This window comes from Macaca fascicularis, chromosome 5 (assembly GCF_037993035.2).
Source record: "Macaca fascicularis isolate 582-1 chromosome 5, T2T-MFA8v1.1".
In the NCBI taxonomy this organism is placed as follows: Eukaryota; Metazoa; Chordata; class Mammalia; order Primates; family Cercopithecidae; genus Macaca; species Macaca fascicularis.
This window is the reverse complement of record NC_088379.1, coordinates 177,858,401-178,102,193: the sequence shown is the minus strand read 5'-3', so window position 1 is coordinate 178,102,193 and position 243,793 is coordinate 177,858,401. Positions and strand designations below refer to the sequence as shown.

At 39.1% G+C, this 243,793-nt stretch overlaps 2 protein-coding genes and 3 long non-coding RNA genes across 11 annotated transcripts; 3 read left to right on the top strand and 2 right to left on the bottom strand.

Annotated features, from left to right (window-relative positions):
• Positions 1 to 17,513: 17,513 nt before the first annotated feature.
• Positions 17,514 to 24,334, bottom strand: LOC141410357 (uncharacterized). Its single transcript, XR_012435216.1, has 2 exons — positions 24,284 to 24,334; positions 17,514 to 17,964 (listed from the first exon to the last, which is right to left on the bottom strand). It is a non-coding gene; the product is annotated as an uncharacterized lncRNA (long non-coding RNA).
• A 412-nt stretch (positions 24,335 to 24,746) lies between these two features.
• On the top strand, positions 24,747 to 27,402 carry HMGB2 (high mobility group box 2). 2 transcript variants are annotated; one of them, XM_045393057.2, is made up of 5 exons: positions 24,747 to 24,833; positions 25,445 to 25,614; positions 25,893 to 26,038; positions 26,112 to 26,286; positions 26,862 to 27,402. In XM_045393057.2, the coding sequence occupies exons 2-5, from the start codon at positions 25,465 to 25,467 to the stop codon at positions 27,021 to 27,023; spliced, it is 633 nt and encodes a 210-aa protein (XP_045248992.2). In that variant the 5' UTR covers positions 24,747 to 24,833; positions 25,445 to 25,464; the 3' UTR covers positions 27,024 to 27,402. The 2 variants fall into 2 exon arrangements, with proteins under 2 accessions (XP_045248992.2, XP_005556369.3); XM_005556312.4 differs by having other exon boundaries at positions 24,747 to 24,859.
• A 2,020-nt stretch (positions 27,403 to 29,422) lies between these two features.
• LOC141410359 (uncharacterized) lies at positions 29,423 to 32,208 on the top strand. Its single transcript, XR_012435220.1, has 2 exons — positions 29,423 to 29,559; positions 32,133 to 32,208. It is a non-coding gene; the product is annotated as an uncharacterized lncRNA (long non-coding RNA).
• Positions 32,209 to 34,885: 2,677 nt separating this feature from the next.
• GALNT7 (polypeptide N-acetylgalactosaminyltransferase 7) lies at positions 34,886 to 188,140 on the bottom strand. Of its 4 annotated transcripts, none has more exons than XM_005556311.5 (12): positions 187,379 to 187,559; positions 110,655 to 111,115; positions 66,445 to 66,611; positions 63,315 to 63,445; positions 62,997 to 63,076; positions 60,859 to 61,041; positions 56,684 to 56,801; positions 54,740 to 54,862; positions 44,639 to 44,857; positions 41,085 to 41,183; positions 40,261 to 40,389; positions 34,886 to 37,301 (listed from the first exon to the last, which is right to left on the bottom strand). In XM_005556311.5, the coding sequence occupies exons 1-12, from the start codon at positions 187,502 to 187,504 to the stop codon at positions 37,164 to 37,166; spliced, it is 1,974 nt and encodes a 657-aa protein (XP_005556368.2). In that variant the 5' UTR covers positions 187,505 to 187,559; the 3' UTR covers positions 34,886 to 37,163. The 4 variants fall into 4 exon arrangements, with proteins under 4 accessions (XP_005556368.2, XP_005556367.2, XP_073896866.1 ...); XM_005556310.5 differs by lacking the exon at positions 60,859 to 61,041 and adding an exon at positions 60,535 to 60,717; XM_074040765.1 differs by lacking the exon at positions 110,655 to 111,115 and having other exon boundaries at positions 187,379 to 188,140.
• Positions 188,141 to 188,178: 38 nt separating this feature from the next.
• On the top strand, positions 188,179 to 193,217 carry LOC141410358 (uncharacterized). 3 transcript variants are annotated; one of them, XR_012435219.1, is made up of 5 exons: positions 188,180 to 188,396; positions 189,617 to 189,675; positions 190,012 to 190,186; positions 190,292 to 190,405; positions 191,183 to 193,217. It is a non-coding gene; the product is annotated as an uncharacterized lncRNA (long non-coding RNA). The 3 variants fall into 3 exon arrangements; XR_012435218.1 differs by lacking the exon at positions 189,617 to 189,675 and having other exon boundaries at positions 188,179 to 188,396; positions 191,183 to 191,992; XR_012435217.1 differs by lacking the exons at positions 189,617 to 189,675; positions 190,292 to 190,405 and having other exon boundaries at positions 188,179 to 188,396.
• Positions 193,218 to 243,793: the final 50,576 nt, after the last annotated feature.

The window sequence follows — 243,793 nt, the reverse complement described above, 5'->3', positions numbered from 1 at the left end:
AATCATAGGGAGAGCTGGAAAGCCACAGGCCACTTCTCTTTTGTGCTGTGGCACAAAAGGAAGCAGAACATGTGCAGTATGGGAGAGCAGGCTAACTCCCCAAGGAGAGAGGAGGGGACTGGAAGAGGAATGCCAGTTTTCTTTCCAAATTCACCAATCAATAATCCTGCTTCTTTAGGGCAGAAGTGAGTAGGGAAACTGAGTAAGATAAAGAAGAATTTCCCCACCTCTACTTGCCATTCTGAAGATTTTCTTCTATAAGCCCACTATGCTTAAATACTAAGCCTAGAGTCCTTCCGGGATGTGGTTATCCGCTTTGGGAGCTCAGCAGTTGACCAGGATAATTTTGCTCCCACTTTCAGAGGTCAGCCCACTCCTCAATCCTAATCTCCACTCTTTTGTGAACAAAGTATACGGTGTAGCTCTGTTCCCCAGAAGGCTCTGAAATGGATTAAAACAAGACATTACTTGGATCAATTTCAAGGACACTCGATGCTCAGGGCTGAAAATTATTCTATTTCCTACTTCAAATTATATCTAGTCATGTTGTACACCATAGTAAGCAGAGAGACTCTAATGACTTCAAATTAAAACATAAAGCTATTCTGAGAATGAAACATATAAAATCATTTCAATAACAAAATACTAACAATACACAGATGTATCACATTTAAATACAAACCACCTCCCATTATCAAATTCCTAAGGAAAAATTAAAGTGTAAGTTAAATCCCCTGCAATCGAGCCCTGAGCTTTTAAGAGGCAGCTCCCCTAACTGCCCTTACAAAGTCAATCTATGCCCTGAGAAACTCTCAGTGGTTTCCTAGACCCTAATTCCTTTTGAGGAGCTGTTCTAATCTGCCCCTTGAAATCTTGTCTGTCTTCTTCTATTAGATTTATTTGGGCCTCAGTCATTTTTCTGATGTAATAACCATAAAGACATTTTCCCATGTTCTAGTGCATTCTTTAAGGACATTTAGACACAGGTGCATCTCCATTTCTCTTTTATGTGTGTCCATCTTGGACTTTAAGATCTAATTTCCATTTCACATCTTTGTCTTTCCTTCTAAAAGCTCTCTTCCCAAAAGGTCAGATGTTCTCTTAAGAAAACCTCTTTCTTCCTCAAGTGCAACCAGCCTGCCAACCTTTATTTTGTTTTTATTCTGTTATTCCTGTTCTGAAAAAAAGACTGAAGCACACTTTCCAAGTCACGCTAGCTTCTCTATTATTTCTTTTTTATTTTCTTTTATTTTTTTAGAGATGTGGTCTTTTTTTTTTTTTTTTTTTTTGGTTACAGAGTCTCGCTCTGTCCAGGCTGGAGAGCAGTGGCGCGATCTCAGCTCACTGCAACCTCTGCCTCCCGGGTTCAAGCGATTCTCCTGCCTCAGCCTCCCGAGTAGCTGAGACTACAGGTGCTCACCACCACGCCCAGCTAATTTTTGTATTTTTAGTAGAGATGGGGTTTCACCATATTGGTCAGGCTGGTCTCGAACTCATGACCTTGTGATCTACCCACCTCAGCCTCCCAAAGTGCTGGGATTACAGGTGTAAGCCACCCTGCCCAGCCTAGAGACAAGGTCATGCTATGTCACCTAAGCTGGAGTACAGTGGTGATGATAGCTCACTGCAGCCTTGAACTCCTGGGCTCAAGCAATCCTCTCTCCTCAGCTTCCTGAGTAGCTGAGACTACAGGTGTGCACCAACACACCTGGCATATATATACACATATATATATATACACACACACACATATATACACACACAAATGTATATATATACACACACACACACACACATATATATATATATATATATTTTTTTTTTTTTTTTTTTTTTTTTTTTTTTTTTGCGGGGGGTAGCAGGGGGCGGGGGAAATGGGGTCTTGCTGTGACCAGGGTCTCGTATTCTTGATTTCTTGAACACAATTGATTCCTAAAGCCCATTTTCAAAGCACAATCTTTTAAATTGCTTTTTTAACCCTTGGATTTGCAGTAATTTAATCAAGCTGTTTCTCTACTCCAACCCCAAAAGAAGGTGTAGCCTTTATAATAAGAATCCCCATTATTTGATAATAAAAATACATTACCCTTCTATGAATGAAGCTAATATTTGAGTATAACATGACAGATAAAGCCATGGTCAGAACATATGAGATTAACAAATTAAAATCAACCTGATAGTGAGTGACCCTCAAGAGCTTGTGAGCAATCCGCATGAATCCAAGATGTTTGTACAGTACTTACATAGTTTCCTCCTTTGGTCCTATAGGTAGACAAAAACAATATACAAATGGATAGGATTTGGCTTATCCACACTGTCCAACTAGGCCTAGCAGTAACAATTTAAAGCTAAAATGTTAGTGCTTTGTAACATACATGAAACTTGGGTATAGGATGAGTCTTGCCCTGTAGACCTAGCTGAAAAATGTAGTATAAGCAGCAAATAATTGATGTGCCTCTCATGTGTTTTTTCCCTATGATCATATCTTTTTAAAATTAGGGCTTGCATATGCTATAGAAATCTGGTGGTTTTGTAGGGGCTACATATGAGAGAGCTAAGGTGCTGCTATCTGCTCTCTGAGGATTGTGTCTGCTAAGGTCCTCCTTGCCTTCTATTTACTAAGGTCTCTGAAGCCTTTGTAGGTTTGTGGAGCCTAGTCTGATCTATGAAGCAGGGGTTTAGCTTACTTAGGGCAGCCGGTAAGGCCCATCTGTTTTCCGGCATTTTTTTTTTTTAGACAAGGTCTCGCTCTGTTGCCCAGGCTAGAGTGCAGTGGCATGACCACAGCTCACTGCAGCCTCCTAGGCTCAAATGATTCTCCCACCTCAGCCTCCCAAGTAACTGGGACTACAGGAGAAAACCACCATGCCTGGCTAGTTTTTTAAAAACATGTTTTATAGTGATGGGGTCTTACTATGTTGCCCAGGCTGGCCTCAAACCCCTGGGCTCAAGCTATCCTCCCACCTCAGCCTCCCAAAGTGCTGGGACTACAGGTGTGTGCCACCATGCCCAGCCTCATCTGCTTTTAAGAGGCTGTTTGCTGAGATTCATGCATGTTTGCTTAGGGCTAGCAGGGTCCTCTAAAAACAGCTATTTGTCTATTATTACAAATTTCAGTAGTCCCCCAAAGTGAATGAATTCATAAGACCTAAGATTTAAAGATGCTTACAGATAGCACAGCAAACTGTATAACTGTAAAAAATCTGTCTGATTGCAGAATAGAAGCCTCAAAGACCAAGGTCAAGGATTCACATGGTTTGTGCTCACAAAAGCACCATAAAAATTTAAAGCTACCTATACAGCTGACTCTAAAAGTCTCAGTCCCTCTGCATGTTCGATCTCCCATCCACCTCCTTTTTGTTGTCTTATTTCTTGAGGATTTTGGCTAATGCACCAGATGTTATGACCATACAGAAGCTCATTAAATAATATGAAGCAATTGAGAAATAAGACCAAAGACATCACATATAGAGAATAAACATCCCCTCTATTACTGATGAAATAAATATTAGAGAATTGACTTGTTCAGCAGGCAAGTGAACTTCCTAATACTAAGCCCCAGGATTAGAGAGAGAAATCTTTCAACCAAAGGCCATACTCACACTGAAATTTGAAAAATAACACCTGGATGAAGATAACAGAATGTGTGATTCCTGAAGGCAGCTTGCTCCTAAGAGAAAAGGGGAAGAAAATGGCTGGACTAGATATATCCAATTTCTTTTCCCGAACTCTACTTGATCATTCACTCCAACTCCCTTGTGAGCTGTTACAAAAATTGCTGCTATAAACACTCCAGTATGTTTACTGAATTATTTTTATATACATGAGCATTTCTGTGAGCGTAGACCTAGGAGTAGAATTGCTGGGACATAAATGTGTCTATGACCAGCTTTAGTGGATGAAAATTATTTTCCAAAGTGGTTGTAACAATTTAGACTTTGACCAGCAGTGTATGAGAGTTAGATGCTCAATATCCATGCCAAAACTTTATATTAGTTTTTAAAGTTTTATCCATCCTAGTGGTGTGTAGTGGTATCTCATTATGGTTTTAATTTATATTTCTTTGATTATTGTTATTAAACATTTTTATGTTTATTGGCCATTTTTTTATCCTTTTTGTAAAATGCCTGCTCAAGTGTTTTTGACCATTTTATACAAATGATGTATTTTTCTTATTGATTTGTAGGAAGTCCTCATATTTTCTGGGTATGAGATCTTCACTGGATAGATGTATTGCAAATATCTTCACCCACCCTGGGGTTGGCCTCTGCACATCCATAATCATGTCCTTTGATGATCACAAGGTCTTAGTTTTAATAAAGTCTAATTCATCCTTTTTTTCCTTTTGGTTAGTGCATTCTGTGTCCTGCTTAAGAAAATTTTATCTCCTGGAAAGATACTGAAGATATTCTCCTCTATTATCCTCTAGAAGCTTCAGTGTTTGTCTTTTACATTTAGGACTATCATCTACCTAAAACTGTTATTTGTATATGATGTGAAGTAGCCATTCAATTTAAATTTTTCTGTGTGGATTTCCAATTAACCTAGCACCATTTATTTAAAAATATCATCCTTTCCCAACTATACTGTACTAAGACTTTTGTCATAAATCAAGCGACTTTCTATGTGTGTCTTTTCTGTTCCCTCGGTCTGTATGCCTGTTGTCTCACCAATATCACACAGCTTAACTATTGCCATTTTCTGATAATCTTGATATCCAATATCTTGATGTCTGGTCTTCCAACTTAGTTGCTCTTCAAGATTATGGTCTTTTCTTGGCCCAATGCATTTATACACAAATTTTAGAATCACCCACATTCCTTAAAAACCTGCTGAAAATTATATTAGGATTGCATCCAATCTACCCAGCAATTTGGAGTTTTTAAACAACGTTTTTTATTTTACTTTATATCTTACGTATACCATTACTTTACATATTACATTTTTTTTTCTTTCTGGTCTTTATACTTTTGGGGGGAAAGGAGGGCTTTATTACACTGGAGAGAACTATCAATACATCAATACACATTTGAATAGAAACGTGATGGTGAATCTCCTTGTCCCAATCCCAATCTCAGGAAAAACTTACTTCTACATTTCACTTTAAATATAATGTTTGCTGTAGGGCTTTTACATATATCTTTTATCAAATTATTGATGATCCCTTTTACTACTTTGCTAAAAGTTTTAAAAATTATAAATTGGGGTTTAACTTTATCAAATGTTTCTGCATCTTGGGATGACTGGATGATTTTTTTTCATTCCATTAATACAGAAAATAACATTGATGTTTATTTTCTATTTTCTTTTTTTTGAGATGGATTCTCCCTCTGTCACCCAAGCTGGAGTGCAGTGGCGTGATCTAAGCTCACTACAACCTCTGCCTCCCTGGTTCAAGCGATTCTCCTGCCTCAGTTTCCCAAGTAGCCGGGACTACAGGCACATGCCACCATGCCAGGCTAATTTTTGTATTTTTACTAGAGACATGGTTTTACCATGTTGGCCAGGTTGGTTTCAAACTTCTGATCTCAAATGATCCACCTATCTTGGCCTCTCAAAGTGCTGGGATTACAGATGTGAACCACCATGGCTGGCCTTTTTATTAATTTTTGAATGTTAATCTTGCATTTCTGGAAGAATGCCAGATGGGACATAATGTCATCCTTTTTGAAACTTGATGGATTTATTTTATCAATAATTTGTTCAGGATTGTTGTATGTATCTTCATAACAGAGACCTGCCTGTAATTTACTTTCCTTGTAAAGTATTTGTCAAGTATTGTTGCCAACACAGTTGTTAGATTTAGCAAATAAAAATATGGGAAACCCAGTTAAATTTGAATTTAAAGATAAACAATGAATAATTTTTACTATATCTTGTGAAATATTTTATATTAAAAATTATTCATTATTTATCTAAAGTTCAAATTTAACTGGGCAACCCTAGTTACCAAGATTTTGCTTACTTCATAAAACAAGTTCAAATATTTCCTGTTTTGTATTTCCTATTTTGTATTGAAGAGTTTGTGAACTTTCCAAATATGTGATAGAATTTTTTTTTTTTTTTTTCCAGACAAAATCTTGCTCTGTCTCCCAGGTTGGAGAGCAGTGGCACGATCTCGGCTTACTGCAACCCCCACCTCTTGGTTCAAGCAATCCTTCTACCCCAGCTTCCAGAGTTGGTGGGATTATAGGCATACACAAGCATGCCTGGCTACTTTTTGTATTTTTATTAACAGTAGAGATGGGGTTTTGCCATGTTGGCCAGGCTGGTCTCCAGCTCCTGACCTCAAGTGAGCCACCCGCCTTGGCCTCCTAAAGTGCTGGGATTTACAGATGTGAGCCACCATGCTCAGCCTGTTTAATAGAACTTATAAGTGAAGCAAAACATGCTGAGAATTTTCTTTGTGGGAAGGTTACATACAGGCTCAATTTGTTAATAGATAGAGGAACATTCAGGTTTTCTATTTCTTCATCTGTCAGTTTCATTAAGATGTTGATATGGTTTGGATCTGTGTCCCTGCCCAAATCTCATGCTGAATTGTAATCCCCATTGTTGGAGGTGGGGCCTGGTGGAAGGTGACTGGATCATGAGGGCAGTTTCTCATTAATGGTTTAGCACCATCCCCTTGCTGTTCTCATGATAGTGATTTCTCATAAGATCTGGTTGTTTAAAAGTGTGTAACACTTCCCCCTTCCCTCTCTCTCTCTTGCTTCTGTTCCTGCCACATATGACAACTGTTCCTGCTTTTCCTTCCACTATGATTGGAAGCTTCCTGAGGCCTCCCCAGAAGTAGAAGCCACTATGCTTCCTGTACAGCCTGCAGAACCATGAGCCAATTAAACTTCTTTTCTTTATAAATATCCCAGTCTTAGGTATTTCTTTATAGCAATGCGAGAACGAACTAATACAGAATGTGTTTTCAAGAAATTTGTCTATTTCATCTGAATTTTCAATTGGATTGTCCATGATATTTCTGTTTTTTTGTTTGTACATTTTTGAGGAGGGGATCTTACTATGTTGCTCAAGCCGGTTAAAAACTCCTAGGCTCAAGCAATCCTCCCATTTCAGCCTCCCAATAGGTGGTAGGATTTCTAGTTATCTTGATTTGCTGAGTCTTTTATGAAATATTCTTTTTGTTTTTAGTAGTATTATCGAAACAAATTTGACTTTGTCTGCTATTAGAGAAGTGATATCAGCTCTCTCTGGTTAGTGCTTTTATGATAAACTTTTCCATCCTTTCTCTTTCACCTCTGTGCCATTTTTATGGCATATCTCTTTAAACAGCATATGATTGGGTTTTTGATTTTGTAACCAGTCTGACAATCTTGGTCTTGGTATACTTACTCAATATATTTGAATTTAAAACTACCACATTACATTTTTATTTGTTCTCTTTGTCCTATTTCATTTTCTTATTTCCCACTTTTTTTTTTTACAAATTATTTTCATCTTTCAATGTCCCCCTCCAGTAGCTTGTTATTATAGTTTTTAAAATTAAACTTTTACTCTTGAGATAATTGCACATTGTCATACAGTTGTAAGAAACATTACAGAGAGACACTGTGTTGTCTTTACCTCGTTTTCTCCAATGGCAATATTTTGCAAAACTGTAGTACAGTATCATAACCAGCAATTGACATTGATACAGTCAAGATACAGAACATTTCCATCACCACAAGGATCCCTCAAATTTCCCTTTTATAGCCTCACCCACTGCCCTCCCGTCCCCACTGCCTCCTGAACACCTGGCAACCACTAAACTGTTCTTTATTTCTATAATTTTGTCATTTCAAGACAAAATATTCAAAAAAGCATGGGCTTATATAGTACATAAACTTTGAAATTTTTTTTTTTCTTTTTTGAGACGGAGTCTCGCTCTGTTGCCAGGCTCCAGTGCAGTGTTGCGATCTCAGCTCACCACAACCTCCACCTCCCGGGTTGAAGTGATTCTCCTGCCCCAGCCTCCGGAGTAGCTGGGACTACAGGTGCGCACCACCACACCCAGCTAATTTTTGTGTTTTTAGTAGAGATGGGGTTTCACCATGTTGACCACGATGGTCTTGATCTCCTGACCTCATGATTCACCCACCTCAGCCTCCCAGAGTGTTGGGTTATAGGCGTGAGTCACCGCGCCTGGCCTGGAATATTTTTTTTTTCCCCCACTGAATGTAACTCCCTGGAGATTCATCCAGGCTGTTGCATGTATCAGTAATTTGTTCCTTTTTATTGCTGAGTAGTATGGTATGGATTTGGAACAGTTTGTTTAGCCATTCACCCAGTGAAGGACATCTGGGTTGTTTCCAGTTTGGGGATATTATGAATAAAGCTGCTATAAACATTAATGTACAGGTTTTTTTGAAAATGTAAGTCTGTATTTTTCTTTCTTTTTTTCTCCCTATTTACTTTTGGAGAAAGTCCTTCATTTTTCTGAGGTAAATATCCAAGAGTACAATTGCTGGGCTGTGGGGCAGTTTCATGCTTAGGTTTTTAAGAAATTGCAAACTATTTTCCACAATGGCTGTATCATTCTACATTCCCAGTAGCAATGCGTAAGTGATCCAGCTTCTCTGCATCCTTGCCAGTATTTGGTGTTGTCACTATTTTTATTTTATCCAATCTGATAGGTGTGTGGTGATATGGCATGGTGTTTTAATTTGCATTTCCCTAATTGCTAATGATGTTGAATATCTCATTTGCTTATTTGCCATCTGTAAACCATCTATGGTAAGTTTTTATTCATGTCTTCTGTTTATTTTCTAATTGGATTTTTATTGAGTTTTGAGAGTTCTTTATATATTACAGATATCAGCTCCTTGTCAGATGTGTGGTTTGCAAGCATTTTCTTCTAGTCTGTAATTTGCCTTTTACTACTCCTAATGCTTTTCACAGAGGAAAATTTATTAGTTTAGATAAAGTTCAGTTTTTCCTTTTATAGATCATGCTGTTGCAGTATGTTAAGTCTAAGAACTCTTTCTTCACGCTTGGATCCCAAAGATTTTCTCCTATGTTTTGTCTAAAAGTCTCATAGTTTTATATTTTACATTTAAGACTATTTTCTATTTTGAGTTAATTTTTGTATAAGGTGTGAGGCTTAGGTTTAGTTTATACACTTCTTTATTACTATAACTGTCTTTTATCAGTTGTAGATAAATCTTGGCTATTATATCTTCAAATATCCCTTTCCCCTATTTTCTCTCTTTATTTTCTGTGTCTCGAGTTACATGAATGTTAGAAGTCACACCGTTGCATTTATTTCTGATGGTCTTTTTTGTAGTTTGCACTTTCCCAATTCTCTGTGCTTCTGACTGTTTTTTACTTATCTACCTTCCTTTTCTTATACAAGAAGCTCTGTTTACTTTTTTAAAAAAATAATGCTCACTCTTCCTTTTATTCATACAGTCTTTCTAGGATTATTTTCCTTCTTCCTGAAGTACATAATTTAGTAGTCCCTTTAGGGCTAGTATGTTGATAGTCTCTCAATTTTCCTTAAGATTTTTATTTGCCCATATAGCTTTTCTGAGACAAGGTCTTGCTCTATTGCTCAGGATGGAGTGCAGTGGAATGAGATCGTAGCTCATTGCAGCCTCAATCTCCTGGGTTCAAATGACCCTTCTGCCTCACTGTCATGAGTAGCTGGGACTACAGGTGCCTTCCATCATGCCCAGCCGACATTTGAATTTTTTGTAAAGATGAGTGCCCCATTATATTTCCCAGGCTGGTCTTGAACCCCTGGCCTCAAACAATCCTGCCTCAGCCTCCCAGATTGCTGGGATTACAGACCTGAGCCACCACACCTGGCCTGCTCATATTCTTGCAGTTCAAGAATGGCAGTTATTTTCTCTCAGCACTTTATATTATAGGTATTTTTCTACTGTTTTCCAGCTTCCATTGTTGCTGCTGAGAAGTCTGCCATCAGTGTAACTGTTTTCCTTTGTAGGTGAGCTTTCTTTTCTCTCTTGCGTCTTTTAAAATTATTTTTCGGGCTGGGCATGGTGGCTCACACCTGCAATCCCACCACTTTGGGAGGCCTAAGCAGGCAGATCACCTGAGGTCAGGAGTTTGAGACCAGCCTAGCCAACATGGTGAAACACTGTCTCTACTAAATATACAAGAATTAGTTGGGCATAGTGGTGCACGCATGTAATCCCAGCTACTCGGGAGGCTGAGGCACAAGAATCACTTGAACTCAGGAGGAAGAGGTTGCATTGAGCCAAGATGGTGCCACTGCACTACAGTCTGGGTGACAGAGCGAGACTTTGTCTCAAGAAAAAAAAAAGTGTATGTATATGTGTGTGTGTATATATATGTATATATATGTGTATATATATGTATACATGTGTGTGTGTGTATATATTTTGACTGCATATATATCTGCATATATATCTTCAAGTTCACCTTGAAGTTGTCTGTCATGGATTTCTTTTTATTAAGCTACTTGGGTTACTTTATGCTCCTAAATTTGAATTCATATCATTCACAATGAAAAAAATGCATCAAGAATATTAAAATAGTGCCACTTTGTGCTTTTCTCTATTCTTTTTCTAGGACTAATCAAACATATTGCAATATTGATAAACATTATTCTATTTCCAATGTTTCTCAGTTTTGTTTTTAAAATATTTTTCATCTCATTCTTCTGTGATTCAGTCTAACTAATTTTTTTCAGCAAAATATGGTATTTTTAGCTTTATCTAATCTGTGTAGCTCATTCATTAAGATTTCAACAACTGTTTTTTTCTTTCTCAAAGATCCATTTGGTTGTTTTCAGAACTTTTTTGTCATTCCTGATAGATACCTGCTGCTTCCTCATCTTTGTCATTTCATCCTTTTTCTTATTAAAAATGTTTGTATTCTGAATCTAACAATTGTAAATATCTGAATTACTTGGATGTTCAATGGTGGCTTGCTTCTTCATGTACCTGGTCATCTCTAATTTTGTACTTATATTTATTCCATCAGTCTGTAATATTTCTAAAGTAAGATGCTTTCCCTCAGTAAGGATTTCCACCTGTTTCTGCCAAGAGACAAGGTATGCTACTAACATGCTACCATTTTAGTTTATTGAAAGAGTCCCAGCTTAATGTAGTATCCAGTTTGGTTTCCTTTCCTTTTTGTGGGCCTATAGGTAAGGATTACAATTCAAACTTCTGCTTTGGGTATTTGTTTTCATGGCTAATTTGCTTCCCAGGTTTACTTACCACTCAAATTACCATGCTTGAGTCTAGCACATGATTGGCATCCCTACCAATCCTCATCCTCTGCCCCCACACTCTTGACTTATTTTGGTGTCAGGGAAAATTCCTTAGATATTTTTCCCGGTTTCTGTCATCCTAGGAATGCAGTAAAAATCTATTTCGAATTAATTTTGAGGGGATCATAAAAATATCTGAGTATCTGGGTCACCAGAGTGATGAAAGCTGCAATCATACATCACTCTTTTACATGGAAAGACAGAAAAAAAAAAGGCCAGCTTGGAATGTGAAGATTGCTTTCAAATAAAATTACTGTCCTTCATTCATTCATTCATTCATTCTGATTCAAACTTATAGGGACTTATGTACCAAATGCTTTGTTAAGGGAGAAGAAAAGGAGCATGTCTCTACCCTCTGGAGGTCTAGGCAAGGATACAGATACTAAACTAATAGGCTAACAAATATATATATATATATAATTACAGATAGTGATGAATGTTATAACCAGTGATATAAGAGGAAGTTGGGTAGTAACTTTATATTTAAGCTTAAACCTGAAGTGAAAGAGCCAGCCACGATGAGAGAGAAGATAAGAGCATTAAACACAGAAGCAATAGTATGTGCCAAAGTCTTGAGGCAAAAAATATTTTGGTGTTTGACAAACTAAAAAATAGTTCTATATAGCTATAGTATAGGGAGTGAGAGTGAAAGTGGTAGGGGATGCAGTCAAAGAGATAGGAAGAGGGCAGGCTATGCAGGGCATTGTATGCAATGATAATGTATTACATTTTATTTGGAATTGGAGGCCATTCAAAGATTTTATGCTGGAAAGTGGATTAACCTGTTTCATGTTTTGAGAACACTCTGGCTATTCTGTGGAGGATGCAATGTTAAAGCCAAAAGTCTCTGGAATCAGGTAGACCAGTTCAGAGTCTATTGCTATAGTCTGGATAAGAAATTATTGTGGCTTGAGCTTGTGTGATGATAGTAGAGATGGAGATAAGTGGATGGTTTCAAAATATATCCTGGTGACAGAATGGAAGATTTTTTTTTTTTTTAAATAAGCAAAGTGGCTCTGCAGAAGATCACATGCATAACTGGACATGTGGCTTTAACTTGTATCTGAAAGGCTATCATCTCACTACAGCTTTCTTGGTGATAGAGCCCTCTTGAGCTTCTTTAGATATAAGTGTCAAAATATGGAGCCAGCACAGGTAGAGAGCTGTAGGGAAAAACCGTGGTCTTTCTTTAGTTAGGGGGAAATCCAAAATAGTTAAAACTTGAGTGACCAAATACTTACTGCTTATCTCAGTTTTCTGATGAGTTACTGTAATGAAATAATCTAGTCCAGAAATAAATGACTTGTCTTGGGGTTGCTATGCAAAAGAAGAAAAAAATGCTATTAAAAAAGTTATTAGTCAATGGCTGCATATAATAGAATACCTACCTAACTGTATTATTATGAGTTTATTTTTCTGACATATAAGAAGACTGAGAGAAGATGGTTACTGGTATTGGTTCAGTAGTTCAATTAATGTCCGGGTTGATGTCTACGATTTTCTTACCCTTCTCGAATGCTACTGAGAATAGCTTTCTCATGATTGGTTTGAATCTGCAATAATTTATCAATAACTTGTTTATAATCAAGGTATTTTTTAAAGTAAGAAAAAAGGAGAAAATGGGTTTTGGGTAATTAACAGAGTTCTGAACAACAAACTAGATTTAAGAATTTTAGACAAAGGAATAGAACAAGACCATGCTACTTTATAGTTTTCAAACAGATGAAGTTTTTCAGAAGTTAACAGTAATGAGTTATTGATATGAACTATAAGTTTAAAAACACCTATTAACCTAGAAAATAATATTTAATGAATATTTAATAATCATTACATTGAAAAATTCATCCAGTAAATATTTGAGCCTATGCATATGCATAGCACTGTACTAGGCCTTATGAGAGATGTAAAAACATGATATTACTTCCTGCCTTCAAGAAACTCCTAAACAAGAATTTTTGGTATTATATTTTATATTTTATAACACTCTTTCATAGGTGTTCTTTCTTTTGAAATTTATAACTCCATGCATTAGGCAGATAAAATTTTTACCTGGTGAAGAAGTTGAGACAGACCCTGCTCTTGTCTCTCTGGCCATTACCACTTCAAGGTTCATTTCTTGGCTGAGGGCTTTCTCCAAAGCTGTGGAAGGCAGCTCTGTCCTTGTGTGATCAGGGCAATTTGGAAATGCCTGGGAATTAACAAACTCCCACTCTAGCAGCCTTCACCCAGTGACTGGAAAGATTTGTTATGTAGATACCCCAGCTCGCTTGGCCTTCAGATGGGATAACTTTGAGGCCTGTGTTTTCCCAGAGTTTTCTCATGGGATTATGCTGCAGTCATTACAAGTGGTAGCTGGCTTGATACCGCACCCTTTATTGACTATTTTCCCTTCTTTGTCTCGCTTCCCCACCTCCTACTGGTGTTTCCTGCACCTCTTAGATAAACTATTTGCAACAAAATCCTTGTCTCAGGTTTCTAGTGAGTATTTCCACTAGGTTATTTCCCCTAATACCTGCCCCGAAAGTGCCTAGCTTAATGAGGGGGGCACACGATTCAAATCAAGCCAGTTGGAATCATTCACAGGGAATTTTGTCCAGTCTGAAACAGTGAGAAAGGAACTCTCTTCCTTCATCTTCCTTTCATTTTGGTTTTGGAGTAGTGTCCGGCACAAAGTAGAAACTTAATATTTCTGGAATATTTAATGAATCCAATTCCTACAATTTCTTTCCTGTCAACCCGCATTCGTCATCAGCCATTAATTTAAAAATGTATGAAATAATGTTGCTATAGCATATCATAGTGTCACTGCATACTGTAGCAGTTAAGTGAATGGACTCAGGAGCTAGACTGTTTGAGATCTAAACTCTACCACTTGCCAGTTGTTTGACTGTGCTGGTTATTTGTCTGTTGTCTGTCAGTTCCATTCTCATTCTTTTACTCTCTCTATATTACAGAGTACTGGAATCCTAAAAATCGTTTCCCAGATTCACTTGCCAGTTTGTTTCCAGTTCAGTTCTGTTAATGGGAGATTCAAAGCCAAGAGGATGGAAGGCATTTTTTCTTTTACTCTAGCTCCGGCCTCTGCAGTGCTGTGCTCTACTACCCTGACTCCAGGAGTGGCCCGAGCAGGGTGAAGGATGCATAATCCTCAATTATGCATAAGCGCATTTTTTTCAGTCTGATTAGAATTCCAGGCTTTAAAATTAGATGTATATTTTGAAAAGTGTATCTGAAAATTTCATAGTTTGTGAATATATTTTTAAATACAGTCAAAATACTAAGCCCAGTAACAACACGATTTAGAGGACAAAGTTGTAAATATGCCACCTTTATATGAGTATTTACACAAGAATTTTCAGTTTTAAGTCGTTATCAATCATTGAATTGATATAAGGTCAATATAGTATTAATATATCACAAATTTACTTTAGCAGAAAACACCTACACAAAAGCAGATACAAAGTTATTTTCAGCCAGGCACAGTGGCTCACGCCTGTAATCCTAGCACTTTGGGAGGCCGAAGCAGAGGAATCATTTGAGGTTAGGAGTTTGAGACCAGCCTGGCCAACATGGTGAAACCCCACTCTACTAAAAATACAAAAATCAGCTGGGCATTGTGGCGCATGCCTGTAATCCCAGCTACTTGGGAGGCTGAGACAGGAGAATCACTTGAACCTGGGAGGCGGAGGCTGCAGTGAGCTGAGATGGTGCCACCGCACTCCAGCCTGGGCAACAAAGTGAGACTCAGTCTCAAAAATTTACAAAAGGATGATTTGCTAGTATATGAAAGTGACAGATATTCATCTGAATATGGGCCAAATGAACAATTCTATTACAATTCAAGAACAAAACAAGGCTGGGTGTGATGGCTCATGCCTGTAATCCCAGCACTTTGGGAGACTGAGGTGGGTGGATCATGAGGTCAAGAGATCGAGACCATCCCGGCCAACATGGTGAAACCCCGTCTCTACTAAAAATACAAAAATTAGCTGGGCATGGTGGCACGCGCTTGTAGTCCCAGCTACTTGGGAGGCTGAGGTAGGAGAATCGCTTGAACCTGGGAGGCAGAGATTACAGAAAGCTAAGATTGCACCACTGCACTCCAGCCTGGCGACAGAGCGAGACTGTCTCAAAGGAAAACAAAAAACAAAAAACAAAAAAACACCACAGAGACTCTTATGGGGTCAGACCCTTGTAACAATTTAAATCTACTTATTCTTCCTACCCTTTATGCCATCGTTGTCATAGATTCTACTTGTCCAGTTTATAAAAATCCACAAGACATTATTATTGCTGTTTTAAGAAGGTAATACTCTTTTAAAATTTACGTAATTACCCTTGATTATGCTCTTTTCCTCCTCCTAAGGATTTGAGATTATTTTCCTTAAGTAGGATTCCTCGCAGTGAATTCTCTCAACTTCTCTTTGTCCAGAAACATCTTTATTTTGCTGTAATTCTTGAAAGCTTTTTCCCTGGATATGGAACTTGAGGTTAGCAATTTTTTTTTTTTCCTTCAGCGATCTAAAGATGTCATTCTATGGGATTCTGGTTTCCCTAGTTCTGTTGAAGAATCAGCATTTAGACTTACTGTTGCTGTTTTGAATTATTTTTCCTTTTTCCTCTGGTTCCTTTTAAGATTTTCTGTCTTTAGTTTTCAATACTTTATTTATATATTATGATGTGGTCCAGATGATATCTTCTACTAGAGATGGTTTGACTTTTGCAATATTCTACCTATTGCTAACAGGGAGAAAGTTAAAGGATTATCTCAATCCAATTAGAGATTGAGCTGTGTCCAGGCTAGGCTGCAAAGTTTTAGTAAGACCCTTCCATCTGTGGCTTATTTCTGTTGCTCATACATTAAGACACTATCACACAGTCTTTTGATTAAGGGATTGACAGTCTGTGTCTCCTTAGCCCTTAAAGACTATGAAAAATTCATTTCTGTTCTTTGGAGGGTTTGAACTTGTGTCTCTACACTCCTGCCTAAACAAGTTCAAAAAATGTCAAATGTCTTTAGGAAAAGACAATGATAAGTTTGTGGCAGACCCCTCCCTCCAGCTGGACTTTTGTCCACTAAACACTGTGAAACACTGGGACATTTAGCTTTGTCTTTTAGAAGCTTCTGGCACAACTCTCTCGTCTCCCATACCACCTTGGCATTCAGCTAATCTGTGGAAAATGGGCCATTATGGATATTTCAGAGTCCTTTAGTTTCCAATTGATTGTGCTAACGCCCACCAATACAACTGACAGATGCTTGCTGGAGTCTCTTTCATTTAGTCAAAATCCTTTTACCTAGGCCAAGTTAGACTGACTTCAGTTCCATGCCTAAAATCTACAAAATGTTTTCAAAACTCATCAGCATACCTAGGAAGGGCTCTTTCCGGTCTGGAATTTTAATTTGAGTTATTTTTTGGTTGCTTCAACAGATCTCCAAAGTATTTTCAACATGATTTTTGCAACTTGTCATTTTTTTTCTAATTGTAGTAGAGGATTTTAGAACTAAGTAACTTTCTTGTGGACATTTAGCTGCTGCTTCTTCTAATTATTATTTTTGAGACAGAGTCTCACTCTCTATCCCAGGCTGGAGTGCAGTGGCTCAGTCATAGCTCACTGTAGCCCCTGTCTCCTGTGCTCAAGCGAGCCTCTTGCCGTCAGCCTCAGTAGCACAGACTGCAGGCACACACCACCAAGCCTGGGTAATTTTTCTTTTTTTAGTAGAAAGGAAGTCTCACTATGTTGCCCAAGCCGGTCTGGAACTCTTTAGCTCAAGCAATCTGCCTGTCTTGGCCTCCCAAAATGCTGAGATTACACGTGTGAACTACTGCACCTGGCCAGTTTACCATAACTCACAAAAATAGTTGTTTAAATAGGAAAACAAAATATATTTGACTAATTGTTTTGCATTGAAAATGTTAGCATCAGAATGAGAGGTTTTCATTCCTTCCTAACCTGTGCTTCACTTCTTCAAAAACAGTGTTATTTCAGTAAATTGAATTTCTGGGGTGAGTGTACAGTTAGGCTTCTGAATTGGCGATCTACCCAGTAGTGGATGTGCCTGTTTCATAATACTTCAGTAGGCTGATCCTTCCCCTCTCACAGCTTTTAAAACAATTTGAAAATATTAAGCACCAACGTAAGATTTGTCTTTGAGAAACTGGGTGCAGAGTAACAGTTTTTGGGTTTTTACATTATAAAACTCTAGAAAGCAATTATTTTATATGCAACTAACTTTTTATAAAGTATACTTAAGGTTGGCTATGAGTTAATAATTATCAAAACTTTTTATTGCTTTGCAGAAGGGCTTAAAAAAATAAGTGTATATTCACTTTCCATCAGTATTTTCCAATCTGGTTTTGTCCGGAATTGGTGGGTTCTTGGTCTCGTTGACTTTAAGAGTGAAGCCGCTGACCCTCGCAGTGAGCGTTACAGTTCTAGAAGATAGTGTGTCCGGAGTCTGTTCCTTCAGATGTTCAGATGTGTTCGGAGTTTCTTGCTTCTGGTAGGTTCATGGTCTCGCAGGCTTCAGGAGTGAAACCACAGACCTTCGCGGTGTTATACATCTTAAGGCGGGGCATCTGTAGTTGTTCGTTCCTCCCGTCTGCAAGTATTCATTCCTCCCGGTGGGTTCGTGGTCTCGCTGGCCTCAGGAGTGAAGCTGCAGACCTTCCCGGTGAGAGTTGCAGCCCATAAAGGCACCATGAACCCTAAAAAGCGAGCAGCAGCAAGATTTATTGCAAAGAGCAAAAGAACAAAGCTTCCAAAGCCTGGAAGAGGACCCAGCCAGTTGTCTCTGGCTCCCTCACAACCTGCTTTTATTCCCTTATCTGGCCCCACCCACATCCTGCTGATTGGTCCATTTTACAGAGAGCTGATTGGTCCATTTTGACAGGGTGGTGATTGGTGCGTTTACAATCCCTGAGCTAGACACAGAGTGCTGATTGGTGCATTTACAATCCTTTAGCTAGACACAGGGTGCTAGACAGAAAAGTTTTCCAAGTTCCCACTAGATCAGTTAGATACAGAGTACTGATTGGTGCATTTACAAACCTTGAGCTAGACACAGAGCGCTGATGGTGCATTTACAATCCTTTAGCTAGACACGGAGTGCTAGACAGAAAAGTTCTCCAAGTCCCCACTAGATTAGCTAGATACAGAGCACCCATTGGTGCATTTACAAACCCTGAGCTAGACACAGAGTGCTGATTGGTGCATCTACAGTCCTCCAGCTAGACATAAAAGTTCTCCAAGTCCCCACTATACCCAGGAGCCCACCTGGCTTCACCTAGTGGAGCCCACACTGGGGCTGCAGGCAGAGCTGCCCAACGTGCCCTCACTCCTCAGCCCTTGGGCAGATGGGACCGGGTGCCAGGGAGCAGGGGGCGGCGCCCATCGGGGAGGCTCTGGCTGCGTGGGAGCGCACCACAGAGGTGGGGCTCTGACCGGCGGGCTGCAGGTCCTGAGCCCTGCTGCGGGGGTAGGCTGCCGAGGCCCTGGGAGAATTTGAACTTGGTGCATGTGGGCCGCCAGTGCTGGGGGACCCAGCAGAATCTCCGCAGCTGCCGGCCTGGGTGCTAAGCCCCTCACTGCCTTGGGCCTGTGGTGCCCTCCGGCAGCTCTGAGTGTGGGGCTCCCCGAGCCCGCACCCACCGGACCTTGCACTGGCCTGTGAGCGCTGTGGTAAGCCCGGGTTCCTCTCCCTCTACACCTCCCCGCAAGCAGAGGGAGCTGGCTCCAGGCGTCGGCCGGGGCTCCCGCAGTGCAGTGATGGGCTGAAGGGCTCCTCAATCGCCCCCAGAGTGGACGCCGAGGCAGAGGAGGTGCTGAGAGTGAGGACTGCTAGCACATTGTTACCTCTGTTTGATGACCACAGATTATGAAAAGTCAAGTTTTTAGGAAAACTAAATAAATGCTAGGAATTTCAATAACTGGCATTAACACAGATCATTCCTGTCAGATTATTACAACTGCTCTAGATAAATTCCAGTTTATCAACAGAATAGCGATTTAGAGGTGTTAGAGGACTACTTTGGAAACAGCTTCACTAACTCATAGTTTATTGCCTAATGTTTATATTTTACAATTCATGAGATGCTGAACTCAGACAAAGTTTGGCAAGTAAAGTAATATACTGATATCATCTGGCAGGGAAAAATGCTGGTAAGGTTATTTTAATTAAAGAATAGGATGACTGAGCAATACTGTGTAATGTAAAGTTTAGTCTACATTATTATATTTGGGCTATCAACTTTATCCTAATGCTGTTTTGATTTTAAAACTTATTTATATCTTTTGGGACACGGTTTTGCTCTGTCGCCTAGGCTGGAGTGCGGTGGTGTGATCACGGTTCACTACAATCTCAACTTCCTGGGCTCCAGCTATCCTCCCACCTCTGCCTCCTGAGTAGGCAGGACCACCAGCACATGCCAACATGCCTAGCTAATTTTTGTATTTTTGGTAGAGATAGGGTTTCGCCATGTTGCCCAGATTGGTCTCAAACTCCTGAGCTCAGAGTCTTGCTCTGTCACCCAGGCTGGAGTGCCATGGTGTGATCTTGGCTCACTGCAACCTCCGCCTCCCTGGCTCAAGCAATTCTCCTGCCTCAGCCTCCCAAGTAGCTGAGATTACAGGCGCACGCCACTACGCGTGGCTAATTTCTTTATTTTTAGTGGAGATGGGGTTTCTCCATATTGGCCAGGCTGGTCTCGAACTCTAACCTCAGGTGATCCACTTGCCTCGGCCTCCCAGTGCTGGTATTAACAGGCGTGAACTACTGCGCCTGACTTCATTGGCACTCTTATAGTCAAGGGATTTCATATGACCCAAGTTACTTATTCTTTAAAATGAAATTATAATTTCCTGACTGCCCAACTGCATAAGTTAAAATGTATTATTTTCCCACACTGTGATCACATATTCACAGAATTATAGAATCATATGATTTAAGAGCTGAATTCTACCTTGGAGATTATCCCATAAACTTCAATTTATTGTCTATCAATCTAAGGCCTAGAAAAGACCAGGCACGGTGGCTCATGCCTATAATCCCAGCACTTTGGGAGGCCTAGGCAGGTGGATCACCTGAGGTCAGGGGTTCGAGACTAACCTGACCAACCCGTCTCTACTAAAAATACAAAATTACCTGGATATGGTGGCGCATGCCTGTAATCCCAGCTACTTTCGAGGCTGAGGCAGGAGAATCGCTTGAACCTGGGAGGCAGAGATTGCAGTGAGCCAAGATCATGCCATTGCATTCCAGCCTGGGCAACAAGAGTGAAACTCCATCTGAAAAGGCCTAGAAATGCTAAGTGAACCATTCAAAAACACAAGCCCTGGCTGGGTTCTAATTTACGCATTTTTAAAAAAATGAAAAACACAACTATTTTCCTCTATATTATTTTGATACATGTTTCACCTTGATACATGTTTTAGAAATGTGTATCATTTTAATAGAAATAAATTTGTGGACTTTTTAGAATATATACAATTGATATGTTCTTGAAAAAGTGGCTTTAAAACTTTTTGAGACATACAATCTTACTTGGCATTTAGGACTGCAACAGGATTAAAACAATGAGAAACACATTTAGTATTAACTCTTTAATGGACATTTTAGTTTTCTGATAAAGTCATAATAGTGTGGCAAATAATAGTATAGTGAACTGGCCTTATGTTTTGAGTGTGTGTATTTAATTCATCTTTTGAGAATTAAATTTAGGACTAGATTTTTTGTGCTACCAGATTCTGTATATATTTTTCACACAAAAAATGGGCTTGTTCTGTAACCAAAAACTGTATGTGATCTCAGCTAAGCCTTATTTCTTTTATTACTTTACTGTGCCTCTTAATGGTACTTTTAAGTCAGGAAGTGTGTTATAAGAGTGAAGTCTTGGCAGCGATGGTAAAAGTAGGTTAAATATAGAAATGTTTTCCTTTTCTCTGCTGTTATGGAGAAGAGAATGGTAATTGATATTAGCAGGGGTGGTTCCTTCCCTGCTTCCTTGTGGGCTGTAAGGAAAGGATCAGTTCCATGCCTCTCTCCTTGGCTTGTTGATAGCCATCTTCTTCCTGTGTCTTTTTCACATCATCTTACTTCTATGGCTGTCTCTGTCCAAATTTCCCCTTTTGATAAGGACATCAGTCATACTGGATTAGGGGCTCACCCTATTGCAGTGTGAGCTCATCTTAACTAATTATTTCTGCAGTGACTATATTTCCAAGTAAGATCATTTTCCGAGATACAGGGTGTTAGTTAGGACTTCAACATAGAAAGTTGGTGGGGGGAACACAATTCAACCTATAATCCTTAGGTGAGCTGAGCATCTACTCTTAGCTTACCCTTGTGGCCCTTTGCCTCTCCTAGGCATCAACTACTGGGAAGTGATTAAAACATCTTTCTGGGTCAGGTGCGGTGGCTCACACCTGTAATCCCAGCACTTTGGGAGGCTGAGGCAGGTGGATCCTGAGGTCAGGAGTTTGAGACCAGCCTGGCCAACATGGTGAAACCCTGTCTCTACTAAAAATACAAAAATTAGCTGGGCATGGTGGCATGCGCCTGTGATCCCAGCTACTCAGGAGGCTGAGGTAGGAGAATCGCTTGAACCTGGGAGGCAGAGGTTGCAGTGAGCCGAGGTTGAGCCACTGCACTCCAAAAAAAAAAAACCTTTATGAAAAATAGTACCCCAAATCCAATCAGTTGCTAGTTTAAGTGATGGAATAGAAAGAAAAGAGATCTAAGAATCATGATTCTTAGAAAACAGAAGTGCTAGAATAGAATGTAAACTTCAGTTAGTGGCTCTGATTTTGGATGTGAATAAATTCACTATTTGCATTACAGTAACATTAAAAAAAAGCAGGTTGTGAAGCCATCCTATTAAATTATACAAATAATGCAAAATTCCTCAAGTGAAATAAAACTTTAGTGAACATTAAAAAGTTGATTAGCTTGTAGTGAGAGATTATTCATGTAAATAAGTGACTCACATCTATTACCATTGTCCCTTTGACTACAGTTTCGGACTCATAGAAAAGAATGAACCCAGTGAATTGATTTCTAACCTTACCTCATTTATACCACGCTATCAACACCGCTATCTAATGTGGAAACCTAATTATTTCATTTTCCCCAGTTTTCCACTGGGGAGATAAGGACTAAATTCCTTTATAAGCTGCAGGTTGAGTACCATCATCATTAAGTTCCTGTAATACTGAACTACTACTAATTGATCCCCAAACAAGCCAGGCTCTCTCAAAGGCCTTTCTGTTTTTTGTTTCCCTCTGCTTGAAATTCTCCAATCCACCTCTACTCAAATGCTACTTTCACAGAAGGGTTTTCCTATTTCCCTACACAGTCTTTAGGTGACTGTCTTATGCTCTCATTAATGAACAATTTTAACTAATGTTGTACTGTTTCCTATTTTTGTCTCTCTACACTAAATTTTTGAGGGCACAGGCTATGACTTTTCATCTTTGTATCTCGACTGCCAAGCTCAATGCTTGGCATATTCAATATACAGTTCTTGAATAAAGGCCCAGTTTTTATATAAACACAGCTTACTTTATGCCATAATTTAAAAAATTCTAAACATAAAACTTAAAAATACATTTTAAAAGTGTAATGCATTAGTGTCTCACTAACTGATATTTGAATAAAGTAGTATGAATTACTTATTTGGATTTTTGGGTGTTTTTGTAACTGATTTTGTAGGTATTGCAACTTAAGGCAGAAAAGAGAATGTTATCAGCTAAGGATTATGCTTAACAAAATTCTGGGACACTTAAATACAAGAAAATACATTTTTTTCCTGTTTGAAAAACCGCCACTTTATTTTTTTTGTGGTAAAACATACACAACATAAAAGTTACCATTTTACCCATTCCTAAGTGGCATTAAGTATACTCACAATGTTGGACAACCATTATCCATTTCCTAGGAAAATACATTTTTTTAAGATCTCATTTTTATTAGTAAACATAGATAAACAACTGCTGGTTTTCAAGTACTATTATGATAACCATATATAAGCCAAAGAGCATAGTCTAACAAGTGCCAATGAACTTACGGAAAAATTAAGACAAAATATTTAAATTTATTGAGTCATGCAACCTATATGTCAAAAGTGGGGGGAACCCCTCAAAACTAAATACCACAGAAATAGTACACCAGGATGTCAATTAAAGTCCTCTACCTTGGGAAAAGCAGCTTGTGACGCTGGTAAGCAGTAAGGTAAGGTAGCTTTGGCGCGCTCTCCCTATACTAACACGGAGGTTCTTAACCCGCGCTTGGAGGAGCCTGTAAAATGTGGCGATATGCCGTTTGGAGGATCTACGCAACTGGGGGTGGAGTAGGGAGCATGCATTGCTTTTATGCGAGTCTCAATTTTTAAAAACTATCACACTAGTAGGATGAGGCAGTGAATGCCCAGGCGAAGGCCAGGCCAGCCAAAGACAGGGAAGCCGCCGGACTCCGAGCTACCGGCGCAGCGCTGCGGTGTGCGGCGTGGGGGCCCAGGCGCTTGGGGATTGGAATTCCGGACCCGGCAGGAGGGGGCGGGGCCGGGGGGACAAGGCGCCGCCTCCGCCCCTTCGGGACCCGGAGGGTGCCCTTGTTTACCTCCCAGTATTTGTCACCCGAGACAAAGAGGGAAGGAAGGAGGGGCCTTCTGAGGGAAACTCCCTCGGCGGGAAGCACCTACTTTCAGAACGTTTTGTAACACCCCACGGGACGCGGCAACGGCTCCCTCCCGCCCCCCCCCTCGCCCTTTCCGAGGTTCCCTGCCTTGACTTCCCCGAGTTCTACGCCAACCTCAGCAACAGCGGGAGGAGCTGGGCAATCGGTTTTGCAGGGCAAACTCCAGGCTCTCCCCATTTATTATTCTCTGGGCGGCTCAGGGGAGACTCTGCAGGGCCACAGAGCAGAGCGACTACAGCTCCCAGGAGCCAACACTGCAGGGCTGAGCCGAGGCGGGAGACAGACAGGACCTAAATGGTGGTCGGAGGAAGGGCAAAGCGGACCTCTGCTGTTACCTTAGCGCCAGCAAACCGAGCCGCCGCCGTCGCCAAGCCAGGAGACCAACCCCCTGTCTCCCGACTAGGTTTTTTTAAATCTGGCGGGGCTTTCTCTCCCGAGCCAACCACTCCCACCGTTTACAGTCCCAGCCAGTCAGCGTGAGGCCCGCCATTTTTCAAACCCTCTTCCCGCCGCCAATCAGGATCGAGCAGTACATTCCTCTCCTGACCGGTTCTAACGGGTCTGGGAGTTAACGACCTGGGCGACCCACCGAACCTGCTAGGCTGGGGCGTGGAGGGCGGGTCTGGTAAGACCCTGACCAATCGTTAGCCGCCGTGGCAAGGGGGCGGGGACTATCTGGGTTTGAATAATCGTCAGAACCAATCAGAGAAGTGGGGATGTGGCCTGTGGCCTAGCTCGTCAAGTTGCCGTGGCGCGGAGAACTCTGCAAAACAAGAGGCTGAGGATTGCGTTAGAGATAAACCAGTTCACGCCGGAGCCTGGTGAGGGAAGCGTCTCTGTTGGGGTCGGCCGCTCTGCAGGACTCTGAGGAAAAGCTCGCACCAGGCAAGAATACCCTCCAATACCCTCGGGTTCGTGGACCTGCCTTTCCCCATTCCCTCAGAGCCTCTACTCGGTCTCGGCGCTGTGGCTCTCGGTGTCTGACCCGGCGAGCGGCATTTGGGGTGCGGGCCGGCGAGGGCCGGGGCTGTAGAGGGCCGGCGGGCAGTCGGAAGAGGCGGAAACTGCCCCCGCCCGGGCCCGGTTCTGGGAGTTTTCAATGTCGGTCACGAGGTGATTAGCGATTGAGTGAGGCTCGCGACGTGAAAGCCGGGGGACATTTCTGTCAGGAAAGGCGTCTTGAGGGCGCTTGCGGAGTCGCCGGACTAGTTGAAGGGCGGGAGGCGGCGTCTCGGGCCCCGGGAGCCACTTGCTGGGCGAGCGTGAGGAGTCGTCAGCCGCGGCCGCTCGGGCTGGGAGGAGGAGGAGGAGGAGGGTGTGCGCCGGGGCGGGGGCGCGGGCGGCCGCCCTCGGGAGGACGCCCTCGGGAGGAGGGGGGCGCGGGCAGGGCGGGAGCGGATTTGGGCGGGAAGCGGAGCCCCGCCAGCGCCCGCCCTGGCAGCTGCGGGCTCCGCACCGACCCGCCGGCTTCCCCTCTCCCCCCTCCGCCCCGTCAGGTGGACGCCGATCTGTCACCATGGGTAAAGGAGACCCCAACAAGCCGCGGGGCAAAATGTCCTCGTACGCCTTCTTCGTGCAGACCTGCCGGGAAGAGCACAAGAAGAAACACCCGGACTCTTCCGTCAATTTCGCGGAATTCTCCAAGAAGTGTTCGGAGAGATGGAAGGTGAGGCGGGAGAGGGGGTGCAGGTGTGGTTTTCGGCCAGGAGGGCCTTAGGCAGGTAGGTAGTAGGCAACTCGAGAGCTTCAACTTTGCCACCCCCGATGACTCCCCTGAATATCTTAAGAGTTTGAGGCAGACGATTTTAGGTTTTTACTTACATAAGACTTCGAAAGCAAAATGCAGTTAAGGAAAATGTGCTCCTTAAAGATGATCTTCTCGTCTTTGGGTGTTTATAGGTAACAATTTTGCCGTATTCTTGGCGCTTATTTTTATGTCCACAGACCATGTCTGCAAAGGAGAAGTCGAAGTTTGAAGATATGGCAAAAAGTGACAAAGCTCGCTATGATAGGGAGATGAAAAATTACGTTCCTCCCAAAGGTGATAAGAAAGGGAAGAAAAAGGATCCCAATGCTCCTAAAAGGCCGCCGTAAGTTTAAAATAAACCAAATTGCCCCTTGGATTTTTCCTTCAGTTTATTAAGCTCTGTTGCTTCCTTTCAGATCTGCCTTTTTCCTGTTTTGCTCTGAACATCGCCCAAAGATCAAAAGTGAACACCCGGGCCTATCCATTGGGGATACTGCAAAGAAATTGGGTGAAATGTGGTCCGAGCAGTCAGCCAAAGATAAACAACCATATGAACAGAAAGCAGCTAAGCTAAAGGAGAAATATGAAAAGGTACATTGTCATCTTACTTTTTTAAAGCTGTGATTAAGACTAGGTATAGGGAATAACTAGAAAACTTGGGAAATTTAGTTAATCTTGTATTAATTAACGGTTGTCAGCTATGTTTTGAAAAGGCCTAATGAAAATTGTACACTTAAACACAAAGTAATCAAACCTTCCTTTTGAATGAAACCAGTGTTTGTAGCACTAGTATATTCCTGCAGACAGACTTGTAGTTACTGTGTAGTCTTTTTTTTTTTTTTTAAAGCAGATGGTCAAATAAATTGTTTTATGTATATATATATAAAATATGAAGGTACAGCAGGGACTATGGCACTGTGTGTGAGGTAAAAGAGTATTGTTAGTGAAAGTACTGATACTGCTGTATTGCAACCCTTGTCATTTTACACCATTAACTTGTTAAAGCCTAGAGGGATAAGTGCTCTTAACACTTAGACTGGCTACCTTTTGGACAGTTATCAGGGTTATTGGTCAATCATCTTCGATTGTTTACAAGTAAGTGGTTTTCACAGTTGAGTAATGACACCGGATGCTTACTTTATTTTTTTTTTTTAACAATATTTCAGGATATTGCTGCATATCGTGCCAAGGGCAAAAGTGAAGCAGGAAAGAAGGGCCCTGGCAGGCCAACAGGCTCAAAGAAGAAGAATGAACCAGAAGATGAGGAGGAGGAGGAGGAGGAGGAAGAAGATGAAGATGAGGAGGAAGAGGATGAAGATGAAGAATAAATGGCTATCCTTTAATGATGCGTGTGGAATGTGTGTGTGTGCTCAGGCAATTGTTTTGCTAAGAATGTGAATTCAAGTGCAGCTCAATATTAGCTTCAGTATAAAAACTGTACAGATTTTTGTATAGCTGATAAGATTCTCTGTAGAGAAAATACTTTTAAAAAATTGCAGGTTGTAGCTTTTTGACGGGCTACTACATAGTTAGATTTTACAGCTTCTGATGTTGAATGTTCCTAAATATTTAATGGTTTTTTTAATTTTTTGTGTATGGTAGCACAGCAAACTTGTAGGAATTAGTATCAATAGCAAATTTTGGGTTTTTTAGGATGTTGCATTTTGTTTTTTTAAAAAAAATTTTGTAATAAAATTATGTATATTATTTCTATTGTCTTTGTCTTAATATGCTAAGTTAATTTTCACTTTAAAAAAGCCATTTGAAGACCAGAGGTGTGTTGATTTTTTTTCAGTATTTCTGCCTAATAGTTCTTAGACACAGTTGACCTAGTAAAATGTTTGAGGATTAAAAGAAAACCAAACATGCTCATATTTGCAAAATGTTCTTTAAAAGGTATATGTGGAATTCAGTGAACTTTGTAAGAATTTATGCAGTTTTACAGAACGATTAAGTTTTATACTTGACATTTCTGTTTGTTCATTAGCTAACTTGTTCCTCAGGAATTTTTTTTTTTTTTTTTTTTTTTTTTTTTTTTTTGAGATGGAATCTCACTCTGTCACCCAGGCTGGAATGCAGTGGCACAATCCCAGCTCACTGCAACCTCTGCGTCCCAGGTTCAAGTGATTTTTCTGTCTCAACCTCCCTAGTAGCTGGGGGTACAGGCATGTGCCACCAAGCCCAGCTAACTTTTTTGTATTTTTAGTGGCCTCATGTTGGTGAGGCTGGTCTTGAACTGACTTCAAATGATCCGCCCACCTCAGCCTCCCAAAGTGCTGGGATTAACAGGTGTGAGCCACTGCGCCTGGCCCAGTATATTGTTTAACAACAGTTTATTTTGGGTGAGAAATTCTCTTTAATGTGAAGAAGAAAGCTAGAATGTGAATTCATATCTAAAAGGACAAACTGAAAAAAAATTCAGTAACAAGATTAAGTTTTCTGCTATTAAGTTGAGCTATTTCAAGATAGAATACCAGATTAGGTTTCGAATTACAGTAGTCCCTCCTTATCTGTGGGGTGTAAGACCCACAGTGGATGCCTGAAGGTGCCAAGAGTACTGAAGCCTTGTTTTTTCCTATACATAACTGATTAATTTATAAATTAGGCACAGTAAGAGATTAACAGCAATAATGAGAACATTTATAACTAATAAGTTATGTGAATGTGGTCTCTGAAAATACTGTAGTGTGGGAAAGTGAAACAATGGTAAGGGAGGACTACTGTGTATCTTCATTTTGGTCTTAAGCTTTAGAATTATGGGTAACTAAAACCGTTTGAGATGTTATATTCCATGACTAATTTAAACTTACCTAGGAATTGTATTATTTATGGGGAAGGCAGTTATTTTAAAAATGCTTGTTTAAGGAAGCCGTTGCTGTATTTGAATTAAGATAACTTTCAGTAGAGATTATTAGCGAAGGTTGACCAGGTTCGCTACGTGCTTATAGAAGTAAGCTAGTTGTTGACAATTTTAGAGTTAAATTTGACAGTCTTGGTTACCTACCAAACTTTAAGATAGAAGTCAAGATTTCTGTTACCCAACCATGAGAGCTTTGGTTGTCTTATGTCATATTTGATAAGGATAGTCCTCTGTTAAAATAGTGAGATATTAGAACAAATGGACTTAAGTAAAATCTTCAGTCATCTTTGTGATTGCCCTCTATTATATTCTGAGTGGGAGAGGCCTCCCAAAGCCATGAAAGAATTGATAAATTGGCCTACCTAAAAATAAGAAATCTTACATTCAGACTTGGGGCTTTCACTTACCATAAGATGAAAACTAATTTTCAGTGTTTCCCCGTGTTAGGTGACTTAATATGCTAAAACATTTGGGGTAATCTATTTTAGATACATACCTGTGTCTGGGACCTAGTTCCCTAGCTCTACCAAATGCTAGCAGTATGAACTTTATGTACTTAAACAGTTTTTTATGGTCGAAGTGTTATTTTAAATTAGTAACTATTGCATAAAGGATATCAGATAAGAGTTTCTAAAACTGAAATAGAGTAATAGTTTGTTTCCTTAAGAATTTCTAAATATATTAATTAGATCCAAGAGGCACACTTGTTGGGTTCCTTGTCACCTTTCTTGGAGCCTGTGACTTCTTTCATTCTCTTTTCCATAAAATATATTTAAGTTTCTAAGCTAAGAACAACTATTGTTTTAATCAAGAGTACCTCCAGAATGAATTCAGGATTTGAGATGGGTCCTTCCTGGCTCATGTTTGATATTCTTGTAAGTGTGGATCAAAATTCAATCTCAAAATTCTCAATAATCAAGACCAGGTGACTTCAAGGAGTGAACACATTGGAAAGCGCTGAAACGAGGGCAAGAATTAGATCTCACACCAGCCACAACTTGGAGGTGTGTTTCTGAAATCTTTTTTCTTTTTAAAAACATATCTTAATAATTCAGAATGTAAAAGGATATGTAATAGTTTATACCCTTTCTTGATTCTGCTACCCTGTCCCAGGAAGCAACGCCAACAATGCAATAATCCTTTAAGGAAGACATAGGTGTAAAAAATATATGTGTGTATATGTTACAGTGTTACATAGAAGCTTCCTATATACAAGTATATTCTTCATCTCACCATTTTGGAGATTGTTTTCAGTATGACAGTAACAGAGCTGCCATTTTCCTTTAAATAGCTATCTGTATAGTATCCCATTGAATAGATCATAATTTAACCAGTTCCTTAAGGATAATAGGATAATTATGGTTTTTGTTTTGTTTTTGTTTTATATAAATATTTTTTAAGAACACCGTTGCTGGGTATGGTGGCTCACGCCTATAATCCCAGCACTTTGGGAGTCTGAGGTGGGAAGATCACTTGAGCCCTGGAGTTTGAGACTAGTCTAGGCAACATAGACCTTGTCTCTACCAAAAATACAAAAATTAGTTGGGCATGGTGGTGCATGCCTGTGGTCCCAGCTATTTGGGAGGCTGAGGTGGGTCACTTGAGCCTGGGATGTCCAGGCTATAAGCTGTGATTGTGCCACTGCACTCCAGCCTGGGCAACAAACCAAAACTTGGTCTGAAAACAAAACCATGTGATGTCACATGTGAAAAAAGACCTACAAGTGAAGTAGCTGGGCCAAAAGACATGCACATTTAAAAATGTGCTAATTATACTAGCTAAAACCTGTACTTAATATATGCCAGAAACTGCTCTGGTGCTTTGTTAACGGAGCCTGCTAAACAAAACTGCTTGTCAATAGAAGTTGTACTATGCTAAGCAATGAAATGTTTTAGAGTGCCTGTTTCCTCATCTCAGCAACATAATAGTTCTCAAACATCTTAGTCTTTGTTATTCTGATATAGATAAAATGTTTTCTATTATGAGTTTAGTTGTTTCTCTTTTTTTATGTTTAAGCGCCATTTGTGGAGCCTAGCGCGGTGGCTCATGCCTATAATCCCAGCACTTTAGGAGGCTGAGGCAGGCGGATCACTTGAGGTCAGGAGTTCGAAACCAGCCTGGCCAAAATGGTGAAACCCTGTCTCTACTAAAATACAAAAACATTATCCGGGTGTAGTGGCAGGCACCTGTAATCCCAGCCACTTGGGAGGCTGAGGCAGGAAAATCGCTTGAACCCGGGAGGTGGAGGTTGCAGTGAGTAGAGATCACGCCACTACACTCCAGCCTGGGTGACAAGAGCAAGACTCTGTTTCAAAAAAAAAGAAAGAAGAAAAAACCATTTGTATTATTTCCTGTGGTCTTTTCTCATTGGTCTTTTTATTAATAGCTTTTGGTAATACCATATATTAAGGAAAATGACCTTTTTGAGTTTATGATGCTTTTTTCATGCAGAGATTTCTTTATGTAGGCAAATTTAGCAATTCTTTCACTGAAAACTTTTCCAGTGAGGTCCTTCCCACTCAAAGATCATAAATCTACAAGACTATAAAAACAATTATCCTTTGTTTTCTTTTTTTAAATTTTTGATTAAACCTTTGATCCTTCTGGAATTAATTTTGGTGCAAGGACTGAAGTAGGGGCTCACGTTTCCTTCCCAATGTCAACCACTACTTTTGGTCTTTTAATCTATAAAAGCAGGGCACTGGGTTAGAATTTCCTAAATTCTCTTATATATCAAAGCACTCACTGCAAACTTGATCAATAGAGGAAAGTATGCTTTTTTTTTTAATTTTTTACCAGTTTCACTTACTGTAAATCGTAAGATTGTCTTACAATAGTAGAAAAATAGCATTATCTTAAACCTGGATTTTTATTACTAAATATATCACTAAAAATGCTTTACCAAGCAGTAATGATTTTATTTCTTGGGGAATAAAATCAAGAAAGCTAAAGGAGCTGCTATGCCACTGTGTAAGATCTAGTCCTTTAAAAATGAAATTTCATACCTCACCATGTTTGGATTAGTTCTTCATGAGATTCCTGTTGGAGACTGACAGTTTTAGAGAAAGGCAGAGTATTGACATTAGGACATGCCAAGACCTATAGAGACTAGCCAGGGAAAAGGACTGGATGTGGTGAAGTGAAGAACATTTCGAAAGTAAGCTCTGTGAGAGCAGTAAAACTTTCACTTTTGTATACTGCTTTGTCTGTAATGCAAGAAACAGTGTTCTATGCATGTTTGTAAATGTACAAATAACCAGGTTAAAGGGGATAGCCACCATTTAGCTCAGTCCCATTGCTAGATGGAAATGTGAATATAGGATTCCCAGATCTCTCAAATTTTCAAGTAGAACTAGAACTCTGTTGAATTCTGAATTTTAAATACAGTATTGGCAATGAATTCCAATTTTGGGGTCAAAACATGTCTATAGGTCAGATTCTGCCCAAAGGTCACTAGTTTGCCACTTCTATAAATTAAATAGTATAGGTAAATAAAAGTTTAATAATTTTTACTTGAGTCAGGTCCAAGGTTAATAAAAGTTTATATATACTTTACAGCTAACCATTGTTTTTATAGGTCAGAAACCCTCCTTGCCCTGATTGGAAACTCAACTTATCCTGCAGCAAAGGTAAATAAAAATGTTTCAATGGAACTTCATTGTGCTCCTGGGCCTTTATTCTTCAAGAGTTAACAGTGCAGACTTCTAGTGATCCTCATCCTGGGTGTTGCCACATCTACAGAATAGTGACTCAGGAGTGCAATAGACTGTCGCATTAAAAGGAAAGAAAAATAACTTTTCAGCTTATGTAGCACTAAATTTTGGAACTGGAAATGGCCTTTATATCATCTAGTCTTTCATTAGAAAGGCGGGACAATTAACTTGGACATTGTCCTCGGGCAGGTAAGAGATAGTAAAATACCATAATCCATTCATATTTGTGTAATTCTTTGATTCTCCACGTTTTTTCCAAAAGAAAGATTAATGGCTTATACAAAGAAAAACAAGAACAAAATATACAAAGAGAAAAAAACAAGGTTATGAAAGAAATTAAAAGCAAGGTAGTGAATCACGAGCTTGAATAGGGCTCTGTTTTTCTTACTGGTTTTGTAACATCAGACAACTCATGTAACCTTTCGGTTTCCTCATCTGTAGAATTTGAATGTTTTTGGTGATTAAATGAGGTAATACATTTAAGACACTTATCCTGGTGGCAAGAAATAGCAAATGCTCGATAAATATTAGCTAAAAGTATACATGCCAATATACATGGGTTAATACAGATACCATGATGGAGTATTAGATTCATTTCTAGCTGACTGCAGCCTTCAGCTTCCGAACTCAAGTGATCCTTCTGCCTGTCTTTCAAGCAGCTGGGACCACAGATGTGTGCCACCACACATGGCTAGGTTGCCCAGGCGGGTCTTAAACTCCTGGGTTCAAGCAATCCTCTCCCTTGGCCTCCCAAAGTGCTGCGATTACAGGTGTGAGCCGCTGTTCCCAGCCCTGAGGTTCTTGATAGTCTAGGTAGAGAGAAAAATTAAGTAAGTTATGTGGAAAACATACATTCTTTAGGAGAGTTTTTCCTGGCACCAAATAAATACTCATCCCACAGAGTTAGAGGGATATTGAGTACTGGACTTGATTATGTCCTTGACCCCAGTACTAAATTTGTGAACTTGGACAAGTTATTTAACCTATCATGTATAAATGTATAACATACTGTATGTTTACTTTTAGTCACTTTTGATATTGGTAAACAGTGATGAATAAAGTGTTTTGGGAAGTGCCTTTTTCATTCAATCCTGTACACCTAAAACTTGTTTATAACAGTTTATTCATATTCATCTCTGTAATACTCCATTGTGATTATATCATAATTCATCCTGTCTCCTGTTGATGGGCATTTAGGTTGCTGCCAGGGTTTTTGCTATTGCAAATGGCACTGATATGAAAATTCCTGTAGAGCTCTCCTGACACTCAAGGGTACTTCCCCTCCAATAACCTGGATTGTAGATTCTAGCTGTTTCAGCAGCCGGAAACCTCCACTCTGCCTCCTCAGTTCAGCAGTATCACCATTCTGAGCTGCATTCCTTGCACCATGTTTGGGAATGTCCTCCCAAGGAGACAGACGTGGTGAACCTGGGGTTCACCTTGTGTATTTCCTTTCTTTTAGATACCAGTCTGCTTTGACTAGTATCCAATTCCTGAAAACAGTTGCTTCATATATTTTGTCCAGTATTAACTGTTGTTTAGGGTAGCAAGATAAGTCTACTTACAATTATAGCCGGAAGTGGAAGTCTATTCATCCGTATTTTCTACTCAAAGTTTTAGTTTTGTTTTGGGTAATTCTTAATACAGCTGTTTTATTTGCTCAAACCAAAAGCCCAAGAGAAATTTCATTTAAAGGTAATTTAAAGGATACAATATCTTAGATATTCTTCAAGATGCACTTAGTTCTATCCAAGGATTGAAAACACAGTTTCATAATGCTCAACACGTTTTAAAAAGTGCTTTCACATGGAATAATTTTCACATACCTAAACTATTGACCTGTTAGATATCTGACTCTCTGGTGAAGTACTTGTCATGTTTTCCATTTAATTATATAGGGATTTTTTTCCCAATTACTTTATGTCCAGAAATGAAATATATTCCAAGATCCCTATGAGAAACTTAAGAAATAAAGGAACTCCCATTTATTCTAGTCTGGTGCTATGTCACTTTTTAAAATTTCTTAGTCTACCTCTACAGCAGCTAAGAATTGAGAGATATGACAATAGACAGGTCAGTTGAGAGAAAGTTTCCCAAATCAACACAGCCACTTACTTGAATCTGTTAGCAAACCGTATCTTCTCTTGAAATGTGTTTTGTACCACAAGGTCCTGTGGACTATTTCTAATTTCATTGTGATGGGCTTCCCTTCTTTTCATTTTTCTCCACTTAACCTGATCTGTCAGGTTGTAAACAAATTTGATTTAAAGGCATTTTTGCTTCTAACAGGCAATTCTATAGTAGCATATGCTGCCAAGAAGGATATATGTTGCTGGGGTAATTTTTGTAATTAAAAAAGTATACACTTAAAAAATTGGTATACATAGGCTAACAGGTAAAAGTAAACCTTTGTTTCCTTCCGACAGATACATAAGCTCTGAGTATTCTAAGCATGTGTAACAGAATGCTAAGCAACACTGAAGCACTTACTCAACTAATAACTGTGGTCTATAATACTTTAGGTATTAAGTGTGTCTTGTAAATAGTAAAATCAAGTAATTCTTTCAAATGTGCAGTGTTTAGATTTGAAATGATTACAAGCACCAAAAAAAACCCATGAATTAAAATACAATATTTTATTTTTTGTCACCTAAAAAACAAGCAACCCAGAATTAAGATATACATAAGTTTCTCAAATTTACCCTAATAAAATTTTGAATATTTATACAATTTCTACAGAAACATACAGTGTATCAAAATCTGCATAAATCAAATTTATAAAATGTGTAGAAATGCATAGTGATATTATCAACTTACAAAGCAAGGAAATGGGAATTATTTCCAAAGCAGCCTACAGTAGAAAATAGTCATTATGGCAGCAGCTTCTGATGTTTTTGTTTGGTAAGTTTTCTGATTTCAATATATAGAATCGTATTCATAGAGTATCTTCTTTTAACGAATTGCACAAAGTACCCATTTAAAATTTACATGCACAGTTCATTGCCACCTTTCTTAGGCCTATGCATAGTTAATAAGGTTATAATCTACTTAACATGGAAAATGGAGCCTATTTGCAAACACACAAGTAATTAAAGTACCAATTCTCTCTTAAAGTTTTTTTTATAGTTGATTTATTTTGCAATTATAAATGTTAAACATCCCTAGAGATGAAAGTTAAAATGGCTGATCACAGATCAGTAGCAAAATACAAATTGACAATTCAAAATTATAAATAAAACTGTTGAGGATGTTTAACTTTGACTCTCCAAATTTAAGAGCTAAGCTTGGAAGAAACAAATTCATAGGTTATATTTCCCTCTTAAATTAAAAAACAAACTTCCTCTGGCAGTAGTCTGTGAATTCCTTTCATTGTAATGATACTATGATTACAGGATCAAAAATGCTTAACTTACTTGCCATTCTGCTCACATCATCACAGTTTTTTTGTTTGTTTTTTTTTTTAAAGCACTCAATGTAGGCATTTTAATCTTTTGGGTAACAACAGAGTGTCTTTTGAGAAATTAAAATCGAATTGACCATTTGCAATATTTGGTTTTCGTAAAAGGGACTGTCTTAGTAAATATTTAAATTCAAATAAATCTTCTGTTCACTGGAAAAACATTAATAAAAATACACTTCCTAAAAAGAAATTAAGAAACACTAGGGAACACCTAATCTAACAGAAAGTAGTTCACATTTGTTAATAAACTGTATTTGTAAATAGTCCTTTGTTTTTAAATTTTAAAAACATGCAGATAATGTCATTTGGATGAAAATATAAATGAAACATCAATTCACTCTTGGCTTCACAGGTTGCACAGCTTAGGTTATAATGCACACAAGTTTTATAAGGCCTAATCTAACAAGGGCTTGGAAAGTCTTACCTCAGTCAGAATGAACCTTTGACGTGTTTATAGCGGTGTTTTGTTGTTGTTGTCACCCTCCCTTTCAAGGGATAACAATAACAACTGATAATAGTTCTCTATAGTGACAGGTATTAGAGAAAAGGGAGGGTGACAGAGAAAAGTAAATCCCAAATGTCAGTGGACAATTTTTCTCTAGTTGGAAGACTCCTTTGCAATCCTAGAAGTAGGTATGGACAGAGGGCACTGGGAATGCCAGTAGGTAAGGGAGTGAATACTACACAACTTCCAACCCTATGGGATAGCCTTGGGATGTTCCATATTGTCATTTCTTTTTCAAGCCATACAACATTCAACTTTATAGCAAATGGCAGCACATAAATTCATTTCTGAGTAGTAAAAGTATTCCCCATACAGGTGACAAGTCCATCATTACCATTCTATAAATTTCATCACAAGCTCTTGAAATATATACTGAGAAATGAAAGAGGCACTAAATGTGTTGAAATTCACCTTTCAAAAAAGCAGCATGACTGTGAAGGAAGGCCACCTTGGCTAATAACCTGTGGCAGTGCTTCAAAAAGATGTAAAATTAAATAAAGACACAACAGGTTGATAATCACCAAGTTATATATGAAAGTCTGGCTACTCCAACCTTTTTTCAAGTGTGTTAAAAGTAAAAATCAAACTGCCTTTCAGACCCCTGAGTGTAATCCCAAAGAAGACAACATGCTTTAACTCTGTCTAATAAAACAGAGCTAAAGGCACAAATTACCAACATCATCTTAAAACAAAACAAAAAGATGTAAACATCTACAAAGTTTAAGGTAAAAGCAGTCTTGTAAACAGTAACTGCAGATGATAATGTTATTGTAAAATCACAGTTTATCAATGTCCTTCAAACTGATCAGGAGGTTCCAGGTTTGGAGCTGTACAGAGTTAATAACAATAGTTGCAGCAGGTTTCAGGCGGTTTTCAGTCCTGTATAAATTTACTTGTCAGTAGGTAGGTTATTGGTTTCTTTTATTCTCTCTAAACACTATGGATGTTATTCATTTCCCATTTTTGAGTCGTTTTACTGGAGTCACAATTGGAGATGAATACTTGATGCAGGACCTCTGAGCGATCTAAGCACTTTCCTGAAGGAATATGAGTAAATCTGTGCAGGTTCTGGAAAACACAGTAAGAAAAAAGTTTCAAATTTGGACTCTTGATAGCACTGACATCAGAAATCATCACTTGGCTTTCATAAGGAAACAGTTTAAGCAAATGGACAAGCTTATCAACCACACCTCAGACTTTGGATTTCTCTTGATTGTCAGTTTTGCAAGTCCTAAGATCTTTCATTGTTAAGTCACAATATACTGCTGGTATCTCACATTCAATGTGTACAAACCTAAATTCATTATCTGCCCCTCCAAATCTATGTCTCTTGTTTCTATCCTGGCTAATGACAATCCCAGCTTTCTAGTCCTTAGGAAACACTGCACTTTCCCTCATTCATTCACATTACACCAGTCACTAAGGATGAATATGTGCAATGTCTCTGGTTTATATTCCTTCCCATCACCACTGCAGATGCCCTGGTTTGGCCCTCACCATATGTTGTAGGTTTCTTCAATATAGCTCAGAGCTTCTCAAAGTCTGGTCCTCAGACTATCCAGGATTGGGTCTGTAAGGCCAAAACTATTTTCATAATAATACAAAGACTCCATTGCCTTTTCACTTTAGCGACATTTATACTGATGGTGCGAAAGCAATGGTGAGTAAAACTGATGGTGCCTTAGCATGAATCAAACTATGCTAGTACCTGTAGTTGTATTGTTCATTGCCACACACAGTTAAAAAGTAAATGCCGGTTTCACTTAAGGATGTCACTGATGAAGCAGTAAAACATTAATTTTATTCAATCTTGACCCCTGATATACTTAAAAAAAAATTCTATGAGATGAAGTGGGAAGTACGTATCAAGTACTTCCATATAATGAGGTACAATGCTCAAGGATACCAGTCTACATTGCAAATAAGTTTTAAGAAACTACTACTTATTAAGTTGTGGTGTGCAATAAAAAAATAGCCACAATTATATGAAAGGCTATTAAATTACTCCCTCTCTTTATGAACTGTATGCTTGTGTGGGGCTGGGTTTTCCTCATATATTGAATGAAAGCAACATACCGGATCAGACCGAATGAAGCAGGAGTATGAGAATCCGAATCCAGCTGTCTTCTATTAAACCATAGGGATTTGCAAAAATACAGAATTTCATTCTTCTCACTATTTTTTGTGGGTAAACAGTTATTTTTCACTAAAAATGTCATTTAAATTAGTGTTTAGTAGGTATATTATTGTTACTTTTAGATGAATTAATATATAAAAATTTTACAAATTTCTCAGACAATTTCCAATTTTGGAAATATTGTTAGTGATAACCTATATAAACAAAAGCAATTTGGGGGTGGGGGAGATCAATAATTTTTAAGAGTGTAAAGGGAATCCAGAAGACAAAGTTTGAGAACTGCTGCACAAGCTGATCTTGTTGCTTCATCAGTCCATACCTTACATTTCCAGATTATTTTCCTAAAAGTAGCCATTGTTTCCCATCACTACCTTTCTCAAAGAAGGTCAGTCCCTCTCCAAAACTTAAAATATGAAGTTCGGTACTTTTTCCTCCAAGCACAATTTAGGAATACCAAATGAAATGCAATTCTTTGAATTTTCTACATGTTTTCATGCCACGTCTTTGCTCATCCAGTCTTTCTTATTTACTTTCCATGGAAAGCCTTTTTACACTTCAGGACTTGTGCAATGACACTTCCTCTATGAAACTCCTCAGCAGTAATTCCTCCCATGAATCACTCTTTTCTGTCCTATGGCATTTTGCTTATCTCTATTTTTGCATTTCTTTCTTCTCTGCCATTATATAATAGTGTGCTTTAGCTACATTTTTGAACTCCCCTACAGTCTAACACATCATTGGTCCCCAAGTGAATATTTAGTAATATCTAACACACAAATGTATATTCAGTGCTGTGTCCTTTAAAGTACCTAAAACATGTTATGTGTCATTTTTTGGTCAATTCCTTCTTGATGTAGTTTCTGGTGTGTTAGCCTTCTTTTACTATTTTGCTAATATTGTTCTCATTGACCCCTACTATTTATTGCTATTATATTTCATTTTTCTTTGTGAAAATAAATACTCCAGTCTTTAAGGTTTATGCTATTCTTCTCCTTCCTAACTTGTAAGAAACAAAATCATCAGGTGATACATGCTTATCACTTCCTGTAAATGACAATAACAGGGAATGTTAAGCTAAGTCATATCATTATTACATAGCAAACAAGTGCTTGCTTGCATGACAGATGGGATATGATAACAAATACTAGGTGAGTAAATAAAATGGAGGGTTGACAGATTTTTTAGTGTGAGGCAGCTTTCCCCACTTTTTGTTTCATAATAAATTGATTTATGTTAGCCAAATCTAGAATATGAAAAACTATACATAAATCTACTAATATGTTGTAATCCTCAACTTGCCACAGAGCTTTAAATACTCACAGCTGAAACACAAAGCTGCCCCAGCAGTGTCACGTGAATAACTAAATTTGACCATTAAAGCAAGCAACTAGCTACATTTATCCCATTTATCATTATAGCACACAACAATGATAAAAATGAAAGCCTAGATTTTAAGTTTTCTTTGTTTGTCTCTATCTCCACCTGCTGGACAATATCAAATATTAACCAAATTTTTTAATAGTATAAACATATTTTACTTTAATGAATGATTCACTTAAATTTCAAAAATCAGATTTTGATGTGAGCAATGGTGATGACTGCCTCATAGAACACTGACTTGCTTGTATTACTAAAATTAGCAGTGCTCGTCATAGACATCATCGTGGCCTCATTACATGACAATATTGTACGAGAGAACAAAAGTGATGCCTCATTATAGAACAATGAGTCATCCAGTGCTCAGGAAAACCTATGCAAGTGACTAAATGAGAGGAAAATGCAAGTGAATTTGAATGCAGGTTTTCAGATTTATTTATTGAAATTCCACATGCTAGATGTTATTGAAAATGAAATAGCATATAATATTTCAGAAGTTCAAATGCAGAATACCTTGAAGTACTGCCATTCCTTAAATTCATTTAGATTACAATGTGTAATCATAACTTTTGATCCATCAGCCCCCTTGGTCAAACACTGGTCATACTGCATGAGTTGATTTGCTTCGTTGATTCTGAAAAGCTGTAAAAGGAAAAGATAGAAATAAGTAACAGAGGCATCTTCCCTGCTGATGTACATTTGAAAAGAAAGAAACTGAACTCCTATCATTAAATTGAATGACTAACTTATTTTTCCATAATTTTTCTGTTTAGAACTGTAAGTCCACAGACAAATTATATTTATTTTGATGTTAATAACAAGCCTTATTAACACTGAAATCATTAAGTTCTGTACTCTCTAAGATACCAAATGGGTCACTAACACAAATTTATTAAGTACCAACAATGTGAGAAAATGAAAAGGCAAAAACATACCCACATAAGTAAGAGAATATATGAGTGAAATACACATTACTGGCAGTAACACTCTATTGGCAAAAAGATGAGGATTAGTGAACAATATTTGCAAAAAATTGTTAGGGAGCTAGGCTTACATAGTTATGGTAGTGACATATACTCCCACAGGAATATATTTTAATCTCTTGTATTAGACATTAATTCTAGATCCTGACTGCTTACGTGAAAACCAATACTGCCATTATTCCCATCATCTAAGTGAATGTTTTAACACTGTCAATTTTTTTACAGAATGTTTTACTTTATCAAAACAAACAAAATTACCAAATCGAAAACCAAAGTACAAAGATCATTCTGTGATCAATAAACCTGATGGCCCTCAATGCGGAACAATTTAAACACAAAAGTAAGGTGGTTTACCTGATTCCCTCCCATCCTGTGGCAGGGTCCTAGTTCAACAAAGCCTCCATTTGTTTTTCCCATGCTATCAATGCAGTAAGCAGTTTCAAAGCCTCTGATCTAAGAAAATGAACAAAGATGCAAAAAGCAGGCAACAGTTTAGTTTCTAATGAACTCTGGCATCAGAATTTAACATTTCAAGGTAAATATTACAGTTTACAGGGAAAATCTGGGTATGCATAGTGACAGGTTATTACTGTATTGTCAATCTTTACATAGTTTTGAAATCATTTATGGTCTTGAAGTCAACACTCGAACGGGTTCTTTCTCTAAGAGCAAAGGACTATAAATTTCCATAAAATACCATAGAGAAAAAAACCAGTTACCATTAAATACAATTTCAGAATCACAGTAATTCATGTGAATGAGAAGCAAATAGAGGAAAGCTACCTAACCACAGTGGTAACAGACAGTGGCCCTAGATATCGAGAGAGACTGGATTTGGAAGAGACCTCTCCCAAATGGCTGTGCAGCACTTTTGGTAGCTGCCTCGAGGGGCCTAGGGTGCACAGGTCATGCATGGCACAGGCTCGGGCAGTGAGGCTTTTCTCTATCAACATAGATGAAAAGCAAACACAGGTTTCCATCTTTGGAATGTACATTTTGTATGAAAATAACTATTTTTGGAAAAACCATGTATTTCTCTGAATTATAAATCACTACAGTATTTGGATAAAATGTTTTATTCTTGCATTCAGTCAGCAAATACTGACTGTGCACCTATGATGATAAGAGGTTTTGAGGATACGAAGAGGAGCAAGTCATGGTCCTCACCGCCTATAGACAGACAGAGGGGTAGTGGCCAGTCAGGACAGAGGCATGAATGTGCAGAGGAAGAGCTGCTCACCCTGCCTGGAGGAGCTCCAAAGACTGCCCCAAGAGACGCCTTTAAAACAGGTAGGGGTTTACCCTGGAATGTTAAGGAACTGCCGAGCAATGAAGTATAAAGTGCAGATGTCAGGTTAAACTGAAGATATACTTGGGAGTGAGACAGTAAAAGGAGGACAGAAAATTCCATTCATTCATTCATGTATTTATTCACTCACCAAATATTGAGTACCTGATGTGTGCCAGGCATGTTGTAGGCTCTGAAACACTAGTGAACTAAATGAAGACCCCCTACCTCAGTAATGGGCATGCCGCAGTGAATGTGGGCCCCTGCCTCCATTCACTCTGGGAATGTAAGGGAAAAAAGACAGAATATAAGTTAAAAAACATAGTAGACAATTTGTCTGTTGTGGCGAAAGGTGGTAAGTGTGGTGAAAAAAAGGACAAGAAGAGGAAGTTAGGGTGGGCGCTAGGGCGTTGGGAAGTAACAAGAGGGACCTCACTGAGAAGTGGTAGGTCAGCAGACTTGAAGGAGATGTGAGAGCTGGCCATGCATGCGGGTATCTGCAGGGAAGCATTCCAGGGAGAGGGAACAGCACGGGCAGGCACATGCCTGGAGGGAGTCTGAGGACCAGTAAGGACGTGGGGCTGGAGTGGAGTGGGGAGAGCAGTAGCAGGTCAGGCGAGAGAGGAACGGGGACAGATGTTGTGGATCTTGGAGACCACCAGAAAGGACTCTGTCTTCACTTTGAGGTGAAGGTGCAGGGTTTGTAGCAGAGGAGGGACATGACTTGCCTTCGTTTCAAAACAGTCACTCTGACTGCTGTATTTGAAATAGGCTGTAGGAGAGCCAACAAGTTAGTCTCAGTGAGAGATGATGGTGGCTTACACCAGGCAAGAAGGGACAGATTCTGGAACTAGATATGAAGTGCGAGACAAACAACACAGGATTCATGGAAGACTCCAAAGTTTTGAAATCAGCAAAGATGAGTTGCGGGGAGGAGATGGGAAGTTCAATTTTGGCTATGTCGAGTGTGACATGCCCTGTCAGACAATCAAGTGCCAGTTAAGCATGCAGTTGGATAAACTTGTCTGGGCCCTCAGAGAGATTTGTGTGTTGAAGGGTTTATGGTCTAGTTGGGAGTTAAACATAATCTGCTGTAATACGACAGGTAAAATAAGAGTATAGGGAAAAAGTATATTAAAGCAAGAAGTACAGAGAGAGCAACATGAGTGTCCTCTGTTGGTTTTTCCTTCTATTCCTGAACTTTCTGAGGGATGGGTCTAGTCTTCTCTTGTCTATCTGTATTTTCTCCCTCAGTGACCTCATTCAGTCCCATGAAATGACCTACCTGCTGATGGCCCCAAATGCACATCTCCAGAGTGGCCTCTTTTCTGGACTTTGGCATCGTGCAACCTACAATCTATGATCAGTAGGCCTTAATGGCTCCACCTGGGCGCCTAGCAGGTACTTCACATGCCCAGAACACCAACAGAAGCCTTGCCCGCTCCATTCACTCCCCTACTGTCTTCCAATCTCAGCAGTCACCTAATCAGCTACTCAAAAAAAGAAAAAAAAAAAACCACCACCACCACCTCGATGTCATTCTGGCCCTTATCCCTTCACACACCAACCCATAAGGGATCCACCTCCAGATGAACTATGCTTCCGCAGTTGGTCTGCTTCTCTTCATCTCCACTCTCTGATTGGCTGACTCTTTATCATTCGGATCTCAGAACGAATGTCACCTCCTCTGAGAGGCTTTCCTTATCCTGTCCTTAAGTCCTCTTGACAGTATTACGTGTCATTATCATTTATCACCATCTGTCATTATCATTTTTGTTTTCTCAGACTTTTTTGGTCTCTCTCCCCAGGTAGCATGCCAGTTCCCTGAGAAAAAGGACTTTGCTTCTCTTGTTTTCTATCTACAAGAGTGACTGGCACATAGTAGGCCCTCAAACAATATTTGCTGAACATAATTAAGCAGAGGATGTAGACTTGAACGTTCATGGAAGGTTTAGTGTACCTGTGAGGAATACAGTGGGGCTGAGGGGTGCAATCAGAAGTGAGTCTGAAGACAAGTTTGAATAAACAAAGAAATGACAATGTCTGATTGCCAAAATGCTTTTGTCTGATTTTAATTATTTTAAATTCATTTGAAAAGCATTGTTGGAGTGTCTATTGTATATGGTTCCCTGCGTCAGTCCACCTGGACACAGTGGTGATCAAGGTCCTGAAGTACTCGGACTGGTTGGGAGATGGTTGATTTTGGGTGTTGTGAGAACCCCTGGAAAGAGCACAGAACTGCATCTTTTTGATGAAGTGGGGAATAGTAAGAAGGGCTTTTCAGTATTGGTGATCTCTAAGTTGAGAGCAGTAGGATAAACTGAAATTAGTTAAGGAAGGGAGTTGGAGTAAGGGGCATGGAGGCACCAGGAGCTGGAGTGAAGAGTCGACGTGTTGCAGGCTAGGGGGCCAATGTGCAAAGGCTGCCAGGAGACAGTATGGTGGCTAGCGGGTCTAGCAGCTGTAGCTGTTTAGTGGAAAGGTGGTAAACGCTATCAGACAGTTTTTACCCCAACTTTTTCCCAAGAATACTTCTCTCTTACTCACATATTTCCACCTCTCTCTGCCTTCTCCCAAACTCAGTCTACAAACACATACACTTTGAGATGTGACTACTTACTTCTCCCCAGTCAACATTTTTGGGTGGCAAAGGGTAGTGTGAGGTGATATCATAAGCTATTTCTTCCATGAACCACTTAAAACTTTTGCAGTTGTGATCTTCTCGAAATTTTTTCAGCTCCGATATATCCCCATATGGTAATGCCTGTGATTCAGGACGACTAGCATAGAAGTAGTCTTTATATTCATCCCACCAAACCTCCACAACTCTAACATAATTCTGTAAAAAAAGATAAAAAAAATATATATATATTTATAAAAATACAAATGTCATATCATAAACAGCCTATATTAGACACATGAAATATGGCTTACATATAGCAAATTCATTTCAGTAGGACCTGGCATTTAATTAAACAACAAATGCAAGTTAATGACTCTAATATGTCATCTGCCAAGGATTAAAATGTCATGTATATTTAAGTAAAAAGTGTTGTACAAAACCTGATATCCCTGAGCTGGAAGATCATATATGCTGAGATAATGTATTCTAATCTGCTAACGGGAGAAGAAATTGAATCACAGAGTTTATGAGAGCCTGGCTGGACACTGATACTTCTTTCCCTATAATAATCTTTTTTTTTTTTTTTTTTGTGATGGGGTCTTGCTCTGTCATTCAGGCTAGGGTGCAGTGGTGCAATCTTGGCTCGTTGCAGCTTCACCTTCCTGGGTTCAAGTGATCCTCTCATCTCAGCTTCCTGAGTAGCTAGGACTACAGGTACATGCCACCATACCTGGCTAATTTTTGTTATTTTTTTGTTTAGATGGAGTCTCATTCTGTTGCCTGGGCTGGTCTCAAACTCCTGGCCTCAAGAGATCCTCCCACTTCAGCCTCCCAAAATGTTGGAATTACAAGTATGAGCCACTGTGCCTGGCCTACAATCTCTATTAGAATCATTCTATTGGTAAATGTAGGGAAAAAAATTCTCATTTCAGAAATCATCATGAGAAACAAAAGCTCTGTTTAATAAAACACATTTTTGCAGGTGATTTTATTGATCCTGTTATAACTGTAATAGAACCATGTCACTATAACCCCAAATGGATTGGGTATTTTCCCCAGTTGGTTAATTTTTTAAATTTAAAAAATACATTTTTTTGAGATGGAGTCTCACTCTGTCACCAAGGATGGAGTGCAGTGGCGCAATCTCGGCTCACTGCAACCTCCGCCTCCAGGGTTCAAGCGATTCTCCTGCCTCAGCCTCCTGAGCAGCTGGTATTACAGGTGCCCGCCACCACACCTGGCTAATTTCTGTACTTTTAGTAGGGATGGGGTTTCACCATGTTGGCCAGACTGGTCTTGAACTCTTGATCTCAAGCGATCTGCCTGCCTTGGTCTCCCAAAGTGCTGATAATACAGGCATGAGCCACTGCACCCGACCCCAGTTGGTTCACTTTAAGAAAAAGCAGCTATAGAGCAATAAAATATGTTGACATTGTGATAACTGATAAATACCTAGCTTTTAAGGCTTTAATTGATGAATGAATGCTTGCATGAATATATGTGACCAAATTGGTAGACACTTGCAGTGATTTGCATGTGGTTTGTCTTTGCCAAAATTCATGTCAGAATTTGATGCCCAATGTGGCAATGCTAGGAGGCAGGGCCTACTGGGAGGAGTTTGGGTTGTTAATACATTAATGGCCTCCTATGGAGGTGAGGGGGTGAGTTCTTGCTCTCACAGAAGTGTATTCGTTCCCACAAGAGTAGTTTGTTAAAGAGTCTGGCTTCCTTGGTCTCTCTCTTGCTTCCTGTCTCGCCATGTGACGATCTCTTTGCACATGTGCATCCCCCTTCTGCTTCCCATCATGAGTTGAAGTAGCATGAGACCCTCACCAGATGCAGCTGCCCAAGCCTGAATTTTCCAACCACCGGAATCGTGAACAAATAAACCTCTTTTCTTGATAAATTACCCAGCTTCGGGTGTTCTGTTGTAGCAACACTAAATGAACTAAAACAATACTCAATCCCTTTATCTTCTACATCATGCATCAGCAAATATTCTCTGTAAAGGACCAGATAGTAAGTATCTTGGGCTTTTTGGGCTATACAGTCTCTGTGGCAACTATTCAACTCTGCTATTGTAGTGAGAACCATAGACAATACACAAACAAATGAGTGTGGCTATCTTCTGATACAACTTGGTTTACTAAAACGGGTTGGATTAGGCCTGTCAGCCATAGTGGCTGACCCATGTTTTATATTCAAAAAAGAAATACCTAGTGTTCAGATTAAATGTTTTCTAGGCAACAAGATAACTATCGAAGGGTGAACATGCCCCTGAATGCATTGTTGTTGCAAAAGTCCATGGGTTTAAAAAAGGCTGTTATAAGCAGCAAGATAAAAGAACATACAATATTGCCACTTGACATGGTTTGGATCTGTGTCCCTACCAAATTTCATGACCAATTATAATCCCCAATGTTGGAGATGGGGCCTGGTGGATGGTGACTTGTTCATGGGGGTGGATCCTTCATGAATGACTTAGCACCAGCCCACCCTCCACCCCCACGCCCATACCGTCCTTGTGATTGTGAGTTCTCATGACAACTGGTTGGTGAAAAGTGTAGCATCTTCCCGCTTCTCTCTCTTGCTCCTGCTCCCACCATGTGAGATGCCTCGTTCCCCCTTTGCCTTCCACTATAATTGGAAGCTTCCTGAGCTTTCTTAGAAGCAGAAGCTGCCAAGCTTCCTGTACAGCCTGCAGAACTGTGTGTCAATTAAACCTCTTTTCTTTATAAATTACCTAGTCTCAGGTATATCTTTATAGCAGTGTGAGAACAGACTAATATACCACTAAACATTCTGAATCTTTGCAAATCCATATGAAATTAGACACAGTACATGTACTCTAGACATGAACAAACCTGAAGAGTTATGTATACACATGTAAGATTATGGCAACAAAAAGAAGGAGCAATTAGTTTTCTGGGATAGACAGGGCCAGAGTGGCACTGTGTTGTCCCGTCTCAAAGGAGTGGTTAATTAAGTGGGAATGGTATCCAGGGCAAAGAGAAAAGCAAATGCAGTATGATAAATCATGGTGTATTGCAGTATAGCAAGTAGTTTACAAAAACTGGAATGCAGCATTCACTGAGAGAAAACTTGCTTCAGTTTCTTCACTTTAAGACGAGGATATAGGCCAGGCGTGGTGGCTCACCCCTGTCATCCCAGCACTTCGGGAGGCCGAGGCGGGCGGAAGCCAAGGCGGGCGGAGTTCGAGACCAGCCTGGCCAACATGGTGAAACCCTGTCTCTACTAAAACTACAAAAATTAGCCAGGTGTGGTGGTGCGTGCCTATAATCCCAGCCACTTGGAAGGCTGAGGCAGGAGAATTGTTTGAATCCGGGAGGCAGAGGTTGCAGCGAGCTGAGACCCTACCATTGCACTCCAGCCTGGGCAACAAGAGTGAAAATCTGTCTCAAAAAAAAAAAAAATTAGATGAAGATATAGTCCTTACCTCATAGTGTGTTGTGAAAATAAGAAGTTAATCTATATAAAGGATTTAGATTTATGCCTGGTACACTGTAAGCACTTAATAAATGTTAGCTATTATTAATATTATGATTCTTTTTAAGAGAACTTTGAATTTTACCCTTGAGATGACAACCATAAAAAAGTTTTAAGCAGGTAAGTGACATCAGATTTAATTTTCAGGTGAATGACACCGGTGGTGAGTGGAGGGTGGGCTGAAGGGGGTTGAACCTGATGGCAAAGAGCCAAGTAGGAGGCTATTTACTATTCATGGGAGAGATTTGAGGAGCTGCACTAAGTATAGAAAGGGAGGGATTGAAGAGCTACGTGTGAGGCAGAATCACCAGGGCTTGGTAAGGGGGACGGACAGAGAACAACTCTACATGCCCCCTAAGATTCATTCACAGGCAAATAGAGAATACAGTGGAAGGAATCACTTTCAAAGAAAAGTTAAAGGTCAGTTTTGACTTCTGTTGGTGGAAGATCTAAAGTACATCAAAGAGGATAATTCTAGAAGGTTTGAGACTCAGAGGAGACAAATGAGCTGGAGAAACAGACCTGGCCACTGGCCCCCTGATGGCTCAAGTAGACGCTGTCAAAACTGGAGAAAAGAAAGTGCCTGGCACATGCTGGGTACTCACTAAGTGTATGCTAAATTCACCCTTATTGGGTAGTTTGTATGGTATATAGAGTTAATTTTTAGAGTGGATAAATATCCACCTGTCAGCTTTTTTCGTCTCTCTTTCAGAATAGACTTTTTTGAGTCAATTTGGCTTTTCATCAATTCTTCGTGATTGTGAGTCCAACTCCAAGGGGAGTTTCCTGCAATGTCAGTCATGCCTGGTGTTAGTTTGGTGCTATTTTTGTTTTATCACAGACATTTAAATCTCATCCCCTGTTGTAGCTGGGGCTTCATTTGGCCCATGAGAAGGATGTTCTGGTTCTGAAAGCTTAGCTGTCTGCTTATTACCTATTCCCCTTTTATGAACTGTCCCAAGTTGTGTCTACAGTCAACAATAAACTTGACTTGGTTAAGCGTTCCAGAAAATGAGGGGCATCAGAGTTGCATGCCTCTTAGAATTTATGAAAGCAGCCCAACCAAATAAATTTCAAAGTTGTTTTGCCAGGGATAGAGGTCTTTGTCCTCCAAGCAGTGGGACATCTGGATTTCTGCATGAAGCTTCCTTGGTTTGTTTCATAAATAAATGCCACCCCTAAGTGTCACTAGTCTGGGATGAAATGTCAAAGAACGGGGAGACCCGAACATGGCTGGATAATCACCAGATCATCATTCACCACCACACTACTTCTAAATCTGTCCTCCCCAGCTAGAAACTGTCGTTCTCTTGGAATACGGTGACTATGATATATCTCATTTTAGGAATCCGAGAGAGAACTTACACTGCATGGAATGGTGAGAATCAATAGAAGGAACTAGAACTATGATTTATTTCCTAATAAATGTGTGACTGGGAAAGAAGCCTGGGAGGATGCTCATCCCACTAAAACAGTCCTGTTCAGTTTAAGTTAAATACATTTTATTTATTCAAAAAACAGTTTTTAACATTTCCAAAATGTTTTAAAAACCAATGTTTTGTTTTTCTGCAGGTTCATGAGTTTTGGTAAAATATAGATTATCAATCCTAGTTCTACATTTACGGCATAGGAGATAAATTTTTATTAAATAATCATAGCAAAATATTTATCGCAGTAGGACAATTTGGATGTCACAATGAAAAGAGTCAGTGGAATTTTCCTCTATTTTTTTTTTTTTTTTTTGAGATGGAGTCTCCCTCTGTTGCCCAGGCTGGAGTGCAGCAGCGAGATCTTGGCTCACTGCAACCTCTGCCTCCCAAGTTCAAGTGATTCTCCTGCCTCAGCCTCCCAAGTAGCTGGGATTACAGGCACCCACCACCACACCCAGCTAAATTTTGTATTTTTAGTAGAGACAGGGTTTCACCATGTTGGTCAGGCTGGTCTCGAACTGCTGACCTCATGATCCGCCCACCTCAGCCTCCCAAAGTGCTGGGATTACAGGCGTGAGCCACTGCGCCCAGCCAATTTTCCTCTATTTTATATGATAGAGATGGAGAATTTGGAGGCAGAATGCAATAGGACAAAGGATATTCACATTAACTTTTCAATCTTTGAGGGACAAGAGATATTAATCTCTTGTAAGCATTGTTCAAAAATTTGATTTTGCTTACTATGCAAACTCCTAACATGATTATCTAAATTAAAAAAAAAAACATATTTTACTCATGTGTCAATAACAGAAGCTAGTATTTTTCCCTTCAACTATTTCTCTACACAGTGTCAGACTTTTTAGAATTTATTTGAAATGTATTCGTGGAGAACATTCAATATAGGAATCTTAATCAGAATGGGATATAATGGGAGGTGAGGTCACCAAGATGGCAAAGTAGGAGACACCAGCCTTTATTCAACCCCAACTAAAAAACAAATACAGACAGCTATTCACAAACCCAAAGAGCCCAGAGAGCTCCAGGGCCCATTGAAGAATCTGCAGCAACACAACGGAGCAAAAGAAACTAAGAATATCTACATAGGACAGGATCACCTGTGAGGTCTACATACCTGAAGCACAAGGAGATAGCTAGGAGAAAAGAAGAAAGGCAGATGCTATTGGTATTGTTCATGCGGCAGGAACTACCATAGTTTCCAGAGGTCTGCTCTGTAGAGGACACTGGCATCACTGGCCACTAAGGTAAACAACAACCCTTTTGCTGGGGAACCCCAGAGAGGGAGATGCATCTGAACACTCACCACCATCCAAGAAGCAGCTACTTTTGAATTACTTTGGGAAAAGCTCTGCCAGCTCTCCCATGCCCCAGTGAGCCCTGATCCTGAAGCCACAGCTGCTCTGCTAGTGTCCACACTGCAGCCCCGGGCTCTGTGGCTGCACTGGGCCTACCTCTGACATTGGAACCATTGCTATAGTGAGCTAGTTCATGCTCCAGGCCCCAGAGCCACGCCTTTATTGTGCATGCCCCATCTCCAGGTCCTGGATCAGCTGCAACGGAGAGCTAGAACCCACCCCAACTCAGGAGCTGCTCTAACTCTATGCATGTTTCTGCTCCTTTTCTTGGCTCTAAAAGCTACTTCACAAGCATCTGGTACCTCACATTCTGTTATCAATACAGTAGCAAAGTATCTTTGCTCTAAGCCCTGGGTTTTTAAACTGCCCCAGATTCTGCAGCCATAGTCTTTCCACTCCTGCTTGTGCTTCAGTCCTCAGCTCCACAGCCACTCTACAAGTGCCACTGCTGGTGCAAGTAAGCCTATGAGTCAGAACCAGTGCCAAGATGCATTCAACTTCTGCAATGAGAGAAAAATCAGGATGACCTTGGCAGCCATACCCAAAGACCCCAACATGCCTCACTGCCACTGTAGGTATCTACAGCATTAGCCACTGAGGAGCACTGGAATCTTTGCCAACACTGCCCTTGGTGGGCTCATCTGCACAGGGAATACATAGCTGGTATCCTTAGTAGTCCCAGAACTGCTATATCCCACCCAGCAAGAACCCTCACACCCTCCTTCCCCTACAGAGGAAAGTCTTTCCACATTGAAACCAGCCTATAAAGTCTGCAAGAGGTGACTGGTCCACAAAATGCACAGGCATTAATGTAAGTCAACAAGAAACATGAAAAATGAAGAGGACATAATACCACGAGAATACCAGTAGCAGACCTGGATAAATAATTCTGAATAATTGTTTTACAGAAGCTCAGTTAAATCAAACACAGAGAAATAATTAAAAGATCATTTATAATGATCAAGTGGGATTTATCCCTGGGATGCAAGGATGATTCAACATACACAAATCAGTAAATGTGATACTCCACATTAACAGAATGAAGGACAAAAACCATATAATCATCTCGAAAAAGGCATTTGACAAAATTCAATGTAAAAAGCTTCAACAAATTAGGTACATGAGGATTGTACCTCAACACAATAAAGGCCATATACGACAAGTTCATAGCTAACATTATACTCAATGATGAAAAGTTGAAAGCTCTTCCTCTACAATTAAGAACAAGACAAGGATGCCCGCTCTCCCCACCTCTATTCAACATACTACTGGAAGTTTTAGCCGGGGCAATTAGGCCAAAGAAAGAAAGAAAAGACATCCAAATCAGAAAAGAAGTAAACTGTCTCTGCAGATGACATAATCTTATATATTCAAAACCTTAACGCTATTTAAGGTAAATGTTTATCTTTTTACCTAATATACAGCTAATAATTTAATATTTTGTTTTCTACATATATCTTAGAGTTTTTCATGAAATAACGTTCCCATTTAAGATATAATTTCAGTGCCTTAAACGTTCAGGTCCCAAATGTAAAAACAATTTATCAATTAAATAATAAACTGTCAAATAAAAAAAAAAAACCCTAAAGAGACTCTACCAAAAGCTGTTAGAACTAATAAACAAATCTAATAAAGTTGCAGGAAAATCAACATAGAAAAATCAGTAGTGTTTCTATATGCTAACAGTGGTCTATCTGTAAAACAAACTAAGAAAACAATCCCATTTACAATAGCTAAGCAAAACAAAAGAATATTTAGGAGGTGAAAAATCTATGTGCTGAAAACTATAAAACACTGATGAAATAAATTGAAGAATACACAAATTAAATGGAAAGACACCCTGTGATCATGGATTCAAAGAACTAATATTATTAAAATATCCATATTATAAAAGCAATCTACAGATTCAATATAATCTCTATCTAAATTCCAACGACATTTTTCCCAGAAATAAAAAATTCCATCCTAAAATTCATCTGGATCCACAAAGGACCTTGAATAGCTAAAGCAATCTTGAGCAAAAAGAACAAAGCTGGAGGCATCACAATACCTTATTTCAAAATCTACTACAAAGCTATAGTAATCAAAACAGTATGGTACTCACATAAAAACAGACACATAGACCAAAAGAACAGAACAGAGAGGCCAGAAATAATCCATGCATTTATGGTCAATTGATTTTCAAGGTAGATGCTGAGAACACATTAGGGAAAACACAGTCTCTTCAATAAATGGTGCTTGGAAAACTAGATATCCATATGCAAAAGAATGAAACTAGACCTTCATCTCACACCATATGTAAAAATCAACTCAAAATGGATTAAAAACTTACATGTAGACCTAAAACTGTAAAACTTCTAAAAGAAAAGAGAAAAACTCCATGACATTGGTTTTGGATGTAACAACCCCAAAAGAACAGGCAACAAAAATAAAAACGGACAAATGGAATTTTATCAAACTAAGTAGCTTCTGTAAGCAAAGGAAACAATTAACAAAGTAAAGAGTCAATCTATGGAATGGGAGACTACATCTGTGAACCATACATCTGGTAAGGGGCTAATATCTGTAATATACAAGGAACTCAAACAAATCAATAGTAAGGAAACAATCTGATTAAATTGGGCAAAGGACCCAAACAGACATTTCTCAAAAGAAGACATACAAATAGCCAACAGGTATATGAAGAAATGCTCAACATCATTAATTATCAGAGAAATGCAAATTAAACCACAAGATAGCCCTCCCACCTATTGGTGGGAATGCAAAATAGTGCAGCCACTATGGAAAAACAGTACAGAGGTTCCTCAGAATATTAAAAATAGAACTATCATCTAATCTAGCAATCTCATTACTAGGTACATATCCAAAGGACATAAAATCTGTATATTGAAGAGGTATCTACACTCCTGTTCATTGCAGCAGTATTCACGATAGCCAAGAGATGGAATCAAGCTAAGTGTCCATCAACAGATGAACGGGTAACGAAAATATGGTATATATACACGATAGTATTAATACTATGCACCCTTAAAAAATCCTTAAAAAATAAAAAAATCCTGTCACTTGCAACAACATGAATATTATGTTAAATGAAATAAGCCAGGCACATAAAGACAAACACAGCATGATATTACTTACATATGGAGTGTGAACAAGTAAACAGAGAGTAAAATGGTGGTTACCAGAAAGTGAGGATTGGGGGGAGTGGGCTGATTTTGGTCAAAGGACACAAAATTTCTGTTAGGAAGAATAGTTTCAAGTGATCTATTATACAACACGGTGACTACAATTTATAATATATTACATATATGAAAATTGCTGAAAACAAATTTTAAGTGTTCTCACCACAAAAACAAGTGACATAATACATGTCTAAATAGCTAGATTTAGCCATCCCACAATGTATACACATATTAAAACATCATATTGTACAAGATACACACAATATTTACTTGTCAATTAAAAAAATAGGGTGCAATCTTTTTTTTTTTTTTTTTTTTTTGAGATGGGGTCTCATTCTGTCATCCAGGGTGGAGTGCAGTGGTGCAATCATAGTTCACTGCAGCCTTGAACTCCTGGGCTCAAGGAATCCTCCTGCTTCAGCTGAATAATCTTAAAGAACAATAAGATATTTCATGAATAAGTCTAGCTAAGTTCAACGTGAGAATCAACATGACTGCTGAAGAGATTTACCCCACTCAATAAGCTGACAATTATTAAGTAAGTACTATAGCATGTGGTACATAAATGTTATTTCTCTTTCTTCCCCTTTAATCCAAAAAACTCACCTTCAGAGTTGGAGAAGACCCAACATAAATGGGCGGAGGATTTCCTTGCCAGCCCTCAAGACGATAAATATGTCCAACACGAGAACAAGGAACAAATAATAATTTGCCACCACACTGCCATATCTATGAAGGAAAAACACGTTGTGAAAGTTGTTTCAAATACAAACATAAACCATAACTGAAAATTTATCTTGTAAGTGTACATCTAAATTATATACAATGTCCACACAGAATTCTTAAACTAAACAAGTTCCTAAAATAATTTGCTCTTAAAAGTTCATCTAACAACCAAGAAGGCAACAGGGAATCTAGTATTAATAATAAACTGCTACAAAGGGGCCTCTTACTGCATACCCATAGCCCCTAGCAACCTTCTCCCAATATAATCTTGCAAAGTCATGTGGATTCTTTATTCCTAACTCATTCATCATTTCCATTGCTAATATATTTCCTACTTGGGTGATTATTATAATAACCTCCTAACTGGCTTCTTCACCTTCAGCTTCTCTCTACTCAACTATCCTTATTTATAGCAAGAGATTATTACAGCTGAAGGGCAGCTTTGGGTCATGTTATTCCCTTGCTTAATATCTTTGATCGTTCTCCACTGCTTATCAAATTAAATAAAAATCTCTTAACTCAGCTTTAAAGGCTCTCTTCAATATGGCCCTAATACACGTTCCCATTTTATCTTTTAGATGTCTTCCTTATTCATGTTGCCTGATTCTGCCCAAGTGTGCTCCTTGCTGTTCTCTGAATACGTTCCTTGTGTTCCCTTCTTTGTACTTTTCCCATGCTACTTGCTTAGATGTCTCCCTCCCGCCCCTTATCTGTACTTACTAACATCATACCCATCTTTCTACTTCTGCCTCAAATTCTACATCTAGCATAACGCTGCTCCCCTCCCCTCCCCTCCCCTCCCCTCTCCTCCCCTCCCCTCCCCTCTCCTCTCTTGCTCTGTCACCCAGGCTAGAGTGCAGTGGTGCAATCTCGGCTTACTGCAATCTCCGCCTGCCGGATCAAGCAATTCCCCTGCTTCAGCCTCCCAAGTAGCTGGGACTACAGGTGCGCACCACCATGCCTGGCTAATTTTTTGTGTGGCTAGGATGGTCTCGATCTCTTGACCTCCTGATCCGCCCACGTCGGCCTCCCAAAGTGCTGGGATTACAGGCGTGAGCCAACGTGCCTGCCTGACACTGTTTTTTAAACACACCAACTGAATGCCATTCTGCCTTCTTGCATTATGAATTTAAGTATAATTCTAATACCTTCTTATCAAGTTCCTTGAGAGCAAGGACTGGTTTACTCCTCTTCTATCCCTCACAGTGCTAAGCACAGGACATTTAAGACAAGAGGTAACGAAAACCTGTTGAACTCAAACTGTGATATAGTTCTCTCTCTCTTTCTTTTGGAAAATGGGGGTAGGAGTGGGGGTTGAGGTGGGGGCTGGAGCATGGAAGGTAGTATTGCTCCAAGACTGCTTCAACAACAGGGGAGGCGCTGCAGGAAGACAGCTCCAAAGTCAGCCTGAGGATGCAGCCATTGTGGGGCTCTGTTTCTGTCTTGAATCATGTCCTAGTGATAAAGGGTGACTATATCAGTGGGTGGTCAACTGTGGCCCTAATGCACGCAGATTCTTCCAAGAGCTTCTATAATAAAAAGCTCCAGTATATAGAAAGTTGGGGTGTGGGGTGTTTTCATTTCTAAAGGTTGCTAGCCACAATTTTGAGCTGAGCCCTGTATATATATGGTAAGTTTGGAGCTTGCATTTCGCCTTATTTTTCCCTCAAAGGCATCCATTTTCGTTAAATCATTCTTTATATAATTTGGAGAAATGCATTATATCATTATGGTTTTATCCCCCTACAAGAAACCAGCTTTATCTGAAAGCCACAGAAGTTAGTAACTACTTGGAAAATTCCATCTGTTGAAATAAAATGTTACCTTGTATGAGATCTCAAAATTTTCACCACCCCAAATCTGGAGACCTGGATCATAGAGACCCAATTCAAAGAAGAACTCTCGTTCAATGGCAAATAATCCCCCAGCCATGGCTGGGGACCTAAGAAAAAGAAACACTGCAATAACCATCATAGACAAACCCCCAATAACCCTTCACCAATAGGCAAGAAGCCTTGTAGAATACAGCCTAAAAATGCATAGAAAAGACAAAACTGATGGCCAAACATGAAGAAATTATAAAGCCTTTACAAAAAAAAAAAAAAGAAAAAAATCTGTTCATAATTCCCTAACGAATTTACCACAATTTCTAACTGAAACTATAGTTCAGTACAAAATAGAGCATTGTTTCATTTCACCATTAGAGGGCGCCTTGGTTCCTTTGTCGATTTAAAAATTAAGCCTTAGTTTTAGTTAATACAGAATTTTCTCTTTCACTCTTAAAAACACTGAGCCATACAGCCGTGGTCTGCTAACTGCTTCTGCACTGATTTATGAGTCATTCTTGGATGAACAAAACCATACACCATGGAAGTAGTCTGTCATTTTTAAATTTTATAGCTCAGGGACTCACCAAATAAGGGTGTAAATCATCGTAGAACAGCCACAGTTCATTCAGAGTTTGCAAATGTAGCACAGAAACGACACAGGAGAATTAGACATAGGTATTTACTGTGCCAGGAGGTAGGAATGCAAAAAGGTGATCTGTGGATCTGTGGGGCTTCTTGAATGGACCTTAAATTGGACACTTTTTAGGTCCAAGAGAAAAAAGATTTGGTAGCTTCTTAGGGACAAGTCACTCCCACCATTGGGAGAAATGACAGCAGAATTTATTTTACTCCCTGCTCCCCTCCCCAAACAATTAATTACTAATTCATCATGTTTCTTAAATTTTAGGGTATTCATTATTATTAGGGTAAACTTCATCATCATACATAATATTCAATCTATTCAAATAGGTTCATTGGAACATATTTCAAGGTTCCATTGATTCTACCTTGAAAACAAAAATCTTTTTTTTTTTTTTTGAGATATGGTCTCACTCTATTGCCCAGCCTGTAGTGCAGTGGCATGTTTGTGGCTCACTGCAGTCTTGATCTTCTAGGCTCAAGCAGTCCTCCCACCTCAGCCTCCTGAGTAGCTGGGAATACAAGTGCGCACCAACACATCCAGCTACCTTTTTATGTATTTTGTAGAGACAAGGTTTGGCCATGTTGCTCAGACTGGTCTAGAACTCCTGGGATCAAAAGTTCCACCTGCCTAGGCCTCCCTAAGTGCTAGGATTATAGGCACGAGCCACCGCACCCAGCCTTGAAAATATATCTTGAATCTGCTGACTTATTTCCAACTTCACTGCCACCAGCCTAGACCAGGCCAACACTGCTTGGACTTTCCAATATGTCCCGAGCTTGTGTCCTTTATTCTCTTCTGCCCCCTACTCAAGGCTAATCACACAGTAGCCAGAGCAGACTCCTCCGCATGCGCCTGCGTGATACCAGCCTCTCCCGGCTCTCTGGGCTCACCACGGTCTCTCTTCCCGTTGAGTCCTTCACTGCTCTGCTCCTACCTGGAATGTGCAGGCCTCCTTTCTGTCTCAAGGCCTTCATTCATGTTATTCACGATCCTGAAATGTTCCCTCTCCACAGAATTGGGCCCTCATCCTTCAGGTCTCAGCCTAAATGACACTTTGTCAGAAGGGCCTTTCCTGATTTCCCAAGCTGGATTAGGTTCATCTTTCCATAAACTCATGTACTCTGTGATTTTTCTTCATACTACTTATCACAGCTGCTGTTCCAGAGTTTTGTTTGTTTTGTGAGACAGGGTCTCACTCTGTTGCCCAGGCTGTAGTACAGTGGCACAATCATTGTTCGCTGCAGCCTTGAACTCTTGGGCTCAAGCAATCCCTCTGCCTCAGTCTCCTGAGTTGCTGGGACTACAGGCACGTGCCACCACACCAGGCTAATTTTAGGGTTATTTATGTAGTTATCTGTTTAATTTCTGTCTGACTCACTGTATTTTACATTCAATGAGGAAACATATCTTTAAAAATGTATCCCCAAAAATAGTGCTTGGCATACGGTAAGCACTCAATAAATGTTTGTTGAGTGGATAATGAATCAAGAAATACTTTCAATACTAAAAGAAAATAGCATCAGGAAAAAGTTGTTCTCTTATGCCTTTTCTTAAAGTATGCTGTCTAACTCAGTAATAACACTATTACATTTTAGGTGATATTTTCATGTCACTTTTATTTAACTGTCATTTAAGATTATTCCATTATAGCTGTGTCTTTTTTTTTTAGGCCGAGTCTTACTCTGTTGCCCAGGCTGGAGTGCAGTGGTGTGATCCTGGCTCACTGTAACCTCTGCCTCCCAGATTCAAGCGATTCTCCTGCCTCAGCCTCCCAAGTAGCTGGGATTACAGGCGCACACCACCATGCCCAGCTAATTTTGCATATTTAGTAGAAACGGGGTTTCACCACGTTAGCAAGGCTGGTCTCAAACTCCTGACCTCTGGTGATCCTCCCGCCTCGGCCTCCCAAAGTGCTGGGATTACAGGCGTGAGCCACCTTGCCTGGCAGCTGTGTTTTTATCTTTAAATAGATTCCCATTCCTCTCAGTATATACTTGAAAATGCATCTTAACATGGACACCAGTGAGTTAATTAACAGATAACCTCCCTTTAATTTTTCTAGCTCACTTAAAAAATTTTCTTTACTGGCCTATGGAATTAGCAGAAATATAAAATTGCTCAGCACTCTTTATTTTTTTTCTCCCACAGTTATGTGTTAAGTTAAGCAGGTAAGCAGTAATTTCCTGGACTATTCTGAATAAGAAATTTACCAAAAAAATTTGGTAAATGTCCAATTAAGCTACTATAATTAATTAAGTGCTATAACTTCTTTATGTTTGCCATTCAGTATCTTGATATCATGACATGCCCAAATCCCACCAGCATTTCCATGACATTGGAAGCACCATCCCAAAACAGAATTCTAACATTATCAGCAGTGTAACAGGGAGAGAGAGACCAAAAGCAGAACCATAGGATCAGAAAAATGAGATTAGACACATTCAGGAGAAGGCTATACTAACATTTGAGCAAACATTTCATTTGGGGTCATTTTTTACAAAGACAGTAAAATGTTCTAATTACAAGATCAAAAGAAGAGAGTAGCATAAGTTGTTCTACTGAAAGAACCACAAGAAGGTCAAAAGCTGATTTTTGAATAGAATTTTCTTTTAATAAATCACTTTTCTGAGAATGAAGCAATAAAGGATTCTATGTAATGTTTTTTAAAGTCATGTATTGTGATTCATCAGATTTTAGTACAAAATTAGTATTTGAGAGTTAACATAACAGAAAAAGGGGAGAAAAACCCAAAAATCTCTTGCTAGTGCCCTTCATTGTTAACATTATACCCACGGCATGAATGTGGAAATAAAAGTCTTGGTTGGATTAAAGTAATTTATGTATTTTAAATGTATAGAATGACACTGTCATCAAAAGAATAAAATCTGATGTCTAATCCAGGATAACTAAGATTTCTTTTTTTTTTTTTCACTTGTACTTGGAACATATGCCATATTACATTATTTTTCTTTCCCCAATGAAAGTGTGTATGTCTCAGTAGTGGACATCGAATTTAGGGTAAAAGCAATTACAGCGGAGCAAGTGGAGTAGAGTGAAAGCTCTGAAACAGTATAAGGAAAGATACTCTTTCAGAATCTGAGACAGCATCTACAGTTTTAAAAACAAATCTTTAGCTTGGCAAGAGGTTAATAGGTTAGCAGCAACTGGAGAAAAGAAAAATATGTAAGTGATTTAGTGATTACCGATATGGTTCAGTTTTTGTCTTTCTCAGTCTCTTCTCTTGAGGGGTCAGAGGCACCCGTTTCCAGAGCATACTCCAATCCCATGCTCCTCGGGCATACCCATCTTCATCACCGCCCCCTTGGGGTATAATTTCATATGTGTTGCCATTTATGACATCTATAAGCGGCACAGTACAAATGGTTCTGTATTGTGTTGATGATGGCAGCAAAGATCAAATGGAAGCGTACGTATGGACCCACATATTTATACGAGTTCATGGGGAAGAAAAAAAAAAACAACTTAGATAAACATTCAACATAAGAAAATAAAGTAATAGTCTTTACCGATAAGGTTCAGTTTTATGTTTTCTTTTGGCCTTTTCCTTGTGGCTTAGAGGAATACGTTTCCATAGTAAACTCCAGTCCCAGGCCCCTCTGGCAAAACCATCTTCATCCCCACCTTGCTGTGGTTCAATGGAATAATCATTCCCATCTATGTAATCTATTAGAGGCACAGTACATGTAGTTCTGAAACATTTACAGAAAATGAAAAAGCATTTAAGAACCCAAGACTAGTTCAGCATGCCTAACTACATTATCTCTTTTTGTTGTTGATTTGTTTGTGCACTGGGGGGCTTTAGTATCTAATGGGAAATACAGTAAATGAATGTCCCATAAAAGCCAAAAAGCCTGTTTTTGTAAGGGCAGGAGAGAGGAGCCTTCTCCCTAGGCTTACAGACAAATGTCAGGGACAAAGAACTATATCATTGAGTTTAATAGAGTTTTTCTCCTTTTCACTTTGGTACTAAAGGCAACTTTATTTTGGTAATTTTATATCATTTATAAGATTTTCTTGCCTGTTATTTTCCCTATCACCCATGAAAAAGCTCATGTGCGCGTGTGCATGCATGTATGTGTGTGTGGGGTCACCAATAGTACTTGCCACATTCTTAGCGGTTCTCTCGACCCTTTATTGCTTTCTATTTCTTGGAAATAGTTATTATGAAAATTTGTTTCTGTACTTTTGCTTGATCTTCCTCACTCCTCTAACTGCAAGAAAACAGCTTTTATTGCAAAAAAAAAAAAAGTATTGTTGCTTTAAAAAAAAAAAAAGCAAAAAAAATCCCTCAAAACTTGCTGAAGAACTTAAGAAGTAGTCTGAGAATTTGGAACAAAAAATCTCTTATATTTGGGCTTCACGAAAATGCTAGTACTCTATAACCAATTCGATGTCAAAGTGACATTACAAAGATGATCTGGTACCCTGCTTGTTGCAATGTTCATCTCGTCAGAAAGGATTTTAAAATCTATTTTCCTAAAACAAAAATGACAGCTGCTTATATCCAGGTCAAGGTGCTTTTAAGAAGTTTAAAAACCAAGTAAAAGGGAAAACCTACAGGGCTTAGAACTTTAATATGGAGGAAGTAGGGTCTAGAACAGGTGCTTCCTTCTGTGAACTCACACTGGAGGGTCATTGTCAGATTCGTGGAATCTGCCACTGGAATCTGGAAAAGCACTTCCTTACTACCCAGAAGCCTGCTGGAATTCACCTAGAGAGAGTTATCTGACACTTGGTCAGTTAACTTTCCTCACTTCTTATGATTTTCACATTCCTAAATACATGGTGCAGCATAAAGTGTCCCAGGGAGGTCTTGGTCTGACAGTTTATTAGCTATCTGATTTGGGGAAAATTACTTAATTTCTCTAAGCCTCGGTATCCTCTTCAGTCAAATGGGGCTAGTAATCTCTATCCTGCAGGGTTGCTGTGAGGATTAAACCAGACAGCATGTGAAAAATGTTCGTGATCGGCCTTCACATTAAATCCTCTCATGATGAAATCCTCCAAAGTTCTGCCTTTGATTCATGCCATTTACCATTTGCCACACGGACATGTTTTATTTTCCAAATTATGGACTAGAAGCAAGGAAGGCTTTGAAGCTAGAAAACTGACGGTGCCTTGTATTGTTTTAGACATTTCTGGAAATTTAATGGTGATTGCCACAATTCCATGGAATAGTTGTGTATTTCTAAACTTTAATGTTTCTACAGGAACCCAAATCCTTGACACAAGTAACACTTGGTCTTTACTATTGAAAGTACTAATTTAAAAGTCACAAAAATCAATAGGTATAATTTCAAAGCATGGTTCCTCAAGTGTTTAGAACTCTTACCCCAGTTTAGAGGGAGCAATTCCTATTACTCTTAGGGAAAGTGCCTGGAGATAGAGGAGTCTTAATAACCCAACCACAAAATGATTCTTGAGTGAGGAACCCTGGGTTTTTCCCAAATGCCAGACTGCCTACATTTAAATCAGTCCACAGTATCAGTCTAGCTTCACCCAAGGAAACAACTAGATGAGGGATAACACTAATGCACACTTGACACACTGAATAGAACAGGAATCAAAGGATGAAAATATTATTTGCCCTTCCAGGACAAGGTTTACTTTCAACCAGGAAAGAAAAAAAGCAAGGTAATGTTACCTGTCCTTAGATATGGGAGCTACAAGTGGTGCATACCAGTTAACTGCCACCTCACAGTGGGCATCAAGGTATATCAAAACCTTAAAAAAAAGAGGCAGGTGAAAGAATACTCCTCGTATATGTTACATCATATATTACACACAATTTAAAATTAGATGCTAATAAAAATTAGCATTATAGTCAATTCTGACACACAAGTTATCTGTTTAAGCCAGCATTCTCATTTCAATTTAAAAAAACTGAAGAATGATTAAAAATGTATATGATTTAGTCACCAAACCCAAAATGTTGACATTGTAGATATCAAATGCTTCCTACCTGTCCAAGTTTAGCCTTCTGAGCACCAATACTTCGTGCTTGAATTAAACCTTCCCTTCTTTCATTTCGAAATACCTTCACTAGGCCATTCCACAGCTTAATATATTCATCCAGTTTTTCTTTTAAGTGCTCTATTAAGAAAAATCAATTGATATTATAAATTAGACTAATAAATAGAAACCAATTAATTATTATTTTTCTCAGGAAACAAGAATAAGAAACAGGTGCATTGGGTAGACACTAATTTTACATGGACCAGATTGAATGTTTTATCTATTAAGAAGGAAGGTGAAGTATATTATTTAAGTTAATTTTGAGTTTAATATGCCTACAGAGAACTGGTTAGTCTGAGAATTATCCAACGTCCCTCTAAACAGTGATTATTCCAATTGACAGTTAAGGTTTTAAGAGATATTAAAATTTTTGTTCCTGTTCACATGTTAATGTCAAATCTGAACGCTTTCAGGAACAACATTTTGTTGGCTGTTGGCAGAAGCAATGGTTAAGGTTTCTGAAGATGCACTGCCTACTAATAATACTGTACAATTTCACTGGAATCCACACAGGGTATAGGTTGTTTAACATTTGTTTCTGGGCCATCTTTCCCCAACCAAAATCAGTGTTGAAAGCTGCAACCTTCATATGATGAATATGGTTCCCACCAAGTTGGCAAATAATCAAAAAATCTCATTTTCTCTTTATCTTAAGCATCAAATGTATAATTATACATTATAAAGATAATTCTAATTATACATACATATATGTATAATATGTGTTTGTAATTTAGTAGAGGAAGTTTTGTGTTATAAAAACTAGACACATCTGGCAAAGTTTCTATCTTTGGCTTCCCATTATAAGAGAACTTCTTTTGTTCGTACCACTATGAGTGCATGAAATTAGCTCACCACAGTCAGAATGAGCTGCAGATCAGTTAAAAGATGCTTCTTGAGGACACACAAATTGTTTTAAAATTGCTTAAAAATTTGGCCCATGTATATGCAATCACAGGAAAACTGCTGTATTTAGAGACGAGTTAGTGGTTAAATGGGCAAATCAGACTGTATACTTAATATTTTACTCATTTTAGGGCATATATTATTAGTAAGATACTCACATGTGGGTATCTGGAATTGAGAAAAAGAACTTTCTATTTTGGTACCCAGTTTTAATAAGTATTATAAATAAGATTCTCGTGCTTAATCATGTTTTTCCCCTCAGAAAACCTGAGTAATTTTCCCTTCAAGTTAACTTTAAAACAAAAAAGTCTTTATCATCTTCTTTTTAAAGTTCAGTGCAGTCCTAAATTATTTTTTTAAAGCCTTTTTGAATTCCATTAGGAGGATTTTTTGCATATGCAACTTAAACACATCTTCAGTTTTTATGGGCAGAAATGAATTGATGGCCTATGCTTCGAGTTTAGATTCTTGGTTCTGACTGCAGGCTGGGACATGTGTGACTTGCCGTGGCCAATGAGAGGTGGGTGGAAATGACATCAGTCACGCACATAGAAGCGTGAAGAGGCCGCTTGTGTGTGTCTTCTTTCCCACTGCCCCTCTGCAGGCAGTGTCCGAACTGAGGCTGTTCTGCACGCCTGGGTCCTGCACTGAGGATGGGGAGCAGAGCTAGCGCTGACCCGCAGGGACCGTGTAATTTGAGCAAAAGCTAACCCTTCACTGTGCAAGCCACTGAGAGTGTGGGTTTGCTTTTATTTTGGACCAACTCAGCCACAGTTAGCTGATGCACACGTGTGTGGAGTAATTTGCTCTATTGTTAAAAGCTCCAAACCTTTATAGAGAATACTATAATGCCCAGAAACCCAAGTGTTATTATGAGTTAGCTCCTTTTATATGCATTTTGTCTTCAAAAGAAAAATCGTTATCTTAAAAGTTTTACTTTCTGAATATATTAGGGAAAGTACATACCAAATTATCACTCAAGTTTGATTAACCAAACAGTATGTAATTTTACTAAGGATAGGACTGAGATTTTAAGGTTGATTTTAAGGTTGTTTTGAAATAGAAAAAACTAATTAAAGCTGTACTTTTGTTCAAGGGTAGCCCAAACTTCTCTGCCTACTCTAAACTCAAGGGACCCTACACGATTGTCTTCATTAGAGATTTGTAAAAGAAGTAAAGATAAAAAAAAAAGACAAGAGTAAAAAAATACACAATACTCTGAGGTCTGAAATTGTGTTCTTTTCTTTGGCAAAGCAGTTATTTTAGGATGCTAAATACCTTTTGGTGTATTTTCATTTTTTTTTTAGGATATGATAAACTTTTACTGGTATTAATAATACAGAGGTTCTTAAAATTAGTAAAATTGGGGGATTTTGAAAAGTTATTTTATAGATTTAGATTTTTGTACATGTAAATTATTATTGTATCAACAATATCATTTGTCTTAAGATAGAAATAGTATTTTAATGAAAACATTACTGTCATAGAAATTTGCAACATAATGGACATACACAAAACGTTGTGCCTAAAAGCTTTTAGATTTGACATTAACATGAGAACTGAAAAAAGTTTTAATGTATCTTAAAGCCTCTAAATGCATTTGATACGACTACAAATTTTAAAGCTATACATTCTCTAGTGTACTTAAAAATGACTAGTTAATAAAAGGATCAGCTGCACAGACGAAGGGAAAAAGAGGTCATATTTCTATGTATTCATGCTAACATATGTGTACAGTTTCACGACTGTAATCATGGCCTTGCAAAACCAGCAAAGGTTTATCCAGACTGCAAGAATTCTCAATTACATTTTGGAGGAAGCTTTTTTATAAAGCCATTCTGAATGATATTTTCATGCTACCTATGTTTATCTTCACTTCTAACATTACAACCAGTGGTATACTTTTACTAAATTTTTGTGTACAACCAAAGTTTTGTGTACTACTTGTACATCTCTGAGCATGTAAAACGGACATAACATCTACTGCAAGGATTACTGTTAGTATTAAACAAAATAACTCACAGCAATGCTCGGCACAGTGTCAACTTGTTGATAATAGATGCTATCAATAGATGCAATTAATTTTTTAAAGCTAATTATTTCAAAATCATATTTTTGCAATTATTCATGCTTAACTTATTTTATGGACAAAATGTGAGTTTTACAGCCATTACCTTTATTACTGAAATCATCAATTAACACAATTTCTGCTAAATATTTCCTTGGAGTCCTTTTAATTACACTGTGGACTGTTCTCATGAGGGTTGACCATCCTTCATTATGGAAGACAATGACAACGCTTGAAGTGAGCAAGTTTTCATCATAATGCCAATACTTGCATCTGTAAAGAGAAAATTTCATCATATTTATTTACAGGTAATCTACAATGCTTGGCTCCAAGCTGACTATATTTTCTGGTTGGACTACATATTATCGACTTAACTACGGTAAGTGAATGAAATATAGCCTTCAATATTTAACGGAAACACAAGATAAAAGAAAGAAGCTATTATGAGATAAAGTTACTCCTAGATAAAGCTACTGCATAACCAGCACTTATTCTGTAATAAAAAGAACTAATTTGTGAATTTATGCTGAGGATGCTTAAGAGAGTATTTACAGCTATCAGGTGGTTGGCTTTTTTTTTTTTTCCCCCATGACCTGGATCTTAGTTTATTTTCCTTTTTGAAATGAGCTTTTGGCACAAGAGATTTATTTCACTTGCTATAAATAAACCATTATATTACTGTATTTGAAAGCTAAACACATTATATTACTATGTTTGACTAAAATATTCAGAAAAAAATTAAACAGGTTGACCTGAGGCATATAGCAAGCATTCAGAAATTTACTGTGGAATGAACAAAGTGCTAATATTATTTAGAGCTTTTAGATTAGCTGAAGGGCTTAGTTGTTCTACACAACTATTTGAAACAACTGTAGCAGGAGTACAGTTTCCAGAAGACTCTTCCTAAATAAAAGAAACCCCAAACGGGGTCTGGTAAAAAGACTCATTTTGATTCTGAAAGAGTACTTTGCAGTGTAACCCAAAGTTGGGAGGGACCAAACACTCTTTCAGAATAAGTTCAAAAATACAGTAGTAGGGAAAACAGATCTTGTAGGAAGATGTAATGTTTCTGGAGAGAAACTAAAGCAGGCAGAGCAAGGTATGCCTAATTTTAGATGGGTAGGGATAATAAACCCCCAAACAAACTATAACCCAGATAGGGACTCAGGCAACGTTTTTCTTCCTCTGAGTCTAACTACTGGGCTTAAAACAGCAGAACGGGGTGAGAAAGACAGCAATTTTGATTTACAACAGATACCAGAATTGGTGAAAATATGTAAAACATGAAAGGAAATTTGGGACTTGCTTCTAAGGCAGAAGATAGCAACTTGGGGAAAAGGGCAAGATAGAAACTTTGAATGGGAGACAGGACAGAGTCAGAAACATAAAGGGGCTGAAGAGGGAGGAAAAGGGTGGGGTGAAGGTGCAGAAGGTGGTGAGGGACCCCTTTGCTGTCCTAGGGACCTCAATTTGGGGAACATCTCCAGGCCTTGCGTTCTTACAGAGGACAGGGGACAACACAGCTGGAATAGAGCATAATTTTGTGTTTGTGTTGTATATTTTTCCATCTCCTTTCACCAATGTGTAGTTTAGAAATAATAATTCAAAAAACGTAAACCAGGTTGTGTGCCAGAGTAACTCTATTGGTATGTCTTTTTCTTATATTATTTGTCTTAAGAATTACAAAGTAATGCATAGTTTGTTGTACAAAATTCAAACAACATGCAAGTTTATGACATGAAGGTGAAAGTTCCCTCCCTGCCTCTCTTCAGCAGGTTTTGTTGTTCCCTCCAGATTTTCCACCTCTCCCTAAAAGAGCTTCTACTTCCTTTTTCTGAGGAAGAGAGACGTCCCCTAGTAGATGTCAAATCTCATCTCCTAGACGAAATCATTGTTAATAGTTGGCTTAATATATTTTTTAAGATTTTTGTCTACTCATGTAGACATGTCTGGTATGTATACAGAACACATGTTCAGATGAGTATGTATAGACTTTTCTCCCATGTGAGCATGTATAAGACTTACATAATTCTTTTAATAAGAATGAAAACATTATAATAATGTTTCAATACATTATTGAATATTCCATAGTACAGCTGTTCCATAGTATGGCTGTTCCAGTCTACTGAATTATTTCCTTATTGATGGGCATTTCTGCTGATTTCATAATAATGTTTCAATAATCATCCTTTTGTATATACCTCTATGCCCTTGCATAGAAATCTTTCCTACAAAATTTTCAAGACTGTAAGCTCATTAAGGACAGGAGCCTCAGCTATTTTGCTCACTACCATATTTCCAGCATATAACAAATAACAACTGCTCCATAATTCTTTCCTGAATTGCTTTGGGGATAATATTTTTGAAATGTCTCTTATATTTTGTTCTCAGTAATGTCTACTCTCCACCCCACAATCTTTCTACTTTGAGACACCCTCTAGAACTGAGGGAGAAGGAAAGGAATAATCAGTTAGGGCAAACTCAGACTGCAGAAACGGTCTGCCTGAAAAGTCACAGCAACAGGTACAATTAAAACAAACTGGGAAAAAAACTCAGGCTACACCTGCACACAGATAAGCAGACATGGTCTAGTACAGAAGCCCTTTGTTAATCAGTGAGCTCTCAGGAAAAAGATTCCTCCCCTTTTCAGGCATATACATGGTGGGCTCCATGGAAACTGGCACAAGGAGGATGGGGGCTTACCTAAAACAAACCCACAGTTAAACAAACAAGAGAAGCAGCGCTTTGTGCTTGCCTAGAGGCATACCCACAGCTGCATAAGATAAGGGGAGTTGCACAGACAGCTTTACTGATAAGAGAAGTTGCTCAAACTGCTACAGAAATGAGAAGAGTTTCTTATACAAGCTTTTGGATTTAGCTGTAACTCGGCAAACTACTCGGACTCCCCTCTCTGCTGTGGAGCATTTCTTCTTTCGCTTATTAAACTTTTGCTCCACCCCCACCCTTGTGTCCATGCTCAATTTTCTTGGATGCAGGACAAAGAACCCAGGTACTAGTTTAGAGAACAAGAAACTGCTACATTAAGGTGCATGGCAAAACTACAACATATTTAGGTGCAGGAAGAAGGGACCATCAGAAGAGTGAGGAAGAGCAGACCTTTAACCTTTTACTTTCATTTCTGAGGCTTCTTCTCTATTCCAAACCAGTTTCCTTTCACGAAGGGCCCAGACATCGCATGGGATTGGAAGGACGTTCTAGGGCAAATGAAGGTTTTTCGCTGGGGCTACCTCTCAGTATTATCTCCAGTCCCTGACAGCTATCAGGGCATGGGCACAAGGACTTCCAGTCTTTTCCTACTGCATTTTTCCTTCTTTCTTTTCATGGCTATCATGCCTCTTATTCCTTCTTTGTATGCAATGTTACAGATGTTTTTGCAGCCTAGGGATATAATCTTGCTGGGTAGAGTCAGTTGGTGAGTTACATTCCTGATTACTAAGACACCAACTGACAAACACAACAACTCTTGGAGTTACAAGAGTAACTTGGTAACTTGGAGTTACCAAGACAAAGAGTTGTTGTGTTTGTGATTTCCTGGAGACGAGGAATTCAAGATCAGTCTAAATTTTCACCTAGTAAGGGCTTTTTGTCCTCAATGATAGACACTGATGGCACTATATAAGGGGATATTTCACCCCAAGTAAAAATCCTCTTCCCTCTCCATTTGGATTGTTTCCTTCTCCTTTTGGGTTGTTTCTTCCCTCCATGTAAAAGCTCAGCACTGTCCAATGAATTTAAACAGTTCCTAAGAAGCCAAGTTAATTTTCTTCTGCTGGGAGGCATACTATGGGGACAGCCTATTAACTCTCAAACCTTTCTTTCTAACTTCTGCCTGGAGAGATAGAGTCAGTTTTTACATAACATCTCAGATCCTACAGTGCCACCTAGTGGGATGGGATTTTTTTCTCCATGGGGAGTCTTGTTGGCTGTTTGTCGAAAACCTCTAGTTCCCGGATTCTGCTGTTTGTCGAAAACTTCTAGTTCCCAGATTCCCCTCCCTCCTATGTCCCTCTATTAGGGACCAGGCTCCATGCCCCATCTGTAAATATTAAAGCTCCATCTTTAACAATCAAGAGGACAGCCATTCAATTCCTATGTTCCTTTTTGAGGCACCTGTTCTACATCCAACTACATTGACATTTAAACAAAAAGGGGATTTTATGTTTGGAAGTCAATTGGTCCCATTCTCTGGGATTTCAGTGTTTCACTAGGGCCATAGCAAGGGAAGCCAGAGATAATATTAAAAGACTTCCTCCATTCCATTAAAGTGTCTTGCCCAAATACAATCTCTCCTGGACCCTTAGGGTACACTGGGAACCTTACCGGCGAAGTAGGTCTAGGAAACCAGCAAGGGTGAAGGGCCAGGGCCACAAGCAGATGAGCATGACTAGTTATGCCAACTAGCTTCTCCAGGACCATAAGTGAAGGTCATACTTGCAACTATGCGGTGGTACCTATGACAGTCACTGGGACCCAGAGGACGGGAGGAAGCGGGTGAAGGGGAATGCCCCTCCAGCCTTTCCCTCCATCATGGGTCACTCTGAAGAGAAGGAGACTGAGGGATGCCTCTTCTCTTGTCTCTTCTACATGGGTAACACCCCATCTTCAAGCCTGCACTACCCTTGAGTGCAGCGTGGATCTCCTTTAGCCCTCAGACCCTAAAGTTCACTCTGGGCAAGCCCCAACTTCACTCTTGTACAGAGGCCTTCCAAGATTTAACCCAAGTATTTAAAGTCTCCTGGATGTTCCAGGGATGGAGAAGCCAGAGGGGAAAATAGCAGTGCCCTTGGAGGACTCTAAATGAGACCATGATGATAGCATCAGAAAATGGGGAAGGAAAATCTTTCAAATGTGTATATTGGAGAACTTGCAGGGCATTAGAGCTAAACCTATTAACTCCTCCAAGCTTTCCACAATAGATCAAAAGCTAAATAAAAATCCTTAAACCTTTTTATTCATTAAAGAACAAGTTTATTACTCAGACAGCCCTTAATATGAGAAAGAAGTCGCTGAAACAGGCCGTGTCCAAAGATCTTTCTAATTTTTCTCACCCTCGAGTTGAAACTCTGCAGTACATAAATAACACTCTCCTCTGTCCCCCAACCAAGGAAGTCTCAGGGAGGCACTGAGGCTCTCCTCAATTTCTTAGCTGAAAAGGGATATAGGGTCTCAAAATCTAAAGCTCGGCTCTGTCAGACTTCAGTAAAGTACCTAGGTCTAGTCTTATCAGAAGGGACCAGAGCATCAGGCGAGGAAAGGATACCCACTTCGTTTACCAGTTGAGGGGATTCTTAGGCATTAGTGGATTTTGCAGACTGTGTGTACCTGATTACTGTGAAATAGCTCGCCCTTTATACCACCTCATAAAGAAACTCAAGCAGTTAAAACTCTCTCACTAACCTGGGAACCTAAGGTTCAAAAAGCCTTTAACCAGCTAACACAAGCCTTACTTAAAGCATCAACCCCCAGTCTTCCCAAAGGAAAAGCATTCAGTCTCTATGTATCAGAAAAGAAGGAAATGGCCCTGGGAATTCTGGCTGAAGCTCGAGGTCCAGCTCAACAGCCAGTGGGTTACCTAAGTGAGGAACTTAACTTGGTGGCTAAAGGCTGGTCAGCCTGCCTCTAAGCAGTTACAATGGTGGCTTTGTTGGTGCCAGAGGCCACTGGGTTAACCATGGGAAACAACTGTTTACACCCCATACAATATAGCAGGAGTGCTGTCCTCTAAGGAAAGTCCCTGGCTAACAGACAATCACCTCCTCAAATATCAAGCTTTGGCACTGGAGGGATCTGTGGTCCAGAGGAAAACCTGCCCTTGCTTGAGCTGAGCCACTTTCTCCCAAAGGGAACTGGAGAACCTGAACATGATTGGGAAAAGATAGTGGTGCAAACCAGTAAAAGGAATGATGAGGATCACTGTTTACATTCTCTGTAAAGTTTTAATTAATGAAAAAGATTTTCTTAAAGAATGCTCAGCTTACTTCAAAGTGGATATCTGAGCTATGGGTATATGTAAAAGGCCTTTATGTTTTTCTCTTCATAGATATGTTTTTCTGGAAAAAGTTTTTTTTTTTTTTTTTTTTTCCAGTTGACTGAATTACTTTTTTCCACTGGGTCTTGTCATTCTTGGTGCATGCATGAAAGACCCTAGAATGACTTCTGGTGGCCTGGGATTCCTTGGGAAAACAGATAAGGTGCCACAAATCCCATTTTGGAGAAATCTCTGTTCTCCTCATGGAACCCCTGGAATTAGAGGTGGATAAGTCCCTTTCAAAATCTGTCTTTGTCTTCTGGCTATGCTTATTAGGCCCTGAAAACTATATTCCTAGCCCTGTTCTTAAAAGGGCTCCACCCTGAGCTGCTGGATCTTCTTGTGACTGTCTGTGCAGTCATATATGTGATATATATGTGAAGTCTATAAAAAGAGCTCTAATTAATTGGCCTAAGAAAAATTAGCACTTAAATAAAATATTTTGCAGTAAAAGTAAAAGCTGTGGTACATTTCAGTTCACGTGACTTTAATATTTAAAATAAAAACAGACTTAGGAATTACTGGTAAAATACAAATGTCTTCAAGGCGTAAAAATGTGGTCTAATTTATTATGCAGGTCAGATGCTAGGTTTGCTAAATGTTTTAAGGTTGCAAACTGCTTCTTTGGCCTTTTAAAAACTGTCCACTTGCCTGCTTCCCAATTAGTATGGCCTGGGAACACATGGAAGTGACCATGCTAACTATGCTAAAAGGAATCAGACTTTATCTGCACCTAGCACATAATTAAAACAACTTACCAGGCTTTACATTAAAGTTAAAAATTGCTAAGAGTTACCATTATGACATGTAATTGAGACTACTGAACATGGATTTGCATGCAAGGTTTGTAAAAACAGCAAAATGTGTTTTTAGTTAAAAGATTATAAGAAGGCATGGAAATGTCCATTTTGCCTAGGATTGTCTTAAATTAGATAAAATAAAGCAGAAGGTTTAAGCAAATTGTGAAAAGACTGTAAACATTAATCTTGCAAAGGAAACTGTGTGTGTGAACATATGACTAAATTCAAAAGGGTATTTTTTTTTCTGTAAATTAAACTTTGAAATAAAAGCACAACAAGGTTGTCTTCTGATGCTGACCTACTCTTTTTTTTTTTTTTTTTTTGAGACGGAGTCTCACTCTGTCTCCCAGGCTGGAGTGCAGTGGCATGATCTTGGCTCACTGCAAGCTCCGCCTCCTGGGTTCATGCCATTCTCCTGCCTCAGCCTCCGGAGTAGCTGGGACTACAGGTGCCCACTACCACACCCGGCTAATTTTTTTCTATTTTTAGTAGAGATGTGGTTTCACCGTGTTAGCCAGGATGGTCTTGATCTCCTGACCTTGTGATCTGCCCGTCTCACCCTCCCAAAGTGCTGGGATTACAGGCTTGAGCCACCGCGCTGGGCGATGCTGACCTACTCTTTAGTAAAACTTGTAAAGGGTTATAAAATAACCATAAAAAAATATGTAAAAATCTCACCTCATGATCAAACTGGTTAAGATTGAATAGGATTGTCTATAAATATATATAGTTTCATTAAAAATTGGGGTTAACATTAATAGTAGACTAATGCAAGGGTGAAATTTGGCTTTCTATTCATGTAGTAGTAAGGGCTAATGAAAAGTTTTGGTTTTTTCAAAGTTTTGAGTCATTGTTTTGGCAAAACAAATGACTTATGGTAAAATTTTGTTTCATAATATCCAGTGTTTTAAACCTCTAACATATTTCACAGGTTTCCCAAAATTAAACTTCAGTCTCAAGGTTGTCTTTCCTGACCCCTTGCTTTTGGGCCCTACAGAGGGCTCCTGGAGCATGCAGAAGAGAGGTAAACAGGATCATTTAACATGTTAGGTACATGGGATTGCCAAAATGATGTCTAATACTCTTCAGGTTATGTTATGTTTCGGACATAATATTAAAATATGTCCAAAATTGTATGGGATAGCTAAGGCTCTAATGTCTGAATATGAGCTATCAATCACAATTAAGGTTGTTATGTTGGGTTATTGTATGCCACGGAAATAACCAACTTTGTCAATCATGTTCTTGACTGTAACCACCCTAGACATTCTGTCATTTACAGACAATTGTTGTCTTATTTTAATCTTCTTCAAAAAATGGTTTATAATCACTGTGGAACTTTAATAGGTACTCTCGAATGTAGGTTTCTGATAATAGAAAAAATGTATATGACTCAAGAAAAGCTGAAATGTTTACAAATATTAAGCAGAACAAGAGTTAATGGAATGGACTAAACTAATAGAAAAGTAAAAGAAACTTTTTGATTTTTGCTTTGAACACTGCTAATTCTTGTTTTGTTTTTCAGAGTCAAGAAAACTTTCTTTCAAGTTAGCTACAACTTTTAACAACTAAGTAAGGTATACTCCTGTGAACAAAATTTGGAACATGCTTGTTTCTCTCTGCCTGGTTTCTCTAGAATTCAGAAACTGGTTATAAGTATTCTTGACTTATAACAATATAGTCGTTTGCATCAGTGCAGTAAGAATCCACTTTATTTTGCAACAGTACACAATTGGAAAAACTGGTTGTTTTACTAAGGCTTTGACTGGAAGAGTGTGTTTCCCTTTAAAGAGTCAAGCTTGACTTGCAGAGCCAATAAAAGCCCCCTGGGAAACTGGTCTCATACCTTGTCTACACAGCCCCTGTACAGGGTTCCTAACCTGTGATGAGTAAAGGATGTCACTTTTTTTTTTCGAGACAGAGTTTCGCTCTGTTGCCCAGGCCGAGTGGTGCAGTGGCATGATCGTGGCTCACAACCTCCACCTCCAGGCTCAAGGGATTCTCCTGCCTCAGCCTCCCAAGTAGCTGGGATTATGGGTGCCTGCCACCACGCCCAGCTAATTCTTGTATTTTCCATAGACACGGGGTTTTGCCATGTTGGTCTGACTGGTCTTGAACTCCTGACCTCAGGTGATCTGCCTGTCTTGGGCTCCTAAAGTGCTGGGATCAGAGGCATGAGCCACCACGCCTGGATCAGCTTTAGAAAGTCCTATCTAAGATTCCTTGTGCAACAAAGTTCCATCAAAGCCAATCTAAAAGGCCTATGTAAAAATAAGGATTCTTGCTGTACTTATGTCAATAATCAGACCAAGTTTAAAACTAAAGTCTATTTTGCAAACAACTCAGTCCTATCATGATTTGTTTTTAACAAAAAGGAGGACTGGAGAGAGGGAAATTATGTTTCAAACTTATCATACAGTTGTCATTAATTTCTAGTCTCATTAGTTATTTTTAAGTTCTTGCCTACATTTTAGACTAACCCTGCTTATTCCTGTAAACCAACCAGCGACCTCTGGCTGCAGCTCAGAGGAGACAGAAAGGGATGGGTAATGTCAAAATCTGGAACAATATTCTAGTTCTGGGCAATTATCCTACAAAGTCTGCCAAGTAATAAAAGTAAATAAAGTGCCCCCATAACCTGGAGGTTTCCTTTTTGGGAAGGTAAAAGCAAGCAAGCTAACCAAAGCCAAGCCCCATATACCCAAATCTTAACAGATGTAACTATAGCCACCAGTTATCAGGGCATGTCAGCAGCCTCACGATTTTTAAGCCGTCCTTACCTCCTTCCTTGTCTCATTTTAATACATGTTCTCTAATAACCAAAATTGTTTTTTTTCATCGAGAGGCTATCAAACTCCAAATGGTAATGCAAATGGAACCACACATAAACGCACCTTTTTTCTGAGGACCCTTAAACCAGCCTCAGGAGGAATCCTAGCTGCTGTTCCTCACACAATGCCCCTCTCCAACAAGAAAGAGCCAGAAAGATCAATGCCCAACCTCCCTAACAGCAGTTAGAGTTCCCACTTCTGAAGTGGGGAATGAGGGTGAGGGAAAAGAAAAATCAGTTGGGGCAAACTTAAGAGTGTAGAAGTGGCCTGCCTGAAAAGTCACAGCAATGGGCCAAAACAAAACAACCTGGGACGAAAACTCAGGCTGCACGTGCACACAGAGAAGCTGACAGCATCCAGCACAGAAGTCCTTTGTTCTTTGTATAATTAGCAAGCTCCCAGGAAAAAGTTTCCTCTCCTTTTCAGGCATATACGTGGTGGGCTCCACGGAAACTCGCACAGGGAGGATGGGGGCTTACCTGAAACAAACCCAGTTATACAAAACAGAGAAGTGGCGCTTCGTGCTTGCCTAGAGACATACCCACAGCTGCATAAGATAAGGGGAGTTGCACAGACAGCTTTACTGATATGAGAAGTTACTCAAACAGCTACAGAGATGAGAAGAGTTTCTTATAAAAGCTTTTGGAGTCAGCTGTAACTCAGCAATCCACTCGAACTCCCCTCTCCGCTGCGAAGTGTTTTCTTTCGCTTATTAAACTTTCACTCCACCCCCACGCTTGTGTCCATGCTCCTTAATTTTTCGGATGCAGGATAAAGAACCGTGGGTACTTGTTCAGACAATGAGAAACTGCTACTTTAAGGTGCAATGGCAAAACTGCAACAGGACAAGTTAAGTCTACATGGCTCCATATTCTGTGGAGGAGGACATGTTCTTCTTCCACAGAAAAGGGAAGTAGACGCTCTTCTACTAGGGAGAGGTGGAAAACTTGGAGGGAACAAGGGGATAGAAGGTAACAAAAGCAGATGAAGGAACGGTTTTGTGCGCAGCCTCCATTTCCCAGCTTTGGAGATTATCCAATAAAAGGTGGTTGCCATGTAAAAGAGATGCCATGCTGAAGTGTACTTATGCAGGACAACTAGAGACAATTTCCCGTTCCACATCTGCTGTGCAGTCTCCCTTGGCTGTAGGGTGGAGCCAGGGAGCCCAGAAGTTTCCACACGCTTCCAGTGGGGAACATGGATGGTAGCGAAGAGTTGAGAGCCAGTGGTCTGCCAGGGGTCACAGTAACAAGGAATAGGATGACATGTGGCAACTCTGTGGGAGGGAAGGCTTAAGACAGGACAGGGTCTTGTAGAGAAGCGGGCTTCAGAGGATCCACAGTACCAGTGAGAGCCAAAATGCAGATGAGTCCCCAGAGTGGGGCTGGCGTGGAAAGGACTACTGGTCCCAAAGGCAGCAAGAGAACTGAACAGAAGTTACTGCAGCAGGGGTTCCTTCAGCAGCAGATGAAAGGGTGCCAGTGTACCTGGGAAGCCAGGAACACCTTACCCAGAACCAGGAGGAGGCAGCAGAGACAGAGGTTAGCAGGCCAGAACCACCTACAACATGTTCCTCAAGGGTGCACAATCCTTCTGTCACCTGGGTGCTACAGAGAAAAGGAAGAGAGGAAAAGAGACCCTCTGGAGCACAGAAACAGCCCAGAGAGGGAGTCTGAATTTTGGGCCAACTGGATTGGACACTTATCCCAAATGAAAGCTTCAGCCCAACACAAATTGAGCTACCTTAAATTACAAGCTTTCATTTGCCACCGTCAGCCTGAAGGCAGCATCTTAAAGTTTAGCTCTTTTCTGGTTTGTCATTGTGAGATGAAGCCACTGGGTAGAGCACACAGAAGTAGTATTTATAATACACAAAGCCTTGATACTAAGATTTAGTAAGAAAGAAATGCCATTGTATTGAGGTAAAACCCCCTATTCTGCATCATCCTCTCAGTTTACTGGTGTAGAATTTGTAATAGTTCTAATAAGAAGGAAGGTCAACATTTAAATGGATGGGCCTTGATACATATTTTTGACTAATTTCTCCTCTTGGGTAGCTCGTTTCCCAAGAAAGCTTTAAAATCCTCTAACATCAAGGACAGTACTGGTTCACCTACATTGTAGAACTGCTCTGATCACATATACTCACATTCAGATTACAGGCTTGCGATGATTAGAGTTATTCTTAGAGTAATTTTACAAAATATTTCCAGGGTAGCTATGTGGGTCAGGTGCTTGACATCATAGAAAATATGAGAATAACGAATTTCCATAGTGATTTTCCAATAACTTAAAAAATGGATTTTAAAAATAAAAATGAAATGTCTATGAATAACTCACTTGCATTTTCTCTGTATCAGCTATGTTTTCAACATCTGTAGTTTAATATAAAGCCTTGTTATATTTAGATTTCATCAACAGACAATATCTAATTTAGCAGACTATGGAAAACGTAACATTTTGAGGCTGCGAGTCCCTGCACTCAATATACGTTATCATTAATCTACAATAACGTGTGTGTGTGCATGCTTTTGTGTATTTAGTGTGTGGAAGTTACTCATCTCTTGCTCCTTTTAAAGGTTGTTTCTTACTTTTAGACCATTCACTAGGAGTCTCAAGAAAAAGAGTCATTTTTGATTCTCTTCCCTTAATTCTGAAGTAAGTATAACCAAGAAGATTCTTTAGGCATAGGAAACAAATCCTCAGTTTGAGAAACACCGATTTTTTAACTATACTTTTTTTTTTTTTTTCCTTTTTATTGAGACGAAGTCTCGCTCTGTCACCCAGCTGGAGTGCAGTGGCACGAGCCTGCCTCACTACAACCTCTGCCACCTGGGTTCAAGTGATTCTTGTGCCTCAGCCTCCCAAGTAGCTGGGACTAGAGGCATGCGCCACCACGCCTGGCTAACTTTATTGTATTTTTAGTAGAGACGAGGTTTCACCATGTTGGCCAGGCTGGTCTCAAACTCCTGACCTCAGGTGATGCATCCGCCTCAGCCTCCCAAAGTGCTGGGATTACAGGTGTTTACCACCACGCCCAGACTCCATTTTTATTTTAAAATAAATTGAGGACCTCTCCTGCTTTCATCTAAAACCTCTTTTGCTCATTTTCATCATAAAAGGAAGTGGAAAAATGCTTACAATTTATAATAAACAGTGCTGACACTTGAATATGTTACTAATGTAGAATACAAAGTTTAATTTAGCATTCAGAAATCAATATACACTTTCAGTGGAAGGAGAGTTTATCACTTGATAGAGGTTGGATGTTTGCTCCCCAGAATCTCATATTAAAATGTAGTCTGCAGTGTTGGAGGTGGGGCCTGTTAGGCGGTGATTGGATCGTGGGGGCGGCCTTCTCATGTTCAGCACCATCCACTTGGTGCTCTCCTCACAACAGTGAGTGACTTCTGGTGAAATCTGGTTGTTTAAAAATGTGTAGCTCACCCTCCACTCTCTCTTGCTCTCAGTCTCACCATGTGAGACCTGCTCCCCCTTTGCCTTCTGCCATGATTGTAAGCTTCCTGAGGCCTCCCCTAAAGCCAAGCATATGCCAGTGCCATGCTTGTACAGCCTGCGGAACCATGAGCCAATTAAACCTCTTTTCTTTATAAATTACCCAGTCTCTATTATTCCTTTATAGCAATGCAAGAATGGCCTATTAGGTTACTGTTAAACCCAACTGCTCAAAATCAATAGACTGAGGGGAGTGAATTTTACCCAAGTGTTCAGTTTCTATGGACACTGGTTGGAATGACACAAAGTACACTCCTTGGGAACACAGTATGGTAGATTTTATTCCATACAGTGCATTACACATAGAAAAATAAAAAATCTAAGCTTCGAAAGAAATTTATAGATTAAAATTCCTCATTATCCCTCTCTGGAAATGCCCCATTTTGTCAACGTCTTTCCCAAAAAAGATTGCTATAATAATTCAGATGTGAACTGTACAACATACGAGATCAATGCTACAACTCTTAGGATACTTTACAAGTATAATCTAAAACTATATTGGCACTGTATTTTTGCAACTATATCATATTGCTATCTCACAATTCCCTAGAATTTTTCTCCCCGAATTACTATTAAGTCCAATGTTTCCCATTTTGTATTTTAGCAGTTGAACTTAGTACAAAATACCATGTTTACATTTATTGCATTTCATATTGTTGGTTTAGGTGTATGTTCCAGCAGGTTCTGCCCTCTTTGGATTTTGTCATTTGTTGTGCCTAACCATCCCTCCCAGTTTTCTATCTTGAAAATTGGACTAATATGATTCCACTTTATCTACTGTTTATATGGAGAATTATGAGGTCAAATATTGTTTTAAAGCTATGTGTTTTCCCTGAGAGGTTGATATCACTCATCAATTTCACCTAATTGCACTGTCATTCAGGCTATATTTATTTCTCTTCTCCATGGGGATCTGAAGACTCTACTCAAATATCTTGCTAACTCACGCTGCATGAGGTATCTATCACACAGTCTTCTGGTCTGCTAAGGTAAACACATATCTTCTTTTAGGTATAGCTATAACTTTGGTCTAACTCTTTTTCATAGCCCCATGCCGGTACCTAGTGATGGCTACTTTTTAAATATGTTCAAATGATCTCCTTTAAGTACTGTGTATCAGTGACAAGTTTCCAGGAACAAATTTTCTCTCTCCCCTTTGAAAAACATAAGGTACTATTTTCCCACCTCCAATTTCCTAAAATTTCTCCTCTTCTCTCAAGTACCTGCGGATTACTGACAGTACTTCCTCTCAAACTCATCTGGCAAGTTCCTATATTGATACTCATGCTGTAAGAGGTTTTAAAGGCTTTAACAAATCTAGTGCACTCTTAAGATGTCAGTTATAATACTTTCAACATGGAAATCACTCCTGCAGATAACTAAGAAGGAAACAAAAAAGTATTGCACATCTTTCTTTCTTCTTATAGGTTAAAATCGTATAACATGCACTAATAATCTGCCTACTCTTTGCTTTTTCATTATTTTACTCTGAACAAAATTTTAAAGCAATTTTTTAATCGTTGCAGACAACACTTGGAATACATATCTAGAACGTCTCCTGTTTTTCTGAAAGCTGCTCCATCACTTGGCCCTACTGAAGTCCCCTTCTCTAAGAATCTCCTTAAACAGTAGCTCCTAAGAAAAAGCAACCATGTGATGTCATCCCTAGACCATCAAAATGGACTCAGAGTGCACACCTGTTTGAGAAGTGCCAGAGTCCTTCTCTGCAAACTCTGAGCTTCTGAAACTCTTGTTGGTTTCTACTAGGCTCTTGCATTGTCAGGCAAGGACTGGGCAGCTATTTTCACGGAGAAGCAGAGAGAAAGAAGTAGAGATGAGAGTTCATGTTTGTACTTCCGAGTCTCCCACAGCAATCGTGTACTTCCTGGCCTTGGGTTCTATGAGATACTCATATATCCTTTCAACTAGTAGCTCGCACCACCCTGCTCCACATTTTTTTGTCTGTTTTAAGGTTAAACTAGTTAAACAGATTTGTTTATGGGCAAATAATCCATGTCTAACATGCTACACTTGATATTTTTGTAAACTTTAGTTTATTATGTATTAATGAACTGAGAGTTAAACTGAGAGCTTTTCACTAAGTTTTAATCAATCAATCAATCTATCTATCTTCTCTTTAAATTAAGAGATTATTGGAGATCTTCCTCTATGGTCATTGTTGAAGTTACAGGAATGTAAGCTAGAGACAGAGATGGTACTACTTGGTAGGTCCTAAAACTTCTTATAAATATGCAAAATGGATTAAACTTAAGAGAATTACATATGTTCACCAAACAAAAAGCTGATATATAAAATATTGTTTGAAATCAGAGAAAATAAAACAAATTTTCATGCAACCTAATCATCACTGGAAACTCTGCCTGCAAACTCTGGTTACAATGAGAAGGTTGCTTGGCAAACACAGAATCTGTTTTAATGGCTGATGCCTTACAGTTTTGAAGCTCCCTGCTTCCTCCTCCACAGTAGGGTGTGCTAAACAGACTAAATTTATAATGACTGACTCCAACTCCCTCTCTGATGGATAGCTAGTGGTACAATAATCACATCTTTTCTTAGGTTCTCTTATTCTAACCCCCATGTAGACTATTCCTTTCTTGATAATACTATATATTCTTTATTTTAACTAGACACAATAAAACTGAGGTTATAGCTTTTCATTTAATCATTTTGTCAAATGATGCCTCAACTCCTTGAAGACCTTCTCTTCTTTTCCTTGGCTAATAGAGACTCTAAGATAACCTAGTTACCTTTTTCCAATGTTATTATCAATCAATCCCCATGAAGGTCAAAATTAAGCCTATAATTCTACCCCATCATTCTACCTTATCATCTGCAAGATTAAAATGTCAGTAAAACTAATCATCAGAAGTTGTGCTCTTAGCTAAAACAGCATTTTCATGTATTATGTCAAAACTCAATACATACTTGTTGATTTGATTCCAAAAATTTTCCTGGGACTACTCCTTTGTCACAGGAGTACTATATCACAAAACGCTACCCATTTTCCTCATTAATGAATTAAATATTAATGAAGAGGGGAATAAAAAAATGTTTACTTTCTGCTCTATTTAAAGTTGAAAGTCAAAATCAATGCACATGGAATTAACGGATGGTCTACCTTTCAGGATGAAACTAGGTAATTAAGAAAGTATGGCTGTTAACTACAATCCTTGCTTTGGAGTGTACTGTATGGTGCCATAGTTGGAAGGTAGGACCCATTCTTGAAGGTAGTGCCAGTTGGTGGCTTTAGCTCATCATGCCCATATCCCTATCAGGTCCACTCCCCCAGTCAGCTCAATCTAAATAAAACAGTGTTTGCCATGTGTGCAGGGTTTTAAGACAAGCATTCCTAGTTCCAAGCAGGTTACTGCATCTGAACTTTTCCTGGGACGGATTTCATTTTCTGAGGCAAAGAGTTGAGATGCATAGATTTATTTCATGTCTAAATAATCAATGGGTTTTGAGGAAAGTGGGCCATTGTTAGCAGAACAGAGCTAGTACCAGAAACTTTCCACCTTACCATGGTTGAATCCTGGGGCTGGAAAGCTACAAAAAGAGGTCATAAAAACCACTGCTGCATGTAGCTCATGAAACAAAGAGCTGCACCATGATCTGCCAGACCACTTGTGGCATTCTCTGACCCACAGCTCACTGAAAAGCTTATATTTGCATTTATTTCCATTTTCTCTACTCTGCTCTGAGGTAGCCAGTTTCCTGGCACTCCCACAGTCTGTGGGATGCAGCTGTCCAGGCGTTATTATGACAACACCTTTCTTATTTCAGTTCCCCACCCAGAGCTCGGCTGCCAATGATCTTTAAACACAGTAACAGTATGGTTAGAATTCACAAAGGAAGCCAGAGGCTTCCTAAAGGTCACATCATCATTGGACCATTCAGCTTGCAGTCTCTACTATAACCTTAAATAATGTGTACAAACTCTGGTACAGAAACATTCGAATACAGTTTTAGAGAACACTTCAGTCTCAGCCATCCCCTGATGCTCCTCCTCACTTGTGCCCTAATGAACACAAACAAATGAGAAAGTTATGTTCCCCATGTTGAGATACTATGAAAGAAGATGTCGGTGAGAACTTCACAGTTGACAGGTGTTAAGAGTGGCTGCACGGGGATGACTGTATTTCCTTTTGGTGAGGACATTAGAGGCGTCAGGGGCTATGACCATGGAGTCACTGAGCACTGGCTACAAGAGCAGCAGAGGAGAGACCACAGCAGTGAGCCACAGAGAAGGAACAAGAGCATTCATGAAGAATCCAACAGGATCCATTCCCAAGCATATGTTGAACATCCCCAGCTGACTCCCAGAACTAGTTGTGAATTTGAGGGAGCTAAAATTCTAGCAGAGTAGATAGTGTTTGAGCCAAATAAATGGTGATTTTGCTATTAGTTATTGTGATCTCCTTTTATCCCAGACTGAGGCAATGCAGTTCTAATAGCTCTTACAGTTTTCAAAGCACTTTAATACATGTTATCTCATGTGAGTTTTACAGTAACCCTGTGAAATAGGAAGGGCAAGCATTACTATTATTATTATTCATTTCATACATAAAGAAACTGAGGCTCTGTTAGGTTATATGTCACACAGTTAGTGACAGCAGCAGGATTTAAAAATGGATCCTTTGACTCCAACTTGAAGGCTGTTTCCTTAAACCTACAGGTTTACTAAGAATTACACACAAATATATGCTTAAACAACATACAGGAAAATAAATTCCTTATTTTCACCCAATACCCAGGGAATACATGGCCACCAACAAAATGACTGTACACAGCTCAGAGAATGTCAGCTTAATTTTAAAGGTTGAAGATACTAAATACGTTATGGAAAATTAAGAATACTGAACTATGTCTTTTGGGTAGCTATTTTCAAATTTTCTTTTTTTGAAAAGGAAAACATACTCAGACAGATGTATCCAGTTAATGATTTGAAATCTCAAACCACAATTTAGAGAAAAAAAAATCTGGCAGGGATTCCTAGGACTGGACATATGTTCTCGTACATTTCTTCAAAACTCCCAGGGAAAGGAAAAAAAGAACATTTCACAGTGTGAGCCATATGTTTATAACTATATTGGACTCTCATTTCAAATATGAGCTTACATGCCATATTCTGTGTTATAGAAGTTCCAGCTTATCAAACACCAATATATTTGAGCGGAAACAACAGGAGTAAGGATCAACATTGGGCGCCATGCATGGATGTATAGATAACATAACAGTCTGAACAAATAAAGGTCTGCATCTTTGACTTAGTTATTAATTTATGCTACACCTTATTCCACAAGGACTTTAAGCAGCTTACAAAGACACACAGAATAAAAAACGATTACAAAAGTTAAAAATAGAAGCAGGGAAAAAGATGGATGAAGAAAGAATGAGAGGAAAAAGAAGGACGAATCAAGAATGAGGTTTTAGAAGTATATACCAGAGGGTCAAGGGCTCCTGTGTGCACGATTCTGGGGTACCACTGACAATGAGCACACTGTTAATGCACCACCCCAAGTGAGTAGCATGGTGGGCTGGGTATACCAAATACTTCTTATGGGTAAATCGCAATTTTGGCTTGCATTTTCTAGCAAGAAAACCTAGTCAGGTCTGTGTTTAACAAGCCAGTTGTTCAGAAGAAGTACAATATTCATGGTGTGAAGATCAGAAGGGACTTTTTGTTGTTGTTGTTTAAACAACAACGGCCTCCTTATGGTAAATGCAGTAATGAGCTTCACGGGGCTGTTTTTCACGAAGACTTCAATGGAGACCAATGGCATTGTACCAAGGTGCAAGTCAGTAAAAACAGTTGTGCAGAGAACAAGTTGGGAATTTAAGTTCAACACAGATTTGAAAATCACACTTTACAAACATTCCTTAAAATGTTTATTGAGTCATCTCTCCCAATCCATGTTTCATCACTCAGTGAGTGATTATATGCCTTCTCAATGTACTCTAATTACAATGAGGAAATGACATCAACCATATGGAGGACTTACATTTCCAAAAGCAAATTTCAACACTGTTAATGACTGAAGAGGTATAGTCTTACAGTAGCAGCATGATAACTTTAGGCTGGAGTTAGTAAATAATTTCTCAAAAGAGAATTGTTAGATATTACAGGATTGGTTGCAAGAAAAGTTGTAATACTTACAGAAGTCATAAACATTGATAGTAATGTCCCTATAGCAAAATGAGGAGATGTACTAGATCATTTTTTGAAGACCCTCTCCACTGTAAAACAAATATGGAAAAGAATATGTAATATACAACAGTTAACATTTGTTAACTCACAGAACAGACATTTTCTGGGGTTAATAAGAATATATGTTGGCTACACTTAGTAATTTATTTTGTTAAAGATATTAGGAAACCAAGTAGTTCATTTAGCATATAATTGATACATATGAGATGTTTTAAAATGTTGTAGAGGAGAAAATTTGGTAATACTATTTCAAAAAATTATTGCAGTAGTCTATCTCATTTCTGGAATCAATTGAGTTATCTTTACTTCTCTTTTTACCTCTCTGCTTCATTGTAATTTTCCAGAAAATCAAATCTTTCTGAGGCAAGTGAGTCACGAAGAGTGAGTTGAAGTTAGTTATCAAATGGTTTATGGCTCAAAGATGGGATGGAATTATAAGAACTGTGAGGGTATGTTAATTCTCACTCTGAAAGAGGCAGATGCCAGAAAATCTCAAACCAAAATTTTAGAAAACATTTTAGTTCACTTAAAATCTGGCAGGGAACCCAATGACTTGACTCATGTGAACACTGCATGTAAGCTATGGTCAACTGTCATCTTGAAATAGTATCAGTTTGTTGCATTCTCTCCTGAGAGTCCCTCAATTTCTAATGATCTACAGATAGTCCATACACAGGGGGAGACCATTACCAAAGGAGAAAAAAAAAAAGAAAAATGGAAAAGGGCAAAACAAATATATTCTGTATGAAGTGGAAGCAGTGAGGGACAGGGATGGTGGAGAGCAGAGGAGAGACTCCAGAGTTGACAAAACACTACCAAGTAAAAGGAACCAGTTATTAATCCTTTGATTGAGTGATTCCACTAGGAATTTGTCCTCTTGAAATAATCAATGATGGGCACAAATATTGAGCCATAAGTGGGTTCCTCACAGCATTGTTTACAATAGTGAAAACCTGAAAATAAGCCAAATGTCCCAATATAGATGAAATAAATTGTGGTCATCCATGCAGTGGATCATATAGCTAGCAAAATGGTGTTGCGCAAAAAATATTTAAAGATACATAAAAATGTGTAAAAAAATTTTAACAAAAGTTTAGAAATAATATATAACATCTAACCTCATCTTTTATTTTTTTTTAAATTTTTATTTATTTATTTATTTTTGAGATGGAGTCTCCTCTGTTGCCCAGGCTGGAGTGCAGTGGTACAATCTCGGCTCACTGCAAGCTCCGCCTCCCAGGTTCAAGCGATTCTCCTGCCTCAGCCTACCGAGTAGCTGGGACTACAGGTGCCTGTCACCAAGTCCAGCTAATTTTTGTATTTTTAGCAAAGACAGGGTTTCACCTTGTTAGCCAGGATGGTCTCCATCTCCTGACCTCGTGATCTGCCCACCTCGGCCTCCCACAGTGCTGGGATTCTGGGCATGAGCCACCGTGCCTGGCCCATCTTTTAAAAATATACTACTTGGGGCCAGGCACGGTGGCTCACACCTGTAGTCCTAGCATTTTGGGAGGCTGAGGTGGGTGGATCACCTGGGGGTCAGGAGTTCGAGATCAGCCTGGCCAACATGGTGAAAACCCATCTCTACTAAAAATACAAAAATTAGCTGCGCCTGATGGTGCACACCTGAAATCCCAGCTACTCGGGAGTCTGAGGCAGGAGAATCACTTGAACCCAGGAGGCAGAGGAGGTTTCAGTGAGCCGAGATCACTCCACTGCACTCCAGTCTGGGCAACAGAGCAAGACTCTGTCTAAATAAATAAATAAATAGTTTAACGTAAATCTATGTATTACTTGGGTGGTAGGATTACAGGTGATTGCTTTTACTTTCTTCTTTTAAATATTCTACTAAACATAAATACTTCTTTCCTTTTTTCAAAATATTTAAAATTGCTACTTAAGACAACTACAAGTGAACAGGACATTACTCTGGCAGCTTCATAATCAGCAAACCCCTGGGCAAAAGATCTAGCCTGATACCTTCATTCTCATAAAAAATAGCACATTAAAGCTTTCCCTAGAACAACAATGTCACCTTACTAACAGAATTAGACCAAACTTTGGTATTCACTTTGCAGATGACTTTGCTGAAAATGCATCTATTCTAAAAAGCAAGGGCATATTTTAAAAATCATTACTATTTACACCCATTCTCATTTTGATTCAATAGGTTAATTGAAAGATTTGCAAATTATACTTAGGGGAACTTTGTGCTTCATTGCTGCCAGTTTTTTCCCTTCTGATATTAGCTGGTTATTCCATCTAATATATAGTCCTTCTAGATAGCTGTCATACTGACAGAGCAGGAGCCTGCACAGAATGCAGCTGCCAAGAAGACTACGGTTTTGGTTGCGGGGGCTGCAGCAGCTAAAAGCAAAGATAAATGTGCTTAAGCAGGAAAGGAAAACACAAACAAAGATATAAGAGCTCTGCTGGAAGAAATCTTTTACAAGGGCCAGTTGCCAACTTTTGGTGGTTTATAAATCCAAAGAGGAAAGCCAGAGCTTCTGAATTCCATATAATGTTCCAAATATTACTAGTAAATATGTTTAATTATCATCACTTTAAAAAATTTCATGTGGAGGAAAAATTACATCTTTTGATGAAAAAAAATCCATGAAAAACCTCAGAAATCCTAAAATACTCTGAAGCAATTGAGATAGGCTCCAAGATTAGCTTCACAGCACGGACCTCTATGGTGATCTTGAATACTAAAGCCTTCATAAAAGAAAGGAGGCTGTTTCTGCAGCTTCCTCATTACCTAAGGTATTGGAATACAGAACATCAATTTTCCCCTAAAATACTCCCCAAAACACTTGTCACAAAAACAGGCATTCTTTTTTCAATCTTCAAAACTCAATTGCATAGGAGCAATCTGACTGAATCCCTCAGGTACCTAATGTCTCATTTTCTGAAGCTGATGTCAATCTGCTATATCTTTATTCCAGAGAGCACATGCAATTATAAGGTTATTGCCACAGTTTAAAGGGAAAAACGTTTCCCCTGTACCTCCAAATTATCTCACTTTAATTTCAAAGATTTCCCCATGAAATCATCCATATCTTCACATATTGCCAGTAACAGTTGCTCTATACTTCTGCAGAACGGTTAAAACTAGTGGCTATGGATCCAAGTACACTTGATTATCTTCTTATATTTTTCAGGTTCTAGAAATATGCATACATTGATATCATCTAGTTCTTTCTTCACAGGACCTTTGTAAATGACTTCTCCCACAATCAGCTGATGAGGTGGGGTGTCTCTAGTTTTACAGGATATGAAACATCCTAGCATCATGACTGCAACTTTTGATCCTCAAAAACTATTCATTTCTTTTCCTCCATGATTACAATTGGACTTTTTTGTATGTTTCTTTGAGACCAAGATTGAAGTAAGAAACAGATGCAATGGCTACTTGGAAAGAATTTAAATTGCTTCTGTTGAGGAGGAGGAGGGAAGATTAAATCTAAAATTAATAAGTATTCCTGATAAAAGTCAAAGCTGGTTACCAGGACATTAAACAGATTCAATACAGCATCCAACCATTTAGGAAAGGTGATGCACTTGGGGCCTGAGGATATGATACTATCACATTTACATGGTCATAAGGACCTCTGAAATTCAGATTAGGTCTGGTTATCAGCAGAGACTATTTCAGCGCTAAATCTAATAAATATTCCAGTCAGCGCAGAAGACCTCCTGTGTTCCATAGCTCATGTCACCAACTGCAGCAGCTTCTGTTGGGTACACTTTGGCATTATTCCAGCTATAAAAGGAGGTGGAAGATAAAGTGGGGAGGGGTGGGAAGGAGCAAAGAAAGATGAATTATGGGGGGAACATATAATAATAACTAGGCCAATTTATTTCTGTTCCTTAAATGAAAAACAACATTTGATGCTTTTTGGTCTTGACATTTCTAAAAGCCATTATCAGATTTCATTTTTGAAATAAATTAACAGGCAAAAAATACTTTGTTTTGTTCTGTGCCTCTGTTGTCTGAGTGCCCCTATAATAAGCCATTCTTATCTGACAAACATCAGAGGAGCCATGCCCCTCTGATAAACATCTTCACTGTTACTGAGATTTGGGTTTTTTATAGTGGGGTACTGGGCATTTTGCCCATTAACTATATAGTAAATATTTCTGTGATTACCCTGAGCCCCATACTAAATATACAAAAATTCAATGGATCCTTATTATTTGTGGATTCTATGTCCACAAATGTGGATTGCCATTGGAGATGCCTGATGGGCATGCACACGAGGATGCTCTGTTTCTTGTTTCTGCTCATAAAGAGAACAAGTGTCCTATTTGCAGTTTGTTTGGTGCTACAGATGTTCTCATTTTTGTACTTTTAGTTGGTAATTTTGCTGTTTAAAACAGCCTCCCGAAAATAATGTCAGTGTGCTACCTGGTATTCCTAAGCACAAAGATGCTGTGCTGTGTCCTGTGCAGAAAATCCACGTGAGATAAGCTTTGTTTGGGCGCAAGTTAACAGTACTATTGGCCCTGAGTTCAATGTAAACCCATCAACATTATAGGTAAAATAAAGTGTTTTTAAATAGATACATGCCTAAAACAAGGTTAGGTTTGTGCAAAAGTAATTGCGGTTTTTGTCATTAAAAAATCGCAAAAGCCGTGATCACTTTTGCACCAACCTAACATTTTTTTTCACTTCTCTTGACGCAAATTATAGATTCAATCACCCACCACTTACAAGCAAGCATTTCCTTATCTTAGGTTGACGTTAAGAACTTCTTTATATTTACTCACTTCCTTTAGGACGCCTCCTCTTTTGTAGTAGGATGGCAGGATGAAATACAATGATGAGGGTACCGTATTCTAAAGATAAGGCTGAATACCACACACCTGGCATGATGAGAGGACTATATAGAAAAAAAGAGCTTCTGAGGCTTCTCTATGCCACACAAGGGATGAAGGTGGCCTCCAACAACCGTGACCTCCAACCAGTGAGGCTCATGTGTGATATGCCTTTTATGTCCTTTAGCACACTTGTTCCCCACAATAACTTTACAAGTCAAGTATTATTATCCACAATTGCTAGAAGAGGAAACCAAAGCTCCCTATATGCTCAATATTATGCTCATAACTCTTTCAGCTCTGTATGGGATTCCCAAAGTGAACCTCATGTATTTATGAACTTGGCACTCTTGGGTACCATGCAGCACCCCTCATTTTCCGTGAGCTCTGCTTGCTGAGGTGAAGACTCTGCTGCAAAGGGGCCCCTGCTCCTGTGAAGCTGGTCCCCCTGCTGTGCCCATTCTAAGGAATGGCCATTGCTGATGACGTTTGCTGTTCTGTGCCCAGGCATGGTTTCCTGTCGCTGCAGAAGCCACTGGCTGGTAATCTGCCTACGAGTGTCCACAAACCCTCAAGTATAGAAATTTGCCATCCTTGAGTTTGACAGGCATTTTAATGGAACGCTCTTTCAGCGTATCTCCCTAGCATTCAGGTATGCATTTCAGGGGCCAGGCTGGAGGGTGATCTAAGTGACAGGCATGGTACAAGGGTAAATTTTGCCCACACCATCAACAATGATCCTCTACTCTTAGGCCACACCAAGGTGGCTTTTAAAAAATTAATATATGATAATAGTACCTATTTATGGGGTACATGTGATATATGGATACATGGATATAATGGGTAATGATCAAAGCAGGGTATTTAAGATATGCACCACCTCAAACATTTATCATTTCTTTGTGCTGGGAACATCCCAAATATTCTTTTCTAGCCCTTTTGAAATACACAATACATTGTTGTTAACGATAATCACCCTGCTGTCCTTTCGACCATTAGAACTTATTCCTTCCAGCTAACTGTATGCTTATAGCTATTAGCCAACCCCTTTATCCCACACCCCAGCCCTACACACACACACACACACACACACACACACACACACCCTTCCCAGCCTCAGGTAGCCATCATTATACTCTCTACCTCCATGAAATCAAATTTTTTAGCTCCCACATGAGTGAGAACATGCAATACTTGTCTTTCGGTGCCCGGCTGATTTTTAACATAATGTCCTCCAGGCTCATCCATGTTGCTGAAAATGGCAGGATTTCATTATTTTTATGTCTGTTTTATTAATAGTATGACTTCTTACAACTTAGATGTAAGCAGAGGCCCTTCTACATACAGTTGGAATTTTATATGTCCACATTTAAAGAGAATTACCTTGGGATTGATAACATACTTCTTTTGCTCCTAAGTAAAAATTTTTATTACTATAAAATGTTTCACAAATGTATCAAAAATACAACAATTAAAACTACTGCTCTGATCAACACACTTTCCTGCTCTTTTGTCTCGTATAGTAAAAGGTCGGTCCTAGAAGACCTGGATTCATTCCTGTCAGTCACTTAATTTCATCCTGGATGATCACATACTGTTTACACTTGGGATTTCTTATACACAAAGTGAGGGACCTCTCATAGTTTTAAAACTCTTTCCTTTTCTTTTTGTTCTTATTTTTTGAGACAGAGTCTTGCTCTGTCGCCCAAGCTGGTGTGCAGTGGTGTGATCTCAGCTCACTGCAACCTCTGCCTCTTGGGTTGTAACAGTTCTTATGCCTCAGCCTCCTAAGTAGCTGGGATTATGGCCACACACCACTAGGCCCAGCTAATTTTTTTGTGTTTCTAGTAGAGACGGGGTTTTGCCATGTTGGCCAGGCTGGTCTCAAACTCCTGGCCTCAAGTGATCCATCTGCCTCAGCCTCCCAAAGTGCTGGGATTACAGGCATGAGCCACTGAGATTGGCCAGTTCTAAAATTCTATGACACATTTAATATATTATGAGCAAGGTTCTTGAAGTGTCCAAGCCATTCCCTTTAAAAGCTACCACGTGACTCTCAAAGTGCAAACTTAAGCACTGGGCTCTCATCCATTCTTATAAGCAGTTTATCTGGGCCATTTGAGGAGTGAGATGAAAGCAAAGCTCTAGACTCAGAAAAAGGAGGTGAAAAGTAAAAACTCTGAAAAGCAATGTGGAAGGAATTCAAGACAATCCCATATTGCTTCAGAGAAGAAAGAAGGGAGAGAGACAGGGTGGGGGAGATTGGGGGACAGAGGGGGGCTGGGGGGCAGAGAGACAGAGGCAGAGAGAGAGAGAGAGAGAGAGAGAGATGCTTACACCACCATCACTGCTAGTATAAACAGTTAGCAGGCACCTGCTGCCTACCATGTGCTAGGTGGTGAGCCGACCATGTCACAAACCTGAGGTCATGTAGAGAAGGCTGGTGAGGCTAAAGGATAAGGAAATATAGGGGATGATAAGCTTTTAGAACAAAAAATAAGTTTTCTGTGTTCTAAAAATCATGCATGTGTCTATAGAGGTATGGGGAAAGACTATGACAACAATTCACCAAACAGTAGCTGGCTCTGGAAAGGTCACTTCTGGTATGTCAGGCAAAACGGGTTTCCTCTGCCCCTGGAGCTGGCACAAACAAAGGCTAATAGAAGGAGACATTCTCATAACAGGATTATATCCTGGAAATGCTAGCAGGGTTGAGCTTGGCAATATAAAATGGCTGACTGTCCTCTAGCTAATCCACCTGGTCCCTTGCCTGCTCCTGGGGAACCTGAAGAAGGGCAAGCCTGGTATCCTGGCTCCCAGTCTGATGCTCTCCTTGCCAGGATGGGCAAAGTGTTGAGTGGCTTGTACACGAAGCGCAAGTTTTGCCAAACAGCACAAGTTGCTAAAGTGCTGGGATCAAAGCAGCATTTGCTTCTGCACCAACACTAGGTAGCCAAGTCAATAGATGCCACATCTATCGTTACTTTCCAAAAAGAGCTGTCACACCTGGCCGTGGCCCGGGGGCTGTCAAGCCACTCTACCCTCCAGGATGCAGGAAGAGGCAATACCACAACAGAAAGTATGCCACAAAGCTCAGGCTCGAGTGACAACAGCTGCATACCAGCTGCTTGCTGGATGGTTCTATTAAGCTTTTTTACCCAGAGAAACAAGTGTGGAACACCCAGGGGAGAATGTAGAAACACAGAAAAACTTAATTTTAAAATGAGAGAGACCTAGGAAGACATCTAGGTCTCAGGTTTCCAAACTTGTTGGAGGAGCCCAGGAATTTCAAGAAGGTGCCAAGAACAAAAGTATAGAGTTGTCTAGGAAGTAACTTGAAAAAGGATTCTGGGGCTTCTTGTGGTTAAAACAAGTTAGAAACATTGACAACTCCCTCTTTTTCAGATAAGAAAATTGAGACTCAGAGGGGAATATGGAAGAGCAATACCCATCTGACCCCAGTGTGTGCTCAGAGAACTCACACTGTATTAGGACAGAGATGCAAGAATCAACACCACTGTGTGTAGACTCACGCATTGTATCTTATAATGGACACTGATGGGAAAAATAAGACAATTTATCATCTTGCAGGGTTGGCTTTGCCTTATAACATTTTGCCTGGTATCATAACCACTCATATCTTAGTTACTCTGGCTTTGGGTGAATTCTTCTGATTCCATTGTATATCTGCTTAAAGTTTTACAATCATTAGAATACAAACAGTAAGTTCCTTCTGACTACTCAGGTTATCATATAGCAGATATTTTTCTTTTGAAAATGGAAGGGTGCATGGGTTGGAAAAATCGAAATATGCGCTCAGGTTGGTATATTATTTTCCTACTGAAAATTTGGTCCTAAGAATAACTTTTTTTTTTTTTGAGATGGAGTCTCCCTCTGTCGCCCAGGCTGGAGTTCAGTGGCGCGATCTCAGCTCACTTCAAGCTCCGCCTCCCGGGTTCACGCCATTCTCCTGCCTCAGCCTCCCAAGTAGCTGGGACTACAGGCGCCGCCACCACGCCCAGCTAGTTTTTTGTATTTTTTAGTAGAGACGGGGTTTCACCATGTTAGCCAGGATGGTCTCGATCTCCTGACCTCGTGATCCGCCCGTCTCGGCCTCCTAGAGTGCTGGGATTACAGGCTTGAGCCACTGCGCCTGGCCAAGAATAACTTTAAAACAATTATTTTGTCTATATAAACACTACTTATGATAAAAGTAACTTGCTAAAGGGGGAAGGCTTTGCATGGAATAGCTTTGCGGATGTTCCAAACCAATGAGCTAGCAGTTTGGAACTTAGGTAATCAGACTAATGTCTGACCACAGGTCTTCATCATGTAAATACCATTCATCTTATTTTATGATGTGTTTATATTTATCTTAGCACTATCTCTAGACTTTAGAACATACGGAAAACTTTTGGGAACCCTGTTCAGTGAATTCTTGGCATTCCAAAAACAATCATTACAAAATACGGATATTATAATGAAATACCCGACTAACAAATCGGTGAACCTTGAACTCCTGGGTTTTGTTCCCACGAGTTCCTTTAATTTTAATCAATATGATGATGGTAAATTACTCCCTCCAGTTTGGAGGCTGGTTGCCTTACACCATTTAAAACCATTTTAGTCCCATGAATATTAAAGCTGGTCAATTTGCTATTATTTTATCCATCAATCCTAAGTAATTAGTGTAGAGATAGCATTTCATACTATCCGGCCATCTATGCTTTTGCAGATGTGACTGCACTTTTGCAATATAAAATCAAGTTTTTCTTCTGTATCAGTTAATTAAAACGGAGCTCAATACAATTTTGAGTAAGTGAGCATCTTAATTATCGAAATCACCACGAAGCACAGAATCTCTGAAATTACCAATAAATCAAATACAAGAGATTGAATTTTACTTTATAAAATAATGTTGTATTTGTCAATAATCAAACTGGAAGACTGGTGATGACAAACTTTTTCTGAGGAAACTTATTATTCACCTTCTGCATTCTAAAATCTATAGCAGCGGCTTTTTCAAAGTATGATCCACAGATTTGTGGGGTCCCCAAGGCCCTTTCTGAAGTTTAGTGAGGTCAAAATTGTTTTGCTGGTCATATAAAGATATTATCATTTTTCACGTGTGGATATTTACTCTGATGGTACCAAAGCAAAGTGGGTAAAACTGCTGGTGCCTTAGCATAAATCAAGGCAATGGCACCAAATGGTACCCATATTTATGGTATTCTTCAGTGCATACACTAAATATAAAACATATACCACTTACACTGAATGACCTTGATGAAGTAGTAAGTCTTCCTTGATGATTTATTAATTTTATTAAATCCCTTTAGAATATACCTTTTTAATATTCTGTGGGACGAAATGGGAAGTATGCTTAAAAGACTTCTATTAGATACTCAACTATGATGGTTGTGTCAAAGAAAAGCACCTGAGACTGATCTGTATGCTGAATAAGTTTCTATGATTTTTTTTTTTTAATAGAATGCCATTTTCACTTGAAAGAATCAAAGGACAAACTATGGTCACTGAGACTGGTTATCTGCAGTTTTTTGAACATGAATGAAGGGAGCCTGTCACTTCAACAAAAACAACCGACATCACTTGTTGCCAATGACAAAACCTGAGCTTTCAGGCAAAACTAAGAAATTCGGAAATATGACAGTCTCTCAGAAGTTAAGGCTTTTCCAATGAGACCAATGATGATGTTAACAAATGTATTATTCTTATTATTATATAATGAAATCGTCAGTATTTAAAAGATCTGCATTACTTGGGAAATCATTATTTTCCAAATGACCAACTCCTGACGTTACAGAATCATACAATGGTAAAATGTCCTGTTAAAGTGCAAGACAGACTAGAAACAGTACTAAAGGTTGATTTTTATGCCTTCAAATTCTCTACTGCAACTAGTTTTTTAAAAAACTACCACTTGTTGAGTTTTAGTACAGTATCAAAAAGGAGTATCCACAATTACCTGAAAAAAGCTATTAAAATGCTCCCCCCTTTTGCAATTACATATCTGAGTGAGGCCAGATTTTCTTCATATATTTCAACTAAAACAACCCAGGGGCATAGACTGAAATGCAGAGGTAGGTGTTGGAATTCAGGTATCTTCTATAAGCCAGACATTACAGAAGTTGGTAAAAATCTAGGACAATGACATTCTTTTTTTTAACTTAAAAAAATTTATTTTCCATAAAATATGTAATATGTAATGAATTTGTTCTTAAATGAATTAACGATTAAAATTTTGTTTTAATTTCAATGTCATAAATTTTGATACTTAACCCACATAAATAAAAGCCTAATAATTTGCAGCTATCTAATTTTTTTTTTTTTTTTTTTTTTTTTTGAGGCTGAGTCTGGCTGTGTCACCCAGTCTGAAGTGCAGTGGCACGGTCTCAGCTCACTGCAGCCTCCACCTTCCGGGTTCAAGCAATTCTGCTCCCTCAGCCTCCTGAGAAGCTGGGATTACAGGTGCACGTCCCCACACGTGGATAATTTTTTTATTTTTAGTAGAGATGGGGTTTCACCATGTTGGCCAGGCTGGTCTTGAACTCCTGGCCTCAGGTGATCCATCCGCCTCGGCCTCCCAAAGTGCTGGGATTACAGATGCGAGCTGCCACATCTGGCCGCAACTATCTATTTTTTAAGCACATTAAAGGGTGGTCTGTAAGCTCTGACAAGCCAACATATTAAATAAGTGTAGTGCAGGTCCTTGAATAACATTGCCTCATTCAACCTTGTTTTGTTTTAATGCTGAGAAAAAAAAAAAAAAAAAAAAAAAAACCTGATGCGACTGCCTGGGTAGAGTCTGCATACCCTTCCCTTGTCTGCATGGGTTTTCTCTGGATATACATCCCCGAGCTGTGCCCACTACGTGAAATGCTGTGTCTACACAGCCCAGGGTGAATGAGTATGGGTGTGTGTGAGTACACCTGTGATGGGATGGCATCCTGGCCAGGGAGGGTGCCCATACTGTGTTTTCAGCTGCCAAAATTGGCTCTGGCTACACACCACCCTAAACTGGAATGAGTGGATAGCAAATTATATGAATAAATACAAATTACTATAAAATAAAAATGTGTAATGTAGACAACAATTATACAGATGCAGGACAATAAGTGATGTGGGACAGAAGCACTCAGCAAGCTCCCCACATTTGTTATTGCTTGTTTTTGAACTGCATATTGGTGCAAGGTACTCCTGACAATTTTTGCTTTGTAAATGTTTACTTGTTGATTAAATTCACCACCACTATGACCACCATCACTCATGGGTTCACCAAAAATTGAGTAAATCATCATCTTACTTGTTTTTATTAATCTTTCTCAAACGTATGTATACCTCACATTTATTTTAATATTTAATATTACAAGTATTTTGGTCCTTACTTAGAAGTTTGGTGATACTTTTGTGACCAGAAATATGCCACAGGAACTTGACTCTTGTTTATGTTGTAAGACAGAATAACAAACATAAAAAGGCATGCTCATTTCTACTTGCCAACATAATTTCACAAAGCTCTGGATTCTGTGATGACATACAGCTCTGTAAAAAATACTTTAAAGACAAAAAAAATAAAACACATGGTCCCACCACAACGCTTGCCTCAGTCACTACATTTCTTAAATGATCCTAGTCCTTGCCTTTTCCTATACATAAAATAACATTTGACAAAATTAATGATTATACTTCTATAATCTATCACCAGATATACTCTTACACTGAAACGTAGATATAATTTTACACATATTAAATCTTCACCACCTACATGTAAACTATAAACTAAAATACTGCCTTAAAACAGCCTGACAGAATTGCTTCTGGGTTATAAGCCTCAGTCTATAGTCCTCAGTAAGACTTCCAAATATAACTGACTTTAATTGTTTAAAAACTTCAGTTTTTTTTCCTTCAGTCAACAATATCAATTTGCCTATGGTAAAATTAGCTTCATTGTACGTCCTCTCCCTGAACCTACAGAAGACACTGAGCAAGGACTCGTAGTATTGTTACGTGCTTTGCCTTTGTGTAATTCATTCTGGCACTTGATGGTATGTAACTACAATATTTACAAGTGAATTTCTTATAATAGTCCTGGTAAGTATATTGTAAAATTATCTTCAAAGGTTAATAAAATAAGCATTATTGATATTTTTCTTGTTACTTCAAGTAATTTCCCCCCACAGGTATTAGCAATTCTTCTAATTAAAAATACAAGAAATGGGCTGGGCATGGTGGTTCGTGCCTGTAATCCCAGGCACTTTGGGAGGCTGAGGTGGGCGGATCACCTGAGGTCAAGAGTTTGAGACCAGCCTGGTGAACATGGCAAAACCCCGTCTCTGCTAAAAATACAAGAATTAGCTGGGCGTGGTGGTGGGCGCCTGGGATCCCAGCTACTGGAGAGGATGAGGTGGTAAAATCGCTTGAACCCAGGAGGCAGAGGTTGCAATGAGCTCAGATCATGCCACTGCATTCCAGCCTGGGCGACAGAGGGATACACACTCTTTCAAAAACAAAACAAAACAAAACACAAAACCAAGAAATGGAAATAAGAAATAAGGGGGATAATTCAAGAGGAGAATTAGTTTAATAACTTAGAATAAAGTTTGGACAAATATACACCAAATTCTGAGATGCCCTCAGTGGCTACCAACTGGCCGAAAGGTAGAACTAGAGAAATAGCAGGATTGGATCTTTTCTCTTGTATAGTACAAAAAGGGTGGCTCCCTCCACTCCACTCCTGGTATTTGTTATTTAAAAAAAAAAAAAGAAAAAAGAAAAGCGGGAGGAGGGGGAAGAGAGAAAGAGTTATAAATGCATCTGTAAATGATTACTGTACTACCAGCAACAATATTCAGATCTGCCACGATGGAGCCTGTGAACCTTCATGTAACCCTCCACTAATCTAATAACTATCTTCATCTTACTTAGGACAAAGTCCTCCTATCTATTTGTCCCATTCCATCAATCTGTTCCAATTCTTCCCTTTAATCCTATAAACGCATCTCTGTGATTTTCATTGTGTCACTCCCTCCTCCCACAACGTTACCTCGATCAACCCTTTACAGCAGTGATTTTTAATCAGGGGTGATTTTGCCCTCCAGGGGGCATGTGGCAACATCTGGAGAACTGGTTGTCACAACTAGGGAGGTGGAAGCGGGTGTACGTGTTCCTGACATCTAGTGGGTAGATGCCACAGATGCTGCTAAACATCCTACAATGTACAGGACAAAGAATTGTCAACAAAGAATTATCTGGCTCAAATATCAAGTGCCGAGATTGTGAAACCCTGTCTTAGGAGGCAGGAAAAAATCCTGCAATAATGACACACTAAACCTTTGCCTTTTACCTTTTTCTAACTCTCCCTCTAAAAAAAATCAATGTCCTGTAGCAAACTGGAACACAACCTCTTGGCTGTTAGCATCCCTAACAAGGCAATGGGTGTATATGCCAGAATTTGAGTCCCAGGATATCCATCTTCGAGTTATATGACCTGCAAGTGTTCTACTTCTTTGAGCCTCACTTTCATCACCCAAAAATATAGTGAAATTGAAAATATACTATCTCAGTATGGTTATAAGCATAGAAGATAGTATATTTAAAAACCCAGCATACTGCTGGACATATAGATGTAACACAGGGACAGTGATGCTGCTGATCCTTACTGTCACTGACTGAGTCCTCCTCTCCCAACCCCATCTCCATCAGCTGCTGCAACAGAGAGATAAGAAAAGCAGCAGTCACACCAACAGAGATAATTATGTGGAAGTGGAAGACACAGTTTAGACCTCATTTGAAGTGACTGAGAAGTATTCCTGAAAACCATATAAACAAGTGTAAATAAGTACACTAGGGGTGAATCCTGCTTTTCTGGGCCACTCTACGTCTGTTGGTGCACCCCCTTAGCACACTGTTAATTCCAATACTTCCTCTCATCAGCCTCAACATCTGGCATATGACCCTGGAGCCAGAGACTAGTACCACAATGACAGAAGATGTGAGGTCAAGAACCAACCAAACTCTAGTCTAGGTAACATTATTGTCTGCCCAGAAGATAGGATAGATTCTTCTTTGTATTTGATTTAAATAAGAATACCCAAGCCTGCTTTCTTAAGTAGTTGTGTTTACACAGACTTCAATAGAAGCTTTCAAGAGAGTTTCTCTGTCCTCCTTTAATGCCCCTTCCCCAACTCAATCTCACTGGGAGAAGAAATCAGCCTTAAATATCTTCCTTGGATGGGGACCTACTCCAGCAGGCCTGCAGCTTACCATGTGTGGACTCTGGAGGGAGCTCCTACCTCACAAAAGATGAAGTACATCCTTCTACTGAAGACTACAATGCTTTCCTTTAAAGTGCCAGTTGTGAATCTCCAGGGTCTTAGGAATGCGGAGTTTAGATTCTCAAATTGTTCTCTAGAGCCCTTAACATGGTTTTGGTTTGCTCACTGGGCCTTTCTATTCTGGAGAATGCACGGATATTTTCCATTTGATTAAAATGGCAGTGTTCATTCTAAAATAAGTCACCAGGCTATTAAAAATGTGATTTTCCTCCTACACAATAGCTACATTTTGAAGAGTGGAATCTCCCCTAGGATTCAGTGAAGAGGGAAGCAAAGCTACAGGTCATTTCCCAGTGACAGACTAAAAGTTTACTGAATGTAATTAAACTATATTATTTATATAATGTTAACTCATGTAATTGGCTTGGCTTTGGTGTTAAGCCATTTTTTCTTCTTAGCACTTTCAACTTATATCTTGCAAAAATGATAAAAGACTAAATCTATTTATGATACACCAAGTGCACCTTTTACATATTCAGCTTAAAATGAACAAAGATAATTAACATATTTATAACTGCATTCAAGAAGTTATATAACAATTATTCAACCATTATTCATATTACTACTTCTACAATCCTTTCTGAAGAAAAAAAACTGGTGTTTATGATCCTGCTTTACAGCTCTCTCCAATGACTTGTCTTAATGATTCCTATAGATTAAGGAGTTGAAGTCAATTTTAAACTCTGAATGAGAGGAAGGAAGCCTCCCCTAATTGCCTCTAACCTGGTTCAACTACTTTTAAAGATTGCCTTCTCTCCAGCACAGGTCCTTTTACCGGATATTCCAGAGGTAAAGATCTATATGTGTAAATGTAAAAAGGGTGAAGTTATCTGGAGTTTTATAGCCAACTATGGCAAAAGTGAGTCCTGGCTCTAAACTGGGCCAAGTTTCTCCCCATTGTGGCCATATGTAACTCCTTGCTGTCTGTTGAGAGTGGTCTATTTTTTTAGAATGGTTGCTCTGCTTCTAGAATAAATGGAGAGGTAGGGGATATTCCTTCTATATAAATGTTGGTTTATGCTTGGATTAACAGCTAGACAGTGTCATGTAAATTATTAATCTCAAATATAGAAAATATCTCCCATTCTTCCTTTTATATTATGGCTATATTATGCAAAGCACTCATAGCATAGCCCTAAGCCCAGCAGTCTGACTATGCCTGCCTTTTAGGTGCAATTACAGGCATTTCTGCCTTGTATATGTAGTCCTAGTAAACTCTGTTTTGCAAGATTATGCGAAAGAAAGAAAGAGAGAGAGAGAGAGAGAAAGAGAGAGAGAAAGAAAGAAAGAAAGAAAGAAAGAAAGAAAGAAAGAAAGAAAAGAAAAGAAAAGAAAAGAAAAGAAAAGAAAAGAAAAGAAAAGAAAAGAAAAGAAAAGAAAAGAAAAGAAAAGAAAAGAAAAAAGAAAAGAAAAGAAAAGAAAGAAGGAAGAGAAAGAGCAATAAGACTTAAAAAAAATAGGGAAAGGAAAGAAGGAAGGAGGGAGGGAGGGAAGGAAGGGAGGGAGGGAAGGAAGGAAGGGAGGGAGGGAGGGAGGGAGGGACAATAAGACTGAAAAAAAAATAGGAAAAGGAAAGAAGGAAGGAGGGAGGGAGGGAGGGAGGGAGGGAGGAACAATAAGACTGAAAAAAAAATAGGGATAGGAGCAGACCACACAAAACTTAAGGACCTTTGGGACCAGAGCCCTAAGGAAACCAAAACCAATCAGCACAGTTAAAATTGCCACGAATTTTTGCATTTCGTATCACAGTTCATCTTTTGCAAACTTAACACCCATAGGCTTGTGTTTTCCTTTTTGTAGGTCTTTGGAGACATTCATTTTTAATACAGAGCAATTTCACCAAAATTAAAAGTATAATCCAAGGATAGCCTTCTTCATCAATCAGTTTCCTTCTCAGTTTCTTTGGATGCACGTGCAGCTTCTTCAGACAGCTAAATATAGCGGCAAGTAGAGTGAGTGGGTCTTAAAGCCAGTAAACTTCCCATTTCTTTCACTAAAGAAAAACACTTCTGCAGAAGACAATTTTTGTCCCCTTAAGGTCTTCATAAATAATTTTTTATGGCTATCTCTTTAGCTGTGAGAAACCTTATTCCTGATCACTTCCAAACATTACTATGTGAGAGGAAATCTATGAACCACAAAGACTTCCACACTGAATTGATATAATTTCCCTATTTACCAAACGTACAGGAGTCAATATGCATCAAAGAAACACATATTGATACAACCATTAGACAGCCTGTATCTAATGGTTCTGGAATAGTCGGAGCTAAATTACCACAGGTGACCATGCTGACCCACTGCGGTAAAGGGGCGTGTGTTCCGCGATCCACACTGCGCTCTAGCACGTCTGGGCCTATTGGCACAGGCTGTCTTTTGGAAGGAACTGATAACCTTTTGGCAGAGAACAATGACTAAATACTTTGAAAAGACTGTTAGCTCAAACACTGAGATAGTCTAGGAGGAAAGGGTACAAAAAACATCCCTTAATCTCTGTGTTAGTGTTTCCCACGGGCAAACGACTTATTCTGAAGAGAAAAAAAGAGTCAAGGTTTTCCTGAAATTGTCTGTCACTGGGGTGGGATGTTATGGGATATCTAGTGGTGCCACCACAAATATTTTTCAAACTAGTCTCCAGGAAACTTATTCTAAATTCATAGCTGGGGGTAGAGGGCTGTGAAAATACAATAAATGCAATGTGAGTTTATAACTTTTTATCAGGGGTACTTTGTGATTTGTAACATTGGTGGCAGAGATAGAGGGATGAAGGAGGGAAATGAAGATAAATCCTCTGTCAATAGAGCAACCTGGACAGTAACCAGAGAGTGGGAAGGCTCTCATCAACCAAAGGAGGTCTGGGAGCAGAAGGACGTTTCCACCAAGGGAAGGGAGCCATCTAGAACCTATCAAGGGTAAGAAGGCAGTTCAGGGAGAAAGGGATTCAAGACTGCTGCTACTCTGCTAACGGAGGTTTAGAGAAACAAATTACCTCAATTTCCAGTTTTTGTAGCCTCACTGAAATAAATACGGTACCTCCCTAAACTGCTGTGGAAATGGGAGTAATGTAAGTTAACTCCTGCTTTTTAAAATAATTTCAGTTTGTCTAAATACGTCTGTTGTTAGCCAGAACCTTAAACAAAAATCAACTTGAGAAAATTCTAACACGCAATGTATATATGTTTTTGTGTTTATATGTGTGTGAAGACGAAAAATAGGCATCAGAACACAAGGGCTTATTTTAAAGTAAATCTGGAAAACCCCTGAATTCACAAAGTACTCTAGTTTCCAAGAGTCAAAATTTTCAGGCCAGTAAGCAACCTGGGTCATCTGAAACCACTTTCAAATGTGTTTTCTTAACATTAGACCTAAAGTTGCCAAACTGTAGTCTGAAAAATGCAATATATTTTGGGCAATCTATGTAAAAAAAGGATTGTGTGTGAAAAATTGTCATCAATTAGTTTGGATGGTCAGATAGAGCCACCACATATTCCAAAAACAGAAACTAGGGCAAAGTACAAATACCTCTGCATAAACATGATTCATATATGTATGTGTATATATGATTTCTATATATTCTAAATATTTGTCTTAACGTTTTGTGAGTAGCTTTAAGGTTTTAGCTCTAGCTGAAATTTATGGATCAAGATAAGTAAAAACAAATTAAAAGGAAAGCTATAGTATTCCAACTAAATCAATGTTTTAAAAATAGCAACCATTTTATAAATTATAGCAATATGTTCTAAATAGCTTGGTAGATATTAAAGAGAACCTTTAACATGGATAGAGAATAAGAAAACCTCACAAACACAATTCATGTTAGGTTAAATTACAATATAAGAATCAATATGTATTTTGGACTCAGGTAAGAGGAGAATTATCTGGCATATAAGGCATGAGTATAAATGTAAAATGTATTTTAAAAAAATATTTCCCATAGACAAGCTTAAGAAAGATACTAACAATCTTACTAACATGTGCATAGCTCTTAGAATTTTCAAAGCACTTTTACATCTATCATCTCACTTTATAATTGCAACTAAGATAGCTTTCTACAAAACAGAAATGCAAAAGGTGTGTAGGTGGGAGAAAAGGTTAAATATTAGAAGCAAATTAATTCATTCAATAAGTCAAAACATTTAATTCACTTGTTTGAATCAAAATAACTCTGATTGTCTGCTTTGTTGGGCAGAAAAAAAGGGTAAGAATAATTTCCAAGTGTTTGCGTCAGCAGTTCACAGTAAAAAGAAATAAAATCCCAAACTTTATCAGAAGAAAATCTAACCTATCTACAAATAGAACTTTCTACTTCTTCCCATAAACAGGCTCCTCATCCTCACTGGCTCTGCATGAATTCATCTAAACCAGGGGGCAGACCAGTTCAGGTAAATGAGTTTTGGGCAGAGTGGCTTGTTCTATCCTAACCAGCCTCTTTCTGTTAATGGCACCACTCCTCTTTGTGTTACTGAGCTTCAAAGCCTTGGATTTATCTTTGATTTCCCCGTCCACTCCATCACCTCCCAAAGCCTACTGCTTCTAACTCTTTTGTTCTCTTACATTGAATATCCTCGGTTCTATAACCTCCACTGGAGATCCCACTCGAATGCCACTAACCCTCTAACAAGTCTCCACCCCCTAATCTACTCTAACACCTCTACTAGTTTGAAATCCCCAAAGTTCTCTTTATAAACCTTCAATAGGTCTTCCCAAATACCAGATTCAATGTAGGCTCTGTGAATGGCATGTAGTCTTCCAATGCCCTACTATCTTCCCAGCTGTATTTCTCTCCACATAGCTCCAGATCCAAGGAAACCGGATCCATGAACTATGTGTTCATGTCTTCTACTACATGTTCATGTGCCCTTTTCCTAAAGACACCCTACGCATCCTTCAGGGTCTTCCCTAGTATTCCCCTCAACTATCATTTTCTTTTCTTTTCTTTTTTTTTTTTTTTTTTTGAGATGGGCTCTTACTCTATCACTCAGGCTGGAGTGCAGTGGCGTGATCTCGGCTCACTGCAACCTCTGCCTCCTAGGCTCAAGGAATCCTCTCACGTCAGCCTCCCAAGTAGATGGGGCCACAGGGATGCACCACCACGCCCAGCTGGTTTTTTTGTATTTTTGGTAGAGACGGGGTTTTACCATGTTGCCCAGGCTGGTCTTGAACTCCTGGACTCATGCGATCAGCCCACCTCGGCCTCCCAAAGTGCTGGGATTACAGGCATGAGCCACCATGCCTGGCAAAGTATCCTTTTCCGACTCCCCTATAACTTGACCTCTCACTCCTCTGAACCACATTATTAAAAGACCTTTCTAATGGTTCTACATTCTGCCTTACATTATGGCATTCTTTCCTTTCTCCCTAGTGGTAGCTGCTGAGCCCCTTGAAGGCAGGGACAGTGCATTACATATTAGAGATACTCAATATCTGTTGAACTGTGAAGAAAATCGTATTTGTATTTTATAGAAAAAAAGTGTGAAGGCAGGTGAAGTCATTCTTGGCTCAAGTCTTTAAAAAAGAAGTAGGCCTCCAGTTCACTGAAAAGACTGTTACCCTTTTAACAAGCAATCAACAGCCAATAAATTACTCAGTCAGTGAATGTAATTCAAAGCTATCACATACAGAAGTGTGAGTCATGCCAGCAGCTGGACACTTCCCTCCTGCTTCTAGGGAAGAGAACATTCATCTACAAAGACTACAGAACAGCCACAAGAACGAACAAGCTAACCACAGTGTCAGATGTTACAGCTGGACAAACAGCCCGAGCCTGGTCTCTAAGCTATGCAGGTGCCTCATTTCTATGACAGACAGAGGCAGGAGAACAAGGCTGTTAGGGCCTGTGTTCTGAAGCGGCAAAAAGCCAGCCACAAGCAAGCCAGCTTCTGAGGCGCTCCAAGCACATTCCCTATGAGGGATGAGGATGAGGAAGGGTGCATCCTCATGTGCACAATATGGATGTACGATATGTTTTCAATATGTTGCCAGTAAAAGCAGACAAGTGCTAATATGCATATTAGGTAATATGCAACACTTAGGCGATTTTTATTCATGGTTGGTTTTTATTTTAGAGAAAAATTCCAAAGATTGTCCACATTCTAAAGTATAAATAATTTTACTTAGAAAATTATGTTATACTCTGCACTGAATTGTAAGTGTTCAAAAAGGAATGAAGTCTGTCTCATTTTTTTTTTTAAGTGTGAGACAGAATCCAATTTAAAAAATAATTTGGATTCAGTTTAAAAAAGTTTCTGGGATTTATTATATTTGGGCATTTTGAAATATTAAAAATGACTTTTATCACTAGTATAGGATTTCAAAGAGAGGCTTAGGAGCATTTACTAAAATAGATTTGGGCCTTTTAATTTTATTGGAGACACAATATTTACAGAAATAATACACAAAAACATGCAATGTCCTGTTTCTAGGCACTGCTCCCGTTGTGCCAGAGGAAAGAACATGGGACACAACTGGCTATGCAAGGCATGGAAGAAGGAAAGAAAGGAGACGGGAAGGAAACCGCAGGGTGAAAGGAGGACTCAGAGATGCGAGGTTCCCATGGAAATCAGTGTGTCTGAAATTTTTAAAGGAGATGAAGGCTTTAGCATCATGGAAGGTACTAGTGGAAGCAAGAGGATGTAGATAAGGCAATGTGTGACATTCATATTTTCCAAAAAGCAACAGAGCCTATCAAAGCTACATAGTAACTGAAAACATCTGAATGTTGACAACAAGGTAATGAAGAAAATACCATAGCAGTAAAAACAGCTAATAATACTTAGGTTTCTAACCAACAGGCTAATAAAAGACTTTTTGTAGTCAATTATGTCATTTAACTCTAACGCTAATCCTGAGAGATTGGTATTGTTAGATCTGTCTTAAGGTTTAGGTAACTGAGGGTTAGAGAGGGTAAGTAACTGGTCAGAGATCTCACATCTAGTGATGGCATTAAGGTTTGAACCCTGGCTGATTTCATTCATACATTCATTCATTCTCGACAGATATTTACCAACTGGGTACTACTACTGAGTTCCTACTTGTCAGCTACTAGGCTTACAAATAGGCATGGTTCTTGCTCTTAGGAACTTATCTAATGAGAAAGACAGCCAATAAACAATTTAATAAGCCAATATCTAATTATAAAATTTGATAAATACCATGAACAAAATGGCTAAAGAGAAGTAATAGAAGTAATAGAGAATAAAGTAGGGCCTTAGCAAATTAGACAGCATGGTTAGAGAAGTGCAAGTGAGCCTAAAGGCTGGGAAGAAGCCAGCCAGTCGTGGGAAGAAAGGCAAGCATTCGTGGAGGACGGAAAAGCATATGCAGAGGACCTGAGACAGGCCAGCACAGCTGGACTACGTGGGCAAGAAGTATAGTAGCAAGAAGAGGTCTGCAAGGTGGGTAAGGGCCACAGCATGGGGGCTGCTGCACGTTAGGAGTTTGGGTTTTAAGTGCAATGGGAAGGCACAGAATGGTTTTAGATTTGGGTTTCTAAAAGACCACACTGATTTGTGTCTCAATAATAGATAGTAAGAGGCAAGAGTAGAAATGGAAAGACCAGTAAGGAGACTTCTGCAGGATTCCAGGAGAGACGATGGTTGCATGGCCTCAGGTGGAGGCAGATGAGAGGAAAGAAGCGGACCTCAGAAGTGATCTGGGCTACATTTTGGTGGTAGAACCAAGGGGCCTTGCTGATGGACTGGATGTGAGGGGTTAAGGGAGGGAGGCGCAGAGGATGTCTCTAAATCCCGTGCTCTGCTTTAAGCCTTGTACATTGTTTAATTTTCTTAATGTATTACTTATATTGAAAAGTTAGCTATATTTATATTGGTGTTTTAAGTGACATATTTTTAAATAAACAGTTCAAGTGCTAAAATCTCTGTTTCCAAATTGCTAAGCTAACCCTCTGACTGTAACATCTGCACTGAGGTACACTACTTAGAGAGAGATATACACCTCAGGTGTGCAGTGACGGAAATGAAGGGGCTTTCACACCAAACCACCTAGGGGTGACTCGGCATTTTGCCATTCTTCTGGGTAAATGCAAAGAAGTCACAACTCTGTGTGAGCCTCAGACTTCACACACTCAGGTAAGAGCTCTCTCACAGTTTGGTTGTGAGAATTCAGTACCTTATACTAAGTCCCGGCCTGCAGCAGACCTTCCCTTCTCCCCCACTACAGTGATGAGAATGCCACCAGTCATTTTGCAAAGCACCTGTGTAACCGAGATGAGGGATCTGAGTGCTACACTGAAGATAACTGAGACGCACTCTAGATGAGGGGCTCTACATCCTGTTAGGGGTCCTAAAGGGGCCTCATATGGCAGCTCTAACTCTTTAACAGCCATCTTTATCTCCTAAGACCGCCAGATAAAACACAGAACACCCCGTTAAAATTGGATTTCTGGGAAATCCAATTTAAAAAAATTTTTAAGTATGTCCCATGCAATATTTGGAACATATACTAAATTTTTTCACCGTTTATCTGAAATTCAAATTTAATTGGGCATCTTGTATTTTTATTTGCTAAATCTGACAATGCTATCTATGACTAGGCAAGTCTCTACTGGGAATAAATTACTCCAAGATTCTGCCTTCACAGCCCATGGAGATGCTCTGACTCTTCTCTGTATAAGAGGTTGTATCTCTCACCATCACCCTGCTGCACTTCCACTCCTATTTTCTTTGCACATTTCACTAATCTCTTCTCACTTTTACCAATAAAGGTACAGGAATACTCAAAGTCCATTGAATGGCTTTGTTTCGGACACAGGATTTTACTTAGTGGTCATAAAGAATGCTGGTGAGCAGGTGTATGTATATGTGTGTGAGTGTGTGTGTACATGATACGTGTATGTGAATAGGTATGGGGGTATGAGCACCTGCTGTATTAACCTTTTGAAAATTAAGATGATGCTAACAGTATGTCATCAGGAATACATTCTGCGTGTTTTCTAGTAGCAGTGAATTAAATTTCCAACTACATTCATGAAAGCTATGTAGATCCTATAGTAGTAGAACGAGTTATTGAATAAACTGAAAGAGAAAAGTTTTGAGTTCATTCAGTAATCACTATCCATCAAAAGTTAAGAGCTGAAAATCTTTCATTTAAAAATCATACTACGTGAAAAGAATTGGAAAGCTTAGGTCAGAGTTTTATCTATCTGAGTGTTCCTTTTGCTGATAGTCAAGTGTTTCAATTCCCAGTTTCAGTACTGAGGAAAAAAATTCAAGGAAACATAAATCTAGTTCATTATGCGAGATGCCCAGAACACTGTTACTGTTTGCTATTGTTCCACAACAAGATAAGGCACTTGCTCCAGAATGAAAATCAACAAATCAAGGAAGTTTTGCTATTAAAAAATTGTCAGTTAAACTAAACAACATATTTAATAGTGTAGTTGACTTACATCCTGGTGCAAGCTCATTTTCTCACTTGTGGACTGGTAACAAAAAATTCATAGACCAGTGCCAGTCTGGGGACCACGGTTTGAATAGCACTGATGTAGAGGGCCCCGGAATTTTATACAGCCCGCCTTCAATACAATGGCGTAAATGTAGGGACCGCCTCCTTCTGACCATTTTGCTGTTCAAAGATCCTCTTATTTCCTTGAAATAAAGGCATCAATAATTTCTCCATTCTAACAATCTAACTAAACCTAACAACCTATGAAAACAACAGCTGCCCCATTGTTAGAAAGAAGAGGATGTGTGCTTACTCTTCTTGGCGTAAGTCATTGACGCTGCGGTCCAGTGAGATCATGTCACTTGCCACCATGTTAAATCCAAACTCTTTAATGCTGGCTTGAATTGCATGTTTGAATTCTGGTCCCAAAACCAATGGCTTGGCTTTCTCTCCAGGGCCACCAACCACTCCAGGAGGCTCAGGTTCTTTGGGTTCAAAGTTACCGAGGATCCCTGGGCGAAGCACAGGATCACGGTAGGTGAATGTCTGAGGCTTAAATGTGAGATACTGCCTCTGCATGATATCTTTCTGGGAATCTCCTCCAGCATGGTGCTCTTGTTCATTTTTGGCCTTGTTTTTTCTTCTAATAGACTCTAAGTCCACTTCTACTCCTTCAACATGAGGCCATGGTACCACAGGTTTGAATCTGTCCTCCCCAGGAGCTAGTCCATTGCCGCCTCGGTTGGGCATGGGGTCATTGACATCTCTGTCTTCCTATACAAAAGGGAGGGGATATACAATGAGTATATGAAGGCAAACCACCACAGTTGAGTTCATGAGACCAATTTTCAGGTTTAAAAAAAGGCTGAGGCAACAATAAAACAGTTTGGAATACAAGCAGGACATTAATCAGGACTTCCCATTAGAAGATAGCTTTCAGAGTAGAGAGGAAATACCAAGAAATAGGCTATCTCCTCACCTTACTGTTTCAAAATTAATGAAAGGATGCATTTTTACTTCTCCCTTTACAAATCTACCTCTCTATCAAAGGCCCCTTAATAAAGCATGTTTTTAAGGGTTAGAGCAAAGAAGTTCTAGAATCTTTGATTAAAACAGATGCTTAATAGGTCATGTTTGTACAGTATGTGGTTTTCCCAGTTGGCCTGTGTGTGATAAATATAACCTTTTGTCGGTAGCACAACCATATGGTGGCAGTGGTATTAGATGGATGTCACTGTCAGCAGGCTGGCTCAGTGCCCCAAATGGCAGAGGAACAAGGCGGGGATATGCAGAGTCCCAATTTGGTATTTTTTACTCACTGAGAGTTTATCTGAATTCAGAAGTATAAAAAAAGCTAATACCTGTAACTAAGTCAGCTTGGGCTTTTAAACTACTCCCCCATACCTAGTTTGCCCCATTCCAGAAGCAGCATGGGTCAAAACAGGTTCTTTGTACAAGGATATTCATTCACAGTAAAGGGTGCCTCTCTTTTCTGTTTGGACCGTCTTCATCACCTATGCAGATCTTCCAGTCAGATATGATCAGTGCGTTTGCTTCTGCCAGCACCATTCTTTGCACAAGACACTGTTTCTCAACATTGGCATCACCTTGATGGCTTTGAAAAATGCCAATGTCTGTGTCTTACCCTCAGACATTATGATTTAATTGGTCTAAGCATTTCGATTTTTAAAAGCACTCCTGGTGATTTTAATATACATCTAAGCCTGAGAATCACTGGCTTAATGGGAGGGCTGCTCATTATAATTAGACAAGGGGATTATAGAGGACGCAGCTGGGGAAGAGGCAAGGTGCACACAGAACAACTGCAAAACAGGCTGATGGGTCTGCCACTTTCCTCCACACTAACACTGTGTGATTCCCCTACAGATAGAATTAGCTACAGATAGATTCCCCTACAGTCATAGAATTAGCACCACCCGACCAAAATCTTTCTACAGGTTTAGAGCTACCTTGAAAAGTAAAGTTTACTAGTTTGCCTTAAAAAATACAAAAGAAAGTCTCTAAGTATGATGTTGATGTGTAGGTGCTCTCTATTAGTAGTTTATCTAGAGGCAAAAATCTTTATAGAAAGTCAGTTATTTCAGATGTGAAGTTAGTAGTTAAGGGATGGCAAAGACTTGATTCTCAAAAGTTCAAAAATAGGCATGCAATGCAAAATTCAAAACATCCAAAAGGGCATGTAGTGAAAATCAAGCTTTTCTGCCTTTCCTTCTGCAGAGGTGATTACAGCTACCAACTTCTTGTGAATTTTTCTAGAGATGTGATATGCATGTATAAACATACATGTGTATATATAACAAGATAATTTTTTTTTGGAAACGGGACATAGATTTTAACTAACTCATTAAAAAAGGAACCTGTAAGATATTACAACTGGTTCAAAAAGAAATCCAAAGGACAAACATAAATATCAAGGATATTGCAAAGAATTTACAAATGGATGCAAATCTGGTTAAATTGGTCACTCTGCGTAGGGCAATAATCAACTGCATTCCACCAGAACAATTTGCATTTCAATGGACAAGGGTCTTTTGCATCACTCTCAGTTTTCTGTAATTTCCAGGATTGTAAAATAGGAAAGGGTGGGATAAGCTGGAAAGCTGAGTTAGACAGTCATCTTTTGGGACCATTTCAAAGTTTTTCACAAGTTGTCCCCTAAATAGAAAAGGCAACACAGCCTGATTGTATAAATGTGATGCCTTTGTTCAGGTATGTGTGGTACGGGGTTGAGAAAGCCTCTGGATCAGCCTTCTGATTGGCACATCTCAGGGACTTAGCTTGAGCCTAACCTGTGAGCCCTACTAAGGGTCAGAGTCAGTGAATAGAAGGCTGTTTTGCTGGAAATCATATTCAAGAAGGACTGAAGATTCTCTTGGGAATTAACTAAGTAAAGTATAAGGCAAGCATAACTGTAAGAGAGAGGTAAGGGGTGATTCTGATGATGGAAAAAGTGTTTGTTTCTCCAATTTATCTCCTGGCTCCTTCCAAAATTATACTTACTTATGTTAGTGTTGTAAGTAAATTAATATAGTGATATCATTATAAAATGTTGTAACAAACTGGTTCCAAGTTGTTGATGCTGAAACAAGTATAACACAAAAAAGAGAAAGACATTCTCCTCCACTTTAGTTTTTCCTATCACAGGCTCAAGAGAATTGGTAAACAGGGAGGTAAGGAAATGTTACTAAATACAGAAGAGTAGTTTGAACAGCTCATATGATGTCAGCATCCAGAAGCCATAGCATCCACTAAGTTACCTAATGTTCCATACAGAGGAAATTGAATATTAGAAGAATACAGAATATGATAACATGAAATCAAATTGTGAAATACATGCTATAGTCTAGGTTGGCCTATGCTAATACCAAAATTGCAAATTTAAATATTTTTCAAATTCAACTATTTCAATGAGGGAAATTTTAATGGATTAAAAAATTCATGTTTATTTTCCTCCAAAAGTTTTTTTTTTTTTTTTTTTTTGACTTAATGGTTCTTTGTCTAATCTTAAACTGTCGGTGTTCTTCAGGGTTCTGTTATTAGTCTATTTGTCACTCCATCCTCATGTTGGGTTATTTCATTCTCTTCCAAGCTCAGTGACCAGTTTTATAGTGATCACGGCTACAACCATTTCCCCAGCCCGTATCACCTTTCTGAACTCTAAACCTCATAGGCAACTGCTTCCTGAACATTTCTATTCATCTCTCTCTAGTAGCTCTAGTAGCTAAATTTAACATATCAAAAACTGAACCTATCATTCACCTCACATCACAAGCCTGTCTCCTTACTTCAGGGACTGAAACCACCATTCACTCAACTGATGAAATCCAAAACCTGCAATCATCCTCAACTTCTTACTCTCTTTTATCTACCCTTCTGACATCCAATTAATCATAAATTCCTGTCAATTCTATCACCTGCGTAGAGCCTCCATCTGGCCACTTCATTCTATCATCCTCACTGCTGCTGCCTTAATTCGGGCACCCTCACCTCTGAACAAGATTACAATAGTAATAATAGTGATGATGGTAAACACTGTGTCCTAAAGTGCTTCACATATATTAACTTAATCAATCCCATGAGTTAGGTACTATGATTGCCACGTCTATTTTATAGACAGGACATCTGACAGGAAAGTTACCCAAGATTAGAATCAGTATGTAGTAGAGTCAAAATTTCAATCCAAATAGTCTGGCTCAAGAGTCCATACTCTTAACCACTATGACCTAGTGCTTCTCACCCTGACACATGTACTTCCTACACAGCAGCCACAGGGACTTTTCTAAAATTCATATATCAACATGTTTCTTTCCCTGCTTACAATATTCCAGCAGTAGCCCACTGCCCTCTGGAGAATATACACTCCTCAAGGGGGTTGGCAAGGCTTTGGAGCTCTAGATTGCATTTATGAAATGTCTCCATCACTATCCATGAGAGAGGAGTCAGCTAACTTTTTCTTCAAAGGGTTAAGTAGTAAACATGTTTGGCTTTGCAGACCACAGGGTCTCTGTGGTAATTATTCAAGTCTGCCTCTGTAGTGTGGGAGCAGCCATAGACAATATGTAAATGAATGGGTACGGCTGTGTTCCAGTAACCCTGAATTTACAGACACAGGTGTTGGGCTGGATTTGGCCCCCCAATCCCTGCACTAGACTGTAAGTTCTGTGAGTGCACAGGCTATGTCCATCGTACACACCACTGCATCTCCAGTGCTTATCCTGGCACATAATTCCTCAATAAATACTCACTGAATAAACAAATGAATCCTAAAAGTTCTGCTTTGGAGGTAAGACAGACTCTGAAAAGAAAAGCGGAGATAAAGAATGGAAAATACAAAATAGGAGAGCAGGGCTTAGATCAGATAGACCCGTACTGGCAATACCTTATGAATTCACCAAGAACATAACTCTATATTCCCTCCACAGCATTGTACTTTTAATAATGCTATATAATAGGACCAGAAAAATTGAATTTGCTCACTTCTCAAAGACTGCATGTCATTAAATCTGAAGGCAAAACCAAATACAAGAATTGTCTGTCTAACCCCAAGTCAACTAAGAATAATCACATCAAATCTTAATTATATGATTCGAACAATGGCTATAAAGTGGTGTAATACTTTACTCCCCTGAGGAGGAAAGCTACATACTCCTTCTGTCTAAGAGTGAATGAGAATCAGTAGATGCCTCTGTGACTCACTGATACTATAATACCTTCGTAAACACCAGCTGATGCGCTCTACAGTCCAAACCAATGAATCACTGTTAAACAGAAATGGAAAAGAGGATGAGTAGATAATTTTCCAAGATCAGTATGTTCATAAAGGTGGAAATGGGGTGAAAAATATGATCACTTATCACTGGATGGTAATATGGATTACCAGAAGTAAGGTCGGGGCAGTCACCATCCACCTTACAACTTACAAAGTGCCCCTTCTTACCTCCAAATCCTGCTTATACGTAATATTTTTCCAAGATGGCCATGCCTTGGTAGAGATAATATAAATCCAAAGGGATTTAGAAAAATGGTCTTTAGAGCAAATGACAGTAACTTAGGCTTGCTTGAATTTGAAATCGTAGGTGAAGCCTAGAAAACTAAGCTTTTAATGATGAGCTTATGCAGTCACACGATCTCTTGAGAAATGACTTAGCTTTAGGAAAGGGCCACTGCTTGAATGACATGCACACTATTTGGTTATCATTCTTCATGAGCCACAGAATTTAAAGGCATAACAAGCCAAACTTCAATCTGTGATTTTTAACTCTCTTGATCAAAAACACCTTTCATCAGAAAAATCCTATCAGCATCCTTTCTCTGGCTGCACTTACCTAAAAGGAGCAGAAGGAATGGGCACAGAAAGCAGAGAGGGAGGTGGTAAAAATAAATAAGCTCTAGAAATTCAGAGGGAACAAGGTGTGCTAGTAGGCTGGGGCTCCCCAGACTCTCACCAACATGTGGCAGGATGTGGGTGGGAATGTGGGGTGCACCAGCCTCAGTACCCTTCTTTGTCTCTGCTTAGTTACAGCCGGATGGACTAGACATTTCCTGCTGACTGAAGACCTCCATGTCTTGCTCCTTTCAGAGCACTGAGCGATGACTGCATTGGGAGCTGTAGCCCTGCTGGGCATGGTCAAGGAATTTGTCTGTGCTTAATCAGGGCTTAAAATGGATAAGCCCAAGATTAAACAGAGACCTTACCAGTCCTTGAATATCTAGAATGTCATCCATACAGAAAGGACCCATTTCCAAGTATATTTTAATATCCCTAAACTAAAAGGAGATGGAAGGCCACTTTCCAATGGCAATGCCTCTGTTAGCAACTACAGAGGCAGAACTGAAAATGGATAAAGTATGCTTTCAGGTAACTTTATGGAAATATAAAAATTCTACATAAGCTGTGGGTGTGGCTTACAGTATGACATTCTGGTAAAAATTATCTGCTCAAAGAAATAGACTCGCTTAGAGGAATTCCTATTCCTTGTCTTTATTTTTATTTTTTTTTCCTTTCTTTAAGTATCAGGCCAAGATATAAACCAAAGGGCAACAAAATAGAGAAAATAGTAGAGTTGACATCATAATGCTCCACTAAAAGAAATCCAGGTCAGCAACTCTAATACTGTATATTAAACTTAAGCAGGGTAACCAGGCTGAGTACTATACAGTAAACCAGTTCGTCCCAAACTTACTTTACGGATTGAAACACTGGTACTCTTGACAATGGAGTGCAGCCTATTAAGTAATAGTTAATAGTTATATCTTTTATTTTTATCTCAAGACTTCTGATATACTATGGCAACTGCAGTTACAAGTGGGTAAGTCTGTGATGCAGTTTTAGCCACCTACTGGAAAGATTTTATCAGGTTTCTAAGTGGGCATTTTGAGCCAATTAGATGCCACCTCCTTTAACCAAATAAGCAAAATATATAATACAGTATATAATAATACAGATCTATCCTGTATTATAGTGAAGAATACTGAAATAAATAAGTATCTTCCTAGGCTACAGGGATCCATGATTGTGCCACTGCACTCCAGCCTGGGGACCACAGCTGTGACCCTGTTTCAAAAACAAAGGTATCATGCACACATACGTTTATTGCGGCACTATTCACAATAGCAGAGACTTGGAATCAACCCAAATGTCCATCAGTGACAGACTAGATTAAGAAAATGTGGCACATATACACCATGGAATACTATGCAGCCATAACAAAGGATGAGTTTGTGTCCATTGTAGGGACATGGATGCAGCTGGAAACCATCATTCTCAGCAAACTATCACAAGAACAGAAAACCAAACACCGCATGTTCTCACTCATAGGTGGGAACTGAACAATGATATCACTTGGACTCGGGAAGGGGAACATCACACACCGGGGCCTATCATGGGGAGGAGGGAGGGGGGAGGGATTGCATTGGGAGTTATACCTGATGTAAATGACGAGTTGATGGGTGCTGACGAGTTGATGGGTGCAGCACACCAACATGGCACAAGTATACATATGTAACAAACCTGCATGTTATGCACATGTACCCTAGAACTTAAAGTATAATAGTAATTTTAAAAATAAAATAAAATAAAAAACAAAAAACAAACAAACAAAAAAACAAAGGTATCTTCTTAAAAAGTTGCCTGTATCACCTTTTTGAACACCTAGTCATCTGAATAAAAGGAAGATTTCCATTATATAAGAGCCTCCCAATAAATCTCACAATTTTGCAACTTGTTAACTAATCTTAGGATTTTTATGCATACCATTTGGAATTCTTAAGAGAAGTCCCCACCTGTATCAACACAATAATTTTCTAAAGATCTCTGTGCATTCTGTACAGTAATTGTGATCAACTACACAACATCTAGACGAGGTAAGTTTTAAGTCTTGTGCTCTTTTCCCCCAGTTTTAATGCAATTTCTCCCACATCATTAGGATAATTTCATGATTTGCCTGACTTAACAGGAAAATTAAATGTACCAAAAACACTACATGCTCATCAGAAAAATACCAACTATTTCTTTTCATTTTTTTTTTAAATAGAGATTGGGTCCCAGTTTGTTGCCCAGGCTGGTCTTGAAGTACTGGGCTCAAGCGATCCTCCTACCTCGGCCTCCCAAAGTGCTAGGATTACAGGGGGTGACTAATCAACTATTTTTTGTCATCTCTTTGAGTTATTGAAGATAACCTCATATGAATATTATCCAAAACCATTTACACATTCTGATGCCTGCTCCAAGCATCCAGTGCAATTCCCTGCCTTCTGGAGATGGAATTCCCTTTTTAAACAGAAGACAAAGTATGCACAGCCATCCCCCTGTTTCTAACCCCCCACAGAGCTTCTTCCTCCAGGTGAAAGATGGGGAGCTGGATCTCAATGTGAAAAACTTTGAACCGTTCTAAGCATTTAAAATCACTGAAGAAGCCAACCAAGGGTTAAACAGGTTTGTTCCCACCAGACTTATTTCAATTTAGTATACAAAAAATATTGACACATTAGTCCCATATGTTCTGTCTTTGGACGATAATTATGCACTGATGATATGCCCAGTCTTAGTGTTGCGCGGGCGTGGTGGCTCATGTCTATAATCTCAGCACTTTGGGAGGCCAAGGCGGGCGGATCACCTGAGGTCAGGAGTTCAAGATCAGCCTGACCAACATGGAGAAACCCTCTCTCTACTAAAAATACAAAATTAGCCGGGCATGGTGGCGCGTGCCTGTAATCCCAGCTACTCGGGAGGCCTAGGCAGGAGAAGCTCTTGAACTCGGGAGGTGGAGGTTGTGGTGAGCTGAGATCGCGCCATTGCACTCCAGCCTGGGCAACAAGAGCAAAACTCCATCACAAAAAAAAAATTTAAAAATTAGCCAGTGTCCAATTTCCATCGTCATCTCTATTTCAAGTAGATACATGAATAAGTATTTGACGTTTAATCTCAGAGCACTGGACATTGTGAGTGAACATACTTTTTGGTGGGGAGGCACCTCTTCACTCAGGCTTTAGGAAAATTGCTCTTCAACTGACAAGAAATATTATCTTTATTTTACCAGAACCCAATCTTAATGGAGAAGCATAACTTTCTTTAGATGATATAAATTTATTTAAAGTGTTTCAGAGATAAGAGGCTATATTAAGAAGAAAAACTTCAGAAATAAAAAACCTTCTAAGTCTTAAGTTTGATCTTGTGGAACTCTAGATTATTCCAGTGATAGGTATAGTTTAAAAGTGGTTTTGGCAGTGATATTAGTAAATATGGGGAACAAATCCATTATATTTACTCAGAAGTATATAGTACAATTTTGAACAAAATTTAGTTCATCCAAACTAAAGTACATGATCAAATTTACTAAAGTTATGCTAAATTTACTTTTAAAGAACCATAACAATGTACTGCATATTTTAAAGGCATCGGGGTAAATTACAAAATAAAAACTTTCAATTCTCAACATATAAGTTAAAATTATTACTGGAAAAAAGGAGGTTTCATACAAAACCCTTCTTTGTGTTAACATTATAACGTCTAATGTTCTATTTTGTAAATGTGAATTTACCATTAAGCACACAGTAGTTCAAACCAGCACATTTAAACTCAGGAACCAACTCCTGGGAAACTCTGCCCTCCTCCCACGGTCCTGGGTCCTGTTTTGTTTGTTTGGTTGGTTTTGTTTTGTTTACACAGATGCACTTTCTGCTTTCATACCTGTGAATATTTCTAACATTGCACTTCTGTATTGCCTTAGTATCTGTTTGTATGTTTCTCCCCAATCAGACTGAGGGCTCTTTGAGGACAGATAGTGTGTATTATTTATCTGTGTGTCCCGAGTACCTAGTAGACAGCAGGTACTCAGTGCATGGTTTGTTCATGGATGAGTAAATGGAGAACATCAAGGTGTGGCTCATCTACTACCCTGCTGGAATATAAACTGATTTTGGGTCTATTATCTTATGCCACTGCTGGCTTGGTTTAAGCTAGCATTTTGGGAATCCAAATGAGATAAGTGAAAACATTATTTCCCTACAAATCTAAAATTTGAATAATCCTTTTTTTAGTTTCTTCTCTTCCTCAGATTTGGATAAATCATGTTGGCACTTCATGGAAAATGAGTACTTTATTTAAACATGAAAAAGTAAATCTGCTGATGTTAGTGTTAGTTCTCTTGGCCAATTTATCTTGCAAACAGTTTCCTGCTAAATCAGGTCAGAAAAACATGAGTTAATACTCAAGTGGGAATAAATTTTAAAAACAAGCAAGTAATTAAAGGACCAAAATACAGGTTAATTTTTGCAACAGAAAAATAAACAACAAATTGATTATCGTTTTACAAAAAAAACTTTTATTCTTAAGACTTTAACCGGAGCAGATCAAAGTTATCATCGTAAACAATTAAGAAGTCTATGTAATACATGAAATTTGAAAATATTTATGAAATCTATGTAAGTTCTATCTTTCAGAGACCTTATAAAAATTCATGCTTTGGCTCATAAACTGAATCATAAATATGCATTACAGGTTTAAAAAAATAGTTCTTATTGTGAATATTTAACATTAACTCTAGCTGATTTGAACTGAACTTGAAAAAAATCAAACGTCAATATTAAATAGTCAATATATCGTGTTGTAGTATATTTCAAAAGGTGATAAAACTGTATTTGTCAAAGTTTATGCCATCATTTCAGTGGTAAGAGCCCGTGTGTCAAGACAGGCCTATAAATACAAGGCACACGAATGCCACTGAAAAGCCCATCTCCCACAGGTAGTAGAAGGCTGATAATAATACTTTTTAGAAATAATAAAAGGATCTAGTAGATTTTAACTCTTCATGTTTAGGAGCTAAGCAATTCCTGAATTTTAAAAAGAAAGCTCCTAAGTAGCATTTTTATTCTAAAGATGAGATATCATAAATTACACAAAATATTTTAATAAAATAGTCAATATTTTACAAGAAATATCTTACCACATTATTCCTACAAAATGACCTGTCTAAATATAAGAAAGGTATTGGGAAAGTGAAGAGAAAAAGAAAATGAAAGCAAAGTAACGAAAGAAAGATTTAAAATAAAATTTGTGAGAAATTTTAAACACATGAATAACTTATGTATGCATATATATTATGTATGCACATGGAGAGAGGAAATATACATTTAAAAACCAAATGGCTTAGTAGGATAAGAAATAAGAAATTAACCCTGCTAAACAGACCCTTCAAAAGAACAACCACAGCATTTCATCAGGTAGAGAAAGGGGAACTGCTTAAAAGCTGAATTGATTGAAAATGAGGTCACATCTGCTCCGCTTCTGCCCACTCACATAATGTTTTGGAATGAACTTTCATTTTGTGCCAATCAACCCTACTTTAGTACTTAGAAGAGCTAAGACTCTCTCTTTTCTTGATCCTCTTTAAAATATTTTAAAATGCATTCCCAATATCAATCCCTGGGGACCACACTGTTAACACTTTTTTTTTTTTTTTTAAATCCAGGGACGTACTTATTTAGACCTATCCTTTGATTCTTGTTTCCAATATAAGTGCATTTTATAATCTAATACCAGCCAAAGCCAAGCAAACAGTTTAATTCTTAATCCTCCTGCACATCTGGCAAACCCAGTGAAACCACATAATGATTTCCAAATCTTCCTAAAAACCTTATAGGAAATTAAAGTCACCAACAGAATCATCAATAATTCTTATGACACTAAGAAAAATATTTTACTGAGTGAGAGCAGAATGAGGTCAAATGTGGCATTTGTGTTGGGAGAGAATGTTTGTTATATCTTTTGAAAGGCAAAAAAGCAATGTCCTATTATCCCTCTAGGGGAGAAACTCGAGAATGAATATAGCACTGCCACATGAAATGTTACTACTTTCTGCAGCTGGAAATGCATAAAACGGCTCTTCCTCCACTGCATCCCTGCTTTGCTCTGAAGCATGGCTTACATAACAGCTCATAAAAAAAAGTATTGCAATGTGTCGCTTTACAACACATACATTATGATTGGTATATGATAACCTTCTCTCGGAAATCTGAAAAAATAACCACCGCAGGGAAAAAAATACCTCAAAGCTTTCAGGGCAGATGTATCATTTTAAAGCCTGGAACAACATTTTATTACCATGTTATGACTAGAAATCCATTTTAGGAGGGTGTGACAATGTACCGTAATTATGTGAGACAGAAAAATACAGTCAGAGTAGATCAAGGTTATTTATGTAATAAACTTTTTGACATTTTACTTTTTAACTATCAACAGGCCTGTTCTCAAGAAGGAATGCTTATTCATAGTGATACTCTGGTTTATCATGAGTGTTATTTGTCATTCAGGTTACTATTTATATGCATCATTAAAAGATAAAAGAACTGTCCTTTTAGTTATCCAAATATTTATTACAGGTCTACTATATGCCAGACACTCTATGTAAAAGTGCCATGTTATAGAAAAAGGCCCTGCCTCTAAGGGAGTCACAGCCTGGAGGAAGGGAATGCCTGAGCAGGCCTCAGTGACCTGATCTGTGTTTTGAAAATAGTAGAGGCTCCCCAGGACATAGGCGGTGGGGATGTAAGGTGGGGCATGAGGAAGAGGCACAAAAATCATAAAAACATGGAGTGCTCAGAGAATGCCAAATCATTTGCTATAACAGAAGGGCAGAAGATGAAACTCGAGATACTGGCAGTTCCTCAGAGGGCCTCTTAAGAACTGCCGAGAGGTTCAGACTTTATCCTCTTACATGGGAGCCATGAGATCAAAGCTGAATTTTGGAATGAGCACTCGGATAGAGCAAATGAGTGGGAAGAGAAGCCAAGATGTTGTCAGAGACATAAGAATAAACTTAAAAATAAAATACTACAGAAGGCAAAGTGGGAGAGAATTTCAAGACAGGAGTGGTCAACAGGGCTAAAAACTACAGTCATGATGTCGAAGTAACAAGAATGACAAAGTCCAAAGGTACAGGCCAGGGAAGTATAGTAATGGCCGTGCTGCAGTGGGGCCCGCTCGCCAGCTCTCTCATAGACAACAGTGGAGGCCCCAGGAGCATGGTAAAGGCCTCCAGACTCCTCGCAGCTCTCTCCCACTCAGCTAGAGGATGGATCTGTCATACCGCTTTCCACCTTCTAGAGCACACAAAGCATTTTTGTGATCCCCTTGTTGCTGTGCCCTAGACATTCCTTTCAAATGCCTAACTGATGGTTTAACAAATATGTACTGAGTACCTACTATGTACCAGGTTACAGAGATACACAGGTAAGCAAATACATCCCTGCTTTTGTGGCTCTTTCTGTCCAGTGGGCCAGACAGATAAATAATCATATAAACATGGTGCTGTAAGAAACTTCAAGGAGAATTGATCCAATTTAGGAAGTTAGAAAAGGCTTTCTTGCGACCAGGCGCGGTGGATCACGCCTGTAATCCCAGCACTTTGAGAGGCTGAGGCAGGCGGATCATGAGGTCAGAAGATGGAGACCATCCTGGCTAACACAGTGAAACTCTGTCTCTACTAAAAATACAAAAATTAGCCGGGCGTGGTGGCGGGCGCCTGTAGTCCCCGCTACTTGGGAGGCTGAGGCAGGAGAATGGCGTGAACCCAGGAGGTGGAGCATGCAGTCAGCAGAGATCACATCACTGCACTCCAGCCTGGGCGACAGAGCAAGACTCCATCTCAAAAAAAAAAAAAAAGAAAAGAAAAGGCCTTCTTGAGAATGAGTACATCACTGAGCAAAGATCTGAAAGAAGAGAAGTTAGTTAGGTAAAGAGAGGAGGGAAGAGTATCCCAGGTAGAGAACATGTTGTGCAAAGTGCCTGTAGCAGGAAGCCCATGCTAAGCAAGAAGAACTAGATGTGGCTGGAGTACAGAGTGAGGCGTGCCTGGGGCAAGGTGAGGCTGAAGATTAGGTAGTAGCTAGGTCAAGCCAGGCCTGGTGTCCATGGTAATGCATCTAGACTTCATCTGAGAGCAGTAAAAAGCAAGTTAAGAGCTTTAATGCACCTTGGAAGGGACAGAAGCATTTTGAAAACAATCCCCTGGCTGAGTAATAAGACCTGGAAACAGGCCGGAGTGACCAAGGATAGATTCGGGAATAGACAGTAGTAGTCTGGATGAGAATGAATCTTGGTGGTGGAAGAAAAAAAGTGAAAAGTGGACAGATTCAAGGGTAAATTAGTGTCTTAGTCCATTTGTATTGCTATAAAGAAATACCAGAAGCTGTGTAATTTATAAAGAAAAGAGGTTTATTTGGCTCACAGTTCTGCAGGCTGTATAAGAAGCACGGTACCAGCATCTCCTTCTGATGGGGCCTCAGGCTGCCTTCACGCATGGCAGTAGGGAAGGGGAGTGGGTGTGTGCAGAGATCACATGGCGAGGGAGGGAGGGAGCAAGAGACAGAGAGGAGGTGCCAGGTTTTGTTTTGTTTTTTATAATCAGTGCTTTTGGTAACTAACAGAATGAGAACTCACTTATTACAGTGAAGATGGCACTAAAACAATACGAAGGATCTGCCTCCATGACCCAATCACTTCCCATTAGGCCTCACCTCCAAAATTGGGAATCAAATTTCAACACGAGGTTTGCGGAGACAGACATCCAAATTACAGCAATTAGGAAGTAAAATGAGCAAATGTGATGATGGATTGGATATGTGTGATGAAGGAGAGGGAGGTATGAAGAATGACTTTAAGATTTGCAACTTATTCAACTGGATACTGTTCACGGAGAGAGGAAACACTGAAATAGACCAGAATTGAAGATGATGAGTTCTTTTAGATATGCTGAATTTGAAGTGCTTCTGAAACATTCAAGAGGAGACAGAAACATAGAATTTATAGCTCAGTGAAGAGGTCTGGACTGGAGAATATAATTTGGCAGAAATCTTTGTGCAGATAATAATTGACTCAAGAGCTAATAAAATGAATGATGAAGAGATTATAAAGTAAGAAAAGGAAAGGACCTTGGATCCTGGCCGTGAGGAATCCAACCCTTACGTGATTGATGGAAGAGGGTGAGACCACAGAAGAGACAGATGACTAGTCCAATATGTTGAAAGAAAAACAAAAACCAAAACAGTGTGTTCAAGACAGAGGGCATGGTGAAGTATGTCAAGATGCCAAGTAAGATGAGGATTGCATTTGGTAACGTGAAGTTGAAGCTGACTGATAACTTTACTGACAGCTGTTTTGGTAAGGTAATGGTGTCAAGAGCCCAACTGGAGTGAGTGGAAGTGTGGAGCTGGGAGATGTGGAAACGGTACAAATAAGAATAGACAACATTTTTGAAAAATGTGCCTGTTAAGGGACGAATAGAGATGAAGAAGCAGCTGGAAGAAATATTAAGTGGAATGAGAAAATTTAGTTTGTTTTTAATAGGAAAAGCTTGAAGACTTTTAAAAGCAAAGGCAATGGTGAGACATCAAAAAGCATGTGAGAGAAGGGATAATCAAGTGTAGAAAGTTATTGAGAATGTAGAAGGGATGGGAGCCAAAGCAGTCATGGTGACTGGCATGGTTGGGAGGAGGATACCCCCTCTGCTGTAATAGGAAGGATGGAATTGGCGCAGATACTGGATTCCAAATCCTCAACCACTGCAGTCTGAATTAATCCAACGGTATCTTCCATTTAACCTATTCTATATATTGCATTTAGACTTACCTCTGTTAAACACTGCGGATATATGAAAAAATACTCAACATCGCTAATCAGGGAAATGCAAATCAAAACTGCAATGAGGTATCATCTCATCTGAGTCAGAATGGCTATTACCAAAAAGACAAAAAATAACAATGCTGGCAAAGATGCAGAGTAAGGGAACTCTTACACACTGTTGGTGGGAATGTAAGTTACAACAGCCATTATGGAAAACAGTATGGAGGTTTCTCAAAAACCTAAAAATAGAACTACCATACGACCCACCCATCCCACTACTGGGTATTTATCCAAAGGAAAGGAAATTAGTATATCAAAGGATACCTGCCCTGTCATGTTGACTGAAGCACTATTCACAATAGCCAAGATACAGAACCAACCTAAGTGTCCACCAGTGGATGAACGGATAAAGAAAATGTGGTATGTATACACAATGGAGTACTATTCAGCCATAGAAAAAAATCCTGTCATTTGCAGCAACATGGATGGAAGTGAAGGTCATTATGCTATGTGAAATAAGCCAGGCACAGAAAGACAAATACCACGTGTTCTCACTCATATGCGAAAGCTAAAAAAGTGTATCTCACTGAGGTAGAGTAGAACCATGGTTAACAGTGGCTGGGAAGGGGAAAGGGGTAAAGAGAGATTGGTTAATGGGTACAAACATATACTTAGATAGAAGGAATAAGTTCTAGTGTTCAATACCACAGTAGGGTGACCATAGGGAAAAACAATTTATTGTACATTTCAAAATAGCTAGAAGAAAAGATCTGAGGCATTTCCAACACAAAGAAAAGGAATGTTACAAGCTCACACCTGTAATCCCAGCACTTTGGGAGGCTGAGGGAGGAGGATCTCTTGAGGGTAGGAATTTGAGACCAGCCTTGGCAGCATAGTGAGACCCCCATCTTTACAAATGTTTTTTTTTTAAATCAGGAGGGCATGGTGGTGTGTGTCTGTAGTCCCAGTTACTTGGAAGGCTGAGGTGGGAGGATTGCTTGAGGCCAGGAGTTCGAGGCCACAGTCAACAATGATCGTGCCACTGCCCTCCAGCCCGGGCAATAGAGCAAGACCCTGTCTCTAAAAAAAAAAAAAAAAAAAGTTCAAGGTAACAGATATCCTAATTACCCTGATTTGATCATTACACACTGTATGCATGTGTCAAAATATCCCATGCACTCCATAAATATGTACAATTCATAGGTATCAATCAAAAATTTATAAAAACCACTGCTTTCTAGTATATGTCAGGGATTTTTTTTTTTTTAAAGAGACTGAAAGCCTCCCTAACCAGGCTCCACTATGTACTCACTCAAGCTGTCCCTGTACTCATTAGTCAGTCATGTCCCTTCAGGAGATGATTTTAAAAAATCATTTTCAGTCCTGCCTCTAGGGTTTGCTCACTTATCAGCCTTAGCCTACAGCACTGCCCTGCTTTCCTCCTCTCTTCCTTCTAGGTTCAGTTCCAATTCCATTTATAAAGACTCAGCCCCCACCATCTGCTCTAGTTCCAGTGATATTTTTCCCTCTTATGAATTTCTACTCAATATTTTTATAATTCTCTAACTGTCCTATATGTTAGTTTTTCTTCCCCAACCAGACTAAAAAGCTCTAATTGAGGAGAGTCTTAGTCTTTTGCTCTTTTTGCACAGGAAGAGCTTCTATTATGTGTCTTCCTTTCTCCTAAATTCTGTGCCATTTCTATTTTCCTTATTTCTACTCCCATATACAAAATAATAACAGTTATTCAACAGGAAACATATTTCCTGGCCTCCATATACTTAAAGGAGGGTCTGCCTTATGTTTTTTAGATGGATTTTGGGGGCAACTCATCAGTGCAATTTTTGATTTTAAAAAATAAAACTACTAGACACCGTTAAGTATGTTACATACTCTAATCCTCACAACTATCTTGTGAGACAGGACCTGTAATTTTACTCTCACATTTTATAGTTGAGGAAGTCAGAGATTAGAAAGGAGATTATATATCATTAAGTACACAATTAGTAAGCCACTGATCTAGGTTTGAACCCTGGCCTGTGACTCCTGATCCTGTGCTGGTGGCCACAGTGCTAAACAACTTCAAGAAGACTGCTTGATAATGACTTCTACTTTGTAGAAACTCAGACATTTACAAAAACAATTAACTTGAGAGGCTTTTAAAACATGCGATCAATGTATACTTTAATGTCTCTTTATTCTGCTTTTTAAAATCATGTTATAAGGCTATCTTTGGCAACCAGTTACACCAAAGTAGCAAATTCTGACACTACACAATGAGATCTGCCTGTCAAAAGTGTTTTGTTCCTTCAACGTGTTAGGTCATGATTTCCCCTGACAGCTTGTGAAATAAAGGGAAAAACATTTTTAAAAATTTAATACAAAGAATTAAGTCAGTCTGTCCCATAAGTAAGGACTAAAGTGCTTTTCATCCTATGTTAAGCACACTGTTCTGACTGAGGTATTACTGAGAATTTTTAGATGTTCAAACTATCGCTAATGAATACTCTTGCCTTTTTGTGACCAAAAGTAGTGCTGTGGCTATGGAAGAAAACTAAATTATTCACGATTGAGCCCATTCCTATAGCTTGGCTGATATTCTACTCTAACCAAAAATTTATCAAATGCCTGGTTCCATAAAGACAGCAGAAGATAATTACACCATCACAGAAGAATGTACTATATTTCCCAGGACATGCTAACTATATTATATGTAAGACCAGAGTTCCATTTTTTCCCTCCCATAATGTAAGAGGTATCAATGAGAGAAAGGGGGAAAACCCCTCACAGAGTACTTATCCAGAAATACAACCAACAGTCTATTTTCTAGGACACATGAGAATGTTCACCAAGAAACCCAAGTGAGGATTAGGAGTGACATATCAAAACACTACTTTGATAGAGAATAGTATGGAATGTTTTCCTAATTTAATTTCTGATTTATGTAGTAAACAGATTATACTTATATTAAAACATTAAAAATATGATAGTTAACTTTAACTTCCCATTACTTTCTATTTCCATTTCTTCATCTTGCTACCTACCGCCTTTTAGATGAAAGAAGCAATATTCTAATTTTATCATAACCATGTTCACAATACTAAATAATTCAAGTAATCGTTTTATTTCAAAAAACTTTTTTGGCACTTTGAGAGAAGGAAACATAGCAGTAGTTGAGCAACAGGAAGCAACTCTACCAATTAACTGAAAGAAGCTAATCACATATGCTTAAATTTAGCTGATCTGACACATTCCAACCAACCTCAGTTGATCACACATAAGCTGCTGAAGTGGTACAACTGAAATTTGCTATCTGTTTGCGACGAAAGTTGAAGCTCTGGCAAATAATAGCAATAATTTATTAGAAGACTACAATGGCAAGTCTCACTGAATACCTCAGTTTTATTTTGCCATACTCTTCTGATGACCCTAAGTCATCCAGGTTTTTTGTTTTCTATTAAAAAGATTCCCTTCTTTTACCTGGTAAAATGAAGGTAAGCAGCACATTTATCTTGGTATCTACAAATAAATGAAAAAGGAAGCATGTTGTTACTACAGCACACACTTAAGACAGCCTGCCAATGTGTCAGTCAAAGCATTGCCAAAGTTGTAACAGAACCTCCAAAGGTTTACCAAGAAAAATGGAAGGGATAAAAATGAAAAAAAAAAAAAAAGTAGTAAATCAATTTATCAGAGAAAGTATTTTATTGAACACTGACTTCCATCATGATGACTACTACAAAGACGATGATAATAGGATGAGGAGAAGGTAGAAGAACGCAAAAGAACCCATACAATGAAGCAAGCATGATTCTGCCAGCATTATACATATCTCTTTTAATTCCTGCAACAACTCTTTGAGCTAGATACCACTATTATCCCATTTTGCAGTTGAGAAATCAGAGGCACAGAGTTTAAGTAACTTGATAAAAGCTGTGCTCCAAGGAGGCAGTAAAGGTAGGATTCAAATCCAAGGTCTCTGGCTACAGATTTCATGTTCTTAACTATTGTGCTCTCTCTAGGTAGAGGGAGGCATCCATGCTTTTCAAATCCTTAACTAGAATTTCTAGGGAAATTCTAGCTAAATAAATTGATAGTTATCTTTGTAGATTGTTTAAATGCTAAAACATAAATATATTCCTTAGAATCACTGTTAATTTCAATACGATTATTTCAATAAAGATTTCCTTTATTTTCAAACCAATAAAATACTACTAACTAGAATTCACAATAAAATAGCTCAGGAAAGGCTACTGTAATAGAAGTAAATTTGTAGAAATCCAATTAGTATTTCAAAAAGTAGTAATAACTTACTATGATGCCCCCTAGCACAGGTGAATACTAAGATGTAATAAATTGTAATATACTGGAAATGATATATTCATCTCACGTGACTTGATTGCTACAGAGAAAAAAGAAACACTTTATTTTCAGCTAGTCACTTTGGCACCTAGGACCATTAAACTGAGCTACTGTGCTTGCTATTCTGATTTCGCAAAAACACAGAATGGTCTTCAAAAATCTACTGTTTGTCTGCCACTGACAATATGAAGTAAACAAAATAAGGTTTTCAAATTGACACCAAAGAGGAGTTGCCACCCTTTCCACTGCCTAAGGCATGTTAGTATTCCTGAAAGGCATCCTCAATTTTGGTCACATGCAGATCTCAATAAGATCATTATTTTCAACACATTTCTTGCACATCTACTTCAGGGTATACTTGCTGGTAGGCTTCCAGGAAGTTAAAAGGCAGTGATGACCTCAAGAAGCATAAAATCTGTTTTTCAAAAACACACCAGTGGCTCCTAACCTTTTTAGGATCACAAAGATCTTAGACCCTCCTGGGGGGGGCGGGGGAAGGTACAAACAATTTAATGTTGGTAGAGTCTTTTTGTAAAGCCATCTGGCTGTAAGTATTAAAATCTTTAAAAGCATTCATTCCTCCTGACTACAAAATTCCAGACCTGTGAATTATTCTAGGGACACAATTCTAATTACAGAAGAGGCATTATGCAGAAATGTTCACTGCAGCCTGTATACCAGTCAATCTACTAGAAACAGAATGCCCTTAATGAGAACAGTTAGAAAAATTATGCTAACTGAACTTAACACAACTGAATAGTATATAATTATAAAACATTCAAAAAATAATTTTTGTGGAAAATCCTTACATATAATATTAGTTTTAAAAATATACACATTGAATATACATACTGTTTATACCACATCTCCTCGAATATGCAAAAATAATAATGAGGCATAGAAATGACTAGAAGAAAAGAGAGTTAAAGCAGTTTTCTCTGGTGATGAGCTTTGGGTGTTAATTTTTCTCATCTCTTGGTTCTCCTTATTCCCTACATTGAGCACATGCTTGTACAAATTTTCAAAAAATTGTTAAGCTTCCTGTTAAATTTGTTTTTAAAATGATTTATTCAGAAAAAAAAATCGACCTGTTAGAAAACATTTTATATAACTTGAATATTTTTTCCATAAGGAAGTGCCTTATCATAGTAAGCTATAAAATTTGTTGGCGGCCAAAGGGATCATTTTACATATTTTAAAGAACAAACAGAAAACACATGACTAACACAGCTGAAAAGAGGCTCACAGAAACAATGTTTATGGCCACAAAATGACTAGGCTGAAAGTTCACACACGGCGTAGCTAGCAATATTTTTCACTTGAGAACACAACCAAACTTGAGGTAGCATTTAAAAAACAAAAACAAAAACCTTAGCTTAAGCGATTTTTTTAAAAAAGGCATAAAAAACACAGAATGCAGGGAAATCAATTATTAATCACTCAATTATCCATCTTTTAAAAGCAATGAGAATCATGTTGCATGACGTCCCCCAACATGAGACATTCATGAGATAGAAGTTCAAGTCCTACACAGCACTCTATGTGAAGAGGCACACATCCTTATAAAAAGGAAGGAGGCCAGGAGTGGTGGCTCAGGCCTGTAATCCCAACACTTTGGGAGGCCGAAGCGGGCAGATCACGAGGTCAGGAGATCGAGATCATCTTGGCTAACACTATGAAACCCTGTCTCTGCTAAAAATATAAAAAATTAGCCGGGTGTGGTGGCAGGTGCCTGTAGTCCCAGCTACTTGGGAGGCTGAGGCAGGAGAATGGTGTGAACCCAGGAGGCAGAACTTGCGGTGACCCTAGATAGAGTCACTGCACTCCAGCCTGAGCAACAGAGTGAGGCTCTGTCTCAAAACAAAAACACAAATAAAAACAACAAAAAAAGAAGGAAACAAATGCTCTACCTTACACTTTGCTCTTTAGTGATCTCTACTACTTATCTGCTCCCAGGTTCAATCTTCCTCAAGATACTTCTTTAAATGGAGTTACATTTTAAATTTTTTAAATTAAATTAAAAATTAAGGTTAAATTAACAGTTTTTCTCTTCAAAGTGGTAGATATACATGGTAAATTGGAAAGAAGCAATTAAAAGGAATGGTTGGAATAATTTTTAGGTTATTTTTCCTTATTAGGTTGGCTTTTAACCACATATTAAAGCATATTTGACATATGCATAACTTTAAGGCATTTCATTTCTAGTTTAGAAAATATTATTAGCCAAAGAAAATTATGTAGCTGGGTACTGAGTTTCAATATACTCAGAAATGATTTATTTTTTAAAAACTACAGAATAAACATACGAGGTCTTCCAATAAAAATGAAGGCCAGAAATACTCCCAAAGGAAAAAGAGAACAAGTAGTACATTTAAACATAGCCTCACCTAATTTAAATGGAAAAATCAGGCATTTCTTTTGCTGAGAACACATAATCCCATACACAAGGGACCAGGTACACCGGAAGCAGAAGGAGGTGGACGTGTTTCTCTACACCAGGGGGTAATAGGACATGCACCCTTCTGCCTCCAAGTTCACACAGAAGACAGACAGTTGGGACACTCAGCCAGCAAGCTGAGAGTCAGTAATTTTCTTCATCAGAAAATCATGGGATGAAGGATGTATGCTGAGTGTCAAAGAGGATGCTTTAACAAAGAAGGGGTTGAAATTGAGGAGATCCTAAGCCTGGATTAATATGAAGACTTTCTCCTGCATTGCCCTCTTTGAGAACCTTCTCAAGAATGGCTGTAAAGACAAGCAGAGTAAAATGTTGAGGACTGGAGATGCTAAACACTGGATGTTTAAAAAAACAAGTTATCTGCATAAAAATATTTTGGTTTATCCAATGTAATATAAGGCAAGGAGTTAAGAGCTGATACAACTGGGTTAAAAAAGACTTTCAGTTTATGGTGAATGACATAAAAGAGCTAACATCTCTGAATATATATTCTTCAATGAGAAAAATAAGAAAAGAAGAGCCAATAGGGAAAAAGTCTTTATCAAGAAAATTTGTTCTGAAGAAATTATAGCAAATTTATTGGTGATGTGGTGGACACTGTGATTAGTGATCACTTCTACCCCAGAAGCCCTTTCAGGATTAAAACACTTATTACCCTGGCTGCAGAGAGTGCCAGCAGAAGAGGGTGCCCATTCAAGATCAAGCCTCCTTCCAGGGACAGTCTGCATACAGCGATGGGTCAATGCAGAGGTAAAAAGGCCAGTCCTCCTGCTCCAAATTGGAAAGACTCTGAACAACTACCCCAGTTCCAGAGCTCTCTGTGGGGTTGGCTCAGGACTTGGTAGAGAACTACTTCATAGCTCAGCCTCACTGAGTGGTTGTAGTTGCATCTCCTCCCTTCCAAAAGTATTGATCCCCAGGGATCAATTCTGTCAGATCTGTCAGGTATCTCTAACAAAATAAGGTATCCAAATCTCAATCTCAGAGTCCACTTCCTAGGTAACTCAACCTGTGGCAAAGATAAAACCTGTGTTTTCCTTAGAAAGTAGCTCATTAAGCAGAGTACATATATTTAAGTCAGTTTCCTCATTTACAAAATTGTAATATTAATATGTGAGCACAATAAGGTTCCTGCAATGATTAAATGAGGCACTGCATAAAATACTTTGAGTGCCTGGCAACGCTAAATATGTAATAAATGCTAGGCCATTATTAAATAAGTCCTGTTTTTTAAAACAAGATTACTGTTTAAAATCCTCTGAAGAACTGTAAGGAAGATATTGAGGATAATGATAGCCCATGAAAAGTTACTGTTCATGCCAGTAGCTTCTAAGCTTCCTATACCACCTTCCTGCAAATTCTTGATCTTTCTTTTTACTTCCCAGTCAACCCTTTTCCCATTTCCTTAAACATTTCTCCCTGTGCCAGTAATTTTATCATTACATTATAACAAAATTATAAAAATGTCTAAGAAGGAAAAAAGAGAGGAGGGAGGATTGAGAGATATGACCCAAAGTAAAACAGATTTCACATATTGCAGCAGTCCTCAGGCTGACTAGGGCAGGAGATCATGGATTTGTTATTTTAAAAATATAAATCTACAATCTGACAAAACTCTCTCCCCAGGATTCTAATTCAGAAAATCTTGGGGAAGTGGGCACAGATATTTGTATTTTTAAAAACTCCCCAGGGACAAAAAGAATTGCAAAGAAATCTTAAACTTCGTTCAGAATTTTATTATAACTTAAAACTATATATGTATATATGAATCAAATAAACAAATATATTGCAAGTTGTAAATGTGACATACAAATATAATTTTTAAAATTAACGTTAAATTTAAATTACAAATATTAACATGAACTCATGATTAAGAGAAATACACTTATTGCCCTGCACTGTACACTGAAAAAGTCTAGAGGCAATGATACAGGTACTATAGGCATGCCTAACACTTAGAGCTTGTTTTTTTTTTTTTTTCTGTTTAAATATATTCTTCTTTTTTTTTTTTAATACTTTATGTTCTAGGGTACATATGCACAACGTGCAGGTTTGTTACATATATGTATACATGTGCCATGTTGGTACTATAGAGCTTGATTTCTAAATACCATCCTTCACTAAAAAGAACTGAGGTTCCTTGAAGAAATGGCTGATTTGGGGTCTGGGGCAGGAAATTGGAAGATGAGCAAATTTAGTTGTGTCAGAAAGAAAAGTAGCCCTGAAAAAATAATGGGAAAAATTCGATATGGTGAGATCCACTTGAAATGTGGTAAAGGGGAAGGATTACAAATTTACCCTAACTTTTTAGAAGAAACTGTAGTCCACCCACAGTTGATAAGGAAACGCTCACCTTTACAGAAGAAGGCCAGCTAATCAGTGTAGATGTAACAACAGAGTCTGATGGAACAACAGGTTCTGGTAGGGACAAAAGGATGGTTTCCTTTAGGTGAAATGTTAGCAACAGGATATTCACATAGTACCAGAGTACCACCCAGGCATGTTTGTTATTTACAAAAAAAGAGATCTGCCAGTTACCACCATGAACAAATGATTAAATACAATTACCAGCGATGAAACAACCTGATGTCATTTGCCACCTGATGTAATGCAATATGAAGTACCCACATCAATGAAGAGTATTTTTAACAATAATCCTTTACCTAAACTCAAATCAAGCCAAGACTTATACAGATAGGTCTAAGTATATACACAAAGAGGGAGAGAAAGGCAGAGAGAGACAGCAGATTTGTTAAAATATTAACAACTATTGAATTTAGGAGGTACTTGTATGAATGTTCATTGTACTAGTCTTTTAGCTTTTTGTATATGGGAAGAAAATTTTAGTTATAAAAAGCTTAAGGAAAAATAACATTAAAAATGTTCTTTAGGTGATTTTAGTGATCATTCAGCTTGACAAATTTTGGACTGCAGGGGGGCGGTCTCATTTATGGAAAGGAGTTAAGTTTATTCCAAGACTGAAGGAATTCCTAAAGAAAATATGTATAACAAAATGCAAAAATATGTATAATTAAATGCATTCATTTAATAACATTATTATTACTGAATAGTTATGCTACCATTACAGAGTTTTCATATAAGAGCTAGTATGATTTGCTTCTCTTAGATCAAAGTGAAATACAGATATAACTCAGGCTGAGAAATCTTGCTAATTAAAAAAACTGTCACTTAATTTATTCACCATATGTATTAAATAATTAATACAGGTTAGAAAAAGGCAGGATATGGTATGAAAAAGGGAGGGGAAGTTTATTGCATTTAAAAGGCAATGAATGGAGTCGTATGCAGAGCAGACTGTGTGATTTGACTTTTTGATGACTACAGTGCGTATCAATGGTTATAATTCTTGCATTCACTTACCAAGCAGCTTTCGAAAGGCTCATCTTTTGTTAAAAAGATTGCTGGTCTTTAGGAAGCTCCACCTAAGTACAAGTGTTTCCTAGAATTGATGTAGAGAACTGCTGAGGCTAGGATGGATTTTTTTTTTTAAGGATGATTTTTACTGTGAAAAAAAATTATCCTATTATTGGCAAAAATGATCCATTGGCAGAAACTAGCAGTCTGATACCCTAACCTTAGTAGTCATTTTATTTAAAACATCACTGCAGATCAATGATGGAAAGGATTGAGCTCAGCTGTAAAGTGGGAGTCACAAATCCCAGTTTACAGCTAATGTCTTCCATTAATTAGCTATATAATCACAGATAAATAGCAGTTAACTCATTGATAAAATAATAGTAAGTGTCCAATATCGTCATAGAGCTGTCAAGAAGATCAAATGAGATCATGTGTGGGAGAGCATTTTATACAAAAGTTCGATCTAAATATAATAGATTAAGGAAGGTCAGGCATAAAGTTTCTAAAGAAGTGTTTAGAATGGCTAAATCTTCATTGTTTCAAAAGCATAATTTTTAAAGAATAGCTGACTTTGGAGCTCGAGACCAGCCTGGCCAACATGGCGAAACCCTGTCTCTACTGAAAATACAAAAATTAGCTGGGCATGGTGGTGGGTGCCTGTAATCCTAGTTACTTAGGAGACTGAGGCAGGAGAATTGCTAGAACCCAAGAGGTAGAGGTTGCAGTAAGCTGAGATCACGCCATTGCACTCCAGCCTGGGGGTCAGAGAGAGACACCACCTCAAAAAATAATAATAATATGAAAATAAAATTAAAAATCATATTTTAAAACAAACCAATACCAAGCATAAATATGGGGTATAGATTATTAATGTAGAGATCATCACCATGAAACAAATGCCCCCACTCACACAAAGGTTTACTGAGGGTCTGCCAAGCACGCACTGATACCATGGCCTAGCATGACTCAGTGAACTGTTATGGTTCCCGGTTCTATCATGAAGCAGGGACAGACAGTCACACCAGTGCTGAGAAACTACAGCATCCAATAGCTTAATTTTATGTCTTTTGAATCTAATTCGGACTTGTATTTTGTATGCTTTTAAAATGTTTACTTTGTTATTAAGGTTTCTGGTCCCTGTTTGGAGTCATGCTAAAATAGTGTATCTCTCACAAGAACAATCTCTGAACAGTAGTAATTAAAGAATGGGTGAAGTGGAATAAATCTGAATTATATATCCCACTGAAGTAACTGTAATTAATTTAAATCTTTGCTTATGTAACAAAGTCTAGATGTGACAGCAAAACTTAACCAAAATTTGAGTCAGAGCCAAATGTTAAAACTGGAAATAATCTGCTTTTTAACTTTCTCAAAGAAAGTTAAAATAGTTCATTAACTATTTGATAGATAATACTATTGAAATATTAAAGTTCTCTATAAATCAAATGCTAAGCTAATTAAGGAATGTTCTAAGTCTGACTCTAGAAACTACAATTTTAGAATGTAGTTTTATTCTATTGGTTGTTCCATAATTTCAATTAGTCTCAAAAAAACTTCTAATTTTATTTCATTTATTAATTAGTCTCTCACCAAAGAATTACATCTCTGACCTAATATGATTAATAGCTCTACTCTATTTGAAAAATTCAGCTCAGCATTGATTGCTTCTCCATTTTGTTCACGTTGACTTTTATTTCTAGGCTAGAGAATAACTCCATAAGGGAAGAAACTATTCCTGTCTTTCTTCTGCTGTAACTCCAGCACCTAGTACATCTCCTGAAAGAATATTTATGAAAAGAAATGAAACCAAAAAAGAGCCCACATAGCCAATTCAAGACTAAGCAAAAGAACAAATCTGGAGGTATTACATTTCCCAACTTCAAACTATACCATGAGATCACAGTCACCAAAACAGCATGGTACTGGTATAAAAATAGGCATACAGAACAATAGAACAGAATAGAAAACCCAGAAATAAAGCCAAATACTTATAGTCAACTGATCTTCAACAAAGCAAACAAAAACATAAAGTAGGGAAAGGGCACCGTATTCAACAAATGGTGCTAACTGGCAAGTCACATGTAGAAGAATGAAGCTGGTTTCTCATCTCTCACCTTAAACAAAAATCAGCTCAAGATACATCAAAGACTTCAATCTAAGACCCAAAACCATAAAAATTCTAGAAGATAACCCTGGGAAAACTTTCTAGACAATAGCTTTGTTAGGCAAAGACTTCATGACTAAGGACCCAAAAGCAAATGCAACAAAAACAAAGATAAATACACAGGACTTAATGGAACTAAAAAGCTTCTGCATAGCAAAAGAAATAATTATCAGAGTAAACAGACAACCCAGAGTGGGAGAAAATCTTCACAATCTATACATCCAACAAAGGACTAATATCCAGAATCTACAAGGAACTCACACAAATCAGCAAGAAAAAAACAAACAATCCCATTAAAAAGTAGGCTAAGGACACAAACAGACAATTCTCAAAAGAAGATATACAAATGGCCAAAAAAATATGAAAAAATGCTCAATATCACTAATTATGAGGGAAATGTAAATCAAAAGCACAATGTGATACCACCTTATTCCTACAAGAATTACCATAATCAAAAAACCAAAAAATAATAGATATTGACATGGATGTGGTGAAAAGGGAACACTTTTACACTGTTGGTGGGAATGTAAACTAGTACAACCACTATGGAAAACAGTGTGGAGATTCCTTAAAGAACTAAAAGTAGATCGACCATTTGATCTAGCAATTCTATGCCTGGGTATGTACTCAGAGGAAAAGAATTCATTATAGAAAAAGATACCTGCACACGTGTTTATAGCAGCACAATTCGCAATTGTGAAAACATGGAACCAGCCCAAATGCCCATCAATCAACGAGTGGATAAAGAAAACGTGGTGTGTGTATACACACCAGGGAATACTACTCAGCCATAAAAAGGAATGAAATAATGGCATTTGCAGCAACCTGGATGCAATTGAAGGGTAAGTAAGTGACGTAACTCAGGAATGGAAAGCCAAACATCGTATGTTCTCGCTCATAAGTGAGAGCTAAGCTAAGAGGACACAAAGCCATAATAATGATATAATGGACTTTGAGGACTCAGGGGAAAGACTGGGAGGGAGGAGAGGGATAAAAGACTACACATTGGGTACAGTGACATTGCTCAGACAATGGGTGAACCAAAATTTTGGAAATCACCACTAAAGAACTTATTCATATAAACAAACACCACCTGTTCTCAAAAACCTATTGAAAAAAATTTAAAGAAAAAAGAAAACAACTAAAATGACCAAGAATTTGGTAGTTGGTGGCTGCTTTGGGGGAGAGACCATGACTCATTTATCTTTGCATACCAAGCATCTAGCACAGTATGGATCAGGAAACCCAGAACCAGCAGAGGATCAATAAATGCTGGTTGAATAAAATAAACAAGTGATGAATGAATGGAAGCACTGGGCAACTGACAAAATGTAAAAGAATACATGTGCTTATCACTAAGATATTTTGATATTTATCACAAACTCTAAGCAGAAATTCTATTTTACTATTATTATTTGTACTGGACACTATCAATCATTATACAGTCAACACAATGTGAAGAGCAATGCTTACCTTAAAGAAACAGGAAATCTAAGTGGCTAGGACACTTGCTTGAGTTGCTCTTTTTAGGTACATGTGCATAATTTCCTTCAAACAACTGTCCATAAAACACCCACCCCCACACACCCTTCTCAGTGGCCTTGCTTGGATGCTGTTTCCAAAGCAAAGGAAACAAAATATTGAGGGAGAATTTGAGGTAAGGGCGATACTATCTTGTTCTCCATAATTTAAAAAATCCTCTCAAATTTACTTTAAGAGCTTTTTAGCTTTTCAGAAAATCTTCTCACATTTATTCAATTAGAGTAGTAGTTAAAGAAAAACCATTTACCCAACTCCTAAATTCCAGCAATCTTTTCTAAGCCTTAGGAAATTTAATAAGATTCATTTTTCTTTTTATATCAGAAGCCGTATTTTGTTCACAAATGAAATGACTTCTAATCTACAGAAACTGTCTATGCTAAGATTAGAGGATAAACCAGAATCACTAATCTATCTTTATTACCATTTAGCTGAAGAAACTCTCCCAAGCCCAATGAATAGCATAAGGTATTGAAATTTAATCTGTCTCCCTACCCTGTCTCCAGAAGCCAAGACAAAATTTAACAAAGTGATTCAGTCAGAGAAATTATAGTTATTATGAAATTTAATCAGAGAACTCTCTGGAGCCTGATGTCTTTATGACTGTATTTTATAAACACTTGTCAGTACCCTTAGCATTTTTTTATCTTTTGGCTTTAGAGGGAGTATCTTACAATAGGCACAAACTTCTATAAGCAAAGTTGAAATGCAAGTTTATCAACCCACTCCTTAATGACTCACAGAGTGAAAGCAGGCTGCAAAATATCTGTTTCTCACCAAGTCTGCACAGAAGTTTGATGTGTATTAAATTTCATCTTCACTGTGTGCCTTAAAGTGCACATGGCTAAATGTGGGTATAAAGGTTTAAGAAAAATTATGAATGGCAAAAAACATAAACCACCCCCTATTACTTAGGCAAAGAAATGTAGAAGATTCCAAGAGTTGAATCTTAAAAACTAGAAATATTAAGTTCAATTTAAATAAGAAAACTGTGCAAGGTAATTTTGGTTTTCTTTTGTAGAAAATTGTTTAAAAATGCACAAAAATGTCACCTGGGCTGGAGTGCAGGGGCGTGATCTCAGCTCACTGCAACATCCACTTTCCGGGCTCAAGCCATCCTCCTGCCTCAGCCTCCCAAGTAGCTGGGACCACAGGCCTACGCTGCCATACCCGGCAGATTTTTTTTTTTTTTTTTTTTTTATAGAGAAGGGGTTTTGCCATGTTGCCCAGGCTGGTCTCCAACTCCTGGGCTCAAGCAATCTGCCGCCTTGGCCTCCCAAGGTGCTGGGATTACGGGCGTGAACCACTGCATCCGGCCTTTTAAAGCCAGTTTTGAAGGTCTGAGTGTTTGTAAAAATGTAGTTCATATTTTCTAGCTCAATCTTAATTACTAGAACAGTTTCAAAATAATTGACAAAAAGAATCGTGGATTTTATATGGTTCTGTTGTCAGAATGCTCCTTGAAAGGATTTCTTGAGCCTGATGAAATTCCACATCCTAAAACTTCTCAAGTCAGGCCAGGTCTTAGGGTCAACAATGGGCCTTCCCCCAGCTCACCGCTGTGATCCTCAGTTGGGTTCCCCAGGACTTGGGTGCATTAACAGAAGAGCAGGCTGGGCTTGGTGGCTGACGCCTGTAATCCCAGCACTTTGGGAGGCCAAGGCGGGCGGATCACCTGAGGTCAGGAGTTCAAGACCAGCTTGGGCAACACGGTGAAACCCCGTCTCTACTAAAAACACAAAAATTAGCCAGGCATGGTGCCACATGCCTGTAATCACAGCTACTTGGAAGGCAGAGGCAGGAGAATCACTTGAATCCAGGAGACGGAGGTTGCAGTGAGCTGAGATCATACCACTGCACTCCAACCTGGGCGAGAGAACGAGACTCCATCTCAAAAAAAAAAAAAAAAAAAAAGAAAGAGCAGAGGGTGGTGGGGCCAGTGGGTATTCAGAACCTCTTGAATAGTTGGATTAGTTCTTTCCACTAACTTTCTTTGTGTATCCACCATGTTTCTAGCCAACATGGGTATGGGAATACAAGAGCTAAAAGTCATTGTGCTTACCTTCTAGGAGCTTAGATTCTGGCAGGGAAGAAAGAAAGTAGGGGATCATGATAGGATTACAGAAGGGAATGGGTCCATGTGTCCAAGCCACAACTTGACTATAAGAACTGGCATGTGGCCATCACTGAGGCAGTCAGTGTATTCCTGAAGCACGACCATAGGCTAGATGCCAGGATGTGTTGGTACTGCCTCTGCTATTTGAGAGTTTTCGAGTAACATTTTGGAAAATGCTGTCACTACTAGGGCTGGAAGGAGCATTAAAAAAAAAAAAAGAAAAAAAATCCAATTCGTAAATTTGGAAGCAAAAGGAAGGCAAGGAAGACAGGTTACTACTTGATTCCATCAAGACATTCTGTAAACTCTCTGCTGCCAAGTGCCAGAAATTTGATTCTACCAGGCTTGAGAAGCTGAATTTGGACTAGTGGTTGAAACAGCTCTATTGAGAACTTATAGAGTATATACATGCACCAAGCACCTCACTGTTCCCATGGCTCATCTGGATCTGTCAGTCCCTTTTCTCTGCGCAGATTTCTTAAAATCTGGAGTTTTCTTAGGGCTCTCAGTCCCCTGTGGACTCAATTTAATCACAGAGATCTTGCTCTTTCTCTCAGAACACACTTTCTGCCCCAGTGGGCAGGCTAGTTAGAGATAAGGGGCCTGAAGCTACCATGACCTTACAGAGTGATCTGGGCCAAATCGCAAGTTAATGACTCCTCAAAAGAAAGCTTCTAGTTTATCAAAATCCAGAGGCTGAAATACTTACCACAATGTGGTCTCTTAAAGGTATTTTTTTTTAAGAGCTTTGTATTTATTCTGTCTTTTGAACTGAACTTAATTGCTTAAAGGACACAACACTTAAACTTCTTTAAAAACATCAAGATTAAAGAATACACAGTATAATGATCACTTCTCTACTTAGGTCTTACAAAAAATAATAACAACATTGGGTTGTGTGTTATTTCCAGAGGCATCTTGATCTTTTTGCAAACCAGAGATTGTTTAGGTTTGCCAGAAGCCATTGAAAAACCCTTACATTAACTTTATAAAGTGAAACGTATGTTAGTAAAGTACAAGGGCCAACATTTCAGAAACATACAGTAGAAGAATCTATTTAAGTCTATCTAAAAGCCCTCAGTATAAAATCAAAGGTGCCATAAAAAAAATTATGAGGAATCCTTTGGAGTAATAGGAAAGGATGTTCATGTAATTTAATCAAGGATAAAGATGGAATTTTTAAAACTAAAGCTGGTAAAAACATAATGGCCAGCAAACAAACAGAACTGAGGTGCTGTATGCCTGTCAGTGCTTAAATATTTATCTAAACAGTTGTATTTTTGTAATTTAATCTTTAATTTCATAACAGTGAATTTTATTATAGTGTTTTGGTTAGCAGACCTTCAAAAATTGCTAAGAAATAATCACTGTATAGTTATCAAATCACAGTTTTCAGGATATGTGCAAACAGCCTCCTTTATTTGACTGCAAAGTATAACAAAAATATCAATCCGAGACTCTTATAAAACAGTGTATAACTACTCATATTATACATCACAGCTCAATTGTATTAAACCCTACTATCTAATTGCCTAACCAGGCAATTGTTCTACAAACACTGGCATAGAAATAACAACTCTTTTTTTTCTTGCCGGAGTGAGTTCTTCACTGTTTTGAATGGCAATTGCTTAAACCTGATAATGTGCTGAACAAGGTACCTTCTAACAAACTCTCAAGTTTATGTGGAGCAGCTCCTCATGGGGTAAACAAAATAGCACAGAGCTGAGGGATCAGGTTTATCAGTTTTAATTCTACAATAAAATCACTGTTCTACATAAGAAGAAGAAGAAAAAACACTAGAAAGGAGGAGAATGTAAAACAAGAAATCATTATTTTTTGTTTTAAGGGTCTTGAACACTTAAGAATACATCAGGGAGCTCCAAATAAGGGGTTTTCTATTTATCATCTCGTCAACTTAAAATTACAAATAAAATACATACATTTTTCTCAGATATTTAATACAAATTAATCAATAGTAACTCATACTTCCCAGTGCGTTACATATACAATTACACCCACTTGTCCAAAGGGAATTTTTTTTTTTCATGAAGTGAGCAATTATGTTAAAAGAGAGAAACAAAGTTGTGGTTCCAAGTTTTAGTATTTTCCACAAAAGGTATTTTTAAAATTTGGATCTTGTACTCAGCTCGAAGGAACCTATTTTTGAAGAAATGATCATGCTCTTTAATGCCCTGTGGTAGACACGCGGAAGGAAACACACAGGGGACTCAGAAGCACTGAAGTCATGCTGCTATTGTCTTTGTTCTGCTGTATTGGTATGTCCAATAGACATGTCAAAATATTTTAAATCATTTTATTATGAGCAAATCACTACACCTTAACATGCTATTACATTCTAGCAAAAGAAAGTCATCATAGCTGATTTAAAAAAAAAAAAAAAGCCAACTGAAGTGAGTCAGAAGACAGTGGCAAACTAGAGTGGAAGGGAATCTCTATGTGAGTGGAGTTAATCCCTTCATCTTTTTGGATCTCTCTGAATTTTCCATTTGTACAAAGACAGTCTAGATAATCTAAATAGAAGCCTCCTTCAAGGGGGTGTAATATAACCATCCTGATCACTGTTAAATAACCTGTTTAAACATTTTGGACCTTTAAAATGCTTTTTTAAAATTCTAGTCGTTATTTGTAGGCTATTATGGATACCATTATTTTATTTAACAGGCCTTGTTAATTACTTGTGACTTTTGTAGACTTAAGTTGATTTTTAATAAGGATACGGATTAAAGAACTATGAACATATTTAATGGTTAAATTCACTTGCATGAAATAAAACTGGATAATCTAAGTTTGGTCACTTCATACAAAATTAAGTGTTAAAGAGCAAACATTTTTCTCCATATCTCCAACTCATCAAAAATAATCCTCGAATTACCTTTGGATGACCTTTCTGAGACTTACTATCTTTCAGTGTAGCACGTGTGCTGTCCTTGTCAGCACTATGTGAAAGAGAAGAAAGCCATTGTGACTCACCTATAAAGAATTCCCATAAAATTACAGAGTAGTCAACCACACTGCCTGCTGATATCTGGCAGCCTTGTTATTAGTTTAAAGATATGAAATTTTAACCTGAAAAATCCAGAGTTGACACTTTGAAAACTGACAGGCTGAAGAACTTTTGTATTTCGTCATGATGTCCAGAGATATGCTAAAATAATTATAATAGCCCTTGGTATCTATTTTGATACAGATTTTTAAAAGCAGTTTCAGAAACATATACTCTATGAGGTGAGTCTAAAAGGTATCAAGAAAATGGAAATACATATAAAATCTACACAGTCATGCCCATCACAATGAAACGTCAATTAACAAGACTATTTGATAATGTGTGTGTGTGCATGTGCAAGTGCTCATGCACACACGTGCAGGTAGGATATTTTACATTTAATTTCCTGACAATTAAAGAGTAACTTGAAAATCCCTTTTGCTGCTGACTCTTGTTATTGAACAAATCTGTGTATATTAGTCTACATTCTTATCCTATACGTTAGAAATGATGAGGCAAAAAGGACACCAGATTTGCGAATGGAAGACTGAGGTCTGTATCATTACTCTCTGTGGGAACGCTGTTTGATCACACAGGACGTGTTTAGTCATAGGTAGAACGGAGAAGCTGGACCATCTTAGTGGTTTTTAATTAAATGTACTTGTCAATATCACCTATGTACCTTTCTCAAGACACACATGCCCAGGCTCACACGGAGCAGAGATTTTTACCTTAGCAGATCTAGTGAGGGTACAGGCAGGAATGCATACTTAGAAAAAGCTTCCAGGTGATTCTGAACATGCATCCCCAGTTAAGAACTTCTAGATGTGGTTATTTCCAATATAAAGACACTAGTGAAATCACTCAAAATTTGGAGGTAAAGTGATTTCATATGTAGCTATTGAGTACTTGAGATGTGGCTGGCCCAAATTGAGATGTACCAGAAGTATAAAATACACACCAGATATCAAATGAAAAAAAAAAGAATGTAAGGCGTCTCAATATATTTTAATATTGATTACATGCTGATACATTCTTTTGAATATACTAGCTTAAATGTTAAAATTAATTTCACCTGGGTTTTTAAAGCTATTTTTAATATGGCTACTAGAAAATTTACAATTATAAATGTTACTTGCATTTATTTTTCTACTGGATAGCACTGAAATAGAATTTTAATAAAGTATCTTCTACAAAAGATATTTAATATTTAACATTTTAATTTTTTGTTGCAGGATCAAAAAGAAGGATGGGACAAAAATCAGCAAATGTAAAAGGAAAAAGTAGGCTGGGCATGGTGGCTCATCCCTGCAATCCTAGTACTCTGGGAGGCCGAGGTGGGCGGATCGCTTGAGCCCAGAGTTCGAGACCAGCCTGGGCAACATGGTGAAACCTCGTGTCTACAAAAATACAAAAAATTTAGCCTGTAGTCCCAGCTGCTTGGGAGGCCAAGGAAGGCGGATCGCTAGAACTCGGGAGGTGGCAGCGCAGTGAGCCAAGATGGCGCCATCGTACTTCAGCCCGAGCAACAGAGCAAGACCCTGTCTCCAAAAAAAAAAAAAAGGAAAATAAAAAAGTAGTAAATGGGATTTTCTGTTCTCCCTGGCTTTTGATAAGAGATTTGTGCAAAGGTGCAAAGGTGACTATTTTTCATTTAGCTCTAAGTATGTTTAGGAAAGAGTCAATGACGGTGAGTTTCCGACGGTTGAAATTCCATCTGCCTCAAACACAGGCTCCGTGCCCACAGAGACTCCGAAGCATAGGTTTCTTGGCATCCTTCCCTCCAGGAAACAAGTACTCATTCTTCTGGCTGGAGCCGGTTATGTTGAAGTTGCAATGTTTCGAGGTAAGCATAACTAAATAAGTATTTCTTTTTCTTTTCTTTTTTTGAGACAGTGTCACTCTGTTGCCCAGGCTGGAGTGCAGTGGCGCGATCTCAGGCTCACTGCAACCTCTGACTCCCGGGTTCAAGCGATTCTCCTGCCTCAGCCTCCTAAGTAGCTGGGATTACAGACATGCACCTCCACGCCCAGCTAATTTTTGTATTTTTAGTAGAGACCGGGTTTCACCATGTTAGTAAGGCTGGTCTGGAACTCCTGACCTCGTGATCCACCTGCCTTGGCCTCCCAAAGTGTTGGGATTAGAGGCGTCAGCCACCGCACCCAGCCATAAGTATTTCTCAAATTGCTAGGTGCCTAATTCTGCCTGAGCACAAAGGCACCTGAGATCACAAACTGTCTGTGCTGGCACCCAGGAAGGCAGGCAGGCAGGCAGGTCAACGACAGACTGACAGGAAGGGTGGGAAACAGGGAGCCTAACGAAATGGCCTGAAGGCCATCTACAGATTCCTGAGGGAGGCAGTGATGGAGGCTGGGTCAGATGCCAGAGATTGGGAGATCAGATTGGGTGACTGGGAGGTACTAGCAGGTATCAGGTAGCGGAAGGAGACGTGAAATATTGAGAGTGAAATCTGGCTAAGTGACCATTTTCCTTTTGGCTCCAAGTAACTACACAAATGTCAGTGAAGGAATATGTTCACAGATCAGAGAAGACTAGAATTATTGGCATGTACTGCATTTTCCAGTCCTAGACCTGAAAGCAAGTGAAGACAAAACCTGGGTGGAACAGGGAACTGGTATTACACAGGCGTTTTACTCTCTCTGCCTAGCTGGAAAGAAATACTGAAGAAGAGCTAAGACGTGGGCTGACCAAGGCAGCCTCATTCAAACGTGTATACCACGGCAAACTTCTCCTTTTGCAGCAGGGAAGAGAGAATACAACATCAGCTAAGAATATTTTGATAAAGAACGATGATGTGGGAGGATGGTGGTGAAGTTCTGCCTTCCAGATATTAAAATTCTGAAATGGCAATAATTAAAAGTTTGGCACCAGTGTGCCTCAGAGACAGGTTAAAGAAGCAAGGCTCAGCAACAGGCACAAATATATGTAAGAATTCAGTACTTCAAAACTTTGTATTATTTAATAAATGATACGGAGTAGTTGGCTAAACATTTGAACAAAAGATAAATCTCCAAACCATTCTACCCACCAAAATTAATTCTAGAAATGAACAAAGATTTCAAAGTAAGAAGTAATTCACAAAAGTACCGCAGAAAACAATCTTAAATTAGAGAAGGACTTTCTAAACATGGCATCAAAGGTAGAAACCAAAAGGAATCACTTGCAGGTTTCATCACATAAAGATTTTTAAATTTCTATACATCCAAAGCACTACAATGTTCAGCTCAAGATGGGCAGGTTACGCACATTTGCCTTTCATCTTTAGAGAACCATTTAAATAAAAAGACGGAGGTACAATGAGGAAAACCTGTAACAGGGAAGAGACGGGCTAGAACGACAGGAAGCAGATGAGCCAGCTGGGAGATGAACCAGCTGAAAGAGCTGCAGTGGAGATGAAAGCCTGTCCTGTGCAGACTGTGGAGGAAGGAGAAACTCCTAGAAATAGTCTGGGCTCAGTCTGCGGGTGCAGAGGAGGGGGTAAGAAGGGATAAAGGTGCTAATGTTCTCATTTTATAAAGCAGTGAGTCAAGAGATGCCACTGAATGATAATGGAATACAAAACAGAATTAGGTGAGTTACTTCAAGTCATAAGGGTAAATAACAAGAATTTTTAAAATCTCAAATATTAATAGGATAAGAGGCAAATGGGAAAGGGTAAGTCAAATTCACATCTTTTCTATCAAGAAGTGCATAGAAATTTTCTATTGCTAAAACAAAAAGATAAAGAAGTATACATTTTCTAATGCTGTTAGGTAGAAAATATGAAAACAGCACGATTATACTTTTCATTTTTAGCTTTTACATCTTCTGTAACCTTAAATAATATTTTAAAATATCACAAATAAAATAAAAACAAAAACAACTGGGGGGAGTAACTAATATTTATGACACCCAAATTGTTAATATTCTTAAATCCAAGTCCCCTCCCCTAGAGAACTCTTACAAATCAATAGGAACACATAAACATATCCATGGTAAAAAATAGGAAAAAACAAACAGGCAATTTACAAAAGAAGAAATATCCACATGACCAATTTGTAAATAAAAAAATACGTTCAACTTCACTAGCAATTTAAAAATATAAGTCAAAAACAATGAGATTCATTTTTCACCTCTGAAGCTGACAAAATCTGAAATGAAAATATCCATTGTTCACAAAGGTTTTCCATTATTGGTAAAAGAGTAAACTTACATAACCTTTCTAAAATGCAAATGACTTAAAATTTTGCATACTTTTTGATCCAACAATTAAAATGCTAGAAATATACCCTAAAGAAATCATGACACTGTGGATCAGTAGGGAGAGCAACTTAGTCACTTCCCTCATTTACACATATTACTTAAAAAATAAACCAGAAAGGGGAGGAAAGTATAATATTTAAGAATGTGCACAAATAATTAGCTACATCAACTCTTACCACAGAACTGTTTACAACAGCAGAGAGGTGAGAAACAACTTAATAGAGGATTAGCTGAACAATTTTACTACTAAACGATACGAAAATATTTAATGGTATGAAAGATAGTTTCAAGAGAAAGTCAGTACACTAAGCTACAGGTACAAAACAAGCCATTTTATTTAAAAAGTATGTTTTCTTTATGTAAATATATATACATAAATGTAGAAAATGTTGGAATAATATATACCAAATTCAGCAAGTTGTCTTTGGGTGGTAATTATTTTATTCTTTTTTTTATTTTTCACAAAAAATATATTTTTGAATTAAGATTTTTGACAAGCATATAAAGGGGCATTCTTGGGTAGCACACACTAGAACGGCCCCAGTTAAAAGGCAACAGATGCCCTTTGGAGAAAGTTCTAGAGCCCACTGCATAGTCCTGGTACTCAAAACAATACAAATTAGACAGCTATGAAAAACAAGTGAAGAAACTATGACAAATTATCACACCTCAGACACACAGCAACATATGAGACAACATAGGTGAAGACAGCTGATAGAGAGTCTGCTTCTTGGATGGTAAACCCCAACAGTTATAGATAGGAGCTATCAAAGGGAAGCTGATGACGGCCACAGGGACAAAAAGCAAAGTGCCCTTTTGCACAAAGGCCCTGGTGGCAAAAGCAGCAGTTTCCAAAGGCCTGGCAATGGTAGACAGTTGCAGTCAGGGGTAGTGTCACACCTTGGTTGCAAGTTTCACAGCAGTTTGGTGAATCTGGAACCACTCCAATGGGAGAAATACTTTTAGCTGGGCACTAAGGACCCTCTCTCCACAGCCCCTCCCCAACCTTCCCCAGCAACAAAACTCCTGTGGAGGGTGCAGACTCAAGGACAGTTCTCCCTCATCCATCACTGTTCTTTTCTACTTCCCATTTCTTAGAACTTAACAGAGAAAGAAAAATCTCACAGAATCTAAAGACTAGTTTGAGATTCCACATCTGCACAGTGGAAGCAAGTAACCTCTGAATTCACAAAGACTGAAGTTTGAACCTTGGCTCTACTAAATAGTTTTGTGTCCTTGGCAAGAGATTCAAGTTTGCTGAACTTCAATTTCTTCATCTGTAAATCTGCGACAATATGAGATAGATACCAAGAAATGGAGGAACAGGACTTTCCAGTACACATCACCTCCACCCAAGAGACATATCAATGTGAACTACCATCCACATAGAAAAACACCTTTCACAAGAACGAAGGAAACCAAGTGAGAGATTATAGCACCTGGATGTAGCACTGAAGAAGGTAGGAAGGATAGTTTCACATCACTTGCATCACCCCCTCCCAACACCAGGCGCCACAGCTTAAAGCGAGGTATCCTCAGCATGGGGGAAGGAGACAGAAATAAGCACTAGACTTTGCTTTGGACCTGCTGGCAAAATGAAACTTGCCTCAATAAAAGCCAGCATGAGGCTGTCCCCTGCAGCCTGTCATCAGGCTTGCACCTGCAGACCCTGCTTCTGGGCTGCAGATACAGGTTCCAGGCCCACCCAGTGCCAGGCCAGCCCCTGAGGTTCCAGATTCCAGGTTCCAGGATGGTACCTACCTGTGGACTGAGCATCCAAGTCTTTCCCAGAACCAGGCAGGATCCCGCAGCCCCAGGCTCTAGGCCAGCCTGGCAGGCTCAGTCTCTGGACCTGCCCCACCACCAGACCAACCCCAACAGTCCCATTAGCCCCAGACTTCAAGCCCACCCAAGCTACCAAGCTGGCCCTGAAGCCCTAGTCATGAGGTCTGCCTCTGCAGGTATAGGCTCTGTACCCACCCAGCACCAGGCCAGCCTCTATGACCCCAGGTTCCACCCCGGGTTTCAGACCATCCCAGAGCCAGGTTGCCCTACACAGCCCCAGACTTCAGACCACAGCCCCAGACTTCAGACCCAGACCAATGACAATGGGCTGGGTCTGTCATTCAGCTGGCTAACCTGTCCAATGGGACTGGGTCTGAGTCACCAGGCTGGCACCTCAGGACACAGGCTTCAAGATTTCCCAGTGCCAATCTGGTCCCTGCAGTAAAAAATCAAAGCACACCACTAGACAAAGCCACCTAATCATAAAAAAAGACAGCAAGAGCAAAGAACAAAGTCCTTGCTGCCCCACGCTCCATCAGACCCAAGGTCCAGGCCTAGCCCAGCAGACCCTGCTGCCAAGCTGGCCCCCATGTACCAAGGCTCCAGGACCAACCCTGCAGACTCAGGTACCAGGCCATCCCAGTACGTGGTCAGCCTCTGCAGACTCACACTGAAGACCTACCCCAGGACCAAGTCAGCCCCTGTGGCCCCAGGCTTCAGATCAACCTGAGTACAGGGGCTCCAGACCTACTCATACAGATACAATGGGGATCCAAGGCTCCAGGCCCAACCCCACAGACCCAGAGACCCAGGTACCAGGCCCACCCACCTGCTGATTAAGGCACAAAGTCCAAGGGCTCCAGTAGTAAGTCTGCCAGAGGACCACACCAGATGACCTGCTCAGAATCTTTTGATGAGCTGACTGGTGAAAGGCTTCCCCAGAAAATCCCAGTATGCAAAGACTGGAATAAGTCTTTACTTCTTCAAGTGCACAGATTATTAACATAAAGCAACAAAAAACATGAAAAACCAAGGAGACATAATACCACCAAAAGAACACAATAATCTCCCAGGAGCTGCCCCCTGCCAAAGTGGAGATATATGAACGGTCTGACAAAGAATTCAAAATAATTGTTTTAAGGAAACTTAAATGCAGAGAAATAATTCAGTAAAGTCAAGAAAACAATAAATGATCAAAATGAGAAACTTAACAGAAAAAATGAAAGTATCTTTTAAAAATCAAACAAATATTCTGAAGCTGAAATATACAATAAGTTAAATGAAGAACGCAATAGAGAGCATTGGCAGCAGAACTGCTCAAAGCAGAAGTAAAAATCTGTAACATTAAAGGCAGGTTATTTGAAAATATACAGAGGAGAAAAAAGAAAGAAAAGGAACAAAGGAAGTTTCTGGGATTTATGGGACAGCATCAAAACAGCAAATATTTGAACTGAATTGAAGAAGACAGTCAAAGGCCCAGAGAGCTTATTTAAAGAAGTAAAAGCAGAAAACTTTCCAAATCTGGGAAAAGATATAAATATCCAGGTACAGGAAGGCCAACAGTCTACACTCAGATTCAATCTAAACGAGACTACACCAAGACATACTATAATCAAACTGTCAAAAATCAAAGACAAAAAGAGGATCATGAAAGCAGGAGAAAAGAAGCAAATAACATATAAGGGAGTTCCAGAAAGACTGGCAGTAGACTTCTCAGCAGAAACCTTACAGGCTAGGAGAGCGTGAGATGACACATTCAAAGTGCTGAAGGAGAAAAAAGTCACCAACCAAGAATACTGTAGCTGGCTAAGCTGTCCTTCAGAATTAAGGAGAGATAAAAGACTTGCCCAGACAAACAAAAGCTGAGGGAGTTAATCACCACTAGTCGGCCGGGCGCGGTGGCTCAAGCCTGTAATCCCAGCACTTTGGGAGGCCGAGACGGGCGGATCACGTGGTCAGGAGATCGAGACCATCCTGGCGAACACGGTGAAACCCCGTCTCTACTAAAAAAAAAATACAAAAAACTAGCCGGGCGAGGTGGCGGCGCCTGTGGTCCCAGCTACTCGGGAAGCTGAGGCAGGAGAATGGCGTAAACCCGGGAGGCGGAGCTTGCAGTGAGCCAAGATCGCGCCACTGCACTCCAGCCCGGGCGACAGAGCGAGACTCCGTCTCAAAAAAAAAAAAAAAAAAAAAAAAAAAGCACCACTAGTCTTGTCTTATAAAAAACAGTAAAGGGTGTTCTTCAAGCTGAAAGAAAAGGATGCTAACTAGTAATATGAAAACATATGAAAGCATAAACTTACTGGTAAAAGTACACAGTCAAATTCAGAATAATACTGTGATAGTGGTGTATAAATCACTTATACTTTAGTATGAAGGTTAAAGTATAAACTATATACATAATAATAGCTACAATGTAATTTGTTGATACACAATATAAAAATATAAATTGTGGCATCAAAAGCATAAAATGTGGGAGAAAGTGGAGTAAAACTGTAGTTTTTAAACGCAATCTGAGTTGTTATCAACTTAAAATAGCCTGTTATAACTAGATGATGTTGTATATAAACCTAATGGTAACCACAAAGAAAATCTATGGCAGATATTCAAAATTTAAATAATAAGGAATCAAGGCATAGCAGCAGAGAAAATCGCCTAATCATAAAAAAGACAGCAAGAGAGAACAGAATGAAGGATTTATAAAGCAAGCAGGAAGTAGCGAACATAATGGCAATAATAAGTCCTTACCTATCAATAATTACCTTGAATGTAAATGGATTAAATTCTCCACTCAAAAAATATACAGTGGTTGAATGGATAAAAAAACAAGACCTGGCCGGGCACGGTGGCTCATACCTATAATCCCAGCACTTTGGGAGGCCGAGGCGGGCGGATCACAAGGTCAGGAGATCGAGGCCATTCTGGCTAACACAGTGAAACTCCGTCTCTACTGAAAATATAAAAAATTAGCCAGGCAGGGTGGTGGGTGCCTGTAGTCCCAGCTACTAGGGAGGCTGAGGCGGGAGAATGGCGTAAACCCGGAAGGAGGAGCTTGTAGTGAGCCCAGATCACACCACTGCACTCCAGCCTGGGCGACAGAGCAAGACTCCATCTCCAAAAAATAAAAACAAGACCTAACTATTGCTGCCCACAAAAAGTTCGCTTCACCTGTAAGGACACATAGACAGAAAGTAAAGAAATAAAAAAAAAAAAAAATTCCATGCAAATGGAAATCAAAAGAGAGCTATACTTTCAGGGTAGCTATATTTGTATCAGATAAAATATACTGTAAGTTAAGTACTGTAAAATGAGACAAAGAAGGTCATTATATAGTGGTATAGGAGACAGTTCATCAACAGAATAATTGTAAATATATATGCACTTAACATTAGCACACCTAAATACATAAAGCAAATATTAATACATGTGAAGGGAGAGAAAGACAATATAAATTTGGGACAATGATAGTATGTATCTCATGGAGCTGCTGAGAAATAAAAGCAAGCAAATAGTCTATATTCAGAAAAATGATAGCTTTTATTAGAAAACACCAGGCAGTCTTAAGGGTCAGGTGGTATGGTCAAACAAATGCTGTCAACGGCCAGGTACAGAAATCAGTTTGAGTTGGAGTGAGCAGATAAGGCTTCCTAGAGGAGGCAGGATTTGAACTAGACTGACAGCTAGATAAGGATTGAGGAGGTAGAAAGGAGTGAAGAGGGTTATCCAAGAGGGTTATCTAAGAAAAGACAATAGTATTACCAAAGTTAGGAAGACAGATCCCTCCTCCTCCTCCCCTTTTCAATGATTTCTCAGCTCCATGGCCACTGCAGACCTACATTAAAAATCAACTTCATAGGCTCTTCTCCCTACAGTGTCCTACAAGTTTAGGTGGTCGTAGTTTCTCTGCCTTTCATAATGTATGGTAAAGAGTTGGACCCGCAATAATTTGTACTTCTCTTTCAGAGAATTTTCATTCACCCTTGATACCTGAGTAAACTTCTTTAGAGCTATGCCATATGGCAGGCACTGGGGATAAACCAGAAAAATTACTTTAAATACTGTTTGATTCTCAGTTTTTAAGAATACAGAAGCATTTCCCTTTAGCAAAATGAAAACAACTTATACAATATCAATATTGCTACAAAATAGCAATAATGATCATCAGAAAGAAGAAAAATCAATAAATACTATGAACTTCTAGACCAGTACAGTTGTCTTAAGCAAAACCAGACTTCCTAATGAACAGTTCATAAAATCAGAATCTATTGTGTTTTCTTTTGGATAGATTTTCCTCTTTTCAGAAGTATAAGACCCAGGCATCTATTGACAAAAAGACTGTCACTTTTTCAAAACTTTAAAATCTAAGAGACATAAAGGTCTGAAGTTATCTGCCTTCCTATTAAGGAAAGCCCACAACATGAGGGATGATGAAAAGATGTTTGCAGGGTTCTGGGCAACCTGGCCAAAGCATTATTGAGGCGCTCCAAGCTAATTAACACAGAAGAGTATAGGACACAATCAGCAGTGACTAGGAAAAAAGGTGCTTTTTCTAAGATGTCCTCTCTGATATCACCTGTTGCTCATCTGCTCTGAATGGGAGTTGGCATTTTCATTAATGTTAATACAATGTTGAATTGAATCCTGTAAACTGAAAATGACTTACTGGTTTGGCTCAGTCTAGAAATAGCATATAACCCAATTCTCTTTGCTCAAAATAGATTATATTCTAGTTATACAAATAGCTGTGAACCCTTTCAAAGCACTTAAATTTTTTTCTTTATTTTTACCTCCATAAGGAAGCAAGGCATAAGGCAGCAAGGTGCAATGAGAACTGCAAATGCTTGGATATTTATCATATTTAGGTTTATATATTTGGACCTACCATTTCTTACCTGTGTGACTAGTTGATTTATTAAATTCATTTAATAACCACACCTTATATAGATAATGACATAAGGTGGCTTATCTAAAAACATACAGTAAAACACTATTTTAAAAATATTTCGCAGAAAAATGAAGGCCAGAAAATCAGGAGAAAAAAGATAAATACAAAATTCATTCTAAAAGGTCTTATGTAATTGTTAAAAGTAGGTTCAAAATACTGGCTTGGAATTACATGAATGTTAAATGCAAAGTAAAAAACAGTAATTTACAAAATCGCTAGACCACATACTTAATCTGAACAAATTTATTTGTGATGGATAAATCTCACAGATCTTGAAGGTTTATTGTAAGAATTAAATACCTCTATGAAAATACCTAGTGTAATCCCTAGCACACAGTAGCTATTCCATAAATGTTCTTTCTTTCTTTTCTCTTAATCTTTTCAGTGATAAATCTCTCTATTTTAAACTTAGGTTCAAAACTGGTATTTGAGAAATGCTACTCTAATCCTTTTCTCATTCAGAATATTACTTTCGTCTCACTGAAATAAAAAGCAGCACATAACACAATCTACAATATAAAATTTCAGGATTATAGGATCTTTGTACTACAAAAAATGGAAATGGCTGTATCTTGCAAAATATATTTGCTGCAACATTCTTTATGATTACACATTCTCCTCCTACTCCTTAGCATACCCTAAACACTGGAAACACATAAATTTTAAAAGACAAAACTGCTGTTAGCAAGCTGTGGAGAATATGTGCCATTCAAATAACTAGAATAATATGGTCTTGCACATGGAATCCTAAAATAACATGGAGGAGGTTGTCAGCTCTCTGATATTAGTGTGCTAATTAGGCTCCCCCAGAATAAAATGATATGTCAAGCAAGATATTCTTTTTTTTTTTTTAAGAGTAGAATCCTATAGATTTTGGAAAGCAGTATCCAAGAACAAAGTGGTCTTAGAACATGACAGCGTGTATGACATATACAGATAACTGAAAATAGTTCTAAACAGATTAATCTGAGTCGCTTTCTTTCTGCCTTAAACAGTCAAGAGAAAATGTGACTCTCTGTAATGGAAAGACCTGACATTTTCATTCTCTTGGCATAAAATTGTCATGTTGCAAAAGGTGACTGACTTTCAATAGGATGCAATTAGATTAATTCCAAAGTGCTGTTACAGAAGTTAGATATATAATTGGTTAGCTAAATGGCTTCTTCCATGCACAAACAGAATTTTAATAATTGCTTTAGCTTTATAAAAATCTTTTATTTATCTAAAATGGTTAGGGAATGGGTTCTTCAGGTTATGAATACTTGCAGCAATGGAGACTTCCTTATTCTATACATGGATTGCCAATTTTCTAAGAATTAGAAATCAATAATGTACTAAAACTATTCCAGGAAGACTTTAACTTTTGTTGACTCAGAAGGAACATGGTGCATCTTTTAGCACCTTAGGGTCATCGTTATGATAATCTATTTTTATTACAGTACTGTGGTTCTCATCTACCCTAATTATCCAGCAAGTGGTTCATTGCAGATTCTGATTTGTTCCATCCTACCTCAACCCCGTTACCAACTATCACCACCCACCAACCACCACCCCCGCCCAAACTAAAAGACAACCAGAGATAAATCCTCAAGAAACTTCTTTTTAAGAGGGTGGTTAACAAAGTTAAATTGGGTAGAAAACAGATGAAGCAAGTTTTAATCTCTTTGCTGGGTAAGAATAGTGCCTACGTGGTGTGGGTGATCATGTGTAAGACACTGATGGGTAAACCTGTGGCCCAGTAGGAGGGCATGAAGACTCAGGCATCTGAGCTGGACCATGGCACTAAAAGATTACAGTGATGACAACTGTAACAATGATGATGTTTATGACAGGAATACCTCTAACATCATCATCTTCAATTTTAGCATGTGGTCCTTATGTTCCAGGCACTGTCCTAACAACTTTGCATATACTAACAATCCGCTGACAGAGGGACTAGGAATGTCCCTAATATTCACATGCAGAGGTCAGTGGCTTGCCCAAGGTTATAAAGTAAGTGGTAGATCTCGGACATGAACTTGGGCAGTCTAGCTCTAACCTCGCCACTACAACATGCTAACTTTACCATGCAACTTATCACTCAGTCCCCTAGATGTCTTTCTTCTCCGAACTACTCTACCCTTTAAATGTAACTGTCATCTCTGTGTCTGGCACACAGCATCTAGCACATAATGCTCCATAAAGATTTACTACATATTCTGTACACAAAAATTTGACTGAAATACTTCTTATATATGCTCTTTGCTCTTATTGGAACAGCTTTCCTCAAAGTGTGCTGTCAAGAACACTAATTCCCTTGCTTTTATCTCTGCATAGAAGGTTCTGCTCTCCAAGATTTTTGCAAGGCCAGTTAACTTGAATTATTCAGATTCCAGCTCAAACATCACCTCTTCAAGAGGCCTTTTATGACCATCTGATCTAAAATAGGTCTCACGTCTCACCCAGAATACCTACACTGATTTATTATATTCAGTGTATCCCTCATGATCTGGAACCATTATTTCAATCTTTTTACTCATCTCTCTCTCCCTCCCCTAGCCCTCCCTGAAGCAGCCTGTGATGGTGTCTGTGGCACACAGCAAGTCCTCAAACATTTACTGAAATAACACATGAATTGATGCCAATAGGTTGTCATACTAAATAAATATTTTGTTTTCATATAAGTTTGTGAAACTCTGGGTTAGAGGAAGCTAAATAAATTCCTTCAGGACTTTTCAGGCTTGTGAATCTTTAAGAGGCAGGTATAACAAACAGCTTTTGCCAAACTTATCTGGTCATAGAACTTATCTGGCCACAGGAATTTTTTGTATTTGTAATGGATCTCCTCACAGAAGGACACTCTGGGAAGGGCCACATAGAGATGTATTAACTATATGAGAGGCTGTTGACATTGCCTTATTTAAGAAGTGCCCTTCTCCCCAGTCTTTTCTTCACTAAAGAAACAATCCAGGCCGGGGGCAGTGGCTCACGCCTGTAATCTCAGCACTTTGGGAAGCCGAGGCGGGCAGATCACGAGGTCAGAAGATCGAGACCATCCTGGCCTACACGGTGAAACCGTGTCTCTACTAAAACTACAAAAAAAAAAAAAAAAAAAAAATTAACCGGGCGTAGTGGCGGGCGCCTGTAGTCCCAGCTACTCGCGAGGCTGAGGCGGGAGAATGGCGTGAACCCAGGAGGCAGAGCTTGCAGTGAGCCAAGATCGCGCCACTGCACTCCAGCCTGGGCGACAAAGTGAGACTGCGGAGGGGAGGGGAGGGGAGGGGAGGGCAGGGGAGGGCAGGGGAGGGCAGGGGAGGGGAGGGCAGGGGAGAGCAGGGGAGGGGAGGGAAGGGGAGGGGAGGGCAGGGGAGGGCAGGGGAGGGGACGGGAGGGGAAGGGAGGGGAGGGGATCCAGGTAAAATCAAGTAAAGCTAGCTGCATCACCCTTGCAGGGGTTTAAATGCAGCGTAATGCATGGTTTACAGGTTTTAATTCCTGGCCTCCCTACCTGCCCTCATGGCAGCCCTAGAAGAGGGGCACAATCTGCATTTTACAAACCAGGAAAGTGAGGCTGTGATCTGTGAAGTAATTCACTCAGCTAATTCACCACCCTAATCCACCCAGCTGCCAAGAGGATGGACCAGAACTCAAATTCACAACCTTCTGGTCCCAAAGCCCATCCTCCTCCCATTACTGAACCCCACATCTTTATCCCCCCACTTCTCTCCAACCACAGCCTGGACATCCCTGGGTCTGGGCTTTGGGATGACCCTGAGTGAGATGTGGCTGCTTAAGTTAGAGCAGAAGTAGACGACAGCACATCTCCACCTCCACTGCATGTGTTTACATTGCTCCCTGTGCAATTCAAACAAGAACAGCGATTAGAGCTTTTCTTAATATCCAACAACACTAGGTACTATGGAATCTATGCATCAAAACAAAACAGGAACATCTCTGATTACCAGTAGTATAACCATTTTCATCCCTTTACTGTGTAGGATTTCAGAAAGAAGAGAAAGATCTTTTTCCCATTGCTGAATTAAGTTGATTAACAAGTAAATTACTTTTTATCATAAAAGTCCACTCTAGGGTGTATAAAACTTATCCCCATGCTTTCTTTTCCTTCATATACATGAAATTTCTTTACTCTTTTTAAGAGAACATAGCTCTAAATACTACCCTCTTAATGCAATATAAATTTATCTTTTAAAAAACTTCAGTTGTAGAAATCCTGCAGAGCATCACTATTTTGCTTAAGAAAGAAAAATAATCTCAGTGATGAGTCTGGAACTCTGAGGTTACTTTCCAGAACTTGCACAGAGAAGGCATTCATGGAATTAGATATCTACTACCCACATCCTGACAATCCCAAATGATAGTTCCTTCTGTTTACCTGTCAAAAAAAAAAAAAAAAAAAGAGAGAGAGAGTCTAAAATTTTCACCTTCTCTGAAACATGTACCTATCAAATGTACCTCTGGGTGTCTGGGCAAAGAACCCAAATTTTATATGCATTAAACTGGCTCCTTAAGCAACAGGAATAAAGATAACATTTAGGACGCAAAGAAAAATCCAAATGTGCAACTGTCTCTGACGTTAGGCCCTTATTACACTATTGCACTATAGTCATCAAACCTGTTTTCATGACAATAATCTTCATGTTACCCAGAAAACCAAACACTGCATGTTGTCACTTATAAGTGGGAGCTGAATGATGAGAACACATGGACACACAGTGGTAACAACACACAATGGGACCTGTCTGTAGGGGCAGGGAAAGCATCAGGAAGAATAGCTAATGAATGCTGGGCTTAATACCTAGGTGATGGGTTGATCTGTGCAGCAAACCACCATGGCACACATGTACCTATATAACAAACCTACGCATCCTTCACATGTACCCTGGAACTTAAAAGTTGAAGAAAAAAAACCTTCACGTTACCAAATAACAGTGCCTTATCCCTGCTCCAAATTCCAAGTTCTTTTTAGAAGGTCTTTTAGAATATATAAAATGCTTCCATTTTAAACAGCTTAAAATACATTCTGGGCCGGGCGTGGTGGCTCACGCCTGTAATCCCAGCACTTTGGGAGGTTGAGGCGGGTAGATCACCAGAGGTCAGGAGTTTGAGACCAGCCTGGCCAACATAGCAAAACCCCGACTCTACTAAAAATACAAAAATTAGCCGGGTATGGTGGTGGGCACCTGTAATCCCAGCTACTTGGGAGGCTGAGGCAAGAGAATGGCTTGAACCCAGGAGGTGGAGGTTGCAGCGAGCCAAGACTGCGCCACTGCACTCCAGCCTAGGTGACAGAGAGACTGTGTCTCAAAAAAGAAAAAAAAAAATTCCAACTTAAAATTCTCTTCTCTATTAAAATACGAACTAGAAAATTGTTATGTAATTTTGTATTGTCCAATTGTTAGATTTTTTCCCCCTATTAATTTAGGGAATTTGAGAGTAAGGATCTCATCCACATCTGAAAGCAAGTAAAGTAAGCAGCTGAAGTTATTAGTCATGTCCATGTTAACTTGAAGGCAGTTATTCTTTTGACTGTATAATATTAATAAGAGGCATGTTTTAGTTTTAGGTTTTAAATTGTTAATAGAAACCACATAGTGATATGTGTGTGCACTCTCTTTCCTCACTATTAAATCCCACATGCTAGATCTAGTGTCTTCACTAAGAGACTATGCATCTGAGTAAACCAAGTGTAAATTCCTTTACCTGTCTCATAGAAGTCATCATCTTATCTGATTCACTGTAAGCATGGAAAAGAACAGAAGTTCTTGACAGTAATTACAGATTGTCCAAGGAGATTAGCCAGGTAAGGACAACTCTGCTCTTACTTTGAGAGATTACCTTCAGGATCTAGTGTTCCTAGAGAAGAAATATGTTTTGGGGTTATACTCAGGTATTACTGGCAACTAGGAAGTACAGTGTTTTTTAATGTCACCTTTGTTCCTTTGCAGGACGACCCTAAGATCCTAGAGAAATTACACAGTCAAGTTTTCTTTAGAGAAGATGGAGAAACAACTCAAGCATTTACAGGTCTTCTGAATGGAAGGGCATTAGACTCCAAGAACTGTTTCAAACGTGAATTGCACTTTAAAGTAGCCTAGACACAGAGTCAGTCACTCAGAGCCCCCTTCAGGCTTTGGAAGACTGTTCTTCTTGTGTTTACAGGTCATTTTGGTACTTTTTCAGAAATAACTAAATTTAGCAACATGAGAAATAGTCACAAATACTTACAGATGAAGATGAGGAAGTAGACATAAAAGTTCAAACATATGACAGACTTGTTTAAGGACACTTCGTCAGGAGCAAAACACTCAATATTAATTCCAAATTAATATTTTGGGTCTTGAAATTAAAGGAAACAAATGGCTTTATAAAGACTTTACGTGTGTGTGAAACCAAATCTTATGAACAAGTTATTATTAAACTAGCACTGAAAAGTAACATCTGTCACTCACTCACTGATTCTAAGTAGAAATTTAGCTAAGAAAATCTAAGCCAGAGTTTTCAGGTTTACAAAACCCTTCACTGATCTCTTCAACAGCAGCAAAAAGTGGAGAGGACATTTTCAGGATTCAGTCTGAATGCTACTATGGCTGAAAACCAGATTAAATTTATCTCCTATAAGGCAAAATCCTAATCAGAGACTCATATGAAATCGCCTCTGAAACAACTGCTTAGATTCAAAACTGATTATCAGTTTCATTTTATTATTAGTAAACTTCATCTCTCCTTTATTTGTGAACATGATAAATTCCTAAATTTACATTCAAAGCCACAGAATATTACTGCAAATGTGGACGTGTTGACAAAAAGCTTCCAACAGCTTTTCAAACATTTTTAAAAATGCAATATGGTGTATACTAGCCCTAGGGCAATAAGACAGAATTTCTGAGACGATAAGTAAATTGCCTACTTTAAATTTAAATTGCCCCTTTAAACAACCTAAGACATGTACAAAGAATGCCTCTGTATAAATGCTGTCTGTTAACATGTTATATTAAATCTGACAAGAAGAACCCCAATTAGTTTACATCATTAGTCTCCTTAGCCTACTATTATCTCTTAATGCTTTTAACTCTCTGTACCCTAAGCAAACACTTTTAAAAAGTAATAGTTACAAAGCAATTAGTTGAGCCATTAAAGAAATATTTAATTGGTTCCTAGACTATCAAAAAGACTTTAAATCCATTTACAAATAGGAAAGTTTGAAAACTAAAGTCTAATTGCTTTCACTATAACTACATAGCATATGAACAAAATTTACAGCAACTACATAGTAAGTAAAGCAATAAATTATTAGTATTGTCAACAACCGAATATATTTAGCCTCCTTTTTAAAAAAAAAACAATAGTTTTTGGTACAATCATCTATTTTATAAGCCACACGGATGCCTCCCTAATAAGATTTCAAATTCATTAATTTCACATTCTTTAGAAAGGAAATTAAAAATGAAAACCTTAACCACCCAAAAAAACTAGTTTTGGGATTGTAATCAAAGCAAACACACCACTCATTATTTGGGAGGTTGGTAAATGCCTTTTTCTCATTTGTTGCCTTCTGCTTTATCCCTTATTTACACAGAAATTTCTTCAAATTTCATACTATATATCACAGTTGATGATTCTTTTATTGTCAAAAATATCAACAAAAAGCTAAGTATCACTTTAAAAAACTACAGAAAAGTAATTTTATGGTTATACAAAAACATGCTTTGTCTTCTGTGAATGCGATGCCTTTAAAAAAAAAAAAGTTGGGTTGAGGGGAGAGAAAAGACAGACAAGACACAGGGCTAGGCAGCAACTTCATGTATGTGATGTGAGGGTCCTGCTCAAAAATCTCCCTTTCTGGCTTCCATGTGAATTTTCCATAACAGTAAATTCCTTTAGGGTAAAGCAGGAGATTATTTCTGTACGGAGTGTATGTTACTCTAGAATGACTTATGTACAAGTTACAGAAACCAATTTAAGCTAGCTTAAATAAAATAGTATTTGTTATAAGGCTTCACGCCTGTATCACAACCGAATCAGCAGGAAGAACAGGCAGGTCTCATGGTAGTATTAGAAGGTCCTCAGACAGAGGCAGAGTCTTTTTGCCTGTTTGTCCCTCTCCATATCATCTTTATCACTTTTTCTGGAAAGAAAGTGAAAATCTACTTCACTCCTTTCTCTACAGACCGGCTTCCTTGGCAAACCTTTTAGGTTTTCCTCTCCCATAACTTTGCCTGGTATGTGACTGATGCGTAAGGAGCTGACCCTGCCTACCGACCAACTCTGCGCCATCTCTAGTGGACAACACCACGTGATTCAAAAATCCCCGGACAAATAATATAGTTGACCTAGCTTGAATACTCCTGTCCCATCAGCTATGTCCATGGAACAGGGTTGAACCTTCCCACCCATGGATGGGGACAGAGAACTGAGAATGGGATGTAGCTTAAAATGAAACACATGTGTCTTACAAGGTCCTGCTGCATTCAAATTTTATACATGGAGAGGATAATATTAACCACTGAACACAAATAGGAAGACTGAGGGAGAAAGGCTCAGGCAGGTGCATTCTGATTGTTTCCCAACAATTTATTTCTATAGCCTTTCAAGGCAACGATGATAATTCAAGAACTCGAGTGTACATATAAAGGAGACATGCTGCCTTCCGGTGGCATGGCAGCTGGGGCATCTTTCATTGTTTGGTGATTCTGATGGCTCTCCAGACTACCTTTCAGAAGTAGGGAGGACCCGCATACAGAAACTAGAAATTGTTCTGCAAAGGGCAACTTATATAAAAACATGGATGAGACGGCTTTCAGTTTGAAGATAAAGGTATTTTTTTAAAGGAATTTGTTACTTATAAAGTTGAATATCTCAGCAATATGGCTGAAGTACAGAAAAATCATAATGGACAGGGGGAGGGTATATATCAAATACAAAATTCTGAAACAAAGAGGACCCCTTGAAGTCAAAAAAAGAAAGGTTTCAGGGCAAAGGAATAACGCTTCTTTATACAGTAACTGGTAAATATACAGCACATGTCATCTTAATAATGATTTCTCCATGCCCTTTAAATTTGTGATTTCTACTTGCTGCCCTCACCCACTACACACTACTCCACACACTTCTCCCTCAGCCTGGCAAAGTCCTACTTTGAAAGACAAGCACAAAGTTAATTCTCCACAGACTTGCCTTTTTCCCCTTCCCAGATATGATCCATTTTATTTTAATATTTAACATACAATGTTAGTGTCTTCATATTCACCTTCTACCACAAACCAGGGTGTGACTTACCTGAGAACAGAGATTATATCTTAGTCATCTTTGTTTCCTCAAAGTCCAGTATAACAAAAGATACCTAAAAAAACCCACTAAGTAGTTTTTCTATGAGTCACAGACACTAAAAACAAACTCAAGAAACGGTCATGGAAACTTTTGAATGATATATTCATAACAGATTTCCAAGGAAAGAAAGGAAACTCCAGGCTGCATCCTTACCTATGAGGATGAAAGGATAGAAAGCATGCTTTCTCACGTAAAAGTGACTTTGGTATATGTGCAAGACACTCCTCAAGACTGAGTAGACCACTCTTCTACTCAATCTTGTTCATACCATCTGGCCCAGATCCACCTAATTTCTGTCACAGTACTGTTTGGCACAGTATCTTCCAGCTGAACTTTCCAAAGGAAGACTTTAAACCTGCTACTGTGCCAGTGATTATTATCTTTCAGTTCCAAACCCACCTTTCTATATTTTGCTTTGTGAATCTGGCTCTAGAGCTTTTTAAAAATTTCTTGCCAACAGCCTTCCCATAAGGCTTTACCAAACAGGGGACACTACGCAGAAGCAGTAAGGCTGGCGGAAGAGACTTACATCCTTTTGCTTACTCACCATAGTAATTGGAGTAGTCCCAGCATTTATTCATTTATTCAACCCTACTCCTACTCCCCAAATTAGCCCCATTATTTTCAAGAGATACAACAGGCAGTCAGCCAGCCAAGAACTCCCCCATCCCACCCCCAGAGATCTGAACCCCAACTTGCCAGGTGCTTTTCTGAGCTTCCAAATTTTGATAATCCCAACCTCTTCCTTTTATTGCCCTAGTCCTATCTGTGCTAATTCTTCTTGGAGTCACTATCTGTGTGTTTCCTTAATATTTCCATTTTGTTTTCTTCAGTGCTCCAATATAACTTGCCCACTGTAAGACCTACCAATGCTGCTATGCAAATCCACAGACTTTTGCTTATAACCTTCCATGACCCATAATCTTTTCCATGGTTCCCTGACTGCCAACAGCAATGGGGTCTGATAGTGATTTTTGGTAACAAATCTTTGCCAATTCCATGCCTCCTCTGCATTTCTGATACAGGATACAGCTCAGATACGTGGAGTAGGGATTATTCCAGTTGGCAGAAAAAAGACAAGAGACGTTGAATCTGTTAACAACCAAGCAAAGCAATAAATGTAGAATTTCAATAGTCATCATAACCCAATGTTCAACAAACTTACTGAACACTAATGTTAAAAAGCACTGCTTGGTAGTAATGAATGAATTTAAAAAACTTAAAGCCTGGCCCTATTCGTGTGAACTTGGGAGACAAGTTTGAAAAGAGACTTGAAATCAACAGTTAACCAAGTAATACAAAAAGTAAGAAATTTATGTTTGGATAAGATCAGATTTACACTAGATACCAAGACCATGCTCACTGTGCTAGGCAAGGAGAAGGTGCAACGAATTAAAGTTAGCTATAAGTGACTTTTGATCCTTGCTTATACAACTTTATCATTTAAAAAATTATATGCTATTACCTTGTAGGAAAGACTACGGTTCCTCCCTTTCTATCTCATTAGTTACCACCAGCTAAAACCATTTTTAGCTATGCACATGGCCACCTAGAATAAAGATACTGAAAGTGATATATACAGGTGAAGAAGCAAATCCCTTCTGATTCCTTCCTTCCTACTGCTGCAATGTGGACACGGTAGTAAAATCTCAGACCATGTAGATGAAAGCAACTCTCCAGGAATGACAGAGTAACAAGAGAGAAGGGGCATGGATCCCTAACAATACCATAAAAGACTATGAAGTATTACCATTATCAGTTTGGGTATTTATGTAAGAGAAAAAAAAAACTAACATTTTGGACGGCTGTTATAGTAGCCAAATCTATATTTTAATTAACATAAACTCCAAATATGTACTATCCCGTAAAGTTCACACACAGTCAACAGAACCAACTGAGAGTTGAATCTATTGCTCAGTTTTCATGTGTTTCCATAAGGTTGGGATAGTGGTAGAAATAATGTTTCCCAGCAGGTACCATTCAAAGACTTCCAGAGGCATTCGTGAACACTGAATAGAGACTAAAAATGTTCAAGATAGATAATGTTAATTTTGTACACAGAAGTCCCTTGGAGCAAGGGAAGAATATCCATGATTACTGCAGGGAGTTGCCAAAAGAAAAGGTGGTGCTTTCAGTGCACACTTTACTAGACTAATATTTTAAAGCACTTCATTCAATCTTGCCTATGTAGAAAAATTTATCCAACTAACAGACACAATATGGCTCTGGTGCTTGCAAAATGTTCTTGGAAGTATATTTGATTTGGGGGACATATTTTGATATTTCCATGATATGATGAGTTTCCAATAACTGAAACATAATTCATACACTGGACATCTATTTCTGTATGAATAGAAATCTAATATGGGTTATACTTAAAACCATTTGACTCACAACTGGAGTCAAGGAACCACTTACTTTGGGGTTCCCTGCATAAAAGAAATTCCCAAATATAAATACTCAGCAGATTCATCAGGCTCTGTGGCAATGTAGCAAGATGGAGGTAACTGCCAAGCTGGGGTTGTTCTAGGAAACCTATTTTAACTATCAGTAGAATTTTTCTGTAATTGTGAAATACACTGTAAACAGAAATCTTTTTTGATAAATAACTGCAAGATCAGTGAGATGTATTCAAATGGAAAACAATATGGGGAGCTTAAGTGCTGATATGAGTATAAGGTGATCACATGAGCCCCTCAAGTTTGAGGATTAAGAATGAAGTGCAGGTCTCACCAGGATTCACCACCAGGGAGACAAGGAGTATTTGTAAACCAAACAAAAACCACTGGAACACTTTAACCTCTCCCCCCAGGGCAGTAAGGCCACAGCAGACAGGGGTATAGTATAAAGTAGGGTGTTGAAGAGTTTAGGAACTCTATAGTATAAAGTAGGCTGTTGAAAAGTTTAGGAAACAGCCACATGCTAAAAGAGCATTACCATCAGTCATAATCAGGTACATAATGAGAAACCTTGTACATAATGAGGTCAGATATATCGGTGTGGACTCAAGTGGTCAGGAAAAGCTTCAGAGAACAGGTAATCCTGAACTGATCTTGAAGGATGCTAAGATTTACACAGCTGGATGATGGCATGCTGCACATGAACACGTAAGGAAGGCCTCAAGGCAGAATTCAGCAAGCCGAGGCAGCCAGATTCCTCCCCTGAAGACAGGTCCATCTGTCCACAGTACTTTCTCTTCTCTCAGGACACTAAAGTTCTTTAAAGAAAACTAGATGTTCTTTAAAAACTGGATCAGTGACCAGGTCAGTTTGTGAAAGATGTGCTAAAATGCTGAAGTTTCCTTTCTATAGTACTTTTCAGAGCTTTTAACATACCAATGTATGCTGGGAAATCTCTGAGGGGATGATACAATATGCAACACTTATCAACCTTACTGGCCCAAAACCCCTTTTAAAAGTAATACCTGCTAATACACCTTGGGTTATAGAACACAGTTCAGGAAGTGCTACTTGGTGGTACTGAATCCCACCTGAAAAGATAGGCTCTGCAGTCAGCCTAGATTTGAACTCTAGTTGTTACCTACAAGACTAAGTGACCTTGGGCAAGGTATTTAATATCTCTAAGCCACAAATTTCCCCAACTGCAAAATGTCAGATTAAATTAAGGATGTAAACATACCCAAGAGTTCAGTATAGGTTACTTATTAGTATTTGATGCTCCATTTTCAGACTAGAATTGGGCTCCCCACATGGGTGGGGAGTGACTGTGCTGACCTATTGTATTAGTATATAAGTATAAATAAATGCATAGTGTCTGTATGTATTTAAGATGCAAACACATGGAAAAGAAGAGCCCTATCACCTCATAGTGAAATAAGTGTAGTCCAACTATGCAATGACTAAAAGAAAGGGTATTGTTTTAATTTTTAAATATTCCTAATATGAAGGAAAATGAGAAAATCCTGGAGTGGCTGAGTTGCATCAGGAGAAAGAAAAGCGAAATTATTCTTCACGACACACACACTATAGGAGTAAGACTAATAAACAAAATTCAAGAAACCAATATTTTTATTAAACCTCATATTTAACCCCATGGCAGTGACTTAAATTGCTTAATACTAACTCACTAGGCAGAAGTTTAAAAGCTTTAAGTTGTCAACTATGTTGGGGTAAAGAATAGGGAAGAGATCGTGAAATAAGTAACATCCACAAAACACTTGTTCTTCCAGTGATGGCTTCTGTTTTTCTTCATTTAATTGCTGGTCTTTCCAGAAAGGACTAAAAGTTTAAGCAATCTTAATAAACCATCTTACAAAATTCAAAATCATGCCTTGGCTTTTTTCAAGGGCAGGTGAAAAAATTTTGCAAATGTGGTGTATATGACAATTTCAGATCTCTAATTCCCAGCACACAGGTTTTTTTTTTTCTTTTTTTTTCTAATGTCCTCTTTCCTTAAACCATCTCAAAACTAAAATGACCAGATGGTTAAAAAAAAAAAATTACAAATCTATACATATCCTAAAAACAATTAAAATATTTCTACAGTGAAATTTAAAAAGCAATCCACAGAGTTTATATATACTGTGGACTATGTCTATGCATAGTACATACATTTAGGCAAGAAATACACCAAATAGCTAATGATAATTATCTTTGGATAGGATGGGTTGTAGATAATTTTGTTTCTTACTTGCTTTAACTTTTTAATATTTTCTACAATGAACATACATTCTTTTTTTCTTAATGTAAATGTATTTTAAAAGTAAGTAGGCCCAGCGCGGTGGCTCACACCTGTAATCCCAGCACTTTGGGAGGCCGAGGCAGGTGGATCACGAGGTCAGGAGATTGAGACCATCCTGGCCCAACAGGGCGAAACCCCGTCTCTACTAAAAATATTAAAAAATTAGCTGGGCGTGGTGGCACGCACCTGCAATCCCAGCTACTCGGGAGGGTAAGGCAGGAGAATCACTTGAACCAGGGAGTTGGAGGTTGCAGTGAGCCAAGATTGCACCATAGCACTTCAGCCTGGTGACAGAGCAAGACTCCATCTCAAAAAAACAAAAAACAAAAGTAAGTAAACAATAATATTTGCCTCTCTCCCTATTTGAGAACACTGGTTCATTGAAGGATATAACTTTGAAGGCAAAAGTCTAAAAGTCCAGGAGAAAAGACAATATTCAGCCCTCCTTCACTTATAATTCAAAATAATGAATTCATAATAAGTTTGCAGAACTTAAGTATTTTCATTTTTAAAGCACTCTTGAAACTATGTACAAATTGTGCTCATCCAAGAAGAAGGAACAGAAGGAAGGAAAAACAGTATGTATAAAAGTGCAAGTTAAACCCTGTCATAGAAGCTCTGATAAACTGGAAACACAGGAACACTGCCATGAAGTTGATTTTATGTCTACTTTACAGATGAGAAAAAGGAAGTTCTCAGTAAATAAATCACTCGGTCAAGCTCACTAAAGCTATTAACAGTGATTGTACCAGCATTTTAATCCATGTCAGAGTCCATGTGTACTTTTACTATATAATGATGTCAGTTTTCATTTTTAATCTGCCAGCTGCCACCTTGTCCTTGGGGAGCTACATGTTACACAGTAAGGAAAATTGCATATCAATATAATTTCTCTAGAAAAGTCAGTATTCATAGGGATTAATATTCATGGTTATCGACTCAATTAAAAAAAAAAAAGTCTGTATGTGGTTTAGACCCATTCACCCTTCCTACTCCCTAACCCCAAGACAAATGATTGGCGTAAGCCATGACCTTGTACTATACAGCAGGCCCCTCCTCCTTTTATGTGGAACACACTTATCTTCTTCCTACACCTTAAAAGCTCATTCTCCTTGCCCTACGCCCAAGCTCTCCTAAGGAATACCATAATCAAGTTGAATGTAATTTCCCTAGGAATCTTTTGAATTGATTAAGGATGTGTTTGGGTTTTTCAAAATCTCAATGAGACAGTGACAAGAAAACATCACTAGGATAGCAGCTTATCCCAAAACCATGAGATTGCTAAATCTCTTGAACCGAAATAATATTTAGTTATCTCTTTCTTGACTAGCACACAGTTCATACAAATAGTAGACTCTAAAATGTATACAAGGAAATTAAAAAAAAAAAAAAAAAAAAAACTTTCCCAGTAGCACAGGTTTAACCCCCACTACTTCCTGGTAACTAGTTGCAATACAAAGTTCTGAATTTAGTATTCCTAAACTATAAGTCCTTTTTGCTTGTGCTAAATATCTACTACATTTTAATTCAGTATACTGCCTGGGACAGGAAGCATTTAAGCAGTATTATAAAATCAGAAATGCAGTACCTGTATTATTTTAAGAATAAGGGATTTCTCTCAGTCAAGTATGATAGTAATCAAAACCCTAAATTATACTAGCTTTTCCCCAAAACGAATTTTTTCACTTTTTCTTTTTTTTTTTTTTTTGAGAATCATTGATCTTCTTCACTCCCAGTAGTAAGTTAAACCTGTACATATACTTAGTATGTGCTATCTATGCTGCTACACACTTTCATAGAGTGGCGAAAAGAATTCAATGAATCTGAGTCTTCTCTAGGCAAGGCAAAGGTGATTTCTGACTTATAACAAGCAAACTGAAACAGACCAAATTTCTCATGCATTTTGCTTCATGACAAATCTGTTAAAGCATGGTGATTTCTGTTTTGCTTTTTTACTTTTTTGGGTGTCAGTCATCTGTTACCAATGTATTTTTTAACCATGTAAAATCCTAAATAATGACAAACAGGAATATCAGTACTGGTCCATTGATTTAAGAAATTAGGTAAATCAATATGTATCTAAATGGAAAGTACTAGAAATCAGGAACCTGACTGAAGAAGGCACTGTATATTTTCTGATCTTCTTTACCACTTAATATGGTTATCATGTAAAACTGTGGCAAGTGGCCCAATGCTCATAGACAGCTGACAACAAGTAATGGGGATGGAGTGAAGCAGATTGAAACATCATTGTTCAGCTTTCAGAATATTAACATTAATATTTCAAAGTACCGAAAACCCTCTTCTAAAACAGTTTTTTTACATTATCAGGAGGATGTTCCATTTAGTAATTTAAATTTGATTTGATTTTCATCACTGCATATATAAGGCAATTTTAAATTAAGCCCACGTCAACCCAGGAAAATTTGCAGTCCTGTGACAGAAAGGAGCCTTGTGCCAGAAAATCAAATCCCTAATCTTTCTCCCATTCCTGCTCAATCACTAGTCTTTAACTTTCATCATTCATCCCTCTCAAGACCTGTGGTATTTCAAAGGATATAACAGCCTCTTAATGCAGCTTAAAAAAAAAAAGTGCAGCATGTGAGAGGAATAGTGGGAGAAATGAAATTTTATTTTCTCATTATCACTGGCTCAAGAGTTAAAGGTTCAGTTATCCTTAATTAAAAAGTATCAGGTACATAGAGAAAAAGCAGTGTGTGTGTGTGTGTGTGTGTGTGTGTGTGTGTGTGTGTGTGAATTATGAGTAACCTGCTAGCCTCACCATTCAAAGGTTTGGTTATCTTTAATTTAAAAGTATCAGGTACATAGAGAAAAACCAGTGTGTGTATGTGTATATGTGTGTGTGTGTGTGTGTGTGTGTGTATGTATTATGAGTAACCTGCTAGCCTCACCATTCAAAGGTTTGGTTATCTTTAATGTAAAAGAATCAGGTAAATAGAGAAAAAGCAGTGTGAGTTTATGAGTATTATGAGTAACCCGCTAGCCTCATCATTCAGGGGTAACATGCTGTGTGTGTGTGTATATATGTGTGTGTATTATGAGTAACCTGCTACCCTCATCATTCAGAGGCAACATGCTCTGTGTATATGTGTGTGTGTGTGTGTGTGTGTATTATGAGTAACCTGCTAGCCTCATCATTTAAGGGCAACACGCTGTGTGTGTGTGTGTGTGTCTGTGTGTGTGTATTATAGTAACCTGCTAGCCTCATCATTCAGAGACAACACGCTGTGTGTGTGTGTGTGTATTATAGTAACCTGCTAGCCTCATCATTCAGAGACAACACGCTGTGTGTGTGTGTGTGTGTGTGTATTATAGTAACCTGCTAGCCTCATCATTCAGAGACAACACGCTGTGTGTGTGTGTGTGTGTATTATAGTAACCTGCTAGCCTCATCATTCAGAGACAACACGCTGTGTGTGTGTGTGTGTGTGTGTGTGTGTGTATTATAGTAACCTGCTAGCCTCATCATTCAGAGACAACACGCTGTGTGTGTGTGTGTGTGTGTGTGTGTGTGTGTGTGTATTATAGTAACCTGCTAGCCTCATCATTCAGAGACAACACGCTGTGTACCCACATGGCAAGTTTACTTTTTCTAGCTACCTGCAGTCAATAAAATATACAACTGACATTTTTTAACCTTAAAAGAATCATTCTTACGTTTAGCACCCACTGGAACCCAAAAGAAACTGACCAATGAATCACTCAAATTCCAGGCCTCATAATCAGAGAAAGGAATCCACTGTACCAAGGGAGAAAAAAATAGATTGTAGTTATTTTTTAAAATAATTAAAGGAATAATAGGAAATGTATCTAAATTCACCAGAAAACAAAAATACTGAACAAATGTACATTACTTTTGCTGTTACCTTAAGTTTTCTAATTTTCTATATTTAAAAAAGCATCTATTCCTTAACTGACACTTACAACTTCCTTTTAGTTATTCTTTCTGCATTTATCAGCCCTTAGAAATCATAAATCATTACAAACAAAACATGTTACTTTTAAACATAAGTACCTGTCACTTAAGCTAAAGAAGTAGATGCAAATAAGAATAAATGTTTCAAGCCATTCATTTATCTTTAGGAAGTGATTTTTGCCAACATATAAGACTGTAACATTTACTTTTACCTTACTGTTACCAGTTAACAGAGCGGTGCTCAAGGATGATAACTGCTTCTTACAAAACATGATTTTACCACTGTGAAACTATTAGACTCTCTGGCTGTGATTCGCTTTCCATTTAGTCACAGTGTATAGGCTGATCAAACAAGAGTGGCTGTACTCTTCCTGCAGTCATAATTAATGGAAAGTAAGATGAAGCCACATTCATTAAAACCTTCCTCGGATTTTCAAATAGAATACTGGGAAAAATAATCTGAGAATGACCATACAGTACATACATATTTTGACCAATACTTGGATGATACCAGCAGTTCCTTTCTCAGGTTAAGCAAACAGCATGACCTAGGAAAAGTCATGGTATTTTCAGCTCTATTATGTTTGCAGGTTGATTCCACGCTTCAAAATTTTCAAAGTTAACAACTGTGCTTTCACATACCCTACATTTATTTTAAAATAGAAGTGTTACATGTGCCATGATTTAGAGTCTAAATGTTAGCTACAAGAAGAGGAATAGAGTAATCTTAATTTCATACAGAAAATGTATTTCTTTAAAATACTGAGTTATTTAAAAACCATTCTCTCTTAGTATATGTTTAGAATAGAGAATTTTAGAAAATTATTTACTGAAGTTTTTTTTTTTTTCTCTACTACCATGATCTCCCTGGACTGTAAGCAAATTTATTTTCATTGATCACTAAAATGGAAACATTCTCCTCCAGCCTCTATGACGAACACTGGACCTAGAATTTCCTCTGAGGTCTTCACACAGGGAGCAACAGTTAACGAAACTGCCGGCCTGTATATCCCCATTCCCCAATCTTTTGCTAATTGTTCAAATATAATTATGTATTTTAAGTGATAAAAATTTCTAATCTTGACAGTGATCTTTTAGTTTAAGAATATCTACCATAGTAGAAAAATCTGCATGTGTAAAGTAATAAAATTTCAGTCATATTCCATTACTCTAAAAAGCACTTTGTAGTCATTTTTTCCGTACCATAATTGAGAGCTTATTTGCCAAAAATCTAATGGATTTTTAAAATTCATATTAAATCATCCTGGCAAGAACTAGCAGATTTTTGAACAGGGGTGTTTAGACACTTTCTTTCAAAAGATGATGCAAAACTCTGCAAACAGATTGTAAAGGTAACACTAAGATTTACACAGCACACCTTGCTGTATTAGAGATTAAAAGATTAAACCTGTTGGGTTAGGCAATAAGAAACACAATGATCAAATTGTCTAATAAAAATTGCATGCCAAAATACTAAACTGCCAGAAGAAAACTACCAGGAGAAGGGTAAAGATTTAAGTCTTCTCAAGCAAGCATAATTAAAACCTATATCCAATGAGACAAACATTTTAGAAAATGCCTCAGACAAGTTTTGAAATGGCAATGCAAAGTATACCTTTGACTTCCAGGTACATGGGCTTTTATTAACAAAGAACTGGCCAGGTGCAGTGGCTCACACCTGTAATCTCAGCACTTTGGGAGGCCAAGGCAGGCGGATCACCTGAGGTCAGAAGTTCAAGACCAGCCTGGCCAACATGGTGAAACCCCATCTCTACTAAAAATACAAAAATTAGCAGGGCATGGTAGTGGGCACCTGTAATCCCAGCTATTAGAGAGGCTGAGGCAGGAGAGTCACTTGAACCTGGGGGGCAGAAGTTGCAGTGAGTCAAGATCGCGCCATTGCACTCCAGCCTGAGTGACAAGAGTGAAACTCCATCTCAAAAAAAAAAAAGGAACTGCAGTATGGATAAATATATTGCATGGTAAATTTTTCTAGGCAAATAATTTCCTTCACAAATATGTGTTTTTCATAACAGCATTAAACAATCAAGCAAAAAAAAAAAAAAAAAAACTTAATTGACTTAACCTAATTAGACTGTTCCTGACATTTTTAAAATGTTTACATAAATGACCATAAACTATAAATCTAAACAGAATTAGAATCTTCTAATAATGATGCTATTTTCACATTTTCCATTTCTAATTTTCATTACTCAGATATCTTTGATATATTCTGGCAAAATGACACTTGCATGACTCACTTAAGTATACTGATAGTTTTATTTTATGCTAGGGTTGTAAAGGAACTATTTTTGCAATAATAAATGTTAATAAACAGTATATAAAATATTTACTTCAAATCTACAGAATAAAAAATGTGAAGTACAGCAGTAAGTACTGACAAGGACTTATAGAGAACTTCATGCATCATGACTTAAGGACTTCTTTTTTGCAATGTACAACTGTACGTTACTGTTCTTTTTTTGTTTTGCTTTCTACTTAGGCTTTCTAAGGAATATATTTTTAAAAAAACAAATTCTCACAGAATCATAAAGATACTACATTGATGGTGTCATGATATCACTTCTCTACAAGTGTTAATTCTTAAAATTCTGTGGAACAGTTCAAAGGGGTCTCTTCATACTACATTAGGAATTGAAACTATTGTTTCACTCTAATAACTAGAATCAACTGGTTGGTTTTAAATCAAGAGTTCTTGTAGAAGGAGTTAGGCATTTGCACAGTTGTAAAAGCTACTTGCAAACCTTGCTCACATTAAAGAGTATCTTATCAGGTTTGGTTTGTTTGTTTTTTAAGCGACAAGATCTTGCTATATTGCCCAGGCTTCTAGCCACAAGCAATCCTCCAGGTTCAGGCAGCCAAAATGCTAGGATTATAGGCATGAGCCACCACACCTGGCTGGTGTTTCTATTAAAAGGAAAACCAAAAGTTAAAGAAGAATTATTAATACAAACAGTTTAATAAATAAAAATGCTGACATACCCAACTTCTAATAAGAGTGAACTCCCTCCAAAAAAGTTTTGGCAGTTTCTCAGTTACTGCCTATTTAATAGGCAGTAATACTTACATAATAAATAATACCATTTCTTTTTATAAGACACCAGTGAATACACAGCTTTCATAGGAAGCATAGCTTTACCAGTGAATACATAGTTTTCACAGTAAACAGCTATGCATAAAAAATAATTTCATAAAGGTAACTACAAATGCTAAAATTACAATTAAGCCAGATAATCATTAAGCATGTTAAGTTTACTACCGAAGACGGCAGCATACCTCTTGAGGCTCAGATGTATTCCTAAACCCAGGGAATTGGTAAAAATTAAAATTAAAAAAAAGACTAGGTCATCTACACTATTCTGTTACAGAATGGTTCCCAACAGTATGTGACTTAATTTTAACTCATCCAGTTTAAAATATTCTTGGTAGTAGCAGATTCCTATTGCTTAGAAGCCTATTCACAAACTAGTTGTTATTGATATAATACTGCAGCTAATTGTACCTTCTAGATTTGGGAAACCAGGCTGCTCTGCACCAATTCTGTAAACCTAATTAGATAATGTAAAGTTAATTTTTTCCTCAAGTTTCAGCGTACCAGTTCTTGTATGCAGTGAAGTGAATCAGGTCTCCCTGTCGACATGTTTAAATGCTTCTTGGGAGTAATGCTTGAAAATGCTACAAAGGCTGGGGAGCCCAGAAGGGAATTTATAATGGTGCAGAAATGAGAACATTTCTCATCTGGAAATATTCAGGATTCTTAGCAAATGAAGCAACTGAAAGTTAGCTCTTCCCTCTCCAAAAAGATGTAGACTCTGGGTGACTGCAGTTCAAGTTGTCTCAGTGTTGCTTTCAGGATCACAGGGCTGAACCAGAATTTAATGATAAACCTCATTTTTAAAAACTAAGAATATTGAAATGCTGAGCATACGTTTTCTCTATGCTGAGAATAGCACAGTTTTGTTGTTCTGTTTTTTTAATACACTTCAGTCAAGTTAATGTACTAAAAACTAAAAATTGTCTAATGTTCTCAGAATAAAATATATTTTCCAATTTTAAATATTAAATTATTTTTCTAGTCACAGCTTTTCAAATCACTGGATTTTAGACTTGAGTAAAAAAATGACTAATAAGTGTTGCAGTATCTAGCTTATATAGTATTATATAGGATCTCAACTAAAATATATATACATAGGTGTCTGCACACACACACACAGAGTTGTGGGTAGGGAGAGGTGGAAAGGGACATAAAGTTACAGTAGTCCAGATATAACCAAAAATGGGTTAAGTTCCTCTTCGATAGTTACAGCTCTCTAATAAAATTTTTTCTCTATTTGTATTTTTCCCATAGTGAAGATGACTCTTCATGACCTGAACTTCTTTATCATCTGAACCAGTTTTCCTGGGCCACAATATTTACTGAGATGCCAATGATGATGATGCTGTGGTCCCTCTCTAGAACAAAGTAATACTGGTTAGCTTAGCAGGCAGGTAACACTTCCACAGCCACTTGTTTCAGCTTTCATTCTAGTCAGTTCTCAAATATTGTAACATTCGAATTTGTTGATGGCCCTGCCCTTAAAGAAATTACTTTTGCTCTCGGTTAGGCAATATTGTCTAAGTCATTTTACTTCTGTCTATGTCTTCTTTCATCTCTCCCCACCAACCCCCTAGAGCCTAAAAGAAGGCATTTTCCATGTTTCTTTCTTAATACACACATTTTTCTCCTCCATCCACACAGGCTCCTTTAACTTACCAATCTGCTCCCTGAGCTTCAGACACCACCCTCTGGCCAATGAAATGCATCCACTTCTGATTCCATGCTGCGCTCCATGTACCTGGTTAGACACCTTCGCTCAACTGACCTGTAGTCTATAAAATACTATATGCCAAACCAAACCAAATTTTTCATTTTGCAGCCACCAAATCTATATAACCTCTAGACTGGCACTCCTCAAAAGCATGATCCCTAGACAAGCAGCAGCAGCATCAGCATCCCTGGAGAACTAGTTAGAAATGCAAATTACCTGCTCTATCCTAAATCTACTCACTCAGAAATTCTGGGCATGGGGCCAAGTTATCCGTTTTCTCACACCCTCTAGGTGATTCTGAAGCCTACAGAAGTTTGAGAGCCAGTGCTTCGGACAGCTGTATTCCTTCTAAAGACATCAACATCCTTTCCTTTACCATCAAGAATGATTCCTCCTCCCACTGGGCAATTCTATTATACTTCCATAATCTCTTCCCCTGTATTCAGTTTCTAGGTCCTTCTCCTTAGTTTAGGCTTCATTATATCCTTCAGACATAATTCTTTCCTCACTGAAATCTAGCTTTCACTGTTTCCAGATTATTCCTTATAGCCCAGCTCTGACCATTCCAAGTCTTTCATGGCTCAGATTCTATTTATCTTTCTAGGGTCCTCTCTTCTATTCCACCCCTCTCCAACCCAATTTTCCAGCCATGTTGTCCCCAGGATTGGTCACAGTCATTTATGCTGTTGCACACAGTCTCCTCTGTCCTCGTCTCTCCAGCATGTCTTTTTATAAGACAAGCTCTCTGACTCATCCAGCCCCATACACTAGATGCTCCTTTCTCTGCGATCCCACAGCACCCAGTGGACTGAACTAATACAGTTTTTGTCTTACTCACCGCAATTGTTTCCTTGTGCATCTGGCCCGCAAACTGTGGCCAAAAAGGACTATTATTCATTTTATTTATCTAGGAACATACATTTTAAGCAAGACACCCATATAATTTACCATCCAACCCAGGATATTTCTGAGAGTGAAAGGATAACAATGGCTAATGGGCAGCAAATGTAAACTAAAACAAATAATCACCCTAATAACAGACCACAGGAGCCACACACGCCCATCATCTGAGTCCTGACTACATCTTCAAGCTCATCCAGCACTGTACTCCCTCCAAATTCAACAAACTCCAGCCATACTGGCTTCAAACACTCCAGTCTCATTCCATCCTCAGGAATTTTGCACTTCTGTTCCCTCTGCCTGGAATGCTCTTCCCCCAGATTTGCATGATAGTCTTACACTTACTCCTGAAGTCTCTGCTCTGGCCATCGCCTTCCCTGATGTTCCCTGAGTGGTCCCCTCCACCCCATTCTCTCTTTTTTTATTATTATTATTATTTTTTTTTTTTTACTTTTTTTTTTTTTTTTTGAGATGGAGTCTTGCTCTGTTGCCCACGCGGGAATGCAGTGGCGCGAGCTCCACTTACTGCAACCCCTGCCTCCTGGCTTCAAGCAATTCTCCTGCCTCAGCCTCCTGAGTAGCTGAGATTACAGGCGCATGCTACCATGTCTGGCTAATTTTTGTATTTTTAGTAGAGACAGGGTTTCACCATGTTGGCCAGGCTGGTCTCAAACTCCTGACCTCAAGTGATTCGCCTGCCTAGGCCTCCCAAAGTGCTGGGATTACAAGCATGAACCACCGCCTCCCATTCTCTTTCATATTACCAAGTACAGATGCTCCTCGACTTACCGGGGTTACACCCTGCAACAAACCCATTGTAAACTTGAAGAATCATAAGACATCTTAAGTCCAGATGTGCTCAGACTTATGACAGAGTTACACACCGATAAACCCATTGAAAAGTCAAAAACTATAAGCTGAATCATGGTAAGTCAGGGACCATCTACATTGTCTTCAGTGTTTATCTGAAATTACCCTGCTAGCATCTATATATCCACTTTTCAATGAAGTCCATATGTGTACTTGTCTGTGTTGTTAAAAACTGTAGTGCAACATCAGAAAGCACAGCTCTGAAGTTAGAACACCTAAGATTGAATCCTGGCTCTACAATTAATTAAGTGAATAACCTTGGACAAAGAGTTCACCTCTCTATACTACGACAGCCTCATCTATAAAGCGGGGATTCCCTCAGACTTGCAATAGAGGGTGGTTGTTACAAATAAACGACCAAATACATGTAGAATATTTATTAGGCCCAAAGTAAGGATTCAATATATGTAAACTATTATTGTTGCTGTTATTACTGAAATCCTTAATTTAGCTACTTTTCAGATTGTACATTCATTCTTCAGGAATGAGAATTGAAATTCAAAATATGAACAAAGACAATTATCTAGTTTGAAGCTGAATAATCACAATCATTTTCCTGCATTCAATAGCTACTCAAATCTTGCTGACCAACTTTTTTAATAACTCAAGTTAGAAATTCCACATATTCTGTTTACAGATGGCTCAAGCTCAGAATTTTGCTTTTCATTCATGATGAATTATTTTTCTCTCTTCCTCTTTCTCCAATTTACTATCGTCTGATCTAACACAGTTTATACAGAAACCCAAATCATATCTCACACGTTATCTCCCATTCCATGCAACCAGCCTAAGTCACAAAATAGACTGCTGTTCAACAGTTTTCATTCTCTCTTTACTAATAATTGTGCACTCCCCAAAAGGCCATTTTAAGGCTTCTCCACCTACTGGTTTGACTGCTGACGAAATATATCCTTGTGACAGTTCTTATATTATTTCTTTACATTGCTACTGGATTAAGGAATAGCTCTCCCCACCCCCAACTAGATTGTGAGAGCAGGAACTCCCACTTCGGGTGTTCTCAGTATTCCTCATGAGGTCTTAGGGAGGGGAGGATGGGGAAGGGGGCAGGGGCAAGCAGATGGTAACAGGACTGATGCCTGACCTCACATAGACCACTGGATGGGAAACATTTCCACAGAAGTGATAAATACAGCAATTCTTAGGAATTCACCAAACATTTCCGAAATGTTCAGACCTATGTGGGAGACATAAATGGATGTACCTTACTTTAGTTTATTTTAGCATCTTTCCTGGTGCTAATTTTATAGAAGGCACATATCAAATGTTGAGGAAATACTCAATGAACAGGAAACATGAACCCTGCCTTCAAAGGGCACATGGTCAGTGGTTGGAAGCCTTGTTTGGTTTAGAGGACACTTTAGGAAACACGAAAGCTTCTGATTATCAACCTAGAAAAAAATGCAGATGTATGCAAAAGTTCGCATTAATTTCAGGAAGTCTATAAACCCCAGATTTCTCAGACTTGGTGATGTGAGATTTTTAATCATTATGTGTGGGGAGAGAAGGCGAATGGGAGATTGAAAACAGCAAAGAAAACAAAAACCAATCCTAAGGCGTGTAGCCTGGGAAACTGAGAGAACAGTGACCATTTAAGACACTACACTTTCACTAAGTGATAGCTCCATCCCTAATAGTATAAACAGAGCTTCCATTTGAAATACAATCTCATGTTCAAGGGCAGAATTTTTCAAGTTACAACTGATCATCACTGAGATAAAATGGCTTTGGTAAGATGGAACTTGACTGCCAGGGTAATCAATTCAGCCACTAGTCCTCATTTAAGCTATATTCCTTTCAAACCTGTTAGCTTGCCTATCACATAAACCTCTTGGCCTAGTAGTTCCTGAATTAGTCCTACTATGTACACCCTGAACCTAAGTGGCATTAATGACTTGACTAAAGTTGCATTTGCATATCCAGAGAGTCATTAGTTTACACACAGCTTCTCACCAGCACTGAATGTTTTAATGCAGGGGTCCCCAACCCCGGGTCATGAACAGGTACCTATCCATGGCCTGTTAGGAACCAGGCCGCACACCAGGAGGTGAGTAGCAGTCTGGCAAGTGAGCATTACCGCCTGAGCTCTGCCTCCTGTCGGATCAGTGGTGGTATTAGATTCTCACAGGAGCATAAACCCTATTGTGAACTGCATACAAGAGATCCAGGTTGCGCACTCCTTATGGGAATCTAATGCCTAATGATCTGAGGTGGCACCGTTTCATCACTAAACCATCCCCCACCCAACCCAATCCCCCCAGTCTGTGGAATAATTGTCTTCAACAAAACCGGTCCCTGGTGCTAAAAAGGTAGGGGACTACTGTTTTAATGGATCTGTCAACATTTCCTTTAAAAACCTTTATTTTCAGAGGCTTATGAGTCAACTGTAGACAGTCACTCAGGACTAAAACCTGGGATAAATCGTATTAGTCTGAGACGTATTATAATTTATTTAATTAAAGGAGCTTTCTGTGATTTGCAAGTCTAAACAGATAATCTTAATAAATGCTGTCCTTAAAATATCCAGAGGACAAAGACTTAAAAAAAAAGGCTTCCCATAATCATAATACAACACAAGAAAGTATACATTTCGCCTTGAGAACTTTCCATAATGGAACAAATAATCTATCATCCTAGGCCTCCTGACACCTTCGCTACCATATCCAATCGCCAAATCCTGATGCCTTTGCATCTTTAGGAGCTCTTGAATCAATTTATTTTTTTCTATCTCTACCACCACCCTGCCAATCTAAGCAAGGATTATGTCCCACCTGAATAATGACCACCCCCACCAGGACTCCTGCTACCTGTTCTATAGACAAATACGTACTTTCTGTAGGCAGCCTGAGTGCTCTTTTCAAAACACAAATCCACTCTCCCCTACTTAAAATCCTTCAATGGCTTCTCACTGCACTTAAGATCTCCTTAGCGTGGACTACGAGACCCACGCTTTCCTGAGTGGCATCATTCCACTTCTCATGCTCCATGTTCCAACAACATTAATCTCCTAGTTTCTCACTATTTCACCCATGCTACCTCCTGCCTTAGACCTTTGCACAATTGTTCCTTCTCAAGAATGCTGCCACCCACTTCCAGATTAACTACTTTTCTTGAAATGTTCAGATTTTGCCTCAAAAGTCAGAGTAGGCAGCTAGGCAGACATGAGCAGGGCAGGAAAGGCCCCTCACCACCAGGAATGTCAGGTGGCCAAAGGGTGATGGTCAGGCAGTTGTTAAACTGTCTCTCTGAAATAATAATTGGTCGCAGCCAACACCATGCAAAGGCAGTCTCCCAATAGACAGAAAACACCTAACGCTGGTTATCAGCAGGTTCCCGCTAAGATCTCAGGAGTTGGGCCAGTGGGCTTCAGCATGTGCACTAAGAGGCAAAATGGCGGCTTTTAACTCGTACTTGCCCTTCCTCTAGGAAGGCCCAAATGGTAAGGGAAAAATGCCTCAGGTGAGCATGAGTACAACTTCAGTGAACACACTGCATGCAGCCCCTCCCCGCTGCTGGCAGGCCACTGCCATGCAGACAGACCACCCCAAGGGAAGAATCACGGGAGAAGAAACGCAAACCCTGGAATCATGCCAATGCATAAGACCCCCAAGTCCAAGGTGAGAGGAGGTACTTGGATTTCTCAGGTCGCCCACATGGCCCTCTTCAAAGTGTACTTCCTTCCGTTCCTGCTCTAAAGCTTTGTAATACTCTCGCTCCTGCTCAAAAATTTGCCTCGGTCTCTCACGCTGCCTTATGCCCCTCCAATAAATTCTTTCCCACAAGGAGGTAAGAATCGAGTTACTTCAGACCTGTATGGATTTGCTACTGTTAACAGTCGTTTCTTCAAGTAAGGCTTTTATGACCAAATTCCTCCATTTTCTTGCCCCCTATGGTTTCACTATGAAAGCAGTAGCACAATTTTTATTTATATATTTATGGAGGTTTGATTGCTGTGTGGTTTTTACAAGATCCATGAGATTCAGGACAAGGAGTATTTCCTTAACAACTAGTACCATGCCTGGTACATAATAGGCACTCCAAAAATGTTCGAATAAATCAATATTTAAAATCACACAACAGAATATGATCGGTAAGGTAAGGTCATTTTTCACATCATTCACCTCAGAGAAAGGACAAGCGGCCGAGAGATGGGAAGGAAGTAAGAAACATGTTTCTTTTGTCTTGACTCCACAGGTGGACAGACCTAAAACAAGGAAATAGTGCAGATGAGGAAGGACCATCTCGAGTCGTCAAGGCTGTAACAGAATTTGGTGTCTTAAATATTCATAGTTCAAGACAAAAACTGGCAGAGGGTGAATGGAGCCACAAGTACAAGCTTGCTGGAGTAGAGGCAGAACCCACACCTGGTAAACTGGATCGTTCAGGCCATTTAAAGGGATCCAAAAAAGTCCATGTGTAGATCAGCATTAAAGAGAAGCAGAGATCTCACAATGGGTGGAATATTTGCAATAATCATCGAAGGAAAAGAACCACAAGGGGGAGGAGAAATTCAGGAGTCACAATCCTCCCTACAGGATTTGTCCTTCTAGCACTGTATCTTAAAAGTTCCTGGGTTAGTCTTTATTAAAGGAAGGTAATAATCCCTTATTTATGCTCTTATTTATAAGTTACACTTTAAATTGCTTGTATTACTATTTACCTGGGAAGCCAATAAAAGGGTCTTTCTTGCTCTTCTGATACCTAAGCATTCTTCTTAATGTTAACTATGTTAAGTCTTTAAAATCTACCTTTTGTCTTTGACGAATGATAGAAATTACACTGGATCCACTGAGAAACTTTATCAAGTACACTGAAACAAACAAAAAAATCAAGATATCACCACCTTCTTTATCATCACCATATAGTATTGAAATGGGCATTATGGCCCATCCTTTATTTGCACTAATAAAGTATTCCACGAGTTGGCAAGTGATGCTGATGTTCCGCCACCTCTTTAAAAGACTATCAGAAGGGCGGGACATTCTGAACCTAGCTAGTTTTGTCAGTTTCTCTACCAGAAAATAGGGGGTTAAACATTTCTAGCTACATGTAAAAAGCCATCTGATGACTTAAAACAAATATCTTCAACTGCAGTATTCAGTTATCCTTTGTCAGTAAGTCATATTGAGAGCAAAATCATAAAAAGATCACCATCACTCCATGAGCTGAGAAGCTTAAAACCGCAAACGTACTGAAAAGGAAAACTGATACTGTTTATTATCATCAATTTAGATGACTTAGATGGGAATCTATCCCAGATATTACAAAGGGATTCCACTGCTGTAGAGACTTCAAATACTAAAATTTACAGATTACATCTAATCTCATGATATAGGCAAAGAGCTGATAATGGGATCTCCTCCTAGGATTCTTACTCTTGAAAGGACACCACAAGCCTTTTCGCCCAACTTCTTGATGCTAACTTTCCAGAAGGAAAGTTAATAAACATGACATAGCCGCGATGCTGGTCACATTTACAAAAAGCACTTTACAACAGAGTGAGTGACTCGACTCCCCCGGCAGCCCCGCCGCCTCGGCGGTCGTGAGCCCCTCATACCCTCTCCTACCCCCACTGGCAGCCGGCCCAGTAGGCTGTCCCAGGCTCAGGGAGGAGGAAGCAGGGGGTGCAACGGTTCATCCGGGGGGAAGCAGGTCAGGGTTCCGGGCGAGGCCGGTGCGCGCCGCCCGCTGCCGGTCAGGGAAGCCGCAGTGGCCTCGATCCCTTCCCCGCGCTGCGCGGCTCCGGGTAACTAATGTTCCGAGGCGCCTGACTAAACCCTCCAAATCCAAGGGATGTCAGCGCTAACACTCGCGCCCTGGGCGGCAGACAAATGCGTCCCAGCGGAGCTGCCGCGAGCTCCGCGCCGCGGCTCCCCTCGGCGTCCGCCTGAGCGGCGGGGTGGCCGGGCGCCGACACAAGTTAGTTTTCCGGCCCGAGCAGCCCTGCCGCAGCCGGGAAAGAGGAACTGCTCCTTGTCCCCCGGACAGCGCCCGAGCGCTGCCAGAGCTGGGGCTTCCCCAGGTGCTGAGGGCGGGGGGCGGCCGGCGGGGCGGGGACGCCCCTCCGGCATCTCCGGCCAACCGCCCCTCCCTTGCCTGGGGACACGAGGGGGACCAGCGGTCCGGACGAGGCCTCGGCCGCGCATCGCACCCCAGCTCCCCGCCGCCGGAGTTGAGGGGGAGGCGCGCTCTCCGTAAGAGCCGGAGGCGGGGCGCCATCGCCCTCCCACTCCCGGGCGGGCGGGCCGGGGGAGCCCGGGGCTGCGAACACCCCCAAACGAGCGGTGGCGGCGGGAGGGGAGGCTGGACCGAGGGGCCTGGTCCATCGGACCAGCGGTGGCGACAGCGGCATCTCGCCTCCTTCAGGCCTGCACGCGCCACAGGCCGCAGCCTGGACCAACCCCGCATACACCGGCCGTGAGTGCTGTGGTCCCGGCTCCCAAGAGTGGGACGCCCGGCGGCCGCGGCCCCCGGGACCCGGCTCTTCCCCAGCTCCGCCCGCAGTCCCGGCATGGAGAGCGGCCGCCCGAGCCGCTACCGCCGCAGCGCGGGTGTCGGCGGCGGAGCCCGGGGCGGGGAAGAGCGGAGGAAGGGGCGGCGAGGGGGCGGGCCGGCGGCGGACAGGGGGTCGGGGTGCGCGGGGCTCGGCACCCCTTCGGCCCGCGCTGCTCCAGCACCACCTGCGGAGCTGCGGTGCCCACGCCGTGCCGCGACCCCGCCGCCCCCTGCTCCCTCCACACGCGGGCAAACAAAACAAGTTGCCGGTCGCTGCCGCCGGAGGGGGCCGGGCGGGTCACTCACCCTCATCCTGCTCAGCGGGCTTGGGTCGTCCGGCCGCGGGGTCAGGGAAGACCAGAGGACCACTAGCCCCAGGAAGCTTCCCACCACCAGCAAACTGCGTAAGATGAACCCAATCTTCAGCCTCATCTTCCTCCGGCGGCGAGAGACTCACAGCCCGGCGCAGCCGCCGCCACCGCTCTCCCCTCCCTCCTTCCCCCTCCTCCGGCTCTCCTCCTCCTCCTCCTCTTTCCCCCACCCCTACCGCTACCGCTGCCGCCCTCTCCGCTGCCTGCCCTTTCCAGCTCCAGATCCGGAACTCCCCTCGGCTATACCTTTCCCCGGGCTCTTTCCTTCGCCCCTCCCCGCGGCCCCCTCCCCTCCGGCGGCCACCGCAGAGCTCCGGCTGACCCGTGTGCCTCGCTCTTCCAGGCTGCCTTCCTGTCTACCTGCCCCTTTCCAGATCCGCAGTCCCCTGCTCTCCACGCGAGCCCCCTTCACAGTCCCCTGCTACCTTGCAAGTAACTTGCACTTTCCCCAGGTCTGGTCCTTAGCCTTTGCCCTACAGCTCAGCTCCTTAAAGCTTTCAGATCCCCAAACTTTTATTGTAATTATGGACCATAACTCCGTCCTTAACGCCTGTGCCCCCCGGGATCCCCTGGCCCACCGCCCCCTCCGTTGGACCTGGGGTCGCTCTTCTCTGCACCTCTCCCTTAGACCCACTTCCCTGAGCGCCCTGACGAGAGGCTTTCAGGAAGCCAACCAGGAAGTAGGACTACCGCTGCTGCTGCAGCAGCTCCACGTGGCTGATTTATAGCTGAAGGCTTTTTTTTTTTTTTTTTCCTTTTTTATTGATTGTTCTTGCTTTTTCACACGGCTCCTTAAGGTGGTGAATTTGTAACCGAAAGGCCCAGGTGAGATGTGCAAATATCACTGAATTGGAGGAGCTCACTTGGAAAGCTGGTATTTCTTTCTCTTGAGCTAATGAAAAGAAAGGCTGTCGTGTTACGCCAAAAGCAATACCAACCTTGTTCACGGGCTGGTAAGTTTCAAATCCAAGGACCATGCATTTCAGCTCCACCCTCATTGCCTCCCTCAGACCTGATTTTTGCCACTTGATTTCTGCTTTTCAAACGCCTTTTCTGCCTGTGTTACCTAAATTACACAGGAAAGGATATTGGCAAATGTTTGGCCAAATGCCCCACCCTGAGGAAATAATTTTTCTGCCCATATCTCCCAATAAAGATGTCTATACCTTTATATCAGAGTGTATGTAATTACATTATCAGTGTACTATACCCTAAACTGCTAATTTAAATCGAACAAAACGTTTTAAGATTTTATCGTAAGTTTTTTTGTTTTTTTGATTTTTTGTTTGTTTGTTTGTTTGTTTGTTTTGGGGGAGATAGAGTCTCTCGCTCTGTTGCCCAGGCCGGAGTAGAGTGCAGTGGCACGATCTCGGCTCACTGCAACCTCCACCTCCTGGGTTCAAGCAATTCTCCTGCCTCAGCCTCCCGAGTAGCTGGGACTACAGGTGCACACCGCCATGCCCGGCTAATTTTTTTTTTTTTGTATTTTAGTAGAGACGAGGTTTCACGGTGTTGCCCAGGCTGGTCTCGAACTCCTGAGCTCAGGCATTCCGCCTGTCTCGGCCTCCCAAAGTGCTAGGATTACAGGTGTGAGCCACTGCACCCAGGCTATCCTAAGTTTTAAGATGGTGAAAGCTGATTCTTTTTTCTCATACTGTCTCATATCTGCAAGTTTTTTGCTTTAAAACAAAACCCAGTTATTTCAGTCATCAAGATAGATAAAGAATTGTACCAAACTACCTTCATGTGCTTTTTGGCTTGGCTTACAATGGCTAGTATATCGGGGGGTTCTGTAGATGCCACAATTTAAGAATTTCCACACAATATCTGAAGTGATATCCTCATGAACAGCATGGTTCCAGAAATGCAGAACGGACTGTAGTTAGGTGTATTATTGGTTGGCTGAATGATTGTACATCGTATTGTGGAAAAGTCCACTATATAGAGTACCTGGTAGAGGGACTGTCAAGTTTAAAACACAAATCACTGCTTGACTTAGCATTTGTATCAGCCCCTTAGGTTAAAACCAGTTGTTTTGAGTAAAAGATGAGAGATTTCGCCTAAGACCACTTTTTTGTGTGTGACAGATCTAGAGTGTGTAATTCATGAAGTATGAATCTGCTGGGTAATGTGATATGAAAAGCGAATGAACCATTTCTTGGTGATGATTCAGGTCAGCGTTGGGACCCAGGAATCTCCTGTTAATCAGTACCCTGGTGATTTTTGACCCAGGTAATCTGGGTACCACCTTTGGAGAAACACTGAAAGGAAGCAAGGTGGGGGGCTTGGGAAAAGTCTTATATAGATAACTTTGGAAAGCAGGAATAGGCTCATTTATGGACTCAACTTGAACTGTTCAGAAGTGAGGTGGACTCCTTTTCTTTTTTATTTAATTTTTGAGTCGGGGTCTTGCTCTATCACCCAGACTGGAGTGCAGTGGCACATCCATAGCTCACTGCAGTCTGGAACTCCTGGGCTCAAGTGATCTTCCCACCTCAACCTCCCAGTAGCTAGGACTACAGGTGTGAGTCATCATGCCCAGCTAATTTTTTTTTTAATTTTTTGTAGACACAGGGTCTGTTGTCTGGTCCTGTTGTCAAGGCTCGTCTCAAACTCCCAGCCTCCAGCGATCCTCCCTTTTTGGCCTCCCAAGATGCTGGTATTACAAGCAGAGCCACTGTGGCCCACCTGGACTCCTTTTTATAGGAGACAGTTCCCTAGGCAGAGACTGGGCTTGAAACAGGTAACTTACAAGGCATCTTGTGATCATAAGAGAATAATTCCATTTGAAATCAGCAGCTGAAGTCCACGTGAATAATTAAATCTTTCACTTGTGTTATTTTCACAGGGGAGACAGTTTTGTATTCTTAAGAAGGCAGGAAGCTTTATTTTTACTGTTATGACCATAGCTGGGCAAGTATGCAAATGGAAAGTGATACCTATCGTCAAAGTATTGAGAATGGTTAGTCCTTTGAAGGTCCTAGCATTCTGAGAACATCCTGCCACCACTACCACCCCCTACCTTTAGTTTTACACATAGAGAACTTAAAATATGTGTGAAAGAGTATATAGTTATACAGTTGTATATTGATGAATAGATATATAGTTGTAAAAGTTTATGTTTCTCTGAGTCCTAATAACTTTTAAAAGAAACTGCAAGTAAATTAACACAGGAACAGAAAACGAAATACTGCATGTTCTCACTTACAAGTGGGAGCTAAATGATGAGAACACATGGACACATAGAGGGGAACAACACACACTGGGGCCTATTGAAGGGTGGAGGTTGGGAGGAGGGAGAGGATCAGGAAAAATAACTAATGTGAGTACTAGGCTTAATACCTGGGTGATGAAATAATCTGTACAAACCCCCATAACACAAGTTTACCTATGTACCAAACCTGCACATGTACCCCTGAACTTAAAAGTTTAAAAAAAGTGCAATATACCTTAAAACATATGCCCATTGCAGTATTTGCTGGGAGGCAGCCTTTGTAGGGTTGACAGAACTTGTTTAGAAAATGAGGAGCTACATTCAAAGCTTAGGTCAAGATAAATCACATGCCACTCTGAACCTAGGGCTTTTATCTGCCAAATAGTGATTACAATACTCAACCTCACAATGTTCTCAAAAGGAATAATTGAGGTCAAGTACATATACAAATATAAAGTACAATTAGTGTAATGGAACAAGCCTCAGGTGTGTGTGGCTATAATTCTTGTTTTATGAATGCTGCAGTTCCTGGGATAATAGTCACTAAGGAAGAGGATAGAGACTACAACTGAATGAGATGGACATAGAGATGGCCAAGAGAAGCATCGTCCTCTGCCAAGTCATGGGGTCATGTGTGGTGGATGGTGACATGGTGCCCTCAGCTCAGAGTCCAGCTGGGGGCTCAGAAGCAAGGTAACTGAAGGGAGAGAATTATTTGAGCACCTAGTGAGTGTAAGATGCTTCACATTTATTATTTCACCTAACCTCTACACAACCTGATGTGGATATTACTGCTCTCAAGCTGGGATTCAAAGCAGGTTTTTCCAACCTCAGAATTCTTGCCAGACTGACTGGCCTTCTGGGTCTGGAACATAAATGTTTTCAGGCAGTGTAATGTGCAAGAGGTCAGAGCCTAAAGCTTTGTTATTTTTTAATTTCTCCACCATGTCAACTCGGTTACAGGGAAGCCCACCAGAAGGAATTGTACCCATTTTGGGGCTACACTACCCCAATGCTATGCTGCAGCCAAGCTGAACTTCTAAGTTTCTAAATGTAACTCACTTACCTTCAGGCCTTTGTACAGGGAGTTCTTTTTGCCTGAAATACCTTCTGACGTCTTAACATTACGCTTAGATGTCAGTTACAAAAAGCTTTTTCTAGACTCTCTCATATTTCCCACTCCACACCCCTATATCTCTTCCCACCAATGTACTAGGGTAGGTATCCTGCTAGGTGCTTCCACTGCACCCTCTACTTCTTCCCTAATGATTACCACTATATTGTAATGGCTTAATTTCTTTTTCCTACACCCAGATAAAAATGTACATGAAGGTGGAGCCTTGTCTATCTAGTTCGTTATTGTTATTCGTGTCTGGTATGTGGAAAGGGCTCAGTGAGTATTTCTTGATGGAATGTTGAATGAATAATGGGATTGAAAATATAAAAGGCAGATGAAACTTAGAAGAGGGACCAAGTTTACTTCAATTGCTACTCCTCCTCACTGGGAGGTTTATCTTCCAAGGATAAAACTTTGGAGGTTTTATTAAATTAGAAAAGTGATTATTTTATACATGGTTATCGTCATCAACTGATAGGCTGTTGTTTCCCCCTTACTCAGCATCCTACTAAGGCTACTCAGAACCAAGAAGAAAGGGTAGTTTTAATTTAAGTTCATATTTTTGTATGTACAGAGATTTAAAAAATAACAGCTGCATTAAAATGGGAACATGTACCCGTAGGGAATTATTTGCAAACAAATTTAAATATTAATTATGTCTGGTTGCCAAGAACTCAGGTTAAATTAGTGTCAATGACCTCTAAATTACTAAATATCCTATCACCATTCTATAAGCCATTTAATCACCTCTTTTCAAAGAAGAAGAGCACCATTGGTAGTATCTTTAAAGGAAGATACATTTTATTGTTTAGAAAATAATTACTATTTAGATATCAAGGAGAACATAGTGTTTGTTAAAAATTTTTTAATTTTGTGTACTGTTCATTAGTTACCTCTTACTGCTTAACAAATTACTCCAGTTTAGCACTTACAAACAACAAACATTTATTTCACACAGTTTCTGAAGTCAGGAATCTAAGAGTGGCTTAACAAGGTAGTCTGGCTCAGGGTCTCTCATGAGGTTCTTGCCAGACTGTCATCTGGGACTACCATCATAACCATCTGGGCCTGGAGAATTTGCTGTCAAGTTCATCCACATGGCCAGCAAGCAGGCCTCAGTTCCTCACTGGCAGGCGGTGGGAGGCTTCAGTTCCTTGTCACCTAGGCTTCTCCATAGGCTACTCATGACAAGGCAAGCTGACTTACCCCCTTCATGAAAGATCTGAGGGAGAGAGAGCCCAAGAAAGAATCCACAGTCTTGTATAAGAAATACTCTGTATACTGCGTTCATCTGTAAAATGAAGGTGTTGGACCAAATGATCTTTAACATTCTTTCTAATACTGAAATTCTGAGATTTTCCTATGATGTTGATGTGTGATTGAGACTTAAATTTGTGCTTTCATGTGGAATACTATGAAGTAAAATCCTGCTTTTGTACTTTTTTTCTGACATGGGGTACTATTTCTATCATAAGCTTGAGATGGATAATTCCTGAGTTGTGATCATCTGGAATAAAGGACTGTTGTCAAGGGCTTCCATTTGACGAGGTTAAGGGTCTCCTACAGTGTTTTGAAAGCAAAACTACTTATTTAAAAGCCCTCGGATTTCACATCGTAGAACACTACCTCTTCATAATTTGGTACTGTTTTTGGACTCCCATAATTCAGAAGTGCTCTTCTGATCTAACCATTTATTTAAGAGGTGATTGAAACGGACTTTGTCTCTTACCACTCTTGTTTAAAACCTCTTCAACAACTTCCCATTGCTCTTAGATTTAAGCCCAGACTCCTCCATTTATTACAAAGCCTTTGTGAGCTTGACTCTGCTTACCTCTGCAGCCCCATGGCTGGTCAGTTATCCCCTCTTTTGCAACTTAAACTGTAGCCATGTTGATTTTCTCTCCATTTCTGAAATAGGCCAACTTCACTCTCACTTTTAGACCTTTGTGTGTGTTATTCTCTTGCTTAGAACGCTCTCCTCTGTAGTTCTTAACCAACCCCTCTCCCATGAACTCCCTGATAATCCTTTAGATTTCAATTTATACATCAGTTCTTTCAGAAACCTCTAATTGTCTTCAGCCTCTCACCCCACTGCTAGGTTAGAAGACCCTGCTTCATGCTTTCAAAGCACCCTGTTAAGTTCTCCCTCAGAACATATAGAACTCTATAATTGTTTATTCAGTTGTTACCTTCATTAGACCAAGTTTCTTTCTTTTTTTTTTTTTTTTTTTTTTTTTTTTTGAGATGGAGTCTTGCTCTGTTGCCAGGCTGGAGTGCAATGGTGCCATCTCAGCTCACTGCAACCTCTACCTCCCAGGTTCAAGCAGTTCTCCCGCCTCAGCCTCCCGAGTACCTGGGACTACAGGCGTGAGCCACCACGCCCAGCTGATTTTTGTATTTTTGGTAGAGATGGGGTTTCACCATGTTGGCCAGGATGGTCTCAATCTCTTGACCTCATGATCCGCCTGCCTCGGTCTCCCAAAGTCCTGGGATTACAGGTGTGAGCCACCGTGCCCAGCCTAGACCAAGTTCCTTAAGGGCAAGGACCATATTCAAATTTGGCATTGTGTCTCTAGATGTTGACCATGCTTGGCAAAGAAGAGATGCTCAGTATTAAGAGACTGAACGAGTGAAAATATATTTCCTGTGTTCACTGTTAAGCGTGGGGAAAAAGGAGTTGCATAAGCAAAAATATGAATTTAAAAGCCCTCAGATTTCACAGTGTGGAACACCACCTCTTCATAATTTGGTACTCTTTTTGGACTTCTGTAATTCAGCAGTCTTCTTCTGATTTAAGAAGCATTCTTTAATAGCTCTTGAAAGCTGATATCTAAATGATTTGCAGAAGCATTTTATAGGTAGATGGTTTTGCCTTTATTTTGGGTGTTGGGAAAGAAGGGTACAGTATTCTACATTTTACCTGACCAAAATGAGTACTGTAATTCCTAGATAATAAACTGATAGCTATTTGAAACTGCCTGTCGACTTACTGAAGGGAAAATGCATTGCCCAGAACCTCACATCTTTTATGTGGGAACCCAGTACCTACAAGACAAACTGGCCTGTCTCTGTTACTATTGAGAATCTCTTAGAGCATAACTTGTAAACAATGGGTGGAATGGAAAGGAACTCTGTCAGTGAAAGGGCTACAGAACTTGCCCTGCTGTATGCAAATTAAGAGATTTGGCTAGACTCAAATTTCTAATTTCCTTTCAAATGCTCAAATTTCTTAAAATTAAGGTATGAAATGCACTGAAGAACGACTCAGGTTCTCAGCAGTGTGGTTAGTTAAATGACCTGAAGTCTTCAACACTGGTATTTGTCAAGGTATTACTGTAAGTCCTCTTACAGTTGGTGCACATAAACCTCCGCATCAGCAAGCAGACTAGTTTCAGACAGTTATCAATTTGTTATCACATCCTTCCAGAGATCCTGCTTATCTAACTATGCCTAGAACCTGACATTCTTTATTGTGGGAACCTGTAAGACAAACTAGCCTCTCTCTTGTTAATACTGATTATCTCTTAGAGCATAACTTTGACACAACAGGAATGAAATAGAAAGAATCTATGTCAGTGAAAAGGCCAGATAACCCATGCTGCCATATGTAAAATGAGAGGTTTGGCTAAACTACATTGGGCATAGCTGGATAAGCAGAATCCCTGGAGATGTGTGAAGATGTGTGGACAGGAAAAAAAGTCAAGGAGAAGGGGACATTCCTGTGCTTGGCCATCTTCTGTTTTTTGATTAATTTTTATAAAATTGAAAATTAGTAATGGACTATGCCTACAAGCCTTTTTAGGCATTTGAGACAAGATAAACAGTTACACACAAATAAAGAACCTGAGGTTCAGACTACAGAGAGATTATGATGCGAGAGGTTTTCCCAAATGTTCCAGGAATTAAGAGGCTGGACAGGGACTACAGATCTGTTAATTTCAAAACTTTTACTTCCCAACTATGACATCTTGCTAATGTCCAGAAATTTCACCCTTTCTTTAGTTTGTAACAACTGAACAATGACAAGTACATTTTCTCTTTTATTTGAACGTGTGACTCTGTATTAAAAACCTATTTGGAGAGCCACAACAGAGAGTTGTGAGCTAAGAGTGTTGATCTTCGGGGGAGCTCAAAATACTGCCATTTAGGTAAATGTACCTTTTGGCATACTGCAAAGAGCTATGAAATTTGAATTTTAATTACATTTCTTTTTGGAGAGTGATCTTTGAGGACTTGGTTTTATGGGATAACTTCTTGTTTCAAACCATATAAAATGATTTTTAACAAATGGAATTCTTTTCTATAATCTTGTGTATTTTTAGATATTTCTATTCAACACTTTTTGAGCATGTGTCATGTGCTAGTCATTGTTCTAGATGCTGGAGATATAGCAATAAAGTAAAAGCCAAAATCCTTGTCCCCATAGAGTCAGACAATAAGCCAAATATGTATATTGTTACATATCGTTATTGAATAAACTGCTATATCACCATGTGCCAAGCCTTGTTCTAAGAGTATACAAAGGTTAACTCATTCATTTAGATAGCATGTTAGAAGATAAATGCAATGGAGAGAAATAAGTCAGGGAAATGGAATGTGGAATGCTGGAGAGGGGTGAGGGGAGGTTTCCATTTTACATAGTCTGAGAAGATAATATTTGAACGAGACCTGGAGATGAGGGCACAGCCAAATATGTACCTGAAGGGAGATGGCTGCAAGCACAAGGAGCAGCAAATGTGAGGCCCTTAAGCAAGAATGTTCCTGCTTGTTTGAGGAAAAGCAAGGACATAAGGACAACTGTAGCTGAGAAAGCGAAGGGAGAGCATTAGATCATAGTAAAGACAGTGGCACTTATTTACAGTGACAGGGGAAGACATTGGAGAGTTTGGTGCAGAGGTGGCATCATCTAACTTACATCTAAATAGGATCACAGCCTCTGGCTTCTGGGTTTGGTTTAGAAAAGAAAAAGACAAAAGCAAGGACCAGTTAGGAGGCTATTGTGGTAGCATAGAGTAGGTTTGTAACAGTAGAGGTGGGTAGACTACTTGTCAGAATGGGGATGCATGCTGATTATTCTTCAGCTATTATAGTTCCAACTAATTAGGCTTGCTGTTTTGGTTCTCTATAAGTAGTTAAATTAATAACCTAAAAAAATAAAGCAAAAGCAAACTCAGAATGCTCCGGCATCACACATTATTTAAATAAACTATGCAAGCAATTACTTGGCATTTTGTTAAACATCTTTGTTTAGATTTTCATGTATCAAATAATATTTTTTTATATATATATGTGTATATATATGTGTGTGTATATATATATGTATATATATATATTTTGGGATGAAGTTTCGCCCTTGTCACCCAGGCTGGAGTACAATGGCGCGATCTCAGCTCACTGCAACTTCTGCCTCCCAGGTTCAAGCGATTCTCCTGCCTCAGCCTCCCAAGTAGCTGGGTCACAGGCATGCACCACCACAGCTGGCTAATTTTGTATTTTTAGTAGAGACTGGGTTTCACCACGTTGGCCAGGCTGGTCTCAAACTCCTGACCTCGTGATCCACCTGCCTCGGCCTCCCAAAGTGCTGGGATTATAGGCGTGAGCCATTGCGCCCAGCCTTAAAAATATTTTAAAAATATTTTACCTGGCATTTTTGGTTGTTTTTGTCAGATCAGTTGTCCTGGCCCCTAAACTACCACTGTTGCATAGGAGATTTAATTTCTAAATACAGGTTGTTGCATTTGAAAATATAGGCTTTTTACCTGGGGGTTAAAAGATGATTAAGTAGGCTGGATGTGGCGGCTCACACCTGTAATCCCAACACTTTGGGAGGCCGAGGCAGGCAGATCACGAGGTCAGGAGTTCAAGACCAGCCTGGCCAACGTGGTGAAACCCATCTCTACTAAGAATACAAAAATAAGCCAGGGGCGGTGGTGCACGCCTGTAATCCCAGCTACTTGGGAGGCTGAAGCAGGAGAATTGCTTGAATCCAGGAGGTGGAGGTTGCAGTGAGCCGAGATCGCGCCACTGCACTCCGGCCTGGGTGGCCGAGTGAGACTCTGTCTCAGAAAAAAAAAAAAAAAATGAAATGCATCCATTCGTAACAAGAAAATAAAGAATGCTAAGGTCAAAGACTGATAAGGCAGGTAAGCTGAGCACTGAAGCTGGCTCCTACCTTAAGGCCTTTGGCCAGAACTGAGGAACCTGAGTATCATATATATTCTCAGTTTGTGAGTTTGGGAACAAAAAACAAATTGAGAGCCCTCCCCAAAATGGAAAACCAGATAGGTCTGCCAAAACCAGGATTCTCAAAGGGCTGTACCCCAAGGTGAGAGAGAACTAAAATTAACTCATTCCCTCACCTTTTGAACAGAAACCTCCCTCTACATGTATTCACACCATCATCTAAGAAATTCATAATCATAAATTGGCCCTCATGAGGAATTCACACTATCTGGATGGCTAGAAAAACTTTAAATCAATGATTTTTGGGGGAGGGATCGTTGTTTCTTTTTCTATTATTTTATTTTATTTTATTTTATTTATTTATTTATTTATTTATTTATTTATTTATTTATTTTGAGAGGTTCTCACTCTGTTACCCAGGCTGGAGTGCAATGGTGCAATTACAGCTCACTGCAGTCTAGACCTCCCTGTCTCAAGTAACCCTCCCGCCTCAGCCTCCCAAGTAGCTGGGACTGCAGGCACACACCACCACACCTGGCTAATTTTTGTGTTTTTTGTAGATATGAGGTTTTGCCATGTTGCCCAAACTGGTCTTGAACTCATGAGCTCAGGTGTTCCCCTGCCTCAGCCTCCCAAAATGTTGGGATTACAGGCGTGAGCCACTGTACCCAGCCTATTCTTTTATTTTTAATTTTCGATTTACACAGGTACATAGTATATATATACACCACATATATATACCACATATATATACACCATATATATATATAGAGAGAGAGAGAGCATACATGAGATATTTTGATACTCGAGTACGATGTTGTAATAATCACATCAGGGTAAATGGGGTATCCATTACCTCAAGCATTTATCATTTCTTTGTGTTATAAACATTTCAATTATACTCTTATTTATTTTAAAATGTACAATAAGTTTAAAGTGGTTTCAGGCCAATAATGGCACAGGCATCTGAAAAGCAAATAGAAATCCTTTTTGCAAGAACCCCTTCACCTCATGCTTTGAAAAATGTTTTGTTCATGTGGTCTCTAAAACAGTGAGTTACTCACAGTTGACAATCACTGAACACTCAAGACGCCATAAGGGAGAGCCAGCAAAAACCACAAACTGCAAAATATGATGCATAAAAAATTAGCAGGTGCAGTTTTCAGATATAGAACGTAAAATAAGTATGTTTAATACATTTCAAGAAGTGAAAAAAGAGGCCTGAAAATATGAGTAAAATTGAGAAAAGAACTAATTTCCAGAAATAAAAAATATAATTAAAAAATTTTTTTAGTTTCTGAATGGGTTAAATTGCATATTGGAATTATTATTGAAATTATCTCATCTCTTGGTTTCTGGACTCCAGGTTCTTTCTCTTTCTATCTATTCTTTCTATCTCTTTCTCTAATTCTACTATCTCTAGAAACAAGGCGTCATTTAGAATTTAGTCCGTTCCAGTTCTTTTTCTTTTCCTCAGTTTTTAATCTCTTCCTGGACTAACCCATTCACAAGGCTTCAACTTATGTTAATAATCCCCACACCTAAACTTTTTTGGCACAGGTTGTTTTCTGAGCATTAGACCTGCAGGACATTTCTCAATGGATGTTCCATTAGCACTTCAAAGTCGGCATTTCCAGAATGGAATTTATTTATTTCCCCACCGAGTCACCTGTTCTTTGTAGGCTTCTGATTTAGCCATTGACACTTGAACAAGACATTTCTGAGACATCTTCCATAGCTTCCTCCACTTTTTCCTCCCAGATTTAGTTGTTATCAAGTCAAGACCATTCTATCATTGGTATTTACTTTTGCATCTCTTCTCACTGCTGTGATTCAGGGTCCCTTGCCATGTCCTTTATCATTTCCCCACCTTCTAGGATCCTGTTTCTTAAAACCATAACTTCTAGCACTACCAGAGTTACTTCTCTAAAATATAAGTTCAATCATATCACTCTTGGAGCAAAAGCCTTTAGTGGTTCACCCATAGATGTAGTCATTCATTGCATCCTGGGAAGTATCCTCTCAAAGCACTATAAAGTACAGCGTCAGTGCCCTGATTGGAGAACATGAAGAAGCTTATAGCTTTTCATGGACTTTTTGATGCAGAATGTTAGAAAACTAGATAGATGGCAGAGAAAGAGAACATTCTGTAGGATCACATTAGATAAATCTTTCATAAAAAATTGTCTTAGGTGATGTACATGGCAACCTACTCTCCTACCTTGGATTTCAGAAGTGGTAGTAAGTGAAATCAAGTATATTCACTCAATGAGGAGACCACTAGATAGACGTCTTCATCTGAGATTAAAAGAAAAAAAAAATCAAAATCAGGCCCATAAAAAAAGTACTGCAAAACAAGGGAACGGAGGTTTGGAAGATTTTAAGACTTACAAGAAGAACATAAATGAATAATTGCTGTGATGACTCCGAAATTTCAGGGGCTTAATGCAATAAAAATTCATCACAGCACAGCCCATTTCTCTCTGTGGGTTTGCTGAGGGGTGCGAAGGGACTCTCTCCATTTGGTAGATCAGCTATCTCCTGGGATGTCAAAGTTCTCCACTGATGCTTTTCTGCTACCTGGCAGTGGAAGGTGAAAAAGAGCACATGCAGGATCACTAGGAAGTGTTGTTGTTGTTGTTGTTGTTGTTGTTGTTGTTGTTGTTATTTTGAGGCAGAGTTTCTCTCTGTCGCCCAGGCTGAGTGCAATGGCGCAATCTTGGCTCAACCTCCGCCTCCCGGGTTCAAGCAATTCTCCTGCCTCAGCCTCCCAAATAGCTGGAACTACAGGTGCACACCACCATGACTGGCTAATTTTTTGTATTTTAGTAGAGACTGGGTTTCACCATATTGCCCAGGCTGGTTTTGAACTCCAGGACTCAGCCAATCCACCCCCTCGGCCTCCCAAAGTGCTGGGAATTACAGGCGTGAGCCCCCATGCCTAGCCTGGGAGATGTTTTAAAGAGTCAGGCCTAGAGGCAGGAAATGTCCCTCTGCCCAAGTTTTATGCACCAGCACTCAGCCACATGCCTATTGGTAGATGAATCATTAAACAGTGTATCTGTTCCTTTATGTTTTAAAAAATATTTAGTAAAGGAAACAATAGACCATTAAATGGAGAAGAAAACATGATACAAAGCTAAACACACTCTGGTTCTAACTCTGTTAATAAAAGAAATCTACATATTTTCATTTTTCAAACAACTGTTAAAAAATAACCGATTAACATTTTGATCTATATCTGAACAGTAGGATTGCTGGGAATATTCTTAATGTTTTTCTGTACCTACATTATTGACAGTGAAATTATTACTTTTCAAAATGAGCATTACCAAAAAAATTTTTAAAGACAATGGTGTGTTTTTAAAAATATTTCTGTATTCCCTAAAATTACCCATTAGAGGACCTTGTCCACCTGGTAGATGCTTAATAAATATTCACTGATTGAATCATTGTACCATTGAATGGAATAATTAAGTGTAAATAGCCTAAGAACAAAGTGTTAGGAAAGTTATTTCCCTAGTGACACCAAATAAAATGTGATAACTGATGAACCAAATTACCATACTTTCTTCTCTATATAATTACCTTGATTTCAGTTTTATAACACTTATACCGTAAGTGTGGCATTAATACTAGTGAGTTACCTGTGATTCCTGAACTTTATTCATATTGGTACTATGTATACTATTTTCAGTCCTACCTAAACTAGCAATATCATATTGCTTTCATATTTTTCATTCAAATTTCTTACTTTTTATAAACCTAAATTTAGCATTGTATTAAACAGCAATACCAGTAAAATCACAGCAGTGTATTTTTTCTACACAGATTAAAATATAAATGTGTAATTATCAAAATTTTAAATGTTTGTGTTTTATCTACTTAATCATCTTTTCTTTTCTTTTCTTTTTTTTTTTTTTTTTTTTTTTTGAGATGGAGTCTCGCTGTGTCACCCAGGCTGGAGTGCAGTGGTGTGATCTTGGCTCACTGCAACCTCCGCCTCCTGAGTTTAAGCAATACTCCTGCCTTAGCCTCCCAAGTAGCTGGGATTATATGCACCCACCACCACACCCAGCTAATTTTTGTATTTTTAGTAGAGACGGGGTTTCACCATTGGTCAGGCTGGTCTTGAACTCCTGACTTCCCCAGTGATCAACCTGCCTCAGCCTCCCAAAGTGCTGGGATTACAGGTGTGAGCCGCCACACCCAACCTACTTAATCATCTTTTTACCCCCAGGTTTACCACATTTTAGGATTTATAACTGACTTACATTGTACTTCCCTATTTAATGTTTTAGGTTCAAGCTTCTGTGTGTTTGGGGACCATGAACATCATATGTTTTGCCCAGCTGGCATCTAGTTTTTATGATTTATGATCTAGTTTCATCATTTATGTTTGTATATATATGTATATATAGGTACCAAAAAGTAAACGCTTTAACAGGTGCTGTATGGGCTGATTTTTTCTTAAGCATGCCAGTGTTTTAGGGTTTTTTGGCTTTTTTTGTTTTTAACAATGAATACTCTGTCTCTCTCCCACCACCCCATTTTTAGTGGAAGTTCACTGATCTGACATAAAATGTTCCTATGGCAAAACTTAGTAAGTTGGTTAATTAGGGAACATTTTAAAAGTAGATCGCTTTGATGTGTACCTTGCTCAGGTGAGTAAAATAGAAAGGTAACTACCATTTCTTGAGATCATAATCCTCTTCTCAGAGAAGATAAGCAACCAAAATAAAAAAAAAGGTTAATCATTAATTTTACACTTTGAATGAAGGGTTTTTTGTTTGTTTGTTTGTTTTAGATGATAAAGAATAGGCTTTAGGTTTTGAGACACTTAAAAAGTACAAAGGAACTTGTAGAATTGATTGGGGGAAATCCTTACAATAGAGACCTGTTTGGGATTTATGGGATGTCTGAAAATATGGATGTTGTTTCTAGGTTATTTCTGACTTTGTGGTTATTATGATTAAGTGTCTCATTTTCTTAACGCTAAGTATTAAGAAATGGTTGGGAGCAAGGCAAGACTCGGTGAAGTCAGTAATCTAATAATTGCAATTCATACCCAAGTAGTTATTAAACCAAATGAATTAATAAGTTACACTAGGTAGGTTAAGGTGGAAAACCTGTATAATTTTATTTTTCCTGTGTTTTTAAAACAAATTAAAACCTTCAGCACAAACCGCACCTGCAAAGTCCATGCAGGATCTTATAAAACAACAACTGATAAACTAACATTAGCATTCTTGTGGAGTACAGACTTGGAATAAGCCCTTCCCTGTGTACTGATGGCTATGAACACATGGGCTGAGCTATTTATTATTATTACGAATGAGCTGTGACTGACTTTCTGTTGTACCTAGTCATTCCATCATGTGATTCAATTTATGGGTGTATTTGAATTATTGAACAAGAAAATGAATAATTAGAAAGGATACCTAAGAAAAAATATCCATCTTCTGTATTGTCCTATTAGTGAGGAACTATGAATTGATTTTTCCCCTTTTATGAAAAAGAAATATTCGCACATCTACAAGATAAAGAGAAAGAACAAGAAAATAGAGGAATGGGACATTCTGGCTTTAGGCCTATAATAAATGTTCAGTTCGCTCCACATCGCACATGCCGGAGCCCCGACCTCTACCTTACCGAGCTGCAGTGATCACATGTCCTGGCATGCCATTCTCCCTCTCCAACAGTGTCTTCACATATTATCTAAAGAGCTGGTTTCATATGTGTCTTACCCTACACAGCCTCGTCTTTTGTGACATTGGATATAAGTTACAAATAAAAGATCGTGAATTTAGCCTGTTTTGACTGAGCTCGTTAAACTTTAAATGGGAATCATTGAGACCTACAAATGTACATTTCCATTGTTTTGACGCCAAGGTGTAATGGCTAGAGTTCATAAATAAAATTATATAAATGATTCTGTCTTGCATAAACTGCCAGGGAGACAACAGATGATGTGCCCCTCGGCCCCCTTCGGTGAATAGCCTGGAGGAATCACCAGGTTGATGCATCCGAGCGAAGCAAAGAGGCAGACCCAGCCAACTACGCTGCAAGCAGTTCCAACTGCACAGCCAAGGACAGGCTCCATGGAAAAGGCTGTTGTTCAATTGTTGGCCTTTTTAGCCCCATTGTGTGGACAGCAGTTTTTCTCTAGGGTACCAAAGTGTCCCTCTTCGATTTACAATAATGTTTTTATTTCTTAGCTTCACAAACTATGATATGAATGAGCAAACTAAATTATGCTATTTAACTTGTTTTGTAGGGGAAGAAAGGGACTAGAGTCAAAACAGATAGCCACACCATAGTAGTAATAGGATTTAAACCCATTTCTGCAGACTCTCAGTCTAGAGTTCCCTTTACTCTACTGAGCTTCCTATTTCAAGTTGAAGACGTGGTTAGTTTGTTGGATTTCGTTAACTATAAATTGAACATGAGCGCTAGAGATGTGATGGTAGACAAGATAGAAGAATTCTCCGCTTTCCACAAAGTTTATAGGTCCACAGAGAAGGCAGACATTAATTTATATGATGAATGCTATGATAAGAGATATTTATGATCCAGCACTGGATGCTGGAGACACCTAGTGATGTCTAATCTACTCTAGTGGATCCAGAAAGGCTTCCTGGAACAAGAGCCATTCAAGAGGACACTGGCAGATGCATAGATATTACCCAGGCAAGGGGGTGGAGTGGAAAGGAGAATGTCCAAAATGCCAGAGATGAGTTACAGTGATAGGAAGAAACCCGGATGGCTGGAGTGAATATTCCAGAGTAGGCAATAGCTAAACCCAGGGTTTTCGAGGCAATCCTAAAGACAATGGGCAAGGGAGGAAAACAGACTATCAAGTGACTGTGTGGAGAGCTACAGAGAGCACCAGGATTAGCTTAACACACCAGAATATACAGAGTTCAGTTTAGAGTCCCTTGCCTCATCTTATCTGATACTGTTAAGAATGCACATATATCTGTTTTCCTAAAAGTAGACTGGGGAAAGAGAAGCCAGTGCTCTCTTACTGGATGCTATTCTTCAATTTATTTAATGTATGTTTACTGAATATCTGGTATATTCAAGGGCATGTACACATTGTGCTAAGCACTATTGAACATTCAATATATAAGTTAATATTTATTGAGTGCTCGCCCATTATACGCTTAGAGTTGTGGTGATCATAAATGAAGTTATAGGCCTCTTTATAGTAATCTCATCGGAAGTAGGACACAGCAAAATAAGCAACTAGGCCTGTCTACAAACAGGTATTTTGCACACTGCTTAATGTTTTAATAAACAACCAAGTTGATCTCAGGGTTATATCCAACAATAAGAGATTTTTTGGTTGTTAATGTTATTTTTAAAAGACTTAGAACTAATTTCAGTTTTATAGTACAGATACCAAATACATTTTTGCTCAAAAATATAAGTGCATATTATGTGCCAGGCATTGTACCAGTGATACAAATTGAGGACATTGTTCCTTGCCTCTGAGAAGCTTGCAAACAAGTGGGAACTATAACAATAAATATATTATGGTAGGATGTGCTATAAAAATGTTAGAAGATGTTAAAGTAATGTGGGCAACTTTGTAAACCTGTTGAATTTATTCCATTCCATCATACTGCAAAAAATGAGAATAATGCATTTCCTGCTTTTCTTTTTTTTTTGTTTTTTTTTTGTTTTTTTTTTTGTTTTTTTTGTTTTTTTTTTTTTTTTGAGACAGAGTTCTGCTCTTGTTGCCCAGGCTGGAGTGCAATGGTGCAATCTTGGCTCACTGCACCCTCTGCTTCCTGGGTTCAAGCGATTCTCCTGCCTCAGCCTCCCGAGTCACTGGGATTACAGGCACCCGCCACCATGCCCAGCTAATTTTTATTTTTAGTAGAGACGGGGTTTCGCCATGTTGGCTAGCCTGGTCTCGAACTCCTGACCTCAGGTGATCCACCTGCCTCAGCCTCCCAAAGTGCTGGGATTTCAGGCATGAGCCACCATGCCCAGCCCATTTCCTGCATTTTTATTGACACAATTTTAAATAAAATGGTTGAAATCCAGCACATTTCTGTTTTCTTCTGAAATGTGCTAAATAGAACATTTATTTGTCTAATAAATTTATAAGAGTCATGAACCATTTCTTCTTTGCATAATTAGTCTTTTGGTAATCAGAAAAGGAAACAAACTGCATTCCAAAAATAAAACTGTTTTAATCAAAAGGAGACATTTTCAGTGTGATTAGGCAGTTTTCTGTCAGCACAGGTTAAAGAAAATCAACCAATAGACTAGATCCCAAAAAACTTTCTAAGAATGTCCATTGCTTTTTAAATAAAACAGACTTCATTCATAGTATTAAAAGCATTTGTATAGCTTGCTTCATAAATGCTGTACACAATTTTTCATATCTCAGCATGGAAAGGTTTCTGCTTTTATTTGAAATATGCAAATGTGTCATAACTGTTACCATTCACATAAGATGTTATTGATACATGTATTCAGTAAGTAGTGAATGACTAGTTGTATCAGACTGTGAGGTTACAGAATCCTGCCCTTAGGGCACTTGCAGCCTGGAGAATCCGATGGAGTAATGAATAGTTACAGAAGGTATTTCTTTTTCTTGACCATTCTTCTCACTAATACTTTTAACAAAAAATTGAAGGTCATACTTTATTAGTATTTTCAAATACCCCCATCGATTATAATTGCCTAAAAACACTGCTTTGCTAGGTATCTTTAATTTGATGCTACAATGGCTCACATCATGAACTTATCAAGGAAGATTACTGCCATGATTCACTGTGGTGAATTTTTCTGTTTAAAAAAAAAAGATGGAAGGAAGGAAGGAAGGAAAGAAAGAAAGGAAAGGAAAGGAAGAAAGAAGGAAGGAAGGAAGGGAGGATTAACATAGCTACCTCTGAAGCTTTTTTATGGAAGATATATAATAAAATAAGGAAAATTTGGGAAGCAGCTATTTGGGAGCACAGAGAGAAGGAAAAGTGAAATATAGGTAGAATTGTACAACAAATCAGAATTATTTTTAACCAAGGTTGGGAAAACAGAAGGTTAATAGTTAATGCAATCTAAATGAAATCTTATTACATAACCTAATGATTGAGGAGATCCTAAATTAGATATGTTATCAAGAGGAAATAATGTATTGCAATTCCTTAATTCAGGAAGAAATAAAATTTCAGCCACCAATTGCCCATATAAAGCCTACCAAGTGACTAGAATTATGTCTCTTGCCTAGAAATAGGTCAATTAGATAAATGATTGCAAAGAAATAAGTGATGTCTGATTTCATGAGTCATTTAATGCTTAATAACAAAAGCAAATCAATCAAGGGTTAGGTAAAATAGCAGTTCTAATCTGTTGGTTTTGAGGCTTGAGACTTATTTCACTTCTTTAATTTTTAAATCTCAGCATTAGAAATCAGAATTTTTCATTACATTTCTCTTTTCTTCAAATAGTCTCAAGTGACAGTTTGTTGAATTCATAGAATTACATATGTAAATTTTAAAGAGAAGATTGTTTTACTTGATAGGTTTTAAAAATGTCAATTGCATAGAGAGAAGGTGCTATGAATAAGAATTCACACCTGCCTAGTGCAAGTAGACAATTTAAAAAACTCTACATCATTTGAAATATGCATTCTCATACTTTTGGATCAGAACATCAAAAGAAGAACTTTACCATTTAGAGTTGCCATGAACTTGCATTTATTGAGCACCCAGAATTTGAGCACAAGTGATTTTAATAGCAGCACAACCTCACTCACTAACTCACAGAAGCTCCAAACTAGTCCTTTCCCTTCATTCTGAGCCTATTGTCTACCACTAAGCTCAGCTCAGTAGGTAGCTTTAAGATTCAGTGAAGTCTCTTCTTATTTCTATAAATTTGAAGGATAACTGTTTCAAAGCGTAAAATACAAGAAAAGTATACATTGAAGGACTAGTTATTAGGATTTAACATTCTTATCAGAGCCCACACTCACCCTCCAGGTAGACTAATGGGGCAATCTGTAGAGATACTACGTGTTCACCAAACTCCCATCCTTTTTTTTTTTTTTTTTTTTTTCTGGTCACACAGCTTTAGTACATTTCCCAAATGCCCTTGATGGGATCCTGTCACTGAGTTCTAACCAATGGAAATGATGTGCAACACTTGCAGGCCTGGTCCCTAAAACTCATCTTGCATAGTCCACAAAATTGTCTTTTTTTTTTTTTGAGATGGAGTCTCACTCTGTCGCCGAGGCTGCAGTGCAGTGACACCGTGTGGGCTCACTGCAACCTCCGTCTCCTGGGTTCACGCAATTCTCCTGCCTCAGCCTCCCAAGTAGCTGGGATTACAGCCACCCACCACCACGCCCAGCTAGTTTTTATATTTTTAGTAGAGATGAGGTTTCACCATGTTGGCCAGGCTGGTCCTGACCTCAGGTGATCCACCTGCCTTGGTCTCCCAAAGTGCTGGGATTACAGGCATGAGTGCCTGGCCAAGTTCTGTCTTATCTGCCCATCCTATGCACAGAATTCAGGGAAAGGCTGAGGTCTAGGGGGATGGGAAAGGCACGCTGAGGGCATGTGCAGAATAGTTTTACCTCTCTTCCTCCCACTACACTTGCATTGGACTGTGACTTGAGCAAGAAATTAACCTATTTTGCATTATATCCAGATGCTTTAGTTTTTGTCATTGCAGTTAATACAGGATGAATAATACAGTTGGTAAAGGAAGATGGTGGGTAGGAGAATGAGAAAGCAGATATCTTTGCTTTATAGTTTGCCACTAATTCCATATAACTCCCGGTGGAAGAGAATATGGTAATAGTAATACCACATGATAGAAGTGCCAGACATAAACAAAAAGTTACCAAACCAATATGTCAGGGATCCAATGTGGTTGAGTACCTCGCTACCATCCATTTTTTTCTTCAAGCAAGTTCTGTATATCTTTATCACGTTTCCCCTGACATATTTCCTGACTTGCCCCTGGGATCCAATAGTTCATTTATTCCATTCACAACACTTTCCCCTTGATTTCTGAGCGTTATTATCCTGCATTCCATTTCCAAGTTTCAAAAAATGATTTTTTTTCAGAAATTGTTAATAACCACTTTTTTGAAATTAATGAATTTGGCAAAAAGAGGAGAACTGAATTGATTATTTGAGCAGAAAACTGTTATAAAGGCCAGGTGTAGTGGCTCACGCCCGTAACCCCAGCACTTTGGGAGGCCGAGGCAGGCGGATCACTTGAGGTCAGGAGCTCGAGAACAGCCTGGCAACATGGTGAAACCCCATCTCTACTAAAAGTACAAAAATTAGCCGGGCATGGTGGCGCATGCCTGTAGTCCCAGTTACTCAGGAGGCTGAGGCAGGAGAATCGCTTGAACCTGGGAGGTGGAGGTTGCAGTGAGCTGAAATCACACTATTGCACTCCAGCCTGGGTAACAGAGCAAGACCCCATCTCAAAAAAACAAACAAAAAAGCTGTTATAAAGGGCTTTTTAAAAAAAGTTATACTTTTGTTATTTTTAAAAATTAAAATTTTCTTCTCTTTTTCTTCGACCAGATATTACGTTTTAATAATATAATAATCAAAACCAGTGTAATGGTGATGCTGTAATAGCCAGATCAATGGACTGAAACAGCCCAGAAGTGAGTTGGGCATGGTGGCTCATACCTGTAATCCCAGCACTTTGAGGCCAAGGCAGATCATTTGAGACCAGGAGTTGGGCAACATAGTGAGATCACTTGATCACCTGAGCACATGGATTGCTCGAGGCCAGCCTAGGCAACATAGAGAGACCTTGTCTCTACAAAAGGTTAAAAAAATTCACCAGGCGGCTAGGTGCAGTGGCTCACGCCTGTAAGGCCAAGGTGGGTGAATCACGAGGTCAGGAGTTCAAGACCAGCCTGGCCAACATGGTAAAACCCCGTCTCTACTAAAAATACAAATATTAGCTGGGCGTGATGGTGCACGCCTGTAGTCCCAGGTACTTGGCAGGCTGAGGGAAGAGAATTGCTTGAACCCGGGAGGCGGAGGTTGCAGTAAGCCGAGATCGTGCCATTGTACTCCAGCCCAGGTGACAGAGGGGAACTGTCTCAAAAAAAAAAAAAAAAATTCACCAGGTGAGGTGGCACATGTCTGTAGTCCCAGCTACTCAGGAGGCTGAGGTGGGAGGATTACTTGAGTATGGGAGGTCAGGCTATAGCGATTTGTGACTGTACCGTTGCACTACAGCCTGTGTGATAGAGTGAGACCCTGTCTTAAAAAATAAAAATAAAGCCTGGACACGGTGGCTTACGCCTGTAATCCAAGCATTTTGGGAGGCTGAGGTGGGTAGATTGCCTGAGCTCAGGAGTTTAAGACCAGCCTGGGCAACACGGTGAAACCCCGTCTCTACTAAAATACAAAAAATTAGCCAGGCGTGGTGGCGTGCGCCTGTGATCCCAGCTGCTTGGGAGGCTGAGGCAGGAGAATTGCTTGAACCTGGAGGCGGAGCTTGCAGTGAGCCAAGATCGCACCACTGCACTCCAGTCTGGGCAACAGAGCGAGACTCCATTTCCAAAAATAAAAATAAAGATAAAAACATAAAAATCAGGTCCAGAAACATACTCAAATATATAGAGACCATTCTTTTGTTTACAATATTTATATATATATTTGAATGTGTTTCTGGACCTTCTGAGTGAACATTTCCTTCCCCCACATTGTGTTTTCTTCCCTTTTTTTTGTATTCTTCTTTTCAAAAAATCATAGTGTGTTAGCAAAGCCCCAAAATGGATCTCAGTGATCTCCGCCTCCTGGTATTCACAGCCCGCATTTTGGTATACACATGCTTGTGTAGTCCCTTCCCACTTTGTGCCAGGGTTGGTCTATGCGAGCAGTAGAACTGAGCAGAAGTGATGATATGTCACATGGTATGTTGTTAGGTCATCAAGACCATGGCTTCCATCGTAGGTAGTCACACTCTTTCTCTCTTGGATCGTTTGCTGTGGGGAAGCAAACTGTCATATGAGAGGACACTCAAACAGCCTCTGGAGTCTCATTTGGTAAGGAACTGAGGCCTCCAGCCTGAGGACTCAGGCAAGTAACTGAGGCTTGCCAACAACCATGGAGCAAGCCTGGAAGTGGACCATCATCCCTCAGCCTTCAGATGAGACAACAGCTGGAATGACAGCCAAGCCAGCACCACCCAGCTTAGCCACCCCCAGAGAACTAACTCTCAGAAACCATGTAAGATAATACATGTTTGTTGTTTTAAGCTGCCAAGTTTGGGGGTAATTTATTATATAATAGATAATTAAAACACATAGCATATAAATAAAATAAATAAAACCAGTATGGATCTGTAATGAGTAAATTAGATAATTAGACAAATTTTGACATTTCTGTTTCTATGTTAATTATTTTTCTCAGAATAATTTCCTACGGGAAAATATGTTAAAAGTGGTTACCAACAGGACATTTTGAAATTAATAATTAGTTTGGGAGGCCAAGACGGTTGGATTGCTGTAACTCAGGAGTTTGAGGCCAACCTGGGCAACATGACAAAACCCTGTCTCTACAAAAAATACAAAAATTAACCAGGCATGGTTTTGTGTGCCTGTTGTTCCAGCTACTTGGGAGGCTGAGGTGGGAGGATCAGTTGAGCCTGGAAGGCTAGGGTGCAGTGAGTCAAAATCATACCATCTCAACCCAGCCTGAGCAACAGAGTGAGACCCTATCTAAAATATATACATATATATTAACAATTATCTCTTGAAACTAAAGTATAATCACAGTACTATTTCCCATTTTATTAAATGCACTAAACAGTGTTGCAATTTATTTGTGTTTATTAAAAAACATTTTTGAAATCTTTGGAAGAAAAGCTACTTCAAATTAGTCTGAAAACTATCATTTCTTTCTAGCAATGTGTAATAACATAATGATTGCTTAGTAGAATTTCCTGAGAGGGACTGTAACATATATTTTAAGCATAATATTGTAAACAAACAAGTTCTTTTGCAGTACTTGAAGATCTTTTTTTGTGACTATTCCCCTTATATATTATGAAGATACATTTTTTGTGACTATCCTCTTTATATGTATTATGACGATAAGTTTTTTTTTTTTTTTGGTGAATATTCTCCTAATACTACTAGTATTGTTTGCAGTCTGTCATTATTCTTAGTGTAAAATTAAACTTCAACATAGTACCTGTGTGAACTCTAAAAATTTTTGAATTAGTGAAGCCCCGAATTAATGATGCTTTACTAGGCATAAGGGAACTGGAAAGACTGAAATCTCAAGGTAGAGTCCAGGCAGTAATTCCTAGCAGCCTGTGTTTCTCGGTGTTTTTCATGCTTCACAGAGGTTGGTTGGAATTCAGCTTCTAGTTTAAGTTGTCTTAATCTTGGCCACAGTGGTAATTTTACTTTCCCACTCTTTTTTCCTCAACTAGAATGACTGGGAGAGTTGAGCTAACAGAGGTTCAGTATTGATCCATGAGATAGGTTCTTAGAGATATAAATGTGGGCATGGAAGAAGGAGGAATGGTGTGCAAGAGCAGGTGGAGACAGCCACAGCAGGGCTTAGATATTCCCCCTATCCAAAGCCTGGTTGTGAGGAATTTGATAGAAAGGATTGCGTGGGCTAAAACGGCAATTTTTATGGTAATATTTGAGGGAGAAAATTGAGATCTTGGAATACATTTGAAAAAGATTAGTTTTAATACAGTTATTACTTTACCTGAGACCCCATCTCAAAATCAAAATCAGTGGTGATGACTTTGCATTAATGTTGGAAAGACTTATGCTACCTTCGGCATAATTTTTCTGGTAAATTATGTAATGAGAGGTCAGTATAATAACATGGTTATTGTGAAGGGTACAGATAGTATTTCATTTTTTTCCCTCTTAACATGTAAAGGCTGTTTTCCATATTATACATACATTCATATTTATATGTGAAAGAACAAATAGAAATATCATCAAGTAAAACTGAAGGAATTGATTTGGGTTATTTCTTGTGTGAAATGGATGAAAAGAAAAATATTAGAACATTTGATTACATTATGAAGTTCTCATCAAAATACAGCTTAATGAACGTGAAAAGATAAACTAGAAATAGACATTTGTAACACATGTAACTGGCAATGGATTAATATCTGGAATAGAAAGAATTCTCAGAAATACATGTAACCCAGTAAAAAAAAAAAATGGACAAAAGATATGAATAGACGTTTTGGAAAAGAAGTAATACAAATGGCCATAAACATAGGAAAAACACTGAGCCACATCAGTAATCAGCGAGATGCAAAGAAAAGACAATGATATAACAATTACATCAACAAAAAAAACACGGAAAACTCTTTTTTTTTTTTGAGACAGAGTCTCGCTCTATCACCCAGGCTAGAGTGCAGTGGCGCGACTTTGGCTCACTGCACCTCTGCCTCCCGGGTTCAAGCAATTCTCCTGCTTCGGCCTCCCGAGTAATTGGGATTACAGGCGCCCACCACCATGCCCAACTAATTTTTGTATTTTTAGTAGAGACGGGGTTTCACCATGTTGGCCAGGCTGGTCTTGAACTCCCGACCTCAGGCAATCCGCCCGCCTCGGCCTCCCAAAGTGCTGAGATTACAGACATGAGCCACCGCGCCCGGCCTAGAAAACTCTTATAATACTAAATGTTATTGAGGATGTGAAGTAAGGGGAATTTTCATTACTGATAGAAGTGGAAGCTAGTACATTCCCTTTGTAGAGAAATTTTGTATTGCCTAGTAAAGTAATATATATGCATAACCCATGACACAATAATTTTACATTTAGGTGTACTGTATCTTGCACAAATTGAATAGGAGACATGTTGAAGAATGTTAATAGGGCTTTTTTTTTTTTTTTTTTTCTTAAGACAGAGTGTTGCTCTGTCACCCAGGCTGGAGTGCAGTGGCATGGTCTCAGCTCACTACAACCTTCACCTCCCAGGTTCAAGTGATTCTCATGTCTCAGCCTCCTGAGTAGCTAGAATTACAAGCCTGTGCCAACACACCTGGCTAATTTTTGTATTTTTAGTAGGGACAGGATTTTGCCATGTTTCCTGGCTGATCTAGAAGGCTTGACCTCAAGTGATCTGCCTGCCTCGGCTTCTCAAGAATTTTTTTTTAGAGACAAGATCTCACTCTGTTGTCCAGTGAATTAGTCTGTTCTCACGCTGCTAATAAAGACATACCCGAGACTGGGTAATTTTAAAGGAAAGAGGTTTAATTGACTCAGAGTTCAGCATGGCTGGGGAGGCCTCAGGAAACTTACAATCACGACAGAAGGGGAAGCAAACACAGCCTTCTTCACATTGCAGCAGCAAGGAGAAGTGCTGAGCAAATAAGGAGAAAGCTTCTTATAAAACCATCAGATCTGATGAGAACTCACTATCACAAGAACAGCATGAAGGTAACCTCCACTGTGATTCAGTTACCTCCCATGGGGTCCCTCCGTGACACGTGGGGATTATGGGAACCACAATTTAAAATGAGATTTGTGTGGGGACACAGCTCATTTTGGACCAAACCATATCACCCAGGCTGGAGTGCTGTGGCTATTCACAGGCGTGATCCCCATGTTGATCAGCATGGAAGTTTTGACGTGCCCTGTTTCCAACCTGGGCGGGTTCACTACCCCTTAGGCAACCTGGTGGTCCTCCACTCCCTGGAGGTCACCATATTGATGCTGAACTTAGTGCGAACACCTGATTGGCATAGCGCACTGCAGCCCAGAACTCCTGGGCTCAAGAGATCTTCCTGCCTCAGCCTCCCAAGTAGCTGGGACTACAGGCACACACCACAGCATCCGGCGGCATTCTTCTTTATTTTGTTACAACCAGTCTTAACTGGTAGATACAGTGTTATGCTTAATATCAGAAAGTTAGAAGCAATCATCAACAGGAGGATAGATATATAATCTGTTGTATAATCATACACTGGAAGGTATTAAGTAACAAAAATTATTCCACTACAATCATGTATGTCAACACAGATGGCTCACAAACCTAAGGCAAAACAAAAGAAATGTATCACAGTAATACACAAAATATAGTTGTGCTGGTGTATCATTAATTGGCATATCAAAACACGGTTGTATTTGTATATCAATTTTGTATATCAATAGATATACAAAAGCAGGCAAATGGCATGAAAGCAGACAAAATTAAGCGATATGTTGTTTAGAGATAACTTTTTTATATATAATACAAATTGTAAAACCCTGAGGAACAGCAAAAGAATGCTTAATACAAGTTTCAACATAGTGGCTAGCCCTAGAAGAAGAAAGCCAGCTCTGATTGGTGAGGGGCTTCTACATTTCTCATAATATTCCCTTTCTTAAGTTGAATGGTAGAGAAGTAAGGTTGTTCATGTTATTGTTATTCCTTAAGTTGTGCATATATATATTCTCAACCCTTTGCATGTGTGATATATCTCATGACAAAATATTTTAGAAACGTGTATGGAGTCTATACATTGGGAAGTTGGCCTGGATACAATTTGCAAAACGAAGACAATTGTTATATCTATTAAATCATTGATTTCCTCCCTAAATATTTCTTGAACTTGCCCCTACTCTCCTTTTGTATTCGTTCTTTACCCCATGTTCTTATCATTTCTAATCTGGAGTATTATCATCACTGTCTAACTGGTCTTACCCCTTGGATTCATCTTCCTCACAGTCACCAAAATATAAATCTATTCATGCCCCTTCCCTCACTATTTAGAACAAAAGTTAATGGTCAGGCTTTCCCTACAGCTGTGCTCTCTGCTATCAGTAGCCTCCAGAGGTATTTATACACAGGTACTACCTTGATAACATATTACTCATATTTAAAATATTTAAAAGACGATAATAAAGATATAATAATTATTTTACATTATTTATCAAGAACAAAAACATGTTTGCTCTTAAATATATTATTAACAAGAATTCTTAATTCTTGTTGAAATTAAAGGAAGAGAGCAATGTGATTTAATAAGCTTCATGATTTTTGAAGTTTTGATGCAAACTTAATAATGCAAAGCATCAGAGATGTGGCTCCAACATCAATTTTTGATTCTCAGTGTTAATGACTGTCATAGCTTCATTTATCTCATTCATGTTTTCCTTATATCCTGAATTTTCTCAATTATTGTTCTCTTTTTTTGCACTGTAGTATTTTTGTAAGTTGTATCAAAATGGATGGGCTAGGTAATAAATAAATAATCTGAACAAATCATTAGATTCAGTTTATGCTCCCAACAAATAAGTGTTTATAACTCAAGCCTTCCAAAAAAGTAAACATTTTATAATAAACAACAGATAATTTATGGAGACTTTACTGCAGTAATAAATGCAAAGATGGGTAAATCTTCTTCAACAAGTTCAGTTCTAGAATATCTCAGGGACATAACACCAAACCTATCAGTAACAGAGAATATTTACTGGTCATATACATACTCAGTTTGTCAGATTATCTTGTTAATTTTTGTCAAGTTCTGTCTTATATTGCATTTGCTAAGTTGGAAGAATAACATAACTTTGACCATACCTGAATTTCCTGTAAACCCTCTCAGAATACAAAGGAGGTTAAGGGACCAACTTTTGTTCTTAACAATTCAATATTGTTACATAATGCAGAAGTTACAAAGCTTTCATCAACAATTACTGACTACTTTCATTGTCATCCTCATGTGGGAGTTCTGAAAGACTGTTTGAGATGCGTTCAAGTAACAGAGGAGAGTGCACAGTGCAGCCTTCTGTGTTAAACAAAGAATAAGAAAAAAATATTCACTTCTATCCAATGTGCAAGCAATAGAGCATCAACAAACAAAACAGGCACTAGCCACAAAGCCTGTAGGAATTCAGGAAAGGAAGCTCAAAATCACACTCTTTAGAGGTGAACAGTATTTAAAAAATACGATTTTATTTGCAGCAGAATTTTTATAAAAGAAAGACGTGCCCGAATAGACTATTAGCCAGATACTTCTTTCAAACTGAGTTCCAGACAGTGGTTCACTTTATAAGGACTCCAACAGTACCATATCCAAACTAAAGCGAAACAGTTTACGAAAATATTCTGCCAGTGTCACCATTCAGGCCAACCAAAACCACCCACAATTGATAAATTCCTAAATCCTAATTTATTAAAAAATCATAAATGCCCCCACATCATTCCAGATTTATTTATACCTCTCAGAGACCTAAGTCAGTACTTTACATCAATATTACTCTATTACAAAAGGATAAAATGATTTACCTCTTTGACATTAAGAAAGTGAAATATCTAATTAGAGAATACATACACTCCAGATTTATGATGGCAGCTGAAAGATAGTATAAGAACTTCCTAAATTTAATGCACTATTAAAATTGCACCAATGGTCATATTAGAATAATTGTCAAAGTAAGATTCAGAAGACCCTAAAGTAGTATTATTTTGCGAGGGAAGAATACAATTAGTATTCTAATTCTGATAGTAATTTGGGAGGGAAGAATGTAATTAGTGCTCCTGTGGTCATCATATGGTGGTTTACAAATCCCAGACTGTCTCTCTTTCTCAACACATGGTAGGATTATACTTTGCTGTGCACTTGGAATTAGGTGTGGCAATTAATTTCTCTGGCTAGAGACAGTGAAAGCTTTAAGAGACAACGTCTCCTTCACTGCATCCGTTTTCCCCTCTGGCTTTGTGATGAATAACATTTAAGATGGCAGTTGCTTGGTCAGCCAAGATCCCTGAACAATTACCAAAGGCAGAGTCCTGCTTCCAACTTGCAAAAGAAATGCAGCATAGCAAGAAATAGTTACAATTTGTGTTTCGAGCTGCTGAGATTTTGGGGTTTGTCACTGTGTCACAACCTAGTCTGTCCTGTCACAATGCCATGTGCAAGAGTATGCAAGCATCTATCTGATTTTTAGACATCATAATCAAGAGTGAAAGAAAAGACATGTTCTCTGTCACAATTCTGCTTTGCTTTATCAAAAGAACCACTAGTAGTTGCTATGAGAAAGATATCCCAAATTGTGTCATTTAATTTGAATGCTACAAAATTGTGCCTGCTCAAGTAGGACAGATGTTGCATATTACAATACACACTAGCTGAAAGAATGTCAGGCAGCCTATTGTGCATCCGTCTGCGTTTATTTATACTAAATGAACAGGAAAAATATTAGTTTGTTTGTTTATTTATCTATTTATTTAGAGACAGAGTTTCACTCCTGTTGCCCAGGCTACAGCGCAATGGCACGATCTTGGCTCACTGCAACCTCCACCTCCCCGGTTCAAGCAATTGTCCTGCCTCAGCCTCCCGAGTAGCTGGGATTACAGGCGCCCGCCACCATACCCAGCTAATTTTTTGTATTTTTGGTAGGGACAGGGTTTCACCATGTTGGCCAGGCTGGTCTTCAACTCCTGACCTCAGGTGATCCACCCACCTCAGCCTCCAAAAGTGCTGGGATTATAGGGGTGAGCCACCGCACCCAGCCTAGTTTATTTTTTTAAAGCAATTTATTCCTATCCCATTTGGGCTCTGGTATTTATTCTCCTAATCAGAAATTAGCCAAGGCAGCAACTTGGGAGTCTTTTTATTCCTTTTTAAAAGGACATTCAAATGATACTGTAGATTCCTTTGACTTTATTTAAAATTGCATTTTTATTTTTATGAAGGAAGGAATCTTGTTGATATTGTCAGAAACTACATCTTTACTGCTTAGAATAGTGCACATTTTTGTAAGTACCTCAAAAATACAAATTTTTTTAAATGAATGAATCTGCATTTCTGCTAGAAGCACTCATTAACTGCAAGGTCAATGTGAGTTAATGGTCTGATGTGGCTCTCCTAAAACCCAAATGCCATTTTAGACTGCAATAATAGAGGTGTCAGATCCAGGATAAATGAAGAACATAATTCATTCTACTCTTAGTTTTTTGGAGTATAACACTTAGTTAAACATAGTACCACACAGCAGGAAAGACTGACATTAATACATTTTAGTGCAGTGTTTCCCTAACTTTTTTTTCCATCCTGATGAACCCAGAAAATGGTAATATTTGTAAGATACAAATGGGTAAAATAGGATTTGCTCATCTTAAGGCTGGGGAACTAAGATGCTGTCAAGAACTAACAAATTTCTTTTAGTTGCTTTTTAAATGTTGATAATGAGAGAATATTTATATGATAAAGGAGAGAGACTTTTTATTCTAAAAAATCATAATACTCAGGAAAGAACATAAAATGATTATGATGCTTTCTCTCAGGCACACCCCAATGCCATGACACTCACAGAAAATAATATGTTGGCACACTTGTAACACCCAGTTTGAGAAGCTGTAGTCTATTGTGTCAGGAGAAAACCAACTGGGATGGGAGGAGGAAAACAGAAGCCACAGAATTAGTCATTATACAGGTCACAGTTAATCCAGCACCTCTAATGTAAGGCACTTTGCATATGTTAACCCATCAATCCATTTATCAATAAAATGGGATGGTGTTATTTTCTCTGCTTTGTCATTAAGGAAACAGAGACTTAGAGACATTTAATATTGTATCTAGGTTTGTGTAAGTGCTTTATGGTGAGCTGGGTTTTGAATCTAGGACTGACCCCAAGTCCCATGTTATTTTCTCTGCAAAATAGCAAGACAGAAAGGGCTTCTATATGTACACCTGTCTTCAAATGTAAAAGGACTGCTAGATGGCAGAGAGATTAGAAATTTCTGACGCTCCCAGATGTTGATCTCGTACCTATGAGTGGAATAATGAAGGGGGGACAGACTCTATTTCAGAACAAGGAAGAAACGACTATCTTATGAAGGTACAATTCTCTACCACATGACTACTTCTTAGGGAGTTTTAGAAGAAACTTCTATTTGGATGACCCCTGACCTTACTTCCAACTTCCAGTATGATGTTATAGTAAGTAAAAAGCATGAGACAAATCTGTTAGAAATACTGTTACTTTTACATGAACTTTCTCGAGAAGGATTTGTATTTTAGACTAATTGCATGTAGATAAAGAACTGACGTCCAAAATAAAAGGCTCAATAGTTCTCCAAAGAGTTTACAAGTGCCTTTCTTTGAAGTCTGCCCTATTATTTTGAAGCTTCCAAGACCTGGTCAGAAATGCATTGATTCTCAAAAATCAAAATACAGTCCCAAACCTCTATCATCAGCAGGGTTGCAGTAAAACAAAGAGGCTCTATTACTTTCCTCAATCCTTCTCAAAGTGAATGGACATCAATTAACAAGAAATCTTAGAATTATTAGACTACCCTACTGTAGACAATGGTTTAAGGCAATTTTAATGTGATTCTGTTGTGTGTGTAAGAAAAATATTATATTTATTTTCAGATTTCGTCCTGTGTTTCCTACTTTTGGGGGGAGGAAATGCCCTTTTCATCTTCCCACAATCTCTTTCATAGACACACTTTCAATTTTTGTTTTAGAATACCTCTCCTCTTATAAATCAAGGGTTTTCTAGAAAGAACACTTTTGTCCTGGACAGAGCACAAGAAAGTTAAATAAAGGATTGGCTACTGATCAGTAAAGAGAATTCATAGAGCCAGGTAACATCACTGCTGCTGCCTCCACCGTTGTCTTTTCTGCCTTTGGCCCATCTCTCCCTTTCTCCTCTTTACTTCCTTCCAGCCAAGCAGTTGGTGCCCCATTCAACCTCCAGTCCTGTGAGGAGTCTGAAATGATTTTGGACTTGCAGTGACTGTTTCCTTGATTCTTTCTTCCCCAAACCAAGGATAATTATGAGAGAAACCTAGGCCAGGCATGGTGGCTCACACCTGTAATCCCAGCACTTTGGGAGGTTGAGGCAGGAGGATTGCTTGAGTCCAGGATCAAGATCAGCCTAGACAATATAGTGAGATCCCATCTCTAAAAAAAAAAAAATAGCCAGGCATAGTGGTCCATGCCTGTTGTCTCAGCTACTTGGCAGGCAGAGGTGGGAGGATCACTTGAGCCCAGGACTGTCAGGCTACGGTGAGCTAGGATCATACTACTGCACTCCAGCCTGGGCAGCAGAGTGAGTCACCATCTCTTGAGAGAGAGAGAAAATCTTAACCATTACAAAGAAGAAAACTGTGACCTTTCAATCACTTGCAAATGACCTCCCTTTTCCTTGGCTGCAAGTATCTTTCATCATAAAGAAGAATGAAGTCAGAGAGAAAATCTAGTGGATCTGGATTGCAGATAATTCTGTCATTAGTGGCATTAATTATTTGTCAAATGCAAGTGAGCACATAAATATCAATAAAATTTGCTGAAAGATATCTACCTAGATAAAATATATAATTTATTTCCTGTCCTATCCTTCCTACTATTTTTTTAAAGCCAGGTACATATTTTGTGATCAATAGATTCTTGTTGATAAAAAAGATAACATGATTGAGAGAAAATTATAATTTCGATATCTTTAATATGCATATTTTGAGACAACTTCTTGATGGGTGAAACCATTTAAAAACCAAAGTCCTTTCAGTTCAGTAGATCCATTGGCAAGGATCTAAGACAAACCCAATACATACCTAATTTCACTAGCAATAGAACTAGTGAAAATTTTTCCTTTAATGAGCCTGGAAAATTGCATAGTGATTTTGAGTTCATATTCAGGATTCAGACTGCTGGAATCCAACTCCATTACTTACCAGCTTTATGACATTGCACAAGTTTCTTATCCAGATTCCCTCATCTGTACTACATTCTCTCATCTATACATTGGTGGTAACTGATAGGGTTGTTGGGAGGATTAAATGGGATAGATCTTGTAAAATACTCCGCATAGTGCCTGACATAGTATTAAATAAGTGTCAACCATTATTAGTATCATTAGTTTATCAGTATATAGAATTAAAGGAAATATATACCTAAGGAAGTATAACACTAATACATAAAAAAGGTAGCTTTGCTGTCTTTTATACCTGTGCACTTACATTTCTTTGAGATTTTAGGTTACTATGCATTGTTTTTCTGTTGATGTACTTGCTTCAATACTTTGAGAAAATAAACTAATGAATGTTAATCTATTAAATATCCCTCTGTAGTATATACGACATGGTTAAATGCTTTGTAAAGCCTCATCAAACCTAAGGCTATTAAAATTGTTTTCCCTGAAAATATGTTTTATGTTTTAAATACACATATTATCTGTAAAAAGTAGTCACTATATTTTATTCAGTGCTGGAACCTCTAATTCTAAAGTCTGTAGACATAATGCTACTGCCACTGAAGTTTGCAAGTGGATTGACATGCTTCTAAGAAGCATGGGCACGGTTCAGAAAATTATCTTAGAAGGTAAAGAAGAACACTCTGTAAATAGAGTTGGAAATCTCTTTATATTGAACTGATAGTTCTGTATCTTAACATTAACAATCTTCTAGACACTAAACTTATTCAAACTCAAGACAATCCCTGATGAATTAGTTGAATTGCCCTGATGTGGGCCAAAGATTAAGGTTACATACATTCTCATTGAGAGAGCCATGACACTTTTTATTAAATTTCAGACTCCTTCAGTTAGATTTACACTGGGGTGTTTTTTCCCCCTCTAACAACATTTAAATTTAACTTCTTATTCACCTTTCTTACTATTTGTTTTTGTCTAGCATGATTTTTATGCCTTCAGGTGCATATCAATTATTTATGTACCCATATGATTTTCTTCCTACATCTCTATGCTGTGTTTTAAGTGAAAAGTTATGAAGGAATATTAAATAAGATGAAAGCAAAGCCAAGGGAAATGCAATATAGTTGTGTGTATGTGCTGATAATGCTAACCATCAAGTATTACTGGACTCAGCTGAAAAAAACAAATATGAGCTATTCTGTAACTGCCTTCACCAGTTGCTCATTTTGTATCGACCTAGGGCAAGATTAGTTCCTAGAAGACATCATTCTGTAATATAACCCCTTCTCACCTCTGATCTCCCCAGGCCCTTTCCCTTCCCAAATACCAGGTAATTTTACTAAATCATAATGCATTTTGTTAGCAGCATGGGGAAAGAGACTAAATGAATGTTGGATCATCTATTATGCCAGTGGATAAATTACAAAGTGCCATTTCTCCAAATCAAATGCATTTGCAAATCAAACCCTGCAGTAGCTGCAAAAAGCAGACATTGCCTGACTCATATTTTACAATCATTTTCAGTTCTAAATCTTTAGAGTGCCTTAAAATGAATGTAAAAAGTCATAAATCTTTAGAATGCCCTTAATTCCACAAATACAATTGTATATCTCCTTCCATGCCATTCACAGAGAGTAAAGAAATTTGCCACATTTGCACTATACCATCCTAACAATTCATGTCCTTAACAGGCCTTTCTCAAAGACCCATCTCTCCCTTAATCTTCTCCAAAAGCCATAAAACTCATGCTTTTTCTATGATGAAGAGACAACTTTAGTCCTAAATCTCCAACTTTGCATTTTCATCTTCAAAATATCCTCGCTGTAAGGAGTAAACCCCTTCCTTGGCTTTCAAGGAAAAAAAAGAAAGAAAGAAAATGGTGTTTCAAGTAACTTGATCCTATGTATCTCTGTATCACTCAACACCTGTTTCTTTCTCCTAACCTCACAGTTTGCCATAAAATTTTTGGTTTTAAAACTATACCACATCCATCACAAAGTTGGAGATCAGAGAAAGTGCCTTGATAGGCCATTGTGAAACCATCTGCCGACTTTCAACTGGCTTCCAAGAAAGCGCAAAGTAAAACATTTTATTGGCTTGTAGCATTAAGAAAATGAGGCTATAAGGCATTAAGTCAACTGCAACAAACAAGTGATTTTGTTTTTCCTCTAATACCTAAACCTGCTCCAATATCTAGTGAAATCTTTTACTTCTTTTTCTTTGGCAATGAAAGAAAACATGCTCTCATGTAAAACGACCTCTGAAATGACAGTGCAGTAATGCAGTCAGAGCAATGTGTTTAGAGTCAGAAAATCAAGAATGACCTTGCTATGTAATCTTTGACAACTCTCTTACTCTCTGGGTGTCCTGTGAATTGGATTTCTCTTTCTGTAAAATATACATGACCGTTTATCTACTACAGTAGGAATAGAAAAAAATATTTGAGAACTCTCTTAGCATTGCATTTTTTTGGTATGAGAATTTTTAATTTTTTTAAGAGTCACAACTCATTTACTTTCAGATTGTATCTGTGTTGTGGTTTCATTTTGCAGTCCCTGCATAACCACTATTTTAGCTACTGATATTATTCCAAATTATTTTTTGTCACCAAAACCAAAAATAGTAGGTCCTGAATAGCCACTATAGGTCTTTGTGTTTTTCTTTAGTGTAATACCTCTAGAGAGCAGTTTAACTCCCTTCTTTTCTAGATTGTTCATGTTGGAAGGCATACTTTCTGAACTCTTCTCAAGTGATGATAAAATGGACTAGTTGATAAATCTTTCTGGTACAGGTTTTCAAAACTTCCATCTATCCACTGTGCTTTCATGTTAAAGAAAGAATGGAAACATCAACTCTAAAACAAGATAACCAGCTCTGGGGCTGAGGAGGCCAGCCTGCTACTGGGTAGTTTTGATATCAGAAGTATTTCAAAACTTTTCCCCTGTGGAGGATGAGTTATATCCCCATCCTGGGGCATCAACATGAAGGTGCTGACCAGCGTGCCATTGACTGAACGCTGCAGGTCCCACAGGCCACTCCTGCTAAAGTATAACTTAAGTTATTCTCACAGAAGTGCTGTCCCACAGAACCCACCTGGGGGACTGTGGTTCCACACTGACTCAGTGATCAGAGTGGGGATATTTTCTTATCCTTCCAGAGACTGACAAGAGAGGGACCTGAAGGTACCTTGATCTCACAGCTGCATCCTGATACATATATTTTTAATACTGTGATGGGAATAAATTACTCTTGAGGCTCCCAATAATGGCTGTTTTTGTTTTGACAAATGAGACTCTGAGGTTAGATCCCATAAATCTCTACTTCCATCAGTGGAGATTGAAATATTCATGTAAATTATCTGCATAAATTCAGTCTCAATCTATTCAGATAAGGACCAATGTCATTTTTAGAGAAAGAACTGAAATGTAAACAGGTGATTTTCAAGGGCTTTCTTTTTACAAATTGCCTGCTCGCTGGTTACAGAAGGGTGCGATGAGAAGAGCAGACTGGGCAGGGTTGTGGCCCACTTCTGTTTCCAGTGACTCCATTTTCCATGACTTCTCAGCTTTTTCATGGGCCAGGAGGTTGAGCCGAAAGCAGCTGTGGCCACGTAAATGATGTTGGGGCACAGGCATTTTAGGAGGTGTGGAGGATGTAGTGGCTACCAAGGTAAATAAATCCTCTTTCCTCAGAATATTGGCCATGTGAAAATTATTGCTTTTCTCTTTTTTCAAGGTTTTTATAAAATTGCTCTTGGATTGATTACATGAATTTTGTTGTTGTGTTTCCTTTTATAATTTTTGACCTTCAGAGCTCAAAGAGGCAATCTCATTTGCATGGCACTGAAAGATGCAGGTTATTCCATTGTGGTTGTGTGTGTGTGTGTGTGTGTGTGTGTGTTTGTTTTGTTTGAGGCAGAGTCTCACTCTGTCACCCAGGCTGGGGTGCAATGGCCCAATCTCGGCTCAATGCAACCTCCACCTCCTGGGTTCAAGTGATTCTCCTTCCTCAGTCTCCCGAGTAGCTGGAATTACAGACATGCACCACCACACCTGACTAAGTTTTGTATTTTTAGTAGAGACAGGGTTTCGTCATGTTAGCCAGGCTGGTCTCTAACTCCTGACTTCTGTTGATCCACCCGCCTCTGCCTCCCAAAATGCTGGGATTACAGGCATGAACCACCGCGCCCGGCTGTGTGTTTTTTAAAAAAGCTTTGTGACAAATGTATACATGCAGCTGATAGAGTAAAAGTCTCGTTTTACATGTGTGTTAAGTCTCTTAATGCTAACACTAAATGCAAAACAGGTGCTGGAAAGAGCCTAAAGCAATTATAGTAGGGATGACACATCAGTAGTTGTTATAATGACTTAACAATTAAGGGTTCACTGAAAATCTTGTTAAACTCAGGAGACTGCTCAGCATCATCATCATCTTGTGGAAGAGCAACAATTAAGCTCTTGCTTTGCCATGTCATTATTCAGAACTGAAAACGCCCTTTGGATTAATTTTTCTTCATTTCCCAGCCTGCTCATTTTATTGAATGCCATGGTTATGGGACCCTGGTAAGTTTTGATTCGCCTTCTGTTAAGAGGTTTATTTTTACATACATTCTATTAAAGGTCTCTTATCCCCAGCTTAAGCCATACATGAAGTTACATGTTTTGCAAACTATGCTCAAGTCACATATGTCTTCATTTCATAGCATTATGTAGACCATATCTACTGTAATTCTTTTTATTAACAGTACTGAAATTCTCACCATTTTGGGGGAAGTTAACAAAACAGACTCAAAGTCAGTGGAAAATCCTTTCAAAGACTCAAAATGAACCTAATTTTTACCAATATTAATTTATACAATGGTGGAAGTTAAGTTTGATTTCTTCTTCCAAATGCTAAAGTTCCAGTTAGCATCACTTCTTTTATTCTCTTTCTTATTCTTTTTAAAAAATCTGTCTTGGATAAGATGTCAGTTACATGTGTGCTATTCCTGCTTTCACTTAAAGGTTATAATTAAGTCTTTTGTTTGTTCCGACTGCAATTCATTCCTGGCACTGGATAAGAGCTAAGCTATTGCTTCTCCAAGTTCTTCCCACAATAAAGGTGGAAGTAACAGTAAAATGATTACTAGCTTTTCTAATGTGAATTATAATACACCTGACAAAACAAATTCACTTTAGTATAAAGTGGGATGTAGAATTTTATTTCATCAGCCACTTGTCAAGCTAACCCACTTAGAAATTCTCATGTTGTTTTTAACCTTTGCATTAATGTTGCTTTTCATTTTCATTCTCAAAAAAATCATCAAATTTCAAATGACGTGCCCTTTCTAGGGGTTACGTATGCTTTCACTTTTTAATAGCAATTAATATACTACGTGAAAAGTATTACTTCATTTTATCTACTCTAGTTTTTTGAGGTCAGAGTTACACTCAATTCAGCATGTTCTAGAACTAGGTACTAGGAAAAATACCCTTCTTTCTGGTTCCTCTGATGCAACCTAGAGTCATCTTTATTATGAAGGAGTACATTGGGCATTGGCAAAAATAAAACTAACCTCCTACTCTTAGAGTATAAGATTAGGTGTGTAGTAAGTATCTTTAAAGTACTTAGCAACTATGAAGAACTTTTTTTAGGTGACTCTTACTTATTATGAACTCCTCTGCAATTAGGCAACCAAGACCCTAAGGATTTTAAGTTTACAAAGTGGTTAATGGGAATAAAATCTGGCTTTCAGACTCCTTGTTCAGTGTTGCATAACCAGATGAAGAAGGGGCTACAGCCCTCATCGTCTAAGGACATAGTCTCTCCATTCAGCTTTTCTGAATAGAGACCTCATGGTTTTCTTCCTGCTATTGAAGAACCTCTGTGGTGTGACTTTTCCTTGATTATTTGAAACAATTTACACAGCCTCCTCGCCATGCCTTCACTTCAGTCCAGTCTTCCATCCATGAACACACTGGGCCCGATCCTGCTTCCTTGCTTGTGCCCCACCCTTCTCCCCAACATCTTGCTGGCTGTTCTTTTTCACCACTTGGTTTTCCATCCTTTAGAGTTCGGTTCTGGTCTTATCTCCTCCATTACCTGCTATTAACACCAACCTCTCCTTCCTCTGAACTCTAAAACTTACAGCTGTACTATTTTATATTTTTATTTTGTTTATATGTGGCTTTACATGATATGCTCCTTATGAACTATATTTTCTATGTCTATGTCTACCACTAGCAACACGGTTTTATACATCTTGTATAATTTAATTGAAGGGGCAAAAATGGTCATTGTGCTCCTTTGGTTCTCCTGTTCATCATTCCACTTCTAGTGGTTTGAATTGGAGACTACCAGGGAAATGAATCAGTCAGAGTCCAGTCAGGAAAAAAGAACCCAGACCAAGTGGTTTCACTGAGAGAATTTAACATGGGGAACTTAACAAAGAGGTGGGAAGTGCTAAAAAGGCAAACAGCAGATGGTGAAGGCAGGTCTTTGCAAAAGTAGGAAGTTACCATCACCTTTCTAGAGGAGGTAGTTTCACCACAGTTTAGGAGCTGGGGCTGCTCAGTGGGTGCTGGGGCCACCAAGGGCAAGGCTTCCCCAAGGAAGCTGGGACCGTGGAGGAGACACAAGCAATATCAGAAGTACTGGCCAAAGCAAATTCAGACGAGCATATACTGGCTTCTCCCCACCTACATTCCAGACTCCTGCCTGTGATACTTACTAACCAAACTAAACAGAAGCCAGTTAGCAAAGAAGCACGGGTAATGTGTTTTGCAGAAATCAACCCTCTGTGATACAGAGCAGAACAGGGGAAGCAGAAAAAAGAAATCTAAGAGTAAATGGGCAAATGATTAACACATTGATAGAGCAGAATTGAACAAATTGAAAGCTATTCTACATGTGGTGGAAACTACAAATAGTTTAATAGCTCGTAAGTAACTTGTTTCCAACATCTTTCCTGGGATTACTATTTCTGAATGATCACAAATAAATAATTTAGACTTCTTAAATAATAATTTATAATCTCTTGTATTTTATTAAAAATTATAAAATACAAAGTATTTCTGTCTATCCTTGGCCTGTTTCAAAGGATTGCAACTATTCTCGCATCCAAATGTAATGTATAAAGAAATGATTTCCAAAATATATTTTCTAATTTAATCTAATCTCCTAAATTGTAGCCACTCCCCAACTTATACCTATTCAATATATTTTCCATCTACAAACATATCTAAAACTAATCTCATCCTTTTGTTATTAGCTGAGACTTTTTCATTTAAAAGTGATAGAAATCCAACTCAAACTAGCATAAGCAAAGTAGGAAACATATTGGCTTAATCTAACTGGGAAATCTAAATCTAAATCTTGTATTTCAGGCATAGCGGAATCCAGGAGCTTAAACGGTATCATTTAAATTCATTCTCTCTCTCTTGTTCACTCACTGTGCTCTGCCTGCCTTTGTTTAATTTTGCTCTCAGACAGGCTAGCTTCATGTGTGATATGCGTAGAATTCCTGCAAGAACTCTGATTGGGATGCCTGGATCGCAGGCCCACCTAGAGAACCATTCCCTAAGGTCAAGTTTATAGTGGATTCTCTTTGGCCAGACCTAGGTAAGGAAAGTACCATTTCGGGTGGGGTTGGGGGTGTTATCTTCCTCACCCAAATCACATTACATTGGGAAGAAGGTTGTTTCCAAAAACTGGCATACTGAGATGATTCAAAAATACATATTCACCACACTCTTCCTTCTTCCTACTACCAATTTCTTTTTTAAAATTTTTGGTTTTTGGCCAGGCACACTGGCTCATGCCTGTAATCCCAGCAATTTGGGAGGCCAAGGTAGGAGGATCACTTGACCCTGGAGTTTGAGGTCAGCCTAGGCAACAAAGTGAAACCCCATCTCTTAAAAAATAATAAATAAATAAATAAATAAGTAAATAGCTGGGCATGGTGGTGCATGCCTGTCGATCTGCTGAGGCGGGAGGATTGCTTGAGCCTGGAAATTTGAGGCTGAAGTGAGCTGGGTTGGTGCTACTGCACTCCAGTCTAGGTGACAGAGCAAGGCCCTATCTCAAAAAAAAATTGTTTTCACTGTCGTAATTTTGTCAACCACGCAAGTTATAAACTGTCTACTCCCCAAGTTTTGCCCCCAGACCCAATCAATCATCAAATCCTATCACTTTCTCCTTGGAAGTAATTCTCGTATCTGTCATTTGCTTTTATTTTCACTTGCCACCACCTTGATTTAGACCAGGTTTTCTCAACCTGGGCACTATTTACATTGTGGGTCAGGTGACTCTTTTTGGTAAGGTATTCTCCTGTGTTTTGTAGGATGTCTCTACTTCATGGATGCCAGAAGCACTCTCCCTAGCATGACAGCCTAAAATGTCTCCAGATATCCGAAATGTCTTCTGGGGGCAAAATAATCTCCTGGCTTAGAATCTCTGATTCAGATGTTTGTTATTTTACACATGGGCTACTTTACCAGTCTTTTACATTTTATTTTATTGTATTATTTTATTTTTGAGACAGAGTGCCCTCTGTCTCAAAGGGATCTCTGTTCATGGCAGGAAAAGAAAAGGTGGCATGAGAGCTGGACTTTAGAAGATGCATAGGAATTTCAGTGGCACAATCTCGGCTCACTGCAGCCTCTTCCTTCCGGGCTCAGTGATTATCCTGCCTCAATCTCCTGAGTAGTGGGGATTACAGGCATGTACTACCATGCCCAGCTAATTTTTGTGTTTTTAGTAGAGATAGGTTTTTGCCATGTTAGCCAGGCTGGTCTCAAACTCCTGGCCTCAAGTGATTCACCCATCTCGGCCTCCCAAGTGCTGGGATGACAGGTGTGAGCCACCGTATCCGACCTACTTTGATAGGCTTATATCTACTGTTTCCACTTTCATGACCTATCCTTTTAACCTTTTTTTTTTATATACAACATAGCCAAAATACTATCATTAAAACCCCACACTGATTATGAAAATCCTTCACTAAAATTTCTGCTAATTTTTCTTTACTGCCTACTGAATAAAGACCAGATTCTTTTTTTTTTTTTTTTTTTTTTTTTTAATGAGACAGAGTCTCACTCTGTCACCAGGTTGGAGTACAGTGTTGTGATCTCGGCTTACTGCAACCTCTGCCTCCTGGGTTCAATTTATTCTCCTGCTTCAGCCTCCCAAGCAGCTGGGATTACAGTCATGAGCCACCACACACAGCTAGTCTTTCTATTTTTAGTAGAGATGGGGTTTCACCATGTTGGCCAGGCTGGTCTTGAACTCCTGACCTCAGGTGATCTGCCTGCTTCCACCTCCCAAAGTGCTAGAATTACAGGCATGAGCCACCGTGCCTGGCCATGACCAGATTCTTTAATCTGGCATCTATAACCAAACTCACAACCTGTTACTACTCCACTAAATTTAAGGGAATATTTTTCACTCAGATTGGACTACCCATTGTTCCTTGGCTCTGCCTGCATTTTCCAAATCATTGATTTTGTTGCTCTGTAGGCCAGGAGTGTCTTCTCTCAACTTATTCTGAGTCAAACTCTCAAACTCCTATGCATCCTCTAAAGCTCAGCTCTGGTGCCACCTTTTCTTCTCCTTCAGGAGATCTTCCTTTTATCTTCCTTCAACCTCCCCAGTACACGCTTATCCCGCTGCTCTCACATTTTACCATGCTCTTATTACATTTTGGCTTGTCATTCATTTGACTCATAGCACATGCAGCTTGTACTGTTATCATGTATGATCTTAGTAAGACCTTATTATTCCTACTCAATTATAACTTCCTTGAGGGAAGAGATTGAAATATGTGATACTCTCTCTGACATCACCACTTAGATGTGTCTTAAGGCAAGTGAGGTTAATTTGCCTGTGTTTTTGTTTTTCCATCTGCTTCATGGAGACAGTCATGCCTTTCCTTCCTATCTCACTTCCTTCTTGAGGATAAAATACATAAGGTGATTGCATTTCACAGAGCTACTGCAAAGGACTACAGAGTTCTTACATGAATCTTCTCAAGATTTGCTGTGACTCGCTGTCGAAGATCAGTATACTTTTGGGTATGGATAGGAAAGTGAAAACAGAACTATTCTGAGAATTATTTATGGTTGTGACTGTGTATAGACCACCCCAGTATTTTGTGCTTTCACTTGGATATTAGGTTGACTAACTTTGTAACAGTCCTAAGGGAAGTAAGAAAAATGGAGTCATGGGAATGGAGAATGGTGCAGCTACTTTGGAAAACAGTCTGGGAGCTCCTGAAATAGTTAAGCATGGAGTTACTACAAGACCCATCAATTCCACCCCTCTCTATCCAAGAGAAATGAAAACATATATACATACAAAAATGCATGCATGCATGTTTATGGCAGCATTAACTCATCCTAGAATAGATAGAAACAACTCAATTTTCATCAACTGATGAGTAGTAAAACAACATGTAGTATATTTACACAGTGGAATGTTATTCTGCCATAAAAAGGAATGAAGCAGTGATAACAGGTTACAACATAGATTAACCTTGAAAACATCATGCTAAGTAAAAGGAGATAGTCACAAAAGATCTCACATTATATCATTTCATTTATATGAAATGGCCTGAATAGATAAACCCATAGAGACAGAAAACAGGTTAGTGGTTGCTTCAGACGGGAGGTGGTGGGGGAAGATGGGGGACAGATGGGCAACATCTAAAGAGTACAGGGTTTCTTTGTATCTGTATCTGAGGTGATACAAATGTTCTAAAGTTGACTGTGGGCCTCGCATGGTGGCTCACGCCTGCAATCCCAGCACTTTGGGAGGCCGAGGCAGGCAGATCACTTGAGGTCAGGAGTTCAAGATCAGTCTTGACAACTTAGTGAAACACTGTCTCTGAGAAAAACACAAAAAAATTAGCCAGGCAGGGTGGTGCACACCTGTACTCCCAGCTACTCAAGAAGCTGAGGCAGGAGAATTGCATGAATCCAGGAGGTGGAGGTTGCAGTGAGCCAAGAGCATGCCATTGCACTCCAGCCTGGGCCACAGAACAAGACTCTGTCTAAAAAATAAAACACAAATAAATAAATAAATAAAAATAATGAAGTTGACTGTGGTTATTGTTACATGTATCTGTGAATATACTAATATCCACTTAATTGTACACTTTAGATGGGAAAATTATATGATGTGTGAGTTATATTTCAATAAAACTTTTTTTTTTAATCTAAAACTAACTGACAGAAAAAAAGGATTCCACAACCTATCAATATCTATTTAAGTTTCTTGAATAAAAACAGGCAAGATAATCCAAGACTGAAATGTTAAGCCAAGGGATTCTATCTTACCTGTTCGTAGTGTTAGTCCCTTGTTTGCCCTGAACTCATTCCTACTCCCCTGGCAGAAACTGTATTCTGCATTCTCTGCTTTTGTGCTCTTGTTTGATGCCGAACTTAGTGACTCATGGATCCACAGAATTCTATTAACTTGCCATTACTAATTTTTGATTTTAAACATAGCTATGTCAGGTTGTCAAAATACAAATTTTTATTATAAAGGATTATACTTATGGGGGATAGAGAGGAGAAAATTCTGGCTTCCCAAATATAGGGGACACTTGAACAGCATCAATTTCTGCAAGTGCTGTTATGTTGTGGCCGATTATACAGGACAAAGTTTATGCAGACCATGACTTTTTGCAATTGTTGGAGGTAAGCAGTTTTCTCTGCTTTCTGAGACGTGTGCTAAGATCGCCAATGAACTGCTGAAGAGTTTTCATTTCTCTGTGTAATACATACATTGTTTTACATAAACTCAATTTCACCTTTCTGGTCTATTTCCTCTTTTAACTATAACAGGAATTTGTGAGCCTCCCAAGCCTTTCCTAGGGGCGGATGTTTTAAACAACATGAAACAATTCAGAAGTTTGGCCTTACCATCTCTCCTGCAGATATCCCTCTGCTGTCGCTGGCATTCTGGGTTTCTTGGCTGCCACAGTAGCATCTGTTTCTTAGCACCTCCAGAGACTCTCTTCTCTTGCTGCTGGAGAGAATGTAATGAAGAAGCCTCCCTCCTTTACTTTTCCCCTATTCCCTTGACACTTCAGCTTCTTCAATGGGAAAATATCAGCTGTCATGGAATATATAATATGTATCAAAAAGCAGTAATAGCCAGGCGCGGTGGCTCACGCCCGTAATCCCAGCACTTTGGGAGGCCGAGGCGGGCGGATCACAAGGTCAGGAGATCGAGACTACCGTGAAACCCCGTCTCTACTAAAAATACAAAAAACTAGCCGGGCGCGGTGGCGGGCGCCTGTAGTCCCAGCTACTCGGGAGGCTGAGGCAGGAGAATGGCGTGAACCCGGGAGGCGGAGCTTGCAGTGAGCCGAGATTGCGCCACTGCACCCCAGCCTGGGCAACAGAACTAGACTCTGTCTCAAAAAAAAAAAAAAAAAAAAAAGCAGTAATAATGATAATAGGAACATTAATACAGGCACTTATTGAGCACCTACTGTATATCATTTACTAACACATAGCTGCCTCTGCGTGTCACGGCCTGCTGGCTGAGTCCTGCCCCCATAATGTCAAGTTCCTGTCATGTGGCCCTTCCCAGGCAGCCCTCCCTGTTGTTGGGTTCTGGTAACCACTCCCTCCCTTACTCCACTTCAGGCCTCAGGTGGTAACACCTGCTGTACCAGCCCCAGAGATTGCACTAACCCCTTGTGGGTTCTCTACACCCTGTGGACACCTTGGCAAACAGGATTTTTATTAAAATTTCTTTGAATTTTCCTGTTATGAGCATGCCACTTATTTCCTGCCAAAGTCCTAACTGATGCAGTCCCTTGGGTGTTCCCCATTCCTGACCTGGTTCCACCTCAGTTCACACCCATGCCTCATCTGGCTCATGGCCAAACTCAAGTTGACTGTGAGCCTGGCGTGGTGGCTCATGCCTATAATCCCAGCACTTTGGGAGGCTGAGGCAGGTGGATCACTTGAGGAGAGGAATGTGCATGTCTTCAGTTCTTTCCCGAATCCTGCAGGCTCAAGTAGGCTCTGCCAGTCTGGTGGACCTATGGAAAGAGGGAGGCACGGGACCCTCAGCTCTGGTTCTGTCTTCCCACCTGGAAGGGCTATGGGTCTGCTGGTGCCTTACTAACTAATGATAGCCCTGGGCACATACTAATTATTATCTCAGAGACAACATGGACTAATCAAAAGAAAAAAAATTATTTTATTAGCAGAACTCTGGTTAACACCTGCAGAAACATCTCGTCTTCATTATTGTGCCTAAAATCATCAGGTTCAGATTCTTTTCTACTCTGCCTGGGGGGCCTGGCAGCACGAACAAAAGACCATAGTATATATCATATATATCATATATATCATGTATTACACACACACACATTCTTGAGTCCTTCTTTTACAAGGTTATATCTTTATATACTCTTCTTCTTTTAGTTTTGAGCAGGATTTCTACCTAGATACTGCATTCTCATGTATCATCTAAGATGATCTCCTCTCACCTTGACAGTGTAAAGTATTTTTCCATACAGGTAGTCTCTGAGGCATCTTGAACTTTCCTTTCCTGCGATCAAATGAGTTCCCCTCAAGGATCTTTGAAGAACTCTCTTCAGACTTTTCTGCTTAAAGGAAATTCCTTTTTAGCCTCAAAAGATAGCTGGCTGCATTAAAAGAAGTGCTGCTATGACTGTAATGTTTGAAGATTGCTCCAGAAATTGTGGCTTCGTTTTACTTTTAATTTTAGTTTCTGAATTACATATTTAATATAGACCAATTTGCAAGAATAGCAGATATGCCAGCTGATTTCTGCGGCGGGCAGCAGTGTTCTTCCTATCTGCTGTTCTCTGAGCCAAACAGCTGTGCTTTGAATCTGCTCTCCAGGCAGCTGCCTTATGCTGTGACCCTCCCAGCATACTTCCTGCCTGATTGCCACACCTGGAAGCCCAGAATGTCACTGGACAGACTGAATGCTCCTTCCTACACATGTCTGCAACTTACAGACATCGTAAATGATTTGCCAAAATTTAAATGTCTACATTGAATTGTGGTAGGCCTGCTTAATGGTAAAGACATATTCTATGTTTGAAAAATGTTTCACTTTGTTGTAGGCCAAAGCATTAATCTGTAACTCTGTGACTTCTGGTAACTATCTCCAAGCTTGCTAAGTTGTTGTCATTATTATTATTGTTGTTGTTGTTATTGTTCTGCTGGAAAATCAGCTTTGGAAACACAGCAGGATGAATAACAGCCCAAGTTCATGTCCCAAGGAATTCATGCTCCACTCTTGTCCCCAGACTCACATTTCCTATATCTTAGCCTTTGCCAAATCCATACCAACAAAAGAAAAGGCTATACAGTTTCCTCTACTCTGGTTTATTATGTCTGCTAAGCATTTACTAGTTAATTCGCCAAATATTCATGAAACTCTCCCATGTGGCAGACACTGACACAGACATCCCCACCTCTACTGTCCGAATGTTGGTGGCAATCCCAGACCACCTTGGGAGACCTGTATTTTGGGGAATATACGAGTCAACCCACACATATTTCCAAGTTCCATCCCTATTTTTCAGTGTTTTTGAGGAGGAAATCTAAATACAGTACCTCAGATCATGAAAAGTTACTTTCTTTCCATTGGAGCTATATATTTTTAGAGTTTAAAAGGGATTTGGCAAACCTGTGGTCATACTCTTTCAAGGCTGTCTTTTTCTCTTCATTTCCATGGACTTTTACCTATCTGTGGTTATTTGCCTGTCTGCTTTTCCCTATTATTCCTGAAAGGTAGGGCTGGGTCATATTAATTGTAGAATTCTCGACAGTTAGTATCAGGTGTGCAAAAGATACTCAAAAGTCAATTGGAAAACAATCGCATGAATCACTTACCCCAGAGAGGTAAGTGATCTGTTTAAAGTCAAAAACTAATTAGTGATTTCTGTGTGTACCCCAGTAACACGTAATTAGGACCATATAAGCCGAGTAATGAGAAGGCTCAAAGTCAGCCCAACTAAGACTGGGTGAAAGTCATGAGTCAGACAGACACACAAGTCTGGACAGACAAGCCAAGTGACCATGAATTATTGCCTCCTTGTAATGAAAGGACCTGAAAAATTGAGGATTTATGGGTGGAGTTGAATGAAATGAAAAGCAAATAAATGCCTGGTCTAATCTGTGAAAGAAGCAGGAAGAATCTTGAAGAAAACTGATACTCAATATTTTTTTTAACCAGAAGGTTAAGGAGAGGAATCTGCTAATCTGAAAAAAAATTTAATGATATGATGCCATTTTTGAAGCAAAATCATACATACATAAAACAAATTGTGTATTAGTTCGTTCTCACACTACTGTAATGACATACTGGGTAATTTATAAAGAAAAGCGGTTTAATGAGCTCATGGTTCTATGGATTGTACAGGCTTCTGCTTCTGAGGAGGCCTAAGGAAACTTACAATCGTGGCAGAAGGTGAAGGGGAAGCAGGCACATCTTCACAGACTGGCAAGGGGTGGGGTTGGGGGAGGAGGTGCTACACATTTTTAAACAAGCAGCGCTAGGGGGATGGTACTAAACCATTAGAAACCAACCCCGTGATCCAGTCATCTCCCCAGGCCCCACCTCCAACACTGGGGATTACAATTCAACATGAGATTTGAATGGGGACATGGAGCCAAACCATATCAGTATATCTATTAAATTTTTATTAGAGATTGTCTTGGGGGTAGAATTATTAGGTACTTTGCTGACTATTTTTTTTTAAACTTTTAAGTTCAGGGGTCCACGTGCAGGTTTGTTACATATAGGTAAATGTTGTCATGGGGGTTTGTTGTGCAGATTATTTCATTGCCCAGGTATTAAGCCTGGTACTCATTAGTTATTTTTCCTGATCTTCTCCCTCCTCCCACCCTCCACTCTCCAATAGGCCTGTATGTGTTGTTCCCCTCTATGTGTCCATGTGTCCTCATCATTTATCTCCCACTTGTAAGTGAGAACGTGTGGTATTTGGTTTTCTGTCCCTGTACTAGTTTGCTAAGGATGATGGCCTCCAGCTGCATCCATGTCCCTGCAAGGGACACAATATTCTTTTTTGTGGCTGCATAGTATTCCATGGTGTATATGTATCACATTTTCTTTATCCAGTCTATCATTGATGGACATTTAGGTTGATTCCATGTCTTTGCTATTGTGAGTAGTGCTGCAATGAACATACACATGCATGTGTCTTCATAATAGAATGATATATTCCCTTGGGTATTGCTGGGCTGAATGGTATTTCTGTCTTTAGGTCTTTGAGGAATTGCCACACTGTCTTCCACAATGGTTGAACTAATTTATGCTCCCACCAACAGTGTAAAAGCATTCCTTTTCCTCTGCAAACTTGCCAGCATCTATTGTTTTTGACTTTTTAATAATAGCCTTTCTGACTGGTTTGAGATGGTATCTCATCATGGTTTTGATTGGAATTTCTCTAATGATCAGGGATGTTGAGCTTTTTTCCATATGATTGTTGGCTGCATGTATGTCTTCTTTTGAGAAGTGTCTGTTCGTGTCCTTTACGTACTCGTTAATGGGTTTTTTTTTTTAATTGTAAATTTAAGTTTCTTATAGATGCTGAATATTAGACCTTTGTCAGATGCATAGTTTGCAAATATTTTCTTCTATTCTGTTGTCTACTCTGTTAATAGTTTCTTTTGCTATGTGGAAGCTCTTTTGTTTAATTAGATCCTGTTTGTCAATTTTTGCTTTTGTTGCAATTGCTTTTTGCACATTCATGAAATCTTTGCCTGTGACTATGTCCTGAATGGTATGCCTAGGTTGTCTTCCAGGATTTTCATAATTTTGGGTTTTACTTTTAAGTTTTTAATCCATCTTGAGTTAATTTTTGTATATGGCATAAAGAGGCGTCCAGTTTTAATCTTCTGCATATGGCTAGCCAGTAATCCCCACACGATTTATTGAATAGGGAATCCTTTCCCTCTTCCTTGTTTCTGTTGGTTTTGTCAAAGATCAGATGGTTGTGGGTGCACGGCCTTATTTCTAGTTCCTCTATTCTGTTGCATTGGTCTATGTGTCTGTTCTTGTACCTGTTTTGGTTGCTGTAGCCCTATAGTATAGTTTGAAGTCAGGTAGTGTAATGCCTCCAACTTTGTTCTTTTCTCTTAGGATTGCCTTGGTTTTTCAGGCTCTTTTTGGTTCCATATGAATTTTAAAATAGTATTTTCTAGTTCTGTGAAGAATGTCAATGGTAGTTTAATAGGGATACCATTTGCATTAGTCTATTCTCATGCTGCTAATAAAGACATACCTGAGACTAGGTAATTTATAAAGGAAAGAGGTTTAATGGACTCACAGTTCAGCATGACCGGGGAGTACAGCACTACAATCATGGTGGAAGGCAAAGGAGAAGTAAAGGCATGTGTTACGTGGCAGCAGGCAAGAGAGCTTGTGTGGGGGAACTCCCCTTAATAAAACTATCAGATCTTGTGAAACTTTTCACTATCACAAGAACAGCATGCACTTTGGGAGGCCGAGACGGGCGGATCACGAGGTCAGGAGATCGAGACTATCCTGGCTAACACGGTGAAACCCCGTCTCTACTAGAAAATACAAAAAACTAGCCGGGCGAGGTGGCAGGTGCCTGTAGTCCCAGCTACTCGGGAGGCTGAGTCAGGAGAATGGCATAAACCCGGAAGGCGGAGCTTGCAGCAGTGAGTTGAGGTCCGGCCACTGCACTCCAGCCTGGGCGACAGAGGGAGACTCCGTCTCGGAAAAAAAAAAAAAAAAAACAAAAAAACAAAAAAACAGCATGGGAAAGTCCCACCCCCATGATTCAATTACCTCCCACTGTGTCCCTCCCATGACACGTGGGAATTATGGGAGCTACAATTCAAGATGAGATTTAGGTGGGGACACAGCCAAACTGTATCAGCATTGAATCTACAAATTGCTTTGAGTAGTATGGCCATTTTAATGATACTGATTCTTCCTATCTATGAACATGGAACGTTTTTCCATTTGTTTGTGTCATTTCTGATTTATTTGAGCAATGGATTGTAGTTCTCCTTGTAGAGATCTTTCACCTCCCTTGTTAGCTGTATTTTATTCTTTTTGCGGCAATTGTGAATGGGGATTTGTTTATGATTTGGTTGTCAGTTTGACTGTTGTTGGTGTATAGAATTGCTAGCAATTTTTGCACATTAATTTTGTATCTTGAGACTTTGCTGAAGTTGCTTATCAGTTTAAGATGCTTTTGGGCTGAGACTGGGGTTTTCTATATATAAAATTATGTCATCTGCAAACAGGGACAGTTTTTCTTCTCTCCTTATTTGAATGTCCTTTATTTTGGTCTCTTGCCTGATTGCCTTGACCAGAACTTTCAATAAAATGCTGAATAGTGGTGAGAGAGGACATCCTTGTCTTGTGCCAGTTTTCAAGGGGAACGCTTCCAGTTTTTGGCCATTCAGTATGATGTTGGCTGTGGGTTTGTCATATGCAGCTCTTACTATTTTGAAGTATGTTTCTTCAATATCTACTTTATTGAGAGTTTTTAACATGAAGCAATGTTGAATTTTATCTAAAGCCTTTTCTGCATCTATTGAAATAATCATGTGGTTTTTGTCTTTAGGTCTGTTTATATGATGAATTACATTTATTGATTATTGAGTAGTGTATGTTGAACCAACCTTGCATCCCAGGGGTGAAACCTATTTGATTGTGGTGAATAAGCTTTTTGATGTGCTGCCAGATTTGATTTGCCAGTATTTTGTTGAGGATTTTTGCTTTGATGTTCTTCAAGGATATTGGCCTGAAGTTTTCTTTTTGTGTTGTATCTCTGCCAGGTTTTGGTATCAGGATGACACTGGCCTCATAGGATGAGTTAGTTTTATTTCAATTTTTTGGAAAAAGTTCAGTAGGAATGGTAACAGTTCTTTTTTGTATAGCTGGTAGAATTCAACTGTGAATTCATCTGGTCCCAAGCTTTTTTTTTTTTTTTTGGTTAGTAAGCTATTTATTACTGCCTCGATTTCAGAACTTCTTATTGGTCTGTTCAGGGATTTAATTTCTTCCTAGTTCAGTCTTGAGGGGTGTCTGTGTCCAGGATTTTATCCATTTCTTCCAGATTTTCTAGTTTCTGTGCATAGAGGTATTTATAATATTCTCTGATGGTTGTTTGTATTTCTGTGGGTTGAGTGGTAGTATCCCCTTATAATTTCTGATTGTGTTTATTTGAATTTTCTCTCTTTTCTTCTTTATTAGTCTAGCTAGTAGTCTTATCTATTTTACTAATTTTTTCAAGAAACCAGCTCCTGGATTTCTTGATCTTTTGAATGGTTTTTTGTGTCTCTATCTCCTTCAACTTAGCTCTGATTTACATTATTTCTTGTCTTCTGCTAGCCTTAGGATTTGTTTGCTTTTGGTTCCCTAGTTCTTTTAGTTGTGATGTTAGGTTGTTAACTTGAGATCTTTCTAATGTTTTATGTGGGCATTTAGTGCTATACATTTCCCTCTTAACACCGCAATAGCTGTGTCCCCAAGATTCTGGTACGTTATATCTTTGTTCTTATTAGTTCAAAGAACTTTTCGATTTCTGCCTTAATTTCATTACTTACCCAAAAGTCCTTCAGGAGTGGCTTATTCAATTTCCACTTAATTGCATGGTTTTGAGAGAATTTCTTAGTCTTGAGTTCTAATTTGATTGTTCTGTGGTTCAACAGACTGTTATGATTTCAATTCTTTTGCAATTGTGCAGGAATGTTTTACCTCCAATTATGTGATCAATTTTAGATTAAGTGTCATGTGGCACTGAGAAGAATATATATACTGTTGTTTTGGGGTAGAGAGACCTGTAGATATCTATCAAGTCCATTTGATCTAGGGCTGAGTTCAGCTCCTGAGTATCTTTGTTGATTTTCTGTCTCGATGATCTTATATTGTCAGTGTAGTTTAAAGTCTCCCACTATTACTGTGTGGGAGTCTAAGTCTCTTTGTTGGTCTCTAAGAACTTGCTTTATGAATCTGGGTGATCCTATATTGAGCACATATGTATTTAGAATAGTTAGCTCCTCTTGGTGAATTGAATCCTTTATCATTATGTAACGCTCTTCTTCGTCTTTTTGTTTTAACCTTTGTTGGTTTAAAGTCTGTTTTCTCAGAAACTAGGATTGTAACCCCTGCTTTTTTCTGTTTTCCATTTGCTTGGTAGATTTTCCTCCATCCTTATATTTTGAGCCTATGTGTGTCATTGCATGTGAGATGGGCCTCTTGAGGACCGCATGACATTGGGTCTTGGTTCTTTATCCAGCTTGCCACTCTGTGCCTTTTTTTTTTTTTTCTTTCTTTTGAGACAAAGTCTTGCTGGAGTGCAGTGGTGTGATGCTGGAGTGCAGTGGTGTGATCTTGCTAACCACAGCCTCTGCCTCCCAGGCTCAAGCAATTCTACTGCCTCAGCCTGCCAAGTAGCTGGGATTGCAGGTGTCCACAGAATTTTTGTATTTTTAGTAGTGATGGGCTTTTGCCATGTTGACCAGGCTGGCCGTGAACTCCTGACCTCAGGTGATCTACCTGCCTTGGCCTCCCAAAGTGTTGGGATTACAGGCATGAGCCACCATGCCCAGCTGTCTGTGCCTTTTAATTGGGGTATTTAGCCCATTTACATTTAAGGTTTGTATTACTGTGTGTGGATTTGATCTTCTCATTATGAAGTTAGATGGTTATTTTGCAGAGTTTTTATGTGGTTGCTTTCTAGTGTCACTGGCCTTTGTACTTCATGGTATTCTTGTGGGGGCTGGTGATGGTCTTTCCTTTCCATATTTAGTCCTTCCTTCAGGATTTCTTGTAAGGCAGATCTGGTGGTAATGAATTCCCTCAGTATTTGCTTGTCTGAAAAGAATTTTATTTCTCCTTCACTTATGAAGCTTAGTTTGGCTGGATATGAAATTCTCGGTTGGAAATTCTTTTCTTTAAGAGTGTTGAATATTGGCCTCCAGTTTCTTCTGGCTTGTAGAGTTTCTGTTGAGGGGTGCACTGTTAATCTAATGGGCCTTTCTTTGTAGATGACCTGGCCTTTCTCCGTAGCTGTCCTTAATATTTTTTCTTTCTTTTGACCTTGGAGAACCTGATGATTATGTGTCTTCAAGGTGATCTTCTTGTGGAGTATCTCACTGAGCTTCTCTGCATTTCCTGAATTTGACTGTTGGCTTGTCTAGCTAGTTTAAGTTCTCATAGATAATATCCTGAAATATGTTTTCCAAATTGGTTTCATTCTCCCCATCTCTTTCAAGTACACCAATCTGTCATAGATTTAGTTTTTTTACATAATCCCATATTTCTTGGATGCTTTGTTCATTCCTTTTCATTCTTTTTTCTCTATTCTTGTCTGCCTTTCTTATTTCAGAAAGGCAGTCTTTAGGCTCTGAGATTCTTTCCTCTGCTTGGTCTATTCTGCTGTTAGTGCTTGTGATTGCACTATGAAATTCTTATATCATGTTTTTCAGCTCTATCAGGTTGATTACATTCTTCTCTATACTGGCTGTTTTATCTGTCAGCTCCTGCAATGTTTTATCGTGATTTTTAGCTTCCTTGCATTGGGTTGCAATGTGATTCTTTAGCTCAGTGAAGTTTGTTTTTAATCCATATTCTGAATTCTACTTCTGTCATTTTAGCCATCTCAACCTCAGCCCACTTATGAACCCAGCTCTGAACCCTTGCAGTCATTTGGAGGAAAGAAGGCTCTCTGGCTTTTTGAATTTTCAGTGTTCTTGTGCTGATTCTATCTCACTTTTGTGGACTTATCTACCTTCAATCTTTGAGATTGCTGACCTTTTGACGTTCTGATTTTTTTTTTTTTTTTAATAGTCTAGCCACTTTACTGTAGGGCTGTTGCAGTTTGCTGAGGATTCACTCCAGTACCTAGTCACCTCAGAGTTTTTAGTACCTATAGGTATCACCAGTGAAGGCTGCAAAACAGCAAAGATAGTAGCCTGCTCCTTCCTCTGGAAACTCTTTCCCAGGGAGGTACAGACCTATTGCCGGCCCAAACACACCTGTAGGAAGTGGCTGGAGACCCCGGTTGGGAGGTATCACCCAGCTGGGAACAATGGGATTAGAGACATGCTTAAAGAGGCAGTCTGGCTGCTTTCATAGAGCAGCCGTGCTGTGCTGGGGTACTGCTTCCAGCCGTGATTGGCTTGGGCTTTCCAAAGCCTGGAGACTGGAATGGCTAAGTTGCCCAAATAGT

Bases quoted from the DNA above. Each gene is read 5' to 3' on its own strand.
- HMGB2 (XM_045393057.2), top strand. From the start codon at position 25,465: ATGGGTAAAGGAGACCCCAACAAGCCGCGGGGCAAAATGTCCTCGTAC. The intron at 25,615-25,892 runs GTGAGGCGGGAG...TTATGTCCACAG, and splicing joins AGTGTTCGGAGAGATGGAAG to ACCATGTCTGCAAAGGAGAA. The intron at 26,039-26,111 runs GTAAGTTTAAAA...GCTTCCTTTCAG, and splicing joins AATGCTCCTAAAAGGCCGCC to ATCTGCCTTTTTCCTGTTTT.
- GALNT7 (XM_005556311.5), bottom strand. From the start codon at position 187,504: ATGAGGCTGAAGATTGGGTTCATCTTACGCAGTTTGCTGGTGGTGGGA. The intron at 56,802-60,858 runs GTAAAGACTATT...TCTTTTTCTTAG, and splicing joins CATAAAACTGAACCTTATCG to GTCCCCAGCCATGGCTGGGG. The intron at 37,302-40,260 runs GTATTCTGCATT...TGTGTTTTCCAG, and splicing joins AGGAATGGCAGTACTTCAAG to AACCTGCACAGATTTACTCA.